This window comes from Argopecten irradians, chromosome 13 (genome assembly GCF_041381155.1).
Source record: "Argopecten irradians isolate NY chromosome 13, Ai_NY, whole genome shotgun sequence".
Classification (NCBI taxonomy): Eukaryota; Metazoa; Mollusca; class Bivalvia; order Pectinida; family Pectinidae; genus Argopecten; species Argopecten irradians.
The window spans coordinates 5,401,565-5,678,682 of record NC_091146.1 but is presented as its reverse complement, the minus strand read 5'-3'; the positions used below and the strand labels follow the sequence as shown (position 1 = coordinate 5,678,682).

The window sequence follows — 277,118 nt, the reverse complement described above, 5'->3', positions numbered from 1 at the left end:
TATTAACAGCTAGGGTCACGTAAGGACGGCCTCCCATGTATGCGGTGTAGTTACACATGTACGTGTATTTACGCAAACACGTGTACATTGTTCATATATACGTGTATATGTAGTGTGATAGAACGGGTTTCTATCATTGTTGCATTTATTTCTACAGTATGTATATTTGTTATTGCACTCTTCTAAGTCTTCACTTCAGTGATCTGTTTATGTATCTTTGACCCAAATTCAGGGGAACACCGTGAGAACAGGTCTTATCTAGGGTGTGTTTGCTGTTTAGCAGTCACATTCATCAACCTAGTTGTCCTCATGATCACCCCGATGATGACCGCTGGCCGGAGTACACGTGTGGTACACGTGGGAGGTGTTTATCAGTCAGTTGAGCCTTGTCTGTTTTAAGCGGAAGATATATTTAGTGTGTAGGTGGGTTGTTGTAGCAACGGTTTCACCTAAATATGGTGCTCTGTCCGGACATTGACCAATCAGTGGTCACTTTGGGGTACTGGGTTGATGAGTTGTTATAAAAGGGGCTGATGGGTCTTTACTTAGAGTGTATCTATAGCTAACGTAGGGTTTGTGTATAATTAGGGGTTGTCAGGGGCTTAGGGCTTAGGCATCCTAAGGTATCCTAGTTTACACCGTTGGTTTTATATACCTCTAGAGTTAAGAACACTTGTAGGTGGTTAGTTGGCTCCGTAGGGTGTTAGGCTTTGTTTAGGGAACGTGGTAATCACACAGGACTTAGCTAATTAGGCCTAAAGTTTGGCTATAGTTAATCTTGGATACATTGTAACTGCTTCGGCACTTATATATCTCTTATTGTTATCTGTCTTAACGGGCACTATTGTGAATCTTCTATGTAATAATTAATCTACTTGTCTTTTATATAATAAATAGTTATTTGTACCTGTATTTACCTAGTTGAGTTATTGGATTAGTGTCAGTGCTTCCGCTACATCCTAGAGATCGAACCTGTTGAGATACAGGCCTGTAACCTGTGGAGGAAACGGGATCCGGAGAGGATTTGTGACGACTGTGGACTCTGTTGTATACTAAAAATACTATACGATCACGGATTTGGGACTTACACATATAACGGGAGCTACAGTCGGATCGCCCCTCCGGGTCTCTTGTGGAAAACCCTCCCTATTACAGTAGCACTTAAAACATCCCGAAAAGTATTGAAAACTAAATGTAAAAATACCTTCGAAACGGCCCGTGTGTAACGAAGATTGAGCCCAGGACAGAATTTTAACCCGGCCGCTGATTGGCTGGCTTATTATGAATTTCAAAATTAAAAATGTTTTCTGACAGGTAATTATTCCTTGATAACCGTGATATGAATTTGGAAATTCCGATTGAGATTTAGGTTCAAAATATCAATTTTGATAATGAATAGGTAAACACATTAGAATTTCAGGTTTTTTAAAAGTGCAAAAATTCTCCTTATCTTATGAAGATCTTGGACCAATGCGGAATAACAAGTACGATTAGAGTTTTAGTATTAGATACCGATTATCTCCCTTTGGCCACATGCCACATCATGTAATCACACCTCAAAATCGCTGAAAGTTCTATACCTCCGCCATTTTGAATCATATGACATTGAAATTGGTCATTTTATGTGTCTGAAAGCATGATCTTTCACATCCAATTCAAAACATTTCACCTTTGAATTTTCATGAATTACGCTAAAATTTACGTTAAAAAATGGACGAAACGCCATATTCGGAGGTCTATATTTCCGCCATATTCAAATTCATGACTTTGAAATTAAAAACCTGTACAGACAATAGGCTAAAGCTTACATTTACAAAAATTCAACACTCTACATGAGATGATAAAGGCCCTACGAGCTCACAAATAACGGAAAAAAAATAAGAAAATGAAACAAATCGCCATATTTGGAGAGCTATCTTTCCGCCATTTTTCTATATAACCCCTTAAAAATAAATAACTTTTGAAGACAAAAGTTCATACAACATAGGTATGAAAAATCAACAATGTATATACAGGTTTAAAGGCGCTGAAACGTCTCGGGCAAGGACAAATATAAACTAAAATTTCGATTTTCGATGTCCTATATCTCCGCCATTTTGAATCTTATGACCTTGAACTTGGTCATTTTATGTGTCTGAAAGTATGATCTTTCACATCCAATTCAAAACATTTCACCTTTGAATTTTCATGAATTACGCTAAAATTTACGTTAAAAAATGAACGAAACGCCATATTCGGAGGTCTATATTTCCGCCATTTTCAAATTCATGTCTTTGAAATTAAAAACCTGTACAGACAATAGGCTAAAGCTTACATTTACAAAAATTCAACACTCTACATGAGATGATAAAGGCCCTACGAGCTCACAAATAACGGAAAAAAAAATAAGAAAATGAAACAAATTGCCATATTTGGAGAGCTATCTTTCCGCCATTTTTCTATATAACCCCTTAAAAATAAATAACTTTTGAAGACAAAAGTTCATACAACATAGGTATGAAAAATCAACAATGTATATACAGGTTTAAAGGCGCTGAAACGTCTCGGGCAAGGACAAATATAAACTAAAATTTCGATTTTCGATGTCCTATATCTCCGCCATTTTGAATCTTATGACCTTGAACTTGGTCATTTTATGTGTCTGAAAGTATGATCTTTCACATACAATTCAAAACATTTCACCTTTGAATTTTCATGAATTACGCTAAAATTTACGTTAAAAAATGAACGAAACGCCATATTCGGAGGTCTATATTTCCGCCATTTTCAAATTCATGTCTTTGAAATTAAAAACCTGTACAGACAATAGGCTAAAGCTTACATTTACAAAAATTCAACACTCTACATGAGATGATAAAGGCCCTACGAGCTCACAAATAACGGAAAAAAATAAGAAAATGAAACAAATTGCCATATTTGGAGAGCTATATTTCCGCCATTTTTCTATATAATCCCTTTAAAACCCATAACTGTTGAAGACAAAAGTTCATACAACAGCGGTATGAAAAATCAACACCGTACATACAGGTACTAAGGCGCTGAAACGTCTCGGGCAGGGGCAAATATAAACTAAAATTTCGATTTTTTGATGTCCTATATCTCCGCCATTTTGGATCATATGACCTTGAATTTGGTCATTTTATGTGCCTGAGAACATGCCCTTTCATATGCGCCCTTCGAAACATTTCTATGGTAAAGTTCATTTTTGACCTTTGTTTGACCTCATTTGACCCCCTAGTGAACTCGTGACCTTGACATAATTTCTGATAACATGTAATGAGAAAAAAACGTGAATTATCGTGATCTACATGGAGAATGAAACGTACATGTTGTGTAGCGTACGGTTATGAAATTATGAGCGTTTAAAGTTCGTTCGAAAAAAGCAGTGTTTTACGTCTGTGACCTTGACCTTGAACGTTATCCTCCAAAATCGGGAGTACATTTTAAGAACTCATGTACGTACATAACGTCTCCAAATTTCAGCGCTCTACACCTCTTATTTATTACGAAGATGTCGTTTAAAGATTTAAAGCTTTTTGAACCCTGTGACCTTGAATGAATGTCAAGGTCAATAAAACAGCATAAGTTCTGTAGACATTCGTCCATGCTATGTCTATACAAAAAATCAAGCATGTGTGTTAAGTATTAAAGGCGCTGAAACCTTAAATATTTTTGGCGGGAAAACGCCAAAATAGCCTTTTTTTCAAAGGCCTATATCTCCGCCATTTTGGATCACATGACCTTAAAACTTGTCATTATATATTTCTGAGGGCATGCCCTTTCATATCCAACTTTCAAAACTTTTCTGTGACAAATTTCGTTTTTGACCTTTGTTTGACCCCGTAGCGAACTCTTGACCTTGACATAATCTCTGATAACATGGCATGGGAAAAGCACGCGCAATGTCAAGATCTATCTGAATAACAAAACGTGAACGATGTACACCGTACAGTAATGAAGTTATGAGCGCTTAAACTTCGTTCCAAAAAAATTGTTTTTTACGTCTATGACCTTGACCTTGAACATTTTTGTAAAAAATCGAACGTACATTTCAAGATCTTATGTACATTCATAACGTGTCCAAAGTTGAGCGTCGTACCTTATTTCGTTCCTGAGATATCCTGCGAACAAGATTTGTGGAAATAAGAATAAAAAAGAAAAATAAAGAATAATAATAATAAGAAGAAAAAACAGAACAATAACAATAGGGATTTCCATCCTCAATGGAAATCCCTAATAAAGAATAATAATAATAAGAAGAAAAAACAGAACAATAACAATAGGGATTTCCATCCTCAATGGAAATCCCTAATTAACAGATCTTCTGATCAGATCACTGAATGAATAAATAACCATGTACCACGCGCTTTACCTATAAGGCTTTGAATGTAATTCTCTCACGGATGAGCATATCTTAAAGTGATTGTATTAATGCTCGTCGGCTATCTCAAAAAGTTCCGCAGTTTCCATACAATGACATCAAACCTTCAATTCAGTCAGCAATCAAACACCAATGGCAACAAAGGTCGTCTATAGAAGCAAACAATAAACTGTTTAAAAATACAACCTACACTTAATTCCAAAATGTAAAGTCGGAGAGACCGTTCGAGAGGAAGTTGATCTCTCTCGGCTCTGATAATCTTTAAGACGCAATTATTGTTTTAATTCAATATGTTGGTTAATATTCTATTTCTATGGTTGCTGCTCTGATCTTCATGTGTTGACATTGTATCGACATAATTCTTATCAAATAAGTTTACTATGATTCGGAGGTATAACGTAAATTCATGGTATAGTCAAAATAAAGTTAAATGCTACTGAGCATGACCACTATAAGTAGGACCTGCAGTATCAGTGTGTGTGTTGATTTCTGCGCCGTTTGATACTTTTAATTTTGATGATACGATCTCAGAGTGGGATTAAAATAACCGCAATATCATATTGCATTTGTGTCCTTTATGTTCAAGTGGTAGGGCGCGAAATATGGTATGCCATATACGTAATACATATAAACTGTATTCATGCAATTGTAATACATGTATATGTTATGTACGTTTTAAATGTATAAATGTAATTACATACTGTTATTACTACTACTTTTCCCCGATAAGCCTGAGGTAACTATTACTAACGTTATACCCACCACGGGATTATCCCATACTTATACAGGAGGCAGTTTAAGAATTTAAAAAATGACCAATCATAGGTCTGTTGTGGATTCCTTTGGAAGTACAGAAAAGGTGACGCACAACTGCAAAGTACAATCATAGTGAAGCGTTATACAACTCATTCGATGTACATCCAAAACTAGTCCGCTAAACCTGCCTATACTATTGTTGATGTGGAGTTGTCATATCAAACAAAATACAAGTAGACAGTTTTCTTAGCTGCCATGCCGTCCACATCTTTATTCAGAGAGAGGCTTGGTTACATGTAAATTTAGGAATAGCGAATTATAGAAATGATATTCCGGATCTCGATGTTTTACGGAACGAAATTAGATAATGTTCAACATCCCTTTTTCTTTAAGAAAAGACTATCTAAGGTAGCACTGAACATATATAACTTTAACTTGAAATATTTGGTTTGCTATAAACATATCTATGATAATGTCTCTTGACTAGCAGATATATATGACTAGAAGTTAAGAAATAAAGGTATTACAGTAAACTTACTGAACTTGTGTTCTCCGACTTATTATTATTATTTTTTAACAGTGTCCTTCACATAATTTCACCGGCAGTATAAAAATGTCCTGTTCAAACAAGTCTTTAGAACCTTTTAAACACACTAACTACTTTAACTAACTATAACTACTAGAAAACAAACTTTAAACTTTGATTGGAACTCATCCGAGATACTAGAGTTTCCGAGAACCACCTATTCTTTGAGGAGATTCACTTATAACGAACAAAGTCTTTCAAATGAGTAGGTTCTCTCCTTTCCCTTCCAGACCTTCTGGGTGGTACGTTAAGGCTTCCCTTTGTGGTTCCATGGTTTTAGATAGTGAAGTGTTAGTGGCACACTTTTCCTCAACGCGCTTAATCGGGCTTGCTCGATTGTCCAACTCATGGCTAACACATATGGGTTGATGTTGTGGTACCATAATATCACTCTTGTCCGGAGTGTCACTGTTGCTGTGGTAACGTGTACACGGTGACCTATCACGGATAATTGCCTCAACCTTAGTTGGTCGAATGTGCATTCGATTTCTACGGTATACAGCACCATTCTGAGCCTGTATCATGTAGGTAGAGTCACTACACTGTTCCAAAACACGACCTAGTATCCATCGTTCATGTTCCTTGTATTGAAAATAGACATTCTGTCCTTCCTTCACATAAGGTAGATCACGAGCAGTCTTGTCATAGTAACGTTTGACACTTTTCTTCCGACTCTCGCGTTTTCGTTTAACCACGTCATTTTCCTCGCGACCATGGTTCAAATCTGGGAGGAGCGTACGCGTTCGTCGACCGAATACCATCTCGTTAGGACTGAGTCCTGTATCCTGTCTAGGCACGTTCCTTAGTTCCATAAGGGCCTCGTATTGGTCCTCTCTGTTTCTGGTACATTTTATCATAAGATGTTTGATCACTTTTACTGCTGCTTCAGCCTTGCCGTTCGCTCGCTGATGCTGAGGAGATGACGTCACATGGTTAATACCCCATGTCTTGGTAAAGTGTTGGAATTCTCTAGAGTTAAATTGTGGTCCTCCATCTGACACAATTATTGTTGGAATTCCAAAATGAGCGAATTGTTTCTTCAGAACGTTCACGACAGCAGTTGAGGTTACCTTTGAGAGGTAATTAACCTCTATGTGGTTGCTGTAATAGTCTACAGTTATCAGATATTGTCTCCCTTTTATCTCAAATAGATCCATACCTAACTTTTTCCATGGCTTGTCACCATCATCATGTTGTTTGAGTGGTAGTTTCGTAGATCGAGGTGCCATCTCTTGACATGCCTCACAGGTTTCCCCCATTTGCTTTATTTCAGTTTTCATACCGGGCCAGTATACTGTACCTCTGGCTCTCCTCATAGTGGCGTCTAATCCAACATGTGATTTGTGAAGCTTAGATTTGATGTCAGCTCGTAGTGATTTGGGTACGATGACAGCTTCTCCTTTCACTATCAAACCATCTATAATCCCCAGAGTGTCTCTTACATCGAAGTAGGGCTTACAAGGATTTTGAGTAGTCTCCCTTGTTTCTGGCCATCCCGTTTCTATAGTGTTCATTAAGGTTTGAAGATCAGGGTCTGATGATGTGGCGTTACATATTTCTCTTAGCCATTTGTCTGAAATGTCCTCATTGACCTCTATGTTCATGATGCGAGGTCTAGCTTCGTCAAGATATGCTCTGCTCAGAGTATCAGCAATGACAAGTGATGTCCCTTTAAGGAAACGGAATTCTACATCATACCGGTAGAGTTTCATGATGATATCCTGAAGCCTCCTTGGGGCACTGCTAAGTGGTTTCTTCGGTATTGACTCCAACGGCTTGTGATCATTTTCAATTACTATTTTCCGGCCATATGTATACTGGTCAAACCGTTCTGCACCATATAGGGTAGCGAGTGCTTCCTTTTCGATTTGTGCCCACTTCCTTTCTGAGGAAGTAAGTGCTCGGGATGCATACTCCAATGGTTTTCCATCCTGCAACATAACAGCACCGATACCATCTTTGCTACTGTCAACCTGGATTACTAACTCCTTGTTGGGGATCATAGTATGCTAAGACTGGTGTAGATGTGAGTGCCTGTTTTACAGTAGAGAAACATGCATCATGTGTCTTTGTCCACTTGAAATCTACATCTTTACGTGTAAGTTCACGAAGTGGTTCTATCATTGTCGAGAGAGAAGGTAAGAACCTAGCCATGTATTGAACCATACCACAAAATCTTCGCACTCCTGGAGCATCAGTAGGACTGGCCATTTTCAGAATGGCCTCAACTTTCAGAGGGTCTGCTTTAATACCATTGGCGGTAATGGTATGTACATGAAAGAGTATTTCCTTGAGACCTGTAGCTTTCTTCTCTTCATTAAGGACTATGTTTCTTTCTTCACATCGCTGATAAAGAATCTCTAGTTTCTCTTTGTTGTCCTCCAGAGCGATTGCGTCTGACGCGCCTTTTCCTACAACAATGATATCGTCAGCTATGGCGAAAATACCATCTAGTCCTTCTAGGGCTTCGTTTAATTTCCTCTGGAAGATTTCACTAGATACCTTCAGTCCAAAAGGTAGTCGAGCCCATCTATATCGTCCAAATGGAGTAATCATGGTTGTATATTCACTGGATTCTTCGTCCAGGCGTATATGCCAAAAAGCCTCCTTTACGTCTAGTTTACTAAATACGCGGGCATTGTTCAACTTTGGCAAAACATCATCAATTGTCGGTAGTTTGAAGTGCTCTCTTTGCAGGGCTGTGTTTAGTACTTGGGGGTCCAAACAGATCCTACGTTTTCCGTTTGCCTTATGGGCCACCGCCATTTGACTTACCCAAGGTGTAGGTTTGGTAATTGGTATCAAAATCTGTCTCTCCACCAGACTGTCTAATTCAGCCTTGACTTGATCTTGGAGTGAGATTGGTAGTTTTCTACAAGGTAGAACTTTAGGTTTTACCTCAGGGTCAAGAGTAAGAGTTGCCTCCCCTAGGTCACCCAGTTTGGTAACAGTTGATGATTCCACTTTTCCAATGAACCGTTCATTGTTTACAGTGACTAGACCCAATTCTTGTATGGATCTTAACCCGAGAATGTTCTGTAATCTATTATTGACTACAACAAATTTCACAGACTGTCCCTCTCCTGTTTTAGGATTCATGACCATGAGTTCTGTCTCTCCCAATGGTTTGAGTGTGCTCTCATTAAACATGTGTAGGGTGAGAGTTGTCGGCTGAACTTGTTCTCTCCGAACATATCTTTGGTTTATGGTATTCACATCAGCTCCACTGTCCAGCTGAAATTTCACGGAATTCTCATTTACAGTCATTGAGGCTGTAATTATGTTCTTACTCTGTTTAATCGCGACAGAGTGTAACCACTGGTCGTTTCCATCTTCGTCGAAATCAGAGTTTTCTCCCCCCACACCGACGACATGAAGATTTTTCTTTTTGCATTTAACTTTGAAGTGGTTTCGTCCATTACACTGGGTACATGTCTTTCCCCATGCTGGGCATGCCTCCTTTTTCATAGTGTGTGTCCGTCCGCAAAATTTACACTCTCTGACAGTTACACTAGCATTTGATTCCCTGTAATTAGGCCTACTGTTCATCGGTTGTTTTTGTTTTCCCTTAACATTGGGCTTGGTAGTGGCTTTCAGTTTGTGTACTTTAGAGTCTTTATAGGCAGGTTCTTTCATTTGACTCACCTGTCTATTTGCTTGTTCATAAGATTGACATATTTTGATTGCTCTCTTGAGGGTAAGGTCGTCATCACGTAGTAGCAGTTGCTGTACTTTTCCAGTAGCGCTGAAAACTATTTTGTCCCTTATCATCCTATCTTCCTGTGTCCCAAAATTACAGGATGCTGCGCGTGATCTCAATTCAGTCAAGAATTGATCAAAAGGCTCAAAATACTGTACAGTCCAAAATTTGTGGGACTCAGCGACCTCGTTTTGTCTAGGATTACAGTAATCTCTAATTTTGTTGAAAACATCTACGGGGTTATTCTTATCCATCCCGTCTTCCCACGTAAAGTGATCGTATGCCTTCAATAGGGCCTCCCCTCCACAATTAATTATTGTTGCGGTTTGTATTTCGCCGCCCATCCGTGAGATTCCACTCGCGGTTAAGTATATTTCGATATATGCCGTTTCCATGTTTTGAAATTCTCCGACACATTTCCTGAATGAATGTTTAATTCGGGGGGTAAACGTAAATTTGTGTTGATATGCTGGGTTGCCGGTACGGCCATTGCCTCGGCTGCGGGAAGGAAAACCTCTTGACCTTCTTCACCCATTATTTCATAGATTTAGTCATAGAACAGTTCAACACTTACGTTGTACGAAGTACAGTTCATAGCATACGACCGTCACCGCTGCCACCATGTTGATGTGGAGTTGTCATATCAAACAAAATACAAGTAGACAGTTTTCTTAGCTGCCATGCCGTCCACATCTTTATTCAGAGAGAGGCTTGGTTACATGTAAATTTAGGAATAGCGAATTATAGAAATGATATTCCGGATCTCGATGTTTTACGGAACGAAATTAGATAATGTTCAACAACTATTAGGCTTTTTTAATTGCCTAATATATATTAGGCAAAAAAATCCTTTAAAAAAGCCTGATAATATAGGCAGGTTTAGCGGACTAATCCAAAACCACAACCCCTGTGTCTTCTGTACTGGTGAGGTGGCCGAACACTGACGTGGATCACAGATAAATTGGGAGTCGTCTTAGATTTGATATCATGTATCAGAGTTGAGAACGGATAAAATGTAATAAGTATTTGACAGACAGAATCCTGTACAATAATCACTGCTATATATACACATGCTAATTGAATATGAAGGGTACTGGAATCAGCCAACGTTAGTAATAAACTGTGACGAAAGTTGTAACATAAATATATATGTTAACCTGTCAGCTTTTCTTTGACGCCAACATCTGAAAATTGTTTTTTTAAGATAAATATAAGATCTTAAAAGAGGATTCATTTCACAGCATCGTAAGACACACTCGTAATAGCAGTTACACTATAATGACGTCACGCGTTTATAATAATAACGTCATAATCAAAATATGATGTCGCACGATTATTTCGATAAACTGATATCGAGAATCTTACATGAGTGAACATGTAATATAAAATTTTATCAAACGAGTTCAACACAAACCCTCGAAGATGAGACTAATCGGTTGTACATCGCACTTTAACGATGTCGTTTTGGTATTTCAAAACCAACGTACTCAATTTGGAATGTGTATGATGGCGGGCTTTCGAAAAAGAAATTGTGGAGCGAATCAGAGAAGTGTGTATATAATCATTGTCTTACCGTACAAGACAAACGTGTAATACCATCATTAAGACTTTACAATTAATTTATACCACCATACTATGTGATGTTATTTGGTAGATAAAAATCGGATCATTCCCCAGGCTTATTAAGATATAATACTATGCAATTGTTATTTGGTAGATAAAAATCGGATCATTCCCCAGGCTTATTAAGATATAATACTATGCAATTGTCTATATGGCACCGATAGTTGTAAACTCTGTTAATTCATCATTTATCTATGTTGATTTGGTCTTAGTCTCCCGCCATCGTTCTATAATTAGGAGGGCTGAAGTTGGTTGCGAGTTCCTAGTTCCTAGTTCCGTTTAATAAACGGAACTAGGAACCAGACCCGAGTTCCGTTTAACTTAAACGGAACTAGGAACCAGACCCGAGTTCCGTTTAACTTAAACGGAACTAGGAACCAGACCCGAGTTCCGTTTAAGCTTATACGGAACTAGGAACCAGACCCGAGTTCCGTTTAACAAACATACTGGCCAACGAGCGGAGTTCCGTTTATTAGGATTCCTATCTCTAACTGCATGTTCAATTACCTATTATATACAGGAATCGAACTTAGAGCTTCCATGAATAATATAGAACAGAATTAATATCTATAACACAGATTTCCTTAAACGGATCTGATACCTAGACCTCAGTTCCGTTTAACTTAAACGGAACTAGGAACCAGACCCGAGTTCCGTTTAAGCTTATACGGAACTAGGAACCAGACCCGAGTTCCGTTTAACAAACATACTGGCCAACGAGCGGAGTTCCGTTTATTAGGATTCCTATCTCTAACTGCATGTTCAATTACCTATTATATACAGGAATCGAACTTAGAGCTTCCATGAATAATATAGAACAGAATTAATATCTATAACACAGATTTCCTTAAACGGATCTGATACCTAGACCTCAGTTCCGTTTAACTTAAACGGAACTAGGAACCAGACCCGAGTTCCGTTTAAGCTTATACGGAACTAGGAACCAGACCCGAGTTCCGTTTAACAAACATACTGGCCAACGAGCGGAGTTCCGTTTATTAGGATTCCTATCTCTAACTGCATGTTCAATTACCTATTATATACAGGAATCGAACTTAGAGCTTCCATGAATAATATAGAACAGAATTAATATCTATAACACAGATTTCCTTAAACGGATCTGATACCTAGACCTCAGTTCCGTTTAACTTAAACGGAACTAGGAACCAGACCCGAGTTCCGTTTAAGCTTATACGGAACTAGGAACCAGACCCGAGTTCCGTTTAACAAACATACTGGCCAACGAGCGGAGTTCCGTTTATTAGGATTCCTATCTCTAACTGCATGTTCAATTACCTATTATATACAGGAATCGAACTTAGAGCTTCCATGAATAATATAGAACAGAATTAATATCTATAACACAGATTTCCTTAAACGGATCTGACACCTAGACTCCAGTTCCGTTTAACTTAAACGGAACTAGGAACCAGACCCGAGTTCCGTTTAAGCTTATACGGAACTAGGAACCAGACCCGAGTTCCGTTTAACAAAAATACTGGTCAACGAGCCGAGTTCCGTTTATTAGGATTTCTACCTCTTATAAGATAATAAATTACATATGTTATAAAGGAATCTAGCTCTGAGCTTCAGGAACGATACAACTTATATAATTTATCTCTATAACACAGATTTTCTTAAACGGATCTGATACCTAGACCTCAGTTCCGTTTAACTTAAACGGAACTAGGAACCAGACGTTGGTTCTTTTTAAGCTCAAACAGAACTAGGAACCATATTCGACTTCCGTTTATTTGATCGAATCTAGGAACCAGACCCGAGGTCAGTTTAGAGCTGACGCTCGAAACCTGTTCTGTTCTGTTTAATAGTATACGGATCTAGGAACAAGATCCTAGTTCTGTTTAAGCCGATGTTGGCCTATACATTGCCTTTAAAGACTTTAATGAATATCTTGATGCTTAATAGGGCCCCGTATCGCAATACGGGTGCCTTATAGTAATCAGGTTGTCGATCTATCTGTCCGTCCGTCCGTCCGTCCGTCCGCCTGTCCTTTTTTAGTTTTTTTTTTTTTTTTTTTTGTTACCAAGAAGTCTTAAATTGCAGATGTAGGTTACCTTAGTGCCCCTGTTCTGCATATTACATTTTAGGGCCAATCGACATGATGGCTGATAGAGAAACAACTTTGATTTTGGAAGTTGAAGATGTTTATCTCTATTTCTCAGAAAGCACCAAAGGGATCTGTCTGAAATTTCAGAGGTTGGTTTCCCCTAGGTTCCTAGTTGCGTATAATGCATTTTTGAACCGATCTATCAACAAGATAGCCCCAAATGGGCCATACAACTCAATGAAACAAAATCAACAAGATGGCCAAGAGGCAGCCATCTTGGATTTTAATATTTATAGTTTAAAAAGCAGAGAAAAATATTCCTCTTTCGTCAGACATACATCATTCTTTCGTAGGCGCCAAGGATCCTCTAAGATCTCTTGTACTATACTGTCATCAAACATTTCGAAATCAGAGCTTCAATTGTACATTTCATTGTCAAGATATTACTTTTCCTAATCGCAAAGCACCTTGAGCGGTTCCTTTTTTGACGTGTCAGTGTTCTAGCATTTTACAGTAATCGTCTTCGGAACCTTTAGGAACATATAATCACAGTAAAACTCAATATAGCGTAGAAACGGAGTCGACAAACCATGTCAGAGTCCCGTTTAAGATCATACGAATCTAGGGATTAGACCCGAGTTCCTTTTAGCCCAACGCATTCAAATTCCATATTCAGTTCACGTGCTTTTACTGACCAATGCGTTGAGTTCGTTTATTATGATTCCCACGTGTAATAAGATGTTTACTAGATATTTTCATTGGACAATTTGACGGGTGTTTATCTAACAAGGAAAAGTGGTCAATGGCATTCATATCTTAACTTGAGTTATGAAGAAGAATTTTTCCTCATCTCGCACGCTTAGGTTAGCCCTGTTGCACCTCAGTTTTGGTCAAAGGTTCAAGCCCCTGGTTATGCAATACATGATAGACTGCCGTCCTCTTTGCCAGCTAAGCTTGAGTGTTGAACTCGGGAAACTTGGTCAGGGAACCAGGTAGTGTTCGGCTCCAAGGAGCACCACAAGATGGAGAGGCTGTTGCGTCTCTCCATCCAGAATGTCATATATAAACTTGAATACTTCTGCCCTGAACAGGACATTGAGATCATTGGCTTCTTTGAAGGTGCCATTGCTCGTCAATGTCTTGTTGGCTAGGAGTTTTTTCTCTGTTTTGAAAACATAGAAAAAATTCAGAGATTGGAGGCCATTACCTCACAGAGGTCAGCACCACCAAAGAAGAAGGCTAGAAATTCTGCTCCCACTGTTATATGCGACCGAAGTCAAAGCCTTATTTCAAGAGTAACATTGGGAAGGGTAGGAAGAGTACAAACCCTCATTGGGACAAGACGAAAAGTTCCTGATTCGTTTCTCCGTCCTTGATCGTTCCATACGAAAGGTCTGTTCTTGAGAATTCAGCCAGTCTGAGATTCAAGTCCTCCTCTCGTAAATTAGGGTTTGGGTTAAGCAACAATTCTCCATCTGTGGAGGTCTCGATATTCCTCGTTTTCATCTTCCTGTAGGAGATCGTCAGTCCACCTTCTTTCTAGAGTCAATGGAAGAATATCACACAGGACTCTTGAGCCTTTTCTGTAGTGAAGGAGCGGTTTGGCATTCCATACTTGCGGCATCCACACTTTGTGTAAAGGATGTATTTTTCCCACCTTCGGGGGATCCGGAGAAGGCAGTTTCCATCCGGGAGGAAGTAAGGACCATGCTTTTAAAGGGCGTGGTCGAGGGGTGCCTATTATGGACTACACACTCGGCTTCTATTCCAGAATATTTCTGATCCGCAAGAGGTTGGGAGCTTGGTGTCCCATCAACTGCTGTTGGTTGTAGTGTGATTTCTGCACTCTAGGGAAGATATGTTCACAACTATGTCGAAGAATTGCTAACGATACATCTAGTTCGGGAATCTGCGGATCGGAACACCCGATCCACAGGGTCTCTGCAGACTTTTTAGAGGATTCTGCATTCCAATGCGGTTTGAATGGCTACGGACAACTCTACAGTGGTCGCTTATCTGGAGAGACAGGGACATCAGCTTACCTCCTTTGTGCCCTCGCTGTCCGTATTTCCGTATTATTCCTATCTATAAGGAAATGCAGTTAACAATTTTAGTCAAGCATTTTCCAGGAAGGGCGGATAATCTCCAGGCAGCGCCAGCTGGTTATGACAGAACGGCATCTATATCCCTCGACCTTTTTGCCTCTTTTCTCAATAGTCAGTTGTCAACCTTTGTGTCTCCGTGCCAAACCAAATGGCTTGGGCCGTGGACGCAGGGTTCTACAGAAGTTTCCGGGGTATTTTTGCTCCCTCTTTCCGATAGCGCCACTGTTGCCGCGACAACCCTGGTTTTCGGAGCTCTTGTCGTTTCTGGTGGCTCGTCCTCTGGTTCTCCCACCAAAAGCAAATGTCTTTCGTTAGAATCGGCCCCAGACGTTACCTTCACGCATGGACATGATTTCAGGAGTCCTAGCTCAGACAGGCTTTTCTTCGGATATGTCAGCTCTCATCGCCCGATCAATTAGGTCTTTCTCCTCTGCCGTCTACCAGTCACGCTGGAAGATCTTCTTTGATTGGTGTATCGTCAGGAGGATTGATCCGGTCATGGCCTCTGCCCAGCTGATTGCGAGTTTCATTCTCCTTGTTGTTTAGGGAGCGCAATAATGTACTATTGCAGGCTATCGCACAGCTATTGCCAGTGGGTATGATCTTCATTTCTTTGTCTGTCTTGATTCGGGGGTTCAATCTGGACAGGCCTAACGTCAGCTCCACAGTGGAACCTAGAACTCGTGTTAAAGTCACAAATGGGGGCTTCGGCTTCTAATGTGCCTTTAGGATCGGTCTCCATAAAGTTTTTAACTTTAAAGACTGTCTTCCTGCTTGCTGTTGCCTCAGGCCACAGGAGAAGTGATATTCATGCATTGTCTTTTCGCTCTTCGCGTATTTCTAGCGACTTCTTTGGCTCTCCGCAATAGGTCCTTGTACCAGGACATGATGTCTTCTGCCGTTTGGCGTGGTCAGTCTACTTTCACCTCCGGTCTCTGTCCTTCCACTCTGATGGACTGTTTTCCTTGGGCCCAGTTGTGATGATTCAGTCTGTGACTGTTCTTCCTCAGTAGACATTATATACATATATGGTCTTTTAACATTATGCAAGCAGGTTTCACTATGGTGCACCTCTTTCCACGGGGAGGTATTTTCGTTTTTTCCTTTGTTCATTCAACCCTGTTTTATATTCTCTGCCTGGGGCCTGTCCCCTACATTTGCCATTTGACTGGGCTGCCTGGCTTCGGACTCTCCATTACGGTAAGACAAATTTGCGTACTAAAGTTATGGTAGCGTATTACTGAAAAGAAATTGAGGTTTTTCAATGTAAAACCAATTTACATGATGTAAAACTAATAATAACTTTATGGGGTTCCACCCTTCTGTCCTCCTTCCCTTTCCTCCTCAGTCATTTGTCCTCGTGGCTACATAGAGGTTTTTAGAAAGGGACACCATTCTATATACTCTCGTCGAGTACGAAATAAAGTACGGTAGGGAGACGGGATTCTCAAATATAATGTTTTCAGGGCTATAAAAATTGGTGTATGTAGTGTATTTGAATTCTAAAGTTATGGTAAATATTATATCATGAAAAGTGGCTTAACATTGAAAAACTCTAATTTCCGTATAAAAGAGACTTCTTCTCTAAAACTTAGCACGATATATAACAAAAAATATTGCAAAGGTAGTATCTGTATGGGATGAGGATACAAAATTATACAAAGGGTGTGGCTTATCCCCTTGGGCCTGAGGGGCGGGGCCAAAAGGGGTCAATGTGTTTATTTCCATATAAACGACTTTTCTCTGAAATTAAGTATGGGATAGTGCTCATATTGCGATGGTAGCATCCTTAGTGGGAATTCAAAATTGTAAAAATACTGGGACTGACTCTCTACCGTACGGCGGCGTATTAGGGCCACTGCAAAATTTGATTTATCTTGTACGTACAAGTTATAATCTTGTACGTACAAGTTAATATCTTGTACGTACAACTTAGTATCTTGTACGTACAAGTTACTATCTTGTACGTACAACTTAGTATCTTGTACGTACAAGTTACTATCTTGTACGTACAACCTAGTATCTTGAACGTACAACTTAGTATCTTGTACGTACAAGTTAGTATCTTGTACGTACAAGATACTGCAAGATAGTATCTTGTACGTACAACTTAGTATCTTGTACGTACAAGATACTGCAAGTTAGTATCTTGTACGTACAAGTTAATATCTTGTACGTTCACGTTAGTATCTTGTACGTACAACTTAGTATCTTGTACGTACAAGATAGTACAATGTTGAAACTCTCGGTATTAAAGAATGTGACTGGTTTACTGTCACAATCGCATCGCATGAAGCTATACGTATATTACGTACCCTTTGTTTAAGCCAAATGGAAAAAAAAGAATACCTTGCGACATTTTGTGGAGTTGTGATGCTTTGATAAGTTTCCGAACATATACAGGGTGTCCCAAAAAACATGTCCCGACTTTGACGGATAATAAATTTTGCAATACTAAACTTTTTTTGAAAATTCAAAATGATTTGGAAAGCAGGAGTATCCAAATTTAACTTAATTGGGTACAAATTTACAGATTACATCGCCATTATGTGTGATGACGTCATAATAGAAATGATGATATCATCGATTATGTCATATTTTGATGACTTTCTAGCACCATGAAGATTCATGCTGAAGTTATTAAAATCTACAATGCGATCGGAAAATCCCATACTTACATTAATGAAATTTTATGAAAATGTCACCCAGGTATGCTGTCCATCTGCAGGAAGCAGATTTACAGAATTGTGAGGTGGTGAGGAATTTCTGGGTCAGAAGTCATCTTGTCATCGAAAAGAAGGGCGGACACCTCGTGCCCATTCTTTAACTGAAAGTTATTGATTTTCTGAACAAAACGCAAAATTAGCGAAATATGACTTTCTCTCGATTTTCAATATAAGTCTTCACAAGAAGATATTCGTCCGGATTGTTATATATCGTTGTACAGAGCAGATTACTACCTTTCTAATGGTAAATAGATCAAATTCCTCTGTCTACCAAAACCATTTTTATAAAGCGTCAAACTCGGGATATGTTTTTGGGACACCCTGTACATGTAAATGTTTATAACGGAGTAATAAATATGATCATCATTTGGACAATAATTGATGTGTGTATATATGTCTAATAAACACAAAAAAAACATATGAAATAATTTGTTTTGCCTTTGTTGTCTTTGCAATCAGTGCAATCAGTAACTCGTTCGAATTAGGGCATAATGCTTAGGATTTTTTTCGGAGGCAGTTAATTATTTTCAATACTAATATTCTGATGTAAAATAAATGCTCCAACATTTCCAATAATGGCACCAGTATGAAGTATTTAACTTTAATTACTGAAGAAAATTACGAATTTGTTTTCTCCTCTTTTTAATAGATAAAACTTATCATTTATCGGAGATGTATCATATACATTTTATCACTAAAATATCTTATCTATAAAACAAGCGACTATACAGTTTCCTCGAAAGGAACTATACAGTGTCAGTTTCAAAATAATGCAAGTGACTATACAGTTTCAACTCATAATCCGGCAATTTCAAATTATGATTGTGAAAAAGATATTGTCCTCATTAATATATATTCATATTTTGAATATTGTCAAATAAGTTAATAAACCTGTGATCGTGCTTGAAGCAATGAAAAGTAGACAGACTATCTTTAATTACGAAAAATATCAGGCAGAGGACTCAATTCTGCGGTGATGAACAGCAGTTCAACTCAACTTGTATGTACAAGTACTAAGTTATACGTACAAGGTACTATCTTGTACGTACAAGATACTAACTTGTAAGTACAAGATACTAAGTTGTACGTACAAGATACTAAGTTGTACGTACAAGAAAATAACTTGTACGTACAAGATAAATTAAATTATTTAGTGGCCCTAATACGCCGCCGTACTACCGCTATTGCAAATCGTGGAGCCTGTTTTACTATTTCCAATTGTTTTTGTGACAATTACTTCATAAAACAGGTGCTTCCTTGTGATCTATTTTGTTGACTCATGGAAGGATATTCTTAACCAAGATCAATAGGTACAATATACATGTATATTTCAAAGGCAGTTTTGGTTTATGCTTGAAGTTCGATAAAATGCACATCAATTTAACAGAATATTAAAATATCAGAAAAATATAAATTTGAAATACTCTTTCACATAAAAATAAAAATAAAAATAAATGAAGAAACATAATCTGGAAATCTGAATATTTCGAGAAAACATTGTTAGATTTAAATTTTAAAATAAAATCCTTTTACCATGGGGATTAGATAAAGATATCTGTAAAAATCGTATGTACTGGGCTTAAACGGTCTGTTGCCTAGAATTTCCATTTAATTTCAACGGAATTCCGGTCTCATTCATCAACGCCGCACGTCGCGCTATTGCATAACTTAACTCGGTCCTTTGGACCAGTTGAGCTAAAATGAGTAAATGCTATGGCAAGCCAATTTAAAATTTATTGAAGGAGCAAGGTCCATCCAGAATTTAATCGCATTATATAAGATATCTCATATTATTATATTCGATATCGGGCCCTTCGGGTCAGGTGAGCTTTACAAATGTCTATGCAAGCGATGGGTTATACGGAACTCGGGTCTGGTTCCTAGTTCCGTATAAGCTTAAACGGAACTCGGGTCTGGTTCCTAGTTCCGTTTAAGTTAAACGGAACTGAGGTCTAGGTATCAGATCCGTTTAAGGAAATCTGTGTTATAGATATTAATTCTGTTCTGTATTATTCATGGAAGCTCTAAGTTCGATTCCTGTATATAATAGGTAATTGAACATGCAGTTAGAGATAGGAATCCTAATAAACGGAACTCCGCTCGTTGGCCAGTATGTTTGTTAAACGGAACTCGGGTCTGGTTCCTAGTTCCGTATAAGCTTAAACGGAACTCGGGTCTGGTTCCTAGTTCCGTTTAAGTTAAACGGAACTGAGGTCTAGGTATCAGATCCGTTTAAGGAAATCTGTGTTATAGATATTAATTCTGTTCTGTATTATTCATGGAAGCTCTAAGTTCGATTCCTGTATATAATAGGTAATTGAACATGCAGTTAGAGATAGGAATCCTAATAAACGGAACTCCGCTCGTTGGCCAGTATGTTTGTTAAACGGAACTCGGGTCTGGTTCCTAGTTCCGTATAAGCTTAAACGGAACTCGGGTCTGGTTCCTAGTTCCGTTTAAGTTAAACGGAACTGAGGTCTAGGTATCAGATCCGTTTAAGGAAATCTGTGTTATAGATATTAATTCTGTTCTATATTATTCATGGAAGCTCTAAGTTCGATTCCTGTATATAATAGGTAATTGAACATGCAGTTAGAGATAGGAATCCTAATAAACGGAACTCCGCTCGTTGGCCAGTATGTTTGTTAAACGGAACTCGGGTCTGGTTCCTAGTTCCGTATAAGCTTAAACGGAACTCGGGTCTGGTTCCTAGTTCCGTTTAAGTTAAACGGAACTGAGGTCTAGGTATCAGATCCGTTTAAGGAAATCTGTGTTATAGATATTAATTCTGTTCTATATTATTCATGGAAGCTCAAAGTTCGATTCCTGTATATAATAGGTAATTGAACATGCAGTTAGAGATAGGAATCCTAATAAACGGAACTCCGCTCGTTGGCCAGTATGTTTGTTAAACGGAACTCGGGTCTGGTTCCTAGTTCCGTATAAGCTTAAACGGAACTCGGGTCTGGTTCCTAGTTCCGTTTAAGTTAAACGGAACTGAGGTCTAGGTATCAGATCCGTTTAAGGAAATCTGTGTTATAGATATTAATTCTGTTCTATATTATTCATGGAAGCTCTAAGTTCGATTCCTGTATATAATAGGTAATTGAACATGCAGTTAGAGATAGGAATCCTAATAAACGGAACTCCGCTCGTTGGCCAGTATGTTTGTTAAACGGAACTCGGGTCTGGTTCCTAGTTCCGTATAAGCTTAAACGGAACTCGGGTCTGGTTCCTAGTTCCGTTTAAGTTAAACGGAACTCGGGTCTGGTTCCTAGTTCCGTTTAAGTTAAACGGAACTCGGGTCTGGTTCCTAGTTCCGTTTAAGTTAAACGGAACTCGGGTCTGGTTCCTAGTTCCGTTTATTAAACGGAACTAGGAACTAGGAACTCGCAACCAACTTCAGCCCTCCCTATAATTACCGCGCATTTGTTGGTTATCACTGCATTAGAGACAAAACAAAGAAATCATGTTTACTATTATCAAAGATAACGCAACAAATCTTGCATTTGTTTGGTATTGTCACCTCAAGGAAGCCACCGATATAAATTGTCGTAGATTTGTATTTCTTTCAAGAAAAAAAACCCCGATTTTTTCTTTGTTTCGGAAAAAGTGGTGGACGTTTAAGTTGTTGAAAAAATAAAACAATTCATATTGGTTTAGCAAAAATCAAAAGCAATTTGAAATCAACTGTTACAGTCATCTTGCTCTGAAGGTTTTGTCCGTTGATGCTAACCTCAGTGAAGATGGCGCGATCATGTAACAGACAAGAGGGTGCCTCCTTTCCAGCATAGAGGCCGCATGATTTAAAAATGAAATAAATTCGTTGTAGTAAGACAGTTTATCTGTTCGATACTGCACCCAAAAGTAACATATCTGTGTATCGGAAATTCATAGTCCCCTTGAAAACGACGTAAAACACAATAAGGATGTACTTGTATGTTAAGAGGCACTTGTGCCTCCTAGTCAAGTAGATGTAATGCATATCACTCTAAACTTTACCCTAACACGGGCGCGGCTTGGTATAATCTAGTATTTGAAATGAGAAAGTTTTTTACGATGATGTGCTTCAATATCAATTGCATTCGATGTTGTTTTATAATGCATATGCAATGTTAGATAGCTACATTACCATTACATTTTATAGCATAGCGAAAATCGAATATATGCGTGTTTATAAAGTAAAGGGCTTGGACTTGATTGACACTGTTAGGACACGGATTAACGCGAGAGTGATTAGAGAGGATAGCAACCGCGTCCCCTGAAGTGACATTTTTGTGGCCTTATTGTGAACTTACTGTGACCTTACCTTGACTTTACCATGCATTTACCGTGGTCTGGCAATAACCTAACCATGACCTTTATGTGACATTACCATGATCTTAATATGACCTTTCCATGACCTTGAAAAATGTACCATGGTAAAATCCATGGTAAGATGAAAGGACAGCTAGATAGAAGACATATGAAGCTACAATGTATTATGCAAAGGATTGCAAAATATTGTTCCTGTATAAAAAATTGAAGCATAGAACTTATCAAACACAGGATCGACTCCTTTATGATTATATGTATCGTTAGAAAACTATAATCAACATAAATCAGAATAAACAAACATTTGGGACAATACTACATCCGTTTAATACATCCGTTAAACACCTTCTCAATAGTCGTATATAAGTACTGTGAGGAAACATATAATAGTTTACGTCATCGTGCGAATTTCACACGACTTCCTTGTACAGAAAAAGCGGTAATACATATGTCGTTTTAATGCATCATGTCGTCGACGAGTGTCCTTCTGGTTATCCTGCTTGATTGTTTAATGCTTTGTCAAGGTAAGATCCATTATTTCAAAAAGTCGCTACACTGATCTTTTTTGTAATATCTTTTCTTTAAAATTACAGTTATAATTGAGGTCAAGTTATATTTTGAGGAATGCTTTGCAAACTAAATAACGATATTCCTTAGGAGTGTATATTTCCTTAATTTTGTTCAATATTCACAGTTTAGACAGACATGCAGACTAAACTATGTAAAAGTGAAAGCATAGTAGTATTACGTAAATATGATTGTCTCACAATGTTATACCATCGACAGGAAACACTTGCTTCATCTTCTGAATTAGTAGAAGTAACATTCATCTATATTTTTTCAACCTCTACATAGTCAAGAGGTATGCTACTTGCCGCCTTGATGATTCTAATATTCGCGCAGTAATATAGGTATCAACAAGAATACAAAAATGGTAATTATTGACCTAGGCGTGTGTTGGTGATAAATCTATACATCCTTGACATTATTGAATCGTAATTTGTTTTCTTAAATTCGCTATCTGTTTTGACACGACGAATATTTTTTTCCGATTTTCTATCGAAAACGATATCCACCAAATTAAATCGCCCGCGGTTATGAGTTAGTATACAGTCTTAGCTTCAGACGTTCTGATTATTTTTTGTATTCGAGAAATAGCTTAAAGAAGCTGCACGGCCGTATGTATGACAGCACAAACGATAATCAGCATTTGAAACTGATGTTTAAAGGGACATGAATCTAAATAAACATTAACAGTTTGAGTAAAATACACAATCATAACGTGCCAGAATACCTAAATAATATACAATCATTGTGCGGTAATGAAACTATCAATAGACATCTGAAATTCATATATAAACGTACAGAACAACTGTTTTGCGGTTCATGCCATTTAAGTCGTATATATATGTGTCTACGTAATTAATACAAAAGTACATATGAAATTTATTTTGCTCTTAAAATATGCGCTATCAGTACTTAATTCCTATAGGACATAGTGCTATGGATTTGTTTTCGGGGCGCAATTAATTAGTTTTAATATTATTATCTATACGTAAAATAATATTTGTTTGTTTGATTGATTGATTTTACGTCTTAATAACAGCTAGGGTCATGGAAGGCGTGCATGAGGTGCAAGGTACGGGTTTTGGGAGACTGGAGTAAAATCGAGTTTTAGTGGAACTCTTGCCCTTTTTATAGTGCTATATCACTGAAGCATGCCGCCGAAGACACCAAGCAACACACCCCACCCGGTCACATTATACTGACAACGGGCGAACCAGTCGTCTCACTCCCTGTATGCTGAACGCTAAGCAGGAGTAGAAACTACCACTTTTATGGACTTTGATGTGTCTTGGCCAGAGGACAGAACCCAGAGCCTTCCTTACAACGGTGAGCGCTCAACAGAAGACCAATAGTGAGGCAGTGCCAATGGAAAAGTTAGGAAGAAGAGAAAAGATAATATCCAAAATTTAGTCGCATTTTACGATCATGAAATAGGTACAATTCTTGTCTAGAGTAACTTACTTATAACTTAAAGAAATACTGATTCGTCTGTTTCTGTTTTTGACAGCGAAACATATCATTTATGAGTAGTGAAATATCTTTAATTCTACCACAGTAGTCAGTGTTATTCAACTCTCAGGGTATCAAATAAACGATGCAGCTGTTGATTAACAATTTGTTTATACCACACGTGGTATAAACTCTGTACGCATTCTGATTGGCTGATACGGTGAACTTTGACCGAACTACGTCTTTCTGAGTGTCGTGTCATCATTTGTCAACGTCATCAATAATCGAGTGACGTCATGCTATGCTGTGATCGCCGCTTGACGCCAAAACTGCTGTTGGATAGCGTACTTATCCTCGTCGTATTTCTATCGGCTAAAAGCGGATATAATTGTGGTAGAAACAGGTCACACGACTCGTGGTTGTTGGATATGGAATTTATTCCACACTCGTAAGTTATTTTTTAAAAGTTACAAAAAAAAACTCGCTAAAGCTCGTGTCTTTTGTAACTTTTAAAAAATAACTCACTCGTGTGGAATAAATTCCATATCCAACAGCCACTCGTTGTGTAACCTCTATATTCATTATTGTGTTATACAGCTAAAACAAAAAAGTCTGATTGTAGTCTAACCGTGAAGTGGTTTAAGATTACAGTACATTCATAATCTAAACAAACAAATAATTGATTTACTGATGTAGGGTATGAATTAAGCACATTGAAACACGATTTCAAGATGCATTTATGAAGCAACGCATTGTACCTTTAGTTCATAGCTAACCCAAATTAAATCAAAATCACTTGTCCCAAATTTCCAAGAATAAATCTCGACATATATTTGGATGAAAAGGTTGATTCAATTATTATGTCCATTACCTCTTCCAGTAGATAGATTTACTGCCAAGTCGATTATAACATCACATTACAGAATATCATAATTATTTAGAATATCAGAATATCAAAATTAATTAGTTTATCACGATATTAATCCACACATCCAATCTAACAGCATCAAGATTGGTAGTCTATGTGCGTTTTGTTTTTTGATTCAACAGGATTTTTCTTGTTACCTTGAACCAACACGATTTTCATATTACTTTGATTAAACATGTTATTCTTACTGCTTTGATTCAACACGTTTTTAATATTACTTTGATTAAACATGTTCTTCTTATTGCTTTGATTCAACACGTTTTTAATATTACTTTGATTCAGCACTCTTTTCATATTACAGGTAATAGGCCTAGGGTGACATATAGAGACAGAGGCACAATGACAAAATTGTACCTTCCAAAGCCGCCAGCTGACAGAATATCACAGATTATGTTTAGAAATACAACCCTCTTCTACGCCAGTTTTGGTGAAATTGACGGTGCTTCTGTCACACAGGACGGTGTGAGAGTCCGCCTGACAAATACAAACGCCGTGTTGATGATAAATCGTGTGGACTTCATCCATGCTGGTCCCTACTTTATTAAGATGTTGAATGGTAACATTACCGGTAGAGAGAAGCTACTAGTTGTTACAGGTAGGTACTATTATCAAATCACAGTATCGGTGAAAAATGTCTCCTATATTACCATTTAAAGATGTCGCGCCACCGACATAGCATTATTGATGTTTATCATTATGACAATATGTTATGTTCAATCATGTATATATGCCTTATTAACACAAAACATACATAATTATAAAATATTTTGTTTTATTTTTAGGCCAGGCAATTCTTTTTTTCCTCCATTCAAGGTTAGACAAAATTTTGATATTGGTTTCTCCCCTGAAATTAATATAGTTCTTGTATCTCTTGTCACACCAAAAGTCAACGAAATCCCTCCATTGCAAAACCTCTCTTTTTTAAAGCCAACAATGGCCGCCATTACTTTCTAAGAATTGGAACTTTGTGATATAGAGACACGTCTGAGGTGTTCGTTTTAATCACATTTATAAAGACAATTCGATTGGTAATACTTTTTAAATATCTCTCCATGACAAAACCTATTTGTTTATTAATTCAAAGTGTCCAAAGTATAATATCTTAAAATAAACCATTAGGAAATTTACCTGATTAGAGAGTATGTATTATCAGATCAATAGATAAAGAAAATACAATCCCAAAATTGGTACTCTCTATTGAAGACCTTGGAAACTACTAGTAGTAAAACATCTTTATTCCCGACAGAAATAACTATAGCTGCATGTCTGCGATAAAAATTAATCTTTAAATAGAATGAGAAGAACCAAAAATTAGCAACAGAAAAACGAAAGAAACCAATACTAATCTGATTACTGTGTTCGAGGGTAACATGAAGTCAGGCGTGCAATAAAATGGAAATGGTAATGCTCTGAGACAGGAGTGTTTAGGGCATGTTAAAATGTTGATTGTTTTCACACCCATCAAACTACGTACATATGTAATAGATTGAGCTCCCTATAAAACACAAGAATTCCACGGAAGTGGATGTGTCGCCTGCACAGCATCACAAAAATAGTTATTTACAGTTGAAAATATTGTTAATAACTTAGGTGAAGAAATCAAGTTTCATAACTCTTGCAAATATTGATGGATTTTGAAAAGTATCGAACCCATCTAAGATCTCATTGATATAAAGCAATATACCAAATTTGGTTGGAATCGGACAATAAATACTAATGTTTTCAAGCGGAAGCCATGTTTCGACTATTTTTTTGGTCCCGTAACACTTGCAAATATTGACAAATTTTGACCAGTATCGAACCCATCTAAGATCTCATTAATATAAAGCAACATATCAAATTTGGTTGAAATTGGACAATAAATATTTAAGTTATCGAGCGGAAACCATGGATTTTTCTGTTTTGAAGATTTTAAAGTTCCGTAACTCTTGCAAATATTGACGGATTTTGACCATTATCGAACTCATTCGAGATCTCATTGATATAAAGCTATATACCAAATTTGGTTGAAATCGGACAATCAATACTTCAGTTATAGCACGGAAACCGTTTCCCGGACGCCGACGCCGACACCGACGACGCCGACGCCGACATAGCGATACCTAAGTGTCGCCCTTGCGTTGCAGGCGACACAAAAATGGAAATGATAATGCTCTGAGATGGGAGTGTTTAGAGCATGTTAAAATGTTGATTGTTTTTATATTCATTAAACTACTTACAGATGTGATAGATTGAGCTCCCTATATGGTCTGGAATGACCATGGAAGTCTTGAGTGGAAACAAATTTGACGTCGAATCACGCCATTTTCTGGGTTTTTTATGTGATAGATAGAGGGAAGCCTTATATAACCACATGTATCTTCTGATTAGCATGCTTCGCACGTACAGGGTTGAAAACATCTTCCGTAGTGATACAAATAGAGCTTACACAATGAGTGGTTGTTGAATATTGAATTTATTCCACACGAGTGAGTTATTTTTTTTTAAAGTTACAAAAGACACGGGCTTTAGCCTGTGTCTTTTGTTACTTTAAAAAAAACTGACGAGTGAGGAATAAATTCAATATTCAACATCCAGGAGTCTTGTGGCTGTTTCTACCACAATAATATTCGCATTTAGCCGATAGAAATACGGTGAGGATAAGATAACCTGTATTTGCTGAAATATGCAAATAGGGTGTAGTAAGAAAGCAAAAAAGTACTAATTAATATTCAAATGTGAAATTTTAATAAAGAATCTATTGGTATTAATCTTTTCTAATTGGAAATATCTTTAGGGTGAAATGTTACTCATTTAACGACTTATTGAGTTTGATTTTTCAATTTGTTTTAATTTTAGTTGCTCCAATAACATAAACCTCATTGTTGGACTATATAAAAACATGCGCACGTCATGGTGCCGTTTCCTCCCGCAAAGTAATGATCTGCAGGCCATTGTAATCAAGTGCAAGTCCGTTTCCGACGCGTTTAATTAGCTAAACTCATCTGTGAAATCCTATTTATCAAAATGCATTACATATATTTTTTTATTATAAGTATTTCATGTCGATTTTACACCCTGCATGAACCAGTCACTTATTTTGACACAAAGACCACGACACATACGCTTTCCAACACCAGTTTGGACGTCGAGCGGCGATCACAACATAGTATGACGTCATTCGATTATTGATGACGTTGACAAATGATAACGTGGCACCAAAAAATGTCATGTTTGATCCCTTTTACCCCAGAGTAACTAGAAATGGTCTCGTTTTGTCTTTATCTGGTTTTCCTATCCGTATAACCTTTACATGTACCCCGTTTTTTTTGTTAAGTTCATTTCGCATTCATTTAAAACTTCGTTAATCGTTTTTTTACCCAAGTTCATTCTTTCAACACCACTTTCATACCTCTGCTCCGGGATTCCAAACACCAACCAATTCAGTAAAAAAGTTCAGTAAAGTAAAGTATTATTTGCTGAAGTCATCACCATGTATACAAGAAACATCATACACAAATTAAAGCTAATAGTAAATATTGTAAATTATAGTGATGTTGTTCGAGATCTTACACAAAGTTGCACTCCGTACGGTGATTATTAACTAATGTTATCGTGCTATCATCCAATAATAACATCAGTGCAAAGGTTATTTAAAAGGTAAACGGTTGACTTAAAAGTTTTTTTGCAAATTGTTCGTTAAACAACACCTATGCGATCGTCATATGGTTGACCAAAAGTTTGCCGAAGTACCTGTTATACATATAGTAAATAAATGTTTCTCAACTCACAGAAAAACTCATTTCCTTCATTTCCAGATACCCCAATGAATCCACACATCAAAGCCGATACAGTATCCCCGGTTGTACCTGAAGCAGTTACTCTATGTTGCAATTCTACTTCACGAAGCAAGCCAGATACACACGACCTGACATTAAGGTTTACTTGGAGAATCAACGGAACACTTGCTACCCAATTAAGGTTTAGTGCCAACAGTTCTTGTCTTATTATCAAGTCAACGGTGCCGAACGACAGGTATAATAGATTCACCTGTCAGGCGATAGAGGAAACACAAGGATACAGCGGGCCGCCCTCAATGGAGAGTGACGAGTTCCAACTTACACCTCGCTGTAAGTATGGTATATGTGATAAAGGTGATCCATTAAAACATATCCGTTAATAACAAATGAGGGATAACCAATCAGAAAAAAAAACCTCAACGACAATGTTATACGAAAGAAAGTATGTTTCAAGTGATTTTAAACATCATAGCAACAGGCAGTTACTTATTGATATACACGCGCGATGATCAGTTACGGGTAGAGACAAATAACCGATACTAGATTATTTCTTATATTATATATATTCATGATAAAAACATGTGACCATTGGTCTCAGAACACAGAACATGTTGATAGTTAATGCATGCATACATCAACTTTTGATACCATGGTATATAATACAAATACAAATACAGTACAACACCTTGATGGCGAACACGCATGCAGTACAATCATGGTTATATTGTAGTAATCTTTATTATTCAGGAATGTTCCTATATAATATATATATATATATATATAGATATACATGTATTCCATATAATCTGCCTAATAATCAGTGAATTTGCCTGTGTAATATTGCTACATATTTCACTGAAATATGACCTGGAAATTCGTTGTTTAATGATAGAAACAATAAAGATGTCGTCAGGATTTCGAAAATCGCGGTACAAAATGGCGGTTTGCAGCTGGATTTTCGTGATTTATTTGGACGAAATATTCTATGTAGGTTGTTGTAAATATGTGATAAAAAGTATCTTAAGATCCTATATACATGTGTGTATTTATTATAACTATGAACGAAGTGATTATATTGGTCCGTCCCCAGAGATTCGTTATAACCATGTTTTACATCATTGTGATACCATCTCAATGTGCACTTATTTACAATTATTTAACAGACGGTCCTCAGTTTGTTGACATAGATGGCGCCGGAAGTCTGTCTCCGATGATTATGGGGGATGTGTGTTGTCCCGTTGTCTGTAGCACTGACTGTAACCCCAGCTGTGTGATAGAGTGGTGGAGAGAAGGCGTTTTATTACCAGTTCATCAGACTTCTGATAATCAGTCACGGTTATTGGACAAATGCCCAACCAAAACAAGGGAGATAACTTATACCTGTAAAGTACGATTGCCCGAAAATGTAGGATTCACTGCGTCGATGATGGAACGTAACTTCACTGTAAGCGTATATTGTAAGTATTATTTATTCGAACCATTTTACAACACGGTATCTTATGAAGTGTGTTATGCTTTCAAATACAAAAAAAAAATCCATAGTGATACGAAATTGATAAATCTTGTCACGACTATAAAATTCACTAGCAAATACCAACAATCAACCTGTCATGTGCCTAAAATTCATTTCTTCAGATCCACCCAAAATCACTAATATGATGTATTTCGATGAAACTGATCAATTCCAACCAATCAATACAAGTGACGTCATCACACTTCCCGAAGCAATAAAATTGGTTCTCAGAGTTGACGTCGACAGCAACCCGAATTCTGACGTCACTCTATTACATGGGCAACATATAGTCGGCACGGGTGTAGCCAACGGTACTACGGGAAGATTCAGCATACACGTAGATAACCCTCAGTGTATCCATACGGGGACTTATGTTGTCAGGGCAACCAACTTCTTCAAAGAAAAAATAACAGCAGTACATCATTCCGAGGGATTGTTCGGTCTTCACGTCTCTTGTAAGTTACATGGTGCTCGACTGAAATCGTTCAGCAATATTTGGTACAAATATTACGTTTAGTATTCTTGTACATTGTAGAATATACTATTAGTATTTTATCAAATGAAATATTTTACTCAAATATATCATGCCATTGATACGGTCTATTAATACGAAATATCGGTTCCATGTCGATCACAACATATTAGGTGAATTTCGGTAATATTGAAGTACATGTTTGTTTGCATGCAAGAAAAGCAATAATTATAAGTCTCTATTGAAAGGGACGGCTAAAAGAAAGTACTTTTTGACTTAACTGTTTTACAAGAACTCTTCCTTGTAAACACATGTACGCGTTTTGTTTTAGGTGCTCCTCGAGTAGTACGTAGTACCAACAGAACAGTTGGACTGACAAGGGAAAGATATACTGCAATCCCAATTAACGTGACAGTCATAGCGAACCCCAGTCCGTCTTTTGAATGGTCTGAAGGTGTGAGCAGCCTCCCTGTTCTAAAAGCCAACTTATACACATACATCATCAGGGGTATTGTTGAAGCTAAGACAATGGCGGAGTACAGAGAAGATCATGTTAACATCACTAACGGCCTAGGACAGGTGTTAACTGTCAAATTCCAAATTCGACCTGAAGGTACATTTTATTTTTTTTTGCTGCATTTTTCGCAGTGTTATAAAATGTTTTGGATTTTTTCACGCGAGTGAAAATATCAATTTAGTCTATTACATTAATATCTACACTAATTGTATAGTGAAATTTTACCAATTAAGGTAGAACATAAAAATGGTAACATCTATGTTTCAGATCTTACCGTATACGCCTGGGGACTTCCATGTTTCCAAGGTAGGCATTGAATATATCACGGTTGAGTGGACATCCAATTTTAACGGTGGGTATCCTCAGATGTTCGACATATATGTAATGATCGTAGGGGACGATGGATGGGAACCTGGTATATTGAACATTTCAGATGTTGGACAGGGGACACGAATGGAATGCATTATAGGGGAACTCATGCCAAATACTGAATATATACTTAGACTGGACGTCTCCAATAAGCTGGGATCTGGACATTCAACACAGCTACGGTATTGGACTTTGGGTAAGACATTAAAGTAGACCACACAATCTGGTATGATCAACGCAACGTTTAACTATTTCCTCAGTCTTAACAGTGTATACTTGACATCATAAGTCTATCGAATGATAATGTCTCCATGCAAATCAAACGCACTGCATCGTCGAAGGCCCAGGGTTGATCGCAATATAGCGTAGAGTAACGATGAGCGTATGACACGTTCTATAACATAGTTATGACACGTGTTATGCCTAATGTATGACACGTGCTATGACATAGTTATGACACGTGTTATGCCTAATGTATGACACGTGCTATGACATAGTTATGACACGTGTTATGCCTAATGTATGACACGTGCTATTACATAGTTATGACACGTGTTATGACAACAAAATAGTTAATGTAATTTACATTTTTACCTAAAAATCGTAGTTTTTAGTCGCAATAGTTTGATCAATATAATGATAAAAATGAGATGAATTATAACACGTCGTATACATAATTTACCAATACAACTTCTTTATAAATTATATGAACGATGATAATTTACATATGTCCCCGATTGCCTTTCCTCAGCTCCACCTCGAATCACAGTTCTTAGGTTCCAGTGCGAAACATACATACATTTATTCCAAGTACGCGGTACGTTGATCTCAGTCACCCCGCCAGAGGCAGATAGGTGTGACATCATGGTAGACATCAACAGCAACACAACTACTGAAGTAATCCTATTATATGAACAACAAACTGTCGCCAGAGCTGAAGCCACCCATACAGCAGGAACATACAGGATACATCTAAACAATCTTCGGTGTAACCAAACAGGGGAGTATATTGTCAGAGCGTCGAAGTCCTTCAGAGATAACAGCGATGACGCCTACCGTTATGACCAGCCGTTTGAGCTTCGTGTTGCTTGTATGTGAACTATTGACCAGTTGCAATTATTTAAGCATTAGTTCGATTCTGTGGTAACTGAAAATATTGCATTGTGTATTGATATTGTGTACACTGTGAAAGACACGTTGAAACGATAAAACTGTTCGAGATCGATAAAAAATGCAATTCTGGGGCTAAAATAACGTTCGGGTATTTTTAAAAGTAATACAGAGTTGCGAAGTCTATAGCTTTCCACCAAGATGTCGCTTTGTGTAATGGACTAGATATTTGATTTGCTTCAAACGTGTTTAATACTGCCTATATGTAATGTTCGAATATCAGTGTCCGTATTAGTTTGTAGCTCAGTCCAAATACAATGTTCGCTTGTTTGTTTTCACGTAGTTCTGACTTTAAACTAAAATTGCAAGTTAAAAGTCATTCAATTCAGATGTATTTCAAAAAATCGTTTCTGATTTATTTTCTTACTGAGGACAGATTTTTTTTCTACTAGAATTCAAATGTGCTCACAAACGCCTTAAAAAGCGCGTGAGTTAACACATGTGATATCAGTCAGTGTTCACCTAGCAGTTGGAAGCTGTCCACTATGTATTACCTACAAGTATTTTACACGAAGTGTTTAGCTGTAGGTAATCTGAAATTAAAAACAAATCCCATGCATGGCAAGAAAATAGCAAAATAACGACAGTATTCCAATTAATGGTCGATATCTTCAAGTGTGTTACACCAAAAAAATTCGGAAAAAGTTTGCACGTGTTATCATTCCTGAAACATTTTAATGTTATCTTCCGAGATTTAACCATTTGGAACAGATAAATGATTAATCTATCTTGAACATATTGAAGTATTATGGGATCTAGCTGACAATGAATCCCTAGTCGCATCACATGAAAGAAAGATACCTCCTGTGAGAGGCTACATCTTGTAAGAGGGATGAAGCCATGGTCCAAACCCCGACATCCCCCTATTTTTTTATTGGGGAATAAAATAAAGAAAGCAAAAAAACAAAAGAGTAGCTATGCAAGAAGAGCAAAATAAAATTAGCTACACAACTTGCGTAAAAGTGGCACTGTCATAACTAAGGATTTTCTCAAAAAACGGTTTTTGAGAAGCATTATTTAAAAAAATCACAAAGTCGTATTTTTGTAACATAATTTAATAAATCATTCTAAGATACCCTGTCAGCTAGGATTTTGTATCGAGATATTTTGCATTAGAATATACAATACTACATAATTTCTATTCTGTAATACACCATAAAAGTGATACATTTAATGTATACTATCTTTTGCATTAAGGTTCGCCGAGAATATTATCCACTAGCAACAGAACAATTGGACTAACAAGTGGAAGATATAATACAGTCCCAATTAACGTGACAGTCATAGCGAACCCCAGTCCCTCTTTTGATTGGTCTGAAGGTGTGAGCAGCCTCCCTGTTCTAAAAACCAATTTATACACATATATCATCAGGGGTATTGTTGAAGCTAAGACAGTGACGGAGTACAGAGAAGATCATGTTAACATCACAAACGGCCTAGGACAGGTGTTAACTGTCACATTCCAGATTCGACCTGAAGGTAACCTTGTTTTGCAATATGTCTGTCAAAATGGTTCAGCTGTACACAATTCAATGACATCTATTTTTTTAATTTTGCTCTCATACTTATTCTAACTGTTTAATTAGCCGAATCATTTTCGCTATATCTACATGAAATGAAAATCCGAGAATGGCGCAAAATCCAGCGTTGTCGTGACGTCACAATAGAAACATAGACGTTGCGTATTGATTTGGAAATATAGTCCATTGGAAAATAAATACCATCGTACGTTTAAATTTTTACGTTTTTAAACGTTTTATTATACTTCATCAAGTAGTCAGAAAAATAGTAATCAATATTGATGTAACTTTATTTAATTCCATAGGGGTATGGGAATTCACACAGTTGGCAAACAGCTTATATTGCACACCGCTAAGGAATTGAAAAAATAATGGCATCAATTCTTGATTGACAAACGGAATCAAGATATTACAAACAAACTGCACTTATGAATCTGATCCGAGAAATCGAAAATATAAAAAAATTGAATTGATTAACGTCCTATTAACAGCCAGGGTCATGTAGAAACCCCAACCTGTCACTCAAATGATGCATAGTGTATGCATCCGTCTGTCCATTATTTAAGACGTCGGTCTTTTTGTCTGTCTGGATGTTGGCTTTAAGACAATAGTTTGAGAAGCAATATATTTTCTTGAACCCTCATATATAAGTAGTATGAAGCAGCACAGCACATATTAGCGTTGTTTTGCCAAATTCCAAAAGAAAGTCCCGGTCAAATGAATCCAATCGGAACATTACTCCACCTCTCAAACATAATATGAAAACCAAGCCAAAGAAATAATGTATAATCCAATGATTAAAAGTTCGTTCATAATAACACTAATAACCTTTAGATTATTAAAACGTCGATGACCCATTGAGCCAATAGCTCATGTCCCATGCGGGCTACATATTGACGTAGTACTTTGTTATGTTGGTTTGTTCATTTGTATACAATATACATGGTGATATTGCTTTCACCGGGACGTCTAAATATATGATACATTAATACGTAACAGTACAGTCACCAAGGCGAGATCAGATGTAACCTAACTGTTAATTAGGAGAGTGACCAAGTATCCAGATATAATCTAAACCAGATGAAAATAATACTTTGGATATCGCAAAAGCATAGGTTACATAACAGACGGAAATACCACTTAATACACTTTTGAAACTTCAAAAGTATAGGCTTAAAATAGACAGTAATAATACTTTTACGTCAGTTGTAGATACATTGTATCTCTAAGGCACAAGCTCTTGACATTAAAAACACAGCTTCCGATTACGGAATGTTTTTTTCTCTCATACCTCACAGGGTTATCCCGCGCTTGCTAGGGAAAAGATAACTCTTTTACCGGGGTAAGGAAAAGGCAGCTAACACGCGCTTGACAATGACGTCATCGATACATGCGTAGATTGTTACTGAGGACGCCATTAATTGTCAACACTATACAAATAATTTGTTATCTGATATTTTTTTAAATATGGGAGAAAAATAATCTTACATGGGTCTGCCAAACCTTGGTTTGACCAGCCAAAATCCTTCACTCGGGTTGAGATATCCTTGTCCACTTGACAGACCCATGTAAGGTTGTATTAATCTTCTGCTCAAAAAGATACTATATCAAACAAAGAATATATGTACTATTTAATACAATGTTCCAGGTGTACCTCAAACACCGACGGATTTCCGTGTTGCTAAGGTAGGAGTGAACAGTATAACGGTTACGTGGACATCAGTCTTTGACGGTGGTTATCTTCAAATATTCGACATATATATCATGGCTGTCGAGGACGTAGGATGGCGGCCCGGTGTGTTGGGTATCCCTGATCCTGGACAGGGCACACTTATGGAACATACCATAGGTAATCTCACATCTTATACAGAATATATACTTCGACTGGGTGTCTCCAATAAGCTGGGATCAGGAAATTCAACACAGTTACGGTATTGGACACTAGGTAAGATATTAAAAAGATCGTAACATGTTTCAGAAACAAATTACACTGTATGTACAGATACTGAAATGAAGAAGCAACTCAATTTTTTTTTTCAAAAATGTATTTTAATATTGCGTTTCTGAGAAACATGTTACAGAGTGTATTGGATTAATCGCTCAAAAGTTGTTTTTTAATTTAAGTTATTAAATGCTAAAATTTCACAATTGTAACCTGCAGGGGTCCTCAGGGGACATCATTGCTTCATCAATACTCAGAATGTGTTTACTGTTGATGAATTTTATTTTCGTTTGTAAAAACATTCAAACCATCAATCACCTCACCAATATTTTAGACAGTTGACATCAATAGTACTGTATCATTAATCAATGTCTGATAACTTTATATGCATATTTTTCCAAGTTCCTATTGTCACCATATCAGCTTTCAAACTGATACTGATGTATGGTCATGTTTGCTCTGAATGTATACTGCATAATTCGTCACACCTAACGTGCTTCTATATTCAGGCGTAGATAAATACAGGTTAAAAATTTTACAGTACCTTTCATGAACGTCATTATATTTGAAGTTCTTAGAAAAAAAACATAAAATGCACTTTTGGAAATATCTTATTTATACATTTCCAGATGTCCCCCAGAAAATCTTTAAGCTACCCTTCATCATACTTACCGTTTCTCTCGGAATTTTGATCATTGCTACGATTATCATAATCATTAGGATAACAACACATCAAAAAGCCAAACAAGGTAAGAATGCGTAGTAGTAAAATATCCTATCTTTATTGCAGCTATTTGGATGTGTGCAGTTGGATATTTGTTCTCTTCAAGAATTTACCAACATTGCATAAAACAACTTTATCAACATTGCATAAAACAACTTTACCAACATTGCGTAAAACAACTTTACCAACATTGCATAAAATATATCATTACTTTACAAAGATTAGTTAATCTACAATTATCAATTGCTAATTTGAACGTCATTTATAACAATAGGATACAAACAGTGGGAAATGATTGCTTCACACCGCTTTTTGTTTTTTGATATTTGCGGTAAAAGTATTGATAATTTGACAGTTCCAGCGTTTGTAATGCTATGCTAATAGAAAACTGTGTTAATATCCTTGTCACTGACTCTTTTTTTTTAAATTATAATTATAAATTAAGAAACTTGAAGCCGTAATAATGTCTCTGTATTTGTTTAAACAGAATCATGCACTGTAAGCAAAGTATTTTTATATGTATTTTTTGTTAATAAGGCACATATATACATACTTAAATATTTTACATGATGAGTATGGTGTATGATCTGTCGGCGGCGGAACTTCTTTAATTATCTAGTATTTGTTACCTTTAGTAAAAGACAGGTGTCCGGATCAGGGTCCAACCATTAATCATGCACTCCACCCTATTACCGATCCTAGTAATTCGAGTAAGTACTTCTAGTTCTGCTCATAGATAACAGTCTGTATATCTAATATAAAGAAAATCTTAGAATAAAATGCTACTAGATTTCTTAATTCTCCTTACAAATATATATCGAAATAAAATTAGTAGGAAACGTTACATATCAATCAATGATCCACATCCAATTTCAAGTTCATAGTTTTAAGATATTTTCTATTGAACTTTATCTACATGCACGATGATAATGTCAATTAAATAGATTACAACGTGTTCCATTTAGTGGGACATTCCAATTGGTTTGGTAAGAATACAACGTTTGTTTTGGTAAGAATACAACGTTCCGTTAAACGAAACGCGACTTTTTTTCTAAAGCGAACCGGTTCGCCTGATGGTTTCTTTCAACGAACTAACATTTGAGGATCGTATTTACTTTTTCAGTGGCCGAGGCTAGACCTCGTGTATATTATTCAGAAACAAAACAATACGACGCTGGTGCATCTATTTCAGTTGATATCCATAATGATTATCATGCTTTGTTCCATTGAGCGATCACGCTCCAAATTAGTACAATCGAACGTTGCACTAAATACACTTTAACATTAAAACGTCGTTGACTTGGTGTAACAATTTTTGAAATCTAGGGTAAAGTGTTATAATTACAGTAACACCCCGAGTCTAACCTACAAATTCAAGCAATCAGATAATTAAGTGTAAAAATTTAAGTAATCCTAGAGATAAGTTTGAAAGGAACATAAGGTGAAACGGTTTATGAACACCAACAAAACATTTAAACACAGTAAAAAAGAGGTTATACGAACTATGATTAATGTTGTTCAATTTACTATTATTTTTTAATACTTTAAGACCATGACCACGTGTATGCTTCTGTGGATGGGGAAGTAAGTGTCCAAACCACAGGAACACGACACAGAGCTGAGACGGAGGAAATCACACGTGAGTTGGTCACGTGTACATTATACGTTTAGGGTCTCTAACGTCTTCATTAGTTCAAACGCCTTCATAAATGCCTTCATTACTGCAAACGCCTTCATTAGTTCAAACCCCTTCATTAATGCAAACGTCTTCATTAATGCAAACGTCTTCATTAATTCAAACATCTTCATTAATCCAAACATCTTTATTAATTCAAACGTCTTCATTTATTCAAACACCTTCATTAATTCAAACGCCTTCATTAGTTCAAACGTCTTCATTAATTCAAACGTCTATTCATTACTGCAAACGCCTTCATTAGTTCAAACCCCTTCATTAATGCAAACGTCTTCATTAATGCAAACGTCTTCATTAATTCAAACATCTTCATTAATCCAAACATCTTTTATTTATACTATGGGAACTTTTTCGTTATTGATATGATCTATATTATCTTATCATGATGATTTTTTTGTTTTTGTTTTGAGATACTGTTACATTTGTAATAAGGATACTTACAATAAGCGATATACGTATACGAATACGGATAAGGATATTTATTGGTAGGGGAGCGACTATTATTCTTAAAATATTTCTTATCTACGTATTTAAATATTGAACTCAAAATAAACAAATACTACCGTAATTTGCATGATAGAACTAGAACAGCGTGTTAATACACCTACCATTATCTTTGGAAGGTTACTCGTTCAACCAAAAACACACGATCATTGCGTGGCTGTCGTGTATATTGTACCTGTGTCACAATGTGAACTATGCGATACCTAACGGGTAGGGTAACAAGGTTAACGTTACATTGTGCTACATTGCACATGATCGCTCCCCTCTCACTACATGTCCGTATACGTATGCGTACACGTATACCGCTTAAGGTTCATGTAAAGGCTTTTAACAGTGATATTTTGGAAGCCTAAAACTCATTACTGTGCTGCAATTGAACAGAACTAATTTCATTAATTGTTGGTATATACCCTGGCTAACTGTCAGTCTTACTGTTGATATGTAATTTGTGAAGCTGCTTGTAAAATTCAGTAAAATATGAGAAAATTGTATATTTCTGGAGAAGACATAGAACTCGTGTGAATTGCATTGATGGAACCAAACAAGCATGCCATCGTGTTCAGTTGTGAATATGCCAGGTACTCCAACAATTTGTTTGGCAAAATCGGACCAGCAAATAGCACAGGAGCATATTGTAGTAAATGCAAATGGCTGCTGTAAATGGCGGATCACAAATATCGCATATAAGAAGCTATCTCAATTGATACAAATGTTCTTATAGACACCATAAGGTACTATGAACATGACAAGAAGACTCTTCACGAAAAAAATAGTTCAAACGATCTGTTTGGGGCGAAAATGCAAATTTCCAGAAAGAGTCTCAAAGTCCACATTTTAACTATTTTTTTTCGTAAATAGTCTTCTTGTCATGTTCAGAGTACCTTATAGTGTATATAAGAGCACTTGTATCAATTAAAATGTCTTCTTATATGCTATATTTGTGATCCGCCATTTAAAGCAGCCATTTGCATTTACAACAATAGGCTCCTGCGCTATTCGCTGGTCCAATTTTGCCAAACAAACTGTTGGAGTACCTGGCATAGTCACTACTGAACACGATAGCATGCTTATTTGGTGCCATCAATGCAATTCACACGAGTTCTATGTCTTCTCCAGAAATATACATTTTTCTCTTATTTTACTGAAATTTACAAGCAGCTTCACAAATTACATATCCACAGTAAGACTGACAGTTAGCCAGGGTACATACCAACAATTAATGAAGTTAGTTTTGTTCAATTGCAGAACAGTAATGAGTTATAGGCTTGCAAAATATCACTGGTTAAAGCCGTTACATGAACCTTAATGCGAACACCCTATTAGGGCTATTTGCAAAAAGTGGTATACGTATACGTATACGGATACGTATTTGAAGGGGAGCAATCATTATTCATGATATATTGCAGATATTATATTGTCGATAGTAAATTTGATTTCATACAAATATGTACAAAGATATTGAACGATTCTGTGTGTATCTTGAATTGGTCATACATGCTCTTTAAATGCTTTCCCTTTTGATCATAAATGTACGCTACTTTCTCTGTATATGGGTAAATGTAGGAATAAAGATGTAAACAGGTCGTTAATAAGGCGGCTTATTTCGGCGACAGTTCAACAATGCACCATACCGTAATGCGACAGTATGTTTGCATTGCACATTGTCACATTTTCGCTAATCACTTGGCGCATCGTCGCTCTTCGCTTGGCGCACTGTCGCATTGTCGCTATTTGCTTAGTGAATTATCGCACTGTAGCATGACGCATTGTCGCACCTTTTCAATGATCCATGCGACAGTGCTCCAAGTGAAGAGCGACATTACGCAGTACGACAATGCGCCATGCGACAGTCTTTGTGTCGCATAGCGCATTGCCTCACGATTGCATTGCGCATTGTCGCCTCTTCGTTTGGCGCATTTTCGCTTATCACTTGGCGCATTGTCGCTCTCTCTTGGCGCATTGTCGCTCTCTCTTGGTGCATTGTCGCTCCCTCTTGTCGAACTGTCGCATGGTGCATTGTCGCTCTTCGCTTGACGCACTGTCACATTGTCGCTCTTCGCTTGGTGAATTGTCGCACTGTCGGATGACGCATTGTCGCACCATTGCAAAGTGGCGTCGCGACTGGCGCCAATGATCCATGCGACAACGCGCCAAAGGAAGATCTATAATGCGCCATGTGACAGTGTGTTTGTCACATGGCGCATTGTCAAATGACACATTGTCGATCTTCGCTTAGAGCACTGTCATATGACGGCGTCACTAATGCGATAGTGACGCTCCTTTACGGTAGTACACCCAGGTACACACGTGTCATGCAACGATCGTGCATTCTAAGTCAAGCAGATAGCTATCCAGAGACTGCATTGAAAAATATACGCTAAGATATTCACAACCAATAACATCTAATCGAAAGATATTACGATAATAGTAGTTTAATTATAAATTTACAACAAACTTTATAAATAATGATTACTACCCTTCAAATACGTATCCGTATACGTATGCGTATACCGCTTAAAGTAACTAGCCCTATTGTAATTATCCGTAATACAAGATCATAATCCTGCTTATTAGGTGTCATGTGCCATACGTTTCCAATAAGTTTTATTTGGTATATAATACAAAGGGCACATCTTACCATATATTGCACAATTGTATTCCTGAGTAATGAAATATTATACTTTCGAATAATCCTGTTCAATCGTGTCTTAAATTTAAAAAAGAGTTTTGTTTTTATATAAATGAATTTATATTAATATATTTTCATCACCCAACTTCACTCTCACTGGCTATCATTATATATGATACATATTCAGAAATCACATCATCACTTACTGAAAACATTGCCCTACAAAACTGTCAGTTAATATATACAGTATAAACAAATTATCGCACTCTACAGGTCACCAGTATTTTTATGCCTCAGTGAACGAAGGAAGTCTGAACTCAAGGACAAGAAATCTGCATGGAAACGAAGGTATCAAATTGCTTTAATATTATTTCATTTTATTGCAACACTTACCAAGTATGTTCACAAAGTTGTTTTAATTTATGATAGATGAACCTTATACAAAGTCTCAACATATGATCGCCTTTCTCCGCCATAACTGTGGTCAGTTAGAAGCTGATATGTACTGTAGTAAGAATTAATCCCATGGCATATTTTCAATTACTAATTCAATAATTAAATGTCTGAGATATAATACAACCACGAACTATTATCAAGAAAACATTCACCCGTGCATTTCTTTTGCTGGTTAACGTTCGGTCAAGATTTGTCTTAATCTACCTCATCTGTATTGAATTGCGCTATACCAGCTGAACCGAACCGGTACAAATGGATGGTGTCTTCCGAAAAGCATACCGCTTGGATCCAAGATGGCGACCCGATTTATTACATTTGCTCTCGACATTCCCTTTCTGATAAACAATAATCAAGACGTATGCAGATTTACATTCGTTCACTAAACCTTTAGCTAAGATTGTCTCCGCTATTCCGTATTGCATATTACAGAGTTAGCTCCCTTGCGGGCAGGTATCGATTGTTATGTCGTTATTTTATTAACACAATTCACGTCGTTTTCTCCGAGACGCAAGACGTTATGCTCCCTAAAACATGACGTCACAATCAATACTTACCTGCAAGTGAAGATAACTATACGTAATATTCAAATTCGGAATTGCCGAGCAGCTGTTTATGTATTTGAATGCACTTTGATACGTTTTAGTAAATATGCTTTTATATCCGGTATGATCCATTTTGAAAAACCCAAACTAAACTTATATTTGGAAGCATAAGGATGTGTATTGAATTGATATCGGAATATTTCCAAATGATTGATCGATTGGATCATTATTTGAACAGTTCCTTAAATATTGTATTCCCTATTCTGAATGGTTGACGTTGATTTTTTTCGCTTTTTTCAAATTGAATACATTTTCAACTGATTTTTATTCTAGATGACACCGCAGTTGCAACAGATGGAGACAGACAGTATTTAGAGATTATAGAGATGAGAGGATCAGAGGGTAAAGAACAGATATTTTCTACTTAAATGTATTTAGAACACACGAGGGAGCATTATACGAGCTTGAAAATCTGGAGTTTGTCATCACAACACCAATCTGATTAAAACCAGCTGTTTGATACTCCGCTAACTTCATGTAGCGGAGTATCAAACAGCTGATTTTAATCAGATTGTCACAACACATATCGCATATTGAAATTGAAGATTAATTAACTGTTGTGTGAAATGTGATAAGCTAAAATGTTGGGTTTTTTTTCTCAATTGTTGATATTTTTTTTTTATTTACTTTTTTCTTTATTCGTATTAAGTACATTTCCAACTGATTTTTATTCTAGATGACACTGCTACTGCAACGGCTGGTGAACGGCAGTATTTAGAGATCATAGAGATGAAAGAATCAGAAGGTTGATATATATTTTAAACTATTTTATTTCACGTTTTATCTGTGTACATTGGGTAACGAGAGTCTATTTTATTGTTTTTGAATGTTCTATATTGTTTCAGTTTTGTTTTAAATTGTCTTTTTGCATACAGAAACGTAAAATGTATTTACACTTTTCCACAATATTGAATTATGATGCAAAGATCGACTGATTAATGCACGGGTATATTCATTGCATTTTCATGTTGACTTTTTTGACAATTGTTTATACTAGGTGGCGCCGACAGTTTTCATTATTTGCAGATGGATAAACCAAAAGGTACTGACGTACAATATTTTAAAATAGAAAACAAAAACATCAAATTCAACGTCTAATAGTATTAAATCTCTAACAGTTATGAAAAAAATATACATGATAACTATGAAGAATAAGAGAAAAAATATTAATTTTCAACCTGTTAACTAAGATAATGATTACCTCTTTTCATTCAACTTGTGTTAAATATTATGTTCCAATCGGCAGACTGTGTCGCTGTCGGGAACAGATACACAATTCATAACGTATACGTGTGGTCTTAGCTCTGTATTCTGCTCTGTTAGAGTTTAATTAAAATTGTATTATCCATTTAGCAGCTGAGTATATATGATATACATGTTATAACTCCCGAGTATGCTTCGGAATTAAAAAAAATACAATCTAGTTAAATACATGTCTATACTTTCACTCCTTTTGTAAAGGATATAACAGCATCCCATTAGGGGTCATGTCCTGGGGACCTTTTGAATTGATGAATCAAATTACTGCTTCTTCCAGTATCTTGGAAGCGAAGTTTAGGGGACAGAACAAGTTTTAAAGAGCTGCCCGAATTATTTCCGAGTGTGTAGTCATCTCGCCCAGAGAACACAATATATCTTAATATATGTATGTGAGCTGGAATGAAATGTTGATATATCTAGGTGGTTGAAATGCAATTTGAACCGGTGAACGGAGAGTGTCAATAATTATTATTATGACAATAACGATGGCTTTTTTTGTTATTTCGTGTTATTAAGCGAAAGTGATTGCAATATCTTTCTATGATAATGACTGTTTTGTTTTTTGTTTTTTGTTGTTTTTTTTTTTTTTTTTTCAACAAAATGTACTTCATATTTATTTTAAGTATGATTTTGTAACTAATTAGTCTCCATTTCTTTTGTTTCAGATAACATTGATGGTATGTCCCTGGATGCAGACATGCAATATATAGAGATGGGAGCATCCGAAGGTAAGAAATCGTGGTTTTTACACTTACAGGTAAACTGTTTTAAGTTTACAATGCAATCGGAAGGTGAACATACCTCCATTTCTCGAAACAAACTTAAGTATTGACTTAAAGCTGACAATGCAAGTTAAAAACATGCATTTGAAATTAAAAAAAAAAATTATTAACGAAATATTTTTTTCAAAAATTGTTTCTGAGACATCCCCTAGTTATGACAGTGTGGTATCTAAGGAAGTGGCAGCCATTTTTCTTTTGCTCTGCTTAGTAACCTTCACTGGCCAACCCCCTATATAAAGCATGGGACACTTGACACACGTGTGTCATTCTAAACATGTCTTGTCTCTGATACACATGCCCCGATATTAGAAATAACAATGTCAAATTGAAAATAAACATTGCACTAACCTGCAAATATATCATTGAAGTAATAGATGAATGCGTTGTCAGCTATATCCCAACATATGTCCAATACGAACTAATAAAACACTTCATTATACACGAAGTTTTACACGTACATGTACATCGACACGTGTGTGTCCTTGATAGTTGTCGCTCGTTCGGGTCAGGTACGTAGTCACGTGTATACGGTCAGTTGAGTGCATCGGGTACGATGACATACGTGGAGATATGTGTACGGATTATTGTTTGGATTTCTATTCACTTGCGTTGAAATTTTATTTTGAGAAACATCTAAATGACAACTTAGAGGAGTTGACATGTTAATTGCTAAAAAAAGGTCCCATATAGTTTTACAGGTGAGGGTTTTGTTTACCTAATTTTAGGTGATATATACTGTGGAATGCTAGGTGTATAGGTACATGAATGAGCGCACGTGTGTCGATTCACGCGCTTTATATAGGGGTCGTCGGAATGTAAAACAAAAATGGCTGTCCTCAACCGGGGAATGTCTCACAAACGATTCTTGAACAACGAGTATACTTATTTAAAATTTAAAAAAAATCATTTTGATAATTTTAACTTGCATTGTCAGCTTTAAGTCTGCACTTTTGTTTCGCGAAATTGGAGCGAGTGCGTAAAGTTGCCATCTGTGGTACATGTACCGTCATGAGTCTAAATATAAAGGAATTAATGTAGACAATGTAATTCATTAAAATATTGGATCAATACTCATACAATCTCCTATTTTATTTACATTTATGCTATTTTCTGATTGATAAGTAAGGTGTGATGAAAAAGAATGAGAAGATGCCGACGACCACATTAACAACCATCATTGTTTCCACTTGCGAGCTCTAGGGTTCGAATCTAATTCCTTAGAAGTTTCAAAATTCAAACATACATGAATCACACGAAGACAATAATATCTTAATTTGTTTTAATGTTTTTACCATTGGTCAGGTGGCACCAAAGTGTTAACGGCCAGTGACACAAACGATATCATGTATGACAGGGAAGAAGGTAATACTTGGAAGTTATGTAAAATACTTGATTTGTGCACGATACGTTATCACGTTTTTGCATGATGCAGAGTAACCTCCCTTTCGGCTAGGTATCTATTGTTGGTCCTTATTTTGTGAGCGAAATTCACGTCGTTTTCCCGAGAACTATGACGTGACGCTCACAAAATAATGAGGTCGCAATGAATACCTACCCGAAAGGGAGATACATCTGCAAAATGTAATTACAGAATAGGAACACACATTGTATCAAATTATTTTAGATGTACACGATACGTTGCAGGAGGATGATACACTATCAAATTTCTAAAATTAATAATAATAAAGATTGCATTGATAACAGTCATCATGCTTTTTTAAAATAACTGTAACGGTTTTACGGAATTTCACACGATGTTTTATGCATACCATTTCTTCAGGTTCATTTATTAAGTTATTTGGCAAGTATTCTTTCAAACAAAAACGTTCAATTGCGAATTTCACTAACAAATACGACAAGTTACAAAACCAATTTTTCAGTAATGCATGTTTAGGGATAAATTAAAAAGGCATTCTAAACAAGTAAAGAGAACATGAATTTTTTTCACCTTTTTGTTTTAGTTTTTATTAAAACATCTGTCCTCATATTAACGTATTTCACAGTGTACCATAATTCGATTCTTGTAATTTAATTCAAAATTGCAAGACTATCTTTTTATTTGTGGCCGCACACGTACATTACTGCAGTTTTACTATGGAATACTCTAGGTATGGATACGACGACAGTAATAGTAAAAACTAGGGTGTATTGATAGCGTGGTTGATGCAGTTTAAAAATAATTGATGTTGATATTTCATAATTCTATAATTGTAAATCAATATGATGAAACTAATACATGCGAAAGGGAAATGTGTTGTTTAGCTCGTAAAATAAATGGATATAAACTATGCTTAGTAACAATAATGTCGACGGGGCTAGTCGAGATAAGTGTATAGAATATCATCTTTTATCGTACGTGCATATGACATATGTGAAGTCTCCACGATTCCTACATTTTAGGCCATGTTATTCACCAAATAACTTATGTCTGATCACAGTCTGTATTTAATAATTACTCAGGTGTGGAGCTTAATAATTATTCAGGTGAGGAGTTTCTATAAAGTTAAGCCACCTCTTATAGTGTCATTGTTAAGAAGGGAATATTAACCAATTAACACAGTGCAGTTTCTTTATTTTATTCTATTTCTGATTGATTATTGTTTTTTTTATTATCATTATTTATTTTCTATTTTTTTAAATTGGTTTTTATTTATTTTATTTTTTATTCATTTTAATTTTGTATTTAAAGGATGATTTTGCATAATGTATGTTCTTCAAATTAGATTCCACGAATTTATAACAAATAAAATAAGTTTTTTTTTCTTAAAGGTGGGGTTGCAAAATCCGCCCACGCGCCGATTTTTTTTCAAATTTTGCAGTGTTAAAGGTCTTGGTACTTAACTATTTTTTATGTGCTTTTTATTCATTTTGTATGTTTCAAAAAGGCATAAAGGGTCTAAAATGATGTTTTCTAAAATTACTTTGGGTATGTGGCAAGGGGACCCCTTGTGTCCATCTTTTGAACATAATTTTTATTTTTTAATTATTTTTGTTACTAAAAGATACTTCATTCTTTATTTCATATCCATTTATAATGAAATATACGAATTATTTTTACGACAAATTGATGTTGAAGCAAAAAAACCTCAAATTTTTGTCAGGATAAAAATTGAGGATATTGGGTTTGCTCGAAATATTTGACATGTTATTGATTTTGTCCACACTTTTAAACCATTTTAAAAACATACTATAGGTATAATCCTATAACACATACTTTTTCAAAAAAATTGAAATACGGGAAAATCGCATTTCATAGGCTGAAATGTAGCGAGGGGAATTTTCTAAAAAAAACAAAAAAAAACCAATATTTGCCATAGTTGACCATAAATTGATCATAAAGACCATAATAAAACAACAGTTAGTGATATGATTTTTTGTTAACTAACATATGTACTATAAAATTAATGCATTTCTTTTCATGCATCTTCCCTAACAGTACAAAAAAGCCTAACAACTAGATATGCTCTTGGGTGAATAAAAAAGTTTTTCTTTTCGTATCAGAAATCAAATAAGTATTGGAAAGAAATATATTTTCGTCAGCAACTCAAACTCAAAAGATACAAATTAAGATTATCCATCTCTCTTATGTAGATAGAAACTATCTTAAATTGAATTCAAAATGATTAAAGAGAGAAACAGAGTTAGATTTGATTTTCAAATAAAATATGTATCATTTAAAAATAATACCAGCACCACAAAGGCTACAATATTAATTTTGAGCAATCAGACGGCTTTTATTTCGAAACAATGGCAACGATGTATTTAAAACTGTAACTATCTCATTCGGCATACAACATATGTACTAATTTTCACTAATATCTAATAACATATAAATTTCAACCAATCAGAGACCTCCATTTTGTTTACATGGCAACCAATCTTTTAAAAAAGTATTCCATGTTATTCAGCATATTTTATAACCCATATATACCAATTTTCACTTAAATCTGACAATATCTAAATTTCAACCAATCAAAGGCCTCCATTTTGTTTCCATGGCAACTCATTATTTTGAAAGTGTTACCATGTTATTCAGCATACCTCGTAACCTCTATATACCAATTCTCACTTAATTCTGACGTCATTTAAATTTCAGCCAATCAGAGGCCTCCGTTTTGTTACCATGGCAACCAATATTTTAAAAGGTGTTACCATGATAATATTTAGCAATAAAAATTATTACTGTACACTGATTTTCACTGATATCGGACTCTGGAATCATAAACAGGAAATGCATAACTAGGTATACTAACAAAGAAGTGGTCCGTTGCTACATGCACTCTCTATTTTTAAGTCACTCAAAAACAATTTTCCCGGATTTCAATTTTGAACCTAATTTACACATGGACAGAAAATGTCATGGGAGTATTTTTAAATGGGGAGTAAAATTGTGGACAAAACCAGTAACAGGCTGAAATGAGATGACAAATAGCAATGTTTCGTTTTTGTTTTTTCCAAAAAGTGTTACTTTTTCGTAAAAAATATTATTTCAAACAAAATTTTCCGTTAAAAATCTAAAAGAAATGACTTAAATATAAAATATACGATCTACTCAAATGATTTATGAATAAAAAATGTATACTATTTAACAAAGGTTAATTTTTTGGCATGTTTGTGCAGCTAGTTTTAATGACAATGACTACAAAGAATTCAGGCTCTTTGGGCCTTTTAGAAAACACAAAAGGAAAAAGAAGTGTCATTTTAAAGGGACAACTAGTATTACTTTCATTATGCAAAGTTTCAAAACAATTGGGTTGTGGGCAGTTTCTATGGGATTTTTAACATTAGCTTGAACACCACCTTTAATTTAAATCGGGAAAATAATTAAAAAAAAACAGCTGCAAGATTTGTGTTGTTTATACATTTCTGTGCAAAATACTTTCACCAGATGCAACGTCATTTTCAATTGATCCAGTCAACTGATGACCAATGACATGGATTGGTGCAAACAGTTTTAAGCAATGTTAATTTTCCAATTCTAACATGTAACACTGTAAACTTTTGATAACGCATGCAAGTGTGGTTAGTTAACGCTTATTTTGCTGACATTTAACCCTCATATATGGGACTTGAAAAATAAAAACCAAATATAAATCTTACTTCTATTATTACATTATTACATTCCGCACCGAAAATTAATAAAAAAAATCACAACAAATTGGATTATTGATCAATTCTGATGAACGTCTACCTTTCCTGTGTTTTCTTTTTTCAGAAAAGAGGCATTTGTATCTAAAACCAAAGGCGCCACGTCCTGTGACCAATATCAAAACAAGTAAACGATTTTTGTTATTGTATATTGTAATATATCATCAAATTTATCACTGGGAAATCATTACATAATTTGTGGGGTTTTAATTTTCGTGGATGTTATGATTTTGTATCCAAATCAACGAAAATATTTCCCACGAAATTTAATCTGTTTTAAGAATTATAGTAATGATTACATGAACGTACACTACGAACCCCTGGGCCGTTTTCGTTTATTCGGAACAACCGGCTCGACCGTTTGTTAAAGTCATCATTTCAAGTATAAATCCCGCACTGTTTAATATAGGTATATGAGGTCTATATCAAGGCTCGTCTGAACACAGTATAAAATCATTAGATCGGTGTTTGATTCATAATCGAACAACTAGGTCCAACCACTTAAACCGTATAATCGAAAGCGGCCCTGGTTAAAATGTCAGGGTAATTAAAATATATTTTCAAAATCTTAATTATATTACATTAGAATCCAAATTTGGTATAATTAGTGGATAGAATGTCATTTTAATGGATCTACTGGAGATAGATTCGTGTGTCGAGTGTTAAAACGGCAAAATTCATGATTTAATCTCCAGTAGATTAATGACAAATGACATTCTATCCCCATTCTAAAATTATCCAGCATGTAGTGATGCACACATGCCGTATTTCCCCTTATAAATTACCACAAATCATCTTCCATAAATAAATTTGAAATCGCCCGCTTCATTCCTATCAACCAAGCAACCAAATGTGGATACGAAAAATGAAATGAAAAACAGTAACACGACACGTATCGAAATTAAAAAAGGTTTTTAAGTGTAAACGACTGAATTATGTCCCCTTTGAATTGTCTTACCAATCATTTGTGTTTTATGTATAAATTTAACAAACATAGAGGTTCTTTTTGTTACAAACAAGGTGACGAAGAAGATAACACCGAAGTAAAAGTTCCAGTAGGTGAGTGTTTTCAACTTAATTCATAAGTCAATTGCTTCATAACATGTGTAATCTGAATTATAGAGGATTTTAAACTAGGTTATTTGCATATTCGAAGAAAGGACTTTTAACTTTAATGGTGGAAATAATGAAAAAATACTACTTACTCTTTAGAAGTCAGATGCTCGTGATAATCTTATTATATAACGATGAATAAATTGTTTTTAAATACAAAGGTAGAAATATATCGAGATAACGTAGTAATATGAAACATTTTTTAATGTAAAGTAGAATGACAAAAAGTTAATAAAATGTTTTTTATATCTGAAATTTGAATGTGAAAACTTTAATTTTTTCTTTTCTTTTATTCATTAGGGGATGGAAACGAGTATACTAAATTAAAAATTCCAAGAGGTAAGGAATCATTTATATATATTCAAAATAATCATTTTTGTCACAAAAAAATAATAAGCGAATTACCAAATTTCTAATCTTTATGTGAAAGTAATTTGTCAAATTGATCTTTTTATTTTGAAGGTGGTGCACACTTGTATGGCGTACCTCTCGCTCAACTTGAGGCCAACAGTGCAATCCCAGACGTAGGTGTTCGATAATCCCACATGTCAAATTATTGACAAAAATTTTATTACCTAATCGTAGACTGGGGTACCAAGATCTTCAATTTTCTAGGAAGTCCCAGACTTAATACATAATTGCATGAGAAATCATGAAATAACAAACTAAGGTGGATAACGTGGTTAGTGGTGAGACAATTGTATATCTTTAAATGAAATAAATGTTATCTAGTATTCATATCCCATTAGATTATCTCCCCGCAAATTATTTAGGATGGCAATATTAACCAATAACAACAACATTTCTATGATTTACTCCGTTTAGGTAGACACAGAAGAAGGCATGACAGAGACTTTAACCAATCAAAAAGGCGACAGTGATTCCGACTACGATGAAGCAGTGTCTAAATAATTGGCTTACAATGATTTATCTAAAACATCCAAGACGAAGAATTTAAATCCAGACTACTCCTGTGCCAAGGTTACGTTCTAAGCTACGCTCATCTTTTATTCGGGCTGTCAAAGGACTTACTGCACATCGAATCTTAAATAATGTTGAAATGAAAATAAGTTAAATGAATTGACTAGTAACACATCTATATGCCATGTGTAGTAATCTGAGTATCACTTCAACTGAAATGACTGCAAAGTTCATAGAAACGATGATCATGTGATAATTTTATCACAAGAGGCATATCTACTTGAATTAGAAACAAATATTGTTGATCTATTATCTAAACGCAGAAGCATTTAAACTTACTTATAGTATTAAATATATTGATACTGAAATGTTATATTTTAATTATATTGTATCTATTATATTATATTTGAATGGTGTTAAGTTGTATTCCAGAGTAATCCATTATAATTAAATGAGGTAATATTTGTTTTTATTTACTTAATGTGATAAGCCTGACTATGGCGTGAATTCTGACGCTATCGTAACATCACAATAGAGACATTGGTCTTACGTATTGATTTGGAAAAAATAATCCCTTGAAAAAACAACGTAGTTTCACATGAAAATATATTTTATCAAGTAGATTTAAAAAAAGTAAGCATTGATGTGAATTTTTTCATCGGGTTCTTTGCGGATTCACACAGCTTTCTACTCCTATAAATGTCGACACCAATGCTTAAATGAAATAAAAAAATAAATTCATCATTAAATATTAGCAACTGTTTGTAACCAAATAAAATTCACCGTAAACGGGATTCATTAGCATTATAGAATTTATAGATAACGCCTATACATAGTTTTTTAGCATCTATGAGTATGATCAATTTCTATATTTCGTTTGCACTCTTTTCAATGTTGAACAATCATGTGTATGGCCACTTCAGGACAAGACTGATAGGTAAGGTGAAGTGATCTTGACATCATGATATGTCCGCTTTTAGCACCAGTTTATCAATCAATTCCGTCACGGTAATGGAAATGTTGTTCGGTCAAAATTTATCGTGTCAGCCGAACAAAGTGCGCGCAACGTTTACACCACGTGTTGTATAAATACATCGTTAATTAACAGGTAAAATAATTGTAATTAATTGATAGTTAAATGACACCCGCCTATTGTGGTAGAAACAAGATCTAACTGAGACTTAACTAAATAACAACATGTATTATAATTACACTAATATATATAGTCTAAATACAACACGATCAGTTCAACCGGAAGTTTTCACTTCAGGACAACGGAAGAAATAAAGCCCTCCAACTTGAAAGTAAAGGATTTTGAAGTAGCCTGTAAGATCGGGGACACGGTCGTTTTGATAATGAAATACTTAGCAGATCGGAACACATTGTTTAAAGTCCTTGATAAATCGTGCAAATATTAAAAACTACATATACATGTAAGTATATGGTCATCCTTTAAGTATTTAACCTAGTTACTAATATGATGGATGCTCTCGGTCATGGTAGAGACACGCCGGATTCTAAACTAGTAGTTGTTTGTCCTACATGGCGCTCGGTACACCGTAAATGATATATACCATCGTACTTGTGTCTGTGACGTCAGTGGGAGAGCACTATGATTAAGAAAATTGGCATCAAATTTTGTGGTAACGTATAGTAAATGTACCATTTTCAGCAGAACATCGTACAAACTCATCATCGAACGACACAGCTATCACAGTGACAGTCTGGCCTTTAATAGCCTCAACCAAATAATCCAATCAAAACAAATTCAACTAAATCAAGAAAAATTAAATAAAATCAATACCAGTTCAACTAATTCAAATCAAAATAAATTTTACCAAATTACAGTGTAAATCAAAACATGTTTTACCAAGCCATTTGAAAATAATAATCAAATCAAATCGAAACACATTCTACCAAACCAAAATATAAACAAATTTTATCATATCAAATCAAAAGAAAATTCCAACAATAACAGAAATTTTGAAATGATTCTGTTTAGTTATTTCATTTCACCTTTTCCAGTATGAAACAAACGATTTTCTTACCTCTGACAAGGATGTCTGCAATTTGACCGTTGTGATGTTTTTTTTTTTATCTGACCCAAAGGTAAGACAAGCTACACAAGATCTCTGCACGTTCAACAACTGTATGACGCCCCAGCAACAATATCATAACACCGGTCGTGGTAACAGTACCATGACGTCACGACAACAGTACAGTGACGTCACAACGACGTCATGTCATGCCTTTCTTCATATTGCATTGCTATCACGTCAATATCAGAGACAAGAATGATTAGAGTAGAAGAAAACAAAACATTCACCCTGTTTTGTGTGATTCATGAGATCTCAACCCTCTGAATAAGCTTGTTTAGCTGTCAACACCGGCATCTCTTTAGCCCACAGGCTGAGACTTTCCTGTCTCACCCCAAAGGGGGTTACATTGTAACTTTTCTATTACTCGAACATACTGTGCGTTTTTAAGTGGCTATTCATAAATATTTATAAAGCTCGATTTCTTTATAAGACATATTTCATGTCCCAAACATTCAATTTTAACACAATTTTATTTTGTATAAATTCTGGCTGGCTATATTTCCCATTGTTTCTTTGGGAGTATAAACAAACTGGTCAATTTTACTGCACTTTTTGTAGATCCAGTAGGGATCAACGCGATGACCTGGAAATGATGATCTTTGAATAGTGTGACATATTACAACAACAAATAGTTATTAGAATGTACAATGTAAAGCGCAGCAAGCTGTTTGAGGTGACATTATAAAGTTGTTCCTAAATTTCTCTCACCAAGCACAGATCCAATACTGAAGGAAATCAATACGATTGCATCCTACTATTAAAAAGACTATTTCCTGTGTGGATATGAAGGATCGAGGCTCAAAACCCGGCCTAAGGATCATGAAACGGACTTAAGCCCAACACAATCTAAATTTTACAATTATCCAATCAAAGATGACGTTACAAACAGTTACATCATTTATGATTGGCTAAGTCAAAACTTAAGTCTTATACTTTTGCATTATCCCGGAGCCCAAACAACATACTTTGTGTCCCCAGGGGCAGATTACACCCTACCCTTATCCTCCATATCCCTGTACGGAAGGGTATTTTCTGTCGTATACCTCGACCTTTATCTTTACAATCATGACGTGATATGCGGCTATTTTTGAAATTAGTCCAACGAAATTTACGACTGTAAGTAAATTCTTCGCATATGGAAATTGCGTGATATCTTAACGCCAAGTCCGTTGTCTGCGTTATTTATAGAATAACAAGCATGTTATATAATTTTAATTACAAAATGCCGAATGTTGTATTACATAGATAACCATGTAACAGTCTCATACGACTCAATTGTATTGCATGGCATAAGCCAGTATTACACTAATACGTATAAGAGAATAAAAATCATCAAAAAATATTTATTGGCAGCGCGAATTAAATACTAAGTCAGACTGAATAACAAGTTTCGCCATCGAATTATATCACGAATTTATAAAAAAAAATCATTACTTTATTTTACATGCCGCGATTACACAAATGTGTTACAATTCCATGTCACGACGGTATTAGAAGATGTATCGGAAATGTCATGATACAGAAGATAATAATAAAACGTCGAACAGAATATGATGTTGACTCATCCTGAGATAAGTGCACATATTACGTATTATCTTAATGATTATATAAGTTTTTAAGTCCATCGCAGGAAATGAAAGTGAACTTTAACTGCTACAAATCACGGGGGTTATCTAGTTTATCTCAGATAGCTGGCTGATATCACCATGGATGAACTGAGGTGTCTGTTGATATTTGTCCTGGTTCCTCTTGTCTCATGTCAAGGTAAGAAATCCTGGTTTAGAAAAGATACACTTTACCGCTATTTTTTTTTTTTTTTTTTTTCATTCAACTACAATATACCAAATACATTTTCCTGAGCCCATTAAGTAATAGCGTTAGCGTCTCTAACTATAAAAACATAATGTTACATTATCTCATACTAGTGCCTACGGATTGATATTGATTTATATAATGCCATACAAACCTTGTGAGGTCACTGTGTCAACACAACAGCATTACTATTTTCACGGCAAAACGTTATTTTCATAAACTATGATGATTTAACAATAATAAAAAAACGTATGCGACAGGATTTTCGTTAAATATCGCGCAATGTTTATTCATGGAGAATCGACTTATAGTTATGGTTTTCAAATGGCGGGATATCATTACTATAAAACTGTAACAAAAACGTCGAGACATAAGAGAAGAATATTGTTTTATATGTGAATTTGAAAGATTGGGATATTCTCCCTTCAAGATCACAAACGTTGCAAAACCATCGGAATACTTTGAATTGTATAACATTGTGTGACCATATAAAAGAGTATGTTTATACTTCCCTTTTCTCCGTATACCATCTTGAACAATGGAATAATTTAATAATTTAATATATCAATTGGATTTGTGATGTATTGAATCAACATAATTAAATAACATAACATACACTACTAATAATAAAAAATACTATTAGAGGTATCTTCATAATTCAAACTGTTCCGAAATCAGAATGATTGTTTTAGTGTTCCAGCAACATTAATAAATATAATTGTAATTTACTTACTTTGGAGAAAATTAACTTTATATGTCCCTGTTCCCCCGATGCAACTATTCACTTGGAAGGTCTTGATCACTACGGTGTGATTCCGATTGAAAACAAGCGTTCTGACACCCTTCGAATTTGCGGAGTTAAACTCAACAAAAGGAACGGAACAATATCAATAAACAAGGTATTTTCAGCTCTAATATCGACATTAGTCAGGCATAGAACTCAATACCAGATAATAAGAATTACCAGTTGCGATAGGAAAAAAAAATTGGGTGTGAGTAAATAAATGTTTAATTTCATTATTTTGATTACCATTTCTAAATTTGATGATTTGATCCCGACCATTCCAGTGACGTCACTTTTTAGTCCTATATGAGCCCGGGTGAGTCGACCTTGCAAGGAATAAACATTTATTTGTGTTATTATGGTGGCAATTCACATTCATATACAACATAACATAGTTTGAAAAAATTGTGTAAGTTTATTTTAAAACATTTTATCATTTAAGCGTCACTTTGACAAAAAGAAACATTACTGGGTCGTGACCAGTTATCGTGATGTGTTCGTATTTTTGTTTTATTTATTAAAAAAGTAGCGATCTCCGAAGAATTAAAATCCACATGAACTATCTTTAGCCCAAGAAGTTTAAGAAATAGCATTCATTTCTTTTATACTTGAGTTGAATCATATCGACTGTGCCAGTCATCGTGATTGCATACGCAGTAAGCTCGATCGAAAGATATAATCTAAAAGCAAATAATGTCGTACAATTTCTCACAGCATATAACTTTGATATTCCATGGTAACGTTATGAAATAACAGCTATTGTATTCTCCGTATCAACACGGGTCTGCATCCTCTGGGCGAAATCCAACCCATCCCCCTCAGGGGTGTCTTCATCGACGTTCGAGCATTTCAGCATCTTTTTTTTTAATGTATCATGCAAACATGCCTATTCAAACTATTCACAAAATCTGGTGATGGCTACATGTACATTTAGCTATTACTACAAAATATATAATTATATATTTAAGGATTTACATCGGATACACGGTCAGTATCTTACAGTACAAGTTTTATTTTGGTGTCGATTCGGAAAAACGAGATGACTCGGCAAAACCTCGTCATCTCCTCTCATCGCACAAACTATGTTATCATTGAGAATGATTACAGCAAAATAAAAATGTCTTACGTTGAAAATATGGGTTTGTATATTCATTATTTACATAAACCAGTCTGGACATTAAAACAAATATTTATTTCATCTAGACAAATAATAAGTTGCAAATTCCATACACCGCCTGCAAGGAGACGTCCAAGGCCTATCGCTACCCACGATTAACTCGATCGTGGTATTATATTATGTAACTTTTCATTGATTATTTGATCCAGATATATCTGTTTTCGACAGTTATATTTAGAACTATGAATAAAAAACAACCCATCTCAACTGCTATTCCGGGACCGTAAAATGTAATATTGGTCACCTCAGCCCAAGCACAGGGCCACAGAAGTTATTCATTGTGTAAAATTGTTGCTATGTACGCCATGTCCACTAATCGAAAAATGAATTATTTTATGTAAATATCGGTTAGCTTGTAATATTAATAATAATAACATCAAAACAAATAACATTCAAACTGATAATTTCTGTAGAGCTTGGGGGTATTGGAATGAAAGCTATTGTCGCGTTCATGTGCTCTGTGACATAATATAAAGGGTATATGTGTATCACGTTTTTAAAGATACATGGAGTAGTCAAATTATTTACGGGAGTATAACCGATATCAATTTAATTCTTAGCATGTTAGTGAAATAGTGGTATATTTACACCTAATAAATATGTATTATGTTTAAAGATGCTCCACCGCCGACAGAGCATAAATGATATTAATCATTTGAACAATAATTGGTGTTTAATCGTGTATATATATGCCTAATTAACACAAAAATTAATATAAAATAATTTATTTCGCCTTTGGTGCATGCGCAATCAGTACTTAATTCCATATAGGATATAGTGTCACGGAATTTTTTCGGGATGCAATTAATTATTTTTCATATTTTTAACTTGAAGTAAAATTAGAAGCTCAAACTTTTCAATGGTGTTAATGGTGTAAAGTAAGTAACTTTTGTAACAGAAGAAAAATACTAAATCGTCTGCTCCTGTTTTTTATAGTGAAAAAATACCATTTGTCAGCGGTGGAGCATCTCTTAATAATACATAACCAGTAATATGGAAATAAAGTGAAAAGAAAGTTTTTTTTTCTAATTAAAACAATGCGCTTAAGTGTGACATTTTTGATACAGATAACAAAGTGTATTTATATTACAAACAGATCATGATGAGGCTTTTTTATTAATTCATCATCATTTTACACATATTACTTGCTGATGTGGTTATTCTTGTTTATAACTTACAGTGCCTCAACAAATCCTCAGGATATAGACACATGTATTGACACTGTGTATTAAAACTAATGTCTTCGCTCCACATGCTTTCAAAATTTTAATAAGAATCAATATTGCCCGTTTTAAGGGTGTCAAGAAGTCAAAATTTTCTTGTATTAAACTTTTTTTCTCATTTAGATTTTTGGAAAGAGGAAAGAAAAAAAATATGTCCGTGTGCTAGTTTTTGAGCTTTTGCCACTCAAAGATACCTATTTGACGAAATACTAGATTTTATGGGAATTTTGCCGTTTTTACCATATACACCAGAGATTGAAGCCATAATTTCCTAATGAGGTAATTGATATGCATGGATGTTTGCAGAATTTATTTCCGGTAGTCTTCTTTAAAAATATAGGAGTTAGGATCAATAAGATTCATATTTGTTCTCAGAATAACGATATATGCTACCCCTACCCCTTAATGTTCAGCTACAAATTACCATTAAATGTTATAATAAAGTGACAAAAACAATTTAAGCAAAACAAAGTAAAACTTTGGCTTTACTCAAAGCGAAAAAAGGCACATTTTCAAAATAGCCGCCAAATGGGTCATTTCTTAAAATACCCGTATAAAAAATCTACTAAGGCCACACCAATTTGAAAAATACGTCTTAAAAATTGGAGCGAGAGGGTGGAATTTTTTTTTTTATATATTTTTATTTCTCATTTTGGAAGAAATCGGAGCGAGCGGGTTGTAAAATACTATATTTTAATATATGTAGGATTTAACATGTCCCAATTCATTATATTTGAGAGACATTTGTTTGGTTTATGTTCTTGAAATGTTTTGCCAGCTTTTAAAAGCAGTCGAAATGAATACTAAAGGTAGTTGTTAAAGTTTTTTGTCGATTTTGTACGATCACATCATGTAACAATATTATTGTCAATATTTCCAGTTTTAATATAGCATCTCAATAGTATGAATTTGGAAAAATATTTAGGATGGGGTTGTAATTTATGATTTATTGTTAAAAATCATTAAATAAATCTCATGCAAGTCATAGGAAATTGAATTTGTTTCATTTAGAAAAAAAAATCAAATGAAGCAGTTGGCATTCATACTCCTATAATTGACAACTGAATATTAGCAATTTCACGATAAAATCTCGAGTATTATTCATTATCGTCAAAGACGGAACAACAACCTTCCGTGATCGTTAGCACACGATATTGTGACGTCACAATGATAATGACGTCATGATAAGCGGATGGCAATTCATAAAAGAATGCCAACTGTGCTTGGTAAGGTTACATACTGGAACTGCAATGGAAATGTAAATATAAATCATTAAAGCACCATATGTTGAAAAAAAGAAAGAATATCTCTGTGTTGCACGATTCGTCTTTATTAAATATCATCGTATTATTTTATATCAGAACAAGATATTCCCCCGGTGAATCTTACAGCAGTGTACGTGGCTGATGGTACTATACACGTGAGATGGGAGCCCCCAGACACCCTTCTGAAATCCTCCATTTCTGGATACAACATTAAGATTGGAGATGGTGATGGTATTATTTTATCCGGATACGTACTACCTGACGTCCATCTGTATATCCATAACCAAACCGTACCAGACACTCACTATTTATTACAGGTAACAACGTTGGTAGGAGCAACACCAAGAGGTTCAACGCAGATAAATGTAACTACTGGTGAGTTATATTGTCTAATGAATTATGTGTTGAATATACTCAACGCGCTGTAGGTCACGCTAGAAATATATTTCCTTAACAAGGCGGATATTTTGATAATATAATACAGTATATAAGTGTATCAAATATGCACTGATTTTCCACTGATTTCATTTGCTAATAGATGGGTCACGTGAAGTGCAATATATATCATATTGCCACCAAGTCAAACTTAATTGCCCAAACACTGTATTCTATAGGGTAGCCTCCTTTGACCAATGTTTTTCTTGTAATTGATAGTATGTACATTAGATTTTTTTTTACATTTGTTGAATAAACTACATGTCCTCATATAAAACTTAAGGACTTTTGTTTCAGTCCATATGGTGTTATATCGCCCTTGTAGAAAGTATTTCTTTATTCTACTCGGGTGATACAACACCATGCGAATACAGTGACAATAAAATATCCGCAAATTTGTTTTGAAACTTTTTATCCGCCGCTAATGTGTTCTGTATAGGAAACCGTAATAAAAATATTGCCTGAGGAAATTATCAAACTCGGGTTTATCAAAAGATAAGAATGTCGCAGTTAACACCGGACATTTTAACAATCGGCATTATTTATTCATTTCAAATATAGAGAAATGATTACATCAGCCCATGTAGAAGATTAATTTCCTTTATAAAACCGTGCTACTTATATTACAGATACAGCAACCTATAGACGGACTGGTATGAGTACAAGACTGGAGCTTCCAAAGCCTCCAGGCGCTCGTATATCAGCCATCATGTTTAATTCTAGAACATTATTCGGTGTCTTTTCTGGTGTAATTTTTGATGTGAGCTTCCTCAGTGATGAAGGACACGGAGGCCGTCTGACAACAACAAACGTTGAAGTTACAATTGATCATCTGAAACATTCACATGCTGGTTACTACTTCACCGAAACAATTTCCGGACCCATTGTTCTAGGAGGGACTATGCTAGTAGTTGTCGGTAAGTTATATTTGTCACACCCAAACAGTCTGGCGGACTGTTCATATGGCTAAATTTTACTTGAACATTATTCCGTATCACACAAGATTATTACCAAAGACAAAGCAACAGGCATTGTCTAATCTAGAGAGTTTCATTTTAATATGTGCACCACATGATTTCCATACATAGTGTGTTTTCAATATATAAATGACTGCCATAAAAATGTAAGCTCCGGTCATAAATATCAATATTAAATATTTCTTCCTTGGTTTTCATACTAAATCTGGTTTTCTAATTGGCGAATACATTTTTTGCATACCACTATGGAAAAAATCCGAGAATGGTGATGCATTGATGTCACTTTTTTCATTTCATCGGGTTATGAAACAAATTCGCAAACTTTAGTGGGATACGCGGATTCACACATTTTCCAAACGCTATTTTTTCATACAACGATAAAATAAAAAAAAAAACAACCAAAGAAATATCCATATTAAACTACTGTTATAAAGAATAATTTAAGCTACTGTTATAGATAACAATTTAAGCTACTGTTATAAATAACAATTTAAGCTACTGTTATAAATAACAATTTAAGCTACTGTTATAAATAACAATTTAAGCTACTGTTATAAATAACAATTTAAGCTACTGTTATAAATAACAATTTAAGCTACTGTTTAAGCTACTTATAAATAACAATTTAAGCTACTGTTATAAATAACAATTTAAGTACTGATATGTTATAAATAACAATTTAAGCTACTGTTTAAATAACAATTTAAGCTACTGTTATAAATAACAATTTAAGCTACTGTTATAATACAATTTAAGCTACTTTGAATAACAATTTAAGCTACTGTTATAAATAACAATTTAAGCTACTGTTATAGATAACAATTTAAGCTACTGTTATAAATAACAATTTAAGCTACTGTTATAAATAACAATTTAAGCTACTGTTATAAATAACAATTTAAGCTACTGTTATAAATAACAATTTAAGCTACTGTTATAGATAACAATTTAAGCTACTGTTATAAATAACAATTTAAGCTACTGTTTAAGCTACTTATAAATAACAATTTAAGCTACTGTTATAAATAACAATTTAAGCTACTGTTATAAATAACAATTTAAGCTACTGTTATAAATAACAATTTAAGCCACTGTTATAGATAACAATTTAAGCTACTGTTATAAATAACAATTTAAGCTACTGTTATAAATAACAATTTAAGCTACTGTTATAAATAACAATTTAAGCTACTGTTATAAATAACAATTTAAGCTACTGTTATAGATAACAATTTAAGCTACTGTTATAAATAACAATTTAAGCTACTGTTATAAATAACAATTTAAGCTACTGTTATAAATAACAATTTAAGCTACTGTTATAAATAACAATTTAAGCTACTGTTATAAATAACAATTTAAGCTACTGTTATAAATAACAATTTAAGCTACTGTTATAAATAACAATTTAAGCTACTGTTATAAATAACAATTTAAGCTACTGTTATAAATAACAATTTAAGCCACTGTTATAAATAACAATTTAAGCTACTATTATGAATAACAATTTAAGCTACTGTTATAAATAACAATTTAAGCTACTGTTATAAATAACAATTTAAGCTACTGTTATAAAAACAATTTAAGCTACTGTTATAAATAACAATTTAAGCTACTGTTATAATAACATTTAGCTACTGTTATAAATAACAATTTAAGCTACTATTATAAATAACAATTTAAGCTACTGTTATAAATAACAATTTAAGCTACTGTTATAAATAACAATTTAAGCTACTGTTATAAATAACAATTTAAGCACTGTTATAATAACATTTAAGCTACTGTTATAAATAAAATTAACAATTTAACTACTGTTATAAATTATGAATAATTTAAGCTACTGTTATAAATAACAATTTAAGCTACTGTTATAAATAACAATTTAAGCTACTGTTATATAATTAAGTACATTATAATACATTTAACACTGTTATAGATAACAATTTAAGCTACTATTAAAGATAACAATTTCAGCTACTGTTATAGATAACAATTTAAGCTACTGTTATAAATAACAATTTAAGCTACTGTTATAAAAACAATTTAAGCTTCTGTTATAGATAACAATTTAAGCTACTGTTAAAAATAACAATTTAAGCTACTGTTATAGATAACAATTTAAGCTACTATTATAATAACAATTTAAGCTACTGTTATAAATAACAATTTAAGCTACTGTTATAAATAACAATTTAAGCTACTGTTATAAATAACAATTTAAGCCACTGTTATAAATAACAATTTAAGCTACTGTTATAAATAACAATTTAAGCTACTATTATGAATAACAATTTAAGCTACTATTATGAATAACAATTTAAGCTACTATTATGAATAACAATTTAAGCTACTGTTATAAATAACAATTTAAGCCACTGTTATAGATAACAATTTAAGCTACTGTTATATATAACAATTTAAGCTACTGTTATAAATAACAATTTAAGCTACTGTTATAAATAACAATTTAAGCTACTGTTATAAATTACAATTTAAGCTACTGTTATCAAAACAATGAAGACAACTGTCATAAATGATAATTTAAACTACTGTCATACTACGACATATTGCACTGATAGTTTATAGAGTTATTTGCCCCTGAGATAGGTTTTGATGTGACATCTTAAGCGTAAAGGTTCTTATGTACTTGTAATCTTAAACTAGTATGTTGAACGTTGAAAAGCTCATTAAATATAATAGTTATAATTTATTTACTTATTGTTTCGATAAAACATGTTGTTCTATGCAAATGCGGATTGTTATTAATTGTAACGTCATAATTTTGTAAGGACAAATTACGTTACTACCTATGAAATATGACGCTGTGCACTCTATACTTCAGATGACTAAAATATGCAATAACGGAATAACGGTTACTATGGTTTTCAGATACACCGACATATCCATCCATTACTTATTCACAATTATCCCCATTAGTTGGCGAACGTGTTACCCTTGGCTGTTTATCCATGTCACGCACTAAGCCGGACAACCATGGCCTGGTATTAAAGTATAGCTGGAGAATAAACGGAAGTTTTGTTAACCACACAAGGTTCACTGTGAATGATTCTAGCCTTTTTATCAACCCAGTGCGGCCGAGCGACAGGTATAATAGATTTACCTGTCAAGCGAAGGAGGAGACCCAGGTATACAGCGGGCCGCCCTCAGAGGACAGTGACGAGTTCCAACTTACCCCTCGCTGTGAGTATGGTATAGATGATAACAAATGAAACATACAAACACTTTCGTAAATACTCCAATTGAGGGATATTGAATACGAAAAACACTCAATGTCTAATAACAGCTAATAAAAATATGTCTAACACCTCATTGTGAGTATGGTATATATAAAATCTTAAGTGTAAATAAGATGTTATGAAATGAATCTAAGAAGTTTTATTTTTGTGAGCCTTTGCGAGTATAAATTGAAATGACGTCATGTCATGACGTCACAATCATTCTCCAGTCAATGAAAAGCGCTCAAAGTTATACATATTACATTAAAGAAATAGGAAAAGTATTACACCGGCGAAATCACTGAATACCAGATGTGGTGTATGGTGAATATATTATAACTACGTAATAACGATGGTACTACCTAGAATCATGACGAGACAAAATCCGAAGTTCAAACCATGAATGTGATTATATGTAGATGTCGGTAGTTAAACGCAAATCTCAAAGTAAGGAAAGCATGTTTATAAATAAGATTATAGTGAACTAAAAGGGAGCATAATTAAAGAAACGCTAGGGATTTTATTGGCGGTTATTTACTTCATTCTTAAATTATCAAAAGTACAAAAGAATTTACAGAGTGGTTTTTCACTAAAGTTTGCAAAAAATATTTTCATAATCAGATGAAATTAGACAATCATGGTATTAATACATATCATTCTTTTCAGACTATTTGATGAAACAAAAATGTAACATGCCAAAAAGATTTTGCGCAATCAGTATTGTGACGCCATTTTCAATTTTTTTTTATAAAATATAAAAATTAGCCAAGCAGACAGTTAGAAAGAAATTTAGTATGAAAGCAAAGAAATGTTCATTGTTAAACAATGTCATTCAGATTTAGTTTTGCCATGATCAAAGCAATTAAAATATGTAGCGAATTCGTAATATTTGTAATACATGAGGTATCGCCTGCGAATTCGTAATATTTGTAATACATGAGGTATCGCCTGCTGTAATGCTTGATCAGTATCTCTAGGTTGCCAATGATTACACAGATGTATTATGGTTTAAATTCAGGGTGTCCCATAAATTGTGTTACACTTTTAAAGTTTAATATTTTTTCATTTTTAACACATTATTTCCGAATTTGGACATTTTCACAAAATGTATTTGAAATTTTTATATTAATGTAAATATATATTACCACAATGTTCATTGTTGCCAAAGCAACTGTTTTTAACATTATTTCCGAGCTTGGACATTTTCACAAAATGTATTCTAGATGACGTCCTTTCTGCTACATTACAGTCGCAACTCTTGTCTTGAAGTTTGCAAGAACTGCAGCGCACATGTATCTCGGAATGTTGTTGATTTCTCTTTTGATTGCTATATTGAGTTCATCAGTATTTGTTGGCCTAGGTGAATACACTCTATCCTTCAGGAATCACCACAGACAGAAGTCCAAAGGTCTTGGGAATGAGGTGGCCATACAAACTGGGTCTTGTAAGAAATATACCGAAGATTTGTGCATGAAGTAAATTCCAAGAATCATAATGGTCTCTAAACAATCACATGGAATACACGGATTGACGGGGACCCAAAACGAAAAACTTAGCATCAGTTAGGCCTAGTATAACTGTACATCTGAATGACCGTCATGCTATGTAAATATGTTTTTGCAGGATTTATCTTAGCGATGTTTTAAATGCAAACATTCGAGTTTTGAACTTCGATAGATAAGAATCGTAACATACCGGTATACAGCTAATTTTCGTCCGGAAACGGACAAACAATATAAGGAATTAAAATTGCTGGAACGTATTTTCATTTTATTTTTTGTTAAAATCTTTACTTATGATTTGAAAGATGCTATTACGGAAAATAATTCATTTTAATACAGCATCACAAAGAGCAAAATATTTGTCTCAGAAAAGCTTATATATTTCCTGCTGAATCAGACTCTTTTTGAAAGTTTGGGGTCAGGCCTACATGTAGCCTGCAAACTGGTTTGTTATATTTTAAATAATAGATCAAAAAAATCATGAAGATATGTAATCATTATGTTATTTTGTATGCTCCAATAATATAGTATTAAATAAATATAAAAAAAATTAACAAAGGTAAATGAATAACATAAAACGTTTTCAGGCCAAAATTTAAGGGGTATTAGAAAGCAAATCGGTGATGTTTTGAAAAACAATTCGGTCAGGTATACTTTTTATTGGTTTTTCTTTAATGCAAATAGGTCAATCTTCATAGAAATTCTAAAAAATCGATTTTTCTTGAGATCTTTTTTTCAGGAAAACAAAAGAAAACATGAGTATTTTGATGCAGTTTTTCACTAAAATTGGGTCCGAATCACTTTTAGAATAACGATATTTTGTTTTATTGTGGAAAACCCAGCTTATTTGATATAGTTATGAATTATATATCACCTACTGAAGGTATGAAGATGTTACGAGCATATTCTTTATATGTTAAGTGATGTTACGAGGAGGAAATATAATTTATTCAAAAATCCTTAAAATCCGGAATATTAAGTCGTATATTAAATCCCTGAGAGGAAACTAGAATTGACGGTCTACCTTAAGTAGCGTCAGATAGCGTTCTAAATTAACAGAGGCAGTATTGCGGTCAGCATCCTCAAAGAAATATGGACCGATTATTCCCGAGAGTTCAGGGCTGCCCAAACTGAAATCTTCTAATCACGAAGGGTTTTTTCATGGTGAAATGTTGGTTTTTCAGACCCCCAAAATCGACAACTTTGTTAATTTACCACATTCGATAAAGTGAAATGAGCTTCGTATGAAAAACAAACATTACAAAAAAGTCATCTGGCTGCCGAGAGATCCACTTTGCAAATTCAAGTCTATTATCAATATTTGATTGTTTCAAATGCTGCATAACACTAACGTTGTATGACTTCAATTTCAAATCAAGTTTAAACATGCGGTATACACTCATCCTTCTTACTGTTTTATTTAAATCTTCCATGACATTTCATACTGATCTTTCTGGTGTTTTCGTTATCACACTCTAAACTGCGTCAATGTTTTCATTATTGCACACCTTTTTAGGCCAACCAGCATTTCAATTCCTTGCATCACTTACACTTCCATTTCTTTCAAACCGCTTGATATGTGTTTATATCTTCATTCTTTTTAATTTTTCAATTTCTCGGTGTCTTTATTTCATAATCCTGATGACTTGTGTTGCCGATTTTGTTCATAAAAACATTTTACTACATCTACTTGAAACTGTTTTGTCTTATCTATTGTTGTGGTGATGGTAGCAAAAATGGCATCATCGAAGTAATTGATGACATCACTGATAACATCATAATTCTGCCAAATGACGTCAAATATTTTTCCGTACTTTTATCAAACAAAACTTCTGAATGTATGCCTTTATATTCCAAAACATTTTTTAATGATGTCCAGATCAAACGCTATATTATTTCAAAAATGTAACATAATTTATGGGACATCCTGTACAATATATAATGTTTAGATGGACGGAATCTGATATCGTGTATGTTTCTAATTGTCATTTGTGTTACTAATTATAACCAGTTATGCGTTTCAATTGGTTTAGAGGCAGGGTTAATATCACCACGATACTAGTTATGCAAAGAAAATGATTTTTAGTTAAGAACATTTGCGATTTCATATCAATGGCTTATTTTATGTATGTCATAGACGGGCCTCAGTTTGTCGATATAGAGGGCGTTGACGGTCGGTTTCCGCTGATCGTTGGAGATGTGTTTGGTCCCGTAGTCTGTAACACTGACTGTAACCCCGTATGTGAGATGGAGTGGAGGAGAGATGGGGTTTTATTACGACTTCCTCAGACTTCTGATAATCAGCTGGTGCTGAGGGACAACCAACTCCCCAGTAAAAGGGAGGTATCTTATACCTGTACAGCACGAGTGCCAACAAATGCAGGATTCACAGCACCTATGATCGAAAGGAATGTCACTGTGCAAGTTTATTGTACGTTTGACTTGTATTGTACTATAAGATATATAAAACAAAACTTAATTTAGACACTGCTCTTTAAAAGGCATAAAATAAGTAATTTAGAATGATACGTTTTTTTAATCGAATAAGTTTGCACGTCTTTTCTAACAACACATTTATGTGCACCCGTAGTGCCATTGATATTCTGAAATAATTCAGTTTCATACGATACACTTATTTAAATTGATTAGATCTTTGAGGTAATTTTTCCATACCGAAAGAATTGTACGGCCAGTACTATGGCGTCATACATACAGAACGTTCTCGTGGGATATTTGAATATATATTTGGCCAAACTGAACTATTCGATAAGATATGAATGCGCCACAACTCAATTTCATTTATTGTAAAAGTACGTAATATTATGTATGTCTAATAAGGAACTGATCGAGGTGTCTGAACTACAAAAAGGACGGACATTCTTTTTTCATAAACGTTTCGCCTCTATGAAGAATTTCCTTCTATTTTTTTGTCTATGACCTTATAATCCCAAAAGATATTTAGAAAAATGCTTAAATAATATTTTTGTTTATTTGAAAATATTTTTGATAATACACTACACGGATACATACAGTTTTTTAACTAAATCTTTTTTTTCATATCCCGTTGAAATTAGAAAATAGTGATATCAATGCTGAAATGAAACAGGAGATTAAAACTTTCCTATAATGATAATAGTGAAAAGTATTTAACTTTTTTTTTATATATACTCATCTTTCTGCTCTTGTTTATCCTGATTCTGAGTGATAAGAATTAGCATTCGTCGAAGGCGCAGCACCATTAAACAATGTTTATTCATTATCCTTTCATCAACAGTACCACCCAGGGTGACCAGTCTGACATACATGGACGTCAATGGTGATGTCACACCAATCAGAAATAGTGTCATCAGACTCATAGAGATGTTTAATTTGGTGCTGAATATTGGTTACCGTAGCAACCCGAAACCAATTGTTACTCTGGAACATGGCAATCAAACAATTGCTCATGGAGTGAATAATGATGTTACAGGGAAATTTGATGTGGTAGTCGAAAATCTACATTGTAACCATACAGGGATGTACGATGTCAGTGTGGCCAACTGGGTCACTCAGATTAGAAGTGATGTCGACCCAGCGAGGAACCAGTTCGGACTCCAGGTCTCTTGTAAGTCGACTGACAATTATTGAAAGATCCCATCAATCGTTATTTTCACCCATATATATATCGATTTACCATAATTGCATGGTGTTCACATTTTGTTATTTTTATGTGTTTTGATATTGCTCACAAGGCACATTCTTGTGAAGTATGTGCCCTAGAATGCCGGATTCTGGCCTCGTGCCACAATTTTTTTTTCTATACGTTATACCGAAGAAACAATGAAAATGACAGACGCTTAAAATTTAGCAACTTATTTAAATGAAGCTATCTATTCTAAATTCGCGGTCGAGTTAGAAAGTGCCACAAAGCGGACTCAAATTCGAAATATTCGCACTTATAATTATGTAACAGTAACATACATTTATAAGAAAATCATAAAACATGACAAAGATAACTATTCACGCCTAATTATCACAAAATCTGCCCTACTACACCTTACCTTGAGAACTGGGTTCAAAAAAAGTATTCTAGTGGTACAGCTAGTATACTAAAAAGGATTTCATACCTGTACATATCTGAAATAACTAAGCTAGAGAACGTCTTTTGTAACATCCCTAAACTTCATCATATACTACATTCGTGTACGATGAACCAGACTTATCATTGTAGTCTGATACCTTCTTACAAGAGTTTCAACTCAGTTAACGAGCCTAGAATTGAGACGACCAACACAGAACCTGAGCCCTCGCCATGATTGATCAGGTTACCTGTGACGCTCAAGTAATGGCGATATTTCTTGCATTTCATGTCAATTTAATCGGCATACAGTTGAATTATTGCTATTTTGTCTCTTAAATTGCTGTGTTATGTGTTGTTAATTGTAAATTGTTACTTGTCACCCATCCTGTAATATAGTATCATATCTTCCCCACAAAATGCAATTTTACTTGACCATATGTGAGACGAGTCTTTGCACAATATGTTATCAAGTCTAAATAAAGACCATCTATATTCTTTATGTTATCATTCACGCATTGCTGATATTTATCTGTATTTCAGGTTTTCCCAGACGATTGGATTCTGACAATGGTATAATTGAATTGATCGAGAAGAAAAATCAAACCATACCACTCAACGTGACCGTGATAGCGAATCCCAGGCCGAATGTCCTGTGGTCAGAGGGTGTGTGGGGCCTCCCTATCGTGCAGAACAACCACTTTACCTACACTATCCGTGGGACCGTCCAGTTTGGATCTGTATCGGAGGAATACCACGTCAATATCACCAACAACATCGGAGAGCTGACCGTCACATTTCAGGTCCGTCCTGAAGGTGAGGGTATACTGTTATATCATGTAAAATAGAGAAGTCTTCTTTTTAAAGCGATGACGATTTTAGCATATACACATGGAATTGTTAAGTTACTCCCCATAGAAATGTAATAACAGTATGTTGTTTTTATTCTATAACAACACATGGCTCTGAACGATTTCAATGTTAAAAGAAATGAAAAACAGAAATAATGGCTTAGGTGGTCACCATTCTGATATACGGTATTCGGATAGTTATACACCGTTATAGTTTAGGGCGTCATTCAAATTAGTAATTTAATACATGATAATTTGTCTTGTGAAACTGTTTCAAACATTGCGTGTCATTGCGTGTCATTTACACACCACTATGCGGTCTAGTAGTTCGACTCACTTATGTTTGTTTTTTCAAACAGAATTTAAAGAAACGTATAAATTTACATAGCTTTATACATGCACGTGTTTTACTGTAAATATTAGAAGTCAATGTTTCTCTTCGCAAAATAGTTTGATGAATATAAGTTAAATATTGTGTAATACTGGTCTAAATATTCTATATGATATTTCACTCTGTTAGTATTATACACTATTAAACTCCAACTAATGTCATTTTGTAATTAATATAATGTTTCAGGTGTACCAGACGCGGCGGTTGACTTCCGTGTCTCTGAGTTAGGTCGGGACAGTGTCGTCGTAATGTGGACGTCTAACTTTAACGGTGGATATACTCAGATGTTTGACATATATATAATGGCCCTAGGGGATGATGACTGGCGGCCTGGTCTGTTGGGGATCCCTGATGCTGGGGAGGGGGAGACAATGGAATACAAAATAATGCAACTCACGTCCGATACAGAATATGTCATACGACTGAATGTTTCTAATGATATTGGATCAGGGAAATCTTCAGATTTACTTTATCGGACATCATGTAAGAAATTGAATCGTATATCGTACAATCATAGTTCACAAGAGAAACTCGTGTTGTAATTAAATGACTGTATTGCTCTTATTGAAAAGAACGTAGCGGGCATGGTCAGTTTATTAAAACTCATCTCATGACGTTATAATTAAACCAAAAATAAACAATTCATTCACCCGATGCGGTTCATTGAAGTAAATACCCCCAGCTAATTAATAATTTAAGTTTTTTCTCAATATTTTGGGGTTTTTTTAATTCATAGACAACAAACGGAAGGACATTCTTCATAGACGCAAAGTGTCCGTCCTGTTTTTTTTTTTTTTTTTTTTTTTTTTTAAAGCGACACAGTCATTGACCAAACTTATCTATTGAATGAGATATTAATGCGCCACCTATGAATTCATAAACCCCAAAAATATTGAAATTAATGCTTATAATTTAATTTACATAACTCAAACAGGTAATATACTTACTTTTACAATTTAACAAATTAAGTTGTGTCGCGTTAATATCTCACTTCAACGTTAAGTTTGGCCAATGACTGTGTCGCTTTTAAAATATCACATGAAAACTTTTTGTATGTATAACGTCATGATACTAACAATTCTTTCTGTCTATGGAAAAATAACGTCAAAGATCTAACCAATAGAAATGAGTGTAACATATGAAATTAAATTATCTATAAATACCTTTAGATATAAGTGTTAACGGGTCTTTGATTTTCTATAAGGAAGTCGATAATTTTTTTTCCGCGTGGAAGGAAACATAAATACGTACATAATTAATTATTATTTACAATAATAAAATATGTTAATACGTTTTAACGATCTAAGTTAACTTACCATTCGTCATGGTGCTGTAAGAAGTAAAACATGATCCGAAATAATGTTATTAATTAAAAGTGTATCTTTTGAAAAATGAGATAACCGAGAAATCATTACTATTTATGTTGAAGACTGCGATACAATGTTAATATAATAGGTGTACAGTGTATATAGTATTTTTTTATGTAAGTAATTGCGTCCTCAAAACATCCATGGCAATATGCCATATATGGAATGAAGTACTGAATGCGCATGCACTAAAAGCAAAATAAGTTATTTTATATAATGTTATTATGTTAATTCGATAGACATACACACGATTAAACATCAGATATTGCTTAAATGATGAGTATAGCTTATGCTCTGTCGGCGGTGGAGAAACTTTAAACATTTTGTTTTAGATATCCAAGTCCTCTTTTATATAATAATTCAATGATAAAAAATAGATAACGTTCCGATTAGTAAAATTTACAGAAAATACCCACAATACCATTTATCGATTGCGTCATTATCATTTGAGCAAATCATTGACTGTAGTTATGGAAACTCATTCAACATTAAAGTTATATGTGCCGTAATTTCCATACGTGTGCATGAATCAAGAAGAGGTTTTAATATTTTATTCCCCACGAACATTTTAACGATTACAATGCTTACAATGCATACAAGTACAAATAAGAGTTGAAAAATATTTTTGGCAATACTATCAAAAATCACTATGTTTACATCTACAGTGCAATGAAATGATTTCTCTATACAGGATCAGACGAATTAGTAGTTGTGGGCTACAATTTCATTTCACATTTTGGCAGTGTTATCGGTAATTGTAAAGTGATTTTGGAATGTAAGTTTCCATCTAATCATACCTAAGGCATACAAAACACAAACTTTACAGTGCATAATGTATGTGTTGTATCTAATGCTTATAACGCATTATACATATTTGTCTGTCAATTTAAATGATTTTCACAAACCTGGTGATTTTCAATAGATTACCGACGAAAAAATCGCATATCAAACTTTTGCCCAGTTATGGCACCTATTAGTTTGATAACCTCCCACATTTGCAGCGAATTCACAGACCCTTGGTGAACAGTTTGTCATACCTACTGTTGTGCTAGCCTCTGTAGGGTTTATTGTTGTCGTAACGCAAACCACTATCATCATTATCGGAATGCAAAAAACTAAACAAGGTAAGAATATATATTTCTTTCGAATATCTCCAAGTCATAGATGTATTAACTATATTTTCATTTGTATATTACAGTGTTGTCTGCCCTTGTAAATAGGTATTGCTTGTGTGTTTGCGGACGTAACGTCATATTTTTTTAGAGAAAACGACGCGAACTTCGCACACAAAATAATGACATCGCAATGATTACCTACATGCAAGAGAGGCGACTCTGTAACATGCAAAGACGGAATACTATCATTGTATAGTTTCGTTTATAATTATATTAATTACATTCTGTTCATTTTCAATGGATTTTGTTCCAATGTATATAATGTAGTCGAGCGTTTGTTAACACATTCGCTAACTTCTAACTTCTCTTTAACCACATAAACGATGAGGTCACAATAGCAGTCAATATCAATGTATGATGCTATCTTATCTGAATCAAATTTGATGATGACGTCGATTAATTTTTTTCTCATATTAGTATTATATAGTTGCATATTACGGAGTTTTCTGTAATTTTGGGTAGGTATCGATTGTGACGTCATCTGGGAGCGTTACATTTTTGTCTGAGAAAACTGTTGTGACAATCGATACATCACCGTTACATGCAAAGATGGACTGCAGGGGTAAATAATAACTATATGGTTGTGTTGGATAGGACAGAAAAAACGTTTGGCAGGAAGTCATATCAGAGACCAAGAACTCCAAGAGATTGCTAGCCAAGGACATGCGCAAGGTAAATAATCATGTCTTATCATAGTGACTTTACAAAAATCAAACCAATATGTAATGTATATAAAGGGTAAAAACGGAGGAAGTTATATCAACTGAGATGGAAGGCCATATATAATATATGTGTACAGATAATCGTCATCCCACATACTGACCGATAACTACTGCCAGATAAACTTGTGCTTTATCCGTCAATACGATATGCTTTATCCGTCAATACGATCACGTGAATTTGTTCCATATCTGACGGAACTTTTTCTAACTTGACCCAGAACTTGAACCTTCCGGTGAATGAAACGTCAGTCAGTCCCGCTAAAACGTGACGTCACATTCACCGAAATGACGTCATTTTTACGATATCGAAAATCTCGTATGGCGGTGTCGTCTTTTTCTTGGCTCATGACAAAGGTATGTATTGTTAAGTAATTCTTTAATGGGTATTTATTGTTATTTGAGTATTTTCATTTCCTTTCAGTGATATATCACACTGAATAGAATTACGGTTACTGATTGTGAATGCGCTTCTTTATTTCCCACGGCAGTAAAAAGGAGTACACTCTCATTCGCTTAAGTGAATGAATCTTTACCTCCGCATCAAAGAAGCGTCTCGCTTCGAGCGAAACAAAGTAAGGAACTGTCAATTTGCTTTCGTTTTGAATGCCATAATGGTTGCAGGATAAACAGAATACACGGTTAGTATCTTACAATACAAGTTTCATTTTGGTGCTCGACACGGAAAGCCGAGATGACTCGGCAAAGCCTCGTCATCTCGGCTTTCCTAAGTCTCGCACCAAAATAAACTTTGTATTGTAAGATACTAACCATGTATTCTCTATGTGTACAGATAATCGTCAAAACTAATTATGAAATAACATCTAAAGGGATAGTTTCTCGATCTGTATTTGACACAATTTACTGGAATCACGAGGGATATATCTGGATTGCCGCTGATTTCGGGGTTGATATTGCATTTTATGAATCAAAAACAGCAATATCACTAGTAATATAATGAATAAATATACTGACAGTTGGATGGAAATTTGAGCAACGTCCCTGTATTCTTGATACATCACTTCGTCCTGATATAATTACAAAAAATGAAACAAGTATTTTCTTATAACGGAAGTAAATCTATTTCTTTAATAATGTCCGAAAGACTGAATTAATACTTTGTTGTACTTTAACCACTCCAGCATCTATCATCTATTCAAATATTTTAGTTCTATAATACCAATTCAACTATAAAACATTGGTTATGACATGGTAGGGATGACATGCTTAAAGTGTGTACTGTATTGTAATTTAAAGACCAAGAACACCTATATGCTGTTGCGGATGAAGAAACTAAAGAGGACGTCCCAAGCACTGCAATAAAGGAACAATCTCAAATCGAGGCCGTTAAACGTGAGTTGGTTACTATGGTTATGGTTAAATATGTGTGGGTTTTTTTGTAATCAAATCATAAATAAATCGGGTATCGATATCTAGAGCGCTCGCGACCAACACACTTTTGTAGCCTATACATTACATCATAATATTCCGTCTTTGCATATAACATATTTACCTCCCTTGGGTGTGAAGGAAATTTACGTCGTTGGTTTTTTTTTTCAGAAAATTATGATGTTATCGGTTCCGATGACTGATAGCTCATACTTCTGTGCAATGTATAGGGAAAGCGCAAAACTGCAACAACACTAGTCATATAATGAATATACATGTGTATATTGACAGTCGGGTGGAAATCTTGGCAAAGTCCCTGTTGTCTTTATCAACACTACGTCGTGATATAATTACAATAAAAATAAAAACAAGTATTTTCTGATAACGGAGGTAAATCTATTTCTTTAATATGTTTCTGGTTATTTAATGGTAGGGATGGCATGCCATAATTGTGTACTTGTAATGTCATTTAAAGACCAAGAACACCTATATGCTGTTGCGGATGAAGAATCTAAAGAGGACGTCCCAAGCACTGCATTAAAGGAACAACCTCAAATCGAGGCCGTTAAACGTGAGTTGGTTACTATGGTTATGGTTAAATATGTGTGGGTTTTTTTTGTAATCGATTCATAAATCGGCTATCGATATCTAGAGCTCTCGCGACCAACACACTTCTGTAGCCTATACTTTACATTCATACTATTCCGTCTTTGTTACCTCCCTTGGACGTGAAGGGAATTTACGTCAATTTTTTTCTGAAAATTATGACGTTACGACTTTCAAGGACCGTTCATACATGAAAAAGGTCGATAATTGTATATAATTACATTATGCTATAATATATATATATATCATATATAGGAAAAATTGCAATGGTTCTTTGCAAACGTAAAGGTAGATTTAAATTAAAAAAAACAATATTAAAATTCTGACTTTGCCGAAAGGCCTTTCTGCGTCTTTTCAACGTCTTCAGGCTGAATCTGTCAAAGTCTAAGTTTTGTGATATTTTGAAAAATATAATATTAATGTAATATATTGACCGTTGGTTGTTTTATTATTAGACATTTACATAATGTTAACATCTTCAAAGAGACTATACTATAATTGACAGGATGATATTTATTTATAATTTAAAAATTATTTTTCCTATATCAGTTTATCCGTATTAGTATATGCCAATATAACCAACTGGAATCACGAGGGATATATCTGGACTTGCCGCTGATTTCGGGGTTGATATTGCATTTTATGAATCAAAAACAGCAATATTACTAGTCATATAATGAAAAAATATACTGACCGTTGGGTGGAAATTTGTGGAAAGTCACTGTATTCCTGATACATCACTACGTCCTGATATGATTATAATAGAAAATAAAACAAGTTTTTTTTATGAAAACGGAAGTAAATCTATTTATTCGATAAAGTCCGAAAGACTCGATTGATATTTTTTGTACTTTTACCATCCCAGCATTTTATCATCTATTCAAATATTTTACTTCAATAATTGACCGGTGTAATATAGCCACGCCTCGCGCTCACAAACGCACGTGTTTTTTATTCAATGTCGGGGCAAACATCGTAGCACACACAGTACAAAATGCATAATCACGTGCGGTTTGATTGACAGCTGGCGATCTGTTAATATAAATTCAACTATAAAACAAAATATGTTTCGGGTTATTAAATGGTAGGGATAGCATGCTATAATTGTGTACTGAAATAACTTTTTAAAGACCAAGAACACCTATATGCTGTTGCGGATGAAGAAACTAAAGAGGACGTCCCAAGCACTGCAATAAAGGAACAATATCAAATCGAGGCCATTAAACGTGAGTTGTTTACTATATTCATGGTTGAAATATGTATTGGTTTTGTAATCGATTCATAAATCGGGTATTGATATCTAGAGCGGTCGCGACCAACACAGTTCTGTAGTCTATACTTTACATTCGTACTATTCCGTCTTTTTTATATTACAGAGTTACCTCCCTTGCTTGTAGGTATAGTTTGTGACGTTACTATTTTGTGAGGGAAATTTACGTTGTTTTTCTCGTAAAAGTATGACGTTACGCTCGCAAATACATGACGTCACAAGGACAGATAACTCTATGATATGAAAATACAAAACAGATCCTCTACCGACAGTAAATATATTGAAGTGATTTGCGATTCTCTCATGAAACATCATGACGTAGTTTATCTTTTCTATGTAGTATTCCCATATTCCAAGTAGAATATGTATATATTATATATTATATGAAACAAAATAATGTCTGGCATTATCTGGAATCTTAATGGAACATTTGTATACGCGACAGACAAAAATAATCATTTTTAAAGCAATTTTTAATTGAAATGCCCAAATAGGCAAAGGTCGAATGATGATTTACTTTGCTATTGATTGGGTATTGGACAAAGTTAGCATTTGTAATGTCCAGATTAAGGTATCACGAACGCATTTCAGAATCCCCAAATATTTAAATCAAAAATTTAATATTACTCCTTTGGTTGCATGTGCTCTGTGAACAAGCGACGGCAACAAAGATTCTGCGTTTTTGTTTTTTTTTCTAATTAGGTAACCCTAATATGGTATCGGATGATGACATCAAAATGGAACAATCGACAGGTACATCGTGTAATTAGAATGGGAGGATATTGTAATTGAACAAAATCAAATCTTACTGTAAAATGGGTGGTATATGTAGCTAAATGAATTTGATATATAATATAATATAGTTCTATATTATATAATTATTGTATTATGTTGTAAAGTGATCTTTATTATAGTAGTATATGTTGCTAAATAAGCACATGTTATAAGCTATCAAATCTCCCGAGTTTAATGTTTTCTTTTATTGTTTTTCTATGAACGGTAGTCGATACTGAGAGTTCAATGAATGGTTCCAGCGATTACATCAATATAGATCAAACAGAAGGTACGTGTTAACTTGGTTTTATTTAGAAAGAAAAAAATATTGCTTAAAGTTCTTTTTGTATTCACTAAACATTTAGCTGCACTATAAAGGATAGAGTATGTGATTTAACTGATATCAATTCTACATCAATATCGATCAATTCGAAGGCAAGAACTTTTATGAATTTTAAAATGAAACATGGCAACAAACTGGAAAACATTCCTATAACCCAGCAAAGTTTTTCAATAAATCATGATTATATTGTTTATTTAACACATTTACTATTTAGGTTAGTATTTTATCCTATCACTCCTTTGTTCTATTTTTGCGTGCAAATGCATTTGTTAGGTGAAGTACAAGCTGTATTTTATGTAATAAGCTTCATATATATAGAGGTTACACGAGTGAGTTATTTTCTAAAAGTTAGAAACGGTATAAGCTTTAGCGAGTCACTTTTGTAACTTTAATAGACTTACGAGTGTGAAATAAATTTCTTATTCAACAACAATTAGCTGTGTGACTCAGCTGTATATTTGCCTGTATATGCAAATAAGATGTAGTGATAATTTCATCAATAAAAAGATACTTATTAATATTAAAACTCCATGATTTGATGAAAAATAGTAAAAAGTCAATTTTTAATTAGCTGAATATGAGATGTACTTATTAAACGACTTCTTTAATCTATTCAAGCATGCGTAAAGCCCGGTGTCACCAAACCATTGTGATCAAATTCAAGTCCGATCAAACTTCGTTAAGTCTATCAAACGTATCGGTCGTCCGATCTTCCGAAAAAAAACATTATATTGACTGATTATCAGTATCTCGGGTCAATTTTGTACCAATGATGGAAATTGTGACACAATTCGACATCACGTCACGACCGCTTTCAACATCATGTGGCGGTCAGAGCACAGCATTATGACGTCATTCGAATTTTGATGACGTTGACAAATTATGACAAGACACGGAGGAGAAGTACATGTAGTCCGGGCAAAGTTATTGTATTAGAATGCATACATAGTGGTATAAACACATTGGGAATCAAAGACTACAAATGCCTATGTGACACCTTGAGAGAAAAGCACTCACCTATCGTGGTGGAAATAAATTTATCCTTTGATCTGTCCTCTTATTGGTTTTTTAACGGTAGACGATACTGATACATCAAAGGGTAGTACCAGCGATTATATCAATATGGATCAACCCGAAGGTACGTGTTGACTTGATTTTATTTTGAAAGAAATGAAATAAGATATTTTATTCAGTAGGAATACAACTGCATTATACCGATAGATTATATGTGTTTAAACTGATATCAATTCAAGCCATAGACATATTACCATCTCGACAATGTGAATTATTATTGAGTTTTTTCATTCTCGATCGGTATGCTTTGCTACTTTTAATTGCAAGCCAGAAATATTTTTATTCGAATTCCAATGAAATGCACGATGTAACGGAGGTCAACAAAGCTCAAATAAGCTACTCAATAAAACAGTATATATATATTTATATAGACATATTGCTATTCTCCTGCCTTGTATTGTCCGATTGCGAGAACATTAGCGTATATGCAGTTTATTTAGCCATGGCGATCACAATTTTTTTATGTCTCAACCAAACCAGGATTGAATATAAAAATTATAAGGAATTTTCTTAATTTTAACTCCGTATACGGAAGTTTGAATTCAGTTGACAACGAACATATATTATTTTCAATCAAGCACGCTCCATAGAATACGTTTGGTTTAAGCTGTGTACATGCTACTGTAATATGCAAATAGAGGTTTTATTGATTTTGTAAACGTTATGGACAGTAGGTGATATCGAGAGAACATTGGATAATGTCAGCGAGTACATCAATATGGATCAACCTGAAGGCAAGTGCTTTTAATGAATTTTAATCAAATCTGTATTGAAGTATGACAAAGACATCAAAAATATCTCTATACCCTGTCTGGCGCATTTTTGTTCATTAAATTTGTGGTATAAAGGTTATAGCACATGTTTACTATCTTGGTTATGTCTAATCACCCCCCCCTCCCACCCCCCCCCCCAACCCCCACACCCCCCCCCCTCCCCCACCCCTCCCAACCCCTTCTCACCTGACCAATTTCACAATTCCATCTCAACAATATAAGACTTTATATCGTGTTGACTTCAAACTGATTCGCAAATTTTCTTTTAGAATTTAAAATTACTGTCAACCGACTTTTTTGCGGTTATTTAATTTTGCGATTTTGATTTCAAAACAATTTCGTGAAGATTACAATGCACGGGTTGAAAAAAATCAAATGGAAGTTCCTATCAATAAATGTGATTTAGATGGTAATTCGCGGAGATAAACTTTCACGAAAGTAAGTTGGTTTACACTATTATATAGTTAAGATGATACATCAACATATATTACATTGTAGTTCAGTATTACAAGAAGCAGGAGGCTTAATCATTTCAAGATACTGAGAGAAATTATACCAATGTATACAAAGAACGACAATAAAAGGAGATAGTTCTTATAATGTTTTTCGTTACAATGTTTTGAGATATTTTTATACCGTTGTAGGTCAGGAACACTTATATTTAAATTGCAATGAACTACACGATGCAACGAAGGTCAACAGAGGTAAAAAAAAAGTACAACAATGTATACAAAAAACATGTTCCTTTGATATATAATATAGTATGATAACTTTTCAATTATCAAAATTATAATAATTTCACTATGTTTTACTATACATGCCTCATTCTAACTCTATTACTATGCATTTCAAGTGAATAAATTGTACTCATAGTTTGGAATTCATATTATTTGTTTCTGTTCTCAAGGTGATGCACAGAAATATACCAAACTAAACATTCAAAAAGGTGAGCACCAGTCTGGAGTGTCATTTAAATCCATACCAATATATGGGATATGTAATTAACGATAAAGTCACCGGAACATTTCATTATTTGAAATGTATTTGGTTTAGTTACAATACACGTCATGTTTCAAACTAAAATATTACGTCATGTATGCAAGTAGCTAAATAATAGAAACGTACACTTAATATACAGCGACATTATATATGTTACTGTCAAGATCTTTTTACTCGAATATAGATAGTTTCATTTTTCCCACGCGAAGAGAAAAGTTTTGGGGACTTAGGAAGGCATGCTATTAAGTACTAATTAAGTATTGAAAGAAACTGATTCAGAATACCTAATTATTATGAGGGATAATTTTACCAATGTATACAAAGAACGACATAAGGGAAATCAGGTTTTTTTTTCTGTTATGATGTGTGACTTGTTCTGTATGTTTTATGATGTTGTAATATCATTGTAGGCCAAGAACATTTATATTTGAATCCCATTGCAACACACGACCCGACGGCGCTCAATAAAGGTAAATGCGGTTTTTTTTTTCAATTTAAACATTATATAAAATATAGAAATTTTTATATATAAATCGGATGAATAATTAATTTAATAACTCATAATAAAATTCGTTATGTTTCAATAGACAGGTTTTCACGCAAAAATATTACACTGATTAAATAATTTGCTATTTTTCAATATATAGTAGAGTTGCTAATATTCGCGAGGGTTTCAATTTCTCGCGGATTTACACAAATTAGCGAAATTAACAACTTTTCCTTTAAACATCAATTTACATATCCAAGTCTACCTTGTTATTGGCGCTTTCAAAAACGATTCGCGATTTTAAATTCGAAATTTTACACCCGCTTATTTAATCAACTATAAGTGCATGTTCCTGATCAAATAGAAATAACAAACAATTGCTATACAACGACTACTCAAATGTAATTATTGTTTGGATTATAACAAGATTTGGTCTTGTTTTCAAGGTGAAGAGAAAGATTATACCAAGCTAAACATTAAAAAGGGTGAGTATTCACGCGTAATTTAAACCCGCCTATGCAATTTCAATTGAGCATTCTAGAGTTGTTATTATTATAGAGAGTTCGGAGATAAATCCATTGTTCACGTCACTCCGGGGCATATGGTTGGAGGAGCTTCTGGCTAATTATAGAGTTACCTAAATATAAACTGATCATGTCCTGGTTCTCATTTAAATCTTTGCGTACTTTGTATTCTTTCCGGATTTCGTACCGGAAGTTGTTATTAGTCCCAGAAGTTTTGGGAAAAAATCCGGACAAAATTTCCAGTTGTGATAAATTATTTAATTCAAATATACTAAGGTTAGTGCAATCAATTAAACTAACTTAGAAGCAATCGTATAATTTATTTAAAGCCTGCATCATGAATTTATTTTGATATTGCAATCTGGAGCAACAAGGTGCAAATAACCGCCATTATGTTATTGATGATTACTTCTGTTTGATTTTGTGCTGCCATTAAAACGATATACATGGTCAAAATAATTATTTATTTTGCATCAAGAAAGTGTATTTGGAACGTAAATTACTTTTTAAAGGATATCTGAATATAACAGAAAATTTATTGTGGAGAAAGTACGTCAATATCGAGTGCCGACTATAGTGGATAACGGGGAAGAGGAAGGGTAAAATCCTGTCAACCATCACCGCCAACGACCAAATGATAATTTAACAGTTTGTGTATTGCGTTTACGATAGTATGAATGCAATAACGCGTTAACATACGTGCTACATGGAGATAGGTCAGCGTCGCGTTCACACCACAGCCAAACAATGATTTCACTGTTCAATTCCCATTTGAATTAGATACATATTATATTATAAAATGAGATATGGAAATGGTAAGTGAGTCCTCCTACGAAAGGAACATATATTGCAATTTACATGTATATTGAATAAAAAAATCACAACAGAAAAAAATACATATTAGTGTTAAAGGCCCACTAAATTCCGAAACGGATTTTGATTTTTAAAATAGTAATGTAAAACAAAATTGATAATTTTGTTGACTCACAAAAGTTATTAACTTAATGTAAATACTACACTTACAATCCCCATCTGAACAGTTTAATTACAATAGATTAAATGTTAATTTCCATATGTTTCCTGCCATCGTCCTAAGTACCATGCGGTAGTATACTATTACTGGGCCACGCGGAAAAGCAGGAAAATGATTCTCACTATTAACATAGATTACGTAGAAAATCCTGCATCGTTTGGTGTTGCAAGGCCATCAGAATATGATTTGTTATATGTTATAATTGTTGTTAAGAAATTTTTGGGGTTTTTTTTGTTTCGGAAAGGTAGGCCTAGTGGGCCTTTAAACTTAATGTTTACATACAATAATATGTACTGCGCAACCGGGTATTGTCGCGATTTTGCGGGTCATCGACGAGATCGCGAATAGTTCATACGTGAAATATTCAGAATTTAATAGATTAAAAACACTATAATTATTATAAATACCCTTGAAGTGAAATCGGGAAAAGTTTATTCGCTAACATTTAGTTTTTCCTCGATTTTGATCCAAATCGCTCATATTTTGACCCCTGAAAATTATTGGCTACATGTATATCCGCGTGAGCACATTGATACAAAATTACCATTGTATTTTGCAGGGACTGAACATATTTATGGCAGGACCAATCCAAACAACTAAAGACAATTTAGGAAGGTAGATCCATAGTGCTGTTGTTAAGATTTCTGACATTTGACCATGGACACATTATGGATGTGAAACTTATTAGTTAAACGTGTCGATTTTTCACACATATTGCTAAGCCGTAAGAGTAAGCTCCCCTTGTACGATAACGATGAATTGGAAATAATAATGGACATGGTATCTAATGAGAAAAATAACCATATTCAGTACTGCACCGATTTATTCCTTTTGTGCGATTGTCTTTGGAGTTAAACAGAACGAAGAAAAAAGTGTTTCTCAAAATATACTTCAAAAGATATAATATGAAATTTTAATTCAACGAGATCAGTACTTGTTTACATCGATTTTTTATGTTCTCGTGTTACTTTTTAAACAATTATGTTTAGAAACGACAGTGGGCTTTGAATATTCCAATTTGTTTTTACAAGTTGAACGCAAAAAGATGTTTTCAATGCAAAAAGAGTAAGAGCAAATAAGAAATGTAACAACCAGCGAAAAGTATTGTAGAAATGTAATCTACTTAAAATAGAATATCATTTATCTTCATAATATGTCTGGTTTGGGGACTATTATACATAAAATATAGTTTTTTCGTACAGTGATGGTCATTTGAAATACTCGTAAGCAGTCTTAAAAATGGTAACCAACAAATATCAAAGGAATATAACCCATGTTCAACTCAATATGGAACTCCATGTGCTTAACACTATATCATTTATATGTTATGTTATCCAATATTATTTCACCCTTTTACATTTGTCGTCACAAGAAACCGTTATAACCCCCAAATACATTTTACCCACTCATTCGTGCATGGAATATAAAAATTTAATGCTAATAAACTTAATATTTATACACACATTATGTTTTTGTAAATGTTGATATCCATCTTTATACTTATTAATAAAATTTGAAATGGTTTTTTTTATAGATTTTTTACTAATCACAAACGTTATGATATACGTAGAATTGCTTTTTGCATATTTGGAAAGTTTCCACACATAAAAATGTTACGGGAAATGTATTTAAATCTCTAAAAGTCTGACCTGCCTTAGCGACTGCCTCTGTATAATGAGACCACCTTCTCAGGGCCACAAATGGTACACAATTTGTCATGTATATCAAGACGGCTCAGTCATAAAGATATTTTCTGAGTTCTTTAATTATGAGTTGTTTTTAAAGACATGTTTGATTGCATGTATATATGTAGGTAGGGTAAATTAGACAAAGGTTAGACTTATTTACCCCTAAAATCAATAATGAACTCTTCCAGCCCTTGAATCAAAGGCGTACTTGAGGCTTTATCGATTAAATGAAAATAACGCTTCCAAACAAAAACAAAAATAATGTTTATATTAAAAATTCGCTTTTTGTCTCCCCCTCTTTGTTTACAATGCTACGGAAGCGTATTAGGCTCATCACGTACGAAAATATTTTTTTAGGATAGCGAAAATGTTTTATTTGGCGGCCGCCAGATAATTATCTGGCGGCCGCCAAATATTTATCTGGCGGCCGTCACTTAATTGATATGGCGGCCGCCACTTAAATTTCTGGCATATACTTATCTGGCGGCCGCCATATAATTAATATGGCGGCCGCCAGATAAATTAAGTGGCTGCCGCCAGATAAATTAAGTGGCGGCCGCCAGATAATTATTTGGCGGCCGCCATATAATTAGGCGGCCGCCAAATAAAACATTTTCGTTATCCTGAAAAATATTGTCGTACGTGAGCCTAATACGCTTCCGTACAATGGTTATATTTTTGCAATATATTTTCGATACGTTCGACATTCAAACTTTCACATACTAGAAGAAACCCGTTTTTATAACTTGTTACTTCTCATTGAATTTCTATATTACATTATACGATAGGGGAAAGTAAGTACAAGTTAACAAGTGTTGTAGTAACTGAGAAGACAAATAATGTACATGGTATATGTAATATCAGAATTTTTAACATTCCGTGTCCGTTTCTGCTGGGTTCGGATCGAATTTAGTTTCCGTTTACGTAGGTGAAATGGAAAAATGTATGGCCTTACCCTGATCGTTAATTTGTGCTGATTTTAAGGCGTTTTTGTAAGTATTGTTCGACAAAAGTAGAAATTTGATCTCATATCAATATAAATTTTAGTTGTTTTAATTTATATCATGGCGAGTTGGTAGATCATTTTGAGGTAAGCACAATTTATATCATGGCGATCTGGTATATTATATATATATTTATTTCATTCTAAATTTGACTTTCTGATTGGCCAATTCCTTTGTAATACCACTATCAAATAACAAGAAACGCCACAGCTTATGTGACATCACAATGAAGGCATTGACATTGCGTATTCATTTGAAAAAATAATCATTAAACAAATCATTGGAATTATAAGTTTAAACTATGTTATTTTTTATCAAATAGATTAAAAAGCTAACTTTAAGCATTGACGTCAGGTAATGACAAGAAATTCCTTGTAAACTTTTGTGAGAATTAGCTACGCGTGTCCACACTTTTTACAAACAAAAACAACTTCCATACCCCAATGAAATTAAAAATGAAAAAATGACATCAATGCTTATTAATAGTACATTTTGGTATTGTATGAAAATCAAATATAACCAAGCATGATTGAATACAAGCAATAATCGAGTTCGATTTGGTTAAATTATTTAGTTTAAGTGTGGTTTTTTTTATATTATTAGAAAGTTCTGTGTTCCTCTTAGCAAACGATTACGCCCAGTGCAGTAGATTGATGTTTAACTGTTTGTGTTACCACATGCACCTTCATAGGACGTTGATATTATCCTTTTCACATTCTGGGATTGGCCTTTTCATAAAAGTGCACAGACCCTACAAAATAAAAAGAAACTTTATGGTAATATTTTGATTAAAATGACTATCATAAGCATAAGATAACACATGTTTTCTAAAGTACACCCCACAGTCGAACTATTGCATTTACACTCAAAATCTTTGTATATCGATTTTCCTCAAAATGTTGTTATACCTTCATTTCGATCACTTGCGATTTTGTTAACATGTCAACAAATGTGTTGCATTGTGTTCGGCATCCCTCAAACCACCTAAAACAATGTTTTGCTTAATTTCAAATCTCAATCAATTAAAAGTCATGGAATAGCGGCTATATTGATTGACGGATCGAAAATCAAGAGTCATTTGAACTCCCCTGTACCATGATGAACATTAGTGCAAAGGTTTATAAAGGTTCGTATAGCAATTAATGTGTCGGACGAAAAATTCTGAATCAACAATATCTCTCCGATCTGTTTATATATATATATCATTGTTAATTTAAAAAAAAACACAACGACTCAAAAGAATACTTTCCGATTGATAGTCGTTCCCTTAATAATTTAACACATCTAAGTATCCAAAGCTAGGATACGGAACCAGATAGACATAGTAAGATTCCAAACGTCAATTTTGGATATATTGTCCACTATACAATCCAAAGCCCATTCTTAACCTTGGATTGTTTTAGCGGCATTGGAACTTATTTTGTACATACCTCTCTGAAGGTTAAGGTCGCTATAGTCCTTCTCATCACCTTCAAAACAAAATGAAACATCAAACATGACCAATTAGCATTATAGCATGGTCTCTGGCATGATAATATGTTACCCTTAAGAATATATATTTTGCATCTGTATTAGATATACATGTATTAATTAAATGTTCACATGGAGTTACTATTAAGTTGATCTAGATACATTCACATTTAGATACACTGCTTCATTGAATGTGTTTCACCTGTGATGACCTCCGTTGTGTGTGGTGGTTCGTTAGAGCTTGAATATAGATGTTCCTGTCCTGTAATTATACAGTATGAACTATACAGAATGTGAATTCACCACATTTAGCACAAAACATAAGAACATATGTTATTGGTTCCGAGTGGCAGGTCAGTATGATAATGACACCATACTTTCATTCAGTCAGGTAAAAATGGTAAAACGCCTCACCTGTTTCGGTGGTCAACAACATTTTTATTAATTCAAATTAAATTTTTTCTTCAACATTTTATCATGTTATCGCCAACATACTGTATGCTTACACAAGATACTCATTTCATTTCTTGATATTATACTTTTATAGACACTAACCTTCAGGTTGCTTCAAATCCATATATTGGCACTGCCTTAACATCCAGAAAGAAAAACAATAAATAAAATCATATGTATAGCCGTTTTTTTATGTACTGAAAAATATACATTAAACATATTTTGTACAATTTTTAGTAAGGGTTATTTCTCTTTGTTAAGCTGTCGGCCATATTTGGTACCATATAATATCTTGTCGCGTCAGTCGCATATGGTTACTCTGTACACCGTTGGGACAAACCTGTGTAAATACCGATCGACCTAGCGGGTTTTGCTATATGCCAATGTCGTCGTCATAGCGTAGTTTTTATATTCATTTGTGACATTTTGAACCTCCCAATGTTACTGATTTCAACACTGGGAAGTGTGCAGCTCTGTTAGGTACCATATGATATTGCATTGAACATGAATTGTCGTTTCATGTGGTTACTCTGCACATCAGTGTTAATTTTTTTGTGGGCCATATCGACGGCACCTGTACAGATACTAACATAGTGGGTTTTACTATCTACCTATGTTGTCGTCAGGGCCTATTGTATGTATTCATTCGTGACATTAAAAACGTCTTAATCCTAAAGGCATGCATCCCAATCTGTCTATGAAGCTGGTACAGACTGATTTCAACATTGTAAAGTTATTGAGGACTCTTTATAGGATTTGTGATGTGTACACCTATGAGAAATCAACATTTTCCTACAATAAACTTGCTTCTTAATTTATTGAACAGTTGTCCTTATTAACAATATAGCAATTTCGTTTAATAAGACTCTTATTTGTTTCAAAACAGTAACATATGCTACCTCCACCCTTCAAAGATTTTGCCAGAACATTTTCGATTTACTATCACATACCTACAACAACATACATTTATAAGAATTTCAAACTCAAAATATGTTGCACTATTCCAGCAGAGGCCACCATTTTGACACAGCGTCATGAAATCCTGATGTCTAAATTTCCAGGTACGCAAAAATAGTACACAGGCTAAGTCACCAAATATTAGGCGGGTCATGTCATAAATCATGTTGTTACCTGACTCTCTATATAAATGTTAATAAACTATGTTCTACTGTTTTCACACGAATCGTTATATACATGTATACATACAAACCAACCAATAGTTTCACTGGGAATTTTCGCACGCGCTTAATTGTAAACGTCATAAAAACCAGCGCGTCGGACCGAAATGTTCTTTCGACGAACATTATTCTCATCAGAAGTTGCGACAAGAAAATAAAATCCATTGTTGTCCTAAAATGTTTTAGACGTTCGATTTGATACAGGTATTGTAGTTTTTTGTTTTTACAAAAAGTATGTTTCTTGTGTTGGGAATAATCGGAAACATTTCTTCTATTATCGCACACATCATTTATTTCTGAGTTCCATAAAAATGACGCATCATATTTCAAAGTATATTATCCTGAGTGAAATTGCAACCCAATGTTTGGTCCAATTTCGCTTGTATGTACATTATATATTTTGGGGAGTCAATCAGCGTGATTTTTCACACATGAAACCTAACACAAACACGCGGACATATCTATGGATTATATCTGCTATAATAAGACTTTTTTCTGGTCGCATCAGGACTTGTATGGGGAGACACAGTAACTTACCATGAGAATGTCTTTGTTGGGCAATGCCTTGGAGTTCGTTCAAGTTAAATTAATTAGAATAAAAAAAGAAAAGTAAACATTCATGAACAAGAGGAGAGCGTAAAATATTAATATATAGCTAAGCAAAGTGTAGAAATACATTGTTGTGTAGCGGCTACGTTTCGCGGGGCTTCATTTTCCTAATAAATAAAAGCGAACGTTTCCAAAAGATGTAAAAGATAATCATAACGTTATCATAGCAATGCTTATTATTTATCTCAAAGACATAACATTTATTTCACGCACATGTTGATTTCCACAAATTTCCAATGAAAGGTGGGCATTTGTCTTTAATATTTGAAGAATACCAGTTCAAATGTGAGGTTAACCACGAAGTATACTACCCGCAAAAATGCCCCGTAAGGAAAACCACGAAATATGAACCCACGAAATCAGAACGCTATACAGTATCCTCTTACCACGTTTGGCTCTTCGCATTATGATGATGATAATGATGGCGATGATTAGTGCCACAACTACGATACAGACAACAACAACCAGTACTACAGTAAGAGCGTCGGACTGTTCATCAAGGGTCTGTGGAGCAGCTAGAAGTGGAACAGAAAAAATAAGGCTGGAGACATCGTATTTCACTTTTATTAAACGGAAATTATGTAATTAATTAAGACTTTGACAGCTATATATTAACCTGAATCAGACAATCAGACAGAGATATCTCAATAGAAATAATTTCTATGTCTGGTTAGCATGAGGCTGGCCGGATATGGATAGGCAGATTTGCTTTTTAAGAGGGTAGATACATCTCTGTCCACTCGACAGACATTACTCTTTTCCAATTCATCATTGCCATAATGTTTATAAAGTGATGACGCCATTTGGGAAATATCGTTTGCCTCTAAGGATTACAGATAATGGACTAACATAATTTCAATAGAACGATTTGATTATTGACAACCTTTAATAAATGCGTCCGCATGCCTCAAGAAATTCATACTTTTACAACAAATAATCTAGTCAAACATAGGAGAGACAGATGTCCTATAAAGTAAGTCTGCAGATTTTCAAGATCCAATAATTATTAGACACATTCAGTCGTATGACATAATCTGTATCTGACGTGAGTTCTATTATTTTGTATTCCATTGTCTCCCCCTCCCCAGCATCCTGGATTCCCAACACACCAGGCCGCCATTCATCGTCCCCTTTCGCCATCACATAGATGTCGAATATTTGAGGATGCCCACCGTTAAAGTTCGATGTCCACATAACGGTAGCACTGTCCCAACTAAACTCAGAACACGGAAGTCCTCAGGCGAGTAAGAAGCACCTATAAATGATCAATTATTTAATTTAGTAGTGTAAAACATGATAACGGTAAATTGAGATATTTAGCACTATCTAATCGATATAACACGATATTGACTGAATACTTTGTCGGTAATCGAGCTGTACAGGCATTAGTTGTCTCCCTTATTCATTTCATACTTACATTGAATTTTAATAGTCACATTCCTTTCCCTTGCCGCTGCAGTGAATCCTGCATTTGTTGGCACTCGTGCTGTACAGGTATAAGTTACCTCCCTTGCTCTGGGGAGTTGGTTGTCCCTAAACACCAGTTGATTATCAGAAGTCTGGGGAAGTCGTAATAAAACGCCATCTCTCCTCCACTCCATTAGACAGGCACGGTTACAGTCAGTGTTACAGACCATGGGTCCAAACACATCCCCCATGATCAGCGAAGACAGACCTCCAGCGCCATCTATGTCAACAAACTGAGGCCCGTCTGTGACAGACATAAAATACAACCATTCGGTTAACATTACTACATACATCATGTCATCTAGCATAGCAAATGTTGCGCGCTGATAGTATCACTTCCCTTCAAAACTGATGTCGCTGATACTTTTAAGCATTATTTTGTTTCAGTGACATATTTGATTGTTAAAAACTCCCATTTTGTGTACCTAATTGCGAAATGAGTAAATGAAAAACGAAAACAAAATGTAAGAAATTCCAAAGTAGTGTGGCATGCTACTGTAGATAGGATACAGATGTAAGACATTTGATTTGGGATTTCCATTTTACTGGGTTTTTTTTATTATTATTTTTGTTTTTTATTTCCTCAAACAATTATCAGCACAATATCTCACGAACGATACGTGCTACGGCGTTCATTTTTGGAGATGTTTAAAAGCGCTTTCGATTTTGTAAGATGACGTCCAAGGTCAAACAACATTTTACTAACAAATTTGAAAGTTTCATTACGTTATTCTGTAACCATCCACATTCAGTTATACAGGTAGATCGGAACATTGCACGTCTCTTTCTAATAACATGTTTTCAGATACTATGTCAAGGTCAAAAGTTCCATGTGGGGTCAGATAAAAAACAACGAACCAATCAAATTTTAATAATGTTTTGATAAAGAATAAAAGATCAGGCTATTCTTACATCGAATATGAGATATTCAACATTCGAAAGTTCGGTTTCCCACCAAAACTTGAAAAAACGCACCTTTTTCAGCTCCTATGAAAAATAATGTGCAAGTTTCTAGAGCATCTGACTCGAAGGTTCCGGATGACCTATAGTCATCGTGCTTCGTCCGGCCTTGTGCGTCGTCTGCCATGCGCGGTGCGCTGTTCGCCACCGTAAACATTTTACTGTATACCTGCGTCTCCTCTCTCGTCTGACAGGTAAGACTGTTGTATCTGTCCTCATGGCGTACTTGGTTGATTATGAGGTTGGTACCATTATCACTGAATCGTGCGTTATACGTGGACGTCCCGTTGAGTTTCCAACTATACGTTAAGACCAGACCGTGGTTATCTGTGGACGTCCCGTTCAGTTTCCAACTATACTTTAACAGCAGACTGTGGTTATCTGTGGACGTCCCGTTGAGTTTCCAACTATACTTTAAGAACAGACTGTGGTTATCTGGTTTACTATGTGACGTAGATGAACATTTTAGTGTTACGGATGAGTGAACCACTGGGGATTGTAGAGAGGAGGTAATCACCAGTTTTGAAGGCGATTCTGAAAAACATTATGTCAATAACATTTGTTGTATCTAAATTAATTAATGCGTATCGTATAATTGGCACAGAGGAGACACGAACATTTTCGGAATGAAATAAACGCTTGTTTTGGTGAAATACATGTGTTTTTTTCACCTCATTGACCTATCAGAACACAGCATTTACAGTGAAAATATCGTATTGCTGGCAATAACTTTTTTGGAACATCAAAACAAAAACGTCATCTTTCAAATAATTTGTTGGAGCATATATGTGCTGCAATTGGTTGAGTTATGATTTCTTTATCAAAATTTGCGCCCAAAGTGTGAAACTAAATTAGTTAGCGGGGGATACTGTAAAAATGGATATTTTCGCGAGTGCTGTAAAATGGATATTTTCGCGAGTGCTTAATTTCGCGATCTCCATGCATAAACCTTTCACGGTGTTGTTATTTTCGCGATAGATACACTTTTAGACATTTAACAACAAAGTTCATAAAAGTACCAAATATTACGCGAGTGAAAAATTTCCGCGACCAAGCGGCCTACGCGTAATTAGCGTAAATTTCCCATTCGTGAAAATGTCCACTTTTACAGTACATAAATTGGTTGTAAGTTGTTATGGTAACAGATTAATATAAGTAAAAGAAAGAGCAGTATCACCAAGACGTCAACATGCAATTCATGAAAAAAATATTATATGTTTCTTGATGAATTACACCTTATCTCGTTCACACTCGTAAACACTATCAAAGTTTCCACCCCACTCGATGAAATATTACCGGTTTTTTTAAAGGAATATCCTCTGGTATGTTAATATTGAAAAGCATTTTCAACAAAGCAATATGGGATATCATATTACACAAACAAGCAGGCTGGTCAAGTCCGCTATAATAGATATTCCAGCTGTACAAGGAAGTGTTTGTGGCATGGATACATGTTTCAGAGTGATCAGAATAATTTCCTGTACTGGCGGAATCAAATACTTAATAGTAACTAATAGGAAGCGTCATATCTCTCTCGTTTTCTGGTGTATCATTGTCAAGGTTTCATTCGTAAATATAATTTGTTATAGATCTATGGAAAGATAAACTTTAATAGATTGATACCTACTTTGTTATGGAGCTATAAAACACACAAAAATGAGTGTATCGTAAATAAACCGAGGAGCAGCGGTTTATGATGAGAGACATCCTCGATCACTTACGATCTCTACACCCCCATCCTGGATACTGCAGGGTTTCCAATCATTTACGATCTCTTCACTCCAATCCTCGATACTCCAGTGGTTTCGATCACTTACGATCTCTACACCCCCATCCTCGATACTTCAGGGGTTCCGATCACTCACGACCTCTTCATTTCCATCCAGCTCGATACTCTGGAGGTTCCGATCATTTACTATCTTTTCATCCCCACCCTCGATACTCTGGGGTTCCGATCATTTACTATCTTTTCATCCCCACCCTCGATACTCCAGGGTTTCCTATCACTAACGATCTCTTCACTCCCATTCTCGATACCCCAGGGGTTCCGATCACTCACGACCTCTTCATCTCCATCCTCGATACTCCGGAGGTTCCGATCATTTACGATCTCTTCACCCTCATCCTCGATACTCTAGGGTATCCGATCATTTACGATCTCTTCATTTCCATCCAGCTCGATACTCTGGAGGTTCCGATCATTTACGATCTCTTCACCCCCATCTTCGATACTGCAGGGTTTCCGATCATTTACGATCTCTTCATCCCCATCCTCGATACTCCAGGGTTTCCTATCACTTACGATCTCTTCACTCCCATCCTCGATACCCCGGAGGTTCCGATCATTTACGATCTCTTCACCCTCATCCTCGATACTCTAGGGTATCCGATCATTTACGATCACTTCATCCTCATCCTCGATACTCTATGGTATCCGATCATTTACGATCAGTTCATCCTCATCCTCGATACTCCAGGGTTTCCGATCACGTATGATCTCTTCATCCCCATCCTTGATACTCCAGGGGTTCCGATCATTTACGATCTCTTCACCCTCATCCTCGATACTCTAGGGTATCCGATCATTTACGATCACTTCATCCTCATCCTCGATACTCTATGGTATCCGATCATTTACGATCAGTTCATCCTCATCCTCGATACTCCAGGGTTTCCGATCACGTATGATCTCTTCATCCCCATCCTTGATACTCCAGGGGTTCCGATCATTTACGATCTCTTCACCCTCATCCTCGATACTCTAGGGTATCCGATCATTTACGATCTCTTCATCCCCATCCTCGATACTCTATGGTATCCGATCATTTACGATCAGTTCATCCTCATCCTCGATACTCCAGGGTTTCCGATCACGTATGATCTCTTCATCCTCATCCTCGATACTCTAGGGTTTCCGATCACGTATGATCTCTTCATCCCCATCCTTGATACTCCAGGGGTTCCGATCATTTACGATCTCTTCACCCTCATCCTCGATACTCTAGGGTATCCGATCATTTACGATCTCTTCATCCCCATCCTCGATACTCCAGGGTTTCCTATCACTTACGATCTCTTCACTCCCATCCTCGATACTCCAGGGGTTCCGATCACTCACGACCTCTTCATCTCCATCCTCGATACTCCGGAGGTTCCGATCATTTACGATCTCTTCACCCTCATCCTCGATACTCTAGGGTATCCGATCATTTACGATCACTTCACCCCCATCCTCGATACACCAGGGTTTCCGATCACGTATGATCTCTTCATCCCCATCCTTGATACTCCAGGGGTTCCGATCATTTACGATCTCTTCACCCTCATCCTCGATACTCCAGGGTTTCCGATCACGTATGATCTCTTCATCCCCATCCTTGATACTCCAGAGGTTCCGATCATTTATGATCTCTTCACCCATACATCCCTCGATACTCCAGGGGTTCCGATCACTCACGACCTCTTCATCTCCATCCTCGATACTCCGGAGGTTCCGATCATTTACGATCTCTTCACCCCCATCCTCGATACTCTATGGTATCCGATCATTTACGATCTCTTCACCCCCATCCTCGATACACCAGGGTTTCCGATCACGTATGATCTCTTCATCCCCATCCTTGATACTCCAGGGGTTCCGATCATTTACGATCTCTTCACCCTCATCCTCGATACTCCAGGGTTTCCGATCACGTATGATCTCTTCATCCCCATCCTTGATACTCCAGAGGTTCCGATCATTTATGATCTCTTCACCCTCATCCTCGATACTCCAGGGTTTCCGATCACGTATGATCTCTTCATCCCCATCCATGATACTCCAGGGGTTCCGATCAATTACGATCACTACATCCATGGGCTCTCTCATAGTAGAATTTGAGGCAACAGAATAGAACAGGTAATTAACTCATTTGATGCAGATCAAAAGAGCCGTAAAACGGTTCACTGTGGTTGACTGTGTGGCTTTAAAGTTGGGTGTCGCTCTCTCTGTAGTTTTCAAAGGAAATTTTTGCTGACCTGTAACTAGTTCAGATACTTTCCTATGAGCTGCCTTACGTCATATACATATCTTCTTAATTGTCTAAATCTATAGGGTGTCCAATAATTCATGTTACATGTTCAAAATTTTATACAGCTTTCAAACTTATAATGATAACCACGTGGTATTGCTGTTTAACGTATATGCCAGTCGCCGCAAGACCAAACAAACTTGTTATTGACCAAATCGATCTACTAGAATCGCTTAAAACCTAATATATGTAAATAATTAACCAGACCTGTTAATATATTTTGGTAATTGCACTTGTATCGACCATATTCCTGTTTAGTCTTATAGGATTGACCTTATTGATTCGTATGGAATACTAGATGACGAGGCTATAATTCTTAAGGTAGACCTTCCCTTCTAGTTTCCTCTCAAGGATTTCGTTCATTTTTTGATATTTGGATTTTAGGTATATCCTGATCACAAAAACCACATCAAAACAATATGCCACTGGGTTAATTTCTCTTCCAGGGTTGCTTAAATATATGTATTAGCGACTTAATAATCCGGATTTTAAGGATTTTTAAATAAATAATATTTCCTCCTTGTAACATCACTTAACATATAAAAAATATGCTCGTAACATCTTCATACCTTCAGTAGGTGATATATAATTCATAACTATAGCCAATAAGCTGGGTTGTTCACAATGAAACGTATTAATGTTATCTTAAAAGTAATTCCTGACCCAATTTTGTTAAAAAATTGCATCAAAATAGTCATGTTTTCTTTTGTTTCTGAAAATATCATCTGAAGAAAAATCGATTTTTTTAGAATTTCCATGAAGATTGAACTATTTGCAATAAGAAATGCCTATAAAAACTATACCTCAGTGCGTTATTTTTCAAAATATGACCGATTTGCTTTCTAATACCTGAAAACGTTAGAAATAGGCGAATCCGTAGCGCTTTTCAACGTTTTATGTTATTCATTTACCTTTGTTGGTTATCTATTATATAAAATATAACAAACCAGTTTGCAAGCTACATGTACTAGTAGGCCTGATTTCAAACGTTCAAAAAGAGTCTATTCAGCAGGAAATATATTAGCTTTTTCTGAGACAAGAAGCCTCGGGTTTCACAACATTTTGTGACCCTCGGATAGAATATACCTATCCTTCATATCCACATAAGAAAGAGTCTTATAGTATCTAATACCAAACATTGAGAAATATACGTTACTAAAAATCTGTTATAAACGGTAAAATTAATAACAATAGATAAGAGGTTTAAGCTAATGAGCAATTGTCTAACGAAGATATATTACATCTATACAAATATATTGTTTTACTGCTAGTTACCCCTCTTTTAACTCTACCTTTCCAGTGAACTAGAAAGTAAAATGTAAATATAACAATTAAATAATTGTTAGATTGCATTTATTGGAGATATAAATGTAATCTGGGTTGCATATAAATAGAATAGCGCCCGTTAATTAAAGACGGTCCACCAAGGATAGAGCATAAACAATATGTTTAATCTGTATGTTTAATCTGCACAATAATCGACGTTTAATTATCTAGATAATCATGTGCCTACGTAACTCAAAAAAAATATTAAAAAAAAAACAAAGAAATAAAATTAAATGTTTTTCTTTTTTATCTGTAGAATCACATTATTGTGTATATTGCCGTGTTTTTTTCTAAATGCAAATAATTGTTTTAAATGATTTCATTATAAAGTGAAATAAGGATCTTGAACTGTTCCATGACGGTGGTGGTATGTACATACAACGTAAATGAAGTGTACAACACGGAAGTCGGCCCTATAAACTAGGACAGACACACAGGTGATCCACTTGATTGTTACGGATATTGCGTATAAAGTATCCACCGATTTATATCGTACAACATATGATGTCTAATTCTAACAACATCACAGTTACAGAAGTGGTTAATCATACACTTGAGCCATTATTCATTATGTAGACAACTCGCATTTTAAATGTATTAATCAATTGTATGCATGCCCATAAAAAAACTTCCAAGTACTCGATAGTGTACCTGTTGTTCACTCCGAAAACGGTCAAACTTTCAAAAAATATAGGTACACATTGTATGTACATATCTGAACGAATGCACTGTTAATGTTAATATTGAATATTAAGTATTGTGTGTCAGACGTAATCATCTCTATTTATTCCACGCGATACCGTACTTTATACGTTGTATATATATATATTTCATACCTTAAATTCGTTGTACTACCTCCTGCATATCGCACATTATCCTCGATACTCCATGTTTTATTTTCATTATCATTATACCCACCCCATCTCTTAGTAAATCTGAATACATGTCAGGAGAAAAAAACCTGACCAATCCCAAGAGTGTCATTGATGACCAGACAGATGAGGTAGGGTCGAGGTCATCTAACGAATCAGATATTAGATAATACGTAGATTTAAAAAGTTCGGTAGGGTTCCGTACATTATGTCGTTTTCACGTCGCTAAAGATGATTGGTGTGACATACTTGCCGGCGGGGCGATACAAAATGGCCGCTTTCCACTAAAATACAACCAATTGATGACGTAGATTGGTACACCCGTTGAGCACACAAGTTATTATGAACTGATGCTAAGCAAACTTGATTCAGATTAAACAAAATTGTGAGTGATGTTTCAGTGGTAATCTAGGTGAGGATTTACACCACGACAGGTTTCAATACGAATGCGATGTGTTCCTCTGATTTTTTTTTCAATTTCTCTGTACATTCCTAAAACTGACATTTGGATTTCAGGTTCGGACAGGATAATCTCGAAGCAATATCGTTAGAATTAGATACTTCATCGGTTTGTTACAAGAATTACTTTTCGAAGTAAAACTGACAAAAATACGGAAACACACTTGAATCACCCAACACTTGTATACATCGAGATTTTAGTGTGGTCCGCTTAACCAGCCTATATTATTATTTTATTTTTTGCCTATATTACCTAAATACAATCCCTGGATTGCAGCTCCACAGACGTCATCAGCTAGGTCCACCTCTCCCTGAACTTTTCGACTTCTAACCTGGAACGTCCTCAAGATATCTTGAGGACGTTCCAGGTTAGAAGTCGAAAAGTTCAGGGAGAGGTGGACATTTATAATATAGCGAGTCGACAGTGATTGGCCAAATCACTGCCCGTATGTGGATAGCTTCCAACTCATGTCTTGTCGTCTCCACCACAGCCAGCTGGACGACTTCTCTGCTGTTCTTGACAGTCGGTTCACTGCTGCTTTCGTGTCTCTGCCCTTCACACCAAGTGCTGCAAACATTCTCCATGTTAAATGTGCAGGAAATCCTCTTCATCCGATCTCCACTGGGAAAACCCAAACACTCCACCCTAGGGCCCTGATGCCCCCTGCCAATTCTTCATATTTCCCCTTCTTTCACTCAAATGCTCCTCACATCTTTCTTCCCATGGAACTGTCAATTCCACCATGACCATCTTCTTTCCCTGCATTGACCATATGAGGATATCTGGACGCAGATTGGTCTGGATGATGTCGGGGAATACCAGTCTCCTGTCTAGATCGACCCTCATCTCCCAGTTCTGTGCGCCGTCAAGGATACCCCCTGGTGAACAGTTGAAGAAGTGTGTCCTCCCTCCATGCCTCGTACAAAGTTGATAAATGTACAAACCTTAGCAAGCTTCCGCTTCTTTATCCTCTTACTCTCCAGAATGTCAGCCAGTTCCCTTAGCACCTTGTCACGGCGCCATCTGTAGCGTCCTTGTGTAAGAGCGACATTGCATCCTGATAGTACATGTATGATACGGATTTTAGTGCTTTCTATAATAATACAATATTGTAAAACAAAGGACAGTGAACGCGTACCTACTAATACTTTTAAGGGACAGATGGATGCGTTTATTTATTTCAGACACTACATTTCACATCGTTATACAAATTTCCTTAATTCTATTGTTGTTTGATTAACCGTGGTAATTTTATCTGCTTGTCACATAAAGTTAATTGAGTACACGGGGCAACCAGGTGGTATGACACTTAGCCTCAGGGCAATGGACGCGCCAATTAAGTATAATTAGCCTACCCGCCTGACCAGTGAATTTAGAGCTGTAAATGTCAGGTGTTTATCTGTTGTATTTCATTTAAGCTTATGTTATACTCTGTAATTAATAAGATCAGTGAAGGCCACGGCCACCGAACGGACAACACGGCACTATTTTGGAATATCCAGGAGGTGTGTTCGCCATTTGCCCACTTTTAAGAGAACAAAGAAAGGTGTTGGTATAGGAGAACAATGTAAAACCAATTATAGTCAGTTCCACATTACTTTTTACCTGTGCTTACCTGTATGCGTTTACCTGAGCTACCTACAGTTTGTCAAAGTGGGGATTTAGAGCGATATCTATATACACTACTTATTTTTGCATTTTGACAAACAAATATTTATAAATTGAGATAAGAATAAAGAACCAAAATTGCATCCAAGTTTTAGGAGAAGTGTCACATCAAGAGCAAATTGTTTTTTAACAACTGTTGCAATATTTAAAAATTAGTTGAAAACTTTTGTAATAATAATTTTTTTTATCACATTATGAAAACCTAAGCATTTCTACAGAAGATAGACTTATTTGAGAGAATGCAATGTTATTGAACATTATACAATAAATGAAGAACAATGATAAATTGTTCAAGGTTTTGCTGATTTGGAAATTTTCTGTAACTTCTGTACAGTAATCCTCCGGATAGTTCGAAAACGCAATTTTCCCTGAAAACAGTAATTTTTTAGCTAGTGATAGTTCTAACAATGACATGTGTTGCAGTCTTATTGGATGGTCATCTATTGAAATTATTATTGATAAAAAGAAATTGTTATTTTTTAAAAGATTGTGTAGAATGGATCGAAATACAATATCATTTAAGATATTTTAAAATCGATTGATTGCATCTGTTCTATGGACAGATACAAATAGTTTAATTCATCAGCAGAGTTTTTGTTCAGACTTATTAAGAATTATTTAGGAGTACACTTTGAATAGTTAAGTACATGATTTTATAGATAACTGTATTTTTCCTAATAATAGAAATTTAAAAACTTTTGTAAAAATGTCTGTCTCTACAAAACAACAAAATTATGTTAGAGAACGTATTTTCAAATGATCATGAATTTTGCAAATTTAGAAACATTCATTACCAGTTAAAACCACACTGTTTATGGATGATATCTAAGAAATACCCTGTTCTTAGAGACAAGATATATTTCATCATGAATTTAATTGTAGAAATGAGAAACGAAAATTCAACAAAACATTGTCATAGATGGGGAATGGTTTTTCAGGATCTAATCAAACATGTAATTTTAAGTTGTGCTCCTACTAGCAACTATAGGGATAAATTATGGATGGATATAGCCAATATTCGTGATTTAACTTATATTTAGTATATACATTTCTTAATTAAAGATAAAATAATATGTAGACTCTTTGGAAGCGAACTAGAATTTAGATTACGGCAAAAACAAAAAGATTCAGAAGATTTTAGAATTGTCTGTGTTATAAATATTTACAATATGTTCTCTCTCTACAATAACTAATCTATTAGATAGTGATTGTATATTACTAACAAAGTTATTTATTCATCAAGTATTTGAAAGTCATTAAACTATAAACTTATTCAATGTAACATAAAAAAGAAGAAGTTACAACTATGTTCAATAAAGATTGCACATTGTTTTGTAAAAAAAATTTTTCCCCTCATAATTTGATTTTGCGTATTATGTCTTTATTTATATAAATATTGTTATAAAGCGATATTGTTATCTTCAGTTTGGAGGAAATAAAGACTATTATTATTATTATGCATAAATGATAACCTCATGGATTAAGTACAGTAGCACAGGTGAAATTCGCAGGTGAAATACAGTTAAATCCAGGTTAACTTCTCTGAAAGACTATGATCCTTGTCATAACATTTTGCTAATTATCATATTATAAAAAGTGGGCAAATGGAGATACAGCCATCCAGGATATACCTACCGTTCACAGCCAAAGTGCTAGAGTAATAAAAGACCGTCAAAAGGTGTTTATCTGTTGTATTTCATTTAAGCTTATGTTATACTTTGTAATTAGTAAGATCAGTGAAGGCCACGACCATGCGCAAGGTTCCCTGGTCGGTTTCACAATTGACAATCTGGAGTCTCAGTCAAGCCCTATCTATGGAGGTTAGCAGGCGAGGGAAGCAGGTCGTAAAATGACCTCAGCAGGAACTAGATTCGGTAGGGTTCCATACGCCAGATGTCCAACCAAGACATGTACAGTCTTCTGTCTGTATTAGGCAAAAAAAAAGAGAACAAAACACAATTAAAAAAAACAAAACTCAATACAGTACAGGCAGGTGTAGAACGAGGATTCATAGTATAATTGTAACTATTCTGAAAAAAATGGCCTCTCCGTTTGTAACATTGCTTCTGACCGGTTGAAATAACGTAATTATTTAATAAAAAGCAGTCCCTAAATGAATTAGAAATTTTCAAAACTCAATTATAAGAATTAAAAAGAAAAGCGTTTTTGATGGTTTGTATGTATAGTACAAAAATCTGAGTATATTCTCATTGTACACTCAGATGTTGTTTCCATAAAATATTAAATATCTTCAAGGCATTCTGTAACAGGAAAAAAATGAAGTATGAACGTACAGAATGCACAACAATAACACGCCCGAAAACCGAGAGATATATGGCACATGACATAAATGTAATATATGAATCACTATAAGTATTTGATTCCGCCAGTGGAGGAAGTAATCAGTGTTTCTCTGAAACGCGTTATACATGTACATGTGCATGGTATTCTGAATGCTATTTTATTTCATCATGGCGGATTTGAGAAGCTTGTTTATTTGTGTAATTGTGTCCCTAGCCTTATGTCAAGGTAAGGTTCCGAGAATTTCATCCTGTACTTGTATTTGCATAAAAATTAAGTTGATCTATTGTGTGTTATGTACATGTATGTTTGCTATCGATCACTTTTGTATGAATGTAATGAAGCGATAAAGTTGAATTGAATTGATTGTCACTTCTTGCGCTTACTTGAATCGAACTAATTTGATAAATAAAAAGTGTTATTCTCTACTCGTAGATTGGTGTGTTAATTGTAAATTTTGGCAAAAGATGCCAAAACAACAACTGTGGATATCGGTTTAATATGTCCACAGGATATGGTACATATCTATGTCACCAGATACCATGCCATTATATATTATAGTCTATAGCATGTACCAGGAGCGCTGGTTTGACCAGATTTGACTTTACAAAAACATACATGTCGAATCCCTTTTGACTAGTCGTGATCGATCAATTTATCTTCAAACAACCTCCATTTCCCTGTACGGAGGATACATGTGTGTGCATAGTGTGTATTTGATGTTTTGTCAATAATATAAACAATGTAGCAAAAAATATATATAAATACCCTATATAGGCTATACATATATTTTGAAATGGTTAAAGTTATTGTAAAAGTGCATTTAAATATGACATCAATTATATGTGAGTTGTTAATATATCAGTATATTAATACAATTAGATAGGTGACTTAAAATAATTCTACATGAATAATATCCTTGTATGTGTCTTTAGCGTTGGGTTGTGTGTCATATTTGAAGAATGAATAAACACAATTTAAAAGAAAAACATAATGTCGTACCCTGACCCGTGTTTTTATCTAAAACTCTTACAACAGTGCGTTTACCTTATTAATTGTATGATCCTGTCTGAAAACAAATCTATCTACTCATCGGCGGTTATTTATTACATGTGTTTAAATTACATGTCACCGATTCTGATTTGGTATAGCGTACATATTGTAATATATAGATACATGACATTGAATGTATTTTAACGGTATCAATTTGAATGACTAACAATGTGGTGGCATGTTTCAATATGTTTTATTTTATTTAACAAGAAATGTAGAACAATAAATTTACACCATATGTTGCTTTCAGATTATATAACAGAGTTAGTATAAATTATATAATATTACGGATAAATCTGAAAATTGTGTTTTAAGCTTAATGATTTAATTATAAAGAAAATCATGTAACAACAAACAATTAATCATAGCACACGATTTCATATTATTTCTCTCTTTAATAATTTGTTCGTTGAATATCAGAATGTGTTACCTCCTTACAGTGGAAGTACTTGACAGCTAGTGTAATACTTAAATTAGAATATCTATTGACTCTATTATACATCGTGTATTGTTTTTTATCAAGGTCAACCAATCCCTCCAACCAACCTAACATCAGTGTACGTAGCTGATGGTACCATCAGGGTGACGTGGGGACCTCCGGACAGACTGAGAGTTGACCGGTACTACATCGATGTTTCTGATGCCTTACTACGTAAGGCATATCATTACTTGTCACCGGAAGTACATGTCTATCAATACAACCAAACCAAACCCGGCACCACTTACACGATTCAGGTATCAGTAATACGATCTGGTTCAGTGGTTGGTTCATCGGAGACAACTGTTACTACTGGTTAGTACGTCTATCATTTTATACATTTAATGTCCTGGCGGTAGGGAGACATGACGCTTTGTTTACCCAAGTCACGTTATATACGTCGACAATATGACTTGCCGCGGATAAACTAAGCGTCATGTCTCCCTACCGCCATGACAATGATACAATAATCATTATGCCACATGAATCAAAATTCATCAATAATATCCATCCCATGAGAATATATTGTAATTCGTGTTGTAGTACGTAGGCAAATATGTATTGATAATTATGCTCAATTGTTTACATCTTACATTTCTACGTACCTGTGTACCTTAAGAAACAGACTACAATGTACATGTATAGTGAACAACCAACTAAATAATTTTACATGGACCACAGTGTTAAAGTTTTTTAAAGTTGTGTAACATATTATAAAAACAAATGAATATTAGTTAGCTACTGTGTTCTATAATCAAAGTCTACGTTCTCATATAACATTGGATAGAAAACAACTTTGGGTACTTCAGCTCGAACTCCAGTCGGAGTTGCAAATAGGAAAAAAGTGCAATTTGCACTAAACAATCCTAAAGGACCTCTTTCACGAACAAAAGAAATTTACCCACGAAGGAATTTTATCAAAACGAAATGTTACATGTAGTAATATTGAAGCAAACCCTTCAAATACGTTTAAACATTCAAAATGTCCCAGAGGCCTGTGCTGTGGCCAAGTTAAAGTTGCCCAGTAGAGGTGCATGACAGGGTTCCCCTTTTGATCCAAAAAGGTATTAAAATAATGTTTTATGTCATCAAACTGTATTATTTTCTGAAGAGTATAAAAATAACATATTATGATCACAAATATGTAGGCAAATTGTAACAAATAAAATTTTGGCTACATTTTTAAGACAGAAAATGTTGAAAATTTGGGTGTTATTTTCTACAAAGTTGGTTCATTACCTTACGTAAATGTAGTGAAAATTTGCATTTGAAGTAGCTTCATTAATATGTCCTGTTCTGATGATTTATTTTGTAACTATAGGGCATATTTACAAAGAAGAGAGTGATTAAAATGGGATTCTGTAACCGTGTGGTTTTTGATAGGGAAGAATTATCAGGACAAATGTAAATCTCATCACTTTTACATATTATATTGTTTTAGAGTTTAAGTTTAAGTTGGTCGGGAAACTCATTTATGTATCATTCCAGATTTAGATACGTTAATGCCAAATACGTCTTTAAACATTGTTCATTTATGTGCTAATATACTGCATATGTGAAAATTGGTAAAAACTTGCTTCTCTTGCATAATAATCTACTCCAACCCATTTTTTATAAATTTTGTTATTATTCCACAAATGCAGTTGCAATCTTCATCTACCTTGAAAAGTAAATGATAATGCCTTAAAATTCCGATAAACTTAATTATTGTGATTCAATATTTTGACCATAGCAAAGGCCCCTGGGACCTTTTAAATTTTTAAAGGTTTTTCAAGGGTTTGCATTTATGTTGCTACATTTAACATTTAATTTTAATAAAACTAGCAAATTTCCATTGTTCGTGAAAGAGGTCCTTTCTAATGTTTTTTACCTATTCATTATTGAAATTGATACTTTGAAGCCAAATTTCAATCTGGTTTCCAAATTCATATCATTGTTATCAAGGAATAATTATCCATCAGAATTTTTTTTCACTTTTGAAATAAATAATTAACCGCATAATTAGTGGCAGGGTCAAAAGTCTATCCTGGGTGCAATCTTGTATGCACAGGGGCCATTTCGAAGGTCTTTTTGCATTTAGTTGGGTGCACCCTTAACAAGCGTGTATGTACTTAACAACTAGAAAGCTACATTGGCTTACAGGAACAAATTATCTGACGTCAAAAGCTTGTTTTCTCTAATGACAAAAGTGTGCGTATTCATAGCATGCATGGGTATTCAATTTGCGATTGACTGCTTATAATATTGTTAACGGAGGTGGTCACTTTAACAAAATATACAAACAAGCCTACTTAATCCTAAATGTGTCACAACTGGGTTTTTATATACTTTTTCCTCTGTTATCTATTGACAGCCATAAAGGTTTGATGATTAAGCTGGGAGTGTATGGTGCCTTATGAATATTAGTAACATCACAGAAATAATGTCCTGTAAAATTCTGATTTATATCCATTGTGTATGTTAAGATGGAAACAAGCCTGAAGATATCACAATTACAAATCACACTATTAAAATGTGAAATGAAATTGTAGACAACAACGTGGCTTCATGGTCTGACTGTATGTACTCATTTCACTGCACTGTAGATGTAAGTGTAATTATTTTGAGCTCTTATTTGTTATTGTAAAATTAAAACCTATGCATTGTTACATAATTATTCTCAAAATATTGGTAACTTTTGGAGGTGAATAAATCTGAAAAGCATATTAAAAACTCTTCTTGATTCATGAAAAGGAAACATACGACACCTGTACCTTTAACATGATTATACGTGCTGTTCCATGTGTCTTGTTGACGATAAGACATGATTGTCTCCTCAAGTAAATCATCATCCTCTTTATGCACATACACAATGCTCAAACACCAAACTTAATGTTGCTTAGCAAATGTAAGACTTTAAAATTATCTGCATTATCTGCAAATAGATGTCGGAATCATTGTTAGAAAATGACGAAATTTCTTTGAAATAAGGAAATGTCATATGATCCGCCATTCAGTCGTCTTATCTATCACTGACTATCAACCATACTGATACTGTCATTTTTTGCATGTAATTACCTACACACACAGTACATGTAATTACCTACACACACAGTACATGTAATTACCTACACACACAGTACATGTAATTACCTACACACACAGTACATGTAATTACCTACACACACAGTACATGTAATTACCTACACACACAGTACATGTAATTACCTACACACACAGTACATGTAATTACCTACACACACAGTACATGTAATTACCTACACACACAGTACATGTAATTACCTACACACACAGTACATGTAATTACCTACACACACAGTACATGTAATTACCTACACACACAGTACATGTAATTACCTACACACACACAGTACATGTAATTACCTAACACACAGTACATGTAATTACCTACACACACAGGTACATGTAATTACCTACACACACAGTACATGTAATTACCTACACACACAGTACATGTAATTACCTACACACACAGTACATGTAATTACCTACACACACAGTACATGTAATTACCTACACACACAGTACATGTAATTACCTACACACACAGTACATGTAATTACCTACACACACAGTACATGTAATTACCTACACACACAGTACATGTAATTACCTACACACACAGTACATGTAATTACCTACACACACACAGTACATGTAATTACCTACACACACAGTACATGTAATTACCTACACACACAGTACGTGTAATTACCTACACACACAGTACATGTAATTACCTACACACACAGTACATGTAATTACCTACACACACAGTACATGTAATTACCTACACACACACAGTACATGTAATTACCTACACACACAGTACATGTAATTACCTACACACACAGTACATGTAATTACCTACACACACAGTACATGTAATTACCTACACACACAGTACATGTAATTACCTACACACACAGTACATGTAATTACCTACACACACAGTACATGTAATTACCTACACACACAGTACATGTAATTACCTACACACACAGTACATGTAATTACCTACACACACAGTACATGTAATTACCTACACACACAGTACATGTAATTACCTACACACACAGTACATGTAATTACCTACACACACAGTACATGTAATTACCTACACACCACACACACAGTACTGTAATTACCTACACACACAGTACATGTAATTACCTACACACACAGTACATGTAATTACCTACACACACAGTACATGTAATTACCTACACACACAGTACGTGTAATTACCTACACACACAGTACATGTAATTACCTACACACACGTACATGTAATTACCTACACACACAGTACATGTAATTACCTACACACACAGTACATGTAATTACCTACACACACAGTACATGTAATTACCTACACACACAGTACATGTAATTACCTACACACACAGTACGTGTAATTACCTACACACACAGTACATGTAATTACCTACACACACAGTACGTGTAATTACCTACACACACAGTACATGTAATTACCTACACACACAGTACATGTAATTACCTACACACACAGTACATGTAATTACCTACACACACAGTACATGTAATTACCTACACACACAGTACATGTAATTACCTACACACACAGTACATGTAATTACCTACACACACAGTACATGTAATTACCTACACACACAGTACGTGTAATTACCTACACACACAGTACATGTAATTACCTACACACACAGTACATGTAATTACCTACACACACAGTACGTGTAATTACCTACACACACAGTACATGTAATTACCTACACAACACAGTACATGTAATTACCTACACACACAGTACATGTAATTACCTACACACACAGTACGTGTTAATTACCTACACACACAGTACATGTAATTACCTACACACACAGTACATGTAATTACCTACACACACAGTACATGTAATTACCTACACACACAGTACATGTAATTACCTACACACACAGTACATGTAATTACCTACACACACAGTACATGTAATTACCTACACACACAGTACATGTAATTAACACACAAGTACATGTAATTACCTACACACACAGTACATGTAATTACCTACACACACAGTACATGTAATTACCTACACACACAGTACATGTAATTACCTACACACACAGTACATGTAATTACCTACACACACAGTACATGTAATTACCTACACACACAGTACATGTAATTACCTACACACACAGTACATGTAATTACCTACACACACAGTACATGTAATTACCTACACACACAGTACATGTAATTACCTACACACACAGTACATGTAATTACCTACACACACAGTACATGTAATTACCTACACACACAGTACATGTAATTACCTACACACACAGTACATGTAATTACCTACACACACAGTACATGTAATTACCTACACACACAGTACATGTAATTACCTACACACACAGTACATGTAATTACCTACACACACAGTACATGTAATTACCTACACACAGTACATGTAATTACCTACACACACAGTACATGTAATTACCTACACACACAGTACATGTAATTACCTACACACACAGTACGTGTAATTACCTACACACACAGTACATGTAATTACCTACACACACAGTACATGTAATTACCTACACACACAGTACATGTAATTACCTACACACACAGTACATGTAATTACCTACACACACAGTACATGTAATTACCTACACACACAGTACATGTAATTACCTACACACACAGTACATGTAATTACCTACACACACAGTACATGTAATTACCTACACACACAGTACATGTAATTACCTACACACACAGTACATGTAATTACCTACACACACAGTACTTGTAATTACCTACACACACAGTACATGTAATTACCTACACACACAGTACATGTAATTACCTACACACACAGTACATGTAATTACCTACACACACAGTACATGTAATTACCTACACACACAGTACGTGTAATTACCTACACACACAGTACGTGTAATTACCTACACACACAGTACATGTAATTACCTACACACACAGTACGTGTAATTACCTACACACACAGTACGTGTAATTACCTACACACACAGTACATGTAATTACCTACACACACAGTACATGTAATTACCTACACACACAGTACGTGTAATTACCTACACACACAGTACATGTAATTACCTACACACACAGTACATGTAATTACCTACACACACAGTACATGTAATTACCTACACACACAGTACATGTAATTACCTACACACACAGTACATGTAATTACCTACACACACAGTACATGTAATTACCTACACACACAGTACATGTAATTACCTACACACACAGTACATGTAATTACCTACACACACAGTACATGTAATTACCTACACACACAGTACATGTAATTACCTACACACACAGTACATGTAATTACCTACACACACAGTACATGTAATTACCTACACACACAGTACATGTAATTACCTACACACACAGTACATGTAATTACCTACACACACAGTACATGTAATTACCTACACACACAGTACATGTAATTACCTACACACACAGTACATGTAATTACCTACACACACAGTACACAGTAATTACCTACACACACACATACATGTAATTACCTACACACACAGTACATGTAATTACCTACACACACAGTACATGTAATTACCTACACACACAGTACATGTAATTACCTACACACACAGTACATGTAATTACCTACACACACAGTACATGTAATTACCTACACACACAGTACATGTAATTACCTACACACACAGTACAATACCTACACACACAGTACGTGTAATTACCTACACACACAGTACATGTAATTACCTACACACACAGTACATGTAATTACCTACACACACAGTAATGTAATTACCTACACACACAGTACATGTAATTACCTACACACACAGTACATGTAATTACCTACACACACAGTACATGTAATTACCTACACACACAGTACATGTAATTACCTACACACACAGTACATGTAATTACCTACACACACAGTACATGTAATTACACTACACCACACAGTACATGTAATTACCTACACACACAGTACATGTAATTACCTACACACACATACATGTAATTACCTACACACACAGTACGTGTAATTACCTACACACACAGTACTGTAATTACCTACACACACAGTACATGTAATTACCTACACACACAGTACGTGTAATTACCTACACACACAGTACTGTAATTACCTACACACACAGTACATGTAATTACCTACACACACAGTACATGTAATTACCTACACACACAGTACATGTAATTACCTACACACACAGTACATGTAATTACCTACACACACAGTACATGTAATTACCTACACACACAGTACATGTAATTACCTACACACACAGTACGTGTAATTACCTACACACACAGTACATGTAATTACCTACACACACAGTACATGTAATTACCTACACACACAGTACATGTAATTACCTACACACACAGTACATGTAATTACCTACACACACACAGTACATGTAATTACCTACACACACAGTACATGTAATTACCTACACACACAGTACATGTAATTACCTACACACACAGTATATATCATATCCTTGACATGTAAAGCAAGTTCACTTTTTTTTCATCCAATCGATTACTGTGCAGCAACATGACGGCATACGTAAGATTTACCAAGTTCTGAATTTTGTTAATGCAGATCTTTAATCGAGAATCCTTTATTAATATTTTACATTGTTCCATTACAGATACAGCCCGCTACCGAGTTGTTGGTACCACTACCAAATTGTTGCTTCCCAAGCCGCCAGACAACACTATAACGGCTATTTTGCACAATAATAAAACTCTCTTTATGATTTTTCATGGTGACATTGCTGGTTCCCTTGTCACTGAGGACGGTGCGGAACTCCGTCTGACACCAACACACGCCGAGTTGACGATTGTTCAGCTGAATCCTACACATGCTGGATACTACTTCACTAAGGTGATAAATGGTAATGTTATTGTAGGAGGAACCATGCTAATTGTTACACGTAAGTCCTGAATATAAGATCAAAATCAGGTTAAAAGTATATATGTGTTTTTGTCTTCGCTAGCTTCAAACGAAACATTTCTACTTGATTAGTGACTATTTGTTTATGTGGGTTATGGAGTCATTTAAACCATACAACTACCGGTACAGCTATGGTAATTATACATATGGTTAGGGAAGCAAGTATGTAAATCGCTTATAATATACATTAGCTACGGCAGCACAATAGGGCCACTATAAAAAGATTGTATCGTGTACGTACAACTTAGTATCTTGGGCGTTCAACTTGGTATCTTGTACGTACAAGATATTACCTTGTACGTACAACATAGTAACTTGTACATACAAGATACTAAGTTGTACGTACGTCAGGTCGACAGGGATATTCCGACCCGAGTGAAAGATTTTGGCTGGTCAACCCGAGGCTTCCCGATGGTTGACGGCAAAATCCTCCATGATCTGTAACGAAACATAATGAAAATGCAGTTCTATTGAAACATTTCCAAAGCGCCGCTATCATAAAGGAACGTCGCAATGCGTCAAAATTAATGATGTCGACGTCAATAGTTGCCGCATGTAATGATGACATCACGTCATTGTCTAGCGCGTGTGAGCTGTCATTTCCCTACCCCGGTAAAATACTATTAGAAACATTAAGTGCATTTGGGATGAGACGAGAATCTCAAACCGAGGGGTAAGATTCTAAGTTGTCAAACACGAGGCTTTGCCGAGTATTTGACAGCTTAATAATCGTATCCCGAGGTTTGTGATGTCCTGTCCCATCCCTAAGAGGGTGAATGATTCTTCTTCTCTTACCCTGTGCACCACTTTGTTTCTCTATTGTGACGTCATTTCATTGTTGTCGTGACGTTATACTACTATTACGCAACGTCATGGTACTGATGTCGTCGCGTCACACAATTATTGAGCACGTGCAAAGATCTCGTGGACCTTATCTTTACCCTAAGGTGAGATAGAAAAATCTCAGTGGATAAACCGGAGTGAAGAATTTTGGCTAGTCAACCCAAGGGTTGACGACCAATATCTTTCACGAGGGTTGTGATCCCAGTCCACTTGACAGACCCATGTTTGATTCTTTTTCTCCAATACTTAGAAGAAGAAAAAACACGAAATCCCTATTTGTTTCCAGCTGTTTCGTTGCGCCATTATGCAGAGACGTCGTTATATGCGTCAAAATTGATGATGTAATCTACAATGTACGCCGCGGTTACGCCGCATTTATTGATGACGTAACGTAATTGTCTATTTATGTTTCCCTAATCAACCACGGGATATCCATGTGAAGTATGGGAGAAAAAGTTATCTTTTCCTAGCAACCGCGGGAAAACCCTGTCAATTATGGGAGAAAGGAACCTGTACTTACAAGATAATATAAGTTGTACGTGCAAGATAATAACTTGAACGTACAAGATACTAAGTTCTACGTATAAGATACTAAGTTGTACGTACAAGATACAAAGTTGTACGTACAAGATACAAAGTTTTACGTACAAGATAAATATAGCTATATAGTGGCCTTAATACGTCGCCGTTATTAGCAAACTCTGATTTCTTTCAATTAATATCCCATGAGCAAATATTTTTTTCGAGAAAAATATTTATTTTTACTATAAAACCTGAAAATGTAATAAATTAAGTCATGCAAAGACTTTGAATGAATCCTTTTCTTTTCAAATTTTTTAAAAGTGTACCGTATGTTCATATCTCTGAAAAACGTTCCATTCAAACAATAACGAAACGAACAATGAATTTAGATACAGCAAATGTTATTGGTATTATGTTTTTTCAGAATCGCCCACAAAACCATTGATTACCTCCTCTAAACCATCCCCAGTGGTTGGCACATCCGTTACACTAGGAAGTTCATCCACGTCACGAAGTAAGCCAGATAACCACGGTCTGGTTTTAACGTCTATTTGGAAAATCAACGGAAGTTCCTTTCAAAACGATCGATTCATTGTTAGCGGTACCAACCTCATAATCGACCCAGTACGTCTGAGGGACAGGTACAACAGGTTTACCTGTCAGACAAGAGAGGAGAAACAGGAATACAGCGGGCCGCCCTCAGAGGACAGTGACGAGTTCCTACTTACACCTCGCTGTGAGTATGGATACCACAGGAAAAAGAGAAACTGTTTAAATATATTCATTTGGAAAACTGTTCATGCAAGATAGCTTAACCTGTTTACAGAGTATCGTTATAAGTTCTTCTGAAATATCATATGATTGAACACAAAACATATTTAATCTTTATCTCATTATGTAACAGACCGAATATCAGGTTTCTAAACATTTTAGTTTAGAGTTGTGTTAAGATTTCAGCTATCTTTGACCCGTGAGACTATGAAAGAAGGTCAAGATCATTCGTTTGATCCTAGCATTACATAAGTCAAATGACAGATGTTTATGTCTCTTAGTTATCCACGTGAAGTCGTTTATAGAATTTATCCTTGTGACCCCTGTTACCGTAAATGAAGGTCAGGTCGATTATTTGAATATGTTACATGTCTAATATGAGTAACCTTTCAGTTATTAAGAAATCATTTTAATGAAAAGTTTATGGACGGCGGACGGCGCACGACGACGGACGAACCACAATTATTATTGGTCAACTTTTCGGAAATTTTGAAAGACCTTTGTGTCCGAATTTGTGAATATTTGACCCATGTGACCTTCAATGAAGGTCAATAAATCGTAATAATAGTTTTGTGTAACCATGCTTGCTACCCATGTGCCACGTTTCAAGTCTGTATCTAAAACGATAAAGGAGCTGAAAAATCGAAGTTGGGAAACCGAGATTTTCATTGTTGAATATCTCCGCCATATCCCATCCGATTTCAAAGACATTTGCTTGTTCGATGTTAGGAGACCCTGATCTTTAACACTTTACTATTTTTCTTATTGTTGACCATTATGTGATCCCATAGGGAACTCTTGACATGGTAAATGTATCTGATGACATGTAATTAGAAAGAAGCAAACAATGTCACGATCTACTTGAATAACTAAACATAGATGGTTACAGCTTTGAGTTGTTTAACCTTGACCGTTATCGTATATTTCAACAACATGGTAGCGCGTATCGTTCGTGATATATTTTGCTAACAATGGTTTGTGGAAATAAAAGAATAACGAGAAAAGGAAGTAAGATGGAAATCCATAAATAAAAGTATAGGTATGTACCCTGTTTACAGTAGTATGCTACGCTAGCTTGGAATTTCTCAAATTTTGTTTTTGTTAATTTCCCATCTTCATAAAAAGCCTGATAACCAATAACATTTTCTATAATAAATTCGCAATTATGTACACACAATGAGATTTTTTGGCAATCAAATATGTCACAAAAACATTATAATGCTTTAAAGTATCAGCAAAATGGGTTTAGAAAACCTGAAAGGAAGTGACAATATAAGCGCGCGACATTTGCTATGTTAGATGAAATAATGTAAGAAGTGATATTAATCGAATGATTGTATGTTATGTCTGTTACAGACGGGCCTCAGTTTGTTGATATAGAGGGCGCTGACGGTCGGTCTCCGCTGTTCGTTGGAGATGTGTTTGGTCCCGTGGTCTGTAACACTGACTGTAACCCCGCTTGTGTAATGGAGTGGAGGAGGGAGGGCGATTTATTTCCATCACTTCAGACTTCTGATAATTGGCTGTTCCTAAGGGACAGTCAACTCCCAAGAAAAAGGGAGGTAAATTATACCTGTACAGCTCGAGTGCCGACAAATGCAGAATTCAGTGCAGCGACAATGGAAAAGAATGTCACTGTTACAATTCAATGTAAGTATAAAAGCCTAAAAGTATAAACTTACCGTAACAGCATCTGACAGACAGTACTTTAAAACGGTAACACTAGGGGAGGCTGAAGTTGGCTTCGAGTTCCAAGTTCCGTTTAAGGATTTTGTTTTTTAAAATAAAATTATAGAAATTCAGCTAGTGTGATTGGAACATATTATAATTGTTGTCTGTTGTGTTGTCATGAATAATTTGTGATAAAAAGTTTAAATTTGTTTTCAATTAACTCCCATTTCCGAATTCCATGTACGTACAACGAAGGTCAGCTACAAAGGTCACTCTGACTAAAAATGAATGTTTAAGCAAAGTTGGTTTCCAGACGATAACGTAAGAATGGATCAATTGATTTTAATAAAACGTCATACAACTGTAGCTGATGTAGTAATATAGCTTCGGTTTGAATTTGAAGTTAAAAGGTCAGCTACAAAGGTCACTGTTATCCAATCAAAATTCGGATTTTTTGGCAAATGAATTGTTTCTAGACGGAAAGTTGAGAATGGATCAACAATGGATTATGTTTAAACTCAATTTATGAAGCAAGTGAAAAGACTTGTATGAAACATCTCTTCATAATAATGCTGTGAGATTTGTTGCTATATGTTAGAAAATATAAATGACGATAGGGGGCGTGTGTTTTTTCATTTCATTTCAACACATTTAATTGACAGACGTTGTAGTCAAAAGGATCGAAAACAGGCAAAGTTATAAATATAATATAAATTCTTTCCTAGGGTGGATAATAAGTTAAAATATTTGAAATGAACATAATTATATAACAACAAAACATAGAAAAGGTAACTATTAGGTTATATATACAAATTACATTAATACATACATTCACACACTCACCATTACAAACACATACATTATACATATTATACATATTATGCTTGCAACACCAACTGTACGCATGTTGTACCTTGAGGGAATCTGGATTTTGACGTGTAGAAAATATCTGTTTAACCGCACAACTATCGATAATATGCACTTATATCATCAACAATTTCTATAATATCGATTAAGATACTTAACCATGCAACGGAATTTGTCAATATAATTGTTTTCCTTTCCATAAGGAGTGTAAAGAGTTTATGAAATATTTTGCATTATAACTGAACTTTCAGTGTATGGGTAATCCATCATACTACACTTTATCACACTCAGTCCCACCAAACATCACCAGTATGATGTACCTGGATGAAGATGGTTCACTTCAACCGATCACAGATGACGTCATCATACTCCCAGAGGCTTTTAATTTGGTACTCAGCATCGATGTCGACAGCAACCCTAATTCTGACGTCACTCTATTGCGTAACCAACAAACAGTTGAGGTGGCTGGGGCTACTGGTACAATAGGTCGATATAATATGGTTATAGAGAACCTCCGATGTGAAAATACGGGAACATATGTCGTCAGAGCGACCAACTACGTCACTCAGCCTAGACACAATATGGAGCCTTCTAAAAGACAATTCGAACTTCGGGTCAAATGTGAGTCTCAATTGATCTAAGGTTATTTTCAAAAATATATTATGGCTTGGCGAAGCATTTGTAATGGACGTTGTGAAACACATGACAATTTCAAAAGAATGGAGATTGATATAGTTGAGCGATTAAAACTATTTACTTGAATTTGATCATGGCTAATATACATTTGTATATGAGTACTGTTTAAAGCTAATAGTCGGGCAAAGGAATATTAAAGGTAGAAATGGTGCTGATATATCCAGTATAATTTCTTAAATAGAAAAAAAATTCTAATCAAATCGCTCTGCATGCAAAGAAATGAATTTATATTATAGGAATTCTAAAACGTTCTCACGACTGGCTATGTTCGTGTTGACATGCCTTGCTTTTAAAGAGTTAGGCGAATTTATATTTAACACTGTGCTAAATTTACACGAGGCTTTCCCATAATTTCCATGGTCTAAACTGGGTAACGTGAACAGAAATTGACCGTTGTTTTGATACGTAAGGACTTTTAGAAGGCCGATGAACGCGTTTGGAATATTTTTACCCGACCATTCACTTTAATAAAATGTGTTTTTTTCACTGTGTATTCTATAACGGAGGGTGTATTTCTGCAGAATACTGCACCAGACTGTCAGACGTTTTTAATGTTTCATTGCATACCTAGTGGCAGAATGGATGTGGGATTTCTCTTAGTCACATAGTGCGACTGCTAAACAATGACTTTGCACATGTCACTTATGTCATGTAACCTGGGACACTTTTATTGGCTAGAAACCAACTGTGATGTCATAGCTTGACGTCAAGGTTCAACACATTTTTAATACTCGTAGAAATGTAGATTGTTGTAGCTCTTTGATTAGGCTCGTTTCCTAAAATTTTATATGAAATGGACACTCTTTTAAGATCATATCCGTTATATTTTGAAATGAGTTACGGTAAAACTCGAATATATTTTAGTCGTATCTTTTTTTCATGTATGACGATTTAAAGACTAATTCCCGACTGCATCACTTTGTTATAACCATTTGTATTTCAAAATGTACAGAAGGATTACTTATATTATAAAGGATTTATTATAATGAACTGATTATTATTTCCATTCAGCTCATATTTCTTTTGTAATCAACTGCTAACATAGCGAATCGCCCGTTTAAATGCCTGCTATTTTTCTTAAACAAAAATCTGTTGTATCTGAAAACCAATAATAATATCATAAATATAGATACCGATGACCTGAGGTGATGTTCCAACAACAACCAAATACAAAATTTCCTGTGTAAACCATGTTAACAGTCGTTATTCATGTCGCTGTTTTGCCGGCGCAATAATTAGGACAACAGCGGGAAATACAAGACGACTCGCGTTTTGAAATTTATCATTTTATTAATTTTCAATTAAAATGTTAAGAAGATGATGATGAGTTTACCATTGGACCTGTAATAGTACAGCATACTATTATACCATTTATCGTCATACACGGCGAAAAGATGCGGCTTAAATGTAGCACAGTTTTACCGTAACTCATTCCGATTTATACATGTAATGATCATCGTTGACACGAAAGCTTTAACATATTAATATTATACAGGAAAAGGTGCATGCTCCTGGTCTCCATATACGATCGACAATTGCTTGTTTTCCGAAAAAAGATTATTTTATCTATTTGATTTATAAATTAAGAAAACATTTGCAATAGCAAATCAATTATCATAAACAAATACTCAGTTTATACACGTGCACTCACATGTCAATGTTTATAAATTTTTCTGTGAAGTGATTGTTTGAAAACGGAACAACGTACGTAACTAATCTGAAACAACAAAGAACTACTCACATAATTTCCTTAATAGGGTTTTACGGTGAATCTGGGAAAAGAATATAACCAATTTTTAACAAAACTACATACTTGTATTTCGTTTCCCTCTCTGTATGTAAGAACTCAAAGAAAGTCTTGTTTTAGGCGAACCACGAAGACTGAGCTCAAACAATTCTTCGATTAAACTGTTAGGGAAGCGTGGCCAGACAATTCCAATCAACATCACTGTAATTGCGAGTCCTTCACCTTTTTATCAGTGGTCTGAAGGTGTAAGAGTCCTTCCAACAATACAAAATAACGACTATACCTACACTATCAGGGGAGCGGTCCAGATCTTCTCTGTGTCAAACCTCAGAGACTATCATGTCAATATCACAAACGGCCTCGGGAAGGTGTTGGTCGTTGTGTTCCAGATCCGTCCTGAAGGTAATTTCTGTAAATAGTATACAGGAAAAGGCGCATGCTCCTGATCTCCATATACGATTGATAATTGCTTTATTTTTAGCAATGAAAAAAACATGCCTAGATGATTCGGATACCTGATCATCCAGCCCTATTTTATGTTTTGTGATTTTTCTTCCTTTTCCCGTGAACTAATTTTGTTATCGCTACACTGTTGTTTTCCTTTGCATATCTTATAATGACCATGTTAAATGGGTTCATTAGTTTCCTCGTCTTATGTAAGGTTTAAAATTTATACCTTCATATATAATAGCGATTTGATACCAGTATGTACATAACGCAATCAATTTTTATACCTTTCTGATCATAAAAGTGTCTAAAACTGTCAATATCGCATTGCAAAATATCTCGATCTACCTTTGTCATATTTTATACCATTAACTTGAATAACTGATATTTTATAGGTGTTCCTTTCGCCCCTGGAGATTTTCGTGTTTCTGAGTTTGGTTGGGACAGTGTTACCGTTATGTGGACATCGAATTTCGATGGTGGACATCCTCAAATGTTCGACATCTATGTGATGGCGAAAGGGGACGATGATTGGCGGCCTGGTGTGTTGGGAATCCAGGATGTTGGGGAAGGCAAAACAATGGAATACAAAATAATAGAACTCACGTCAGATACAGATTATGTCATACGACTGAATGTTTCTAATGATATTGGATCTGGAAAATCTGCAGTCTTACTTTATCGGACATCGGGTAGGAAATGATGTATACCACTCTCTTAGATGTTTGACCATATTATGTTTTGTTGTAAACACGTGCATTTCTTTAGACAGCTGTTTTGTTGTAAACACGTGCATTTCTTTAGACAGCTGTTTTGTTGTAAACACGTGCATTTCTTTAGACAGCTGTTTTGTTGTAAACACGTGCATTTCTTTAGACAGCTGTTTTAAGGAATAGAGACAGTGTGTTAAAGGCATGTCCATTTTCAAATCTTTCTGACAAAATCTTGTTAGTCCATCAACCATGATCATGAAAAGTCAAACGATATTTCCCAAGCGAGTAGTGGGGGAGGAGAAATAGGTTCCCATATACCCTTCTGGCAGTGTCTTGTCTAGTTTTCTATCGATGTGGGTATATAAGAATGTATCTTTTTTTCCTCATTTTTGATAACTGAAATTCAAGATGGCCGCCATATGACCCCCATGGGACATTAGTTGTCAATGGCAACAAGCATAAAATAAAACTAGGCATCATACCGGTTCTAAAAGACATGTTTCGAAAAACTGCAAAAGGGGTACATGGGAACCTATTTCTCCTCCCCGACTAGAGGTCAATACTTTATAAACATTATGGCAATTGCAGGATGGAAAAGCTTTATTAGGTTTCGTTATCATATGGCAAAATAAAACAACACTATATCTGTCAAGTGGTCAGAGAAATATCAACCCTCGTGAAAACCTGTCTATCAACACGCAGTCAGCCTCGTGTTAAAATGATATATAAATCAATATTGGTTGAGATGTCCCCGTCCGATTGACTGATTCAGGTTACTGTATAGAAGTCAAACTCTGAATTATTTTTTCTGTTCCACTTCTAGCTGCTCCACGGACCCCTGATGAACAGTCCGACGCTCTTACTGTAGTACTGGTTGTTGTTGTCTGTATCGTAGTTGTGGCACTAATCATCGCCATCATTATCATCATCATAATGCGAAGAGCCAAACGTGGTAAGAGGATACCGTATAGGGTTCTGATTTCGTGTTGGTTCATATTTCGCGGTATTCTTCACGGGCCATATTTTCGGGTACTAGATCTTGCGGTATAGCGCACATTTGAACGGGTATTATTTTATACATATAACATATTTTATTGCAAATTTGCAATTTGCCTTGAATTTCCAATTATCAACATGTGCGTTAAATAAACGTGATATTTTTGAGATAATTAATAAGGATTGATCTGATAGTTTGGTTTCTCTATAACATCTTTTGAAAATTTTCGCTTTAAGAATTCTCGGAGTTTAAGTAGAAACGGACGAAAAAAAATGTGAAAATGAAACACCATGAAATTTTAAAGTGTAGTCTCATTACAGAAATATATTTCTTACAGATATGTCCATGATATAATTTGCTTTGCTATGTATTGATATTTTACACTCTCCTATTTTTTTAAATTCATGTAATGCGATCGAGATTTTATTATCAATCACTCTTCATTCCCTATCCGGCTGGGAACATTTTCTTTTCTATACCACTTCGTCAACAAATCGGCGAAACAACGGGGTGAAAAAAATATAGCATTACGGTGAGAATATTTTAAATCAATATTTGAACTAACAAACAAATGATATATTACACGAAGATAGTTTAAGACAACATATTTTTTTTACCTTAACATGTATAGTTAAGAATAAATAATATACCGTTGTTTATGATAGCACAGACAAATAGCTTGGCCAGAAGTCCTATCCAAGATCAAGAACTTCAAGGCATTGCCCACCAAAGACATTCTCATGGTAAGTTACCGTGTCTCCTCATACAAGTCCTAGTGTCACCTGAAAAAAAATCAGATTTAATCCATACATATGTCCGCCTGTTGGTGATTGGTCCCATGAGTGAAAAATAACGCTTGTTGACGCCCAAAAAATAGATTATGTTCATACAAGCAAAACGAACAGATACACAGTACGTTTTGCATTTAGCATTGGACCAAAACTCGGGTCGCAAAATTTTCGACTAGCTGGCTGATAGTTGTCAGAAATTCAAACGGCGTAAAACACAACTATGACCACAACACTCCCTCATTACACTGTTTCGTTAATGAATTCGGAAATGGTATCCTGATAATAACTTCAGTTTGGATGATTGCGGCATATAACTATTTATACATATGACATGAAATTTCATCAACTCTAAGCGATATATATCTTAATGACAAGGCCATGCAAAAATTAGCACTGGTTTTTCTTTCGGATTGTGAATTTCCGGGGCACTGCAATATTCAGAATATAACTATTTATACAGATGCACTTTATGGTATTTTAATTCAAAACTTCTGGTTCTAGGTCTAATTTGCGAAAATGTTAACCCATCACAAATGATAAGCTATATGGTTATATAATATGTGATATTGTAATGTTTAAAGGCCCGGACCACGTGTATGCTACTGTGGAGGAAGACCGAGAACCGAGAACATCGAGCTGTGAAACAGGTAAACAACGTCAACGCAAAGACATCAGATGTGAATGATTTACAATGATTTCAGGATCAAAGTGTCTTTTTGTTTGGTTTATCATAGTGAGTATGGTATTGTTTGTTTTTGTATCTGGAATCAGCCACTTACTACTTGAGATTCATCACAGAACACAACTTTTTCCAGTGACGATTTGTAAAATCAAACAAACATCGTTCTGATTCAATCTTTGTTTTTCTTACCAATTCTTTCGTTATATCATGATTTATCACATAGTCTGACTGATATTCAGTGACTTTACCCGTGTAATATTTTTGCTATATGTGTAATTCAAGGTAGCTCCGTACTTTAGGTAAAACCCATTTCATTTTTTTCAAACAGGTCTTATTTTCTTGCGTTTTTTCATGCAGATTTCGTGGGTATTCTTGAACTACTTTTTGAGATATTTGAGCTTAATATACCATCCGTACAATTTTCCTGGGCGAAAATAGAAAAATTCATAAAAATATGTTGTCTGTAATATTACGATGAATGTAGTCTCAATCCTTTTGATTTTCTGTCCTTAATTTTTAACGATGGAACAATATACAAAACTATTGTATTTTTACAAATGCTAACTAGTTTTCGTTATTTCCGAGGACCTGTTCTATACGTAATTATCATGTTTTGCCATATTTCGATGAATATACGTAATTATCATGTTTTGCCATATTTTCGCCCCTATAAATCAATGAATAGACAAAAAAGGAAATGGAAACCCATGTCAATTTCACAATATGTGTATTTGATATGCCCAAGGTAATATATTTTTCAAATATCATATAATAACATGGGGTCATCGATCAGATTTTCACAATTTTGTAAGCTTAAAGTTTGTAACTCACAACCCTACACCTATTTCATCCAGGGCTAGGATGGGTCATATTTGACTATTTTTTAAAAATCATGCCACAAAAAAAATCTACATCAGTTCATATGTTTATGTCATATCGTATCAGGTTTATGTCTGTTTATTTTTACGATTTTCTCCAACCTTTGTATTTAAAGGAAATCCGTAGGCGATTTTTTTTTAGAATTCCTGAATTTCAGTGCGGACGTGTCCCCTCTTGTCATATATTGCGACGAAAGTTACTTCCGGTGCTCGGAAATCCATTTCTATTTACGACAGGGACCGAAAAATCTCAAAGACAGCATCTTATATTCACGCCATTGCTTTTATTTGATAAATTTAATGATTTTAAACATTCAATATTATATGTAGACAATTTTCACCCATTGAAAAAATATCCAAGTGGAATGTCGTAGCGTATCAGAAACCATTCTGGAACTCAAAACAACCTCGGCAGCTTCCGGTTTAGCGTCATATGAATTTGCGTGGTTTTCAAAAGGATGGACCTACCTTAACCAGATGCTGGAAATTCATTGTAACGTTTTGTTTTGAAACGCCATTAAACATTACATGACGTTGTGTCAAAATGGCGGGGTTTGTTGTAATTGTGGCACATATTTTGAGATTGAAATTCTTCGAAATGTATGTTGTAGATAATCTAGTTATGTGATAACAAATCGAAAATGCTCTGGCAAAAGTCTTTGAAGGGTTGGCGCTATTATTTGCTACTGTTTTGAAACAAAGCAGAGTCTTATTAAACGAAATCGCTTAATTATTATGAAATGTATTAGAGTTGTTGTTTAAACATTTAGACCCTGTTTCGGTAATGTAACTATATGAGTTATAGCCTCGTTATTATTTACAAACCGATAACCCCTGTGCACTTCTGACCGAAACAGACTGACTGAATATGCTTAAAGATCTCCCACCGCTAAAAATACGGTATTTTTCTTTATCAAAAATAGGAGTAGTTTGAGCTTCCAATTTTACTTTAAGATAAAAGAATTAAAAATAATCAATTGTGTCACGAAAAAATCCACGACACTGATTGCGCATACACCAAAAGCAAAATAGGCTTTTTTTTCAAATTATTTTTGGTGTTAATTAGACATATATATATATATATATAACTTAAACGTTTAATTGTTAAAAGATACACGTACTAATACCTATTGTACTAAAATGATGAGTATCGCTTATGCTCTGTCGGCGGTGGAGCATCTTTAATTATTTATTGATAGTATATATGGTTTATGTCTGTTTGTTTTTTATGATTTTCTCCAAATTTTGTGTTTAAAGGAAATCCGTATGCGATTTTTTTAGAATTCCGGAATTTCGGTCCGGCCGTGTCCCCTCTTATCATTTATAGTGACGAACGGCACTTCCGGTGTTTGAAAATCCATTCCCCATTTACGACAAGGAACGCAAAAACCTCAGAGATAGCATATCATTTTCACTTCACTGCTTTTATTTGATTTATTTAATGATTTTAAACATTCAATATTATATGTGGACAATTTTCACCTATTGAAAAAATATCCAAGTGGGATGTCGTGACGTATCGGAAACCATTCTGGAATTCAAAACAACCTCCGCAACTTCCGGTATAGCATCATATGAATTGGCGCGGTTTTCAAAAGTATGGACCTACCTTAAATGTGTTTAGGACGTTATGGTAGGTAGAGTGTGCACGGCAAGCTATAATGTTAACTATTATTACATTCAATGCATATGTTCTGTTAACAGTTAATAACTGAAAAAGTATATACATCAGACATCAAATACTTACGACATAGATAACAAAAGCAGGAAAAAAGCATATGCCGAGACGACAACGTTAACTTTACGCTATAAAGACCAATCTTCCACTCTGTATATAATTAACTAAGTATGTGCTAACCTACTCCAAACCATTCCTAACTAACCTAACCTACACTCACACAATTACTAATCTTAAGTTATTTAGATATTCATACATCAATTGGCAAGTTAATAATCGTAATATGTCAGGGTAGGACTGATAATGTTACATTACAAATTACATTATCTTAATATATATAACAGATATCTCAGGGTAGGACTGACTATGTTACATTATAAATTACATTATCTTACTATATATAACAAATATATCAGTGTAGGAATAAATTATGTAACATTACAAATTACATTATCTTACTATATATAACAGATATATCAGGGTAGGACTGATTATGTTATATTACAAATTACATTATCTTACTATATATAACAGATATATCAGTGTAGGACTGATTATGTTATATTACAAATTACATTATCTTACTATATATAACAGATATATCAGGGTAGGACTGATTATGTTATATTACAAATTACATTATCTTACTATATATAACAGATATATATATCAGTGTAGGACTGATTATGTAACATTACAAATTACATTATTTACTATATAACATATATAACAGGGTAGGACTGATTATGTTATATTACAAATTACATTATCTTACTATATATAACATATATATCAGATAGGAGGACTGATTATGTTATATTACAAATTACATTATTTACTTACTATATATTATAACAGATATATCAGGGTAGGACTGATTATGTTTATATTACAAATATACATTATGCTTACTATATATAACTTAACAGATATATCAGGGTAGGACTGATTATGTTACATTACAAATTACATTATCTTACTATATATAACAGATATATATATCAGTGTAGGACTGATTATGTAACATTACAAATTACATTATTTTACTATATATAACATATATAACAGGGTAGGACTGATTATGCTATATTACAAATTACATTATCTTACTATATATAACATATATATCAAGATAGGACTGATTATGTTATATTACAAATTACATTATCTTACTATATATATATTATAACAGATATCTCAGGGTAGGACTGATTATGTTATATTACAAATTACATTATCTTACTATATATAACAGATATATCAGGGTAGGACTGATTATGTTACATTACAATTTTCTTTACAATAATAACATTATAAATTAAATTATTTTACTATATATAACATATATAACAGGGTAGGACTGATTATGTTATATTACAAATTACATTATCTTACTATATATAACATATATATCAAGATAGGACTGATTATGTTATATTACAAATTACATTATCTTACTATATATATATTATAACAGATATCTCAGGGTAGGACTGATTATGTTATATTACAAATTACATTATCTTACTATATATAACAGATATATCAGGGTAGGACTGATTATGTTACATTACACAATTACATTATCTTACTATATATAACATATATATATACAGTGTAGGACTGATTATGTAACATTACAAATTACATTATTTTACTATATATAAACATATATATAACAGGGTAGGACTGATTATGTATATATATACAAATTACATTATCTTACTATATATAACATATATATCAAGATAGGACTGATTATGTTATATTACAAATTACATTATCTTACTATATATAACAGATATCTCAGGGTAGGACTGATTATGTTATATTACAAATTACATTATCTTACTATATATAACAGATATATCAGTGTAGGACTGATTATGTTACATTACAAATTACATTATCTTACTATATATAACAGATATATCAGATATATTATGTTTTATTCTCGTCATGTAAAATCAAGTTTTTTGTGCTTTCATGCATGTCCCTGTATCAGGATATCACCAGGCCCCGCATTACTGCACACGTCACAACAGTGAAATCAGTCTCTTCACTTCGAGTTTCATGGATAGACATTGGGATTCGTGATAAAGGATTGAGATGTTTGAAATGGCAAAATTAAATACAAAAAAACGCCATGCCATGGCGACATAGGTAGATAGCAAAACTCGCCAACTCGGCCGGTATTTATATATCCCGAGATACTCTGGCCCTGACAGCAGATGTAGACAGTATGGCAGATAGATGTCTGGTCTGTCATAAGATCTAAGTCGAGTGCCAGTATCTCGGGGTAGTATTTATACAGGTGTCTCAAGTTCGATTTGTCCAACAAATAATTAACACTGTTGTGAAGAGTAACCACAGGAAACGACAATTCATGTTAAATGTAATATCATATGGTACCCTATATGGTTGACAGCCTAGCAAAGGGAAATAAATCCTATATTATTTAAAAGTGTGAAAAATGTGTTTAATATTTAAGCAATAAACTGTTACCAGATTGGACATACAGTTGATATGAAGCCCATCCGGAAGGAAGATAAATAGAATGGCGCCCGTTAGGGTTGGTTAATGAATATTTATCTTTCGGACGAATGGGCTTCATATCAACTGTATGTCCAATCTGGTAACAGTTTATTACTTATATTTCCATTACGATTATTAAAATTCAACACTATACATGTATATCCTTTGAATTTTCCCGCTTGCGCTTGTGTTGACGTCACCAAGTTTAATAAACGGAACAGCCATATCATCAGCTTCTGAATATAGTTCAACACAAAACGGTTTGAAACAAGCGAACAAATGAAAATTATGCGATGATATTTTTTAATACATGCTACTTTGTAAGCATGATAATACTATTAGATTTCATAGGCCACACAACTTTAAAACCACTTTTTAAATAATTTGACCGTTATGTATAGGCGTAAGTATATATTGTATACACTGTCCGTGACGCGGCGGAAACGTTAACTATTCATACGCTTGACCAGATTGGAGTTCATAGCCTGATATTGCCCATCTGGTTTAACATAGATCAAACGGGAAACTGAAAGTAGAATGGAAATATATATATATATATAACTAATTATACATCCATTTATTTGCATTTATTGTTTTCGTTCTGGATGTTAGGTAGTGCCGAGAAACCAACCGAGGGTACCAGCGAAGACATGGATTTGTATCAACCCGAAGGTTAGTGTTTAAAAAAGTAAGCAAAAGTAAGATTGAAATGAGCATCTTATTTAAGTATACAAAAATACGCCGTGACGATGATAATTAATACCGGTATAAAGAGAAACATAATGGTACACCATATGGTCGATAACCTATAGCTAGCAAAGGGATACACTTCCTATACCAAAGTGTGCTAAATAGGTTTGATATATTTTTGTCAGTACATAAAACTAGTTATACATGCAGTGTGCATTTACTGCTTTTTCTGGATGTTAGGTTGTGCCGATAGACCGACGGAGGGTACCAGCGAATACATGGAATTGGATAAACCCGAAGGTTAGTGTTTGCAAAAGCATTGTTAAAGATGCTCCATAGCTGACGGGACATAAACGATACTCATCATTTAAACTATTATTTGTGTTTAATCGTGTATATCTATGTCTAATTAACACAAATAATGATATAAGATAATTTCTTTTGCTTTGGGTGCAAGCACAATCACTAGTGACAGGATTTTTTTTCGGGATGCAATTAATTATTTTTAATATTTTTATTTTGAAGTAAAATTAGAAACTCAAACTTTTCAATGGTTGTAATGGAGTAAATTAAGTAACTTTTGTAAATGAAGAAAAATACATATTCCTCTGCTCGTGTTTTTGAAAAAATACCATTTCTCAGCGGTGGAGCATCTTTAAGAAATGAAATAAGTGTTTTTGTTAAATAGGATAATATGTTGAAGATACTATTTAATTTGAATTGATTAAAAAGTTGCTGACTACAGAACTACCGGGGTGTTTCACAATGTGAATGGTTTTACCATTTACTGTCAAATTCTCGCCTGCAAAGTACTCCTCGGAATCAACAATATATTTAAACATGTTTTGTGCTAAATGTGGTGAATTCACATTCTGTATAGTTCATACTGTATAATTACAGGACTGGAACATCTATATTCAAGCTCTAACGACGCACCACACACCACGGAAGTCAAAACAGGTGAAACATGTGAATGTATCTAGATCAACTGAAAAGTCACGCCATTGGAACATTTTATCAATATCAATATTCAAATGAAAACGTAGATGCGAAATATAAATGTTAATCTAACATATTACCATAGATTTATATACCAGAAAACACGCTATAATACTAATTTGTCATCCATGTTTTTATTTTGTGTTCAAGGTGATGAGAAGGACTATAGCGAGCTAAACCTTCAGAGAGGTATGTGCACTATACGAAAAGTTCTGAGTGAAGTTCCAATGCCGCGAAAACAATCTAACGTTAAGAATGGGCTTTGGATAGTATAGTGAACAATATATTCAAAACTGACGTTTGAAATATCGATATATCTATCTAGTTTATTATTCTAGTTTTGGATACTTAGATGTGTTAAATTACGACTATCGACTATCAATAGAAAAATACTCTTTTTTGTCGTTGTTTTTTGTTTTTCAAAGACAATGACATCTATGATTCCGAATTTTTCGTCCGACACAATGACTATTCACGGACCTTAATAATTTTTGTACAAATATTCATTATTGTCCAGAATAGTGCTAATGACTATTAAGCTGCGATCTGTCAATCAATATGGTCGCCTTTCCCTGACTTTTGATTGGTCGAATAAATTTGGGTGCTTTGAGGGATGCCGAACACAATAGTAATAAATTTGTTGGCATGGAAACAAAATTGTAATTGATCGAAAATTAGATATAATCAGAATTAATACACACTTATTTTCAGTGTAAATCCAAGAGTTCGACTGTGGAGTGGACTTGAGAAAACATAAGTTCTCTTCTGATTGTTATCGCTTAAAAGAAAATTACCATAAAGCTTTTTTTTTTAATTTTGTAGGGTCTGTGCACATATATGAAAAGACCAATCCCAGAAAGTAAGAAGGATGGTATCAACGTCCTATGAGGGTGGATGTAGTAACATAAACTGTTAAACATCAATTCAATGTATTGGGCGTAAGCGTTTGCTGCGAGGAACATGAAACCAAAACTAATTTTCAAGTCTTAGTTAGTTAAGAAAAATTATTAGGTCAATTTGTTTAGTACGATCATCTTCTTAGATGATACTGTCAATATTACATATTTGACATTTTTTATGATATTGAATCACATCCAAATCCTTGCGCAGTTCATTGACAATGCACTTTTTGTATTTGCACATTACAGAATTATCTGCCGTAGTACATACGTTTAAAAAAAGCCGGAGCGACTTTCGTTTGCAAAATAATATATCCTCACAATGGGCACCTACCTTGAAAGGGAGATAACTCTGTTATATGCATAAAAGAAAAGAATGTAATATGCACAGACATAATTTTTCGAAGAAGTGCTTAATAAGACTATCAGCAGACAAAGCAGTCAGGGAGGTAACTCTGCAAAGACGGAATGAAATATTTTATATGATAATGTAAATATTGCATCTATTACAGATGATTTTTCCGGAAAATCTTGAATATATCTGAATATGTCCGCGGTTCATTAACAACGTCTATAGATTGACTGAAGAGCTTGTTAAAAGTATCACCGAAGCAAGGAACCGATAGACATCGGGACCGAATTCGAATTATACTGCATTCTTGCAGGTGTTGTCTTGCTATGGATTGTGGTGGTAATTATCATTAGTAGAGATTACGGAAACGCATGAAATGTTGAAATGAAACTGCTGAATGCTGTGTATATGCTCTGGTTGTATAGACATATAAACTGTATATCAACACTTACATTAAAATCAAGTAGGCATACATTCAATTCACATGTAAACCAATCTCTACCAAATCTTTCGTTTTGCATTAGATGATATGATCTATAAAATCCAGGAAGACAATACATAATCACTAAATTACGTCACTGATATCAAAATCAAAACAGCATTCATATTGCAGTAAGACCTATGTATCAAACAGCTGTGACCTATTTACGCTAGGTGAAAGGCGAGTGGCTTAACCACTACACCTCCAGATCACCCTTTCTGTTTCTTTGGTCAAAAAATATATATGAAGGCTACTAGGACTTTTACTGATTCCCAAAGTCATTGTTTAATATTGTATGGGGGGGGGGGGGGATTTTCAGCAGCCATTTATCTGACCAATCTTGAAGATTGTCAAGGTCGATTTGGAGATCTACTTTTACCCTGGTGTCCTTACACACTTTTGTATCATCAGCAAAGTCATTTATATACAAAAATGGATAGCGATGGTCCTAGTACACTGTCATCTTATATCAGGCAAGTGACTGGCTTCCATTTAGATGTGTGACCATCTACAGCAACCTGCAATATTCTATTAAACGAAAAATCTTCTATCAATCTGACTAAATCAAATGAAAATTCATATAATTTCAATTTGATGATCAACCTTTGATGTGGAACAGTGTCAAAAGCCTTCATGAAGTCCAGATATATTACCCCGATACCACCACCTCCATCAATTATTATGTACATTCAAGAATTGAACATTAAAACAAATGGTAACGTATGAATTCTAGTATTTTTGTTCAATTTTTTCTACAACAAACAAGAAGAACACCAAAAATGAAAGTAAAATTTTATTTGTTTGTATTTTAATTAATGTTAGGTTTTTGTTCCAGGAAATATCAGAAGACAAAACGGACTACATCAATCATAATTTCAAAAGATAAAGTCATGTGAAACACAAAAAACAACACCTTTATAATGACATAAAAGCATCAGTCTTTTAAAACTGATTGATATATACATAGATCAACATTAGATTTTCATCTGTTGCATTGACATCGTTAGAATGATATAAATTTGGTTGTAAAATGTTTAGGATTAATTTTATCTGTTGTTCCCTTCAAACTTGCATTCCGTTGTTGCATTAAGACTACTCAAAAACGAGATCTTTTCATTTTGTAAGAAGTAAAATAAATGTATTAAATGTGACAAAATATTTTAGTCTCCTCGTTTTGTCTAATATACCAGGTAATAATAAAGGTAATCAAAGTGATGTATAACCACTTTAAACATATTTTTTGATAAAATTATAGCAACTTAAAAGTATAGAAATTACATGGTTATCTTCAACACACCTTTTTATAATAGTAAAATGAAAGTAGATCTAAGATGATCAACTTAAACATATGATTTATAAACAGCACAAAAACAGTAGAACTTAGGTAGTCAACTTATACACATGATTTATAATAGTAAAATGAAAGTAGATCTATGGTGGTCGACTTTAACACCTGATTGATAATAGTAAAATTAAATTAAAACCAAGATGGACAACTTCTGAATCAGTAAAATGAAAATAGATCTATGATGGTTGAGTTTAACACACGATTCATAATTAGTTAAATAAATGTAGGTCTAAGATGGTAACCTTTTATTAACTCAAATTGACTTCTGATCAGTGCTTTATATACCTCAAGTGATTTATTTGTATTGGAAAGTGTTCTGACTAGACCATGTGAAAAAACAATTAGTATATAATACTGATTCATTTCAACCGTAGAGAAGCCTAGACTAGGATTCTAGAGACATTAATGTCTTGTCTATATAGCACACACACATCTAAAATTTAACTCAAACTCACACTCTAAGGAGAAAGTGACCCATTACATTTAAATATTACTCACACTCTAAGGAGAAAGTGACCCATTACATTTAAATATTACTCACACTCTAAGGAGAAAGTGACCCATTACATTTAAATATTACTCACACTCTAAGGAGAAAGTGACCCATTACATTTAAATATTACTCACACTCTAAGGAGAAAGTGACCCATTACATTTAAGTATTACTCACACTCTAAGGAGAAAGTGACCCATTACATTTAAGTATTACTCACACTCTAAGGAGAAAGTGACCCATTACATTTAAGTATTACTCACACTCTAAGGAGAAAGTGACCCATTACATTTAAGTATTACTCACACTCTAAGGAGAAAGTGACCCATTACATTTAAGTATTACTCACACTCTAAGGAGAAAGTGACCCATTACATTTAAGTATTACTCACACTCTAAGGAGAAAGTGACCCATTACATTTAAGTATTACTCACACTCTAAGGAGAAAGTGACCCATTACATTTAAGTATTACTCACACTCTAAGGAGAAAGTGACCCATTACATTTAAGTATTACTCACACTCTAAGGAGAAAGTGACCCATTACATTTAAGTATTACTCACACTCTAAGGAGAAAGTGACCCATTACATTTAAATATTACTCACACTCTAAGGAGAAAGTGACCCATTACATTTAAGTATTACTCACACTCTAAGGAGAAAGTGACCCATTACATTTAAGTATTACTCACACTCTAAGGAGAAAGTGACCCATTACATTTAAGTATTACTCACACTCTAAGGAGAAAGTGACCCATTACATTTAAATATTACTCACACTCTAAGGAGAAAGTGACCCATTACATTTAAGTATTACTCACACTCTAAGGAGAAAGTGACCCATTACATTTAAGTATCACTCACACTCTAAGGAGAAAGTGACCCATTACATTTAAATATTACTCACACTCTAAGGAGAAAGTGACCCATTACATTTAAGTATTACTCACACTCTAAGGAGAAAGTGACCCATTACATTTAAGTATTACTCACACTCTAAGGAGAAAGTGACCCATTACATTTAAGTATTACTCACACTCTAAGGAGAAAGTGACCCATTACATTTAAATATTACTCACACTCTAAGGAGAAAGTGACCCATTACATTTAAATATTACTCACACTCTAAGGAGAAAGTGACCCATTACATTTAAGTATTACTCACACTCTAAGGAGAAAGTGACCCATTACATTTAAGTATTACTCACACTCTAAGGAGAAAGTGACCCATTACATTTAAGTATTACTCACACTCTAAGGAGAAAGTGACCCATTACATTTAAGTATTACTCACACTCTAAGGAGAAAGTGACCCATTACATTTAAGTATTACTCACACTCTAAGGAGAAAGTGACCCATTACATTTAAGTATTACTCACACTCTAAGGAGAAAGTGACCCATTACATTTAAGTATTACTCACACTCTAAGGAGAAAGTGACCCATTACATTTAAGTATTACTCACACTCTAAGGAGAAAGTGACCCATTACATTTAAGTATTACTCACACTCTAAGGAGAAAGTGACCCATTACATTTAAATATTACTCACACTCTAAGGAGAAAGTGACCCATTACATTTAAATATTACTCACACTCTAAGGAGAAAGTGACCCATTACATTTAAGTATTACTCACACTCTAAGGAGAAAGTGACCCATTACATTTAAGTATTACTCACACTCTAAGGAGAAAGTGACCCATTACATTTAAGTATTACTCACACTCTAAGGAGAAAGTGACCCATTACATTTAAGTATTACTCACACTCTAAGGAGAAAGTGACCCATTACATTTAAGTATTACTCACACTCTAAGGAGAAAGTGACCCATTACATTTAAGTATCACTCACACTCTAAGGAGAAAGTGACCCATTACATTTAAGTATTACTCACACTCTAAGGAGAAAGTGACCCATTACATTTAAGTATTACTCACACTCTAAGGAGAAAGTGACCCATTACATTTAAGTATTACTCACACTCTAAGGAGAAAGTGACCCATTACATTTAAGTATTACTCACACTCTAAGGAGAAAGTGACCCATTACATTTAAGTATTACTCACACTCTAAGGAGAAAGTGACCCATTACATTTAAGTATTACTCACACTCTAAGGAGAAAGTGACCCATTACATTTAAGTATTACTCACACTCTAAGGAGAAAGTGACCCATTACATTTAAATATTACTCACACTCTAAGGAGAAAGTGACCCATTACATTTAAGTATTACTCACACTCTAAGGAGAAAGTGACCCATTACATTTAAGTATTACTCACACTCTAAGGAGAAAGTGACCCATTACATTTAAATATTACTCACACTCTAAGGAGAAAGTGACCCATTACATTTAAGTATTACTCACACTCTAAGGAGAAAGTGCCCATTACATTTAAGTATTACTCACACTCTAAGGAGAAAGTGACCCATTACATTTAAGTATTACTCACACTCTAAGGAGAAAGTGACCCATTACATTTAAGTATTACTCACACTCTAAGGAGAAAGTGACCCATTACATTTAAGTATTACTCACACTCTAAGGAGAAAGTGACCCATTACATTTAAGTATTACTCACACTCTAAGGAGAAAGTGACCCATTACATTTAAGTATTACTCACACTCTAAGGAGAAAGTGACCCATTACATTTAAGTATTACTCACACTCTAAGGAGAAAGTGACCCATTACATTTAAATATTACTCACACTCTAAGGAGAAAGTGACCCATTACATTTAAGTATTACTCACACTCTAAGGAGAAAGTGACCCATTACATTTAAGTATTACTCACACTCTAAGGAGAAAGTGACCCATTACATTTAAATATTACTCACACTCTAAGGAGAAAGTGACCCATTACATTTAAATATTACTCACACTCTAAGGAGAAAGTGACCCATTACATTTAAGTATTACTCACACTCTAAGGAGAAAGTGACCCATTACATTTAAGTATTACTCACACTCTAAGGAGAAAGTGACCCATTACATTTAAATATTACTCACACTCTAAGGAGAAAGTGACCCATTACATTTAAGTATTACTCACACTCTAAGGAGAAAGTGACCCATTACATTTAAGTATTACTCACACTCTAAGGAGAAAGTGACCCATTACATTTAAATATTACTCACACTCTAAGGAGAAAGTGACCCATTACATTTAAGTATTACTCACACTCTAAGGAGAAAGTGACCCATTACATTTAAGTATTACTCACACTCTAAGGAGAAAGTGACCCATTACATTTAAGTATTACTCACACTCTAAGGAGAAAGTGACCCATTACATTTAAATATTACTCACACTCTAAGGAGAAAGTGACCCATTACATTTAAATATTACTCACACTCTAAGGAGAAAGTGACCCATTACATTTAAGTATTACTCACACTCTAAGGAGAAAGTGACCCATTACATTTAAGTATTACTCACACTCTAAGGAGAAAGTGACCCATTACATTTAAGTATTACTCACACTCTAAGGAGAAAGTGACCCATTACATTTAAGTATTACTCACACTCTAAGGAGAAAGTGACCCATTACATTTAAGTATTACTCACACTCTAAGGAGAAAGTGACCCATTACATTTAAGTATTACTCACACTCTAAGGAGAAAGTGACCCATTACATTTAAGTATTACTCACACTCTAAGGAGAAAGTGACCCATTACATTTAAGTATTTACTCACACTCTAAGGAGAAAGTGACCCATTACATTTAAATATTACTCACACTCTAAGGAGAAAGTGACCCATTACATTTAAATATTACTCACACTCTAAGGAGAAAGTGACCCATTACATTTAAGTATTACTCACACTCTAAGGAGAAAGTGACCCATTACATTTAAGTATTACTCACACTCTAAGGAGAAAGTGACCCATTACATTTAAGTATTACTCACACTCTAAGGAGAAAGTGACCCATTACATTTAAGTATTACTCACACTCTAAGGAGAAAGTGACCCATTACATTTAAGTATTACTCACACTCTAAGGAGAAAGTGACCCATTACATTTAAGTATCACTCACACTCTAAGGAGAAAGTGACCCATTACATTTAAGTATCACTCACACTCTAAGGAGAAAGTGACCCATTACATTTAAGTATTACTCACACTCTAAGGAGAAAGTGACCCATTACATTTAAGTATTACTCACACTCTAAGGAGAAAGTGACCCATTACATTTAAGTATTACTCACACTCTAAGGAGAAAGTGACCCATTACATTTAAGTATTACTCACACTCTAAGGAGAAAGTGACCCATTACATTTAAGTATTACTCACACTCTAAGGAGAAAGTGACCCATTACATTTAAGTATTACTCACACTCTAAGGAGAAAGTGACCCATTACATTTAAATATTACTCACACTCTAAGGAGAAAGTGACCCATTACATTTAAGTATTACTCACACTCTAAGGAGAAAGTGACCCATTACATTTAAGTATTACTCACACTCTAAGGAGAAAGTGACCCATTACATTTAAATATTACTCACACTCTAAGGAGAAAGTGACCCATTACATTTAAATATTACTCACACTCTAAGGAGAAAGTGACCCATTACATTTAAGTATTACTCACACTCTAAGGAGAAAGTGACCCATTACATTTAAGTATTACTCACACTCTAAGGAGAAAGTGACCCATTACATTTAAGTATTACTCACACTCTAAGGAGAAAGTGACCCATTACATTTAAGTATTACTCACACTCTAAGGAGAAAGTGACCCATTACATTTAAGTATTACTCACACTCTAAGGAGAAAGTGACCCATTACATTTAAGTATTACTCACACTCTAAGGAGAAAGTGACCCATTACATTTAAGTATTACTCACACTCTAAGGAGAAAGTGACCCATTACATTTAAGTATCACTCACACTCTAAGGAGAAAGTGACCCATTACATTTAAGTATTACTCACACTCTAAGGAGAAAGTGACCCATTACATTTAAGTATTACTCACACTCTAAGGAGAAAGTGACCCATTACATTTAAATATTACTCACACTCTAAGGAGAAAGTGACCCATTACATTTAAGTATTACTCACACTCTAAGGAGAAAGTGACCCATTACATTTAAATATTACTCACACTCTAAGGAGAAAGTGACCCATTACATTTAAGTATTACTCACACTCTAAGGAGAAAGTGACCCATTACATTTAAGTATTAAGTTAGGTAGCGACAGAGAGAAGGAGAGAGAGAGAGAAGAAAACTCACGACAAGTAATAAAGTAATATAATTGATAAAATAATTAATATAATCATTTTGGTAACTTCAGAAATAAATTAAAATAATTCACACAAGGAATAACAGTCAAGGTTATGCATATATGATTGTCACCATTCTGCTGTCTGATTGAAATATAGATCCTTATTCTCACTCCGTGTTTTATAAAGGATCTGACAACATCCCATTAGGGGTCATGTTCTAGTGAGCTTTTGGATTAACCAATAAAATCACTACATCAAGTCTTAATGATAAATTTCAGAGGAACAGATTGTAGAATCCTTTCCATAGATGCATTCATTTCACCCAAAGTTAGAAATTAAATAATCAGCAATTTTTTTTAAGACAAGTTTTACATGCACACCTTACACCCCGTGACATGAAAGATAATTCAATAGTTATTCAATAAGGAAATAAAAGAAGCATTAGCAAATTGGATTATTAAATACAGTTTATTGAACTTTATTATAATGAAACTTAACCAAATGATTTGATAACTGGTGAATAGCGAAAATACCCCCACCCCAAGAAAGTTCCATACAGCAAATCGTGAAAATTGATACTCGCTTTTAACAATTAATACAGTAGCTACACACATATGCATGATGTGATGAAATATTGCTTTAGGTCAATAGTGTCAGAGGAGAAAATGCATTTGAACTGAAGTTTAGGACCTTAATGGGATGTTATAACGTTGTCAGATCTTCTAGGAAACCAAATAAGAATAAGGAGGATCTATTTATTTATTGACAAGCAAGGGAAACAAACGTCAAAGGTCTATACAAAATACTACAACATTGCAGACTAGAAGTAATTGAATGAAATTATTCTTTAACAGTTCGTTCTTTAAGAATTAGAAAAATTATTTCAAATTTTCATATTCTCGGTATTGACTGATCGCTAGACAGAGTGTAGCCACTGCTTGCGCTCTCAAATGCACGCATACCTAATCAATAACATCATAGTATACACAATACAAACTGCAAATTTAGGTGCGGTGCCCGGGCAGTTTGATTGGCAGCTGTGAATTTTGCATGAAAACCCATTGCTTTAACTGGACAATTAGGAAGAAAAATATCAAATTCTGTACTATTGTTTTGGTAACTCTAATCTTGGCCTTATACCCTTAATATTCTTTATGCTTTTTACATTAATGGGTTTGTCTCACAAATAAGAACTCACAAACAACAAAACACAAAAACTTATTCTCTCATACCTACTGGTGTAATGCTGGCTGGTCATGTTGTTCGAGGCTGCATTACATGGCTATCCATGAAATATAGACTTGTGATATCATGGCATCAACAAAATTAGTCTTTCTTGGTAATTCTTTTTTAGGTTTGTTTCACTATTACTATAATAATTAGAGATGCAAACAATTTGATTTGCATTGAAAATACATGTATCATGTAATTTTCAAGTGTGGAGAATCAACTTGCAGTCTCGGTTTTCTTTGAGCTTATTTCAAAATGACGGGATACAATATTTGTTAAATTGCAACCAATTGTTGAGGTATGAGAGAAACATACTCTTTCATATGTGGATATGAAGGATAGGGATTAAACTCCGAGTCTTGTGACCCTCAGGAAAAACATCCCTATCCTTCATATCCACATATGAAAGAGTCTTATTTTTTAACACAACTCATCAAAAACTAGACAAAACATGGAATACATCATGAATATTTTAACCGGTTATCATTCTTTTTTTGTGATCATTGTGACCGTTCCTAGATAAACTATATCACAGACGTTATCTGCCCCATGTCATTTCCATATCATTTTTTGACTGTTAATAAATCACCATATCCACCTGGAACCTGGTCAATCATTGTACAATATTGAAGCAATGAAATAATTCATTTTTTCTAACTTTGAAATATATGGTAATACTGAACATGTAGCTAACTTCTAAAGAAAAACTTGATGACAAAACTCTCAAATAAAAATAGCTAAAATGTAGAAATAAAACGTTTTTACATAAAATACAACATGATAATTTTAATACTGATATCACAAAATGTCATACACCTATCATTATATGTCTTAAAATAATCTTAACTAGCATTTATAATAATATATAATTTGACAATCTATATATCTCCCCTTAAAGGCCCACTATCTTTCCAAAACAAAATTGAAAAAAGACAATCTTAACATAAGAAAATTTATATAGATGATCTAAGATGAGGTTACAACACCTACAAATGCAAGGTTCCTTGCGTAATCTATATATTAACAGATTCATTTCACTGTTTTGCCATCTGGAGCAGTCAATTCAACTACGGTGCGGTAATAAGGATGATGGCGGGAAACATGATATGACGATGTTATGAAAATCAACAATTATTTATTTTAATCAAATTTTTCAGAAGTGATGATAAGTGTAGTATTAAGCTACTAACTGTTGTGACATTATCATCCTTGTTTTACATTCCCACAAATTAAAAGCTGTTTTGTAAAGGTAGTGGGCCTTTAAAGATATGTAGTCTAAACTACAACTGTCTGATCACTGTCGTAATACTTCTGAATAATGCGACATTATACCCCAACATGTCTTTTAATATTCAATATTCATTCAACATTTTGTTTTGAAAAATATTGTTTACACAAATCACAGCTTCGTGTGTCTCTAGTTATCATAATAAGAGTCATCAACCTAGCGAAATTAGTAGTATTACATTAATCACAAAACTAATATTCTATGAAGATCTATAAATTATATGTTTTATTGTATATTTATTTATTTTGTTATGGATTCTTCAAAAAAATAATAATATTGTCATGTATGCAATAATTTTTATAATTAATCTTATGGTGAAAGAAATGCGTTTTATGTGAAAGAAAAGTGTCAATGATCAGAATTTTTAAAGTGCTTTCAATTTGCAGGGCCAATATTTCAGTTTTCTATATAGAGGAGGTTAAATTTCACGATTCATTTATTAATAAATTCCTGAATATTTTGATGATATCTCTTAAAAACGCTAACTAAGTGAAAACAAACCCCTTTATGCAGTATTGTGTACTAACTCTATTCCACTTACACAACCTGTATACTCATTATTTCAACAGTCTTTTATATATATAATCATGATATAAACTTGTAATATGTTTATTATGGCATGAGAATTATTCAGGAAAACTTAAAAAAAGGAAAAACCTCCTTACAATCTCATTTTTTATAATTAAATGCCTACAAATACAAGGAACAAAACAGTTTTTATTTTGAAATCATAAATGGTAAACATTATCTATGATCTTTAAAGTAAATATCTTGTTCCTATTTAATAGTTTGATCAGAAACATAATTATGCTGTAAAGTTTCCAGTGTAAACATAAACTTTTTGTGAGTGTTTTATTTTGCGGTTTGCAGTAAAACATGTTTTTTTAAATTTTATTTTCTTCTGTGATAAATATAATTTTGAACTTTTGGTAATTCCGTCTTTGCATATTACAGAGTTAGCTCCCTTGCGGGTAGGTATTGATTGTTACGTTATTATTTTGTGAGCGCAATTCACATCCTTTTCACCGAAAAGTATGACGTTACGCTCGCAAACACATGACGTCACAATCGATTACTACCCGGAAGGGCAGATTACTCTGAAATATGCAAATACAGAATAGTTTACACACATAAAAGTTAACACAAGATGGAAATTTCTGTTGTGAACTGGCTTTCAACCTTTTAGTGAATAAATCTCTAATGTGATGAAACTACCTTTATATAATTTGTGAATAAATTTTAAATGCTGTGAAATGGCCTGCAAGTAATTAGTGAATAAATCAAAGAGTACATGCAATATTAAGAGAATTTATACACCTGGCAGAGGGACCCCTATACGTATGTACCAAAGATTGTTTTATCCATTCCCTCCTACCACACATAAACAGATAAATATGTTAACGGTATGAGAATAATTTCAATATGTAATAAAAGCTTCATTTTCAGATGGTGTTAATAGAAAAAAAAGTTTCAAATTAATTGATATATGTAATAAACAAAATGACATGGATTGCACATTTGGTTTAAAATATAGGTTTTTTTTTTTTATAAAACAAGTAAAATTGCTTTTAATGCATACAGAAATAAAATTATTTGAAAGACATAAGATCAGAAAAAAATTGGTCATATCAAACTATCAAATTGAATATAAAATGTTAAAACTTCACTTTATTAATGGGACTAATTAACTTATCACATGATACCCAATAACGTTTGTGCGGGACTACAGTTTCTATTGATGTCAGAATGATGTTACATGATATCCCGCGCTAACAGTATTTCAGCCGGAAAATTGCAAACAATTACGTTCCATCACCATTGGAGATAATAGTCCCACATAAATGTTATCATGTGATACATAAATTAGTTCCATTATAGATTAATTATTATTTAATCATTTTAATAAATTATTTATCAATTAACAAAACGCAGTGTGTTTAAACTAAATAATTAAATTGGTAAACCTTAAAAAAAATTTGCTAATCTAGAGATCCATCTTCTGTCAGCAAAAGCTATGAAGGAGTTTCCAATCTCTCTATATATATTAATGAAAAATTATCTTTCAGGCTGTCATGTAAATACAATAATATATCTTCACAAAAAATGGTGGTAATTATGTTTTCTTAATTATCTAAAGAGATAAATAAATGGTAAAATATCTTCCTTAAATCTCGATTCCTAAAAGGTCCTCACTTTGCAGTTTAGTTGGTCCCAACATCATACTTGACACATTAATGTATACCATTAAACTAATACATTCCACTTTCCCTCATTTTATACCATGGCAACCAACTTATATCTATTACAGTAATTCTATTTGTCATCCCTCAAACTAGCAACAAAATGATCGCTGAACATCCATGAACAAAATGCTATTTTACACATATTTGGTTTTTTTTGGTAACCACATCAATGAAATGACATTTGATGTTTTGTAGACTATTAAGCATCACACCCATACATAGCAATTTTCAGCTCAATCAGACAATATCTATGTTTTGACGTATCAGAAGACCATGTTAACAGCTTGATATTTAAATAATCGTCATTTTCCTGGATATAACATTTTCACTATTTTGCGATGGATTACCATGATTTTGTAAATTTGATTCGTGAAATACTGAGAAAAGATTGAATTATGTACCCAGATTTCGCTAAAAAAAAAAAAAAAAAAAAAAAAATAGGAATGAAAGTGTAACTTTTTGTCTGTGCTTAGGAAAATCTAAAATGGAATTTGCACACAATCAGATGAATATTGGTGAATGGATGATAAATGGGACCCGATCTGGTCATTTTCTTCTGGCAAGTCATTTAGCAATAGGTAGTAAATAAGTTTAAATTTTAAAACTTATTTTTATTTCTTTTTTAACCATGTTACTCGTTAAAAATATGTGCTTTAGACAAAAACATGTGCCCCTATTCTTAAATAATGAAGGGTATGCATGGATCACAGAACTATTAATATTACTTTATCATAATGTAACTATAAAAACAATCATTCATTGTGAAATAAAAAAAAAGAGATTTGAAAATTTCTATTGATAACGTTGAGTTGCTACATATGTAAATGAATATCAGCTGACTAACACACAAATGTTACATGATCAGTTAATTGGGGTGAATATCGCCTACAATTTTAACTATTGAAATACTCTTACTATCAGGGAAAGTTTAACATATTGCTATAGTATTGTTATTGTATTGCATTATAAATTCTATTAAATACAAGTCGATCAATTGCTCGTCATGTCATACATCTACAGCAGTGTTGGTTTTGAGTTACTTTCCTTTCTTACCTGCTAGCATCAGAAATAATTAAATCAAACACACTGAAGATCGTAAGCTAGAACAATGTTTGCATTTTGATTGTATAGCATAGAAAAAGTAACATCTTATTGTGACTTTAGTCTGTTACTGTATCAAACCTCTGTGAGTACTTAACTTTAGTTGAAGTTACAGAACAACATCTGACTAGCCTGGTGAACTATCAGTAATAGTTAATGACTTGTTGAATTTGCCATTGATTGATCAAGTTGATACAATCACAATATATTGATAGTCTGAAGTTTTGTTACACCCCTGTTAGTTACAACCATTTTGAAATTATGTAATTTTCCTAATACTCTGTAATATGGAAATTTAATCGATGAGACCAACAGAAAGACATAGTTCATAAACATTGTCATCACCATGAATAGGAGTATTAAAAATGACTAAGAAAATCTAAACTGATTTTAAAAATCAAAATTCTTTTGACTAAATATTCAAAGTTGCCATCATGATGAGGTTCCGTTTTGGTCTGAGAACATCTCTCGCATCTCTTGGAGAGTTTCAAACAACTGATCCATGAATTTTCTGGCGCCTGTTCCTGGTGTAGAGTTCTTCGCCGAAACATGAAAAAACACTTTTTTATCTCCAGGTATCATGTAGGAAACTCCGTATCCATCGTCCGAGACAGGACCGAAACCACCACCAGGACACAACTGGAAGAATAATTTGTAAGCCATCTGATTAAAATACAAATCCATATTCAATATTCTTACTCTATTTTACAAAAGGACCTCACACCATCCAATTATCCTATATGAATTAGGATCTGTAGTTTATATCTGATTGAATTGATACCAAGACTAATGACCTGTTGTTACAGTCTATACAAAGTCAGTAAAGGTTACATTTTCTGATCATTCTATCAACCTACCACAATATTTAACCCAATGAGCACCCATACCTCCTGTTCTCATTTCTGATGGATTATGCATTTACATGTCCAAGTTAAAAACTGACAGGTGAAATAAAACTATTCATGCAAGATAAAAATTGGTCCTGTCAATGGAATTTTACATATTCATAATTTTATAATAAACCACTAGCCTTCAACCTCTAGAAAGCAAGGGTTTCTGGAGAATCAGTACCCTTAAAACAACTGAATATGGGATTCAAACATGCACCCAAAATGTCAAGGTCTAGGACTAGAGGCACCCTTGATATTTCAGGTGTTACTATCACTGCCATTATATCCAACCCTTTAGTCTACAACCACAGACATACCATGTCCTTGTACTTGGGTAGGTTGCAGTCTGGACTCCGAGCGATCTGCTGCTGAGGCTGCTGACTGGTAGACAGTGTCCATGGTATCGTTAATGCATTCTTCAGAAAGTCACATTCCTATCAAACAGAGAATCCTAGTGTAAGGCTTGACAGATTAACGGTCACATGTCAGACTTTTTATTAAGATTTTACAGAAAATGTACAGAAAATAATGTCATAAAAGCTGTTAAGCTTGGCAATTTATCAGGTCTTACAGAAAATGTACCAGAAAATCCCATTTTGCTTGAAAAGGGCAGCGCTTATGTGTCAGATTTTTCATTAAAATTTAAAAATTAACAGAAAATCAAGAAAAGCTTGACAGCTTATGTGTCAAGACTTTCAAGATTAAACCAAAGTCGCGAAAAATTATCACAGCGCAGAATTTTTCAAAAGTCATGGATTTATATTACATGATAGCATAATACACAGGGTCACAAAAATGACACTTTCAAAGACAACACAGAGATTCATGGAAATAAATCCTCACCAAATAAGTCCCAAACAGTAAAATTTTACGCCCGCAAAATTGATTACAACAGTGATTTAGTATGTCTTACATATCCCAGGCCCTTGCTGACAACGTAGAGAGCAAACAGATGTCGGTCACTGGCCTGGCCTGTCATGGCGTCTCTATATGTTTTCTGGTGGGTTTTACATGCTTTTCTGAATAGTTCCAGCTTCTCTTCTTTTGGTATAGATGGATTTCTAAATGCTCTGTAAAATTTTCAAAGACAAATGATAAAATCTTTTAAGATATTACAGATAGAGAGGTTTTCCAACATGGTAGCTTTAGCAATTTCCTTTTCAAAATTTGAAAATTAAGTTAAATAACCACTACCTTTCTGAAGTAAAATAACAAGAGATTCCAGAGGGATCTTGGCGCCCACCTAAGAATGATCTTTGTCTGACAAAGGAAAGAGGGATCTTTTCTCTGCTTTTCAAGCTTTTACTACATATTACTACACATGAAATTTGAGAAAGATCCTTTGACTACTTTCTGAGATATTTAACAGTAACAAACTTTAATTATCAAAATCCAAGATTGCTACCTGTCGGCAATCGTTTCATCGATCGTTACCAAAATGCAATATGCATAACCAGGGACCTAGAGGAACCTGCACATGAAATTTGAGACAGATCCCTTCAGTACTTTCTAAGAAATAGCAGTAACAAGCTTCAACTATCAAAATCCAAGATGGTGTCCTGTCGGCCATCTTGTGCACCAATCAGTCCGAAAATGCAAAATGCACAACTAGGGTCCTAGGGAAACCTGTATATAAAATTTGAGAAAGATCATTTAAGCACTTTTTGAGAAATAGTGGTAACAAACTTTAACTATCAAAATCCAAGATGGCCGCCTGTTGGCCATCTTGTTGACCTTGTTGACCGATAGGTCCCAAAATGCAATATGCTTAACTAGGGTCCTAGGGGAACCTACATATGAAATTTGAGAAAGATCCCTTCAGTACTTTTTGAGAAATAGCGGTAACAAACTTTAACTATAAAAATCCAAGATGGCCGCCTGGGAACCTATAGATGAAATTTGACAAAGATCCCTTCAGTACTTTTTGAGAAATAGCCATAACAAACTTTAACTATCAAAATCTAAGATGGCCACCTGTCGGCCATCTTGTTGACTGACCGGTCTCAAAATACAACATGCACAACTAGGACCCTAGGGGAACCTATATATGAAATTTGAGAAAGATCCCTTCAGCACTTTTTGAGAAACAGCGGTAACAAACTTTAACTATCAAAATCCAAGATGGCTGCCTGTCGGCCATCTTCTTCATTGATCGGTCCCAAAATGCAATATGCACAACTAGGGTCCTAGGGGAACCTGTATATGAAATTTGAGAAAGATCCCTTCAGCACTTTTTGAGAAATAGCGGTAACAAACTTTAACTATCAAAATCCAAGATGGCCGCCTGTCGGCCATCTTGTTCATTGATCGGTCCCAAAATGCAATATGCACAACTAGGGTCCTAGGGGAACCTGTATATGAAATTTGAGAAAGATCCCTTAAGCACTTTTTGAGAAATAGCGGTAACAAGAATTGTTAACGGACGGATGGACGAACGGACCACGGATGAAAGGCGATTTGAATAGTTCACCATCTGATGATGGTGGGCTAATAAAAGTTACTTAAAAACAATTATATATATAATAACATATTAAGAAAATTTTACATTAATTGCCTAAGATACGGTAACAACACCATACAAATGTCTGCATAATGTATGTTAACAGTGAAAATTATTACACTGTTGTGCCATCTGGTGCAGTGATAGTCAACAAATATGTGGTAATTAAGACAATGACAGGAAACATATGACCAGCATCATGAAAATTCACATTTGTTTCATTTATGTCATACGGTCCTGTCATGAATATCGTAAGACACATGTGTAATTATAACACTATTATAAGTTATCTGTCCTTGAAGGTAGGTATTGATTGTGAACGTCATCAGCATGCAAACGTAATGTCATAATTTTACGAAAAAATCATGTGTGTTTCTCTTACAATATAATGACATCATAATGGATACCTACCCACATGGGAGATAACTCTGTAATTATATCTACTTGTTGAGCCTCAAACCTTTGATTAGGATGAATCCATTACCTCACAAATTCTGCAGATTCACATGTTAATGATCTCACAGTCTCTGTGCGACCATTGAGATAAAATCTTGTCATGGACGACTCGTACGTGAGGGCAAACTTCCCAGCATTCTTAAAATAAGTTATCTGTAGTGCCATCTGAATGTAGGCATCTGGGCTGACCTAAAATGGAAACAAGAATTTGACAGAAATGAAAGAGACTTGATAGAGAAACATTTATTTGATGTTTGTTATGCAATTTCTGTATAAATACCTACTAGTTGATTTTTTATGGACCTATTAATAATACATGTAAATATCATATTTGCCATAAATAGCCCTCCTCCCCCTGTAAGCACCGTTCTCCTTTTCTGAAGAAGGATTTAAGTTGTATGCATGCCCCACACATCCTATGGAGTTATAACAATGTTTTACAACATGTGATGCTTCTAACAGATCATTGTATCCCATATTACATTGACTTGCAAGTCTTTTACACTACGTAATAATGTATCTCAATGGATAAAAGGCATATCCATGTTTATGGTAACACTTAAATGTGCCATGAGTACAGGAAAAGTTAAATAATGCTGACTTTTTTAAAGAGGTTTTTCTTCAACAATTTACATTTCAGTTCCTTAATAAGTGTCCCCTTTGTTACAATTTTTAAGTGTCCTGGGCACTAATTATAGCAAATACAGTAATTAAAATCATTATACAAGTAATTCAGAAGAATAATTATCATGATGTATCTCACCTTGCACATCTTCATAAATCCTTTGCCATAAGAGTCATGATCTCTTACACATAGGTCCAGGTCGTCTATTGCCTGGAAACAAAGTCAAGGTCATACTAAGTATTTAAATGTAACAGAACATGATAGAAGGTGTAAGGAACCAATACTTATTAGATTAATATCTTTGTTGCCAATTGAGTTCATACTACCTAATATGCATGCAAGCCAAAGGCTAAATAGACTGAGAATATACTAATGCAAATGCAAAGAGAAAGATGTACAAAAATATTATATATTTGCAGATTATTGTTCTCTTTTGTTTCATTTATTTCTTAATTAGCTTGGAATGTTTTAATTGTTTTGTTTTACTGCTATTTCATATCTTATTTTTTTGCTGTGATCGTAGTTTCTTACATGTGATATCTGTTCTCATGTGACGTATGTTTGCTGGTGTCATGTGACGTATGTTTGCTGGTGTCATGTGACGTATGTTTGCTGGTGTCATATGACATATGATTGCTGGTATCATGTGATGTATGTTTCCTGGTGTCATGTGACATGTTTCCTGGTGTCATGTGACATGTGTTTCCTGGTGTCATGTGACATGTTTCCTGGTGTCATGTGACATGTGTCCTGGAGTCATGTGACATATGTTTCTTGTTGTCATGTGACATATGTTTCCTGGTGTCATGTGACGTTTGTTTCCTGGTGTCATGTGATGTATGTTTCCTGGTGTCATGTGACATATGTTTCCTAGTGTCATGTGACGTATGCTTCCTGGTACCATGTGACATATGTTTCCTGGTGTCATGTGACATATGTTTCCTAGTGTCATGTGACATATATTTCCTGGTCTCATGTGACGTATGTTTCCTGGTGTCATGTGACGTATGTTTCCTGGTGTCATGTGAAGTATGTTTCCTGGTGTCATGTGACGTATGTTTCCTGGTGTCATGTGAAGTATGTTTCCTGGTGTCATGTGACGTATGTTTCCTGGTGTCATGTGAAGTATGTTTCCTGGTGTCATGTGAAGTATGTTTCCTTGTGTCATGTGATGTATGTTTCCTTGTGTCATGTGATGTATGTTTCCTTGTGTCATGTGATGTATGTTTCCTGGTGTCATGTGACATGTTTCCTGGTGTCATGTGACTATGTGTTTCGTGTCATGTATACAGAAGTATGGTATGTATAATTGTGATGTCTTTGTCTCTCCCGTTAAACAGCTATAGGTTTTATTTTTCACAACCTTTAAAATCAAAACCAACTTTCGTTATTATTTCAATAATATTGTATATCATTTCATGCACTTTCATGATTAAATAGCTAATAAATTGTTTTATTTTACAGTTTTACCTTTGCCTCAGACATAATAACAAACTCCTTTACCCCCGGTACTTAACCAATACTAAGTTATACCTTTGTGACAGTACACACAGCTGCTCCTTTACCCCCCGGTACTTAACCAATACTAAGTTATACCTTTGTGACAGTACACACAACTCCTTTACCCCCCGGTACTTAACCAATACTAAGTTATACCTTTGTGACAGTACACACAGCTCCTTTACCCCCCGGTACTTAACCAATACTAAGTTATACCTTTGTGACAGTACACACAGCTCCTTTACCCCCCGGTACTTAACCAATACTAAGTTTACCTATACCTTTGTGACAGTACACACAACTCCTTTACCCCCCCGGTACTTAACCAATACTAAGTTATACCTTTGTGACAGTACACACAGCTCCTTTACCCCCCGGTACTTAACCAATACTAAGTTATACCTTTGTGACAGTACACACAGCTCCTTTACCCCCCGGTACTTAACCAATACTAAGTTATACCTTTGTGACAGTACACACAGCTCCTTTACCCCCCGGTACTTAACCAATACTAAGTTATACCTTTGTGACAGTACACACAGCTCCTTTACCCCCCGGTACTTAACCAATACTAAGTTATACCTTTGTGACAGTACACACAGCTCCTTTACCCCCCGGTACTTAACCAATACTAAGTTTATACCTTTTCTGACAGTACACACAGCTCCTTTACCCCCCGTACTTAACCAATACTAAGTTATACCTTTGTGACAGTACACACAGCTCCTTTACCCCCCGGTACTTAACCAATACTAAGTTATACCTTTGTGACAGTACACACAGCTCCTTTACCCCCGGTACTTAACCAATACTAAGTTATACCTTTGTGACAGTACACACAGCTCCTTTACCCTTCGGTACTTAACCAATACTAAGTTATACCTTTGTGACAGTACACACAGCTCCTTTACCCCCCGGTACTTAACCAATACTAAGTTATACCTTTGTGACAGTACACACAGCTCCTTTACCCTTCAGTACTTAACCAATACTAAGTTATACCTTTGTGACAGTACACACAGCTCCTTTACCCCCCGGTACTTAACCAATACTAAGTTATACCTTTGTGACAGTACACACAGCTCCTTTACCCCCCGGTACTTAACCAATACTAAGTTATACCTTTGTGACAGTACACACAGCTCCTTTACCCCGGTACTTAACCAATACTAAGTTATACCTTTGTGACAGTACACACAACTCCTTTACCCCCCGGTACTTAACCAATACTAAGTTATACCTTTGTGACAGTACACACAGCTCCTTTACCCCCCGGTACTTAACCAATACTAAGTTATACCTTTGTGACAGTACACACAGCTCCTTTACCCCCCGGTACTTAACCAATACTAAGTTATACCTTTGTGACAGTACACACAGCTCCTTTACCCCCAGGTACTTAACCAATACTAAGTTATACCTTTGTGACAGTACACACAGCTCCTTTACCCTTCGGTACTTAACCAATACTAAGTTTATACCTTTGTGACAGTACACACAGCTCCTTTACCCCCCGGTACTTAACCAATACTAAGTTATACCTTTGTGACAGTACACACAACTCCTTTACCCTTCGGTACTTAACCAATACTAAGTTATACCTTTGTGACAGTACACACAACTCCTTTACCCCCCGGTACTTAACCAATACTAAGTTATACCTTTGTGACAGTACACACAGCTCCTTTACCCCCCGGTACTTAACCAGTACTAAGTTATACCTTTGTGATAGTACCCACAGCTCCTTTACCCCCGGTACTTAACCAATACTAAGTTATACCTTTGTGACAGTACACACAGCTCCTTTACCCCCCGGTACTTAACCAATACTAAGTTATACCTTTGTGACAGTACACACAGCTCCTTTACCCCCCGGTACTTAACCAATACTAAGTTATACCTTTGTGACAGTACACACAGCTCCTTTACCCCCCGGTACTTAACCAATACTAAGTTATACCTTTGTGACAGTACACACAGCTCCTTTACCCCCCGGTACTTAACCAATACTAAGTTATACCTTTGTGACAGTACACACAGCTCCTTTACCCCCCGGTACTTAACCAATACTAAGTTATACCTTTGTGACAGTACACACAGCTCCTTTACCCCCCGGTACTTAACCAATACTAAGTTATACCTTTGTGACAGTACACACAACTCCTTTACCCCCCGGTACTTAACCAATACTAAGTTATACCTTTGTGACAGTACACACAGCTCCTTTACCCTTCGGTACTTAACCAATACTAAGTTATACCTTTGTGACAGTACACACAGCTCCTTTACCCCCCGGTACTTAACAATACTAAGTTATACCTTTGTGACAGTACACACAGCTCCTTTACCCTTCGGTACTTAACCAATACTAAGTTATACCTTTGTGACAGTACACACAGCTCCTTTACCCTTCGGTACTTAACCAATACTAAGTTATACCTTTGTGACAGTACACACAGCTCCTTTACCCCCCGGTACTTAACCAATACTAAGTTATACCTTTGTGACAGTACACACAGCTCCTTTACCCTTCGGTACTTAACCAATACTAAGTTATACCTTTGTGACAGTACACACAGCTCCTTTACCCTTCGGTACTTAACCAATACTAAGTTATACCTTTGTGACAGTACACACAGCTCCTTTACCCCCCGGTACTTAACCAATACTAAGTTATACCTTTGTGACAGTACACACAGCTCCTTTACCCCCCGGTACTTAACCAATACTAAGTTTTACCTTTGTGACAGTACACACAGCTCCTTTACCCCGCGGTACTTAACCAATACTAAGTTATACCTTTGTGACAGTACACACAGCTCCTTTACCTTTACTTTACCTTTGTGACAGTACACACAGCTCCTTTACCCCCCGGTACTTAACCAATACTAAGTTATACCTTTGTGACAGTACACACAGCTCCTTTACCCCCCGGTACTTAACCAATACTAAGTTATACCTTTGTGACAGTACACACAGCTCCTTTACCCCCGGTACTTAACCAATACTAAGTTATACCTTTGTGACAGTACACACAGCTCCTTTACCCCCCGGTACTTAAACCAATACTAAGTTATACCTTTGTGACAGTACACACAGCTCCTTTACCCCCGGTACTTAACCAATACTAAGTTATACCTTTGTGACAGTACACACAGCTCCTTTACCCCCCGGTACTTAACCAATACTAAGTTATACCTTTGTGATAGTACCCACAGCTCCTTTACCCCCGGTACTTAACCAATACTAAGTTATACCTTTGTGACAGTACCCACAGCTCCTTTACCCCCCGGTACTTAACCAATACTAAGTTATACCTTTGTGACAGTACACACAGCTCCTTTACCCCCCGGTACTTAACCAATACTTTGTGACAGTACATACCTTTACCCCGGTACTTAACCACAGTACACAGTACCCACAGCTCCTTTACCCCCGGTACTTAACCAATACTAAGTTATACCTTTGTGACAGTACACACAACTCCTTTACCCCCCGGTACTTAACCAATACTAAGTTATACCTTTGTGACAGTACACACAGCTCCTTTACCCCCCAGTACTTAACCAATACTAAGTTATACCTTTGTGACAGTACACACAGCTCCTTTACCCTTCGGTACTTAACCAATACTAAGTTATACCTTTGTGACAGTACCCACAACTCCTTTACCCCCCGGTACTTAACCAATACTAAGTTATACCTTTGTGACAGTACACACAGCTCCTTTACCCTTCGGTACTTAACCAATACTAAGTTATACCTTTGTGACAGTACACACAGCTCCTTTACCCCCGAATTGTCCCTACTTAACCAATACTAAGTTATACCTTTGTGACAGTACACACAGCTCCTTTACCCCCCGGTACTTAACCAATACTAAGTTATACCTTTGTGACAGTACACACAGCTCCTTTACCCCCCGGTACTTAACCAATACTAAGTTATACCTTTGTGACAGTACACACAAGCTCCTTTACCCCCCGTACTTAACCAATACTAAGTTATACCTTTGTGACAGTACACACAGCTCCTTTACCCCCCGGTACTTAACCAATACTAAGTTATACCTTTGTGACAGTACACACAGCTCCTTTACCCCCCGGTACTTAACCAATACTAAGTTATACCTTTGTGACAGTACACACAGCTCCTTTACCCCCCGGTACTTAACCAATACTAAGTTATACCTTTGTGACAGTACACACAGCTCCTTTACCCCCCCGGTACTTAACCAATACTAAGTTATACCTTTGTGACAGTACACACAACTCCTTTACCCTTCAGTACTTAACCAATACTAAGTTATACCTTTGTGACAGTACACACAGCTCCTTTACCCCCCGGTACTTTAACCAATACTAAGTTTTACCTTTGTGACTAAGTTTTACCTTTGTGACAGTACACACAGCTCCTTTACCCCGCGGTACTTAACCAATACTAAGTTATACCTTTGTGACAGTACACACAGCTCCTTTACCCCCCGGTACTTAACCAATACTAAGTTTTACCTTTGTGACAGTACACACAGCTCCTTTACCCCCGGTACTTAACCAATACTAAGTTATACCTTTGTGACAGTACACACAGCTCCTTTACCCCCGGTACTTAACCAATACTAAGTTATACCTTTGTGACAGTACACACAGCTCCTTTACCCCCCGGTACTTAACCAATACTAAGTTATACCTTTGTGACAGTACACACAGCTCCTTTACCCCCCGGTACTTAACCAATACTAAGTTATACCTTTGTGACAGTACACACAGCTCCTTTACCCCCCGGTACTTAACCAATACTAAGTTATACCTTTGTGACAGTACACACAGCTCCTTTACCCCCCGGTACTTAACCAATACTAAGTTATACCTTTGTGACAGTACACACAGCTCCTTTACCCCCCGGTACTTAACCAATACTAAGTTATACCTTTGTGACAGTACACACAGCTCCTTTACCCCGCGGTACTTAACCAATACTAAGTTATACCTTTGTGACAGTACACACAGCTCCTTTACCCCCCGGTACTTAACCAATACTAAGTTTTACCTTTGTGACAGTACACACAACTCCTTTACCCCCCGGTACTTAACCAATACTAAGTTATACCTTTGTGACAGTACACACAGCTCCTTTACCCCCCGGTACTTAACCAATACTAAGTTATACCTTTGTGACAGTACACACAGCTCCTTTACCCCCTTACCAATACTAAGTTATACCTTTGTACAGTACACACAGCTACCAACTTAACCAATACTAAGTTATACCTTTGTGACAGTACACACAGCTCCTTTACCCCCCGGTACTTAACCAATACTAAGTTATACCTTTGTGACAGTACACACAGCTCCTTTACCCCCCGGTACTTAACCAATACTAAGTTATACCTTTGTGACAGTACACACACAGCTCCTTTACCCCCCGGTACTTAACCAATACTAAGTTATACCTTTGTGACAGTACACACAGCTCCTTTACCCCCCGGTACTTAACCAATACTAAGTTATACCTTTGTGACAGTACACACAGCTCCTTTACCCCCCGGTACTTAACCAATACTAAGTTATACCTTTGTGACAGTACACACAGCTCCTTTACCCCCCCGGTACTTAACCAATACTAAGTTTTACCTTTGTGACAGTACACACAGCTCCTTTACCCCCGGTACTTAACCAATACTAAGTTATACCTTTGTGACAGTACACACAGCTCCTTTACCCCCCGGTACTTAACCAATACTAAGTTATACCTTTGTGACAGTACACACAACTCCTTTACCCCCCGGTACTTAACCAATACTAAGTTATACCTTTGTGACAGTACACACAACTCCAGCTCCTTTACCCCGCGGTACTTAACCAATACTAAGTTATACCTTTGTGACAGTACACACAGCTCCTTTACCCCCCGGTACTTAACCAATACTAAGTTATACCTTTGTGACAGTACACACAGCTCCTTTACCCCCCGGTACTTAACCAATACTAAGTTATACCTTTGTGACAGTACACACAGCTCCTTTACCCTTCGGTACTTAACCAATACTAAGTTATACCTTTGTGACAGTACACACAGCTCCTTTACCCCCCGGTACTTAACCAATACTAAGTTATACCTTTGTGACAGTACACACAGCTCCTTTACCCCCCGGTTTCCCCCCGGTACTTAACCAATACTAAGTTATACCTTTGTGACAGTACACACAGCTCCTTTACCCCCCGGTACTTAACCAATACTAAGTTATACCTTTGTGACAGTACACACAGCTCCTTTACCCTTCGGTACTTAACCAATACTAAGTTATTACCTTTGTGACAGTACACACAGCTCCTTTACCCCCCGTACTTAACCAATACTAAGTTATACCTTTGTGACAGTACACACAACTCCTTTACCCCCCGGTACTTAACCAATACTAAGTTATACCTTTGTGACAGTACACACAGCTCCTTTACCCTTCGGTACTTAACCAATACTAAGTTATACCTTTGTGACAGTACACACAGCTCCTTTACCCCCCGGTACTTAACCAATACTAAGTTATACCTTTGTGACAGTACACACAGCTCCTTTACCCTTCGGTACTTAACCAATACTAAGTTATACCTTTGTGACAGTACACACAGCTCCTTTACCCTTCGGTACTTAACCAATACTAAGTTTTACCTTTGTGACAGTACACACAGCTCCTTTACCCCCGGTACTTAACCAATACTAAGTTATACCTTTGTGACAGTACACACAACTCCTTTACCCCCCGGTACTTAACCAATACTAAGTTATACCTTTGTGACAGTACACACAGCTCCTTTACCCCCCGGTACTTAACCAATACAATTCACTCAGGCTAATTGTGACAGTACGAACTTTACCCCCCGGTACTTAACCAATACTAAGTTATACCTTTGTGACAGTACACACAGCTCCTTTACCCCCCGGTACTTAACCAATACTAAGTTATACCTTTGTGACAGTACACACAGCTCCTTTACCCTTCATACCCGGTACTTAACCAATACTAAGTTATACCTTTGTGACAGTACCACACAGCTCCTTTACCCCCCGGTACTTAACCAATACTAAGTTTATACCTTTGTGACAGTACACACACAGCCTCCCTTTACCCCCAACTCCTTTACCCTTCGGTACTTTAACCAATACTAAGTTATACCTTTGTGACAGTACACACAGCTCCTTTACCCCCCGGTACTTAACCAATACTAAGTTATACCTTTGTGACAGTACACACAGCTCCTTTACCCCCCGGTACTTAACCAATACTAAGTTATACCTTTGTGACAGTACACACAGCTCCTTTACCCCCCGGTACTTAACCAATACTAAGTTATACCTTTGTGACAGTACACACAGCTCCTTTACCCCCCGGTACTTAACCAATACTAAGTTATACCTTTGTGACAGTACAGTACAACACAGCAACACAGCTCCTTTACCCTTCGGTACTTAACCAATACTAAGTTATACCTTTGTGACAGTACACACAGCTCCTTTACCCCCCGGTACTTAACCAATACTAAGTTATACCTTTGTGACAGTACACACAGCTCCTTTACCCCCCGGTACTTAACCAATACTAAGTTATACCTTTGTGACAGTACACACAGCTCCTTTACCCCCCGGTAAACTTAACCAATACTAAGTTATACCTTTGTGACAGTACACACAGCTCCTTTACCAAAAACCCCCCGGTACTTAACCAAATACTAAGTTTCCTGTGAACTGACTATGTATAAAGAAACTCACTCTTTGGTTCTACTCTTTGGTCACTGTTTTATGGACTATTGAACCCTCAGATTCTACATATAAAGAACTCACTCATATGAACATTGGTCACTCCCTGTCATATATAAAGAACTCACTCACTGACTATGAACCCTACTACTGTAGAAAAATCACTCATTGATCATGTTTGAACCCTGACTATGTATAAAGAATATTGAACCCTGACTACGTATAAAGAACTCACTCATTTGGTCATATTGAACTCAGACAGGTGCCCTATCACTGGCGCATCGGCGTAGGAATGTTCACAGTTGATTCCGAACCTTCCATTAGGGAAGGATGATGATATTAATAGATTTTTGTCAAACCATACCGATGTACTGCTTCCTCCGAGCAAAAATCGTCCTCTCTCGGTTGTAGATTCATATCTCGTACGACTGATCATGTAGATGTACCTACAGTGTGCAAAATACAAGATGACATAATCATATTGTTAGTTCTTAACGGTTCACAAAAACCGTTCCACACAAACTCTCTGCAACATGTTATTTAATCTCTTACAACAACTGCGCAAATGAATTTTACAAATGCCTTAGAAATTTCAAATGCTATCAACCTGCCCAGTTAATATAACAAATATTATCATTATTCTTAAATATTTGTTTCTATTTACTGACAAGCTCGATACAATGGACTAAATACGAGAAACATTAAAAACCTATGATATAACATACACTATCTGCTTCTCTGTTCCCAAGTTGAATGTAACATTTTTCAATAAATAGTCTGCTGCTTTAATGTGCAATACATAAAATAACAACTTTCAATTGGAGCAAGTTTTACCACAAAAAAAAAAAAAAAATTAAAAAAAAATCTGAAAGTATTTCCTATCCACAATTCCGAGAGGAAGGATAAATGGAGCTAACTCACAAAGAAAAATGGATTTCTCCACAGTATCTAAGGATTCCTTGTTGATTTGCCGTCACAGAAGTACTCGGAGCGTATTTATATATACCAGGACGTCCGATCAATCCCAGTCAGTGCAGGAATACTCTTCTCTGCTTCACTCGCATTGCCTACAGATAATCATAAAAATACCATAAGCAAACACTATTGCATTGCACAAACAGGCATTTCAAAATGAATCTAGTGTGTGGTAGGTTTGTATGGGCGACGATCCAATGGCAGACAAGTCAGATTAATAATGCAGTGGATGAAACCAGAGTACCCAGAGAAGAAAAGTCACCGACCTATGATCAGTACCTATCAACAGCTACAGGCTGGTCTCTAACTAGAAGTTGAGGACTAGAACTAGAAATTCAAACACTCTGCCGCTGTAGGTCATTATTCATCTATAATATGTATTGCTGCAAAATTATAATTATACAAAGTTAATTTAAATTTAAACAACTGAAAAAGGCCAATGGACCTTAACGGTTATCTGCATCATGGCTCAAAACAACAAAGTCACAGAATTAAGTATAGGTTAAAAATCATAATAAGCGATACAAGAAACTCCTTAGTTGAATATGTAAGTTTCTGAAATATTTGATGACTTTGACCTTAAAAGTAGGTAAAGGTCATTTGTTGAACAAACTTGGTAGCCCTTCTTCCTAGTATGCTGCAGGCCCAATATCAGTTCTCTAAGCCTCTTAGTTTATTTCACACAAGAAGTTCCTTTATAAGATTTTAGCCTCTATTTGACCCAATGTTATCTTGAATGGCCTTCTGATGGTCATTCACTATTGAGTAATTATGTTTCTACACATGTGTCCACGACAAATATGGTTATAACCCATTCAAGGATTAAGGAGAAGTACAATTTGAAAGCTAAATTTGAGCAAAGCTCCCATTTTGGAGCCCTGCCGTTCTGTCAGCTCCCATTTTGGAGCCCTGCCGTTCTGTCAGCTCCCATTTTGGAGCCCTGCCGTTCTGTCACTTTAGGTCTTACCTGGGTCCTTTATAATATATGATTGTCCTCACCTAATGATGTTTCATGACAAATATGGTTGTAATACTCAAAAGGGTTAACAAGGAGTTAGAGGATTTTAAAGACAAATATCAGTAAAATTAACCCTTCTGAGCCCCGCCCCTCTGTCCACAGTGGTCAAACCTAACTCATTTATATGACATATGATTGTCCTTCCCCAAAGATGTTCCATGCCAAATGTAAATCCACTCAATGGTTAAGGAGGAGTAAGATTTTAAAGCAAAATTTCAGCGGAGTTCCCCTTTTGAGTCCCGCCACTCATGAGTTTAGGAGGAGTAGGATTTTAAAGCAAAATTTCAGTAAGTTTCCCCCTTCTGAGCCCCGCCCCTCTATACACAGGGGTCGGACCTAACTCATTTTATATAAAATATGATTGTCCTTCCCCAAGGATGTTTCATACCAAATAATACGGATGTAATCCTCATGGGTATAAGAAAAGAGTAGAATTCATCAAAGTTCATGTTCTGAATCCCGCCCCTCTGTCCCCAGGGGTGAAACCCAACTCATCTTTACAAAATATGATTGTCCTTTCCCAATGATGTTTCAAACCAAATATGGTTGTAATCCACTCAAGGGTTAAGAAGAATTAGGCTTTGGTATGAAATAGTTTTACGTACGACCCACGGCGCATGCAACAGACGAAAAACTGTTGGTGAATCTGCATCTCCTGATCTATTGACCTTCATTTTCTGATCCCCACACAGCTCACCTGTTTGTGTATCTGCATCCTTTGACCTATTGACCTTTGTATTCTGGCCCACAACACAGTTCACACCTGTTTGTGTATCTCTGCGCCCTCTGACCCATTGACCTTCATATTCTGACCCAACACAGTTAACCTGTTTGGGTATCTGTGTCCTCTGACATATTGACCTTTGTATTTTGACTCCTGACAGCTCACTTGTTTGTATATCTGCGTCCTCTCACCTATTGACCTTCATATTCTGACCCAACACAGCTCACCTGTTTGTGTATCTGCGTCCTCTATGACCCATTCTAGTTGTTTTTCTAACTGTAGAGGTGTGAGTAGCTTCCCTTTCTTGTCGAACACGCTGACCTTGTATAGTATCCCTTTTCTGAGGACAGCTACATGCTAAAGAATAAGTGATATTTAAGAATAATATTATCTTTTTATCTTTTTTTTTTTTTTACAATTTTTTTTTTATATTCATAACTGCATTGTAAATAACAAAATATATTCCTTTCATAGAAGGACTTTCACACAATATCCATACTTCATAATTTTATTTCCAAAGAATATTATTATTGATGTTACTATTTTATTCAATTTCATAGGGCAAGGATGTTTCTGGCCAAATTTGGTTACAATCCATTCAGAACTCTATGTCTAAGTAGCGATTTAAAGGAAATGTTAACGGACCGGATGACGGAGGGACGGAGGGACGGGTGAGCTAAAAATGAATCTTCATAACATAAAGTGCAATTATTCTGAAGAAAGTCAAAACAAAAAGAGTGACATCATGTTATTTAGAACACATGTTTCAGACTACTTGACAAAAAACAAAATGTGTTTTAATGTACAAATTCTGGTGATTAACTTGAAGGTAACCTGAACTTTACACATCCTAACCATTCAGTCTAAGATGATACTGGTACATGAAGAGGATAATTACTTTAAAATTGATACTTTTGATAAACTCCTAAGTATTATTATAGAACTTCTATATTTAGAATCTGAGTGTGTAAATCTAAAATTTGTAATATTATCGCAAGAAGAATGTCAATGACTTTGACCTACCTTGGATTCAGATGAGTCACAGTGTAACCAGGAATCACAATCTTCTCCGGGAATTCTATAACAGAGAAACACTGCATGGATAACAGGAACACATGTGCCATTTATATCTGCATATTTTGCAGGTGCTTAATATTCACAATAATAAATTGCAGCTGTAAAAAATATGCAACTACAAGTAATTAAGTAGAGCGTTTGTCCTGTACCTGTCAATCACAAAATTAAATTGCTGTACATGCCATTTGGCATGAAAACGTAAAAATTAAGTCAAAACAAACAATAATGACCTTGACCCTACCTCGTTGTGGAGAAGACATTTTTCATACTGGGCCATACAGATAGGTATCGTATTCCTGATGACAAGCGGTTCAAGTCGCTCATGGTCGATAAGCTGCTTGAAGGTCAAGAACTTGTACATGACATTGGGCTGTCCTGTACAGAAAAACAATAATGAGTTATAATGAAATATGGCTACTGCAACCTTCTTTCTTGTGCAATTTTCTATTGCAAGATTTGCAATCAAAATGAAATTGCAAAAGTTTATACCAAGGCAAGATATAAGGTGATGTATGTAATTAAAATAATTAACATATATGTATAATAGCCTAATGTTACACTGGGTATTGGTAGTGGAGATTACCATGCTGTGGCAATTTGATAGCAATGTTTTTAAGGTATGAAGACACACCGAAAATTGAGAAATCCGTCAAGATAATGAATAGTTCATCCAAACCTAACTCTGTTGCTGGGTAACAGTTCATCCAAACCTAACTCTGTTTGCTGGGAAACAGTTCATCCAAACCTAACTCTGTTGCTGGGAAACAGTTCATCCAAACCTACCTCTGTTGCTGGGTAACAGTTCATCAAAACCTAACCTCTCTGTTGCTGGGTAACAGTTCATCATAACCTACCTCTGTTGCTGGGTGATATTTAAAGATGCTCCACCGCCGACAAATGGTATTTTTTTCATTATCAAAAACAGAAGCAGACAATTTAGTATTTTTCTTCAGTTACAAAAGTTACTTACTGTTCACCATTACCACTATTGAAAAGTTTAAGCTTCTAATTTTATTTTAAGTTAAAAATACAAAAAATAATTAATTGCATCCCGAAAAAATTCTGTGGCACTATATTCTATATGGAATGAAGTACTGATTGCCCATTCACCAAAGGCAAAATAAATTATTTTATATTATTTTTTGTGTTTAATTAGACATAAATATACCTGATTAAACACCAATTATTGTTCAAATAATGAATATCATTTATGCTCTGTCGGCGGTGGAGCATCTTTAAGGAATAGATTTTTGTTAAAATTTTTTTTACATGGGCTCCATAATCATTAATACCCTCATAACCTAAACAAAATAAAAATCTATTCCTAATATTTACAGTTTTTCACATATATGGATATTATTAATTCTCGCAACGGTTTTGCATAAATTATTTTTTATTAAAATACCCATATTTATTTCTCTCTCATCATCATCAACAAATTCGATTGAACAGCTGATTGGAGTCGAGTCATTCATATGTTCCCACCAAAAGTGGGGTCATGACCCCACGTTGCTACGTCAGCGACTATTCCCGTAACAATAGAATCACCACACGTGTTGTGTTATCATTATACACTGATAATGATAATACTAGAAAGCATGCTTATTGAGTCCATGTCAGTGCAAACTGTAAATATTTTATTATAGCCTTCCTCTGTTGCTGGGTAACATTTCATCATAACCTACCACCTCTGTTGCTGGGTAACAGTTCATCATAACCTACCTCTGTTGCTGGGTAACAGTTCACCATAACCTACTTCTGTTGCTGGGTAATATTTTATGACACCCTACCGCTGTTGCTGGGTAACAGTGCACCATAACCTATCTCTGTTGCTGAGTAATATTTTATCATACCCTACCTATGTTGCTGGGTAATAGTTTATTATAACCTACCTCTGTTTCTGGGTATCAGTTCACCATAAACCTACCTCTGTTGCTGGGTAACAATTCATCATAACCTAACTATGTTGATGGGTAAATATTTTATGATACCCTACCTCTGTTGCTGTGTAAACAGTTCACCATAACCTATCTCTGTTCCTAGGTAATATTTTATCATACCCTACATATGTTGCTGGGTAATAGTTTATTATAACCTACCTCTGTTGCTGGGTAACAGTTCATCATAACCTACCTCTGTTGCTAGGTAACAATTCACCATAACCTACCTCTGTTGCTGGGTAATATTTTATGATAACCTACCTCTGTTGCTGGGTAATATTTTATGATACCCTACATCTGTTGCTGGGTAACAGTTCACCATAACCTACCTCTGTTGCTGGGTAATATTTTATTATACCCTACCTTTGTTGCTGGTTAATATTTTTATGATACCCTACCTCTGTTGCTGGGTAATAGTTTATTATAACCTACCTCTGTTGCTGGGTAACAGTTCACCATAACCTACCTGTTGTTATTTTATGCCTGTTTCTGGTAACCTAATTCTGGTAACAATTCACCATAACCTACCTCTGTTGCTGGGTAATATTTTATGATAACCTACCTCTGTTGCTGGGTAATATTTTATGATACCCTACCTATGTTGCTGTGTAATAGTTTATGATACTCTGCCTCTGTTTCTGGGTATCAGTTCACCATAACCTACCTCTGTTGCTGTGTAACAGTTCACCATAACCTATCTCTGTTGCTGGGTAATATTTTATGACACCCTACCTCTGTTGCTGTGTAACAGTTCACCATAACCTATCTCTGTTCCTAGGTAATATTTTATTCATACCCTACATATGTTGCTGGGTAATAGTTTATTATAACCTACCTCTGTTGCTGGGTAACAGTTCATCATAACCTACCTCTGTTGCTAGGTAACAAATTCACCATAACCTAACTCTGTTGCTGGGTAAATTTTATGATACCCTACATCTGTTGCTGGGTAACAGTTCACCATAACCTACCTCTGTTGCTGGGTAATATTTTATTATACCCTACCTTTGTTGCTGGTTAATATTTTATGATACCCTACCTCTGTTGCTGGGTAATAGTTTATTATAACCTACCTCTGTTGCTGGGTAACAGTTCACCATAACCTACCTCTGTTGCTGGGTAACAATTCACCATAACCTACCTCTGTTGCTGGGTAATATTTTATGATAACCTACCTCTGTTGCTGGGTAAATATTTTATGATACCCTACCTATGTTGCTGTGTAATAGTTTATGATACTCTGCCTCTGTTTCTGGGTATCAGTTCACCATAACCTACCTCTGTTGCTGGGTAACAATTCACCATAACCTACCTATGTTGCTGGGTAACATTTTATGATAACCTACCTCTGTTGCTGGGTAATATTTTATGATACCCTACCTATGTTGCTGTGTAATAGTTTATGATACCCTGCCTCTGTTTCTGGGTATCAGTTCACCATAACCTACCTCTGTTGCTGGGTAACAATTCACCATAACCTACCTATGTTGCTGGGTAACATTTTATGATAACCTACCTCTGTTGCTGGGTAACAATTCACCATAACCTATCTCTGTTGCTGGGTAATATTTTATTATACCCTACTTCTGTTACTGGGTAATAGTTTATGATACCCTACCTCTGTTAATTTTATGATACCCTACCTGTTGCTGGGAAACAGTTCACCATAACCTACCTCTGTTGCTGGGTAACAGTTGACCAAAACCTACTTCTGGTGCTGGGTAACAGTTCACCATAACCTACTTCTGTTGCTGGGTTACAGTTCACCATAACCTACCTCTGTTGCTGGGTAACAGTTCACCATAACCTACCTCTGTTGCTGGGTAACAGTTCACCAAAACCTACTTCTGTTGCTGGGTAACAATTCACCATAACCTACTTCTGTTGCTGGGTAACAGTTCACCATAACCTATCTCTGTTGCTGGGTAACAGTTCACCATAAACTACTTCTGTTGCTGGGTAACAATTCACCATAACCTACTTCTGTTGCTGGGTAACAGTTCACCATAACCTATCTCCGTTGCTGGTAACCTTTCACCAAAACCTACTTCTGTTGCTGGGTAACAATTCACCATAACCTACCTCTGTTGCTGGGTAACAGTTCACCAAAACCTACTTCTGTTGCTGGGTAACAATTCACCATAACCTACTTCTGTTGCTGGGTAACAGTTCACCATAACCTATCTCTGTTGCTGGGTAACAGTTCACCATAAAATTCTACTTCTGTTGCTGGGTACCAAACCATCACCATTCACCAAACCTACTTCTGTTGCTGGGTAACAGTTCACCATAACCTATCTCTGTTGCTGGGTAACCTTTCACCAAAACCTACTTCTGTTGCTGGGTAACAATTCACCATAACCTACTTCTGTTGCTGTTGCTGGTAACAGTTCACCGTAACCTATCTCTGTTGCTGGGTAACAGTTCACCATAACCTACTTCTGTTGCTGGGTAACAGTTCACCATGACCTACCTAATAGTATATAACTTACCTGGCCACCTGTAATTTGGAGCCAATCCAATAACTCTGGTCCATTATATAGTAATTACTGTTGATAAGTAAGGTACTGCGCGACTCTTCAGATAAACATACTTCTCCCTGAAACAGGAATTTCATGAAATAGATTTAAAACGAACCTGAAAGAAAATTTTAAAAGAATGCCCATATTTAAAAATTTGGATATGCTATGCTTATGACTCAATAAATTTGTTATTGGAATTCAAATATGACTACCGATACTTCAAATTATAATTCAAATATGACCAATTAATGATACCAGAGAGTTCAGATATAAATTACTGCAGAAATCAAAACAATATTAATTATATAAACGTTTGGAATAATTATTGATATTTGAATTCTGATGTACCTGTATACCAGTCATTTGAAATTATAACATCTTATGGGCATTTGATACAATATGACTTTGAATATGATCATTTGAAATTAAAATTCCTATATCAGTGTTAAATCTTTTGATATTAGAGCTTTGATGTTATTATGATTTTTAACTTCTATTTGAGAATTTCTGTTTATACTTTAATACTCACCACCAATCAGTCACATAGTTCTGGGCCCACCAGGATTTTAAAACTAAGACACGCTGCAACTTTGGACCGAGATTTTTCTCAAAATCTTGACGATCTTTGGCAATGTCCTGCCACTTTTCAGTATGCTCACCGTACAGTGGTTTGAGAGAGAGCATGAGTGTATCGAGAGTCTGGCCGAGAGCTGGGACACTCATCCGTGGTAGAGACTGTTGACAACTGTACAGCAGAGGACGGTAGCCAAATACACAGCGCACGGCCAGACCCCAGAGTATGGTGGTCACCGACTGAGTCTTTGGCTGTTCATCTGTCAAAATGCATTACTGACAGTCAAACACGGTTATAACAAACCTTTGGGGACCAACATCATTTTTTTATCAACATTATAGTTTATTACACACATTAACACAAATTTTAAGGAACCTTAAAGATGCTACACTGCAGACAAATGGTATTTTTCCGTATATTTTTTCTCTATCAAAAAATGGAGCCCACAAATTAGTATTTTTTCTCAGTTACAAAAGTTACTTATTTTACACCATTACCACCATTAAAAAGTTTCAGCTTTTTATTTCACTTCAAGATAAAAATATTGAAAATAATTAATAGGTCCCAAAAAATCCAACGGCACTATGCCCTACATGGAATGTAGGAATGGAAAGTATTGATTGCTCATGTACCAAAGGCAAAATAAATTATTTCATAATATCAATTTTTGTATTAATTAGACATACATGATTAAACATCAATTACTGTTCAAATGATGGGCATCGTTTATGCTATGGGCAGTGAAGCATCTTTAAAAGGGACATTTCAGTGAGGCCTATTCTGATATACAATGTATGTTTACATAAACACAAAGCAATATATGGCATAAATGTATTGTTCTATATTCCTTATCAAACATAAAACAAAAACTATTGACAAATTCTACAACATTCATTTGTTGATTATTTCATATAGCATAATATAGCATGAATGATGTATAGCGTTAACCCCCTAAAAGGTTCATTCACAATGTTTGGCTCATAATTTTCAAGTTACTTTAATTTGGAGGAATTTTAAGGCTTTAACATTTTTCAGAAAAATATTGGCCCCAATGCTAAAATCAAAGTACTGAAAGTACTGAGAGCTTAAGGCAAGTGAAGAAATTTAATTTGCAGGTATTCAGATGAGTAGACATAAAAAACAAGTGTTAGCTACCCAAAAAGCTAAGAAGGCTACCATACAGTATTGTTTATTAGGAAGCAATGATAGGAAAGCTTGACAAATTGTTCTTTTCACAGTTACCTAGGGTAGCTGCCATAGTTCTTATTCTCATTTTTGAATAATGATAATTCAATTGCTTTCACATTCAATGTAAAAGATTATCAACTTCATGATATTCATGAAAGGGCCACTAGGCTACCTTTCCGAAACAAAAAAATTAAAAATCTTTTTATAACAATTATAATATAATAAATTGAAGTTTTGCCTTGTGGCGCAGAAATGGTCAACTAACCCATTGTAATTATGACGACGCCAGGAACATAATACAACCTGCGAAATGAAACTTAACCTTTTATTTATTTCAATAAAGTTGTTCATAATGTGAAGAGGGCCTTTTCCTTATGCTAACAAGTTTTCCGTCAAATATACACTATACTGATATACATTTACATGTACTTGGACAAGTTGGTGAAATACATAGTATACAAGCATAACTTTTCGGTTAAAACTGTACTTTACTTTAGCGCATACAGATCCACAAATATCCCCTAAGTAAAGCCTAACTTTGTTTCAGCATCTTCCATGTACCGACAGTTTTTACAAGTAGGTCATGGCCATCTAGCGTACAGTACCAGTTAGGCTATATCTAGATGCTCCACGTGCTCCCGGCAATGTTTCTATTCAGTACGTGTAGCGACGCCTTATGTGATTTCTGAGAATAATGTCCAACAACCAAAAAAAACATTCAGACTTCTCTGGGTTTATCTAATGATAATTTGTTTGCAATGATTTCCCCACTGGTACCCCTTACACACATGAAATCTTCAACAACAAGCTCACCTGGTTTGTAATGTCAAGTCATGTTCTGAATACAGGTTCATTGTTTCTTTTCTGAAGGAATTTGAATATTTACCTCTTATTTCCCTATTGGGCCCCGCCCCTCCTGCCCCCAGGGGGTCAGAGCCAAAATTTATACAAGTTCTGTTCCCCTTCCCCAAGGATATTTGTGGCCAAATTTGGTTACAATCCATGCAGAACTCTAGGACAAGTAGCGTTTTATAGGATTTACCTTTATTTTCCCTATTGGGCCACGCCCCTCCTGCCCCTGGGGGGTCAGAGCCAAAATTTATACAAGTTCTGTTCCCCTTCACCCAAGGATGTTTGTGGCCAAATTTGGTTACAATCCATGCAGAACTCTAGGACAAGTAGCGTTTTATAGGATTTACCTCTATTTCCCCTATTGGGCCCTGCCCCTCCTGCCCCCAGGGGGTCAGAGCCAAAATTTATACAAGTTCTGTTCCCCTTCCCCCAAGGATGTTTGTGGCCAAATTTGGTTACAATCCATGCAGAACTCTAGGACAAGTAGCGTTTTATAGGATTTACCTTTATTTTCCCTATTGGGCCACGCCCCTCCTGCCCCTGGGGGGTCAGAGCCAAAATTTATACAAGTTCTGTTCCCCTTCCCCCAAGGATGTTTGTGGCCAAATTTGGTTACAATCCATGCAGAACTCTATGACTAGTAGCGATTTAAAGGAAATGTTGACGGACGGACGGACGGACGGACGGACGACGGACGCCGCGCCATGACATAAGCTCACCGGCCCTTCGGGCCAGGTGAGCTAAAAACATACTTAGACATTTTGATTGATCATCGGTAAGATATTATGGTTTTTGAGACGGACCCCGGTTTCTAAACACGATGACGTAAGGTCTTTTTTTATTGGTTCCCCACCCGCTGATTTGTCAAATGTATACAGAGGTTATATGACATGTATTACAAACCACTAATGCATTGAAATATCGAGTTTTGTTTATCGTTTTTTAAGAAAATGTAACTATTTATCGTGTTCTGCCTTCGAGTGTTTCATCTAAATAAGCGACTTGTCACGTGACACTCAGCAATGGTATAAGCGGTCCGATGTAAACAAAGATGTCATAACGCAAAATCTTATACTGTTCAGGGAGTTCCCTGCGTTAAGAACCTAGATGTAAATCTGATACTGTACTTGCTGGTCGAAATCATCTATGAGAGATAATTTCCATTCTTTCACTCAACAGCTTGAAAGCGACAGAGACAATTTCTTTAGCATCCCCCCGATGTGGTCGATCACATTCACGTAACTTTATCTGAAGAACACCTGAACAACACAACCACGTGCATTACGCTAGTAATCTTCAACATCCCTTCCGTATTTGGAGACAGAAACAGTAAAATTCGTAAGCGTTCATTTCGTTTTGTTTCTACATTAAATAAATTGGTCTTTGGGTCGGTATATGAACTACATACCACTTATGTTTCTGATTTTGTATTTGACAAACAATGACGCATGAAGTGAACTAGGTAACATGTCTGTGTATTTCTGCTAACATACATATAATCAATGTTTTGTTTTACAACAAGAAAAAAAAAGTTTAATATTACTTCTAATTTTGAAGCAGTTTCTGGTTAAATTATCAGTTAACAAATTCATCTGCTAGCATTATTTACTTATTTGCTGAATCAACAGTACACTGACTAATGAGTGACTAATAAAACATTGATGATACATGCTGATGTTAATTTTTGTTTTCGCCTCAATGTCCCTAGAAAATGTTGTTTTGGCGCATTGTCTGATCAAATGTCCCATCGAAATTTTATTTCAAGGGGACATAGCCGCATAGTAACAAATCTCCTTCCCTATCACTGAAGTGAACTGTGTTTAATTATGTTTATTCAAAAATACTTGAATAAAATAACATAGCATAACATAACAAAACATTATTTTTATTTTACTCTTTAGTGATACATGTCCATCTGAGCGTATGCTTTTTGATATGTTTTTACATACCGTAAATCTGTTCAATTGCAAATTAACTTGAAACCTGCAGTCCGCTAATTATGTCATGTTCATCATTAGATGTTTTGCAACACTACGGTCAATTAGACAGAATTGTAACCCTAGATCTGACGACAAAGTTGTCTAGAGCTTTATATATCTGCCATTGCAGGTAGTTAATATATGCCCGGTATTATTTCACTGCTTCTTGATAATCTCAATTCTTCAACATTTTGAGTCTGCTGTGGATGACGAGCAAATATTGGGTCCTGTTATTTTAGAATTTAACAAAATATGCAATAATTTCAATAAAAAGTTATAGAGTCGTCTAACATAAACTTAAAGAATTTTGTTAAGTTCAAGTCAGTTGTGGAGTCTTGTTTACAAGTAATTTGAGTTAATATATTAGCATCATTTTTAATCTTTTTATTTTTAATTTTTATCAATATTTTAAGCTCATGTTTCCAGTTTTTAAATCAGAGATAATAATTGTCTTAATAAAATCTAGCCTTATTAGTGATTACACTTGTCTCTTTAAACTTCATATACACACATGTATATTATGTACAAATGTATTGTGTATGCATGATTGTGTAACAGGAGAGGAGAAAATGTAGCTGCCCAGACCGGGATTCAAACCCGGGACCCTCAGAACACTAGCCGAGTGCTCTACCGACTGAGCTACCTGGTCTCCGATGATTGACCCAGTCCAATCCTGCTACACTCCTCCCTCCTTTCTCGAAGTCTTCACCCTCGAAGACATACGAGAATCTTCCAAATACCACCAACGTGGGTTATTTAGTTGGGCGCCAATTTTGTAACAGGAGAGGAGAAAATGTAGCGGCCAGACCGGGATTCAAATCCGGGACCCTCAGAACACTAGCCGAGTGCTCTACCGACTGAGCTACCTGGTCACCGATGATCGACCCAGTCCAATCCCGCTACAATTGTATCTCTATATTGATTAGCTACTGTTGTAGCAGAGTCAGTCAGAAGGTGATATCTTTTCCTCTACAACAGTAGCTATATATTAATTGATTACATCAATATGCTAATTCATTGTCATGTATGTTACACACTTTACAAAATCCTACATACTGTTATGTTTTGTGATGTGACACTCCATTACCACGGTATCAATATGGACAATTTGGCAAATTAAATCTGTTACACCTACTGAATTAAATGCATTAAATTGTATGTCATAAAATTAGAAAATAATGCTAGCAGTTAATTTTTGTCAACTTCGAATTTGAAAAGGAAACTGCTCCAAAATATAAAGTAATGTTCTTGTTCTTGTAATAAAATAAAACATCTATATCACATACGTTAGCAGAAATACACAGAGACACGTAAGTTCACTTCATGTGTAATTTATTTACTGTAGACAGGTATAAAGCAAAACGAAATGAACACTTACGATTTTTGCTGTTTCTGTGTCCAAATACGAATGGAATGTTGTAGGCCTTGATTATTGCCACACGGGTCGTGTTGGGGAAGTACCCGGGTACCCGTCAAAATACACGTAGGAACCATGTGTAGGCTTCCCGGCCGGGCATCCGTCAAAATACTGACGAAACATACTGATACTGAGTGTTAGATGTCTGTGTAAACGTAAAATTCAGTAACAAGAAGTACAAAATAGCACTCTTTTGTTCTATTTTACTCACAAAGGATGACACTTCATCTGCTAACGACATGTTCACAAGCAACATTGTTGCAATTCTTATTTCCCATGATCGGAGAAGTGATCATGAATGGCGCACATGTTTACTTTCACTATCGGTATGCTGTATATGACAACACCAGAGGCTATCCGAATGAAGACTACGTCACTCTTTTGTACTTCCTGTTGCGCATGTGCGGTAAACAACATCTGTCACGGACATTCTGGGCTCTGTCAGCTTGTTACATTACGATTGTATGATGTTACCGATTGATATTAAATTGATATACCAATGCCATTTGCAGTATTGGAGAATAAATCTCTCACATTTCATTATGATTACATTGAAATTTGCTCCATCTGCAGATCGCCCCAAACAACATCGGTAAATTGTACCACTAAGCTAACTCACGAAGTTGATACGTTCACATAGGAAAATACGTTCACATACTGTAGGAATACATGTCGAGTATCTAGGTACGGATCGGATACTTAAATTCGGGTACACGAGGACAAAATTTAGTTACCCATACCAACCCTACTTATACATACTTAAATCCTGTCAATTCCTTTATTTAGTGTTATCTAAACTAGAAGTTCATCCTATATGCAAATGATTGGCGAGAATTTAGGTCATCGATCGCTATCATTCATGCAAATTATTCTCACTATTTTCCATTAATAGACAATGATATTATAGCTTTGGACACATTTTTGAAACTATAACACTTAAGGAAATACTACAGATTTTTTTTTCATATAATCATAATTACACCATGACAGCATATTTGCTTTAGAAAGCGGATTTTTTGGACCTGAGGTGTAGTACTTTTTCACGCTAGGTGGTGTCGTAGTCGAAAAGGCATTTCCAGTATTTCCGGTATCGCAGGCAATGACAATACGCTGTAAGGCTATATAGCCTTAAGCGTAAAAAAGAGTCGAGGCCCTTACAGTCTCAGATCATACCTACCTTCTGGTATAGACAGTGTATCAGCCAGGACCCAGAGACACGACGTCAGGCCCTTACAGTCTCAGATCATACCTACACTTCTGGTATAGACAGTGTATCAGCCAGGACCCAGAGACACGACGTCAGGCCCTTACAGTCTCAGATCATACCTACCTTCTGGTATAGACAGTGTATCAGCCAGGACCCAGAGACACGACGTCAGGCCCTTACAGTCTCAGATCATACCTACCTTTCTGGTATAGACAGTGTATCAGCCAGGACCCAGAGACACACGTCAGGCCCTTACAGTCTCAGATCATACCTACCTTCTGGTATAGACAGTGTATCAGCCAGGACCCAGAGACACGACATCAGGCCCTTACAGTCTCAGATCATACCTACCTTCTGGTAATAGACAGTGTATCAGTCAGGACCCAGAGACACGACATCAGGCCCTTACAGTCTCAGATCATACCTACCTTCCTGGTATAGACAGTGTATCAGTCAGGACCCAGAGACACGACATCAGGCCCTTACAGTCTCAGATCATACCTACCTTCTGGTATAGACAGTGTATCAGTCAGGACCCAGAGACACGACGTCAGACCCTTACAGTCTCAGATCATACCTACCCTCTGGTATAGACAGTGTATCAGCCAGGACCCAGAGACGTGATGTTAGGCCTTTACAGAACTCCCAGTCCCAAATCATACAGCAGCTCAACAGTAGGACTACCACCCCCAGGTTGTACAGTGATGTTGGCCATAATCCGTTGTAGATCAAATTTCTGAAAATAGTGTAATAAGAAAACCGATATCAATTTATATTTTTCTATACAAGAAATTAGAAAAAAATATTTAATAGGTTGTTCCCTATATGATTAAAATACTATAATTTTCCTGTGTTTCGTGAGTATAGCAGGTAACATTTGTCTGTATTGATTTGTCCAGTCATGATACTCATGCATATTCATGAGTTAACTTTTGCGGGCTTTTTGCGGTCTGCACGAGATATTGGTGCAGGTATTGTGTGGATAGGTAGTCACGTGGAAAGAGAAGTCATTCTAGCCATGCTTCTCATCGGGAACAGTCATGATGGAGAAGAGAGACATACACGACTTGGTACAAACCACAGTGAAAGAAGCTCAATCAGGACTTCTCAACAACCTAAGTGAACTAGTTTCCAAGAAATTAGACAATTTTCAAAGTGATATTTCGGAGACAAAAACAGCTTTGAGTGATGTCCAGGTTGCCAAAATCAAAGTGATTACCACAGAAAAATACCACTTCAACAAAAAAGGGAATGAAGAACATGAACACAAAGTGTATTCTATAGCGGCCTTCAGTGAGCAGGCTCATCCAATTATTGTGTTGGTGTGCTTATTTAGTTTATATGAGAACTAAAGGCAGGTATTCAGGAAAAAACGTTAAGTATAGGATAGACAGATATTTTAAGTTTTATTTCTTGTAATTTTCAAACCTTCACAAACTTTCCATAAAAACATACAATGTGTGAATATGGATGCTTATATATGATGTTTCAGATCCATAAAACGCACAAAATACTATTGAGACAAAGCGGCAAATGTCGCATGAAATATCACATGTCACAGTCAAAGCCATGTTTCAAACTTTTGGGTAATATTGGAAAACTGAATTGCATCATGTAACCGACATCGTCCATACTCGTATAGATCGGAACCTCCCTAGCCGTATCACGTGGTCAATTATCGGCAATAACAGTACAGACATGAATAGATCGAAATAGTTTGGATACGTATTTCCGAGCTATTTTAAAAACATGTACACGTTAAAAAAATCAAAATTTTTAATTCAATTGTTTAATACCTTTGCAAATATGAACTTTACAAGTGTCCGTAAATATCGAAAGTTTAAAACTTAGAGGGGCAGAGAAAAATTTATAGAACACTCTAAATACTTTTTCTATGCCAAAAATGCAACAAGTCACAGACCATACAACTTTAATATTATCACTCTGTTCAATAGAGGATCTGACAACATCCCCATAAGGAGTCGTGTGTTCGGATGACCTTATATATACTACCAGTATTGCGGCTATAAATGTATTTTTTATACACGTTTTCTACATCAATTGAAGACGCTATTTAGTCCCATCATACATTATACAATTCGCTTTGTTGTCCTCTTTTGGCAAAGAGGACTTTGCACCGACATGGAAGTAATGTTGACAGTTTTTCTAAACTTTTTTGTCCTGAAATTCACTTTTAATGATCGACCCAGGTAGAAATTTGATTGGGCATTTCCAAATATCACCTGGATGTGACCCCTAATGGAATGTTGTCAGATCCTCTATTGAACGAAATGATAATAAGGATATGTATTTTAATCAGATTGAGGTTGTGTCTGTCTACCATGAGCAAACAGCATACAGATAATGAACAAGAGGCCCATGGGCCTTAACAGTCACCTGATTTCAGATACAGAATGAAACAAAGACATGCATATAAACACTATATATTGGCCCATCAGGAACTTGAAGTCAGTCAGTGATTTTATAAATTTGACTTTTTAATCTATGAAGATTATGTGCATTCAGAAGAAAGATTTTTGAAATGTTATCCATTTTGACCCCTTTTGGCCCCGCCCCTCTGGTCCCTGGGGGTCGGCCAAGACCAATATGAATATGTTGATTTAAAATGCTATCTCAGGCTAATAATTCTAACCCAGAGTGACTAATTTTCCTATGAAAACTAAGCAAATATAATGTTCCTAAAGGTGTTTTTCCTTTATAAACTATAGTAAATTTGACCCCCCTCCCCAGGGGAAAATCTGAGATCCCAGGACTATGAAATTCACTTTTTTTGTAATAGGGCCATATAAACCTTCAATTTTCACATGTAACCGATCAAATATTGTGATAATTCAAAAGAAGAGATAGTTGAAAATTTTTACCATTTTGACCCCTTTTATCACGTGGCCCCAAGGGGTCAGCCATGAAAAGTATGGACATGTTAAAATAGCTATCGAGGCTAATAATGTTTAACCCAATGTTTTGACTAATTTCCGAATGAAAAATATTTTAAAACAAATGTCATAAATCAATTTTTTAATTAAATTGTTTTTACTTAGGTGCCAAACTAAATTGCAAATAACTAATTACAAGTGTCCGTAAAATCGAAATTTTTAAAACTTTGAGGGGCCAGAAAAATTTAGAAATAGATTTCTAAATACTTTTTCTATGCCAAAAATGACCCAACAAGTCCTGGGGGGTCCATAGAAAAAATTTTTAATATTATCACTCTGATTTAATTCTTGACAACATTTAGACTCATTTCCTATTACAAAATGACCAAATAATGCGCAAAAATGTGTTTTCCCAATATAAAACACTATAGTAAACTTAACCCCCCATCCCCAGGCGGAAACTAGAGACCCCCAGGGGTCATATAATTCACAACTTTTGTAAAAAGGACTTTAAGACCTTTCTTTTCTTTGAAGAGTATTTGATTCTACCACATCTGTGAGTAGGAGAAGAAGATTTTTTGAAATTTTACTCAATTTTACCCCTTTTGCCCCCTCCCAAATGCCCCCTGGGGGGTGGGGGACCATATAACATTCACAATTTTGATTGGCCTTATGCCTAAGAAGGTTTCTGCAAAATTTCCTATTGAAATTGCTTCAGCAGTTTTGGAGAAATGAAGTCGAAAATGTAAATTGTTTACGACATACGACGGGAACGACGGCAGTCGCCACGAAAAAGTACGGGCATAAATTCGGATTATAATAGGCTCACTTGAATCCTTAGAACTTGGTGTCCTCAAAAGTAGGTGAATAAATTCTATAATTCCTTAGAACTTGGTGTCTCAATATATATACATTTTTAATTAGTAATAAATGGATGAAGCTTTTATTGTCCTTGAAATATTATGAGTGTACTGTGATTATCATAACCAGTGATGAGATTTTTGTGTGATATAATCTCCATTACATAAACAAGACATACATGTATTAAATCTAAATCTTTACATAATATGTATTCAAACTCCAATTTTAAAAAGTAAACATTTTTCTCACATAGCTAGCCCATGTAAGATAGAGTTTGTCCCATGAAAGACAGCTATATAAGATAAATCTATCTTACATAGCTGTGACGTCACAAATGCCGAACAATCAAATGACGTCATATCAGCAAAAGTTGACGTCATTTTTCATCTTCTATTTCGATTGATTTGCCGGATTTATTTACCATTTCATTTGTTTAATTTGCATTTTCAAACCGTTTTTACCTAAGATTTCTTGTTTATATTTATTAATATAAACCAAACTTTGATGAGCTCTTTCGAATGGCGTTCTTAATTTTTTAAAATCGATCAATTATTTAAGAAGTTAAGATTTTGTAACAAAATGGCTGCCTCACCTTTCGTGCAAGTAACTCGACAAGCAATGTGAGAAAATAACTCTTTCATATGTAAATTATGTAGGATAGAACTATTACCACCCTCGGGTACAGAAATTTTTGGGTCAGAAACCTTGGCAAGCCATCGGTTCTGACCCCAAAATTCTGTATCCTGGGGGGTGGAATAGTTCTATCCTACATATGTACATATGAAAGAGATCATATAATCTGGAACTTAATGTGTGTGGTATATAAGACGATTTTAACCTGTTGTGTATGTTAACCATTATCATCAGCTTGCAGAGAATTCAAACTATTTTTAAATTAGTGAAAAAGATGCAAAGAATGTCTTTGAGATGACTGCAGTTAGTTTACTATCAAAGCCACAAGCGGTGCAGCAATTATAGACTTTTTTAGAGACAATGTAAGCATGCTGGTCCTAAATTATTTAGGGGTCTATGATTATTGATTTTTCATCAGTAAATATTTTTTTGTCCAGATATCAATATCCTATCCAAAAATTAATATATATCTTTATAGAACTGATAATAATTATGAGTAGATATCTAATTGAAGTTTTATTACTAATTTGTAGGATATTACATATAACCACAGCTTTTCCTTGTAGACTGTTGATATATCAATACACAAACACTGCATGAGTGGTAATTATATAACTATTGACCATTCACATACAATATCATATTGTAGATTAATTACACTATTAAATAATAAACATATGTGCAGATAAAACAATCACGTGTTAAAACAAACCACATGTGAATTTAAATTGTTTGTTTACATTTATGTAAGGTGATGACACGTGTAGTATAATTATAACAATAAGTTAATAACTTTTGCGCCTCTACAAAATTTTCGACCTCGTTTTGCATTCCCATTTTAAAAAGTAAAAGCCCGTTTTGGAATGGTAGTGGACCTCTAAGGTATTTTTACTAATTTTTACGATATTACATATAATCACATATACACTCACTGCTTTTCATTTTAGACAGCAGATATGATATCAACTTATCAATACACACACTGAGAGGTAAATATTGACAGTTCATATACACAAACATACTGACATCAATATGAACATCTGGCCCCAACCGATTACCTGGTGGGCTAATTACCTGGTGGGCTAATTACCTGGTGAATTACCTGGTGGGCTAATTACCTGGTGGGCTAATCAAAGTTTAAAGGGACAATTCAGTCTAAGAGAACATTAAAATTTGTACATATATTGGAAAAAACCAGTTCTAATGAAATTAGATCAGTCGGTTTTACTGCGATATGCCTGAAAAGCCCATGGTTGTGACATGTGTGTAAATGTTCAAACTCGCTCGCTGTCCGCCATTACACACTGTGGTCAAACTTCTTGTATGCCGAACCCTGTCCCTTGCTCGTAGAGTAATGCAACTTTTGTCTAGAACTGCTCAAATCGCTCTGACAGTAGTGTGTTTACCTTATTAGGTGAATTGTCTTGCCTAAAAATAATTTTATCTCCTTCTCAGTGATTATTTAATTCATTTGTTTAACGTGCGTGACTTTGGCTCGGGTTGGGTACAGCGTCCATATTGTACCTGCTTCATCGTATTGATCAACGATTTTATATTTCAACGATATTAATTAAAATACTTAACAATGACATGGAATTTGTCAATATTTTATGTTATATGTTTCATAAGAAATGTAGAACAATACATTAATGCTATATTTTGCTTATTGGTTATGTAAAAGAATTAGCCTGAGTGAATTGTCTCTTTAACAAAAATCTTCAAATCAAGATAAAATAATTTCTTACATTCTCTATATACCTACAAGTCTGTTTTAGAATCATATAATCATAGGTTTTGTAGTAAATGAGAAATTTATATTTCGCTAATCAAGTGTTTAAGCTTAAATCACTTTTCGATCAGACGTTGTATATATATAGGTATATGTTGTGATGTGGAGAATGAACTTTGATATAACTGTAGACTTTATCAATCATACCTATCTACTACAGTGTAAATATTTATGCATTGAAGACAAAAGCATGAAGATACATATCAGGCCCCGATTTATCGAAACAAACTTAAGGCAAAACCAACATAAGTCAAGAATTTTCATTTAAGTTACATAAAGAGAACAAGAGGCCCAAGAGGCCTTGACGATCATCTGAGTGCTGCATTGCAAAGTTGGTTGAAATCTTTCAAAATTATTTACAAATTAAAATAAACTTTAAAGTTGAACTTTCGTATTAGAATTTTTTTTTTTCATTTTGATAGTTAGTGTATTATGTTACCAAACCTTATGCTTAAAATTCCAATTTGCTTTGCTAACGTTAAACAACAAAACAAAACTAGAAGTCAGTCAGTGTCAGAAATTTTATAAATTTCACTTTTTAAACGATGGAGATTATTTGGTTCCATCAAACCTGTGAATTCAGAAGAAGATTTTTGAAATTTTAGCCATTTTGACCCATTTTGGCCCCCCCTCTCTGGTCCCTGGGGGTCAGCCAGGACCAATATGGATATGGTGTTAAAATGCTATTTCAGGCTAATGATTCTAACCCAGTTTGACTCATTTCCTATTAAAACTAAGCAAATAATGTTCATAAATGTGTTTTTCCTATATAGACTATAGTAAATTTGACCCCCTCCCCAGGGGAAAATCTGAGATCCCAGGGAGATGAAATTCATAATTTTTGTAAAGGGCTTCAAGACCTTCACGTCAATGAAGATTATTTGGTTCCATCAAATCTGTGAATTCAGAAGAAGATTTTTGAAGTTTTAGCCTATTTGACCCTTTTTGGCCCCGCCCCTAAGGGTTTTGGGGGTCAGCCAGGACCAATATGGATATGACGATAAAATGCTATCTCAGGCTAATAATTCTAACCCAGTTTGACTAATTTCCTATGAAAAATAAGCAGATAACATTCATAAATGTGTTTTTCCTATATAAACTATAGTAAACTGGACCCCCTCCCCAGGGGGAAACATGAGACCCCAGGGTCATATAATTCACAATTTTTGTAAAGGACCTTAAGACCTCTCCATCTATGAAGAGTATTTGATTCTACCAGTTCCAGAATTTCAGAAGAAGATTTTTTAAGTTTTAGGTTATTTGACCCCTTTTGGCCCCACCCCTAAGGCCCCTGTGAGTCAGTCATGGAAAATTTGTTTATAGGATTCAATGGCCATTTCATAGGGATAATTCTGACAACATCTGACTCATTTCCTTTTACAAATGACCAAATAATATCATTTTAAAATAAATGTGTTTTCCCTATATAAACTATAGTAAACTTAACCCCCTCCCCAAGGGGAAACCTGAGACCCAAGGGTCATATAATTCACAATTTTTGTAAAGGACTTTTAGACCTTTCTATTTGTCAAGAGTATTTGATTCCATCACATCTGTGAGTGGAGAAGAAGATTTTTGAAATTATGGTCAATTTTACCCCTTTTGGCCCCTCCCACAGCCCCCAGGGGAGTCGGGACCACATAATTCACACTTTTGATTGGCCTTATGCCTTATGCCTTAGAAGGTTTGTGCAAAATTTCATTGAATTTGCTTCAGTGGTTTTTGAGTAGAAGTCGAAAATGTAAATTGTTTACAGACATACGACGGACGACGCACGACGATGGACAAAAGGCGATTAGAATAGGTCACTTGAGACTTTGTTTTGACTTAAGCCTGCACTTTTTGTTTTCGAGAAATCAAGGCCAAACAAGCAATGATACTAAATAGGTGTATTGGGTAGCTATATAACTCACTATAATTGTAAGTGCATTTCTAATTTTCTAAGGCAAAGTATTCCAAACTTAGATCATTTATATTCCGCATGCATATCTATCCCTTACAGCCATATAAATCACCTACATTTAGGCCAAAATAATAATATGTCTGTTTAGGGTTACCCGACCGACCCAAATTTTTTACCCCCGACCCTAATTTTTTTTTACTTTTTCTACGAAAAAAAAAAATGAATAAATAAAAAGTCGGGATTTTGATCTCACTGACTCCGGTTCCGGCCATCATTTTAGAGTGAAAAACACTTAAAAATAAATAAAAAAAATCCTCCCGACCGATCCTATTTTTTTGGCCAATGTAACCCTAAACAGACATAGTTTTTTTTGGCCTTATCAGGAAATAACAGGATAGACATGGCTTTCCCTGACACAAGTCTTCTGTTCTATCATTAATTTTCATGCTTTGAGCTTTTGAATGATTTAATTTTCACAAAATAATTCATCAAAACTGATGGTTTTCAATAGTTAACTGAAGAAAAAATAGCATGTCAAAATTTTTGCCCAGTGATCGATGTTGCAACTCCATATATATATATAAATATATATAACTACCGGTAAGTGTCTTTGATGCTAATTATAGCAAATACAGTACAAATATTGATTTTTTGATAGAATATTCTACATTAGGTATTTTAAGCTATCATGCATTTCCACATGCAATATTAATCAGATTATCTGTCTATTAAAACAACGTTACGTATCATGTTCATCATCAATAAAGTACATAATAAAGGGCAATAACTCTGTATGGATCTGGTTACCCAGGTAACCTTAATACAAACTGTATCATCTGCCATGGTAATATTTCAAGTTATATATGTTTTATACATTATAGACTATACACAAAATTTACTACATTCACTATAATAAGAATACCATTGTTAAACAAGAGGCCCAGAGGGCCTGTATCGCTCACCTGGTTTGTAATGCCAAGTAATGTTCTGAATACAGGTTCTTTGTTTCTTTTCTGAAGGAATTTGAATATTTACCTCTAAATCCTCTTATTGGGCCCCACCACTCTTGCCCCCAGGGGTCAGAGCCAAAATTTATACAAGTTCTGTTCCCCTTCCCCCATGGATGTTTGTGGCCAAATTTGGTTACAATCCATGCAGAACTCTAGGACAAGTAGCGATTTATAGGATTTACCTCTATTTCCTCTATTGGGCCCCCCCCTGCCCCCAGGGGGTCAGAGCCAAAATTTACACAAGTTCTGTTCCCCTTCCCCCAAGGATGTTTGTGGCCAAATTTAGTTACATTCCATGCAGAACTCTATGACTAGTAGCGATTTAAAGGAAATGTTGACAGACGGGCAGACGGACGCCGCGCCATGACATAAGCTCACCGGCCCTTCGGGCCAGGTGAGCTAAAAACCAAGGGAGATAATTATTGAGATATCCTGCCTTATTAGAATTATTAAAAAAAACTACTTACCGACCCTTCATTTTTAAAGTGTGTTACGGATAACAAGTATATATTTAATTTTATCTGACCTGATTAAGAATGAACAATGCCCATTAGCAGGATTATTTCCCTGTTGATATTTCAATTTTTTTTTTTTTTTTTAATTTTCAAATAGAATGATATCAACAATATAAATGTTTAAAGCTATTTCCTGATATTTTACGAAACCTTACAATTTTCTATGAAAACAGGATGATGGCGGAGTCCTCAGATGATCATGGATGATAACACAGTGTCAGCAGGAAATAAATCCTATACTTATACTAGGTCAACTAGCTATCAACTAAGCAGTCTTATTGTTATATACTATACGTTTTATGCAAATCACTCAATCATATTACATGTTTCTTCTTATTATAGTGCTCCAGATAATTTTTTTGAGGGATGGGTAATAAATTTAACTAGCACTTTTGAAAGAGGGGGGCACAACTCTGACTTCTGTGCGGACCAAAAACTGAACAGAGAATTAAAGGATTTGTGCAGTCAAAAATTTTATTTTGATTTATAGGTCGATATCGCTTCCTTATACCATTAAAATAAAGTTCTCACATGCGGACGCCCTGCTTTTGATTCTATAGCTTTGTTTTCGTGACGATTCGGGGGAGCTGTCCATTTGCGATGAGAGATAATGAGCTAGCGGTCACGTGACCCGTGTGACGTATGAATAGTCCGGGTATTAGACTACCCAAGCTATTCTCGTCACTGTACGGGACTTCAGGTTACCGCTACATATAAACATCACAAAATCAACATGTCTGACAGCGATGATAGCGATGTCCCAGGTGTTGAAATGGATATGAATATCCTTCCTTATCAATTTGAGCCAACAAGGCAAGTTTTGGAGGATATTACTTCTGAAGGCGAGTCATCGGAGAGCGAAACGGACGACGAGCAAGACGACCATGCTCGAGCTCGAGATTCACGCACAGACAACGATGCATGGTTTGTAGATCTAGAATCTAATCCATTCTATATGAACATCGATAAAAAGCTTTAAGTGGTTTACTGTTCAGTATATAATTGTACATATCTACGCCATCTGCGTCCATAAAACCCGGATTCATTGTGGCTACGATAGGCTAAATAGCCCAAGACCAAAAACGCACACATACGTAAACCCAGTTCCAAAACGTGTATTTTCTCCATCGATAGAAAAGTCGTTTTCAAATATTATTCAAGACGCATGTTTTTGATCGGGTCTACATATCTCTGCAGATTTTACGTGTTCAACGGCCAATTATTATGGCATATCCTGCTTGACAATTTATCATATTTTTTAATCGTTTGATGTCCTTCTAATGGGCTTGGGCTTGTGATGAAAAAACAACATGGACAGAATGGCATTTGTATTCAATGGAAATTTATTATTACTACTGTATTCATAAATAGGTTTTGAACAAGAAAATTATTTATAAATATATATTTGTTGTTGACAAATTCCAATCAAAAGACTGCAGTCCACATGAAGCAAACGTATCACAAAAGCTTGAAAATAAACTAAAATAACTTTAATATTTGATTGGTATCATAAATAGTTACATATTTCCTTCATTAGGCAATTTTATAACAAGGAATGATTACTCCTTTTATTTCTGTGTACATCCAAGTCGCTAGTATTTCTAACAAAATAAATAAATATCACAATTTCTATTTTCTATAAACAATAAATATCCGTGACCAGCATCATACAAAACAACCATTTATATATCATGATTTCTAACTCAGGTGCGACTGCAGCATGTGTTCCAGTATGCCCACAGAGACTGAATGCTTGTGCTGTCAAGAAGTCACCCTGATCCAGACCAAAACAGAGGCGAAAGATATAACATGCATTACACTGCATGATGGATTCGTGGCTAACTGTCTGAACCCTGATGTTTTGGAAGTGTCAATGTTGGAGTTTGCAGATCATCATGGCCCTTTTGGGGATAATGAGCCAATGCATGAGTAAGTTACATGTATATTGATAATATATATCCTATTCTTGTTCACAATACAAAAATATTTCTGAAATCCCCAAACTTTCTATTCTGACAGCCAATTTAATATACCATTGCAAACTTTACATTATCATTAATAGGATAAAGTATGACAAATTCCTTTTTTTTCCTTTCAGGTTATACCGACATGTGGCATATCGTAGGTTTACCAGATGGATATGGCAGCGGCTTGGGAAAAGAAACCGAAAAGTCCTGCCTGCTTGTGTCGTTCGGAGTATCCGCGAAGCATTCCCCTCAGAGGAATACTGTGGTTTTAAGTATGTGAGGCCTTAGAGACAATGTGACTTTAAAAAATCATCTAACATTTCCATTTATTGGACCTTGTGGATTAGATTTTAATTTACATGTACATTAAAATCATGAATTTTGAATCTTTATTTGTTATGTTTTTTCTCACTTTTTTAAATTACAATACATTGTAACTTGTCGTAACTGGATGTCAATAAGACCAGCATATTAGGCCGCTGTAGCCAGGTTTCTGAATTATTATTATACAGATTTCATTTGCTATAAGTTAAGAAGGAAAATATAATATGTACAATTAAGTCTGAGTCAACAGAAATCCGTATTAGACTAGAACCAATTTTGGCAAGTTATACTCTAAATGACAAGTACAGTTGGTCTACTGCAAAGTAATTTTTATAAAGTTATAGGTATTTATGTGGCTATAAATTTGATGTTTTATTGAAGTAAAGTAGCAGAGGAGCGTGTATACCTTACACCACAAAACTTGATTAGTTATTTCTCTTCTTTACATTAGATGTATGTATAAACTCACTAAAAAGCAGTAAAATATGTCAATATATTTACAACATGTCAAACCATTGTACAAAGCCAACAGTTCAATATATGAAGTAGTAATCTGAAATGAGCCAATAGGTCGAATAACATTTTTGGTACATCATAGATGACTTTTTCTCTCCATAACTTTCACAAGGATGGTAATATAAACTAATAAAAAATGGTGTTTCCTAGAAAAAAATAAATTGTTAAAATAAGTTGCATTGTGATGGCTTGTTTATTGCACTGTCCGAAGAAATAAAAAATCTCCTTTCCAATCCTTTGGTGACACACTAGTAAATTGATTTAGTCCATTCAATAACCAGAAGATTTAAACGTTAGCAGTCAACTAGGCATCCTTTATTCTACAGACATCAACAGAATCGAGATCTGTGGTTCTGAATCAGTTCACTTTTCTCTACACTGTTGTATGAGTGGGTGAGAGGGGAAGGTAACTCTCCCAATAGCTCCCTTCCTTCCTTTGTGGCATCTAGATGGTTTGGAATATCCAGTCTCCTCTCAATGGCAGCTTGTAACAACAGTGCAACATAGCCTAAAACAAGAGAATACAAATGATTTTGAATTAGGTTTAATAAGTTTACATCCTATCAACAGCAAGGGTCATGTAAGGATGTGACAGGTTTGCTAATGGAGGAAAACTGGAGTACCCGGAGAAAAACCACCGACCAGTGGTCAGTTACTGGCAACTGCCCCACATGTGATTCGAACTCACGACCCAGAGGTGGAGGGCTTGTGGTAATATGTCGAGACATATTAACCACACGGCCATCGCGGCCCTATTTTTAAAATAAATTCCTACTTATAAATGTGTATGTTAAAAAAAGAGAGAGAAAAAATTCTTTAGTTAACTTTTGTTTTGAAACCTGACAACATTTTTATATTCTCAATTATGATGAAAATAATGAAGATGCAAATAATGTATACACAAAATAAGTGATTTAGAGTACATCAGAAACAATTTCTTTTTGATGATGATTTCATACATTTATGATTAGGTATTTACCAGTAATAGCACTATTCTGAGATTCAAACAGTTTGCAAAAAATATTGTTGAAAAACTGATAAAATTAGAAAATAGTGACATCAATGCTTAGAACTGAAGAAAAAAGTAATAAAAATTATTTAAGACAGTTATCACATTCTTATAAACAACAATTTTTTCTGGTTATCACATACCGGAGGGTAGCTTTTTTTTTCTGGTTATCACATACCGGAGGGTACGTTTTTTTTTTTTAAAAGTAATACTTCAATGCCTTTTTTCTAAAAATAGCACTTACCATATGTAGGTGGGGTCCTACAGGGTTTGACAACAACCTCGCTTCCTTTCTTTGCTTTTGGGTAAGAAATTTGCCATTTCTGCTGCCCATCCTTTGTTAATGCCTTGGCATTGTTGCTGTTTTCGTTATAATGTAAGGCAGCAAGATACAATCTAAAAACAACACAAACATATAAATACTCTGCTGGAGACTTTAAAAAACTTTTTAAAAATCTTGAATTAGAATGAAGTTTTCACTTTTAAATACCGGTACATGTAATATTATTGAAATATGAACATGTGAAGAAAATAACGTATAAACTAAATTAACCGATCTTCAAGTAATTTTATCAAAAATCTATGAACTGTTGATGTCTGAAGTAGGCAAAACATTTCAGAAACATATATACCTGGCAAGCATTGCTGTGTAGAAGTAGTGATTGCTCTTGGAGGCAAAGTGGTTTACAACATTGTGGTATACTTCTAGGCCATAGGTTTGGTGGACAGGCGAAAGCTTCCCAATGTCCTTTAGCAAGTATGGACTCTGAACAACTGCTGCTAACATTTTGTGGGGCCTTGAGCCTGAAAGCACAAATAAATTAACAGTTACGACTGCAAATGAACAAATATATTCATTTTTGTTTTCATACAGTATATTCTGTATTTGCATATTACAGAGTTGTCTGCCCTTGGGGGTAGCTGTTGATTGTGACGTGATGTGTTTGCGAATACATAACACTTTTCGGAGAAAATGACGTGAATTGCACCCACAAAATAATGACGTCACAATGGATACCTACCCGCAAGGGAGCTAACTCTGTAATAAACAAAGACGGGAATAGGATGCTTTATAGATGTATATTTTCTTTTTTAAGCTATTCTAAAATGAAGACATGATTTTTACAGAATGAATACACAGAAAAAAAAGTTACAAAAATGCAGTTACATCCAGTTCATACTCAAAGCTCTTTGCTTTTACAATTTAATGAAAACATGTCATTACATGTACCTTTTTCCATCCAATCTCTATCATTGGGACCATGTTGGCATCGCGGGAAGAGATCTGAATGTCCTTCATGTTTGTCAGCAACATGGTTGACTAAGGAATTCCACTTTGCCCTTTTCATTTCACAATCATCTCCTGAAGTCATGGCTGTCCAGTACATATGGTTGCTGGCTGACTTAATCCAAGGGCGAATAACTTCCCCTCCTTTCTTTTTGGCACATCCTTCCAATTTCTTTGTAACTCCTAAAACATAAAAAATTGCATAAAATTTTCTTTTAAAAATTATAATTGCTTTACATATAATTGTATCGGTTCCTCTGATAAATGTAAACTAGTTACTTTGAAGATAAGTTAAACATATATTAAATTACCTGCCCTTGGTACATTTGTCTGACAATGTCTAGCCAATTTCAAATATAAATAAATTTTAATATTTGAAAGTTATTGATCAGTATGAAATTTAAAACATATGTATTTACTATATGCTCTTATGTATACTATTTTGTTATCATTATTATTATGAAAAATTCATGTGTTAAATGCTGCTAGCTATTTTTTTTCATATTATGTAAATACCTTTGGCAACATGCCACACATCAAAGTAATGGTCAGTCCGTGGATGTTGCTCCCTCATATACTTCTTGACCATTACATGTCTGTCAGTGACCAATGTCTTGATTCCGATGTCATTCTCCTCCAGATGGCTAATAGATCGCTTGAGTCCCTCAAGCTCCATGTGAGTGGATCCCTTCACTTCATTACTCTGAATTTAGAAACATATCTAAATCAACAACTGATTCTATATAATTGATATAGAAGTGGTGGCTACTTGACATACTATCTAATATGTATTTTGTAAGAAACAACTGCCAAATTTGAATGGATTACATGTCTTAGCATTATGTTCCTGTCATGAGAGATCAAGGTCTTGTAATCATGTGCAATGATACTGACTCAATTTTCTATGTTCTGTGTGCACATAGGAGATCCAATGTTCATAATTAATGCATCGGTATCATTGTTAACATTTATAATAATAATATTGATACTGCGGCAACAAATAAAAATACAGTAATTTGTGACTGAACTTATGTTTACCTGTACAAGTTGGACATCAAGGACTTCATTTGTCTGGAGGTCCATTAGGGAATAAGAACCGTACTTGGCGGAGTAACCTGGGGAATCACATCGACAGTCTCCTCCTAGAGTTAGACTTTGACCTTGGCGTGTCTCCAGCATCTCAGCCTGAGTTGTCTCCCATACCTTAAGTGTTGCTGGTACCAAATATCCAGATTGAATGTTCATAAAAGTTCTCCTGGAGAACATCTGGAGGTTCATGTGATTAAATAGTTGTAGAGTTTTTGAAAAACTTGCCCCACTAAAAAACACTGCGGCTGACACAAGCAGGTTACTCCATGGCATAGAATTTTGGCATGTCTGGCTTTTCCATTCGAATACATGGCCTTCATCACAAACCGAAGCTACACAGATCATTGTTCCCTTCACAAATTTTATAACACTTTGGCAGTGCCTACCACATGTTCTACACACAGATAATATCTTGTTTAGTGCTGATTCCGAAACAAGGAACTGTTTTTCAGATCCAATGTCTACGTCACTGGCCAAGATGTAATTTTGAATATCGTCATCGACATCATCAATATCATCATCGCAATCACTTTCTAAATCTGGATTGTACTCATCACTGTCATCCATAAAAGTTTGCTGATCACTATGGTCATCCCAATCCATGTCACATTCTGATTCACTTTCAACATCTGAATCAAGGGCTTCCTTCCTGAGAGGTGGAGCCTCAATCAAACAACATTGTATCCCAACACTAACCTGTTCATTTGTTAGCCGTGGACGGACCTGGATTCTTCTAGTCCTTTGAGATGGTTTTGAGTCTACTTGCACACTCTTTGTTATCAAAGTAGGTTTCTCTGTGTTGGGGCCACTAAACACACAATCTTGTCTCTGATGGTGGTTTATGGGAGGTAGATCCACAAATTCTTCTTGGTCATCATATGCATCATGATCAATTGATGTAGAATCAGTACCAATGTTCTCTTTATCTAAAAGCTCCCTTGTAAAGTCACCTAAAGCTCCGTTCAAGACCTATAATGACATAAAACACTTTATTAGTTACATAAAAAACAATGCAAGTCATTGTACATGTACATGTAATGCAGACAATTATAATTAATGTACAGTTAAGCTAACCTTAACCCTAGTGCACTTGGAGTGCAGAGTGCACTACATTTAAACTAGCTACATGTAAGCTAGTTGTGCACTATGTCCAGTCAGGTGTGACCACTAAAACCCATATACAGGTAATAGGCGTGCAATTGGACACCTGTGTTAGATACATGTACATATATGTAGCTGTGCTTTTTACTTAGGAATATTGATAAACCTTGTTTCACATGTAGTAACAGTTGCTTTTCAGTCTTATTCTAACAAATCTGTCTGATTTTATTTTCATACATCATTTGATTTAGTGTAATATTCATATTTAGGAGTGGTAATTCAGTTATTACTCGATATTTCAATAGTGTAATAGGATTTTCTGTTGTTAAATACTTTAATAAAATTGTCGGTAATGATTAATGAGATAAGCATTTACTTTCATACATGTACTATGGACAATCTTATAAGTTTTAGAAATAAATGTTGATGAGTCTATAATTAGCATATTAGTGGTATAAACCAGAGAGTACTTTCTGTTTAAACTTATACAAATGTAGTTCTAAATATATCAAAGTACATTAGAATATTTGAAACATATTTTATTGATATATATTGATTTTGATTTATTCATTGTATTGTCATTTTGGGTGATATACATTTCGTATAATAAACACAGAAAGATCTATATTGAAATTAAAGTTGTTAGACAATTTAATCATAAATCTGTTTTTAGTGTTTACACATAAAATGCAATATTGTTATCATATACAGATTAATCAATTGTTATTTTTTTTATTTCCAACCGGTAAATTTAGATAATGTTGCATTTACCCAATAGTCTGTCACAGACATATACAGGTACAATTACCGATGTACACGTACATGGTGATACAGACATACCTGTATAAATGACTATCAAGGCACACAGGTCTGTCGTCATGGTCACCAGGCCTAGGGCCATTTTCTCCCTCTTTCCCCACCCCACCACCTCATGATCAGGTGACACCTTACCTGAGATGATGATCAGTCAGGTGTCATAGGTAACCCCAGGGGTCCACTATTCTATAGCATTTAATTCAAATGAAGCATGCTGTGACAGCCTCTGTACCTGTATTACCTATTTAAAAGACCCCCATGTGGTTTTGTTTCTGGCTTGTTTTGTCAGGTGAGAATCACAGGTAACTAGCCTGTATGGGTGTTTTGGTGTTGATCACCTACATTTGTATCTGGGTGTAGTTTACCTGTAGGTTACTAGTGCACTAGGTGTAAAGGTTAGCTTACACTCTACTGTATACAATCACTATGAATTTTTATATAGAAATCAATGTCATAGGATGAAAAGATATTTGTAATAATTTTTTACACACAATTATTCATTATAATTTGTGCATATAATGACATTACAACTGATTCATATACGATATCTATACATGATCACAGCTAATTACAATATGGTTATATAACGAGGTACAGATGCTTGCAAGAATTGATATATTTAAAAAAAAAAAACCAGCTAGTCAGGCCAGTGTACTTTTTTTTATGTTAGCATACACATATGATTGTAACCATCACTAATTACAATCTTTTAAAAATGAAGCATCTCTATTACAAGAAAAAAAACCATAATTCTAAATTATTACAATTCACTTATATACTAATTATTTAAAAACAACAGGTTTATATTATAAATACATCATTACATATTGAATTATAAACGTGAAAATTGTATAGAGGGGGTATTTTTATATTGACAGAACATCGAACTCCTGACCTGTTTTGAAAATTGACCATGTGACATGCAGGTACATACATGTAAAGTTTATCACAGGTGCTTAGCCTATAATTGTAACAGTGATGATGTAATCATAAAAAAACCTCTTTTTAAAGTCTATATATCTATTACTTACTTCTGCTCTCTGACGCTTCGCAAATGCACCACGGACTTTCGGCGAAAAGGCTTCAGCTTCCGATCCCAGGTGCAAACGAATGTCAGGTACAGCAGTATCTTTTAACAATGTTTTCATGGGAGACTGCATCCCTAGGTCAGCAATCTTGTCCGGATGATACAAAAACATATTCATAGAAAAATGTTCACTGCACAAAGTATGATGATTGGTAGCAGTGAAATCGGCCCTCCGGCAAAAATGTTCCCATGTTTTCCTCCGAGACACATCCTTAGGAAACTTGAAAAACGAAATTCCACTACCTTTTTTCAATCGATTAGAGCAACCAAATGCAGCACAATATACCATTATGGGTACTTGTAAGTCCACACATTAAGACTATATTTGTGTAATGAGCCCGATCTCACCTGATGACAGTGCTGTCAAAACACGTCACTCACCACCGATCAGCGATGTAAACAAGGCGGTGCGACTGTTCCCGGATTTTTCCCCCGGACTATTCATACGTCACATCCGGTTTACGGGTCAAAAATATGCATAATCGAGAGGTCAGCGAATTTGACCTATAAATCGGCGTCATACTCGATATCCCGATGGCTGTGAATTCGGAGGCCCTGATTTTTGCCCAAGTTAAGGCAATTCCTATGTATACTTGACTAAAAAATTTTGACTGCACAAATCCTTTAAGGAAATGATGTTTATTATCATTATACCCTCATAACCTCAACAAAATAAACTTCTATTCCTTATATTTACAGTTTTTCAAGTAAATGAATATTATTTATTCCCGCAGCAGTTGCATATTTTTTATTAAAACATAGTCAACGAATTCGATTGAACAGCTGATTGGAATCGAGTCATTCATAGAATCCCTCCAAAAGCGGGGTTATGACCCCACATTGCTACGCCATCGACTATTCACGTAACAATAGAATCGCCGCCCGTGTTGTGTTAACAATTATACACTGATAATGATAATACTAGAAAGCATGTCCATGTTAGTGCAAACTGAAAATATATTTTAATAAAAGTTTTGTGGGTATAGTTATCATGTAATCAATGATAAGTTAGCAATTTTGTAAATATCTATCTGAATCAAGGGCACAGATTATGTAGACTCTTAAAAATATCTTGAATTAACCTAATTTTACCAAATTTCTTCTAATTTTATTTCTGGATGTATTAGTGCTCATAGTAATTGGGTTGAGTAATATCAAGTATTTTACAGGTAATTAGTACATGTTCATACAATTCAAAGGCCGAGGTAATTGACAGATTTTCAATGGGTATTATACCCATGTACATATCTTAACTGGATCACTGTAAATAACATGTGTATAACAATACAACATGCCAGGCAGATAAGTGCACCTGTACTTGAAGTTGCTCAATTTAGACGCTACCGGACTAGACAATTTCGTGCATAATATTTATTTCTTCCATAATAATTTATATTTAAATCTTACCTACATTTTCAAACTTTTTGTTTTTATGCTTTAATCTTAAAGATGCTCCACCGCTGACAAATGATATTTTTCACTATCAAAAACACGAGCAGATGATTTAGTATTTTTCTTCAGTTGCAAAAGTTACTTACTTTACACCATTACCACCATTGAAAAGTTTGAGCTTCTGATTTCACTTCAAGTTAAAGTTACAAAAAATAATTATTTGCATCCCGAAAAAATTCCGTGGCACTATATCCTATATGGAATTAAGTATTGATTGCGCATGCACCAAAGGCAAACTAAATTATTCTATAACATTTTTTGTGTTAATTAGACATATATACACGATTAAACACCAACTATTGTTCAAGTGATTAATATCATTTATGCTCTGTCAGTGGTGGAGCATCTTTAAGTATTTCCTTGAGATAATGATTAAAGCAACAAGGAATAATTGTTAAAATCTGGGCGTTTATGAGTCCAAAGTCTACTGCCGTTTTATGTGAATTGTATTCTATATGTGACCTGTAACACAACAAATCGATCATACATACATATCAACTGCATATTATTTATATGGTGTCACACATGATTTCAAGTGAATCAGTACTAAAGGCCTACAGCTGACTCGATTAAGTGATAATGCAGTTTATGTACTATAAACTTAAGCTGGATATTATGCCTTATCTATCAATCTCAAGTTTTTGTTTTCTTTCATTGTTATACATTTTACCGATTTTTTTCAAACTGAGTGATATTTCAATTTTCCAACTACTTTCAGTACTTTGTTTAATTTCTTATTATCTATACATTCTGATTTGACAACATTGATTTTTTTAGAATTATCAAAAAAAGAAAAAAACTACAACTCTTGCCTAATTCACCCCCAAAAAATATCAGAATGGACTGGTCTAGTCTTTAATGCAGAAGAGTCTAAATTTTTCTTCAAGGGTGAAGGTGTTCAGTTATGAATGGAGACATACTGGTATGTAACCTATGGACTTGATCTACCAAGTACAAAGTCTATAGTATGTATATATATATATAAATACAGGAAGTGTTCTTTATACACATGTAACCCATATAATTATATATGTGGGTCACACATAAGTATCCAAGTTCACATACATTATATATTGTGTATATATATATATACGTTATAGTACAGATGTATATCAGTTGAGCTTCTGATAAGTAACTTTTCGATTGATGAGTGACCGATTTTAATTGTCAACAAGTCTGACTTTGTAGACCTTTCTAATGATGTACATGATTTCAGGGGCCTGTACCTGTTGAACTGAGAAATATGTATTTTAAAAGACTTTTTTTTTCTTGAATTAGGATAATATTCACAAGAAATTGGGAAAATACAGCCAAATTTCTCTACTAGTGGAATAAAATAAGTCAATTACTCCCAATCTAAAACATGTTAAATATAGAGTTGGTGGATGGTGGTTATAAATGATTGATTTACATATATCATCTAGAATAGGTACACGCTTGGAGAGAATAACTCCAGATCATCTAGAATAGGTACACGCTTGGAGAGAATAACTCCAGCGTCATCTAGAATAGATACACGCTTGGAGAGAATAACTCCAGATCATCTAGAATAGGTACACACTTGGAGAGAATAAATCCAGCGTCATCTATCAGTAAATTATTTAGATAATTGAACAGAAGAGCAGTTAAATGTTGGGAATCGGTTAAGATTTCATCATTGATAGAAATCATTGATAATCAGATAAAATCAGTTACCGCACTGTGTCAATCGATCCATTTTGGATTATTAATCAGTTACTTTTTTGTTACGTAATTTCTCAGATATGTTAGTTATTTTTTAACGATGGCATGAATAACCTGCTGTTAAAACAAATATGATAACGAAAAAAAACATACATATTGTTAAATTTGTTTGTCGATAAAGATTGTTAGACATTGACTTGAATCAATCTGATAATAAATAAGGATACAAAACTGCAGGATAAAGCCAGTATGAATACAAAAATCATTAATGGCAGCCATTAATATTGTGAAGCTTTTTATTTCATATCTCATAGTCATACATTTATATTGTTTCACTCATATTGAATTTTAAAAGTAAATGCTATCAAAGTTTGTAAATTGAATTTGAAGATTATTGTATTTTTGCTTTTTGTCAAGAATTTTGTTAATAGTTCTTTTGTTGGGTAACATCTTAAGCAACTGAAAACATGAAAAAGTTAAAAAAAAAAAAAAAAGAGGCCCATGGGCCTTAACGGTCACATGAGTTAGAATATATAATAAAACAAATTAAAGACATATATACACTGTATGTTGGGCCTTGAAGTTGGTCATTGATTATAAAATTTGACTTTTTAGACTATGAAGAGTATTTGCTTCCATCAAACCTGTGAACTTAGAGGTATTTTTTGAAATTTTAATTATTTTGACCCTGTTTGGTCCTGCCCCTCTGGTCCCCCAGGGGGTCATCAAGGACAGATATGGATGTTAAAATGCTATATCTTAGGCTAATAATTCTAATCAAGTTTGACTAATTTCCTATGAAAATTGGGCAAACAATGTTCACAAAAATGTTTTTCCTATATAAACTAAAGTTAACTTGACCCCTCCCAACAGGGTCATATAATTCACAATTTTTATAAAACACCTTAAGACCTTTCCATCTATAATTATTTGATTCTACTATTTCCAGAATTTTAGAAGATTTTGAAGCTTTAGCCTATTTGACCCTTTTTTAGCCCCCGCCCCTCTGCCCCCAGGGGGTCGGCCAGGACCAATGTGGATATGATATTAAAATTCTATCTCAGGCTAATAATTCTAACCAAGTTTGACTCATTTACTATGAAAATTGAGCAAAAAATGCTCATTAATGTGTTTTTCCTATATAAACTATAGTAAACTTGACCCCCGGGGCCTCCCCAAGGGGAAACATGAGACCCCAGGGTCATCAAATTTACAATTTTTATAAAACAAACTTTAAGACCTTTTCATCTATAAAATGTATTTGATTCTACCATTTCCAGAATTTTAGAAGAATATTTTTGAAGTTTTAGTCTATTTGACCTTTTTTGGCCCTGCCCCTCTGCCCCCAGGGGGTCGGCCTGGACCAATTTGGATATGATGTTAAAATGCTATCTCAAGCTAATTCTAACCAAGTTTGACTCGTTTCCAATGAAAATTGAGCATAAAATGCTCATAAATGTTTTCCCTATATAAACTATAGAAAACTTAACCCCCTCCCCAGGGGGAAACCTGAGACCCCAGGGTCATATAATTCATAATTTTTGTAGAGGGCCTTGAGACCTTTCTATCTATGAAGAGTATTTGATTCTACCACATCTGTGAGTATAGAGAAGAAGATTTTTGAAATTTTACTCAATTTTACCCCTTTTGGCCCCTCCCACAGCCCCCTGGGGGGTGGGGACCATATAATTCACAATTTTGATTGGTCTTATGCCTTAGAAGGTTTGTGCAAAATTTCATTGAAATTGCTTCTGCAGTTTTGGAGAAGAAGTCGAAAATGTAAATTGTTTATGGACATACGACCCACGACGGACGACGGACGATGCACGACGACGGACAAAAGGCGATTAGAATAGGTCACTTAAGACTTCGTCTCAGGTGACCTAAAAAACTAAACTAGGGCATTAACTACCTTGGCAATAATCGTATACGAAATTAATTAGATATGGTGTCATAGCAGCCATCTTCAATCCAGGATCAACCAAAGATATAACAACACTTTGTACTATTTGTTCTTTATACACCCGGTAATCATGGTTTTTTTTTAGCATAAGGCCTCCTCAATGAAAATTTAATCGAAATATGGAACTTACTATATAAACACTCAACAAAAATAGAAAAAAACAGTTGACACACAGTATTTTCTTATTTAATCAACTGCAAGTTGCTTTTTGTATCTATAGCATTATTTACTAATTGTTCCTAGTATCTTGTAACCTAATTCATTCATTTTCACATTGAAATTTTTAACAATCATTTAAAAATAAATTGATTGTGTTCTTATGACATATAAAATATTGGAACAATATAGGCTTAAAGTGAATTCCACAGAAAACTGAATTTAAAGATGCTCCACCGCTGACAAATGGTATTTTTTCACTACCAAAAACAGCAGCAGAAGATTTAGTATTTTTCTTCAGTTACAAAAAGTTACTTACTTTACACCATTACCACCATTAAAAAGTTTGTGCTTCTAATTTTACTTCAAGTTAAATATATGAAAAATAATTAATTGCATCCCGTAAAAATTCTGTGTCACTATATTCTATATGGAATGAAGTACTGATAGCGCATGCACCAAAGGCGAAATAAATCATTTTATATTATTTTTTGTGTTAATTAGGCATATATATACATGATTAAACACTCATTATTGTTCAAATGATGAATATCATGTATGCTCTCTCGGCGGTGGAGCATCTTTAAATCGTTGAAATACAACACAAGTCATTACATGGTCTTACGTATTCCAATCAAAATGAAGTTTTAGTCTGGGTCATTAAAGTTAACGTTAGGATTCTATATAAATATTTGTTTTAGATGGAATTTACAACTGATTTTGTCAAAAATACTTGTTATTCTATGAAAAAGAGGTAGGTATTTGACATTGATGACTATCTAAATATATTAATATAACTTATATGTTTTATATTGTCACAATCCAAATTTTGAAAATGTTACCCTCAGCATCAGGTAAATGGCCTATCGGAAGTTAGAGCTGGTGAAAGGGTCAAAACAAGGGTCATGTGCGGAACCACATTTTAGTATAATTTTAACACATTTTAAACCTTAAAATATGCATATATTTATTGTCTTCATATTGTTATTCAATAATATTTATGATATTTTTTGTAATGATGTAATTAATATCTGAAAATAATAATAAAAAAAAATGTAATTTTTAAAATATCAAATAAATGAAATCCTGATTTTTTTTGTTCTACACATGTCCGGTTTCACTATTATCTTTGACTAAACAAAATGGCGGTCATTATGATTGGCTTGCCTGCCTACTGCAACAGCATACCGTTCACGTTGACTATGTTTTATTTATGTGAGTAAATCCTTTTTGTCTGAAATCATAATTGTTTGTACGGATTAACTAATTTTAAAGAGTTTTGAAGAGATTTTTTCTGATTTTAAACAGTATTGAATTGGCCATGTTGATTTTGCTAGCTGGCTCTGGCTAAAAACGATCATGGTGGACATCGTGAATGCATGACTGAATAAGATTAATTGCTACAACAATTCACACCTTATGAAAGTTTGGGTATTACAGGGGCCTGATATGAGTCTTAAGCCCTGAGGTGTAATTAAAATTGCGCTTATGGCTTTATCTGACCCAAATTTTTGTGAGCTTTTTAACACTATTGTACAAGTTGCTGAAAATTCGGGTTATTTGATGAGGGCACCGACGGGTCAATCGGGTTACGCATTCTAAAATGTCTAAAAAACGGGTCAACCCGGGAAAATCGGGTGAGTTGACAATACTGTATGTTTTATATTGTCACAATCCAAATTTTGAAAATGTTACCCTCAGCATCAGGTAAATGGCCTATCGGAAGTTAGAGCTAGGTTAGATATGACATAATGTTCCAAAAGTGTCTCATCGTGCTATACCTCTAACACTGTTGGAGTAGGTCTTACGGTGCTACTGGATTAACGAAAACACATGTATAATGTTTACAGTGCAATGTTATCATATTCAGTATAACTTATGATTATAAATGCAACTACCTGCTTTTATAAAGTAAAATCACAAAAATCCATATATTGATTTTTGTTAAATTTGAATATTTTTTTCTTGCTGGGTATCAATTTCGGTACACATCATGTGACAAAACTAGAAGTTTCGACATACACTATTAATCCTTTTAACTGTAAAAATAAGCACTGTAACCCCCCCCCCCCCCCCCCCCCCCCCAAAAAAAAAAAAAAGCATCAAAATAAAGTTTGATTTCTTCAAACCAAAAAAAAAAAAGATGAAAAAAGTTATATACCCCTAGCAACAAATGTCATATTGAGAAATCTGCGTGCATTGGTATCAATTTTGAAACAATGACGTTACAGTGTGAATAAAATCTCGCTTCTAAGTCTCCTGTCAATTTTAGCTGAGAATTCTTCCCATACAATGTATGTTTTCGTATTTCTTCTTTCGTGTTGTCATTCAATTAAAACACTACAGAAAACACCCCAAAAGGAAGAGCATAAATCTATAAAAAGTTCAATTAATAACGATAATTATCATTATTAACGTTATTGTCGTGAATTAATCTGTCTGTCTGTTGTCTTTCTTCATTGGGTATTTGCTAAGTTCATCGGTCTTTAACGTGGAAAGACAATCACTCTGGTTACATTTCCATTAACAAAAAATGATAGAAAATGTTTGCGAACGAACTGAATCTACAATGTGTTTTACAACAAAAAGCCTAAATCACACACGTAGTCAACAGTAACAAACTCACCGCGTTCTGTAAAAACGTCTGGCAATGGAGCGCTTCCATTCTTGAAAAATGTCCCGCTTTTGTTCCTCTTCAGATATAACATGAGAAACTCTGGGTTCTTCCACTGCACAACGAGCTTCGGCCATCTCCTGCTGTTTGACGGAGAACGCACCAAAGTTCTGTTATTCGTCTGTGTAGTAATGAGCTCCAAAGTTGTCTGCTATCAGTTTCTAATTAAAATTTATAGGATTCGCCTATACATCCGGACTGTTCTATTTATATGTGTTTTCTTGATTCCTGCAATAATCGTCAAATAAGAATATCAAAAGGAGTAATTTATGATGTCATCTTCAAACAAAAACTTAATTTAGTTTGGTCCACAGATTTTATTACTCATAGGTTTAAGATTTGTTTCGTTCAAATTTCAAAGTTTGTAAAATAATTTACACACTGCAGGTGCCCGTGTCTGTATCGATTTAGCGCTTACACCAGTCGGGATTCAACCTGTGAAAAATATAGCGTCACATGAACCAAGAAAATAACAAAATGAAACTCTCGATACCAAAATGTAATGCTTATTGTTTGAAATATCAAAAACAATTAAAGAACTAAAAAAATATATTTTTTATATCGAATCACCATTTCTATCCAATATTTTACTAAACCATTTCCATCAAACAGGTTTTCAATTACTAAAAATATTTCCATCAATTTTAATCACGTGACTATTTGTGATCGGCGGCTGGCGAGCACGGCAATATCCGAAAGGGTAAAAATGTAATTGTATGGTAATTATGTAATGATTTTAATGCTTGCTAACGCTGTAGCTGAGTTGACTACTTGGCTTTTCAGATTATTGCACAAAGAAGATGATTATATTATTTAACCTTGCAAAAACCATCGTTGTTGTGAGGAGTGGGGGCCTTCTTTTAGTCGCCATCTTGAATACTATATATTGTGTATTTTCCTATATTTTTGACAGTTTTTTCATTATCAGGCTTATTTTGTCACTCCCTGTTCTTTTACAAATTTGTTGTTTTCTCATTTTCGAAAAAAAAACCAGAGGCAACATGTTCTTATGTAGCACCACCTCCGTAAAACTAAATCATTTGAAGAAAAATAAGAGTTATTGCCCGCTGACCTACTTTTTAAAGGTCCGGGGGTTATCGGTTTTACTATACACCAACATTCTTTTGGTATGAATTTTTCGTTTTCTTGCTATTATTTTGCGACATAAAACAAATAATTGTGGTTAAGATCAATTATTTTGCTTTTTATTAATTTACTTTGATTGTAGATCTTGATGAATCCAATTATCTGTGTGATTAATGTGTTAATGTGAAACATATATCTTCAAGGGCATTAGGCCTAGATCTGAGAGTAATGATTGATACAGTATATAGATAGTTTGGGTTTTGTTTATATGACTCAGATGTTTTGTATATCCGTCTATGATACGATAACTTCATTTTGGATGTCTATATGAAAGAAAGGGACATAACTCTGTATTTATTTTGTGAAATTCTCTGACCTGCAATTTCGTAAATCGAGTTAGAATGATCTTTATAACCCCTCCATTTGTAAAAATGTAAAGTCAAAACAAATTTTAGAAATTTCAAATTTTGTATCACAGTTTGTGATAGGTGTTTGAAAAATGAAGTCTTTTTCAGGTAAAATTAGAATGGACTCTGCGATTTTCTTACTCAATAATTTCAAGGGCCTGTACCTTTTCAATTGGGAAAACAATACATTGCATATTTCTTGAAACACATATAGTTTAGAGAGCCTTTCTTTATTTGGGAAAATATGTACACAAAATTGTGAAAATATAGCTAAATTTCTCTAGAGGAAGGGGCCTTTATTCAGCCCCAAATGTACCTAAAAAATCACAGGGACTTTCAGATATAAGTAGAGTCCTTTAATTATCTGTGCTTAAAAAGGATATAAGCCAAGGACAGCTTAAACATAAACCATGGTAACTATATGTAGATCCATTGACCAACAATATTAGCATTGATGATTTATACCCCAAGACTTTGGTGTAAATTGCTTTATAAAAACATTTCTTTTTTACATTTTCAATCTACAATTATTTTTTTTCACTAGCATTTACATGAACTTTTTTCTTGTAATTTGTATTTCATCACATTTACTTTCATTGTTCCTTAAAAAAAATTCATAAATAGTTACAGGTAATTTTCAAAATATTTATTTTATAATTAATGAACAGAGATACTGAGTAAAATTTTTATGTTAAGACTTTTGATTTATCTGACATTTGTTTTGGGATATTTTTAGTTGTTGCGAAAACATCTTGTTTGATCATTTGAGCAATATTGATATAAGTCCTGATGGAAATGCAGTTTTTCATGCAGAGGTTTGAAGTCTTAGTGAACTCCAGTCTGCAACTTTAAGCACTAGTCCGATGCCCATGACTAGTAATTTTACTGCCGGACAAGTACCAATTATAATGAGTTTGTCCAATTGGACTAGTGGCTCCTCAACTGATTAAAATCAGTAAATACTATATTTACATGAGCGGTGGTCAATTGCATTTTTCGACACATTTTGAGTGCAGAATGTATGCAACTGTTTCTTTCCGGATGCATCATTTTGTGAGAATTTTCATTCAAGAACGCATCCTGACCAATTTGGGTAAAAACTTCAAACTGATTATGACTGAAGTATTGAAGCAAAACTGCTGTATATTTCATTTGGAATCAGTGATTAAATAGTCGGACTAATGAAATTTTGGGGTTACCTTGTCCAAATGACTAGCTGCGAAAAAAATTAACGTCACGGACTAAAACTTTTTCTGTGTACACTGTTGTCGTATACAGACAACAGAAAAATGTGAAGTCTCATCCCTGTTGTCGTATAAAGATGACAAAAAACTTGGTGTTACCCAATTTATGATTAGTTATTTTAGGCAGACAACATATGAGTTACACAATAAAATTTTCACAAAAACAACTTCCTATCTTACTTCAAGGTGAAAATATTTTAAAAACAATTAATGCTGGCCAAAAAAAAAGGTCTATGGCAATATGCCTAATATAGAATGAAGTACTGATTCACATCCAGCAAAAGCAAAACAAGTTAATTGATGTTTTATTTTTGTTAATTAGTTATAGACATTCACATGATTATACAGCAATAGTAGTTCAAACGATGTGTCAGCGATATAGCATCTTTCAGTAACATTACAACAATGTTATATGCAGGTGCAGGGCTTTTTTTCAGCATGATTTGGGGCCTTATTCCCCATGGCAAAGCCTTATATTTTTTCCCAATTCAAGCCTTAAATTTCCCTAAATCAAAGTTTCTTGATAACTATCCAAAATATTGCATGAGCTTAGTTGGATAAGGATTCAATATATGTGAATTGGCTTCAGAAAAGTACATTAACTACACTCGATTAAAAAAATTATTCATTATGATTTATTTCCTATTCCATAATTTTCCTCAAATCTTTCTTTTGTCGCACATTAATTTTCCCAAATTCAAAGCCATGGGCCCCATTCCTAAAGCAGTGAGAAAAAGCTCTGAGGTGTCCCTCAGTTTATTGCATTTTAATCCATGCACAACAAAAATTATACCATTTGATTAAACTTGTAAACAATGAATTTCTTAATGATTTCTTAATAATTCATCATTTTGACAGATCATCTATGACTACTAATACCATGTAGAATTATGGATCTTTCTGTGATCTACCTGAGTAGTTGACCTTCCTCTGATTCATTCACCAGCAGCACCTACTACAAAAAGGTAAAACAAAGGTGTACTCGGTTGGATTTATAATTTTACACAATATGTTTATGAATCTCATAGAGTTGCTAGTCACATATAGTAGAAAATAGATCTGAAACAAATAGCAGATTTTGCTGATGTATTCGAATAGTATTTGAATATTCGGACCTTAATGTCAAAGATCTTTGAAACTCCCAAATTCTCTGTACTCATTCAAATTTCCCGCTCTCTACTGTACTGGGAGTAAATATAGCCTTCATCCTAAATGTGTATCGAGCAAATGCATGTCATTGCAGAGATCAATTAAACAAAGTTTTACATCAGTGGGTTGTTTATAACATCGATATTTTGTCCTAAATTACCTATAATTTACATGCTAATATTGATTGCTGATTGTTTAGTTAAAATACAGCAAAATTATTTGACAGGATCCCGGGAAAGACAGACGTGTGTAAAACGTGTGCATGTCAACAGTCAGTCAGAAGATCGTTTTTACAGTCTGCGAAAAAATTTTGCATATGCATAATATTTAAATAATATAATGTACTTATTGTTTGAAATTTTATTATTTTTGACGATTTTACTAATATTTTCTCGATAATTGTCCCAATTGCCCGCCACTGTGTTGTTAACAACCACGCTTCAGTCTGCCGATTTTGCGAGAATTAAACCATTTTATGATTGAATATTACTGGTACTCATCTTTATCATATTTTCAATGTAAAATATTTCTTTTAAACGTTTTTACCAATATTTATATGATACATATTTTTGCTAAAGTGACGAGTAAAATGAAAGTAAAACTTACTATTTTCACCTGAATAATGACCTAATAATGCGTCATAAGGGAGGTAAATATTTATCGAATATTCAAATACTATTTAACTATTAGAAAATTCGTTGATAGATGTTCATTCACGAATATTAGAATATTTGTTTCAACTCTAGTAGAATATAGAGGAAAAATTACCTTGATAAATCTTGAATGTCACTATTCCAATCTTCAGATCATGTTAGCAAAAGATTTAATTTAAAAAAGTATAATATATTTAATTTGCTATGTACGATGTACTGATTCTTTTTGTGTGAAATAAATACTGGTGAGGTTGGATGTTCACTAAATCTAACTGATCATCTTATCTAAACATAATTTTTTAATTTTTTTGATAATCATTGATTATGTTTTACTTTAAAGTGAAGATGGTGAAGCGAACCTCCGGTCCTACTCGCAATATGCCACGACGGAGCAGTGCTAGGTCCATTGGACTAGAGCTGATGATGGATTGCCACACTGAGGAACTGTCAACAGCTCAGATTCAGCACATAAAGAAATGTCGCCTGGAGTTTGATAATGCCATGGCAATGATCAAAGCAGCCCAGGCAAAAGCGCGAGCAGGAAAGGCAACTGTGTCCATCCAGAAAGTCCACTCGAAGAACATTCCACCCCCAAATCCTGTGTCTGTCCCTGTCAATCAGCAAAATCAACGTATGTCAAAATGAACTTTTTTGTTTGTTCACAGATTTCTGTTTTCTATTTATAGGTTAAAATGATATTATTTTCAAGATTGGACGTTGGCAGATATTAGTTACATTAATTCTGGAAATAAATGAAATCATATGTTTATATTATACTGTGGTGATCGAAAATGTTTTTCTTTATTTACTGCTGCATCAGCTATTAAATGAAGTATGAAAAATAGCAACTGTTTTCATTTGTGCTCCTAATTCCATTATGAACAATATAAGTAAGATTGTTGGGAAACTCCAGTTTGTTGCATAAACTTCTATAATAAACTTAAGTTTATAGAAAATGTTATCTTTTATGTAAAGCTGAACGCTCAGCAAGTCCCGATGTGATCTTTGTTGGTGAAAGCCCGCCCCCACCAACCCAGAAAACAACAGTGACATCTAAGCCTGCAGCACCCCCACCAAGGCCGATTACGAAATCACAAACTATCACGCCTGCTGTACAGACAGCTTCTCCACTAATGGCCAACATACAGGGCTCTCAGCAGTACATCATCAGGGGCAGCACTGTTGGAAACACAGTGGTAAGTCAGGAGAGGTAACATTCACATAAAAATTAACAAGGGAGATAATTTTATTTTATTAGCCCACCATCATCAGATGGTGGGCTATTCAAATCGCCTTTCGTCCGTGGTCCGTGGTCCGTCCGTCCGTCCGTCCGTTAACAATTCTTGTTACCGCTATTTCTCAGAAAGTACTTTAGGGGTCTTTCTTAAACTTCATATGCAGGTTCCTTTAGGACCCTAGTTGTGCATATTGCATTTTGGGACCGATCAGTCAACAAGATGGCCGACAGGCGGCCATCTTGGATTTTGATAGTTAAAGTTTGTTACCGCTATTTCTCAGAAAGTACTAGAGGGATCTTTTTCAAATTTGATATGTATGTTCCCCTAGGACCCTAGTTGTGCATAATGCATTTTGGGACCGATCGGTTAACAAGATGGCCGACAGGCGACAGGCGGCCATCTTGGAATTTGATAGTTAAAGTTTGTTACCGCTATTTCTCAGAAAGTACTAGAGGGATCTTTTTCAAATTTGATATGTATGTTCCCCTAGGACCCTAGTTGTGCATAATGCATTTTGGGACCGATCGGTTAACAAGATGGCCGACAGGCGGCCATCTTGGATTTTGATAGTTAAAGTTTGTTACCGCTATTTTTCGGAAAGTACTGAAGGGATCTTTCTCAAATTTCATATGTAGGTTCCCCTAGGACCCTAGTTGTGCATATTGCATTTTGGGACCAATCGGTCAACAAGATGGCTGCCAGGCCACCATCTTGGATTTTGATAGTTAAAGTTTGTTACTGCTATTTCTCAGAAAGTACTGAACGGATCTTTCTTAAATTTCATATGCAGGTTCCCCTAGGACACTAGTTGTGCATAATGCAATTTGGGACCGATCGGTCAACAAGATGGCCGACAGGCGGCCATCTTGGATTTTGATAGTTTAAGTTTGTTACCGCTATTTCTCAGAAAGTACTCAAGGGATCTTTCTCAAATTCATATGTAGGTTCCCCTAGGACCCTAGTTGTGCATATTGCAATTTGGGACCGATCGGGTAACAAGATGGCCGACAGGCGGCCATCTTGGAATTTGATAGTTAAAGTTTGTTACCCAGCTATTTCTCAGAAAGTACTAGAGGGATCTTTTTCAAATTTGATATGTATGTTCCCCTAGGACCCTAGTTGTGCATAATGCATTTTGGGACCGATCGGTTAACAAGATGGCCGACAGGCGGCCATCTTGGATTTTGATAGTTTAAGTTTGTTACCGCTATTTCTCAGAAAGTACTCAAGGGATCTTTCTCAAATTCATATGTAGGTTCTCCTAGGACCCTAGTTGTGCATATTGCAATTTGGGACCGATCGGGTAACAAGATGGCCGACAGGCGGCCATCTTGGAATTTGATAGTTAAAGTTTGTTACCGCTATTTCTCAGAAAGTACTAGAGGGATCTTTTTCAAATTTGATATGTATGTTCCCCTAGGACCCTAGTTGTGCATAATGCATTTTGGGACCGATCGGTTAACAAGATGGCCGACAGGCGGCCATCTTGGATTTTGATAGTTAAAGTTTGTTACCGCTATTTTTCGGAAAGTACTGAAGGGATCTTTCTCAAATTCGATATGCAGGTTCCCCTAGGACCCTCGTTGTGCATATTGCATTTTGGGACCAATCGGTCAACAAGATGGCTGCCAGGCCACCATCTTGGATTTTGATAGTTAAAGTTTGTTACTGCTATTTCTCAGAAAGTACTAAAGGGATCTTTTTCAAATTTCATATACAGTGGACTCGCGATAATCCGGACGCCGGTAGTCCGGAAAACTCACAATCCGAACGGAAATGTCAGGGAACGGATTTCCGTAACGTTATTTATACTCACTAGTCCGGAAATTCGTATTCCGAATCCGGAACTCCATTTTGGGAACGGAATGTCATTTTCGTTAATAAATTCCCGCAATAATCCGGACAATTTGTTGTCGCCACGTGCCGAGAAAAACCAAGGCCAGCTACAGTCATATGTACAATACACACAATCACTTGACACTGAGTGTGTTGTCATAACGACGGCTGCCAGGTCATAGCCACGGGCGTTCATGCAGTCATGTAACAGTTCATTGGTTTTCTATAGGAGATCAAATTTCAGTGTTGTTATTGAGATACGCAATATATGTTTAGCCACACACTTTTAAACATACAGTTTGAGCTTGGGTACGGGTACGTATGCTGTAGATACCTTACTTGTTTCGCATGCAGAATATATCGCTATGAGTATCGAATGCAATAAAGTGAGATAATACTCACAAAATTAATAAGAATTTTAAATGTATGTGAATCTATTCGAATTCATCGTCTGTGGTATAAGATATAAAGGCTACGGCATATGCCATTTACACGTGTGTGACATTGTGCACGAAGTTAGACGTGAACGGGCGCGTGGTTGTTACAAACGTCTGTAAGTCAGAAAGCAAAGATTTGTAGAAATGGTCATTAAAAACACACATTATACAAAATAACAATTATGAGTTTATAAAATGTTCACAACTATTTGTTATCATAGTTTTTTTTATGCCAAGAACGTAGATGACATTGATCCATTGTTAGGCATCGTATTTTGAAGAAGAAATACGTTTATTCAATATTTTTAACGTAATGATATAAAAATACCTATAAATCATAACAAACGAAGTATTAATTATGATACACGTATATTACATAAAAGCCTATCATCGATTACAAGGTCAAGGGGAGTAACCCATACGTGCCAATTTAATTGACTAAGAACACGGAATTCGGCAGTCCAGAAAACTCGTCATCCGGACGGTTTAGGCTGGGAACGAAGGTGTCCGGATTATCGAGGGTCCACTGTATAGGTTCCCCTAGGGCCCTAGTTGTGCATATTGCATTTTGGGACCGATCAGTCAACAAGATGGCTACCAGGTGGCCATCTTGGATTTTGGTAGTGGAAGTTTGTTACCACTATTTCTCAGAAAGTATTGAAGGGAACTCAAGCAAATTCCATACACAGGTTCCCCTAGGACCCTAGTTATGCATATTGCGTTTTGGGACCAATCGGTCAACAAGATGGCCGCCTGGCAGCCATCTTGCATTTTGATAGTTAAAGTTTGTTATTGCTATTTCTTAAAAAGTACTAAAGGGATCTCTCTCAAATTTTATATGTAGGTTCCCCTAGGGCCCTAGTGGTGCATATTGTATTTTGTAACTGATAGGTCAACAAGGTGGCTGCACGGCCGCCAGCTTGGATTTCATTGTTGAAGTTTGTTACCACTATATCTTAGAAAGTACTATAGCGATCTGTCTCAAATTTTATATGAAGTCGTGTTTGAAAAAGTTTGAAAAGCAGGGAAAAGATCAATCTTTCCATTGTCAGACATAGATCATTCTTTGGTGGGTGCCAAGATCCCTATGGGATCTCTTGTTTAGTACATCATCAGGGGCAGAGCTGTCGGAAACACAGTGGTAAGTCAAGGGAGGTAATCTTCATGTAAATATTAGCAATGTGAGATGTATTTTACAGTATATCATCAGGGGCAGTGTAAACTAGAGCACAGACATAAGTCAGCTCAGGGGAGATAATATGAGTGGCATGTTTAACAAGAGTGAACAATTTACCAACCGTTCACATTGGTGTACAGGTTACAAAGTCTAATCTTTAGTTAATGTGATGCTAATTTTAAAATGGAGATAAATAACTTTATTTATATAGGAGAAGGTATTGGACTCCTTAATTCATCAGGGGATAGCAAAGCAGAAGGCAAATTGAATGTTCATCTCAGGGGAGATAATTTTAGCATTAATTTAAATTGAAGATAATTATATTGTTCTTTTAACAAGAAGATAATTTACTTATGAATGCCAGTCAAGAAGAAGCATAGTGAATTAGATAAATCAAAGACAATCTTATGGGAGATAATTTTATTGTAATATTTCAATATGCAAATACTTTATTGAACATAAATCTGTGATAAGGTGATGTCAGGGGAGGTAATTCTGGCAGTTCATTATGGGCAGATAATTCAGCCATGGAAAATATTTCTTCAGTTATTTCTAACAAGAGGGACATAGTAAAGCAAAGTGATTAGTATACTGGTAGACGATTCTTTTAGTGTTAATCAAACAAAGCAGGGATTAATCTAGGTTTTGGGGGAAACTACCCTTTATCAAAATAGGGGGAAAGTTTGGTGAAATATAGGGGATTTTGAATCTTCTTTTGGTCCAAAATTATACTCATTTTGATGAAAAAGTACTGTAAAAAACTAATTTTATTTTTAGATTTAGTAAAGCAAGATTTAAAGCTCAATAATGAAAAATTTGCGTTTATCATAAAATATGCAGTAGCTGTATGATAAATATGATGAAATTTGCAAACAAAAGTCTAACAAAATTAATGAAAAATAAGTCACAGGGGAAATTGTGTTACAAAAACAATCATTTTTAGCTTCAAATTGGGAATTTTTAAATCTACCATAGGAATATTAGGCCAGAGGGGAATTCATTCCTTGAGGGAAATTTACCCATAAACGGTAATAAATAAAAGCTAGATTGATCCCTGCAAAGGCTATTATTCTAGTAGTATAATAAGGAGAAATAGATGCTACTTTAAAACAACTAGATAATATGAATGAACAAATATTTTGCCCTTTCCAGCAAGGTCCACTACGTCTAGTTCCGTTGAGTTCGGTGAATCAATACCAGCAACAGCCACCAGTTCCTGTCCAGTTCCAGGTGCCGAAACAAAATCCTACACCCCCAGCACGTAAGACTTTCTTTTATGTCAGACCATTGGCAAGCAAAATCCTACACTCCCCCCCCCCCCCCATCAAGTAAGATTTTGAACTTTGAACACACCATCATTAAATGGTGATGAATTGAGTTGCTCTTGTGTAGAAGAACAGGGAAAATACACATTCCTGTTGAGTGCCCCGACCAGGAATCGAACCCGGGTCTCCGGCGTGGAAATCTACGGCTCTACCGACTGAGCCAAAGAAGCATGCTCCGTCAGCTGAGTGACAGAGACCGTATTTAACACTATTTACAAGTCACACCAACCCGCTCCTTTTACACTACTCCCCCCCTGTTCTTCTTGAGATTTCCTAAATCTCAACCCGAGACTCTTTAACCACCTACCATGGGTTATTTATTTGGGCGCCAATGTAGAAGAACAGGGAAAATACACATTCCTGTCGAGTGCCCCGACAAGGAATCAAACCCGGGTCTCCGGCGTGGAAATCTACGGCTCTACCGACTGAGCCAAAGAAGCATGCTCCGTCAGCTGAGTGACAGAGACCGTATTTAACACTATTTACAGGTCACACCGACCCGCTCCTTTTACACTTGAAACAAATTGAATAACAGTTCATGTTGAATTTGTTTCAAGATTAGCTCAATTGATCACCCCATGAAATTGACCAAAGCAAGATTCAATCCTTATATTTAAATTCAATCGTATTAGATGTTTAAAAAAATTGTGAGTTCCTTGGCTTGTGCAAGTCTACAATCGAGAGATGTAAGAAAACAGTGCGTCATTAGAATACAACTCAATAAAAAATAAATAGCGCAAATATTACAATTTGTCATACATTTATTTAGAAACAACACTATTATCAATGTAATACAGATGGAACATGAAACATTTACAATAGATTTAGAAGTGAGTGCAAAAATCGTCCTCCGAAGGCTTCAATTTAAAGCCATCTTGAAAACACATTTTGAAATTCTTCTCAAGTTCTACCAGTGCGATTTGGCACATTTTGAAATTCTTCTCAAGTTCTACCAGTGCGATTTGGCTGAAACTTACATGAAATGATCCTGACATGGTCCCGACAAAGTGTTGTTATTTTTCGGGTCGATCCAAAATACAAGATGGCCGCCACAGCCGCCATCTTGAAAACACATTTTGAACTTCTTCTCAAGTTCTACCGGTGCTATTTGGCTGAAACTTGCATGAAATGATCCTGGCATGGTCCTGACAAAGTGTTGTTATTTTTTGGGTCGATCTGAAATCCAAGATGGCTGCCTCAGCCACCATCTTGAAAACACATTTTGAACTTCTTCTTGAGTTCTACCAGTGCGATTTGGCTGAAACTTGCATGAAACGATCCTGACATGGTCCCGACAAAGTGTTGTTACATTTTTGGTTGATCCCAAATCGAAGATGGCTACAATGACACTATATCTAATTAATTTCCTTAATGTTAAGGCCTTGGGCCTCTTGTTTGAAATAAAATTTGTTGAAAAAAATTGAAAATGATCCTGACATGGTCCTGACAAATTTAAAGTGACACCATATATGATTAATTTTACTAATGCCAAGGTAGTCAGATGACCGTTGAGGCCCAAAGGGATGTTGGATGATTACAATATAGAAAATAAAGTTGTTCACACAAATTTATTTATATCACCGGCATGTTGAAAGAAAACAGACGAACGGAAAACGACACTGGGGTTACATTTTATGAGATGCAGGTGTGTCTTTAACGTTGATAACGGCTATGGGTTTTATCCAGATTAAGTGATTTACACCACTGTTGGTCAAGTCATGATGCATTTGAAAAACAATTTTTCAAAAATTGTTTAGGATCGTTTTCTACTTATATTGTCTACTAAACTTTCGCCTGACTGAAAATGACTTACCTGGACTCACCTGAGCTATAACAATACTTTTAAGGGTAACTTGGTCTAAGATAGAGATAATATATGGTACATAATGCAAATGCATACACTATTATCAAACAAATTATCAAGATTTTGTTTGTGAATATTAATTAGTTTTACTTTAGAAGTTTTTACCTAGATTTTTTCAAAGACTTAATAACCAAATGAAGTCATATGCATCTTAATACTAAGGTTACTCAATTAAATTGGTTTCATTTCATAATTTTAATTGAGTTTTCTTGTTATTATTTGATGCAACCTAATATTTTTACCTTTAGTCACCTGTATTGTTACCTGTATGCTTAACGAGAAGTATATTTGCGGAATAAACAGCATCAATATAAACTACAGGCAATAACAAACAATTTTCATAAAACTTTTATTCACATAATGCAAATGGTTTTCAAGATATACTCATTTATAATTTAGTTATCATTTCCCTGGATTTTACAAAATTAATGCAGCACTGAGAGCCATTACTATACAAACCATTGCAGCAGCCTAAGGGTTAAGTTCAAGAGCAAATGAAACTGGACTTTTTCAGTAGTTTCAACGAGTCCAACTTCAGTGAAAATTGAAATATATAAATATCAACTATTTTGATGATCTATGCTGAATATTTATTGCAATGAAGCCAAGGATAAATTACGGTGATGAATTTTGTTAAATATTTATTTCAGCGAACCCGCGGACATCTCAATCTGTGTCGGCCGCTTCTATGCTAGTCAATAGTGCTATCATGGCCAAACGTCACTTAGAAAGTACACAAGATAGTGCCGGACCAGCCAAAAAGAAACTGAAGAAGCCTGGTGATGTCCTTGATAATATAGGTAAAAAAAAGTCTTGTGTTAATTGACAGTGGGAAATCTAGATAACAATCCCACTTCCTGTAACAATAACATTTCTGGAAGGGAAACTTTTAATTGCAGTAGTTGGAACACAAAATCTATCTTATATCTTTGGGTATAATACTGGCAGGTGTCTGACAATGCACACATGTTGTTTGAGGCTGTATTACATGGCTATCCATGCGATACAGCCTCGTGATGTCATTGGGTCAGCAAAATTATTTTTTCCTCTGTAAAGTTTTAACATGTTTCGCAGAAACTAAGCTGGTTTTCCTTTATAGAAGCAAAAAATAGAATTGCTTTGAAAATATCACACAAGTCTCATGTATGGAGCATTGTCATTTTTTTTCGAACTTATCTCAAAATGGCAAGATATCATAGTTGTAAAATTATATTAAAATCTCAAGGTATGAAGGAAATATATATACTCTTTCAAATGTGGATATGAAAGATAGGGATATTCTAACCTCGGGATACAAAATGTTGTAAAACCTTTAGGCAAGTATTGGGTTTTACTATATTTTGTAACAGTAAAATATCCCTATTCATTAATCCACATATGAAAGAGTTTTAGATTATGACAGGGTGGTACGGCACATGTTATGTGATATCCTAGCTATTCAGAGGGCATTGTATTCTGATTAATGGTGTTTTAACATTTGACATACAGTCAAGCCTGCCTGAAAAGACTACCCAAAGGGGAAAATAGTCTTTATAGCCAGGTGGTCTTTATAAACAGGTCAAAGTGTGTTATAAATGGCCATGTGGAATCTTTAAGAAAGCACCGTCTTAATAAGTGTTTTATAAGGCAGGTTTCACTGTATATACAACATTACCAGACTATAAGATATAAATATAATGTACAAAACATACTCGTCAATAAAAGAATCTGACTGAGCCATAACTCATTCACCCCTGAAGACAAATTTGAACTTTTCTAATTCATGGGCCGGAATAGTTCATTATGAAATTTCAGGGGTGAGCGAGTTAATAACATGTACAAATTATTGTATTGTTCAAAAATTACATTTCACAGGAAGCTGGGTGCCCCTGGATGAATACTACTATGGTAAGATGGAAGGCGACCCTTCATATTTGGAGGACAAAGCAGAATACAGATTCAAGGTATATTACACTGAACCAACATCCAGTCTTCAACTTTTGTTCTGAATATACGATTAAGAAATTTTAGAAAGTAATTTGGCTTGCTAATATTATTATGTATAACATCTGAAATTCCCTTCCTCCTGAATAGATAACCAGGTTATATGTTCCCCTTGTCAAGACTTGATTAACTCATTTTAAATGTCCAACAAATATGCCCACTTATGAAAAAGGAAAGGTATGAAAAGTGGGGAGGGGCACATAGTTTTAGTAATATCCATTCTAAGCTGGGGTGACAATGGGGTCTTATCTGTATTTCATATGGAGACAGATTATTATGTTTTGCTCTGCAAAATTTAGTTAAGTAAGATCATGTTAATTATAAGAAAAAAAAAATTTCAATGTTAAGTAGGCCTGTAAGTATTTAGGTTTGAATGATTAAGTTTATTATTTGATGAAAAAATGGATTTCAATGTAGATTTGTGTAATGTATATGAGTTTGAGCATTTAAGTTTATTAATCAGAGATTAAATAGATGTCAATGTTAAATAGTGTTTGGGTATGAATGATGAATCATTTTCCCTCCTCAGTGCTGGTACTGTTCTAAAATGCTGTACAATAACGTCAAGGCCATGATGCACATTCAAGGTCATATTGACAGTGGCAAGCAGCACAACCTTGACCTTAGTGACCTCACACAGTGTAAGCACTGTTATAAGCAGTTTGATACGCCCTTTGAGATGCAGACCCACGTGGAAAAGGTAAGTTCTTTTATGTGATTAATAGAATCTTTCTCTACCTAGAGGGTGAGACAACAAAATCACAACCACAATGAACGTCCAACCCGAGGCTTGCCTAGGGTTTGACATTCAGGAATTCCCCCGAGGGTTGTGATTTTGCTGTCACATCCTCATAGGTAGGGGATGATTCTTTTTCTCCCACATACAAAAGAAAAAGAAGAGATAGTAGCCTAAACACAAGCATTTTCACCGCGACATGAACATGGTTCCATCATCTGCATGTCAATATTGATGACGTCATCAACAATTCACACCATGGTCACACCGCATGAAGTCATGATGTCACGTAATTGTCTTCAGGTTCAAAAGGTTAGCGGGCGCAATCTGTCATACCCTATAGGGGTTGACAGAGAAATCTTCCACGGCTAAAAACGGTGACAAATCAGTGGTGGGATACAGTCATGAGAATAGCAGATTGACAATTATGATATTTCAACCATTTTTTGATGGCGTGTTCTCAAAACTTCTGGTTAAAAAATGGCTGCATTGGTTGAGTGGTTAACATGTCTTTACACACTGGCCTCCACCTCTTTGTTTTGAGATTGAATCTAGCAATGTCCAGGTACTGACTGATAGTTGTTTTACTCTGACTCTCCCCACCTCTTAAATCTAGAACTTACTTTAAAAGCCTTGGTTATTTTCAGGGTGTTGAAATAAAACAAAATACAAATTAATAGGTAAACTGGTACAATAGGCATGTAAAGAAAATGTGGTGTATTTATATTATAAATAACCATTTGTTTTATATTTGTTTTGTCATTTAAGATATTGTCGAATATGTCCACACTATTGTAATTTAAGTAATTTGTATCGTACAGACATACATTTTAAGGATCCAGTGTTAACTGGAATACAACCGTTGATTTTACTTCCTTGACCCATTTGTTTTATAGGTACATATGAATGGAGCGAACGTCCTGCTGTGTCGGATCTGTGAACGCGACCATGAATCTCGAAATGCACTTACACACCACATGCGTCAGAACCACAATGCCTGTGAAATGCCATACATATGTCACTTGTGTAACTTCCGCTCATCCATGTACAGTGATGTTGTGGACCACTTCAAAAAGGTAAGGGCGCTCATCCATGTACAGTGATGTTGTGGACCACTTTAAAAAGGTAAAGCCGCTCATCCATGTACAGCGAGGTTGTGGACCACTTCAAAAGGGTAAGGCCGCTCACATGTACAGTGATGTTGTGGACCACTTCAAAAAGGTAAGGGTGCTCATCCATGTACAGTGATGTTGTGGACCACTTCAAAAAGGTAAGGGCGCTCATCCATGTACAGTGATGTTGTGGACCACTTTAAAAAGGTAAGGGCGCTCATCCATGTACAGTAATGTTGTGGACCACTTCAAAAAGGTAAGGGCGCTCATCCATGTACAGTGATGTTGTGGACCACTTCAAAAAGGTAAGGGCGCTCATCCATGTACAGTGATGTTGTGGACCACTTCAAAAAGGTAAGGGCGCTCATCCATGTACAGTAATGTTGTGGACCACTTCAAAAAGGTAAAGCCGCTCATCCATGTACAGCGAGGTTGTGGACCACTTCAAAAGGGTAAGGCCGCTCACATGTACAGTGATGTTGTGGACCACTTCAAAAAGGTAAGGGTGCTCATCCATGTACACTGATGTTGTGGACCACTTCAAAAAGGTAAGGCCACTCATCCATGTACAGTGATGTTGTGGACCACTTCAAAAAGGTAAAGCAGCTCATCAATGTAAAAAAATCACCTTTTATATCCTTCTATATCATCTTCAAAAAATAGTTTAATTATGACAGTAGATGTACAGTCAAACCTCAATGTATCGAAGTTCAAGGGACCATCAGAAAAACTTTGAAACATGGAGACTTTGAATTCTTCGTAGTTGAAATATTAGACCGATGGTTTTTTTTTACTATGACCAACTGTGGTAGTTGTGTACATGTCGTCTCCGTGCCGTAAACTTTATAATCATTGTATTTACAGCAAGCAAAACAAAATAAAAACGAAGTATGCAATTAATACCGTTAGCATTACATATGTATATTATAAACAAGACTTATGTGTACTAGGTCTAACCAATGTACATGTGTTCGTTTGGTGACTATTTAAGCGATGGTTAATATTGCGGAATGAATATAAAAACGAAAACACTTGTAAAAATGAAACTAAAAAGGAGAAACCGAAAGCGCTACAACACCTACAAAATACTTCAATTTAGAATGATCGATTTGTTCCAGTATTTATGCCAAAGTTTTGCAATGTATCAGTTTTGAGTATGAGTAATGTGGCTCGCTATTTACCGTTCCGTAAATTCTACAAACCGCTACCAATGGCGGCGGCGAACATAAAAAAAATGACTAACTATATCTTTGCCATACTAATGATTTAATAATGCAGCTTGTAAAAACAAAGCACCGGGTATCGGCCTGATCAGTGATATTAATTATCTTGATGATATCAAGCAAGCAACACAAGCTGTCATAATCCCTATTGTCCGGCCAAGGGCCGCCGTCGCGAGACAGCTAGGTGTGACAGCATGCCGCAGGGTATCGGCGAACACCTGGTCTGTACAGGTAATTATTTATTCAAATTATCGAGTGTCAGTTACCTATGATTCTATAGCAAATGGTCCATGAAAAAAGTTTGATACATCGAGAACTTCGATTCATAAAACTTTGATTCATACATGGGTTAGTTAGTAATGTTATATAGTGACAAAATTCGGGACCAGACAAAAAGTTTGATACAGCAAGAAATTTGATTCATCAGAGTTCGAATCATCGAGGTTTGACTGTATTTTCATTATGCTCGCTATGCTAGAATTAGTTTATACTATTACTTTCTGATGGTATTTAAAACTGTTCAAACAATTTCCATGTTGATCAAAGATATGCTGATATTTTATCATACAGTATTGGACCCAATACAGAGGATTCCGCTTATTTGAATAAGTCATTTTCCAGAAGAAAATATGCAAATATGCAAATAACCGGAGGTTTCGTTTAATTGATAAATTATATATACGTAAATTATTTAACACTTGAAACGAACAACAAGTAATAATTTTCGAAGTTGTAAATCGATTTAATTGTTTAATAACAAAAAATATTTCAATATTAAATTCTTGTTTACGTTAGATCGACACGTGAATCTTAGAGAAACAGCTTAACGATCAATATCAAATGCAATAACTAAACAGGATTGAATTTATGTCTGCAGTTCTGAACATAAATAATAAACAAATTTACGTACATTTGCCTGGCAAAATGAGCTTACGATCGTGATTAAACTTCAAAGTGCCGATCAACTAGTAGTGTTGTTTTTACACATGTGTATGAATTCGAAAATGGCGGCAGGTGATGAAGCCATGCGTTCACTGGACCTAAATGTGTTTTGAGAATTCTTCCTGTATTGTTGATCGATACGGCGAATAGCTTGAAAACATTTCAGAAATTAATGAATATTCAAGTAGCAATGAAACAACATAGCAATATGTTTTGTATCCTACATACTGTACGAAACTTGCGGTAGTCATTGCACGCCGACTTTGCATGCTATTACATCTCGTTCAACGAGACGCTTGATACGCACATGTCTGTGGTAGTCAACAAGACAATGCTTCAGTTAGATGTTTGAGTCAGTGATTATACTAAAATATTGATCAACTGCTGCTGATGTAAATCGTAACAGCGTCAAATACCTTTGCAGATTCATGCATAAAATAACAAGCCATACGATAACGTTAATCTGTCACCATGATGATTTCTAGTAAAAGCGAAGTATTTTGAAACTTATATTGGCGAATTTCGCTAAAAATATATTGCAAAATTGAAAAATATTCTATTTTATTTTTAGAATTTCCCAAATATTTTATTCAAATAACCGGAGGTCATGTAAAAGTCTATTCAAATACACGGAGTTGAAAAACATAGATAAAGAAGGGAAAAATCGGGACCGCAGAATTTTATGCATATAACCGAAATATTCAAATAACCGTTATTGGATTATGTGGAGTCCTCTGTATTAACAAATAAGCACCCAAGGCCCTTAAAGATGGAGGGATGAGAAACAATTGGAGGGGTGATTAATAGGACCAAATTCACAGAATTATTACACAATATTTGCCAGAAATCAAATCAAGAAACAGGGATTTGATATTTTCAGTTTACATTTAATTTGAGGTACTGTATATGACCCATTAAGGGCCCAGGGCGCTTAAAAAAATGCAGCAACTCCGGGCAGGGCAGCCAATATTCGGCCCCATTCCCAATGAGATTTAGGCTAGAATTTCCCCAATTTCATAGATTTTTTCCCAATCTGCAAATATTTCAGATTGGCCTAATAATTGTCCACCACTTTTGGAATTTGCAATCGAACACACCCAAAAAATGGCGGCCATGAGAGGCAATCATCAATTAATTAACACCTCAAGCACTATATCCGAAGTCCTGTCTGTAGGTATTTTTAGCACATGGCCCAATTTCAGTTTGGTATGGTTATATAATTATCGTGTTGTGTCAGTACTGCGATGAGCGAGAGCCTAGTGTTGAGGTTTCGTCTGCTATTTAATCGGTCAAACATAAGTTGTAAATTAACGTTAACATTGTGTTTGAATCCATACCTAGTGTGATATATTTCATTTTCAGACTTCTTTTATAATTTTCAGAGTGTATTGGCCATAATTTCTGTGTTGATCAGTTACCAAATGTGTTTTATTTATGGCAGAATACTTTTCTATTTAAAAACGTTTTATGTAACACCATGCAGTTTAAATTACATATTAAAGATAAAGTTTGTATTCTCTCCTACTGAACATGGACTTAATGAATCTGTATTTCCCTCTATATATTTTGAATGGAAAGACAAAGAAGAATTAAATTAATAAGATTGGCTATTTTCAATGGGAGCACCTAGATAAATCTAGTTACTATTAGTATTTGTCATTGGAGACAAAATAAAGAGAGATAAATGCATATTTGTTCATTTTATTGCCTTTTGACAAAGAATATTAATGTCGATATGCTGATGAATTTTCCCAAATTCACACAGATGCCTTTTCCCAATTTACCTAGAAAAAGTGCTGTCAGGGGTTCTTAATAGAAACAAATTTGGGCTTGCTTTTCATAAAATTATTTTACAAAGTAAGCCATAAATGAATTTGCAAAAGAAAGTAAGTGAAAAAAGGGAGAATAGCTCTTATAGGAATGGGGGCGCTTAATGGGTATATACAGTATATGGTATATGGATTATACGGTATGTGAAATTAAGGCCTCAACAATTGGAAGGCACTTTGTACAGGGACACTTACTTGGTCAAATGTGGTAATTGGAATTGAAATGATCAGATCAGTGTTTCATGTCAGCTTTAAATACTGTTTTAATAGTGAAAGTCTGATATAAATAAAGTATTATATGATATTTATATATATAATTTGTTAAATTTTGCTTTATAATATTTCTAATTGTTTAAATGTCATATTTCACACACAAAACGCAAGTATGAATTAGACTAGGTTTACATTCATTATCTATGTTTCCTGTTGCAGAAACACGACAGTTCTCCTCACATTCTGTGCCTATACTGTCTTAAAGTATTCAAGGTCAAGTTTGTGTCCATGGGTTGGGGTCAGACTCAGACATACTACGGCCACCTGCTGAAACACCAGTCTAAGGCGTCCACCAAGAAATGTACACTGTGTCGTCTCACTTTCTACAATGTGGCTGATGTGAAGGCGCACAAGAAGAAAGACCACCAGGCCAATCACAAGGGGGTGTTAGGTAAGAAGGAGAGACAGCAACATCTACTCTGTAGTGCATTTTCGAGTCACCATAGGTCCATTGCTTATGGGAAATGGGAAATGGCAACATTTTCCAAATTTGAGACTTAATTTCCCAATTGATAGTTCAGATTTATTGTATACAGTGGACCCACGATAATCCGGACGTCGATAGTCCGGAAAACTCACCATCCGGACGGAAATATCAGGGAACGGATTTATGTAACGTTATTTATACTCACTTGTCTGGAAATTCGTATTCGGTAATTAAAAGTCTGCACATCAGCCTGTGCATTAACAATGTGAAATCAAATGAAATCTATATGTAGTATATTAGACAACCAGACAAAAGTATCAGTATCGATAAATACTGGTATCGTTTCTTTGGTATTGTAACATACCATTTCGTTTTTAAAGGTACCAACCCTACTTATGTATTATATGGACTATGTTGTCTGAAGATGCTATCAAACACAAATATAATCAAATAGTCATTGTTTGTTATACAAGGTGCGAACAACAGATATTCCACACCAGGGCAGGTGATGATCAAGGTTCCCGAGTCTGGTCTCCAACCCAAGCCACAGAGTGTCAAATCTCTCAATGCCCCTGCGGTTAGTAAAGTGCTGGACTTTGGAGGAACTCGCTTCCCGACAATCGTCAATTATCTCACCTGTCTGGAGTGTAAGATGTCAATGGGCACACCTGATCATTTCAAGTAAGTTACATATAGGATCAGATAGGAGTGTTCATTTTATAGATTTAATAAAACATGTCTCGAAGTTGTAAATTTTGCCCATCAAAACTTGCAAAAATAAAAAAAAAATCCTTTTAGACTCATTTCATAAAATTTTGTATAAAATGAACACAAACTAAGATTTATTTAGCACATAAGTACGTCAACCCTTATACTGTAGCGTTAAAAATGTGTTGCAAAAAAAGTCGAGTGAAGACACCATTTTGTCATAGCATCCTCTAGCTGCATTATTGATGTCAAGATAATGGATAAACAGTAAATTCTTAGAAGCAAAATAATTTGCAAAATTGGTTTTGAATTTTTTTTTCTGAAGTACAAGGATGCAAAAGAGGAGGTTGCTGTATTTTTTTTATCAGATTGAGAGATTGTAAAAAATACTCCTCGTTGGACTTTGTCTTTCTTACTTCTGATCGTAATTTTTAAAACGAAAAGAATATAAAAGCCTTGGTTTCTATTTATCTTACAGAAAATATATAGAGTGCTCCATGTGTCGCTTCGCCACAAGTTGCAGCATTGCTTACGCCAACCATATGATGGGATTTCACTCCTGTCAGGTGTCCAGTCTCAACCTAAATATCCCTTGGGAACACAGAATGGAATCTCCCATGTACTGTTTGTGTGGATTTGGGTCAAGATATGGTAACAAAATAGGTAAGTGTTGGGGCCATGTCTAGTAATTTTAGTTTCTTGTGATTGCCAATACAGTTAGAAATATAGTAACATGTTAAAAGAAAAACTGTTGAATAATCTTGGAAAATACACACTCTTGAAAAATATGTACAGTCGAAACTCGTTATCTCAAAATCGCTCGAGTCGAAATTCCGGTTGAGTCGAATTAATTTTCAAGTCCCGTTTTTTGTCCTTCTTTGTGTATGTATTTTAAGATCGGATGACTCGAATTTCGATGACTCGAAACTCCGGTTGTGTCAAAGTCAATTCCTGGTCCCTAGAACGGATATTCAACGAAAAAAATAGTCGCTATCTCGAATTTGATTTTAGTCAAAATTTTAATTAAAAAAAAAACAATTACGTAAATATAACATTGATACAATTAATTGAAATTCACCTGTGGTTTGTCGTAACACGTGATTGGTTTACCTGCACATAATGCGATCGGTATTTGCAGATTCATGCCTATGGGAACATACTACAACAATGACTGCTAATTAATAATTGTTTAATAATCCTCTCAAGTATGGCTTCCTTATTAGTGTCACTTTACAATTGTGACTTACCTGTACATAAACACGACGTGTGTTTACACAATCGCACTCAGCATGGCTCGATCAGCGTGGCTGATCATGACCGGAAGCGTGTTTGTTTAGGAATCATTAGAAACGAAAGTGTTTTCTAAGGTTTGTATGGAATGTTGATAGTGCAAAATAATTCAACAAACCCACAATGTTAAATGTTTAACTAGTCGTTGCAGATGTACTAGTATCTTAGCCTACAGTAGTCATACAATGTATTTCTTCGTTGGTATAGAAATCTACTTTCGTTTCATTTACCGTAAATTATATTAACCGGTAGAAACGGAGAGTGTAGTCTGCTCACGGTAGGTGAAAACTATTGTTTATTTTACTATTTCGAAATACCATTAAATTCTGAAATAAGAAAGATGTTTGTTTTTATTAGCCCACCATCATCAGATTTCTCAAAAAGTGCTTAAGGGATCTTTCTCAAATTTCATATATAGGTTCCCCTAGGACCCTAGTTGTGCATATTGCATTTTGGGACCAAACGGTCAACAAGATCGCCGACAGGCGGCCATCTTGGATTTTGATACTTAAAGTTTGTTATCGCAATTTCTTAGAAAGTACTATAGTGATCTGTCTCAAATTTTATATATAGTGTGTTTGAAAAAGTTTGAAAAGCAGGGAAAAGATCCCTCTTTCCATTGTCAGACATAGATCATTCTTTGGTGGGCGCCAAGATCCCTCTGGGATCTCTTGTTTGTTCAGGTACTGCATTCCGTATAAGTTTGATGTATGAACCATTGAAGTCAGTATACGTATAACCACCGGGAAATCAGTGTGCATGCCTATAATCGTAATTCAATTTTTTAATTTACAAATGTATTTAAAAAAAATCCCAAAACATCTGAAAACATATAACTAAAACGATTTAATACAAACCTTATAAGTTGGAAAATCACGATAATATGCTGATCACGGTAATAGGCATGTACCCGACTGTAATAGTCATAAGATAAGGACCGTTGAAAACCACGTTCTGAGCAAACCTAATGGCATTACGTTTGAGTCGAATTCCGGATGAGTTGAACTATTTTTGTTGGTCCGTTGAATTTCGAGATAACGAGTTTTGACTGTACGTAGATTTGTAAATCAATATTGTTTAGATGAAAAATGAATAAATGGAACCACAATTTAAGTGTCAGAATGTTTTAAATTACGAAAATATACACTCTTGAAAATTCTACACAGAGTTGTAAATCAGTATTGTTAAGTTGAAAAATGAATAAATGGAACAAAAATTTAAAGTGAATGTTTTAACTGGTGAAATCATAATAGCTTCCTTTAACTCTATCAAAAGTAATTAAAATATTTAAGTTAGTATTTGTATATGATTCGTTTTTAGATTTAAATCAAGAAAAAATTGAAAGTCATGAGTTGATTTTGAAATGGTCCTAATAATAATGTTAAGAAATCAACCAGTCAACTTGAAAGTACAGATTACAGTTGTCTGATATTACAATTACTCATTTGACTTGTGTTGTAGCAAACCACCTGGTATACTGTACAAAGAGAACGTGTTACGTAGCTAAACCTGACATTCCCATGTCTGAGGAAGGTGCTGATGGTAAGATTTATAACTCATTCTCCCCCAAAAACTCATAATGGACTGTTCCATCCTTTGAATTAGAAGTGCTTAAAGGTGTTGATAGGGCTGTATGGGTTAAGTTAGTGGAATATCTATAAATAGCTATGTGAGTATCAGTAAAACAAAGTACTATGTAACCTTACCAATCACAATTGGCAATCATGTTTACATAAACACAACTGCTGACAAATATTCATTAAAAATTCAAAGAGAAAAGACTGTTTTCCCAAAATATTCATTCTAAGAGAAAAGTTGGCAATCATGACTGACGTGTTTGAACAGTACATAATTATAATCGTCATGCCAGTGATCGTGATACATGGCTGTTGATAGGATTTTTGAGGTGCAAATTCCCTTAATGATCTTAAGAAGTTGTTATAAAAAGATGGTTTTCCCAAAATATTCATTGAAAATTCAAGAGGAAAAATGGTTTTTCCTAAAAATTTCATAGACAATTAAAGACAAAAGATGATTTTCCAAAAATGTTCACAGAAAATTATTTTTCAGAAGATATGGACCCAAGAAGAAAGCCTGGAGCGTCCATTTTAGATGTACTTGGTCTGGTGAAAAAGAGGACTGTAACAACTAGTAAGTACTCAAATCTTAAAAAGCTTTGGAACTTTTACAAGCGAGGAAAAAAATTAAGATAATTTTATATATATTTAATCTGACAGAAAGACAAAGCAGTTATTATATTTTCCAGTGTTTTATCCCTGATCCATGACCTTACATGAAAATCTTTGAATTGACAATAATATATTTAATTGTGTTATATTCATTGAATCATGCTTTGCTTACAATGACAATGCTGTAGTTGTATTTATATTTTTAATTACTTCATAGGCAATCTTTTGTACATCTTGCTATCAATCTGATGTTACCAACTAAACATGTGTTACACTATGATTACCCTGTATGAGGGCCTCTTGGCAATACTCTCAAACAAATCAAATTATACTGTTTTAATACAAATATTAACTAATTTTGTTTTTGTGCTATTTATGATAACAGTACATACAATATGTATTAAAGAATCAAAATAAGGAATAAAATGCACACAGATATATTTGAAGAAATATGTGTATTGAAAATGGTGCATAGAAGAACTAGCGAGACTGTGTACAAAATATTCTCGATATTTAAAAATTTGTTTACAACCTATCTGATGTCTTGTCAGGATGATGTGGCTCCTATGTACACTATGAAAATTGGTGAAAAAAACATTGGGAAAATCACCTGTGGCTTAAATAAATGTATACAAAAAATGAGTTAAAATGCCCCCCCCCCCCCCCCCCATGAATTGAGCTTGTACAGCGGAAAGTATGATAATTGATAAATAATAGAAATACTCATAAAATAATGATGTATAGTTAAAGTATAATTATCACACTTATAGAAATCAAATATTAGTAATTTTCTAGTAATTTTCTCTGATAAGTGATTGTTTGATTTCTGCAGAGGAGGAAATGGCACCTGGTAAGCTTCTTTGTGTATTAAATCATGCTTGCTGCAATCCTCATCACTGTATCGTACGTGGTAGCGATCCAGCCAAGGTTTTCAGTGTAATTTCAATCACGATCTTTTCATCGTAAACCTCAATATCGGTGATGTCTGATGCTTGTAAATATATTTCACAGCATACTAGCTAGTCTTCTTGTAATCCAATCGTTCTTGACAGATATGCTTTGTCTTCATACATATGTGTATCATGCTTGCTGGTATATCACCTTCCAGCTTACACCATCCTCGACACCCCGGTATTACTATCACTTGTTATGTCCATCCCTGGATTATGTCATAGTTGATGACCATCCACAGGCCACAGAGCCTTCTTTTGGAGATTACAAAGAGGCAGGACGCCCAGTTTCCATACAGTGCACTGTTATTCCATTAGGACCAAATTACCTGTCCTATCTGTTGTCTCAAACATAGTCTTCAGTCTCGCTATGATCTAGTCCCGGTTTGGAAATGTAATGAAGGTGATAGTTAAACCATTGGAGAATCAAGGATGGCTTCACATCATCATGCATATTAATAGATATGTTGAATTGTACACACATTCCCGCTCATTAGTCAAAGTATATCTTATAAATAAAAATGGCATGGCAGTCTTTGTTCAATTATGAGAAAAGTATGCATTTCCATTGTTTATTTCCTGCTTAAAGAGTCAGTTTCTGGTAATAAAATCATGCCTCTTTATGATAATCAATGCTTTGTCAAAATACTGTAACAGGGTTACCGTCCTTCCCTCCGTTAACAATTCTTGTTACTGCTATTTCTCAGAAAGTACCTAAGGAATCTGCCTCAAATTTCATATGCAGGATCCCTAGGAACCTAGTTGTGTGTATATTGCATTTTGGGACCATTTGGGGAACAAGATGGCTGATAGCTTGCTGCCACCTTGGATTTGTTAATCAAAGTTTGTTTCAGCTATATTGTAGAAAGTACTGAAGTGATTTGTCTCAAACATTATATCTAGGATGTAGTAAAAGTTTGAAAAGCAGTGAAAAGGTCACTCTTTCCATTGTCAGACATAGATCATTTTCTCATGGGTGCCTCTAATGATAAAATGTTTTAGACAAGAAGCTATTTCAACACAATTATGTGCTATAGATTTGATTTGTATGGTACATGTCTTTTCTTTATCAACTCTAATTATATTAACTCATTCACCCCTGAAGACACAATTAGGCTCTTCTAAATCAAAGACTAGACCAGTCCATTATAAAAATTCAGGGGTAAATGAGTTAATATCTTTACCATTTGCTTGGTAGAAAATTCTAGTCATTGATGCCTGCCTCCTTGTAGTTGTCAGCCCCTTTCTCAAGTGAAACTGAAATATGTATATACAGCAACATGTTATAGCAAAACAGAGGCAAATCTTAAAGTTGTATGTGCCATATTTTTCATACTCGGGAATCAAGAAGAGCTTTTAATATGTTGTTCACTACCAAAAATTACTAACATTTTGAGAATTACCATAATTTTATAATTCATAGGTTTTAATTTCACAATTACAAATAAAAACTGAAAAAAAGGTCATTATAGTTACATCTACACTGCAGTAAAATGATCATGCATGAGTACACACAGCAGTCAGACTATGAAGCCAAGTGTGGTTTAAAACTTCACATTTGTACAATGTTATCCGTAGTTGTAAAGTATCTCTGTAGGTATGGTTCTATCTGAACATACCATAAGGCACAAATAACACCAATTGTTCTGTGCATAAATTCTTTGTTGGAACTATGGTTTATAAGGCATCATACATGTTTGTCTGTTCATTGAATGATTTTCGCACTATAGTTCATCAAGCCTTATATGGTTTTTAATAGATAACAGAAGAAAACAAACATGTCAATTTTTTTATTTAGTTATTTTGATTATGGCGCATTTCACATTTCAGTAACCAACATGCTAATTTTTTTCAATTGATATATATATAGCTGCTATGTGATTGTTTTAATGATTTCTGTGATAAGCTGCTGAATATTCCCAATATTTGGCAAAAAATAAACTTCTTGGTGATTGACATTTCTCTTGCAATTAAGAATAAAAGGTATAGAATAGAAATAATTCATGTGGCACTGCTTGCATGTTACAACTGTGGGAAAATGACAAGTAGTATACTGCAGTTTACTACTGTGTAAGGCAGCTCATATCTTATGTTACAACTGTGGGAAAATGACAAGTAGTATACTGCAGTTTACTACTGTGTAAGGCAGCTCATATCTTATGTTACAACTGTGGGAAAATGACAAGTAGTATACTGCAGTTTACTACTGTGTAAGACAGCTCATATCTTATGTTGGTTTTAGATTAGGAACTATCATAAAAACACTCCAGAGAAATGACATGTTGTAATTCATACAAAATCTATCAATATTTCAAATTTCAGAAGTAATCCGCCGTTCTTCACATGACGATCCACCCGTCCTTACTAATATGAACACTTTAGACCCTGTCGACTCCACCAAGAAAACAGACATTGACGAGATTCCCCCGGAGTTGACTGGAATGCAAAAATGGACGACTGTAAAGATCAAGGATTCAGCGACGCCATCAAAGGCTTCAGTGTTTTTAGGGGTATGCTTGGTTATGATCTGTTGTAGTCCTGGCCTGATTGCCGGGAATTATTTCAGAGTTACTGTATTCGACCCAATAAGTGCCCGGGGTGTTTAAAGTATTGAAAACCTGAAAAGGTGCTTAATAAGACGAAATTATTGCAAACCTACGCAGTTTTGATAGTTTTGGTTCTATGCTTTGGCAGTTGAAATGAGGGGAGGGTTGCTTATTAGGTCTAATATATCCTTTTGATTGTGTTTACGTTGTCTTGAGTGTAACGTAATATGGTATGACGAGTTGGTGAAGTGGTTAAGTCGCAAGCCTTTCACACAGCTGGCCATAGAACGAATATACGTACCCGGCCTACTATACCTTTTCCGCCGGGTACGAATTGGTCCCTATGTGACCTAGTGGAGCAGTGCCTCCGAAAATTACTCGGGCACAATTTTCTATACTTTTTTTGTAGGTTTCCAGTTATTTTTTGTGTATACAAGCATTTACATGATATTGTTATCCAACTACCATTCTTGATATCTACCGTACTGCTCACAAGATGTCAAATTCATAATTTGTAGACTTGCCGTATAAACTGAGTAAAACTCTCTTCAGAAAGACCTTCATATGTATAGGTAAAAAGATTATTTCTCGCTGAGAATTTGATATTTTATATGGTTCAGTTTTATTGCCAATAGGTAAGCGTTATAAAACAATTAAGATAAAATGCATGTTAACATTAAAATAACGGTTTGCAAAACCATTACTTTGCTCCATTAGCAGTAATAGGCACCTATTGTAGCTCTAAAGACGACACCATTTTCTGTCTACAAGTCTTTTGAGCTACAATATTGCAGCTAAGCTGGCCAGTATTTGATCCATGGCAGGGACATGAAAAACTCAGAGTTCATGATCACCTGCCTCAAGACTACTCGCCCGAACATGTGGGGTTTCAATCTGAGCACTCCGGTCTTCTCCCAATCTAAGTGTTTTCTATCCAAGTCTTGACATATTAACACAAGCCCTCCACCCCTGGGTCGCAAGTTTGAATCCCATATCGGGCAGTTGGTGGTTTTTCTCCGGGTACTCCGGCTTTCCTCCACCAATAAACCTGGCACATTCTTAAATGACTGGCAGTTAGTAGGACTTGAAACTAATAAAAAAAAATTCTCTGTACTCTCAAGACAAAATGTTTTCTGTCCACTGTAGTCTAGATCTCAGATCAAAGTGTTAGGACGTTAAGGCAAAGAACAATAACTCTAATATCTGAACCATATATCAGAGATAATCTCACATTTATAACATATCTTGGAGATCATGTGATGTCAGACCTATTGGGATAGGACGTTAAGGCAAAGAACAATAACTCTAATATCTGAACCATATATCAGAGATAATCTCACATTTATAACATATCTTGGAGATCATGTGATGTCAGACCTATTGGGATACAAGATAATAGATTCTTGACTGAGGTTGCCTATGTCCATAAAATTTTGTGTAGTGTCTAGCTATAGCATTAACATTTTGCAAGCATTTGTATATAACTGCAATATTGTAGTATTTCTTTAGACAGAAAATGGTGTTGTTTTTAGATCTACAATTGGTGCCCATTACTGCTAATGGAGCAAAGTAATGATTATCCAAACCATTATTGAATCGTCTCCATGCATTTTATGGTTTTTGTTTTGTATCGCTTACCTAGCTACTTGGTAATAAAACTGAAACTTATAAAATATCAAAATCATGATGAGACAATATTATTTCACATATAAATATGAACGGTAAATTATGAACTTGACTGAACGGTAAATTATGAACTTGACTTCATATTAAGGTAGATATTAAGCATGGTCATTACGTTTGTTTTGGACAAAAATAATGTTTACAGCGGCGTTACAATAAGCGTACATGTGACGGCCAGTCTAGTAGGTGGTTCGCTTGATTGGTAGCTAGTCAGTTTGCATGGTAGCTAGTCAGTTTGCCAACGACATTCAATAAGCTGTGTAAGCACGGCTCTCATTGGCTGTTGCTTCAATGTAGGGGCGGAGCTATAACAGTTGGAAATGTCTGTCGTCGATTACTACATAAAATGATCGGCATTGTAAGCTTCATAATGTAAAAAGGTTACACAAATACATTTTAATTACCTCACTTATAAGTCAGTCGGAAATTGTACGGAAAAGAAATCACCTGCTTCTGACTAATTATACATGTAACTTTACCGCAAGGTGTTTGAAACTAAATCGGTTACAATGGACAACTGACCATCGTGTCTTTTCAAAATATATTCCGATAAAACAAGGCTTTGACACATACCTGGATGTTAGTAGGGGATGCTATTCCAGCTGTAGGCGTAGATCTTTTTTAACTTTGTCACCAGTATTTAATCAGAGAGATGCATTTGAATCAAGTGTTGACAATTTCTCTGCTAAAATCAACCTACATTTTGTAAACTACTGCCGCGCATGCGCCAACGTCCGAGAACATTACCTCAAATATGAATCAAATTAAATTATAAATATTTAGGCAATGCATACAAACTCAAAGTCTACAACTAGAATAACATCCCCTAACCCATGTAACATCCAGGTATGTATCAAAACCGTGTTTGATCGGAATATATTCTGATAAGACATAATCTATTGTCAGCCGTACCTGATTTGTTTTTCCACACCAAACGGACCTTACAGCGGAAAAGTCAGTCAGAAGGTACAACAGTAGCTAGATTCGGCTGTGACATTACATGTAACATTAGAATGGATACAATAGATCTAAACCCAACACATTAATAAACATGATGAAAAGTTTGATCCATTGGAACGGTGGTAGATACATAAGATTTCGCTACAGTATGACTACTCCCCGAAGTCAGAGAAATGACCAATAATTTATGAACAAAACATCCTCAAAACATTCGCTTGATAAGTGAAACAAAACAATAATGAATTTTTAATACAGTGATTGAATGTATACATTGTAAAAAATTAAATAGTACACAACGTGATCAAACACATTGTACAACAGAGTTGGGTATGAACATCAAAGATCCGCTGGCTCCGCCTACTTCTCAATGTTGTCAGTCAGGGGGCAATCAGTCGGGCTGCCGATGCTTCAGCCAATCAGTGCCTTCGTTACATGCCACCTAAAATCTAATCTACTGCATCAGTTACCAGCCTACTAGATCAGCTACCAGCCAACGTGTCTATCGAGTGAATGAATGTAAACAGGAACACTTGTTGTAACGGTGCTGTAAATGCACAAAATGATTGGGAATGTACAAAAAAAGTACAAAAATGGTATAGAAAATTGTGCCCCAGTGATTTACTCAAGCACACGTGGTGCTCTACTAGGACTCACAGATTTTATACCTGGCCTAAAGGTATAGTAGGCCAGGTAGGTATAATCGTTCTAGTATTTGTAGTGTTTGTATCAGCTATAATTAATACTGAATGAAATTCTTTCTTCTCTTCAGGCTGATGACAAGATGATAGATGAGGATGACATAGATGTTTCTTTATCAGAAGAGCTACAGACAACTATCCAAAATATCGTCGATGAAAATACCAATAAACCAGATACAGACACAACAGATGACACGAAAGAAAAAAGTTCAAATTTCACACATGAAAAGTCTGAGGAAGATTCTTCATGCTCTACCAATATTTGTGATAGATCAGAAAAAGAACCTGATCTTGAACAATCTGAAAATCCAACTGCATTGGATGTACATTCATTATCTGAAGGTATGATGGGGGAGTCGGGTAAATCAACAGACCAACAGGAAGACAACAAGTGTAAGGATGATATGGATTTTGGTAAAAGTGTGCTGGAGTTTAAGGAGACTTCCGATACTGTACAGAGTAAAAATACTCCAGAGCAGCAAAATGACAATGATGTTGATAATCTTGATGATGATGCAATAGATGAATTATTAAAGGACGATGATGAGAAAATCTCATCTAAAGAAGAAAAGGAAACGGTGATGGATTCTGAGGAAAAGGAAAATGAATTGCTTGGAGATTCTGAGTCACAAACGTTAGGGAATGGCCAGGCATCACAAAATAAGGGAGATAATTCAGATATTGAAGGAAAAGACTTGAAGGATATTTCCTCACTTGAGGAGGAAAAAGTGAGTATGGTAGGGGACTTAACTCAGAGTAAGGAATGTGCAGGGGATCAAAGCAAATCAGCCAAAGCTGATGAAGATATTCCAGATTGTTGTCAAAATGATATAGAGAGAGGATGTGATACTTCTGAAGAGACTAAATCATCAGACATTTTATCAGAAGATATACAAACACCAGAAAACTCAATAGAAAATAAAGACAATGCTTCCACAACACAAATTGAAGTGGAAACTTGTGAAGCAGAAAATAGAGATTTGTCAGAGGAAAAAGAGGAAGGAAATTCAACAAAGGAAAGTGAAGATAACACATCAACAAAGGAAAGTGAAGATAACACATCAACAAAGGAAAGTGAAGATAACACATCAACAAAGGAAAGTGAAGATAACACATCAACAAAGGACAACACCCCTCAGAGTGAGGGAGATAATTCTCAAGGGAAGGCAGACGACTCTCAAGACAAGGGAGGTTACTCTGCTGATGACAGAAAGACTGGTTCACGTGGAGATAGTAGTGGCAAGGGGGATAACGCAAGGCAAGATGACAGAAGAAGCTACGATGATGGAGACCAACACAGACAGCATTCACGAGACCGGGTATGTAACATATACGTCTATTTTAAATTAATAAAGGCAATAAGAACTTCTGTTTTGGTTCCTCTACTTTAATTGTTCAGACTACATCTGTCAAATTATTGAAGATCGATACCAAAAAAATTGATGTCTCCAATCGATACCAAAAAAATTGATGTATCATCAATTGGCGTCTTGAACCCATTGTCAAAAGTCAATTTTTATTTTCAATAACTTTTCACCTTGCATTATTTGATACTTTTGAGATATAGTGATGAGTATATAGATGTAGCTTGATACCTCATTGAGGTGTAGTTTTGCTTTGGCCAGACGTTTCATATTGTAAACATGGTATAGCTCTTCCTTTTTATTTCATAATTAACATTGACATTCACTTGTTACTCCAACTATATATGAACTATCTAAGTGCACCTGAAATAAAGTCTATCTAAAAATAATTAAATTTTATGTGTTACACTCAATCTCATTACAATTGGTTATGATTAGAATTTTGAGGTTATTTTTACATAGCCTGAGAGAATTGTGTGTCAAGGAATATATTGTGTCACATACGAAGAACATTTTCGCAGGAAAGAGGCACAGCCATTTGATAAGATGTAAATGTGCCACAACTGAATTTGTTGCATTGTAAAAAACAAGTAATTATAAAAGCACAAAAGTTATTGTCTGATTATTTCCTGACCGAGTTTTTGCAATTAAATTGCATTGCTTGCAATATATTTTGGGTTTATGAAGTTTAATATAAACAAAACAAAAAAACAGGCAGATATTCTTTTTCATAGAATTTATATATGTTCTGTTTTTGTATGGCTTTATCAACCTAAATAGTTATAGAATAATGCGTAAATAATTGACACCCTAAACATAAATATATGACGTCAAATGTGTTGAAATGTAAACGTCAACTTATCGTTAAGATAACTGTTCTATGTATGGAAAAGTAATTATTTACTTTATACAATCCAGCATGTATACATTGTTTCCTTAACAGGATCGCTATGACGACAAGGAAAGATCAAGGAGTAGGGATTCACGGCATGATGACAGGACCTCAAAGTCTGATTATCGTGATAACAGATCTCAGGGCAGCTACAGGTCCCATGGGGATCACCATGGCGACAGGTCACATGACTGGGACAGAAACCATAGCAGATCTAACAGGGACGAGAGGTGAGGCATTTACTCATTTTCTGTTATTTTAAATTATTTCTTCTTTGTTTCAACAATAGTTGTGGTCAGTGGGGATGTTTTGACAGTAAATATGTCAGCGCATCCTCAATACTCCAGGGGTTACTATCACTGACATTATGTCTACCCATGAACTATCCCATAGTAAAAGTGTAGGCAAGTGGAAACAGGTTATTTGGTCATTTAATGTACATCAAAAGAATTATATAATGGTACACTGGTTGACTGTGTGGCTTTGAAGTCGGATGTCACTCTCTCTGTGATCAAAGGAAGTCTCTGCAGTTCTGTGATAGGTCATGAGCTACCTCTAGTTTTACTTTTAGATAGTCCAGGGGTGGATATAACATCAGTGATAGTAACCCCTGGTGTGGCGAGGATAATGTCAGTGTAGTTCACACTTTGGGAAAATTGATGTAGCTGTCACAGTGTAGGGCAATACAGGGGTTTCGAGATATCAATTTCTGTAGTTTATCTGTTAGGGGTGACTATTGCCTACAATTTTAACTATTGCAGTACTATTGCTATCAAGGGAAATAGTAATGCGATAGTTTAACTATTGCAGACTACAATTGCAATGGTATTGTGATAGTATTGCACTCTGAATTTGATTACAATCCAGTCTATGAATGACCGCCATGACGTACATCTAGTGCAGTATTAGAGTTACTTCCCTTCACCTACTAGTGTCATTACCAACTCAAACGCAATGAAGATTGTGATTGAGAACATTGTCGGTGTTTGCGTTTTGATTGCCAATGAAAAGCATAGAAAATGGAAATTTTATTGTGACTGTTAGTCTGTTACTCTATCCAACCTCTGTGAGTACATGATTTCAGTAATATCTGACTATTGAAACTATCGATAGTTTGGCGTACTATAGGCGATTTTTATAAACTTTTTCATCGATTGATCAAGTTGAGAGACATACAATCACTGATAGTCTGATCTGATGTATTGTTACACCCCAATTATCTGTTAAGGGTCACATATCTGTGACTTAATTAGGTCATCAGAACCCAGTTTCATGAACATTTCTTAACTTGAAGGAATTCCTGAACTTAAAATTCTCCATAGGAAAGCATTGCGGAAGTTAAGGAAAACCCTTTAAGTTAATTAGGAGACTTCCTTAAAATCTGTTATGCTTTCCTATTTTAAAGGTGGGTTTCCCCCAAAGAAAGATAATTAATTATTACCGTATTTTCCGGACAATAAGTCGCACCTGTGTACAAGCCGCAGAGGCCTTTTTTACGATTTTTTCAGGTTTTGTACACACATAAGACGCACCGTTACATAAGCCGCAACCAAAAGTTAGGCCCATGCACCCACGCAACCCTCTGTGTATACGATCGATCTCTAATGAAGCACGGTAATGCTTATCGATCGATTAGAATCACGAAAACTGTCTGTAAACTTGTTCTGTAAATGTATAACAAATAAAACTCACAATGATGTAAATATCTTTAGCAAAATTGATTTGGTCATGTTTCTGTTCGTTGTTTACTCAAGACTTCTTGTGTGTAAACAAACATGGCGGCCGTACGAATTCACGCTTACTCTCTCTCATATTTCAACATGCCGGTTAAAATACTTTCCTCAATATGCATACGATTTTCTTTTATATCTATTTTGATATACTTCGCGTATTAATTATATTGATGTGTATAGGATTACTTTATTATCAAGACTATCATTAACCTAAAATTGACTTCGTTTAGAGTGTTCTCTCTCAACTTGCCATCCCATGATGCAATTCACCGAAGCCTTATTTTTGTAAACTTCCGGATATGATTTCGTGGTGTTTGCCGCTGCAGAGATCGATTAAATGATGTTTTATACGACTGTTTGGTGCTTTTTAACATCGCTATAATGTTCTATATTACATGTAATTCACACTATAAACTTGACTGCCGATTATTTCATTGAAGTCACAGCGACAGGATTCTGAGAAATACACATGTTGACCGTGTGTAACACGTGTGCAAGTTATATTTAGCAGTCATTCAGAAGATTGTTTTTTCCCTGTCTGCGGACATTTCTTTCACTCAAATAATATTTAAATAATATATTTAACTTATTGTTTGATATTTGATGGTTTTTGACGTTTTAGTTATTATTTTCTTGGTAACGATCCTGCAGCAAATCGATAGCGAAATCAGTCCGCCATTGTGTTGTGACTGTAAACAACCACGCTTCAGTCGGCCGATTTTCCATGAATTAAACAATTTTACGATTGAACATGTATCTGGTACGTTATTATTTTTATCTTTATTATATTTTCATCACATATTATATCGTTTAAACACTTTTACAGTGATATTTTCGATGTATAACTTTACTAAACCGCTATTGTGTTGCGCTAGTAAACAAACACGTTTCAGTCGGCGGATTTTCCTTGAATTAAACAATTTTACGAATTTTACGAATGAATATGCATCTGATATGTAATCATTTTCATCGTTAATATATTTTCATTGCATATTTTATCTTTTAAACACTTTTACAGTGATTTGTTCGATGTATAACTTTACAAAACTGGCGAGTAAAACTTACGATTTTCACATGTGAATCACGACGTAATAATGCCAAAACATCGTCAGATTTTGGTTTTCGTCCACAGATAAGTCGCACTGGTGTATATGCCGCACTCCCGATTTTCAGGGAAAAAAGTAGCGGCTTATACTCCGGAAAATACGGTAATTAAATTATATAAAGGCAACAAAATTATAATTTATCCTGTACATAGGTATAATCTTCAGACCATTTTCAGTGCATACAGCAAATAATACAGGTGGTCAATTGCCTAGCTTGACCAGGAAAATACTCCTCTAAAAAGTGAAGTGAAGTCATGCATATGCTTTACATAGAACAATGACATATTTTTTTGAAAAAACGAGGCATCAGCGAAATGTTTAGCAAAAACAAACAACTCGAAGTGCGATGGATTGTATATAAATACATATAATCTACAAACCCTTTATGTTACTCAAACATATATGTAGTTATATTAGTCTGCCACTTCATGTCTGCTGCAGGCATGTGTTGAAATTTAACTCACCACGTGCAACACACAAGTTCAGCAAAATCTGTGCAAGCTCCGCATGAGATGTGGCTAATGTTTCTTCTTTTGCTACATGCCATCTCTGACTTTCATTCCCTAGATATATCCTAGGGTGCTGCCCTGATTCCATTCTAATCTCCTCCTCTTTGTTGTTATTTCAGATACAATTTGTTTTTTCTCACATTTTTTCATTCTGCCATTTTGTTTACTTGAAGTATGCAACAATGCACATGTGTGAAACTTCGACAACCCAATCCGTCGCAGCTTCATTTGCATACTCTCCAGTCAGTCTTACATCGTAATAAATCAAGGATTTCCTTCAATTTTGTATTCAAGACACATTTGTTCAATCTCATACGCATAAAGAAATTAAATTGAGGTATTTTTAATTTATTTTTTTTCAGTCTTTTCCTCCGTATATCGGAATTCATAAAATATATTTATTTGGTTGGGCAAAACCCACTTTTAAGTTAAGGTCTATATCGGAATTCATAATATATATTTATTTGGTTGGGCAAAACCTACCTTTAATTTAGGTTAAGGAATGTTCATGAAACTCTCTGTTCAACCCATCAGTTTGCTGTATTGAGTTAGTGAATGAACTGTTAATGCCTTTTTTGTAGAAATTGGAGACATTCTGACAACAGAAGTTACCATGGCAACCAAGATCATCACAGCTACCGTGACAATAGAAGTTACCATGGAAACAGTCAGTATAATCGAGATGACAGAAGACAAGGGAATTATCACGACAATTATCAGTCTAACCGAAACCATAGCAACTATAGAGGTGGTCGTGGTGGCTATGGCAACCATGGAGGTTACCAAGGAAACTATCGGTGAAATGACGAAAATAGAAAAAGAAAAAGCAAAGAAAGAACAATACATAAAGTTCTCACAAAGTTTGTGATAGTAGGTCTGTAGCTAATATCAATCTTCTAGCAGTGCTTTGATTTTTTTTTATACAATGTTGAAAATCAATTGAATTAATGTAAATTGACGATATCGTTTGTAGTATATCAAGTTTTTCTTAGTGCCAGAATATGTTCTTCTACACTGTACTATAGCAATGTTGTGTTTTCTCTCTTGTGAAAGTTACCAAACAGACCTGAAAATTGTACAAGTGTCAACATGACAGTTTGCCAAAATTCTTTAATACTGAGATAGGGTTGCTGATATTTGCCCAGGAATGGATGAATTAAGATTTGAAAAAAATAATTAAAAAAAAATCCTGATTGACATATTTCCTGTCAATTGAATGACGATTTCCAAGACGATTTCCAAACTTTAAGATGATTTGCAAAAATGAAGACCAGTCTAATTGAAAAGTTCAAAATGATACAGTGCAATATTTTTCACCTGTAGGATAAGACAACTCTAATGTACAGCAAGTTTACATCAATATCTTCTGAGAGTGAATATTATCACTAATTACGTACTTATTAGCCGAGAAGAAATACTGTATTCGACCCAATCACCGCCCACATCCCTATAAGCACAAAACCCATTTTTATGCATCAATTTCACTTACTTTGAAATAAATGTAGAAAAAATATGACAAAAATTGTTGGTTTACTTACCAATTTCTTTTGCAAATTGCAAATTGATTTATGACTTACTTTGTAAAATAAGTTTATGAAAGATAAGTGAAAACTACTTTGTATTAAGGACCCTCTGAGCTGCTACAACTTTTTGTAAGTACCTGGGCGCTTATATGGTCGAATATGATAGTTAAAGTTACAGTTAATGAAAAACAGTCTGTTGATAAATATATTTTTAGCCCACCAGCATCAGATGATGGGCAATTCAGAACACTTTCGCCTAGTGTCCACCATCCATCCATCTATTACCAATTCTTGTTCTCGCTATTTGTCTGAAAATACTGATAAAATATTTGTCAAATTTCATATTATATACCCCTCGGACCCTAGTCAGGCATATTGCATTTAGGAACTGATCTGTTAACAACACAGAGCGCTATTTTGGATTTTGATATGCAAGGTTTGTTACTGCTATTTGATTTCTCAGAAAGTTCTGAATGGATCTTCTCTCAAATTTCATATATATATATATAGGTTCCAAATATAGGCCCTAGTTGTGCATATTGAATTTTGGAACCTATCTGTTAACAATATGGTCGACAGACACTGATCTTATAATTTGATGGTCAGAGTTTGAAAAGCAGTGAAAAGATCCCTCTTTCCTTTGCCAGACATAGAAAATTCTCTGGTGGCCACCAAGATCCTACTGGGATCTCTTGTTTCTGCTGATAAATAATGCGTATGGCTTATCTGATGGAAGGCTGATCTTAATTTTTTCAGGGATGAAAATGTTCAGCCAATTGCCTGATTACAGCCTTTTTGACTTTCAGAAAATAGGTTCATGGGACCTGTAATTCCATATACCCCCCCCCCCCAGCCTTTCAGCTTTTTCTAAAAATTTCCATTTTCATCTCTGTTTTTTTTTTTTATCAAATGATGAAGTCTTTGCTCTGTCTTGTTAATTAATTCCTGTTGTTTTACAGTAGGTAACTATATTGTTGATTATGGAGACTTACTAGAGAAACTTACTAGAGAAACTAGTATAAGTATTTTGGAGTAACACAAGCATCGATTTATATTATGTCATAAAATGTCAAATTTTTATAATGTATCAATAAATCTTTTATCAAGATCGCATATATTGTTTGGTCTTAATGGTCATTTACAGTAAAACACAATGGATTTCTATATCAATACAATGCTGGCAACTCTGCAGCATGACAGTACACACCCACACCACTTCAATCATCAAAATCCACATTTATTCTAAGTATAACATTTACAAGCTATGCACGACTGTATTCGAAGGGCCAGTAAGCTTATGTCATGGCGCAACGTCTGTCCCTCTGTGAACATTTCCTTTAAATAAATCTCTACTAGTCATACATGGTTTGTAACCAAAGGACCTGTTACACCTACCATTGAATTTTGCCCACGAACCAATTTAACCAAACTCGGGTGCCTTTTGTAGTACTATGACAGAGAACCTGTAAGATACCTTTAAAAAATTCAAAAGGCCCCAGGGGCCTGTGCTAGGGATGATTTAATGTTGCTATCCCGAGGTATACTCCAGGGTTCCCTTTTAGGTCCAAAACTATATCAAATTAATGTTCAATTTCAAAAACCGATATGTTCTCAAAAGTATACATTTCCGCAAATTTTGACTGCACATATGTAACTTAAAAATTTGAAATAATTTTTTACAGGTTCTTGAAACCAAAACATAGCCAAATTTGGAGGTCTATTTTTAGCAATATCAAATTTTCACCAAAATGGTACACCCACTTCCAGTTCTTGCACACCAAACATAAAAAGTAATTTTTTAGCACATAATGTTAGAAAACTACATTCAAAACTTCAAAAAAATCCATGACAGATAAAGTTGTCATCTAAAAGACAAATTACTGATGGGTAGTTTTTTCAAGAAAAAATTTGTATCCTTATATGGCTCATAGAATGATAATTAAAGGGTGCAAACTAATCTATTTAGATTAAAGTGATATGTTTTTATTAATGGAATGATTTTCTCATAATATTAGGATTTGAAATGATATTATTTAGCTAATTAAGATAAACATATTTAATCTTAAACCCCAAAAGATAGAGTACGAGGGGTGTTCCAAAATTATTGTTACTTTGGTGATTTCTCTTTGATAGAAGTAATTCTAATCATTTTACTTTGCCCTGTCCCTCGAAGTACTCCCCCTCTGCATTTATGCATCGTTTCAACCGATCGATCCACTTTTGGAAACAGTTTTCGTACTCTTGAATTGGTATACTCATAAGATACTGGTAAATGGCAGAGCCAAGAGCATTTCTTGATTTATATTTTGTTCCAGACAGGTGAAATTTTATTTTGGGGAACAAAAGAAAAAGTCACAAGAGGCCAAGTCTGGTGATATGCAGGGTGGGGGAGGACAGTGACCTTTTCTGCCTTCAAAACTCCGTCACAATGCGCGCTTTGTGTGCTGGCGCATTATCATGTAAGAGCCTGAGGTACTTCAAACCTGTCTGTGGGCGGCGTTTGCAGACTTTCTTACGTTTTCGAAGTACAACGTCTCTATAATACTTCGCTGTGACAGTTTTGCCTTTTGGAACATGGATTTGAATGATTGGACCCTTGTTATCAAAGAATATGACATACAAAACCTTCCTCACGGTGCGTATTCTTTTTTTAGCAATGCTAGGGCGCCTGGCGTTTTTGTTTGCCCAGATTCGATTAGAGCATTTTCTTTTGGGTTCGAAAAAATACACCCATGTTTCATCACCTGTGACCAAATTATCAAAAGCCTTTTTGCTGTATTTTGGGTATTTCTTCAATAAGGATTTGGCTTGTTGGTTGTCAGTTAGTAAATGGGGTATCAACCTGGCATTGATCTTGCCCAGCTTAAGATGTTTCTTTAAAATGCAATGAATACGTGCTAAAGACAAGCCTGTCATTTTAGCTAACTGCCAGACAGTGTACCTTGCAGATCTTGCAAGGATTTACCGAATTAGTTCAATGTTATGCTTTGTTGTTGTTGTAGCAGGGCGACCTGTGTGGGCAGCATCTTTAAGCTGCTGGTGTCCCGACTTAAATCGAGCAACCCACCTACAAATAGTCATATATGACATTTGACCCTTCCCATATATATCACACACCTCACGATGAATATCCACTTGGCTTTAAGCCAAGTAGAGACCTACCTTTGATATAGGCCCTAATTTCAATTACGTTTTCAACTCTCTTGCGAACCATATTTGTATAGAGTGTAACGAGTGCGCTACAAAACAATGTACACAGCACCAAGGTCAGTGTAATTGTGAGCGAGATATTTACCTATATCACGTTATCGCCACGAGGTAGTTTTAAGCCCATTTCCACTGGATATTGTGCAAGTAACATTAATTTCGGAACATCCCTCGTACTTCTATAGAAGATTTGTTGCTGAACAGAGTTTTAAAGGAAGTAGTTTACCTACTTCCGGTTCTTGTACACCAAAAATATAAAGTAATTCTTTTGAACATGATGTAAGAAACCGATGTTCAAAATTTCCACAAAATCCATGACCGAAAGTTGTCAACTGAATGGTTAATTACCGTAGGATAGGGTTTTTTTTTCAAGAAAAATCATACATCATTACAATGCTCATACTATGACAAATCAAAGAGTGCAAAGTATAATATTTCTATTGACATGATATGTTTTCATTAATAGAATGAGTTCTTGATAATGTTGGGCAGTGAAATGTTATTATTTAGTGCGTATAAGAAAAAATATGTAATCTAAAGCCCAAAACGGAGGGGTTCTACTAGAGAAGATTTTAAGCCAAGCAAATTGTAACGGAAGTAGTTCACATACTTCCAGTTCTTGTACACCAAAAAAAAATGCTAATGCTAATAGACTATGGTCAAAATAATGGAAAAATAGCAAAGGAAAATCTGTGTAATTTTGAAAGCTTCTACGAATATTCTTTCCAAAACAAAATCATAATTAAGTATAATATGGAAATTAGAAACAAGTATGCTTACAATTCCGTCCATAATAAAAGTATAGGAAATCATAAATCCAGGAGCTAAAGTAGAGAAGTTATTGCTTCTGCATTGAAGTTACCAATTTTATGTCAACCGTTAGATGTCACATGAAATTTTATTAAGCATTGAGCGACTTTCAGTTGGCATTCATAGCCAACTGGACAGAGGCAAATTCCATTAACGCGCTAGCGCTTCATGTTGAATGTATCTCTGTCCAGTTGGCATTCATATTGGCTATATGAATGGCAACAGAAAGACGTGCAATGCTTATATTTAGACTATTCAACAGGAATTTCCTGGTATTTTCCCTTCTTGTGCTGTAACTCGTTCAATGATTAAGAAGGTTTCTGATGTTGCAGTAGTTGAGGATCATTATAGTCCAGGGTTAGGTAACATTTTCTTGGCTCATGATATGGAGGATGTCGGGGGCAAGTGTGATCTTTTGAGCAATCCTGCAGACTTTGATAGTGATATAGTTGTTCCTAACAAGGGTACTTCTTTGTCTGACATGATGAGTAAATCATCTTTGTCTAGAGAGGAGCTTATAGTAGAACATGAAAAAGATCCTGAAATTTCCTTATTGTGTAATCGAGCTTTGAGTGAGGAAGAGGCTGAGAAAGTCCCAGTTTGCTACTTTCCTAGGTCAGGTGTGTTGATACGCAAGTGGCGCCTCCCTGATGTGTCTCCAGAAGAAGTCTGGAAGGTTGTCAGTCAAATAGTTGTCCCACCGAGGTATAGACAAGATATTCTGAGTTTGTCTCATGATGCACCTATGGCAGAACATTTAGGTGTGACCAAGATTTATAACAGGATCCTAGATCACTTCTTTTGGCTCAAGTTGAAACGGGATGTGGCTGAATTTTGTAGGTCTTGTCATACTTGTCAGGTGGTAGGGAAACCTAATCAGAAAATTCATGTGGCACCTTTGCACCCCATTCCAGCGTTTGAGAACCATTTAGTAGAATCATTATAGATTGTGTAGGTCCTCTACCCAAAACTAAGTCTGGGAATGAATATCTTTTAACTATTATGTGTGCTTTCACATGCTTTGCTGAAGCCATTCCACTCAGAAATATTAAGGCCCCTGACATAGTCAAGGCTTTGTTTAAATTCTTTACAATAGTTGGTCTTCCAAAAGCTGTCCAATCGGATCAAGGTTCAAATTTCATGTCTGGTATTTTTGATGCTGTGAAACAGCATTCTTAGGTACGCTCGGCGAGCCTGTGCACATCTAAACAATAAAACCACTCCGCGATGAAAATTAAATGTTGTATTGTTCATTTTACATATTACTTGATAGTATGAATAAATCGAACCTTAGTATTCAAAACCACAAACATTAAATTTGTACATACATATGCACTATAGACGGTATGAATTAAGTGTTCAGTTGGGACTCTATGATTTATGTATCCCTTGGCTTAAATATCTGGCCATGATTTATTATTATTCGAAAGTCGGCAACGCAAAAATCACGATAATATTTTCTTCGCTATCATATGTCTCCAACCAGTCACTGCGTCTTTCGAAGACTTGACGATGCATTACATGAAGTTTTTTTTATGTTACCGACTAGCGTGCTTAAAAATCAAAAGTAAATCTGAGTGTTATACACGTAACGCAATAATTACCTTTTATTTGGCAAAAGTATCTGGCCGTGATTTATTAGTCAAAAGTCGTCAAAGCAACCCATGTTATTTTTTCAGAAAGGGAACCAAAACATACCCGGCAATGGTAATACATGTATTTCTTATGTTATATTTTCCCGAAAATGTTCTTAAATTTTTGAAGAGATATTGATGAAATTGATAATTTTAGTAATTAATAAAGAATAATAAAAAATGATACTCAGATTCTGACCGGTTTTATTGGTGTTGAAATCGTTATTTCAGAAATGATTTAAAATTTTTAATATAAAATTTACTTCAGGAAAATGAGTTATTCAACTTATTGTTCTTGAATCAACTTTAAATATCATAAAATAAAAACGATTTACCGTAAAGACATTTTAACTCCCTAATGTAACACTGTACACAGTATACTAAATTCAATATTTAAATGCAAAACCAATTTCTTTATTCCTTTGTTTGAGTTCTTCATTCACAGCAGCGTTGAGTAGCCTTGGCACTTTGATTCAACAAGTCATGTACCAGCTCTAGATCAAACAGTAAACGTCTAGTGCTTATCATCCAGAGTCTCAGGGTGCTTTAGAACGTTTTCATCAGACATTGAAGAATATGATAAGATCTTATTGTTTTGAAAACAAAAGAGATTGTGACGAAGGTATACACATGTTGTTGTTTGGCGTTAGAGAATCTGTACAAGAATCTCTTGGCTTCAGTCCTTTTGAACTTGTGTTTGGACACATTGTACGTGGTCTTTTGAAAATTTTGAAAGACAAAACTTTGGACGAAGATTCTACAGTTAATTTCTTAGAGTATGTGTCTAACTTTAAGCAAAGGTTGACAAGGGCATGTGAATTGGCAGAAGAAAATTTGGCCGTTACACAAACCAAAATGAAAACATGGTATGATAAAGATGCCCGTGCAAGAAGTTTTGATCCAGGTGACAAAATTTTGGCTCTATTTCCAATACCGGGTCAGCCTTTGCAAGCTAGATATTTTGGACCTTATATTGTTGAGAAAAAGGTCGATGATGTTAACTACATTGTACAAACTCCAGGGAGGCGCAAGAAAACTCAATTATGTCATGTTAATATGCTTAAGAAATATGTATATAGAGAAGAGAGCATGACCTCTCAACCTATTGCTACTTTGGCCTCTGTACCATCACAAAGTGAAAGTACAGCTGATATTTGTAAATTAAACTTAGATGGTGGTGTACAAGATGTAGGTTTAGACTGTGGTGTTAAGTAACGGAACTCAGATGTGCTCGCGAACTTGGACAAGAAACTGTGTCATCTATCAGAAAAGGAACGAAATGAACTGAAAGATCTGATACTTGAGTATAAACATTTGTTTCCGGATACACCAGGCAAAACAAATGCTATCTATCACGACGTGGATGTGGGCGATGCGCCACCTGTCAAGCAACATCCTTACTATGTCAATCTTTTGAAAGAAGAACACTTAAAGAAAGAAATTCAATACCTGTTGGACAATGATATTATTGAACTAAGCAAAAGTGAATCAAGCTTTCCATGTGTTCTGGTGCCAAAGCCAGACAAGACACACCGATTCTGTACTGACTTCAGAAAAGTAAACTCTGTCAGTAAAACAGACTCTTATCCAATTCCAAGGATTGACAAAGTTGGCAAAGCCAAATATGCAAGCAAATTTGACCTGTTGAAAGGGTGCTATTAACAGAAAGAGCTAAAGAAGTGTCGGTATTTGTAACCTCGCAAGGTTTGTACCAGTACAAAGTTATGCCGTAATTTGGTATGAAGAATGCCCCGGCAACATTTCAACGTCTTCTTAACAGCGTGATATCAGACCTGGAAGGCTGCGATGGATACATTGATGACGTCATCAACTACAAGGACACGTGGGAAGGCCATCTACGCGGGATTCGCGAATTCTTCGAGAGACTCACTACCATGAAATTGACTGTAAACTTACTGAAATGTGAATTTTGTCGTGCAACTGTTGAATTTTTAGGTCACGTTGTAGGACAGGGGCAGGTAAAACCTGTCCAGGCCAAAGTAGAAGCAATTATAGATTTTCCAACTCCTGGAAGCAAAAGAGAGCTGATGAGATTTCTTGGTATGGCTGGATACTACAGAAAATTTTGTCAAAATTTCTCTGTTATAGCAGCTCCACTTACTGCTTTGTTAAAGAAAAATGTCAAATTTGTCTGGTCAGACGAATGTAAGTCTGCCTTTGAGAAATTGAAAGACATACTATCAAACTCACCAGTTCTGACTGCTCCAGATTTTGATAAACAGTTTTAAACTGTTTGTTGATGCCAGCGATGTAGGTGTTGGTGCTGTTTTGATGCAAGAAGGTTCTGAACAAATTGACCATCCAATTTGTTATTTCTCGAAAAAGTTTGACAAACATCAGAAAAATTATTCCACCATTGAGAAAGAATGTTTATCGTCGATTTTGGCCTTGAACCAATTTGATGTGTATCTCTGCACTACAATTGTGCCTGTGTTGGTCTTCACCGACCACAACCCTTTGACATTCATTGGGAAAATGAAAAACAAAAATCAAAGAATTCTCACTAGGAGTTTGACTTTGCAAGAGTACAATCTTGCCATCAAACGTATAAAAGGGAAATAGTGGGGGAGGAGAAGTAGGTTCCCATGTACCCCTCTGGCAGTTTTTCGAAACATGTTTTTTTAGGACCGATGTGATGTCTAGTTTCATTTTATGCTTGTTGCCATTGACAACTAATGTCCCATGGGGTCATATGGCGGCCATCTTGGATTTCAGGTATCAAAAATGGCCAAAATGACACATTCGCATATATGCGCATAGATAGAGAACCGGACAACATTCAAAGACAAATAAACACATTTTTTGATATGATTGAAACATGTTTAATACGATTAAATCATAAAAATGACGTTACGTCTTCTTATTTTTGTGAAATGACGGGAAAACAATGAAATTTTCAGGGTTTTTTTTCCTAAAAAATCGATAAATGTCATGATTATTTATCACAAGTAAAAAAATTGATGGACAACTCAGCTTGTAACAGTCATTTCGAATTGAATCAACCCTTGTGTAAACATATGTGTCCTATAAAAAGACAGATCGCATCAATGAGGTCGGAAAAAGAGAGGGACCCCCACCCCCACCCCCCACCCCACCCCACCCCACCCCTACAAATTTATCAAAAACTGGCCAAAATGACGCAATTCGCATATATGCGCATAGATAGAAAACCAGACAAAATTCAGAGGCAAATTAACGCATTTCTTGATATGATTGAAACATGCTGAATACGATTAAACCATAATAATGACGTTACGTCTTCTCATTTTTGTGAAATGACGGCAAACAATGAAATTTTCAACTTTTTTCCTTAAGAAATCAATAAATGTCATAATTTTTATCACAAGTAAAAAAAATGATGGACAAATCACCTTGTAACAGTCATTTCGAATTGAACCAACCCTTGTGTAAACATATGTGTACTATAAAAACATAGATCGCATCAATGAGGTCGGAAAAAGAGAGAGACCCCACCCCCCTTGAAAAATTATCAAAAAATGGCCAAAATGACACATTCGTATATACGCGCATAGATGAAGAACCAGACAACACAGAGAGGCAAATAAACACATTTTTAAATATGATTGAATCATGCTGAATACGATTAAATCATAATAATAACGTAACGTCTTCTCATTTTTGTGAAATGACGGGAAAACAATGCAATTTTCAGGTTTTTTTCCTCTAAAAAATCGATAAATGTCATAATTTACATCACAAGTAAAACAATTGATGGACAAAACACCTTGTAACAGTCATTTCGAATTGCACTAACCCTTGTGTAAACACATGACTACTATAAGAATATCGCATGAGTGAGATGGAAAAAAGAGAGGCCCCCCTACACATACACAGAGAAAAGAAATTGCAGAAGAAAAAAAAATTGAAAAACAAAATCAATAAATAAAAACTCCAAATATTCTGTCAACACACATTGTAACGGTTATTCTGATTTGAACTGACTCTTGTCTAAACATATGTGCATTATAAAAGGATAGTTTTATGGTTTTTAGCAGAAGCGAGATGACCTCCAACCCCCTCCCCAATAATTAAAAAAAAATTCCCGGATCCAGTTAACATCCAAAGGCTAGTTCACATGTTTTATCCATAATTCAGGCAGTTCCCAATAACCGTAATAAGTTATTTCTTTTTAGTGAAAACAACTGGGTTCGAATTATTCTCCTTCAATTTTGGATATACCTCCCTATGAAAACGGTGTACCATTGTGATTCCTGCTCGCATAAGTTAAAAACTACGAATACATATAATATCTGCTGAGGAGGAACAGTCACAGACTGGGCCGCCAAAACGGGATCCTAGGAAAACATTCAATTAGAATGAGAGGACAGGGACCGTAGGTAAAAGTCATTGAAAGTAGTCTGACCACGCCAAAAGGCAGCAGACATGATGTCCTGGAACAATGACCCATTATGAAGAGCCAAAGAAGCTGCAAAGGCTCTAACCTCATGGGTCATCTCCTTGCATTTCGCCCAAGATTGATAATTAGACTGCCCATAAGCAATCCTGATCATCTAACATATCCATCTGGAGATGTACTGTGAGGAGAAATCCTGCTAACCCTGTTTAATGGACAAGAATAATACATCGCCCCCTTGTTTTATCAAGGGAAAACCTAAGCGTCCGACTGGGACAAAGCAGCCGATCATTCTCCTTCGACTCAATAGAGATGGTGAATCTTTACTAAAAAGGCAGGATCAGTGAGTAGGGTAAACGAGCTAAATCTGGCCCAACGAAGCACGAAAAGTGAATAGATGGATATCACTCCTTCTACGGCCTGAGGCAAAAGCAAGCAGGAAGTCAAAAGTAAAAACCGAGACCGACACCAAAGGCTCTTAAGGAGCCCCATTTCAGTAACACAAGTGCTAGATTCCACTGCCGTACCCTAGGCCTGTCCAGACTGAACCACCTAATCAAGGTAGACAAAGAGTTGGAAGACCCTAACTCTGGTCTACCATGAGAATACAATACACTGGAAATAGCCATGCGATAGCCTGCAATAGTATTAGAGGCAACTTTGCGTTCCCTAAACAAATAGAGAAGGGAATCCGCAATCAGCTGGGCAGAGGCTTTGACCTGATCAATCTTCCTGTCGATACACCAATCACAGACGATCTTCCATGAATGTTAGACGCCAGGTGAGGAAGACTTATTGATCGGGCGATGCGAGCTGACAAGTCTTAGAAAAGCCTGACTAAGCGAGGCCTCCTGAGATAGCTTCCACGCTCTTGAATGGATCTTCCGGGACCGATTGGTTCTGAGTGGGAAAACCAGAGGATTATCCACCAAGAGAAACGACAAGAGCTCCGGAAACCAGGATTGTCTCGGTCACAGGGGCGCTATCAGAAGGAGGGGAAAAATGATGCTCCTGAAACTTCTATTAGAACCCTGCCCACCAGGTTGAATGGAGGGAATGCATAAGTCATTTGGTCTAGCACCGGAGAGACAAAAGTGGACAATAAGTGGCGAAGTGGCGAAAAGGTCTATATGAGGTATGTTCCACATCTAGCAAATGCCCTCGAAGATCGGGAGATTTAGCTGCCTTTCTGTCACAACCGGCTTGCGGCGTCTGGAAAGAGTATCCGCCAGAACATTCAACCTGTCTGGACGATGCTTGACTAAGAGAGTCAACCGCATTTCCTGACAGAAGAGAAGAACACGAATAGCGAGGGCACAAAGGACGTTGGACTTTGCCTCCCACCCTTTTCTTCCAGATACGCGACAACTGTAGAGTTGTCGGTAGTCACACAAACCACCTTTAAATGTAGAATCTTCCGAAAAGCCTGCAGCGCCAACCGAACAGCCTTATCTCCAGCACGTTGATGTGCTCGGAGACCTGATCCCCAGACCACTCCCCCGACTGGCAATGGCCGTCGAGGTAAGCCCCCCCCCAACCTGTCATTTGTCATCGCTCCAACGATTCCTAGACTTGGTGGAGTATGAGGGAATCGTCAAAATAGATGTGTACATTTATTTTCCTGGAGTGATGAAAACCTACGCCGACCTGCAGCAGTTTGATGAAAACCAAAGTAACAGTCGTGATACCGAAAGGATTTAGTTTTGTGGTAATGAGCTGTGCTATACCATCGTGTCTTCAGGACAAAAAAAAACAAGGATAATAATTCGAACACAGTGGTACGTTTCGTTCTGGCACGAACCGAGAATTTATGAAAAATTCTATGTTTCCAGTTGTTCACTAAAAGAGTGGATTATTACGGTTCTAACCACGTTCTAGTTGTAATTGGGGCCGGTGTGGCTGATTGTTATGATGTCTCGAAATATAACCACAATCCCTCCACCTCTGGGTAGCTTGTTCGAATTTACAGGGGCAGTTGCCAGGTATTGACAGCTAGCGGTGTTTTTTCTCCGGGAACTCCGCCTTTCCTCCACCAATTAACCTGGCACATCCTTACATGACCATGGCTGTTAACAAATGTAATTGTAGTTTGGAACTGTCTAAATCATAGATCAGGAGATATGTAATTTATGTAATAATAATAATGACATTTTTTTCTCTATGAGTAGTGTTGGGAGGGGGGATGTCCACGATTCTTCTGCTAAAAAACATAAAATCCTTTTAAAACACACATATGTTTACACAAGCGTAAATGCAATTCGAAATGACTGTTTTGTCCATCAATTGTTTTACTTGTGATATAATTTATGACATTTATCGATATTTTAGGGGAAAAAAGCTGAAAATTTCATTGTTTTCCCGTCTTTTCACAAAAATGAGAAGACGTAACATCATTACTATGATTTAATCGTATTCAGCATGTTTCAATCATATTTAAAAATGTGTTTATTTGCATCTGTGTGTTGTCTGGGTCGCTATCTATGCGCGTATATACGAATGTGTCATTTTGGCCATTTTTGATACATTTTTATGGGGGGTCCCTCTGTTTTTCCGATCTCATTGATGCGATTTATCGTTTTATAGTACACATATGTTTACCCAAGGTTTGGTTCAGTTCAAAATGACTGTTACAAGGTGATTTAACCATCAATTTTTCACTTGTGATAAAAATTATGACATTTATCGATTTTTTGGGAAACAAAGCTGAAAATTTCATTGTTTTCCCGTCATTTCACAAAAAATAAGAAGACATTACGTCATTATTATGATTTAATCGTATTCAGCATGTTTCAATCATATCAAAAAATGTGTTTATTTGCCTCTGAATGTTGTCTGGTTCTCTATCTATGCTCATATATGCGAATATGTCATTTTGGCCATTTTTGATACCTGAAATCCAAGATGGCCGCCATATGACCCCCCATGGGACATTAGTTGTCAATGGCAACAAGCATAAAATGAAACTAGACATCATACCGGTCCTAAAAAACCATGTTTCGAAAAACTGCCAGAGGGTTACATGGGAACCTATTTCTCCTCCCCCACGAAAAGATAATATTCTGGCTGATACTTTATTAAGGATTTAAACGTTACTTGATATTTCAAGAAAGTTTCCTTTTCAAGAAAAATTTCTTTTCTTTAAGAAGGGGTGTGTTATGAATGACACATGACACTAAATACATGTAGTTATTAAATAAGGGAGACAACTCCTATAGCTACATTATATATATCAATACATCCTAAGGTCATATCATTAATCTAGGTTATTGAACTCTCTAGAATATTATCATGTATAAACAAATATGTTTGTAAACATGTTGATTATAAGTAGAGATCTAGAATGATCTATTTCCAGAAAGTTCTGTGTGTTTATTTGTTTACTGTTTTTAGTTAGATATTTCTAGAAGTAGAAGGTTCTCCAATATTCTTGAATAGGGTTTAGCTATATATACTCCAGCTGTCCAAGGCTAATCAGAACTGTAATGAGACCTGTAATGAGACATATCAAGAATTGTACACTGCCATATTAGATTCTATTGGGAGAGCTATTGTGACTTTTTCTGTGGATTATTACAACGCATTGTGTGGATTTATTCATGTTGCCTGGAACTTTACAAATTATCTGTGGATATTCATTTTCCTCGTGGAGCTGTGAACATTGTTATTTAGGAACCTGGAAGGATTAAGGATTATACCAGGACCTTGTACCACCACCAATTACTTTAGATATTGTAAACCATCTCTGTATAATATTGTATATATAAATAAATTGTGCCATATAAGGATATATGATTTTTCTTAAAAAAACTACTCCACAGTAATTTGTCTTTTAGATGACAACTTTACCGGTCATTGATTTATTTTGAAATTTTGTATATAGTTTTATATTATGTGCTAAAATGTTACTAAGTATTTTTGGTGTACAAGAACTGGAAGTGGGTGTACCATTTTGGTGAAAATTTGATATTGCTAAAAATATACCTCCAAATTTGGTTATTTTTTGGTTTCAAGAACCTGTAAAATATTTCAAATTTTGAAGTTACATACGTTCAGTCAAAACTTGCGGAAATGTATACTTTTGAGAATATGATATCGGTTTTTGAAATTGAACATTAATTTGATATAGTTTTGAACCTAAAAGGGAACCTTGGTGTATACCTCGGGATGGCAACATTAAATCATCCCTAGCACAGGCCCCTGGGGCCTTTTGAATTTTTTAAAGGTATCTTACAGGTTCTCTGTCATAGTACTACAAAATGCACATGGGTTTTGTTAAATTGGTTCGTGGGCAAAATTCAATGGTTGGTGTAACAGGTCCTATGGCCAGAAATATTCTTGGGGAGAGAGGAATAGAGTTTATTTTTGGCTCTGATCCTCCGACAGCAGGAGAGGCATGGTCCAATAAGGGAAATAGAGGTAAATCCTTTAAATTGCTATTAGTCGGATAGAGTTCTACATGGTTTGTAACCAAATCAAGCCAGAAATATCTGTGGGGGAAGGGCAATAGAGTTTGTATAAATTTTGGCTATGACCCTCCGGGGGCAGGAGGGGCATTGCCCAATAGGGGAAATAGAGGTAAATCCTTTAAATCTCTACTAGTCATAGATTTTTACATTGATTGTAACCAAATTTGGCCAGAAACATCCTTGGAGGAATCGGAACAGAGTTTGTATAAAATTCGGTTCTGGCACCCCTGCGCAGGAGGGGCGTGACCCAATAGGTGAAATGGAGGTAAATCATTTAAATCGCTACTAGTTGTGGCATTCTGCATGGATTGTAAAAGAAGGGCCAAAAGGGGAAATATAGTTAATTCTTTAAAATCTTTCATAAGAGAAACAAATTTCCTGTTTTACTTGGCATTACAAACCATGCTAGCGATGTTGAAAATGCTTGATATTGCTAAACTTGAGTTATTAAAATCAAATTAATAGGTCCATTTTCTACCTTTGTGTGAACTTGATAAACATGTATCATTTTCTTACTCGCTTCTATTCCATTTATTTTCTATCAAGAAGAGGCCTACATGTATATTGAGTGACTATTAGAGGATTTCATGATATAGATTGGATGTAACTTCCTTACGTAGTTACGGTTTTTTTTGACATGTAAAATGGATTTATGTATATATAAAAATTAAATTATGCATATAAGAAAAAACTGAATGAATACAAAATTACGGAATCTCATGCAATAATGAATAAATGTCGCACTGATAGAAAAATACGATATTTTACCTCGACAGAAATGTTTTTTTCTCTATGGTTTCAACAAGTGTATATCAGAAGATTGTGCATTTCCTCTGGTTTGGATATTCACCACACAAGCCGAAACCCCTAGGTTGATAGCAATAAACGATACGATTTCAGGTTCTCAAAAGTCTGCATGGGTAACTTCGTATTTTAGTATCACAAATTATAATTAATAAGAACTAATGGTCTCTCAATTAGTTCAGTTTATCAGATGAAGACAAAAGAGTTACGCCCCCTGTCCTTTTATAGCAGTGGAACTCTCCAGTTGGGAGGTGGATAAAATCATTTTTAATCGAGTTTACGTACAGGGAAGGTGCACAATATTTGCTCCCATAGATTTGTTTGCCAAAAAAAAAAAAAAAAAAAAAGATCGCTTGTTGAAGTTTTGTGGTGCCAGCAGTAATTTAAGTTCATACGGACATTCTTTGTGTGTCTGTTATACAGAATAGTTCGTTTTGGGTTAAATCTTGCGCATGCGCATATATCATTACGGGGGACAAACGTTTATAGCAACCAAGATGGCGTCGCGTGAATTTCCAAAATTATTTTTGGACGACATTAAGCGATCATCTGCTTTACCAGCCTATGATTCTGCCCAATATATATCGATATCCAATGCAAGCGTGCCGGAACTGACTTTTCAAACAATATATGACTTCATGGTAAATAGAAAGAGGGAAGTTCGAGATGCAGGCGACGGATGCGATCAGCTGACTTCTGTCAAATCCTACAGATCAATGGACAGAGCAGTCTCGCATTAACAGGCAGGCAGGAGATGTTCAACAGATGAAATTTGTGGAGGTATGAACAAAATAATATAAAACTAGGACAATGATCTCAAGCTCCTATCGTTTATGTTAAATCGTCATTTACCTATGAAAAAAATACACTGTACTGTAGCTATCCGATAATAATTAGCTTCCGTCACACGATACAGTGACCTAATCTTCGGAGATCTGATTGTCTAATGAGGGCAATCCACATTGAAAGTATAATTTTAGGAATTTGCATGCTTTTAAAATCAAGCATAAATAAATATAAAGGTACATGCGCAAAAAAAAAATAAAAAAAATAACCGAGTTTACCTTACTTGCGATGAAGTCAGTATTTAAGAAGATCTTTCTTCCTTCAGGATTTGCACTGACATTATCATGAATATAATGAAATATGAAAACTTCACTGTTAAATTGAGAAATAAATTATCATTATACCATAGTTGTTATCGATTTTTACATTTACATAGGTTGATACTGATCTGATTTATGGGAGAGCAATGGTCTTGGCATCAATGAAGAAAACCAGATACCAAGTCAACATGGCTTTCCAAAATGACAAACCTGTACATGCATATTGTCAGTGTCCTATTGGGTAAGACCACAATTTATGATACAATGTGTAAAAAATGACATTCATGTTTGATCACATTGATAACAAGATTTGGATGGAAAGATATAGTTTGTGTATTTTTGAAAGGATGTACTATATACATTATTCATTCAGTAATCTTCTTTTTTTCTTTCTTTTTTTAAAATCTTATTTGTTAATTCATTTGTTTATTTACATATTTTACAGTCTTGCCCAATGTTGCAGTCATGTAGGGAATGTTCCCAGAAAAATGTTTATGGACCCACAACCAGGCAGGGAGATGAAGTTTGGGAAAGGAGCAGACATCAACAAACAAAGTGTTTTGGACTTCGATCCAAGACATTCTCTCCATAAAATAAATGATGCAGACCACTACAATAACATGATGATGGAATTACAGGCAGTGTTTCCAAAAACAGGTTTGTGAATTACTAGGTTTACATTATTTTAATGTATATTGTATATATGCAGCTATTTTAACTTTCAGGGGCCAGTTGTTCAAAGGCTGATTAGCTTTATCACAGTTTACAAAAATTTTGAAATTTTGATAAAATCAATTCTGGAAAAGCTAACCTTACCAAATTATATAAAACTATAGCACCTGTCAGTCAGTTTATATCTGTGAATTTTAAGGAATATATGCAAACAGGTTTTGATATAAAGGAGAAAATAAATTTTCACTAATCAAGTGATTAAACTAATCACGTTTTGAACAACTGGACCAAGATATATTATACATGTAATTACCACAATGAATAAAAAATATAATCATAATTTTCTATTTTTCTATCATTTTCCCTCCAAAACAGAACCATTGTATTACCAGCATGTGGTAAGGGAAAGCGACCCTCGAGGCTCTCTACCAGCCCCTATGTAAGGAACAAGAATGGTTCCAGGTCGTTGAGTGCAGCAGCCAGTCGGAGTGAGAATGGTCTTAGTACTTGAGTGTTACAGCTCCAGCAGTAGCTAGTGGGGGGTAACATTGTAGATGATAAAGACAAGGCAAATCTATTAAATGAATATTTCTGTAGTAGTACTAATATTGACGATAGCAACAGTGAAGTGACTATTTTACAGTTGAAAACTAATAGTGTTTGAAATAATCTACTTGTTACTTCTAATGAAATTTGTGATGTTTTAATTAATTTAAAGTTGGAAAAGCTTCAGGTGAAGATGGTATAAGTCACCATATGCTTAAATACATGGCTGATACAGTTTGTAAACCTCTTAAGGTTAATTCTTTTCAATTTTTCTCTACCTGTATATTTCCAAATGTATGGAAAATGGCTAAAGTTATGCCTCTCTTTAAAAAAGAGATAGACATTCTATGCCAAAAACCCACCCTTCCCACCCATTTTTCTATTGCTAGTGTGCTGATTGATATCTTGCGTTTCTGCTGTCGGTTTTTAATTTGTATGTTTCAGCTCATCACTTCCAAGATCCTTCGTCGAGGCTTCAGCATGATTTCCCAGAGTGCAGTGAAAGTTATTCCAGGGCATCACAGATTGTTTGGGACATATTGCGGTAGCAATGATTATCTGAACTTTGTCGTGGAATTAATTGTTCCGTGTAAATTCCGTTTGGCGGTGTTTCACTTGGAGCAAAAGAAAATGCTGATATAGAATTTGTAAGTCTATTATACAACAGCTTCTATTTTGTGGAATTTCCTGTTCCCAGTTTCCATTTTAATATTAGCTGTTTTTAATTCTGATGTTGAAGCTTTGGCCAACTTCTGCCATTCATATTAGGTTAAAAATATATTCAAATATAGTTTAATATTCCCATTGAAGGCTAAGTATTATAATGTAGGTTGTTATTGATTGAATATTGATTGGATATTTTCAATTAAAATTAAGTCTTGGTAAATATCAATTTTGTGTTTGTCTTCTATTTGATAATCAAAGTTTAATTTATTTTATTGGGATTCTACAAACATGTGTTATAAAAACTCATACTAGGAATTTTTATCTGCAAGCCCAGGCTTTTACACTGGGATCCTAATATTTTGCCTGATTGATACTGTAATTTAGCGTGTCGCCTCTCTTGGGACTACCCGTCAATTCCCAAATCGACGGTCAGCAGACGAATCCCGAGAGTAGAGACATGCACACACGCTGAACTGCACCACACATTATATATGACATAGTTACATGAATGTAATATTCGAATAGCGTATTGAACTTTTGATTCTTAGGCGTGGCAACATTATAAGATCATTTTTTAATATCTTCATATATATATATATATAGATCTGCTACCTTGTTGAGATCAGCTGCTTGATTTTTACACTTTGAAGCACCCTATCCTAAACAAATATAACGGTCGTTCGGACTAACGGACGTTCAGACTAACGGGCATTCGGACTATTAGGCCTTAGGGACAAGGTGGTCACCCAGGTAACATATCGACATCACTTTTATTTGTCGTCTATCACCATTAAGCATAACAATTCAATCATTTTCACAACTGGTCCGAATTCAAAGAAACATGTTAGTGAATATATGGTGCTCCGTTAGTGCCAACTTTCAATTATCGCTCCTTCGCTCCTTCGACCTATATGCGAAGGAGCGATAATTGAAATTTGGCCCTAACAGACCACCATAGTTGTAAACTTGCTAAGATATGTGTACATGTAGCGTAGTGCAATCAACCGTGGATCACCGACAAAAAACGAAATGTCACAAATTTTTAAAAATTGTGAAAAAGAACATAATCATGCAATACATGTACGTAAACGTATCCGATATTAGAGAATGTGAATGTAAACTGCAATCCTTTTTATCATTTTCCCAGAAATGACCATTACGCGAACCATTTTCATCATTAAAAAAGGGGAGAATAACAAGTAAAAGAAAGAAGAAGGAAACAAAATTAAGACGTGAAATACATATTTCTATGTACATTGTAGTGACGTTTACACGTACATGTATACAGGCTATTAGAATTGATGATACATATCATCCATTCATGCAGCAATGGTATCCCTAATGCAATCAAACATAAGGTTTACATTAGGACATCTTAGATGCATATGTTTGAAATATAGTTCATATAATGTATATTTATGAGACATCTTATAAAATGAAAGATATTTTCTTTCTTTTTATGATTTCTTTTTTTTATAATTTTGGTCTTATCATGCAATGCTCATTAAAGAAATGACAACTTACAGTCCATAGAAGTTTACAGTTAAATAACTTTAAAATATTGCCGAAAAATGTATTTATCACATTTTATCTAACACGTATCAAAATATCAAATTTACATGAAGTAAAACAACTATAAAAATGATTTTTTTTCTAATTTTTGGATTAACGGACCTTCGAACTATAAGGCCTTAGCGAGATCATGATCAATTGACCTTAAATTAACAGATGAAGGTTTCTTCGTACTAATCAGACGCACGACCAGTCCAGTATTACACGATTAACATACATGTAATAAACAAATTATTGAAATAATTCAGGGAACAACATATTTTACAGCTCACGGTAAAGAAATTGTTATCAAACATCTACATCAAATTACACATCCTTGTACAAAAGTATTTCCATTAGCAATCCAAGATGGCGAGTGCTATCCATTGTTTGCGGATGTGTAACAGGAAGGCAACAAGTCGACAACTCGACAACACGACAAGTCGACATTTTACCGCGACAACACGAGATTCTGTAGGCGCTAATAATAATAATAATTAGCGTGTTTGAAATGTAGACTTGTCGTGTTGTCGACTTGTCGCGGTTCGAAAACGCGACAAGTCGACATTTTAACTGTTAAATCTCGGGTTGTCGCTGTTTGAGACCGCGACAACACAACAACACGAGATGGCCGTAATCAGCCACCATGCATTATGCATACAGAAGATGGTATTCAAAACGAAAGCAAATTGCTTGTTCTTTACACGATTTCGCTCAAAGCGAAACGTTTCATTGATGATCAAGAAAAAATGCATTCACTAAACCGAATGAGTGTGTTATCCATTTTACTACCGTGGGAAATATGTCGTTCCGGTGATTGTGATGTCACTGTTTGGCGGGACTGACTGACGTTTCATTCACTCCTAGATGTACTAAAAGCGACGTCACTGGAATGTTCGGGATCAAATCATCAAATTTAGAAATTGAATCAATAGATTTCAAATCTAAAGGTATTTTATTGTAGGGAATCAACATATCTAACTTTATTCCGTTATATGTAAATACAAAATATGTCTCGTTTAAAAGCTCGCTAGAGGTCAACGTTTACCAAATGTTAGTATTTTTAAATATTTTTTTCATTTTTCAATTTTCCTCAAATTTTTAGCATTACATCGATGCAGTATGCCATTCTGGAGATTTTGATGTCTTCAAAATTAAAATTGGTCCACTAATGAAATTTTTATGACGTAATTAATATTTAACAAAGATTTTTTTTGGAAATTTCGACAATTACATTTGAAACATCTCCTCTGACTCCACCGGTCCGATCAAGCCCAAACTCACACAAGATCTTCAACTTATTACCGTGACCAATTCTTGTTAAAATGGTGTTGATTCAAATTCAAATATGGCCGCAATGACGTCACTTCCGGTTTAATCTAGACAAACACAAATCGTTAAATTCTCTAATTCATGTTATATTGTGAAGAATAGCATATTGAGAAATTTTGTAATTGTACCTTTTTCTCTAAAAATGTCAACTTCCGGTTGACATTGACTCATAATGCAAATTCGCCGCTTTCAATGAAAATCACTAATACATCTTCTTGTCAAGTTCTACATGGCATAGAGACGTGATATTGTGCATGAAGTATGCTTTGGTAGTTGACTATCAGGTTTAAAAAAATAAGCGACCTTGACCTTCGTCCAAGGTCACAGAGTGCACTTTTGGTTGTAAATAAGGTTCAAAGTTCAGAAGTGGAATTTTTTGACAAAATCATTAATAAATCTTCTTCTCAAATTCTAAGAGGCCGACAGACCTAATATTTAGCATGTAGTATGCTGATCTAAATGCCTACCAATTTTGTTAATATGGTTGACCTTCATCGATATTCACAGGGGCCAAAAAACATAAAATCTTCAAATAACGTCTGCTGTTCTGCAAGGCCTGGACACCTCATATAGACATGCATAATACTGAAATAGATGGCTACCAAGTTTGTAAATATGAAATACCTTGACCTTCATTCAAGGTCACTGTGGCTAACAATCTTAAAATCTTCCATTTACTTCTTGGGAAGTTCTGAAATGGCAAAGACCTGGAATTGCACGTGTAGGACGTCGACACAAAGCGCTCCCAAGATTGTTAATATGGGTAACCTTGACCAGAATTCCTTTTAGGTGAAAAGCCCGTCAAATTGTCCCGGTGACAATTTCTAGTTCTTATTATTCTTCGTCCTGTTTTTGTGAACGCTCTATCGGACAAACAGTAAGACATGAGATAAAAATTATTTCAGTATGCTTAAGCTTTGTAACAAAATTAAGTAGGTCAAAAATTCAATATGTCCGCCATGACGTAAAACCTAAAAACACAAAAACTGCTATAACTCAAAAAGTCTGAAAGCTGTTTCAAATCGAAAGGTATTTTATTGTAGGGAATGAACATATCTATCTTTTATCTATACATGTTTCCACAAAAAATGTCTCGCTAGAGATCGAAGTTTGCCAAAAATGACTATTTTAAAAAAATAATCATTTTTTCCCAACTTTTTGCATTACATCGATGCAGTATGTCATTTGGAAGATATTGATGTTTTCAAATTTAAAATTGGTCTACTAATCAATTTTTTATGACGTAATCAATATTTAACAAAGATTTTTTTGCAAATTTTGACAATTATATTTGAAACATCTCCTGACTCCGCCAGAACAATCTAGCCCAAATTCACACAAGATATTCCACTTATCAGCGTGAACAATTCTTGTTTATATGGTGTCGATTCAAATTCAAATATGGCCGCAATGACGTCACTTCCGGTTTAACCTAGACAACCAAAACTCATTAACCACGGACCCAATTTCTTTCATTTTGGTATATGTCATGTTATGTAGAATAACATATGAAGAAATTTGTAATTGTACATTTTTCTCTAAAATGTCAACTTCCGGTTGATCATTCACTCAAAATGCAAATTCGCCGTTTTCGGTGAAAATCACAAATACATCTTCTTGTCAAGTTCTACATGGTATAGAGGCTTGATATTATGCATGAAGTATGCTTTGGTAATTGACTATCAGGTTTGATAAAATTAATGACCTTGACATTTATCCAAGGTCACAGAGTGCTTGTGATTTTAGAGCTATGAAAATGTTCAAGTGAAAATACAGCTCATTGAGGCAGCTGTAGCTCGTTAGATATGTTATATAGAAACGAACGTGAAATAATTAACTTTGCTACCACATTTCTGTAAAACGTGAACTTTCGGTTGCAAATAAGGGTCAAAGTTCAAAAGTGGAGTTTTTTCACAAAATCATTAATAAATCTTCTCAATTTCAGGAAGACCTAGAGACCTAATATTAGGATGAAACATGCTGACATAAATGCCTACCAAGTTTGTTAATGCATTTGACCTTGACCTATATCCAAGGGCACTGGGGCTCACAATCCTAAAATCTGTCAAACGTGAACTTTCGGTTGCAAATAAGGGTCAAAGTTCAAAAGTGGAGTTTTTTCACAAAATCATTAATAAATCTTCTCAATTTCAGGAAGACCTAGAGACCTAATATTAGGATGAAACATGCTGACATAAATGCCTACCAAGTTTGTTAATGCGATTGACCTTGACCTATATCCAAGGGCACTGGGGCTCACAATCCTAAAATCTTCAAATGACTTATGGTAAAGTTCTGAAATGGCAAAGACCTGAAATTAGACTAGTGGCACGTTGAAACAAAGCGCGACCAAGCTTGTTAATGTGAATGACCTTGACCAGAATACCTTGCTTTTAGGTGAAAAGCCCGTCAAATTATCCTGGTGACAATATCTAGTTTTTATTGTTTTCGTGTTAAATGTCATTCTCTATGTAATCTTCAATTTTGGAGGAAAGAAAGATAATAAGAATCAAATAACAAGTGGGGCGTCAATCCGTAATGTTTGGTTTGGTTTTTAACTTATTTTCGATCTATTAACAGCCAGGATTATGTAAGGACGTGTCAACATTGATGTTTGAGGAAAACCCGAGAACCCGGGGGAAAACCACCGACCAGAGGTCAATATACATAGCAACTGACCCACATGGGATTCGAACTCGCGACCCAGAGGTGGATGGATTGTGTTGTGGTAATATGTGAGGACATCTTAATCACTAGGACATCACAGCCTCCATTCGTAATGGGAATCCCTGATAAAAACTTATTGTCGATATCCATCCAATACGGAAGGAAAGAAAGACAATACACTAGGCTCTTGCCGTCCTTCATATATAAGAAGAACGGCAAGAACCGCGAAAGCGCTAGGGCGATACAAAAATTGTTTTATTGTATTTTTTATATTTGGAAACCATATCACATGGACATTTTACTTTTTTTACGTATATATATACCTTTATTAGCGTTCTCTTATTCGTCGGAAGAACACAGACATGTGATCTAGTATATGTATCGCATGGGTAGCCATGTGAATCAATCTCATACGGCATGAATGTATTGCCTTGGATAAACAAGTACTTCACCTGTAGACATAAGATGAAATATCGATAGGACATATGTGCAGAAAATGTAAAATATTTTTCTAAGATTTTAATTATTTGTTTATGTACAAATTAAATAAAACTCCTCCGAGCCATCACGGGTATGTTACTGCGACCACGTGACATTATAGATGATATATGTAAGTGCTGCATTAATAAAACAGGTAGGTTCTGGACTAGATATATCAGTGATGAATACCAAAACACGTTACCTTTTCGGAGTGATTCTATGCATGTTTGGAATAGGATTTCTGTGTATCCGACATGCTAAATATCAATTTAATGTTCACGATATTGAATTTAAAATCACGTATAATCGGAAAAATCCAGAGTTGTTACCAAAGGAACTGGAGTCCTGTCCATTGCGGAATGTATCTATCATGAAAAAGAAAGAAAAATTCATACATGTAGGACTTCTAAGCTACCCTGGATCGGGAAATACCTGGACACGCCATATGATACAACAACTGACAGGTACGAAACATCTTTTAGAAACGAATTTAATGTTTTTAAAGTATAGAGCACCATTCGAAGAATCTGTGTATTTAATATTTTATTTTACGACGCGGTCACGTATTTGCCTGTCATTGGGCGTTGTCATTGGCTGGTGAACGAAATAACATCTTTTAATATGAATAGAATATGAAAAGAATTTAACGAAACATGCACTTTATAGCCGTTCAAATCTTGTAAAATTTTTCCGCTTCCATCTTATTCGAAGGGGGTGTACATTTAATTCTTTTTAATCGTTGAAAGCGTCATTCACGAGATAGAGAAAACCATGTTTTACTTTTTTATATTCATGACGATGACGGACTTGATTTGATTGATATTAACGACTCGGGGTTTATCAGGTAAAATGAATAAATTTTCCCTGACTTATGACTCTATAGAATAGATATGAATAAGGATAGCCGATGTGACCAGATTGTTGTTATAAATTCACAGACTTACAATGTGTTCTAGATTACAAACTTAATTTATTATTTTTTTTCAGGCTATTGTACTGGGACTGTTTATTGTGATAGGTTTTTAGCCAAAAAAGGATTCCCCGGAGAATGTGTCTTTCCTAGTACAAAAGCAAAAGGCTGTATAATATATAAAAGTCACTATAACGTGAAGGATAAGCTCAGAGGATTCCAAAAGGCCATAATACTGATACGAAATCCATTCGATGCTCTTAAAGCTTTTTTTAACTGGCATACTGGAAAACAGTCTCAATATTCAGTGAATGCAGCAGTCCTTCAAAAAAATAATAAGACAAGAATTATTAAAGATCGATTCCATGCCTTAGTGGACCCATCGAAATTCAACTCAACTGGTAAGATACGTTTAATATAATTAAAAATGTTTGGAATGATGACTTTACTTGTTCATTTAGTTTCATTGATAGCTACATATGTACTCTTTGTTTGAGATAATTCGACATTTTATTTTAGCGTGTTTGTTGTCTGAACATGTAAACAATCCTCAACGTATCGCAATAAAACAACATCTGATCTAAAGAAAGGGCAGATATTAAAAGTGTTCAAAGAAAACCTTGGAAGGACTGTAGCTGTTAGTACGCAAACTGTAACGACGTGGATACAAAATCAGTAAAACACGATTATAAAGAATATATTTACCTACGAAATCACTTCGTTATAAGCAACGTTCACTTACATTAGATATTTTTTAATCCACGAAAATTACTACGATATAACCATGAATTAGTTGTAAATATTTTCGTTATAAACGTGTAAATATGTTCGTTATAAACGTGTGTCAAGCAACTTCATTGACAAATGTTAAAGGGGTCTGACATCAGGTAATATTTATATAAGTCTCCTACATAGATCGCTTGCGATGTTATTTAAACAAAAAAGGATTGTTTTTCTGAAACCAAGGCACAACAATGACATTGTCATATGGACGTTATACTACACAAGTGGAAAGACCGACAACGCTGACTGTTGTATTGTATTACCGTTCAAGGATGATACCTTTAGAATTTATGTACTTCATATCATATTTTTTTATGAAAGCCAGATAACTAAAACACAATATGGTATCATTCGAAATATATTGATTTATATGTCTAAATACAAAATTAAAAGTAGACTTTGTCTTAATATACAAAAGAGAGGAAACGTATTACAAACAATATACATGGTAATGTCAAATAAATCTTCAAATCCGTGTCATATCGAATTTCAAATTGTAAATATTGAAATAAATTTAATAATCATTTGACTGTAATTTATATTTAGTTTCCATTTTGTTTATGATCGAGACATCTTTACTTTTCTATTAAAACCTTGATAACATGGAGAATTTACATATGAGTAACAAGGGCGTAGCCATTCGTGCCCTTTGGTGCGAAGCACTTCTAAGGTAACACACACTTTAGAATGTAAGATAACCCAACCTTCATCATTTTGACCTACATACAGAAAACATCAGTTTTTGACGATCATTTTGCGATTCATGTTAAAAAATAACTATGAATATGATTCTGTGAAGTAAGCTCAATCTATTACCAAGCAGTTTAAACGCACTTGTATTTTTTTTCGGCAGAAGTTCTTTGTTATAGCTATAATTTGCAAACGTTCGAGTGATTAGTACCAGCTCCAAGCGTAATAAGCTGACCAAAAACGGAATAACTGTTACAAAATTCTTTCTGCTCATATTTTATAATTTGTGTTTCCTTTTTTAGAATAGTTAATGACAAATAAAACATCTGGCTGGCCCTTTAAGGCGTTGCCCTCATTATATTACTTCAGTCAATATATATATGCATAAATAACGAAATGGATCTCATCAATACTTTCTGTCTATCGGTCATGTTACACGCTCTGGTACACACTGTGATTTTTCAATAAATACAGAGTAGTCGTGATCAATGCTATGGTATGGAAATAATCAAATATCGTTAAACTAAGTGGATAGGGATAACTAATGCAAAATTAATAGGCAAATTTATAAAGATTTCGAAATGGTTTTTAAGAAAACTCTTAGGAACCTTCATTGAGGAATGAATTTTAAGGTTTTAAAAATTGGTTTTCCTGACCCAATAACAAACCACTAGTTTGTTGATTGCAAAGGTATCATTGTAACAAAGATGTATTTGTTGGCTTGAGGGCGTGTGTTAAGTACTGTTACCAGTAAATGTTTTGTCGTAATATTTTCACCCTATTTCCATTAAGAATTGTGATCATTATCCACGAAATGTATCCCATTGTTATATCTGAAGAAATAAAAAATATTTGAAGAACTCAAACAGAACTCGTGTGTAACACTGTAGAGCTTACTAAACCAGCTGAGCGATGAGGTCTATAGCACTAAACACGTGAGAACTACGAATACGTGTCTTATACTGTTCGTATACATTATGTCAAAGATCTGTTCATCTTTTGTAAATAATTTTTTCAGCCTGGTCCGCACATGTAAAACGGGAAAGTACTGTGTGGAGGGATTCCTACTTAACATGGCTGAACGTATTTCAAAACCGTTCCTTGGTGGTACGTTATAAGGATCTTAGAGAAAACCTCATCCCAACACTGAGGAAGATCAGCAAATTCCTTAATGTCCAGTCGACAGAAATGGATTATATCTGTACAGATGTCAACAAAGAGGGACAACATCACCGGAAACAAACCTATTCACTAGAGACGGCGGACATATTTACAGATCAACAAATTGATATGGTGAACAGTGCCATCATGACTGTCATGAACGCAACGAAGAACCGGTATAGTTTAAAGGATTTTATTTTTGTTAATCCATAAACTGAATATTCCAAAATCAATTGTTGTTTTACCCAATCAATTGGAATGTTAATGACTGCAAGTTATTGATTAAGTTCTCTTGAGGAATTACCAACTTTATCACATTCCCAAATTTTCATTTTGAGTTGCTTGTGGATGAGAGAGGCACGTATTTCGTTCCTTTGGTGTTCATCAACGTTAAAAGTCATAACCCATATTCTTTATAATATTATGCACTCTTCAACTATCTCAGTCAAATTTTAAAATTCAGAAAGTATATTTGGTAAACATATAGTTTAGTAAAATAGCCAGGCTCATTTAAGGATTGCCTTACATGTATGCATTATGGTAAGATGAGTATGATTTAGGGGTACAGAGAGGCGTTTGTAGAGAAATGTTGTGGTGTTTGTTATTTATGTATTACTGCTCTTATCATACTATGAAACGTCAAAAAATAGATCTAGTATCATATCTATTCTGGAAATTCAGAAAACCAATCAATGAATAATAATATTATGAATATGAACAATACACCTTTTTAAAACCATTCATTACAAACATCTGGTTTGTTATTAAGGGCCCACCGAAAAAAGCCTTTACAATGTAAGTGTAACACGAAACTGATGATTTGTTAGAGTCGCAAACGTTATCAGCGTACCGTTGATACCAGATTTATCCCCACCTTCTGAACTATTCAATTGAAATAACTGTTTCCTGCCGTCGTCCTAATTACCGCTCCGCTTTACTTTCCTCTCTCTGCGGTTGATGGTAAAACAACGAAATTAGTCGTCACGTTTAACATTACGCAGGAAACAATGCATTCGTTTGGTATTGTAACCTTATCTTAGGCCATCGGTATATATATTTTTGAAGTTATTTTTTATTTTAAGAGACTTTCATATTTGTTGTGGAAAGACATACGTTTTTGATATGTTGATTATACCAAAATGGATTGTTGCATAGGAGTATCTTGGATGAATCTAATGTGTGCCTCCATGTTTCATCTTTCTAAAATAAATTGAAACATTCATTTATCTATTTTTTTTTACATTTTCCACAATTAGAGTATGATAACCTTTCAGTATATTTGTTTAAATTGTACATTCAACTTGCCTCTGAATATTCCTCTAACCCTTAAAGCTGTTACATTATATTTATTATTTTCAAATCACCTTCATTGCATCTTGTGACACCTGAAAGTCTGGCATAAAATCTTATTTACTTTACTTATTTGAAAAAAAATATTGACGTAGGCTGATAGCCTCTATGTCCATACCATAAGATATTACAAATATTATATAATGTAAAATGTACAGTATAATTGAGATTAAAAAAGGTATCATTTATTATCATATGTGTTGTCATTTAGATGAATGTCCAGCAGGATTTCAAACTCTTAATTGTTTCTGCATTCAAGACCGAATCTTGCAAACCGCTCGAGATATTAATTACACTAAAATGAACAAGTTTTTCCTAAGTTCTGGCAAGCTGTTTGTACAACTTGAAATCATGTGCCTATGTTCTTGCATTGGTATCGTAGACAGATAAGTTGAAGGTGACATTTTCATCAAACTTTAATTAAATCCTCCTAGTGCGACTGTGTTCAATTGTTGGTAACTTTATTTTGTTAGACGTTCTTCTCATGAGAGATATTTGAATCCGTTTAGTTGCGTAGTAGCTCTTCGCTATAATTCTCTAATAACTGAATATCCTTAAGTTTGTATGGATTCAAAGCACTGACTGCATATTCGAAATGCTTAAAGGTCCTTTAAGATCAGTTGCTGTAAAGTAGAGGTTAAAACCTTTCTGGACCATCAATAATCGCAGATGCATCGACTACCAACTGAGAAAGAAGAACTTCTTTGTTGTTAATAATATCCCTAACTTCTGAATTATTTCTTAATATGATACGTAACAGGTTAGCACACAGAATCCATGAAAAAAGTTCAGGAATATTCATCAAATGACTCTAATAATCTCATTATGAAGGTTTATGAATCCATGAAACATTCATGATTTGTCATGATCAATGTGTTAAGAATTATCCATGAAGTTTTATACGTGACTGATATTCTGAATGTTTCATTCATTTTTAGGAATTTTAATGAATATTAATTATGCATAAAACTTGGTGACTGGTTCTGGACAAACTACTTCATTTACTCATTTTGATGAATCTTAATGAATATACAGTTAATTCATATGACTTATCACATAATCACATGAGTCACATGACTTTTGTATTTACCGCTAAAACAGTCCCGATCCAAAATGGTTGCTGTATCTGGTGGCGTGTGGGAAACATTATTAATCTTGAAATGGAAGTTTTGGCACATTAGTGAACGGAATATTCAATTCCTGAATTTCTTTAAGCACAGATGAACACTTTCAGTGGGTTTTAATTTATTCGCAGGTTGTTTTCAAGATGATATTGTTGTGATTAACTCGTGAATTATCACCAATAAATATTTATCTTATCTGACATCTTTTAAAAGTTTTGAATAAAGAATTAATCACACAGGAAATGAATACACATTACAGTCACAACAAAATTGCCCGAAATGAAATGGATTGTATGAAATACGGATATGTTAAGGACGTAGTGCAAAATTATTTTCCGAAAACGTGATGGGACCTTCTTATGTCATCATATTTTTGAAATGGTACAGTTAGTTAAAGGTCACAGACTGACCTAATTTCTCATTCTATGGAACTGCTCTCGTGAAATCTGTCGAACATTTAAATGCATATATAATGGTTTATAATGGTCTGATGTCTCTCAAGCATGTCGTCTATGAATTGATTAAAGATGCCCCACCGCCGACAAATGGTATTTTTTCACTATCAAAAACAGGAGAAGACGATTTAGGATTTTTCTTCAGTTACAAAAGTTACTTACTTTACACCATTACCAACATTGAAAAGTTTGAGCTTTTTATTTTCCTTCAAGTTAAAAATATGAAAAATTAATTAATTGCATCCCGAAAAAATTCTGTTGCACTATATCCTATATGGAATGAAGTACTGATTGCGCATGTACCAACGGCAAAATAAATTATTTTATATTATTTTTTGTGTTAATTAGACATATATACACACGATAATACACCAATTATTGTTCAAATAATGAATATCATTTATGCTATGTCGGCGGTGGAGCATCTTTAACTGAAAATAAATAACGTCTTAGGTGATGAACCGGAACGAGCAACAACTTTTATAAAATAGAGTGTAGATTGTATATTGACATGCCTTTCAACACAACCAAACTGTAAATTACAGATGAACAGATGACGCAAAAATCATCTGACACCAGAGGTTAGTAGGATATGTAACAGTTAATTGAGATCACTGCCCGAGGTATGGGACAGGACATACTTGATATGAGCGATCAGTTTGATGTCATACTTAGTAATTTGGCTAAAAAATGGGAAAACTCGTGCATTTTAATGATAAAAACACGAAACTTACCATGCAAGTATTTATGACTATTTAAAAGAGAATAAGGGCGGGAGCCATCGCAAGTGCCGCGGTGGCCGAGTGGTCAAGATGTCCCAATATATTACCACAAGCCCTCCACCTCTGGGATGTGGGTTCCAACCCAATATGGGGTGGTTGCCAGGTACTGGTTGGTAGTTTTTCTCTGGGTACTCCGGCTTTCCTCCACCAACAAACCAGGCAGGTCGAACGTTGAAATAATAAAACGAAAGGGAGCCTTCGCAAAAACAGCCTACGTACAGTATATTTCAATATGGTCGCTATTTTCGTGGTGAAATTAAGAAAACTAATGAAATAACAAGTTGCACATTTTGATAAAAACATGAAACATGGCATGTGAGTAGCCAAGACAACTAAAATTTAAAACTGGAAGCTATTGGAAAGGAGTATCTTCTTCCGGTATGTTTCAAGATGGCTGCCAGTAACTAAATAACACACTGCACGTGTTGATAAAAACATGAAAAGTATGTGAGTTGCCAAGACAATCAAATTAATATTGAAACCAGGAGCAAATTTAGGTCATTTCATAATGTTTTTACTGTCTGATGTTACAGACAATCGGAATTGGGCAACAGCCAACATGCCTATACACGCCCTCTCCTTACATATAACCAGTACATGCAAATAAATATATTTACATATATTTACATAAATAATGTCAATTGCTATTTTATGTAATGATGACGATAACCTAAACATCAAGCTAGATATTGGTAAACATCATATACAAAATGTCTCATAGTTTACATCATTACAAATAGAAAAAAAGATTTTGCAAGATAGTCAACACAATTAAGCGACCACCATTTTATCTGAAAATATCGAAGCATTGAGCTCTATGATCAATGATATATGTATTTACTGTAAAACATTTGATGGTTCTAACGGATAACATCGTAGGTAATGCACAGGACGGTTCGTTTCACTCGGTCATAATAGACGGGAAGAAGCTGTTTTTAGCAGCAGAAACATTAAGTGATATGTTATGTCGAAAATTGTAATTATCACTTATATTTAAAGAGGGCTGGAATAATTCATAGATATGAAAATGACAATTTTTATTAAATATATTTAAAAAGTTATATTTAGACGTAGATGTCTTCGTTTGATAAGTGGTACCAGCCAGATTCCCTATAAATTATAGCGTGACTTGTTCCCCTTCTTAAACCAGTGATAATGTGTGCTGCTTCCAGCTGAATTGACCTCAAAATATCACACTCAATTTGACCATGCTATATTAGAATACTCGAGAATTGGTCGAATAAAGGACGTATAGATTTTCGACCAAGTTTGAATCTCAGTATTTTTAGTATGTTTATTCTTTTGCATCCTTTCTCATAGATATACATATATGTAATGTATATGGGTAGACCAATTTGCCATTGAATTGAAATAAACTCCTATTTGCTTATGACTGGTATTATCATTATATTTCGTATTGTTGAAAAATTAATCAGGAATTGATATTAGGGAGTCAACTCTCATTGAGAAAAGAAGAGATACAGTTTAATCAGGATTAAAAAGTATGTCTCATTTTTTTCTCATATCGTTGTTAGGAATTTCGGCAGATTCCTGTCTATTGCCTTCAATGAGACTTATTAAGGAAGTATCGTCAGCAATTAATTTAACATTAGAAGAAATATCATCACCAATATCATTAATATAGAATAGAATGATATATGGTCCCAGGACAGATCCCTGTGGTATCCCCGCCTGTATGGATTTAATAGTAGTTTGAATCCGTCGCAGACCACTCTGTGTCTCCTTTTCTTTAAATAAGATGAATATCTTACCATTGTTCGATATTTTTAAGCTTATATATTAAACCATCATACCAAACACGATCAAACGCTTTGCTTATATCACAAAATATCATTATCGCTTCTTTACCATTATCCAAATGTGTCACAATTGTGTTATGTATAGCTAATAGTTAATAGGTTGTTAAATCTTTAGGTTAAAATCCTGGTTGATGCTTGGAAATTATGTTATGTCTGGAAAGATAGTTTTAAAGATTTTTAAAGACATTTTTTCCAAACTTTTGCTCAAAATAGGAGTCACAGAAATAGGTTTATAATTAGAAGGATCATTTCGTAAACCTTTACCTTTCTATTGGTGTAACATTAGCATTTCCCGACACATAAGGAAACATACCAGATGACATAGAATTATTAAATATTACATGAAGAGGTTTTATTTATAATTGACTGAGAGACACCCTTTATGGATTCAGGAGGAATACTATCAGGGCCTGAAGGTTTATTGGTGTTGAGAAGATGAAGTTGATCAATTATGTCTTGTTCTGTAATGTTGAAAGTTGGAAATGTATACTGTGACTGAGGACTGTCAACATACCTATTAGAAACAGATATAGATGTAAAATATTCATTGAATGATTCAGCTTTATCGATAGGATGTAGTTTTAGATCACAATCAATAATCAGGGGAGCGTCGGTTTCATTTTTGTTATTAAGATTCATAAGTTACCTGTTTTCGCCACCATTTATCAGGCGGTATAGATTTATCAGTTAAAGAGGACTGAAGTTTATATATATATTTTTCTTTTGCATCACGGATTGAAGAACTAACCTGATTCCAAATGGTTCTAAAGTTGGTCCATGTGGCAAGAGTGATATTTTATTTGAATGTCGAATGTTGACTATTTCTTCTACGCATCATTACTCGTATATCGTTTGTCATCCAAGTTTTATCATTGGGTCTGATAGTTACTGTTTCATGGAGTACAGATAGGTCAATAGCTGCTAGGATTTTATCAGTTTTAATATAATTCATATTATTAATACTTTCCTTGTAGTTCGACAGCCCAATCAATAAAACGAAGATATTCAATTGCCCTGTCATAGTCTGCATTATCAAAGTTTGAGAGTCTTTTTGTATGCATGTTTTTTAAATGATTTAAATTTATATCGGAACTTATAGGAGAGTTGTCGCTGCAGGATGGAGTTTGCACAGTGGTATTAGTTGTTAAGTTAGTATTACAGTATAACTTGTCTTAAACCGAACCCTGCATAAACCTGAAACTTGTCTATACCGATTAATTTGTTTGGTCCCGGCAAATGTCTTAATAAACAATAGTACCCAAAACCTGCAAAATCCGGAACCTGTCTACTCTGAAAACCAGAACTGTCTAGGTAACGTTACTATACATTTCTTTGTAAAATTAACTTGCGTAAACAGGCAGCAATGTTTTCACAACATGGGAGTGATCATGAGGCGCCTAAGGGGATTTACCTGTATCAGTATACTAAGGGCTAGATAGCTACTCCTGTTTAAATGATCTATTTAACATTTGCTACTCACCTTATGGTGCTTTAATAACTTTGATTATGAAAATATGTGTTGTTTTCAGGTTCGGTCGGACCGTTGATAATGAGTTCAAAGAGCAGGACACAAAACAAAGAATTAATTGTATTTGGTTAGGTTCTCATATTATCAATAAACAAAAAAGTTGCACATTGCACAGAAATAGAATTAAATTTAACTCGTATTGGTATTCCAATGTAGACACAGATTTATTTCTGTAGATGGCGATCCAACATATAAAAGTCCACAATTAGAATAATATTCACAGTCACAGTTCACTTTTGGTTGTCCAATAATTACAGGTGTCATAGCCGAATTTGAACTCCACAAAAATAAAAACACTTATCAACACATCTTCACACTGTAGGTAAATACATACATTTACATAACAACAAATAACATCTGAAATTTCTCTATGACACTGCTTTAAACGATACATATCTAGTGTTTTTCCACCACGTCTTGCGTAGACTGTCGTGCTACAAGGTGTCGAGATATGAATAGGTTTTAGAGGGACAAATATTAAATCGTTCTCACCAGGCTCATAACATGAAGCTGTATAGTCAATACGCTTCATTTTGGCGACGAGGATATCAGAAGAATCTGTAATAGAGTGTCTACACGTAAAACTGTGAGAAATAGCCCAAATAGAGTTAAATAATGTTGATAAATTCAAACCGCATGGTGATCCTTCCAAACTAGGTTAATCGTGAAAAAAGGCTTCGGTGTATATAAAGAATAGAGCATGACCTCTCAACCTATTGCTACTTTGGCCTCTGTACCATCACAAAGTGAAAGTACAGCTGATATTTGTAAATTAGACTTAGATGGTGGTGTACAAGATGTAGGTTTAGACTGTGGTGTTAAGTTACGGAACTCAGATGTGCTCGCGAACTTGGACAAGAAACTATGTCATCTATCGGAAAAGGAACGAAATGAACTGATATCTGATACTTGAGTATAAACATTTGTTTCCGGATACACCAGGCAAAACAAATGCTATCTATCACGACGTGGATGTGGGCGATGCCCCACCTGTCAACCAACATCCATACCGTGTCAATTCTTTGAAAGAAGAACACTTAAAGAAAGAAATTCAATACCTGTTGGACAATGATATTATTGAACTAAGCAAAAGTGAATCGAGCTTTCCATGTGTTCTGGTGCAAAAGCCAGACA

General features: G+C 35.1%; 8 protein-coding genes, 1 long non-coding RNA gene and 1 pseudogene across 24 annotated transcripts; 7 read left to right on the top strand and 3 right to left on the bottom strand.

Moving 5' to 3' along the window:
* The first annotated feature begins 22,628 nt into the window (after window positions 1-22,628).
* On the top strand, window positions 22,629-31,728 carry LOC138306624 (uncharacterized). Its single transcript, XM_069247062.1, has 7 exons — window positions 22,629-22,783; window positions 25,505-25,798; window positions 29,001-29,312; window positions 30,146-30,439; window positions 30,618-30,950; window positions 31,299-31,580; window positions 31,718-31,728. Exons 1-7 carry the CDS (start codon window positions 22,726-22,728, stop codon window positions 31,726-31,728), a joined length of 1,584 nt encoding a protein of 527 aa, XP_069103163.1. The 5' UTR covers window positions 22,629-22,725.
* Window positions 31,729-31,730: 2 nt separating this feature from the next.
* LOC138306623 (uncharacterized) lies at window positions 31,731-53,476 on the top strand. The gene is made up of 18 exons (XM_069247061.1): window positions 31,731-32,049; window positions 32,605-32,943; window positions 34,221-34,502; window positions 36,192-36,488; window positions 37,115-37,234; window positions 37,845-37,919; window positions 38,759-38,848; window positions 42,312-42,386; window positions 43,370-43,438; window positions 43,773-43,841; window positions 44,094-44,138; window positions 45,022-45,084; window positions 46,441-46,500; window positions 50,354-50,413; window positions 51,307-51,345; window positions 51,700-51,738; window positions 51,862-51,927; window positions 52,229-53,476. The coding sequence occupies exons 1-18, from the start codon at window positions 31,731-31,733 to the stop codon at window positions 52,309-52,311; spliced, it is 2,190 nt and encodes a 729-aa protein (XP_069103162.1). The 3' UTR covers window positions 52,312-53,476.
* Window positions 53,477-55,551: 2,075 nt separating this feature from the next.
* Window positions 55,552-133,234, top strand: LOC138306056 (uncharacterized). 10 transcript variants are annotated; one of them, XM_069246406.1, is made up of 37 exons: window positions 55,557-56,183; window positions 60,777-61,055; window positions 61,745-62,032; window positions 65,186-65,296; window positions 68,971-69,264; window positions 70,108-70,437; window positions 71,434-71,706; window positions 72,319-72,615; window positions 74,501-74,623; window positions 75,269-75,346; window positions 76,651-76,746; window positions 77,258-77,353; window positions 78,519-78,614; window positions 79,361-79,411; window positions 79,662-79,721; window positions 80,854-80,913; window positions 81,521-81,583; window positions 82,267-82,326; window positions 82,530-82,568; window positions 83,032-83,091; window positions 83,555-83,593; window positions 90,288-90,341; window positions 105,768-106,037; window positions 113,513-113,797; window positions 115,607-115,918; window positions 117,310-117,603; window positions 118,783-119,112; window positions 121,055-121,336; window positions 121,777-122,073; window positions 122,918-123,046; window positions 123,757-123,834; window positions 124,464-124,529; window positions 130,268-130,327; window positions 130,586-130,645; window positions 131,246-131,305; window positions 131,495-131,533; window positions 132,167-133,234. In XM_069246406.1, the coding sequence occupies exons 1-37, from the start codon at window positions 56,126-56,128 to the stop codon at window positions 132,205-132,207; spliced, it is 5,508 nt and encodes a 1,835-aa protein (XP_069102507.1). In that variant the 5' UTR covers window positions 55,557-56,125; the 3' UTR covers window positions 132,208-133,234. The 10 variants fall into 10 exon arrangements, 9 of the variants coding, with proteins under 9 accessions (XP_069102505.1, XP_069102507.1, XP_069102499.1 ...); XM_069246398.1 differs by having other exon boundaries at window positions 64,985-65,296; window positions 81,524-81,583; XM_069246399.1 differs by having other exon boundaries at window positions 64,985-65,296; window positions 113,513-113,758.
* LOC138306058 (uncharacterized) lies at window positions 87,888-92,019 on the bottom strand. Its single transcript, XR_011205768.1, has 3 exons — window positions 91,454-92,019; window positions 88,788-88,826; window positions 87,888-88,108 (listed from the first exon to the last, which is right to left on the bottom strand). It is a non-coding gene; the product is annotated as an uncharacterized lncRNA (long non-coding RNA).
* A 12,102-nt stretch (window positions 133,235-145,336) lies between the features above and the next one.
* LOC138306622 (carnitine O-palmitoyltransferase 1, liver isoform-like) lies at window positions 145,337-202,130 on the bottom strand (annotated as a pseudogene).
* On the top strand, window positions 185,561-187,082 carry LOC138305956 (uncharacterized). The gene is made up of 3 exons (XM_069246262.1): window positions 185,561-185,751; window positions 186,535-186,756; window positions 186,926-187,082. Exons 1-3 carry the CDS (start codon window positions 185,561-185,563, stop codon window positions 187,080-187,082), a joined length of 570 nt encoding a protein of 189 aa, XP_069102363.1.
* LOC138305955 (uncharacterized) lies at window positions 187,699-194,737 on the bottom strand. Of its 2 annotated transcripts, XM_069246260.1 has the most exons (7): window positions 193,969-194,724; window positions 190,970-191,989; window positions 190,448-190,634; window positions 189,875-190,114; window positions 189,276-189,447; window positions 188,888-189,039; window positions 187,699-188,142 (listed from the first exon to the last, which is right to left on the bottom strand). In XM_069246260.1, the coding sequence occupies exons 1-7, from the start codon at window positions 194,311-194,313 to the stop codon at window positions 187,964-187,966; spliced, it is 2,295 nt and encodes a 764-aa protein (XP_069102361.1). In that variant the 5' UTR covers window positions 194,314-194,724; the 3' UTR covers window positions 187,699-187,963. The 2 variants fall into 2 exon arrangements, with proteins under 2 accessions (XP_069102361.1, XP_069102362.1); XM_069246261.1 differs by lacking the exons at window positions 188,888-189,039; window positions 189,276-189,447 and having other exon boundaries at window positions 193,969-194,737.
* Window positions 202,131-202,608: 478 nt separating the features above from the next.
* LOC138306269 (uncharacterized) lies at window positions 202,609-242,157 on the top strand. 6 transcript variants are annotated; one of them, XM_069246679.1, is made up of 19 exons: window positions 202,609-202,652; window positions 205,548-205,654; window positions 206,832-207,122; window positions 207,467-207,687; window positions 212,332-212,440; window positions 215,019-215,168; window positions 216,223-216,311; window positions 216,881-217,051; window positions 217,984-218,163; window positions 222,626-222,857; window positions 223,367-223,574; window positions 224,080-224,264; window positions 226,353-226,433; window positions 226,962-227,042; window positions 227,913-227,930; window positions 230,353-230,540; window positions 233,989-235,236; window positions 236,225-236,403; window positions 240,103-242,157. In XM_069246679.1, exons 3-19 carry the CDS (start codon window positions 206,837-206,839, stop codon window positions 240,320-240,322), a joined length of 3,846 nt encoding a protein of 1,281 aa, XP_069102780.1. In that variant the 5' UTR covers window positions 202,609-202,652; window positions 205,548-205,654; window positions 206,832-206,836; the 3' UTR covers window positions 240,323-242,157. The 6 variants fall into 6 exon arrangements, with proteins under 6 accessions (XP_069102780.1, XP_069102782.1, XP_069102779.1 ...); XM_069246681.1 differs by having other exon boundaries at window positions 202,611-202,660; window positions 226,965-227,042; XM_069246678.1 differs by having other exon boundaries at window positions 202,611-202,660.
* A 12,412-nt stretch (window positions 242,158-254,569) lies between these two features.
* LOC138306479 (uncharacterized) lies at window positions 254,570-259,573 on the top strand. The gene is made up of 4 exons (XM_069246945.1): window positions 254,570-257,141; window positions 257,584-257,708; window positions 257,913-258,124; window positions 258,515-259,573. Exons 1-4 carry the CDS (start codon window positions 257,127-257,129, stop codon window positions 258,580-258,582), a joined length of 420 nt encoding a protein of 139 aa, XP_069103046.1. The 5' UTR covers window positions 254,570-257,126; the 3' UTR covers window positions 258,583-259,573.
* Window positions 259,574-265,448: 5,875 nt separating this feature from the next.
* Window positions 265,449-269,138, top strand: LOC138306621 (sialate:O-sulfotransferase 1-like). Its single transcript, XM_069247060.1, has 3 exons — window positions 265,449-265,845; window positions 266,369-266,692; window positions 268,783-269,138. The coding sequence occupies exons 1-3, from the start codon at window positions 265,503-265,505 to the stop codon at window positions 269,136-269,138; spliced, it is 1,023 nt and encodes a 340-aa protein (XP_069103161.1). The 5' UTR covers window positions 265,449-265,502.
* Window positions 269,139-277,118: the final 7,980 nt, after the last annotated feature.

Coding starts and splice junctions, on each gene's coding strand:
- LOC138306624 (XM_069247062.1), top strand. CDS start 22,726: ATGTCGTCGACGAGTGTCCTTCTGGTTATCCTGCTTGATTGTTTAATG. Junction 25,799..29,000: donor GAAGCTACTAGTTGTTACAG/GTAGGTACTATT, acceptor CTTCATTTCCAG/ATACCCCAATGAATCCACAC. Junction 30,440..30,617: donor CTTCACTGTAAGCGTATATT/GTAAGTATTATT, acceptor TCATTTCTTCAG/ATCCACCCAAAATCACTAAT.
- LOC138306623 (XM_069247061.1), top strand. CDS start 31,731: ATGGTAACATCTATGTTTCAGATCTTACCGTATACGCCTGGGGACTTC. Junction 38,849..42,311: donor TGAGACGGAGGAAATCACAC/GTGAGTTGGTCA, acceptor CGCACTCTACAG/GTCACCAGTATTTTTATGCC. Junction 42,387..43,369: donor AAATCTGCATGGAAACGAAG/GTATCAAATTGC, acceptor TTTTTATTCTAG/ATGACACCGCAGTTGCAACA.
- LOC138306056 (XM_069246397.1), top strand. CDS start 56,126: ATGGATGAACTGAGGTGTCTGTTGATATTTGTCCTGGTTCCTCTTGTC. Junction 70,438..71,433: donor GTTCGGACTCCAGGTCTCTT/GTAAGTCGACTG, acceptor TCTGTATTTCAG/GTTTTCCCAGACGATTGGAT. Junction 82,569..83,031: donor CAAACTAAACATTCAAAAAG/GTGAGCACCAGT, acceptor ATATCATTGTAG/GCCAAGAACATTTATATTTG.
- LOC138305956 (XM_069246262.1), top strand. CDS start 185,561: ATGTCTGACAGCGATGATAGCGATGTCCCAGGTGTTGAAATGGATATG. Junction 185,752..186,534: donor CGCACAGACAACGATGCATG/GTTTGTAGATCT, acceptor TTTCTAACTCAG/GTGCGACTGCAGCATGTGTT. Junction 186,757..186,925: donor GATAATGAGCCAATGCATGA/GTAAGTTACATG, acceptor TTTTCCTTTCAG/GTTATACCGACATGTGGCAT.
- LOC138305955 (XM_069246260.1), bottom strand. CDS start 194,313: ATGGTATATTGTGCTGCATTTGGTTGCTCTAATCGATTGAAAAAAGGT. Junction 189,040..189,275: donor TACACAGCAATGCTTGCCAG/GTATATATGTTT, acceptor TGTTGTTTTTAG/ATTGTATCTTGCTGCCTTAC. Junction 188,143..188,887: donor TAGGACCCCACCTACATATG/GTAAGTGCTATT, acceptor CTCTTGTTTTAG/GCTATGTTGCACTGTTGTTA.
- LOC138306269 (XM_069246679.1), top strand. CDS start 206,837: ATGGTGAAGCGAACCTCCGGTCCTACTCGCAATATGCCACGACGGAGC. Junction 207,688..212,331: donor GCACTGTTGGAAACACAGTG/GTAAGTCAGGAG, acceptor TGCCCTTTCCAG/CAAGGTCCACTACGTCTAGT. Junction 223,575..224,079: donor GGCACACCTGATCATTTCAA/GTAAGTTACATA, acceptor TTTATCTTACAG/AAAATATATAGAGTGCTCCA.
- LOC138306479 (XM_069246945.1), top strand. Junction 257,709..257,912: donor TATTGTCAGTGTCCTATTGG/GTAAGACCACAA, acceptor CATATTTTACAG/TCTTGCCCAATGTTGCAGTC. Junction 258,125..258,514: donor GGCAGTGTTTCCAAAAACAG/GTTTGTGAATTA, acceptor CCTCCAAAACAG/AACCATTGTATTACCAGCAT.
- LOC138306621 (XM_069247060.1), top strand. CDS start 265,503: ATGATATATGTAAGTGCTGCATTAATAAAACAGGTAGGTTCTGGACTA. Junction 265,846..266,368: donor TATGATACAACAACTGACAG/GTACGAAACATC, acceptor ATTTTTTTTCAG/GCTATTGTACTGGGACTGTT. Junction 266,693..268,782: donor ATCGAAATTCAACTCAACTG/GTAAGATACGTT, acceptor TAATTTTTTCAG/CCTGGTCCGCACATGTAAAA.